Source organism: Eptesicus fuscus, chromosome 7 (genome assembly GCF_027574615.1).
Source record: "Eptesicus fuscus isolate TK198812 chromosome 7, DD_ASM_mEF_20220401, whole genome shotgun sequence".
Lineage (NCBI taxonomy): Eukaryota > Metazoa > Chordata > Mammalia > Chiroptera > Vespertilionidae > Eptesicus > Eptesicus fuscus.
The window spans coordinates 10,786,073-11,025,000 of record NC_072479.1 but is presented as its reverse complement, the minus strand read 5'-3'; the positions used below and the strand labels follow the sequence as shown (position 1 = coordinate 11,025,000).

Sequence of the window (238,928 nt, the reverse complement as noted above, 5' to 3'; positions counted from 1 at the left end):
CTTCCACCTTGTATTTTATTTCCTGAGTGATCGCAGTGCGTTTTTGGTACACAGGCAAGTGAGATGCAACCAAGTGAACTGGTAACCAAAATTTCTGGTAAAGAAAAATAAAATCATGTATAAAACAGACCCATGTCTCTGCCCTGCCTCTGGCTCACTCTGGCTTGTCGCTTGAATGAATGGTCTCCTTTGAAGTATGCCATGTCTTAGCTCATAAATGTAATCCAGCATCAAAGGTACTCAGGCCTGATGATGCCAAACTGTTTACTCTCCGTTGTGATGTACACAAAAAGATGCCCTTTATTTCCCCGGCTCCAGGGAACGATGCAGAATAGACCTAGAGAAGCAGGCCATGGGTTGCCTTGAGAGGGCTGAGCTGGGAGAGCAGAGGCTGCTCCGCTGGTGCAACCCCAGCTTGGGCAAGCGTGGGTCACGGGTTAGGGGTGTTGATTGTGAAGAGCCATCCAGTCAAGAAATCCATCTCGACAGTGTGTGCGGATCAATCATGACCCTGTAGCGGCAACATTTACCAGCCTGGAAGCCATGAACTTAGGTTTGCTCATTTTACTTGAACATGGTGCTACCCTTGGGTCTGATGCTACACACTTATCATATGATTGATGTCAACACACCCCAAAAGGGAAGCAGGAGATTGAATGTCCTTTGCCAAGGGGATTACAGACAGTACCTCTGGGTTTAACTCTTTACTCCCCTGGAACTCATCCAGCTTGGGGGTGGGGGAGCGCGGGGCGGCAGAGGGCTAGGCTAAGGCTGGCACTTTGGGGACATACACACTCATCAGAGTTAGGGCAGCTCCAGCTGGAGCAGGCTGGAATATCTCTTCATGCTGAAACTAGAGAAAAAAGTTCACTTTGGCTAATTTCAACTTTTCCACCATTAAATCTGCACCTGCAATGTCAAGGGTCACCAAATAATAAAATGTGGCATCTTTGAAACTGCTCAGTCACGTGAAAAGCTCTGTAATTGAGTAGATTCATTCTCTGAAGACCCATCAGAGACACACAGCTCAGGGCTGGGGGGAGGGGGGAGGGATGGGAAGAGGAGCTAGGCTCAGGGAGGGGACCCTGGGAGCAAAGGCAACCTCCAATGTGGTCCTTTGCTTTTGAAATTTGAGACTAAAAGTAAATAAATATCCCGCACATTCACGTCATACACACTCACATACCCATGCTGGCCTCTGGCCTTTGTGAGCAGTTTGACCTGATAAATGCGCTTGGCTGGCATCAAATAGTCCGGCTTTGACCGATCCCATTTAAATATGTGAATTAGTCATGAAGCAGGACACAGCTTGGTGAGCTTGCTAAATTGTTGGACTCTATTGAAGGAGAAGTGAGAAAGGAGAAAGCCATTCAGTGTTCTCAGTTAGGTGGGGATCTGGGTGGCATCCTAGCCTCAGTGGTATCTCCTCACTCTCCGCACCAAGGTGCTGCTGAAAGGGCCACGTGGGGGCAAAGGAACATGGGTCACTTGGTACCTCTTGGTACTCTCTTTTGCAGCACCCTGTGGGACCCTGGCCTTCCACGGGACCGCCTTAGGGCAGTCATGCTCCCCCGGAGGGAGAGGCCCATTAGTGCTGGAACCCATGGAGGTACCATGGCCAGTGGGGACTCCAGATTGATGCTACCATGAGAAACAGCTAACCTGGCCCAGCCTGCGAGGCTCAGTGGTTGAGCATCGACCTATAAACTAGGAGGTCATGGTTCTATTCCTGGTCAGGGCCCATGCCTAGGTTGCAGGCTCCATCCCCAGTGTGAGGTGTGCAGGAGGAAGCCAATCAATGATTCTCTCTCATCATTGATGCTTCTGTCTCTCCTTCTCCCTTCCTCTCTGAAATGAATTTATAAATATATATATTTTTAAAAATCAGCTAACCTGGAGCTTCTGTAGGTGTATTTCTTAACCCCAACTACCACCACTCCCTGCCCCAGGAGAGGGAGGGAAGGAAAGAAGGACAGATGGGTGATGAATGAAATCTGAGGAGGGCATCACCAGCAGGGTGAGGGTGGGATGGACCTCAGTGCAAGCCACATGTTAGCATGAAGGAAAAACAAGTCCCCCAACCCCGTGTCTCCAGTTCCTTAAAAAGTGTCCCACCACACCCAGCACCCAGGGGAGCCCCCCTCACCCACCCAACTCCCCTGCCTGCGAATTTATGGAGGAAAGAGAGTTTGCCTCGAGGCTCCCGGTGCTTAGTAGGATTGGGGCTGGGTGGCTGCTGCCCCCAGACAGGAAGGTGACACCCCTACTGTTATAGACGTCTTGGCTTAGGCTTCCATGATGAATAGTTGCTCAAATCTGTATTGCACCCCAAAGCCCCGTCACTCACTCTTTAAAAAGGACTGTTATGGGCCCACTTGCTTAGTTTGCAGCATGTGAGCTAGGAGCCAAGGCATAAAATCAAATATAAATCTGTGTGTTTTCTTAAGGAGAAGCTTTAGGACAGGCAGAGGGTGAGCACTGGGCTCCACGAGGCGCTCTGAGCGGGGCCAGCCCTGCAGGTCTGGTCAGCTTTGCCCTGGGTTTGCAGGCTCCCGGCATATCCTCGAAGAGCTAGAGAAACTCACCAAGGCCGAGTGGGCAGCATTGGCTGGGAAAGGAGGCCTCCTTGGAAACTGTGAAGTCGCAGCGCCCCCTGCCAGCGCGTGGCCGCAATAGCTAGGAAGCTTTCCAGAACGGAGCCTGAGCTTCTCACCCAGGCAGCAAGAAGCATCTTTGCTCCCTGAGGGAATCTGGAAGTCTTCTGCAAGGTGAACTTCCGGCTCTGTCTTTCCTTTCCTCCCCTCCCCCACCGACTCAAAGAGGACCCAGGAACCAGCAAAGGACATAGCAGGGTCTCCCTAGTGTTCTGCCTGACCCCCAACCATGCCCCAGCCTCTGCTTATTTGGAGGCAGTCTTCAGTTGACTGGATATAAAGTGGTGATATCACCATTATTATTATTATAAGCATGTCAATTATATTATTTATGACCATCTCATATTATGATCATCTCAGCTACTACTCGAAGAGCAGATGTCATAGCTTATGTGCCCTAAAGAAAACAATAACAAAAGCATCACATTGATGCCAAAGTATGACAGAGTGTCCATCAATTCCAATTTCAAAAGACTGCCAAAAATCTAGTCCAAGTTCTGGCTTGACCTGGACCCTTCCTTCCCCCCAGCCCCCACACCCATGTCATTCCTAGGCCCGGTTTTCACTTCAGTCCTCTTGCCAGAGTTAAATGCACATTTTCCCTATCTTTGCAACTAAAAATTAAATTAAATTTTGAACTCATCACTCTAGAACCCACTTTTCCAGTTTTCTTTCTTTGTATCCTAAACATCAAAACAAGAATTCTCACTAAATACTGTCACCAAGCACTGTCCATACACAAGCTTGGCCATACACCACACTGTCCATACACCACATGCACCTTCCTAGAGAGCAGCGACCCTGCGGGAACTTATCAACAGTCCACTCACCATGCAGCTCTGACTTGAGCTGGTAGCTCACTCTCCAGCGCTCTCCTCCCTGAGTCTTCCCCATCACAGCCAGAGATCTGGATGTCATCCATGACACCCCCTCTTCCTTAGCCCCACATCCCTGTGTGCATATCTTTCAGTCCTGCCTTCAAAATATGCTCTGTATCTAGCTCCTCGCCACTCCACTGTTACCACCTGAAAACGAGTGGCCATCCATCATCAGAGGAGGCTCCTACCCCCTTCTGCCTCCTCCCTTCTATTAGGGGGATCCTTTCAAAACCCACACCAGATCATGGCAACAATTACAACTAAACGCCATGGCTCTCCACTGCACTCTAGAATTGGATTCAAATGCTTAGCTCTGCCTTCAAGGCTTTGCTGTCTGCACTCTGCCTAATTCTCCAACCTCCTTCAGGGTTCCATCCTCCTCACTCCTGCTGACCTGGGCACACAGCCTCTCCTGGGGTTTACAACTTCACAAGTCAGAGTCTTTAGCAGACATTTTCCACCTACTTTGTTTAGCTTTCAGCTTTAATGCCCCTGTGTGAACTCACAACCTTAATTCTTTCTCTTTGTGTCAGGTTCCCTACATCAACACACTACAACCAATTGTGCATTCACTGGTATACCATCAGACTCCCTCATTGGGTGGTAAGTTTGGTGAGGAAAGCATCTGTCTTGCTCATTGATGTATCCCCAGTGCCAGGTTCAGGGCCAGCTGGAGTAGGTACTCAGTTGAACGAGTGAATAAATTATTTCAGGGGTTGATGTTATGAGCTCAGAGAGGGTTAGTGATTTGCATGCTGCCACACATCTAGCAGGCATGTGCAGTTCCTAGGTGAACCTACCACTTGCCTGAAAGACTGTTGGGACAATGAGAAGTGGGGACGTGTGGGGCAGGCAGGTGAGAAGATTCTAGAACATTAACTCTCAGCGAGAATCCCTCTGGTGTGGGACCCTGTAAGAATGTGTGAAGCATATTAAATGTTTACATTTCTTGAAAAAATATATTTTATTTTCATAATTCAGAGTGTTGTAAGTAAGGCTCTCTCTACCAGACACTCCCCTCACCCCCCTTCCCAATCTGGGGAGGATAACAAATGACACAGGACTTCTCTGAGCGCAGATTTTTATGTTGATTTAAGGAAGAGGCCTTAGAAGGGTACCAAGAAACTAACCCAGCGGTCTTTCTGCCGCTCCCCTGAGCAAGGCAGTGGGTACTGGAATTTGGGTCTCAGTGACTTAGAAGCCAGCAAGACTGAACTTGACTTGGGAGAGTCCCACGTGCCAGCAGAGGGCGCCAGAGAGCCGGGTTGTGTGCGGAGTCCAAAATGGGGGGGAGGGGAAGGATTTGAGTCCACCCAAAGCGGGGAGGCAGTCCCTGCTGGTCTAAAACAGGAGCTGATCCTTCTTCCTGCCTCAACCAGGCTGTGATTTTGCTATACTTCTGTGTGGGAAAATGCTAAATGGCCCAATGGATATCTGTAAAAGAAATACTAGCTGTTATTGTTATTTTTTATATTTTTTTTTATTGATTTCAGAGAGGAAGGGAGGTGATAGAAAGAGAAACATCAATGATGAGAGAGCATTATTGATCAGCTGCCTTCTGCACACTCCCTACTGGGGATAGAGCCCCCAACCCAGGCATGTGCCCTTGACTGGAATCAAACTGTGACCCTTCAGTCCACAGGCCAATGCTCTATCCACTGAGCCAAACTGGCTAGGGCTGTATTATTGTGTTTTTTTTTTTTAATTATTATTACTAGAAGCCCAATGCACGAAATTAGTGCATGGGTAGGGTCCCTAGGCCTGACCGGTGATCTGCGGGGCGCCTGATGGGGTGATCAGGGGGCCCCCGCTGGCACCCACCTTGGCTGGCCTGGGGCCTGTGGGCTGAGGGCAGCTCCTGTGTTGAGTGTTTGCCCTCTGGTGGTCAGTGTGCATCATAGCGACCGGTCATTCCACGGTCGTTCAGCCGTTGGTCGATTGGCATATTAGGTTTTTATTATATAGGATTATTATTACTACTAACAACAGGTGTATAGGTGACAGGTGATATTAAGAAAGAAGCCCAGAGTCTGGGATAAGGGCCAGAGAGGAAAATGTGTTTGGATAGTTGGTTTTCGTTTTGTTTTTTTTGCTTGGCTGTGGGGTGTGATGTTTCAGTGGATAGTGGTTTTGGTTGGTTGGTTGGTTGGCTGGTTGGTGTGTTTTCAGTGTATAGGTTAATATGTCTTTCTGGGGAAAGGTGTTTTTTTCCCCCCAGAGTGAATTGACATATCTCTGTGAAATGATTTAAATATCCCTTTTCAAAGAACTGACAAGGACTGAGGGGAAGAGGATGATGGAAACAACAACTTCATATATCAAAGAAAATAGAGAAGGTGCGAATACACCGTTTATCAACTTTACTAGTAAATCCCCACATCCCTCTGCTTGGAATGAGATTTATTAAGTCAAAGAATGTGAGAGCTGGAAGAAAATATTGAAGTTAGAACCTTCTCATTGTTAGAGAGATGGGACTGTAGAAGGGATTCATCGAAGGTCACAGCACCCAAGGTTAACAGGAGTGCTGGGGCGGTTTCCTGTTGGGAGTGCAGTGAAAGGACAGCGGTGGGCGCTAGGCATTCATTCCACCCTTTATCACATGATCATTGTAGGAAAAAAGGGAACACAAAATTGTCTTAATTGCCTGGAATCCTGCCACTTTGAGATGATCATTGTTTGAATTTTTGCTGTAATAATTTTCCAGACTTTCAAAGTTATATTAATACTTATATCAAAACTTACATGTTGCTAAAACTGGAGCACACTAACCATGCTGCTTTGTAACCTTTGTGTGTGCACCAACATAATGAGAACACTTTTCCATGTCAATTAGTATCCACCTACAGCATAATTCTTAACAAATACATAACTGTTCTGTTGAGTGGCTGTGTCTTCATTATTTTAATCAAATCCTTATCGACAGATATAAGCACTTTTTAAATGTTAAACTCTTATAAATGACTGTACTAAACCTTCCTATTCATACATCTTTTGCGTAAGTGGTGTGTACCTGCCAGTCAGTGTGGCATTTTGTAGGAATGCAGTGCATTGGTGTAGGATGGCTTTGAACTCTGGCTCAAGAACTTACTGTCTCTACACAAAGTCACGACTTTTCTAGGCCCCAACTTCCCCATCTCCAAGTGGAAGCATCATAGTATTGATCTCCCAGGGGTGTTGGGAGGATAAATGAGGCTATAAAAGGAAAGAAACGCAGTAGTGCCGAGCACATAGCAAGCCCTAAATAAATATTAACTACTACAATATAATTATTACCACAACCCCTGAAGAAAATTGGCTCCTCAAAATAACTTCCATCATTTTCTCTTACTCTTTAAACCAGAATAACCAGTTTCATAAAGAAGTTTTAGGTGCTACACTTTAGTAGCTAGAAGATATTTCCTTTTTCATTGAACTATTTACTATGTTCTGGTTATAATACTTAATGTCAGTTAAAAAATAAGTATCTGATTCTACATCCTCATTGAAGACTCTGGAGTAACCTTGAATGGACCGAGACATTTGTAAAAATGCTCAAAGCAGAGCCTCTGGTTCCCCAGTGCCTTCAAACTAACCTCTGCTTTTTCTTTTTCCTTATGCTCATGGGCCTCCACTATTTCAGTCCTTAGAGCTGGAACACAGACAGAAGCAGAAGCTATTTTCTCCAAAACTTTGTTTTTAATCTAGACAGATATCCACAAGTCACACTGGACAGACTTCAGGTTCATATTCCCATCAGAAGCTTTGGAGACTAATGCCCATTCCTATCCAGGGGTAACCCAATTTTGTGTCACCAATATTTCTCCAAGGGGTATCAAAAAACAGGGACTTTCCCCCCTCTTTGAAAAGCTGGCTGGAAGAGTCCAGTCATGGAGAATCCATTGCAGAGGTCAGAGGTCAGTGACCAAAGTTCAAAGTGACCAGAACTTTCCAGAGCTGTGAATACCAGTTTCTCCATGCTTCTGGCAGCCCCTCCTCTGCTCCATGGACACCAGAGCCAGGACATCCCAAGGACTGATGTGGTGGAGCTCTGATTGAATCTGAACACCAAGCACTGGGTGGTTCCTCGTCTATAAGGGATGCACAGAACAACCTCATGTGTCTTTTCCATAGGGTGCCACCCTTTTATTCAGTGATGACCAGTGACATCTAAACTAATAAAAGAGAAATATGCAAATTAAGTGTCACTTCGTGATGCCCACCAGCCAATCAGGAGTGCATATGCAAATTAACCCAACAAAGATAGTGGCAGCCCCACCCCCCAGCCGCTCTGAGCCTCTGGGCAGCATGCATGGAGGCGCGCAGTGGCCGGGCGGGGCGGGACACCTGCTATGAGGGGGAGGGCGGCAGGCGGAGGCAGCAGCCCTCTGGCTGGCGCAAAGACTGAAGGCTCTGGCCGGAGTGAAGATGGAAGGCGGCGGCCAGAGCGAAGGCCTGGGTCCTGGGTGCCAGAGGAAAACCAGTGCCAGCAGCCAAGGGAAGGAAGGGCTATTGCACAAATCTTCATGCAACAGGCCTCTAGTCCTATATAAAAAAAAGGCTAATATGCAAATTGACCGAATGGTGGACTGACTGGTTGCTATGATGTGCACTGACCGCCAGGGGGCAGACACTCAATGCAGGAGCCGCCCCCTGGTGGTCAGTGCATTCCCACAGGGGGGGCGCCGCTCAGCCATAAGCCAGGCTCACAGCTGGCAAGTGCAGTGGCAGTGGTGGGAGCCTCTCCCGCCTCCATGGCAGTCAGACATCCCCCAAGGGCTCCCAGACTGCAAGAGGGTGCTGGCCGGGCTAAGGGACCCCTGAGTGCATGAATTTCATGCACTGGGCCTCTAGTTGGACTATAATGTCTCAGAGTGTTGTGGTGACTTGTCAACTTAGCTAAGCTAGTTTTGTTTCCCAGGATTTTCTACCCTGTAAGGCAGGTGTCCTCAAACTACGGCCCGCGGGCCACATGCGGGTGTTTTTGCCGTTTTGTTTTTTTACTTCAAAATAAGATATGTGCAGTGTGCATAGGAATTTGTTCATAGGTTTTTTTAAACTATAGTCCGGCCCTCCAATGGTCTGAGGGACAGTGAACTGGCGCCCTGTTTAAAAAGTTTGAGGATCCCTGCTGTAAGGTTCTGAGTTAGAGTTGGATACAGGAAAAACATGTGCAGGATTAGAGAGGTGAAAGTCAAGTAAAGATGCTCTGAAGGTTGGTGTAGGACCAGCCACCACTGCTGCTTGCATACACTGGTACTGTAGGCCCACAGGCCTTGCTGGTGTGGGGCAGCACTGGGGCCTGGTCGCTCCATCTCCCCCAGGACTCCTCCTAGAAGGTCTCCATATCCTGGACCAGGTGTGTGTGCAGCTCCTTGCCAGCAGGCACCAGCTCCTTTTCAAATTAATCCTTGCAGTCCAGTTTGTCTTGCTATCTCCAATTTCATATCCAGCTTTTCTTCTCATCTGTTGGTCCTAAATATCTACAGTGACATCAGGCTCACCCCCACAGCTTCTACTTTGTTTGTTAAATTATTTTATTGATTAGATTTCACATATAAATGAGATCATATAGTATTTGTCTTTCACTGACTGGCTTATTTCACTTAGCATGATAATCTTCAGGTTCATCCATGCTGTTGCAAAAGGTAAGATTTCCCTCTTTTTTATGGCCACATAGTATTCTATTGTGTAAAGGTACCAGAGCTTTTTTATCCACTCATCTACTGATGGGAACTTGGTCTGTTTCCAGATCCAAGCTATTGTAAGTAATGCTGCAATAAACAGAGGGATGCATATACTCTTTCAAAATAGTGTTTCAGATTTCTTCAGATATATTCCCAGAAATGGGATCGCTGGGTTAAAAGGCAGTTCCATTATTAATTTCTTTAGGAAACTCCATACTGTTTTCCATAGTGGTTATACCAGCCTGCATTTCCACCAACAGTGCATGAGGGTTCCCTTTTCTTCACATCCTCACCAGCACTTGTTTGTTGATTTAGTGATGACAGCCATTCTGACAGGTATGAGGTGATATCTCATTGTAATTTTAATTTGCATCTCTGATTATTAGTGACATTGAGCATCATTTTATAAGTCTACTGGCCATCTGAATGTCCTCTTTGAAGAAGTGTCTATTCAGATCCTTTGTGCATTTTTAAATTGGGTTGTTCGTCTTCTTGGTGTTGAGTTGTATAAGTTCTTTATATATTTTGGAAATTAACCCTTTATCAGATGTAACATTGGTGAATATGTTCTCCCATTCAATAGATTCCCTTCTCATTTCGTTGATGCTTTCTTTTGCTGTGCAAAAGCTTTTTAGTTTGATGTAGTCCCATTTGTTTATTTTTTCTTTTGTTTTCCTTACCTGAGGAGATATATCGGCAAAAATATGGCTAGGAGAGATGTCTGAGATTTTACCACTGTTTTCTTCTTAGATTTTTATGGTTTTGTGACTTATATTTAAGTATTTTATCCATTTTGAGTTTATTCTTGTGTATGGTGTAAGTTGGTGGTCTAGTTTCATTTTTTTGCATATATCATTTTCTCAACACCATTTATTGAAGAGTCTGTCTTTACTCCATTACATGTTCTTGACTCTTTGTCAAATATTAATTGACCATAAAGGTGTGGCTTTAGCTCTGGGCTCCCTGCTCTGTTCCTTTGATCTATATGCCTGTACCTATGCCAGTACCAGGTTCTTTTTATTACAATGATATCAGTAGTGTGATACCTTCAACTTTGTTCTTCTTTCTCAGGATTGCTGAGGCTATTCAGGGTCATTTGTGGTTCCACATAAAATTTCAGAATATTTGTTCTAGATCTGTGAAATATGCCATAGGTATTTTAATAGGAATTGTGTTGAGTCTATAGATTGCTTTGGGTAGTATGGACATTCTTTGAATGTTTGATAAAATTAATCTGTGAAGCCATCTAGTCCAGAACTTTTGTTTGCTGAGTTTATTGATTACTACTTCAATTTTATTAGTTGTAATTGGTCAATTCAGGTTTTCTGATTCTGACTGATTAAGTTTTGGAAGATTATATGTTTCTAGGAATTTATCCATTTCACCCAGGTTATCCAATTTGTTGGCATATAGTTGTTCATAGTACCATTTTCTTATGATCCTTTGTATTCCTGTGGTGTCAGTTGTTACTTCTCCTCTTTTATTTCTGATTTTATTTATTTGGGTCCTTTCATTTTTTCTTGATGAATCTAGTTAACGGTTTGTCAATCTGGTCTATCTTTTCAAAGAACCAGCTCTTGGTCTCATTGATATTTTTGCTTCTTTGTTTGTTTATTTTCATTTCTATGTCATTTATTTCTGCTCTAATCTTTATTTTTCCCTTCCTTCTACTTACTCTGGGCTTTGTTCATTGTCCTTTAACTAGTTCTATTGGGTGTAGAGTTAGATTGTTTGAAATTTTTCTTGCTTCTTGAGGTAGGCCTATCATGCTATGAATTTTCCTCTCAGGACTGCTTTCACTGTGTCCCATATATTTGTGTTGTTGTGTGTTCATTTTCATTTGTTTCCAGGTAGCTTTTGATTTCTTCCTTATCTTGTTGTTAACCCATTCATTGTTTAATAACATATTATTTAGCCTCCACGTGTTTGAGTGTTTCTCAGTTTCTTTCTTGTGATTGATTTCTAGTTTCATAGAATTATGGTCAGAAAAGATGCTTGATATTATTTCAATCTTCTTAAATTTACTGTTTTGTGCCCTAACATATGGTCTATCCTAGAAAATGTTCCATGTACACTTGAAAAGAATGTATATTCTTCTACTTTGGGGTGAAATGCTCTGAAGATATTAATTAAATAAGTCTGATCTAGTGTATCATATAACGCCACTGTTTCCTTGTTGACTTTCTGTCTGGAAGATCTATCCATTGATGTCAATGAGGTGTTAAAACCCCATGATTGAATTACTGTAGATATATCCCTTTTTGTCCATTAAGATTTGCTTTGTATATTTAGGTGCTCCTATGTTAGGTACATAAATGTTTACAAAGGTTATATCCTCTTGTTGGATTGCTCCCTTATGATATGTAGTGTACTTCTTTGTTTGTTACTTTTGAAGTCTATTTTGTCTGATATGAGTATTGCTACCCCAGTACTTTTGGGAGTTTCAATTTGCATGCAATATGTCTTTCCATCCCTTCACTTCCAGTCTGCGTGAATCTTTTATTCTGAGGTTGGTCTCTTATAGACAGCATGTATATGGGACTTGTTTTCTTATACATTCAGCTACCCTATGTCTTTTGATTGGGCCATTTACATTTAAAGTTGTTATTGATAGGTATTTATTTATTGCCATTTTGTTCTTTTTTAAATATTTATTGTTGAAAGTATTACATATGTCTCCTTTTCCCCCCATTAATCCCCTTCAGCCCACGCCCCTCCTCGCCCCCTCCCCCTGGCTTTCACCACCTAATTGTCCATGTCCACAGTTTATGCATATATGCATACAAAGTCTTTGGTTGATTACCTCCTACCCACCCATCCTACCCACCTCCCTCTGAGATTCCACGTTCTGTTCCATGCTTCCATGTCTCTGGATCCTCTCTGTACATCAGTTTATTTTGTTAATTAGATTCCACGTATGAGTGAGATTATGTGATACTTGACTTTCTTTGACTGACTTATTTCACTTAGCATGATACTCTCCAGGTCCCTCCATGCTGTCTCAAAGGGTAAGAGATTGTTCTTTTTTTTACTGCTGCATAGTATTCCATGGTGTAAATGTACCACAGCCTTCTTATCCACTCATCTACTGATGGGCACTTGGGCTGCTTCCAGATCTTAGCTATTGTAAATTATGCTGCTATGAACATAGGGGTGCATACATTCTTTCTGATTGGTATTTCGGGTTTCTTAGGATATATTCCTAGAGGGATCACTGGATAAAATGGGAGTTCCATATTTAATTTTTTGAGGAAACTCCGTACTGTTTTCCATAGTGGCTGTACCAGTCTGCGTTCCCACCAGCAGTGAACAAGGGTTCCCTATCCTCCACATCCTCACCAGCACTTGTCATTTGTTGATCTGTTGATGGTAAACATTCTGACAGGTGTGAGGTGATGCCTCATTGTCATTTTAATTTGCATTTCTCTGATGATCAGTGACTTTGAGCATTATTTCATGTGTCTCTTGGCCATCTGTATGTCCACTTTGGAGAAGTATCTATTTAGGTCCTTTGCCCATTTTTTAATTGGATTGTTTGACTTCCTTTTGTAAAGTTGTATGAGTTCCTTATATATTTTGGATATTAACCCTTTATCATATGTACTAGTATCATTGCCAAATATGCTCTCCCATGCAGTGGGCTCCCTTTTCATTTTGTTGATGGTTTCTTTCACTATGCAGAAGCTTTTTATTTTGATGTAGTCCCATTTGTTTATTTTATTCTTAGTTTCCTTAGCCCTAGGACAGTGGTCGGCAAACTCATTAGTCAACAGAGCCAAATATCAACAGTACAACGATTGAAATTTCTTTTGAGAGCCAAATTTTTTAAACTTAAACTTCTTTTTTTTAAAAAAAAAATATATTTTATTGAAATTTTACAGAGAAGGATAGAGAGTTAGAAACATCAATCAGCTGCCTCTTGCACACCCCCTACTGGGGATGTGCCCGCAACCAAGGTACATGCCCTTGACCGGAATTGAACCTGGGACCTTTCAGTCCGCAGGCTGACGCTCTACCCACTGAGCCAAACCGGTTTCAGCAAAACTTTAACTTCTTTTAACGCCACTTCTTCAAAATAGACTCGCCCAGGCTGTGGTATTTTGTGGAAGAGCCACACTCAAGGGGCCAAAGAGCCGCATGTGGCTCGAGAGCCGCAGTTTGCCAACCATGACCCTAGGAGATATATCGGCAAACATATGGCTATGAGAGATGTCAGAGATTTTGCTGCCCATGTATATTTATGGTTCCACATCTTACTTTTTTTATCTGAATTCTGACTAGTTGCATTTCTTTTATATGAACTTCCTGCTTGAATACTTTATTAATTTTTTAATATTTTTATTGATTTCAGAGAGGAATGGAGAGGGAGAGAGAGATAGAAACATCACTGATCACAAAAAATCACTGATCGTCTGCCTTGCCCCACACTGGGGATCCAGCCTGGAACCCATGCATGTGTCCTGACCTGGAATCCAACCGTGAACTCCTGGTTCCTAGGTCAACGCTCAACCATTGAGCCAGACCGGCTGGGCTCCATGTCTTATATTTAAGTCTTTTTATGCATTTTGAGTTTATTCTTGCGTATGGTGTAAGTTGGTGTTCTAGGTTCATTTTTTTTTTTTTTTGCATGTATCTGTCCAATTTTCCCAACACCATTTATTGAAGAGACTATCTTGACTCCATTGTATGCTCTTGCCTCCTTTGCCAAATATTAATTGAGCGTAATGGCTTGGGTGGATTTTGGGGGACTCTATTCTGTTCCATTAATCTATATGCCTGTTCTTGTGCCAGTACAAGACTTTTTTTATTACAGTGGCTTTGTAGTATAAGTTGATATCTGGTATTGTGATCTCTCAAACTTAGTTCTTCTTTCTCAAGATTGCTGCAGCTATTCAGGATCTTTTTTTGGTTCCATATAAATTTTTGAAGTATTTGTTCTAGATCTGTGAAATATGCGGTTGGTATTTTAATAGGGATTGCATTGAATCTGTAGATTGCCTTGGGTAGTATGGACATTTTAAAAATGTTGATTCTTGCCCTAGCCGGTTTGGCTCAGTGGATAAAGCATCGGTCTGCAGACTGAAGGGCCCCGGGTTTGATTCTGATCAAGGGCACATGCCCGGGTTGTGGGTTTGATCCCCAGTAGGGGGTGTGCAGGAGAGAGGCAGCCAATCGATGATTCTCTCTCATCATTGATGTTTCTCTCTCTCTCTCTCTCTCTCTCTCTCTCTCTCTCTCTCTCTCTCTCTCCCTCTCCCTTCCTCTCTGAAATCAATAAAAAAATAAAAATAAAAACGTTGATTCTACTAATCCATGAACACAGTATATTCTTCCACTTGTTTATACCTTTGTCTGTCTCTTTTTTCAATGTCCTGATGTTTTCTGAGTACAGGTTTTTTACCTCCTTGGTTAAGTTTATTCCTAAGTATCTTAATTTTTTGTTGTTGTTGCAATGGTAAATGAGATTGTTTGGTTTCTCTTTCTGAAAATTCATTATTGATGTATAAAAAAGCCATCGATTTTCAGGTGTTGATTTTGTATCCTGTTACCTTGCCAAATTCATTTATTAAATCTAGTAGTTTTTTGGTGGAGTCTTTTGGGTTTTCTGTGTACAATATCATGTCATCTGTGAATAATGAGAGTTTTACTTCCTCCTTTCCAATTTGGATGCCTTTTATTTCTTCTTCTTGTCTGACCGCTGTGGCTAGGACTTCCAGTACTATGTTAAATAAGAGTGGTGAAAGCGGACATCCCTATCTTGTTCCTGTTCTTAGGGGAAATGGTTTTAGTTTTTGCCCATTGAGTATGATGTTCGCTGTAGGTTTGTCATAAATGGTCTTTATTATGTTGAGGTATGATCCTTCTATTCCCATTTTGCTGAGAGTTTTTATCAAAAATGGGTGTTGGATTTTGTCGAATGCTTTTTCTGCATCTATTGATATAATCATGTGATTTTTGTCTTTCAGTTTGTTTATATGATGTGTGATATTTATTGATTTGCAAATATTTTACCACCTTACACCCCTGGAATAAATCCCACTTGGTCATGCTGTATGATCTTTTTAATATATTGCTGGATCCGATTTGCTAATATTTTGTTGAGGATTTTAGCATCTATGATCATCAGGGATATTGGCCTGCAATTCTTTCTTTGTAGTGTCTTTATCTAGTTTTGGAATCTGGATAATGCTGAACTCATAAAAAGAGCTTGGAAGTGTTCCTTCCTCTTGAATTTTTTGAAATAGTTTGAGGAGTATAGGTGTTAGTTCTTCTTTGAATGTTTAGTAAAACTCCCCTGTGAAGCCATGTGACCAGGACTTTTGTTTGCTGGGAGTTTTTTGATTACTGCTTCTATTTCATCAGGTCTATTCAGGTTTTCTGATTCTTTCTGATTTACTTTTGGAAGATTGTATTTTTCTACGAATTTGTTAATTTCATCCATATTGTCCAGCTTGTTGTTATATGGTTGTTCACAGTATTTTCTTACAATCCTTTGTATTCCTGTGGTATCAGTTGTTATTTCACTGCTTTTGTTTCTCATTTTATTTATTTGGGTTTCCTCTCTTGGTTTCTTGATGAGTCTGGCTAACGGTTCATCAATCTTGTTTATCTTTTCAAAGAATCAGCGCTTAGTTTCATTGATCTTTTGTGTTTGTTTGTTGTTGTTGTTTTGTGTGGGCGGGGGGTTTTAGTCTCTATGTTATTTATTTCTGCTCTAATCTTTATTATTTCCTTCCTTCTACTTACTCTGGGTTTTTCATATTGTTCTCTTTCTAATTCCTTAAGCTGTAGGGTTAAATAGTTAATTATTAAATGTGTCTTGTTTTTTGAGGCATGCCTGTAGCACTATGAACTTCCCTCTCATGACTGCTTTTGCTGCATCCCAGAGACAAAATCCAACACCCATTTTTGATAAAAACTCTCAGAAAAGTGGGAATAGAAGGATCATACCTCAAGATAGTAAAGACCATTTATGATAAACCATACAAAACATCATACTCAATGGGCAAAAACTAAAACCATTTCCCCTAAGAACAGGAACAAGACAGGGATGTTGCTTTCACCACTCTTATTCAACATAGTACTAGAAGTCACAGCCACAGCAATCAGACAAGAAGAAGAAATAAAAGGCATCCAAACTGGAAATGAGGTAGTAAAACTCTAATTATTTGCAGATGACATGATATCTAATCTAATAATAGACAAATATGCAAATTGACCACACCTCCGACACACCCACAAGCCACGCCCACAAGCCACGCCCACCATCCAATCAGAGTGAGTATGCAAATTAACCCAAACCAAGATGGCTACAGCCAAAGAGAGCAAGGTTTCCTAGGTAACAGAGGAAGCCAAGCTTTCTGCCTGCCCTTGCAGGCCTAAGCCTCCACTCAAGCTACAAAGTCTCAATTATAGAAGGTAAACAAATTCAAACAAATGGCGGCAGAATGGAGCTTGAGAGAGCAGGCCAGGGTTGCCGCTGGCAACAGGGGAAGCAAAGCCTTCTGCACACCCTGGCCAGGCCCACCTGCTTAAGGCAACAAAGTTTCAATTATAACCCCAACACAAATGGCTGGCGGCCTCAGAGAGAGCCCCAGGCTTGGCTCTGCTCCAGGCTACAAAGTTTCAATTGTAGAAGGAAAATAAATTCCAGATACCAGGGCCTCCGCTTGGGTTTCCAGGGGGCGTGGCTGGCCTGCAAACCACCACAGGCCCCTCGCTCAGGCCACCCCACGCCCCAAGGGAACCCCACCCTGATCAGGGACACCCTTCAGGGCAAACCAGCTGGCCCCCACCCCTGTCTCTATCCTATCTAATAAAAGAGTAATATGCAGATTGATCATCACTGCAACACACAATATAGCTACCCCCTTGTGGTCAAAGATCCTGCCCCCATGTGGACACAAGATGGCCACCACAAGATGGCCAACAGGAGAGGGCAGGTGGGAGGCACCCGGCCTGCAAGGGAGGGCCACCACAAGATGGCCAGCAGGAGAGGGCAGGTGGGAGGCACCCGGCCTGCAAGGACTGAAAATCCCCCACAGCAGCAGCCTCATCCACCGCAGAAAGTTACCCAAGAGCAGTCAAAGGGGTCCTCCACCTCACTTCTGCCCTCAATGCCACCTGCAAGCATGTGTGGAATGTAACCTGATTCGTATTCAGCTACAACGGAGTGTGGAGAATGGGGTTTCCAGGCTCTGTGGTCAGAAGGGCAACACTAGAAGGAGATGGAACTTGATGGCAAGTGCCAATGAAGCATCCAACATAAGCATTTCCCAATTCTTGAATATACTAGGAACCTCAAAATTTGAAAATGGCCATGCAGCCCTGAGGAGCACTATTTGTAGTAAAATTAAGAGAGACCAATGTTGTGCTTTTCATTTCTTTTGAAATTCTATTCGTTTTTTGTTAAATTCTTGAATATTGTCGTCTGCCTCCCCCAATGCTAAATCTGACTGCTATGGACACTTCTGAGACCTCAGCCTATATTGTGCAGGCATGTGAATGTTTTCCAGGGAGGTTTTTAAAAACCAGCTTCTCTAAGGAGCACAAGAACCCAAAAGGTTGAGACACTATGGGAAGAGAGGTGGGGTCCAATCATGACCACCCTCAGCCCAAGTGGAGAGGAAATGGAGTCCCCGGGATAGTGTGGCAGCTGTGAAGACAGAAATCCCCAAAGTGTCTCATTCTGCTGAGGGCCCCCGGCCCCCTCTGTCCCAAATTTCCTTCTGGAATCCCTTTTAAACATTTTTAAGTTAAATGTATTGGGGTGACATTGGTTAAATGGTCCCATTTTTATTGATCCTTAACAGCTAAATTTGGTTGTGCATCATAGTCACCTGTGGAATTTGTTAACATACAGAATTCCACTCCCGACCTTAAATTTTTTAAGAGACAAACCAGTTTGACCAGAGATTTGAATTTTTACCATACTTAAAGGGTGAATCAGATTACAGCATCAAGTTTGGGAACCAAGGTGCTGAGAACTCTGCTTTTTTTGTTCCAGACCCTGGTTTTCTTTCCTGGTGCTCCCTGCCCCATGCTGGTTGGGCCCCTGAGAACAGGACAGTCAGGGCACACACTCAGGGACAGGTGAGCACTTAGTCACTCCGTGACCCAAGGTGCATTGCACAGTGTGTGCTTCAGGCTCCCTGTCTGGAAAAATGAGCACTATCACCTTCTACAAGGTATTGGGAAAGACTGACTCATGTCAAGAACTTTGAAATCTACAGATAAAAAGGCAATGCTGGTCCCCTCACGTAACTGTTGTCACAGGGGAAGTTCTCCTGTGAAGAAATCAGGGCCACTGCTTTTGCAGACCACCTATAAGTGAAAAGGCCAGTCCCTTCACAGCCAACAATTATCATACAGTCATTGATTATCCCAGTTAACGTCCGCAGGCCATGTTGCAAAACCACGTGGCTGTATGAGGATCACATTGCAGAGTATTTCTTCATGAGATTGACTCCAGATGTTTCAACTTGGGATCTACCCCAGGTGTGGAATCTACTGGTTGAGTTTAATCCTATTGTCATATTCCCGTGGACCTTAAACACTCTTTATTACATCTAACCGTAGTCAGCACTCCGCAGGGTGAAGGGCGTGAATGACGTCTTTGCAAGGCGGCCAAATGTCGCCACAGGGCCAGTGGCTTTTATCCTGTGCTGCTGAATTTCCTATCTATCAATATTTATCAGCTGGAATATTGTCAGTTTTATAAGTGAAAATGGAATGACCATAAATCATGCTCTGGGTAGGTAATCGTGGGGGACAAGGGGTGGTTCTGTCTGGAAGCTTGCCAACCTGGTGTCTCCTTCATTCCCTGTGCAAGGCCGCAGGCTTTGACCCGCCCAGACTGCTGCGGCCGCTAGAGCCCACGGTTCGTTCTGCTGGGTCCTGCACCCTGGCAGACGGGGCAGAGCCAACTCGCCAGACTTAGAAGCTTGATTATTGCCTTACTTATAAGATATTTTCACATTTCTGTGTTCTTTCCACACTGTTCAGGGTCACGGTATAGTAGCAACTCCTGTCTCAGAGCCTGAAAACGCCCACCCACCCACCCCTACCCACCATGACAATCTATGGAATGATTTCTTTAAGACCCTATTGTAAGCCTCATTTTACCGATGGGAAAAGTGAAGGTCAGAGAGGGGAAGTAATTGCTGAATTCCCACAGCTGGTGAGCATCAGGGTCAAGATAATAAATCCAATTCAGTGTGTTTTCAAACCCTAGATGCTTACAGTGATAGGAGGACAAGGCCTTCATTGGACTTGGGTGAAGATTCCCAGAAAACATCCCAAATGTGTGAACTTAAATCAACACCGCTTTGTTTTGATCTCTTTTCCAAAGGGAGAGACTGTGGAAGGGCAGAGAGGAGCTGGTTAAGAAAATGGCCCTTCCCTAGAGGTTCTCAAACTTAAGCACGTAGCAGATCACCTGGACAAACTGTCTGAGCACAGATCACTGGGCCCCGCACATGGTCCTCTCAGGAGGCCTGGGCTGGAGCCCAGCAATGTGCATTTCCAATGAGCTCCCAGCTGATTCGCTGGCCCAGAGACCCCCTTTGAGAACCACGTGGCAGCCTGTGACACTGATCTGGGCTATCGAGTGATGGTTGTTCAGAGTTGTCCATCAGCAAAACCGGGTTTCAGCCTCTGCTCCCCTCACCCCAACACTCTAGCCTTTCCCTTGTCCAGGCCCCTGCAGACTGCTCTCACTGTCCAGGTCCCGCCTTCAGATAGTTCCGTCACTTTCACCTCCGCCATCGTGTCTTCCTGGGGGTCACTGATATAGAAACAGGAGGGAGGGAACAATTCCTAACACAAGGGAGTAGGTTTGGAATGGTGGTATTTCAGGCATCAGCCTGATCTTTCTCCAGGTGAGCTGCATTTTCCCACATCGCGTGAGTGGCCCTCACCACCATCTCCTCCACACTCACACGCGATGCCTTGATATCTGACGCTACTGTACAGATTCTCCCTAGGGCACAAGAATGTGTACATACTTTCAAGAAGAAGGTGCAGGCAGGCATATATAAGAAAAAAATGAACCAGAGAAAAGCTTCGGGGAGGTAGGGTGCTGTTGCAGCCGCTGAAAGCAATGACAAAGGAAAAGCTGGTTTGCCCACTTCAATCACCTGCTTTCTACATCAGTACAACAAGCAGAGGTGGCTTTTTACCCTTATTTTCTCTCCAATCAAGTCCTGCGTGTGTTTTCAAGTATCCTCCTTGGGAAGGACCCTGGACTTCCCTCAATCTGTGCTCCCTTTCATTTACCCAGTCCCTTCGCCACACCCACCTGTACTTCCAAGTGACCTTTCCTCACGCAGCACAGCCTCCATTCCAGCCGGTGCTGGCAGCTGGTCACGTAGGCGGGAATGTGCTGTGGTGAGCTCCTCCACCCCCACCCCTGCTCCCTCCTGCAGGCAGCGGAGCGCCCCCACCCCCACCCCTGCTCCCTCCTGCAGGCCTTTGTGGAACAGAGTCCGCATTCCACTGAAGCGTTTTGAGTGAGTACATGAACGACTCTTTAGGTCTCATACAGGACAAATAGAAACACTGCAAGTTTGCCCTCAGGACAGACTCTCTGTGCAGTAACCCCTACTGACTGAGGTACATAATCCTAAATGACCCAACACCTCTGCTTGGGCTGCACTAAACCCAAAGGCTATTTGCAATCTGTACTTAGCTCCTCCTTACTACTCAACCCCCATCCTCCCTCCTTGATTCCCTTCCTCTCTTCATCGCTCCATTCCTTCCTTTTACAGAATTCATGGAACATCACCATGTGCCCAACTTTCAGCTGGATTTTAAGAGCAGACACTCCAATTGCTCCCCAAAAACCATTGTTCCCAGAGGCCTCGTTCTCCGGCCTTGGCCTAAGATCCTGCACGCAGGAAAGGGAGGGAGTGGCATTTTGCCCTTGGCTTGGGATGAAGCTGTGTACTAGTATGAGAGGAACATTCCAGGTGTAGGGACAACTGGGCAAACATGGCCTAAGTGTTTTATGCAAGAACACACAGAGAAGGACACAACTCACAAGCTTGATGAATGCCCACATTTGTGGACATCCAGGTAAGAACATGACCAGCACCCACAGAAGTCACTGTTTCAGCCACTTTCACTTCCCCTACACTCTATCTCTGAACAATATGAAACGTCGTATACATGGATCCCAATTTATCCACTTCGGCCTCTGGCTTCTTTTGCTCCACGTGATCTTAATGAGATCCCTTCATAGTTTTGCAGATAGCTGTATTTCATTCCTTCACCCACATTGCCATGGAGTATTCCATTGGTTCTAGCGTACCAGGACTGAGGTAGCCATTCTACTGGTTTGTTGTTTTTTTAATTACAGTTGACATTCAATAATATATTAGTTTCAGGTGTACACGTAGTAATTAGACATTCGTGTAACTTACAAAGTGATCCCCTCTATAAGTCTAGTATCCACCTGGTACCATACATAGTTATTACAATATTATGACCAATATAAAACAGTCACGGGGATGCTGTACTTTACATCCCCATGACTGTTTTATAATTGCCAATTTGTACACCCTAATCCCTTGCCCTTTTTCACCCATCCCTTGACCCCACCCCCATTTGTCAACCATCAATTTGTTCTCTGTATTTATAAGTTTGTTTTTGTTTTGCTTGTTTATTTATTTTGTTTTTTAGATTCCACATGTAAGTGAAATTATATGGTATTTGTCTTTCTCTGTCTGGCTTATTTCACTTAGCATGATACCCTCTAGGTCCATCCATTTCATTGCAAATGGCAAGATTTCATTCTTTCTTATGGCTGAGTAATAGTCCATTGTATATATGTACATCTTCTTTAGCCATTCACCTATCAATGGACACCAAGATTGCTTCCATATCTTGGCTATTGTAAAAAATGCTACAATGAACATGGAGTGCATATGTCTTTTTGAATTAGTATTTTGTATTTCTTCTGATAAATACCCAGAAGTGGGATTGCTGGGTCATATGGGAGTTCTATTTTTAAATTTTTGAGACCCTTCCATACTGTTTTCCATAGTGGCTGCACCAATTTACAATCCCACTAGCAGTGCACAAGGGTTCCCTTTTCTCCACATCCTTGCCAACTCTTGTTGTCTGCTGATTGATTGGTGATAGCAGTTCTGACAGGTGTGCGGTAGCCATTCTACTGTTGATGGGTTCTTGGATAGTTTCCACTTTAGGGCTATCACAAATGGCGCATCTATGCACCATCTTGTTCATCTTTGATGAATGAGGCAAATGTATCTGTTAATATGTGCCCAAGATTGGGATTGCTGGGTTATAGAATATGCATATATTTTGCTTTAGGGTACTGCCAATGGATTTTTCAAAGTGGTTCTATAACTTATATTTCCATCTCAACAACACTGGGTATTAATTGTCTTCCTTATTGTATCAGCCAGATAGTGATGGGGGTGTAGTGGTTTTCGTTTGTGTTTCTCTGAAGATAATTGATGTTTAATATCTTCTTATAAGTTTAATGGCCGTTTGAATATCCTCCCTTGTTCAGAGTTTTTTCCTAATTTCTTGATTCTGGAAGAACTTTGCTTTACTTTTTTACTTGCTTTATTTTTTGTGAACATGAGAGAAAATTAGTGTCCATTTAATATATGTCTGGCTCACATTCATGTTCATGGTTGATTGTCAGAGAAAATAGTAGCTATACTAATAATTATGAGAGATAGTAGTTTTGAATGCTTACTCTGTAGTATATCATTTCATCTTCACAAAGACCCTAAGAGATAAGATGCTATTATCCCCTTTTTATAGAAGAGTAAACTGAGGCACAGAGAGTTTCAGTAATTTACACAGGATCACACAGCTAAGTAAGTGCCTGCGTTGGGATTTAAACCCAAGCAATCAGTCTCACTCTAGGGCTTGAAGGCCCTGCCACCCACAACACACTGGAACCCACACAGAGAGATTATGCTCCTTCATCACCTGGCTAGATGGAACTTGGAGGCTGGTGCCTCCGTCCTAAGGCTCCCTCCCACTTTGCCACCTTCTTTGTTTTCCCTGTGCCATGTGTCCCCTCTGTCTCCTCTGCTGACTCACAGCTCCTTTATGGGGTAAAGCTCTTGGTTATACATTTTGATGTCATTCTTATTAAAGGAACAGAGGGAAGGAAATTGGTTGTCTCGTAAAAGGTTTAATTACCACCAAGATAAAAACTACTTACCACTGAGGAATTTCATAATCACCATCAAGAATCAGCATCTAGGTGAGGTGCGAGCTTAGCGAAGCGGGGAGTGTGGACGCCGAGTTTTCCGTTTCCATCTCTACTGCCAAGATGGTCAATGTGCTGAAACCCGAAGGACTTTCTGTAGGAAGTGTGGGAAGCATCGGCCTCACAAAGTGACCCAGTATGAGAAGGGCAAGGATTCCCTGTATGCCCAGGGGAAGAGGCGCTACGATAGGAAGCAGAGTGGCTACGGTGGGCAGACAAAGCCAATTTTCCGAAAGAAAGCTAAAACCACAAAGACTGTGCTGAGGCTTGAAAGTGTAGAACCCAACTGCAGATCAGAGAGGATGCTGGCCATCAAGAGATGCAAGCATTTTGAACTGGGAGGAGGTAAGAAGAGAAAGGGCCAAGTGATCCTTTGGGATTCTTTTATTTTTGAGAGGAAAATGTTAAAGCTGTAGAAAAAATATCTGTATGAAAATAAATGCAGTGATGTTCCCCCCCCAAAAAAAAAGAAAGAAAGAAAGAAAAAGAATCAGCATCTACACAGAAGAAAAACTGATTGAAAATATTGGAAAATATTCCAGTGGAAAATACAGGCCCCACTCTGGCCCTTAATCATTTACCTTTGGGCTCAAACAATGGCCCAAATAATAATAATAATAATAATAATAACAACAACAACATCAATAATAATAATACTGGAGTATCTCCAATAAGCTCATAATCAGCCACTATTTGAGTAAACAGAGAGGCCGTGTATCCTGGTCTAAAGACCAACAAAGTTGAACTCCACTGAAAAAAAAGGAAAAAGTACAGCCAAGAGCTGACCAGTGTCAGCATATCCAGTTCCCATGACTCTAATCACCCACCACCTCTGCAGGCAGGTTGCAGGGCTATATGGAAGGTGGCCCTTAGGGGCTGGGCTTCTCCTCACATCCTATGGGACACAGAAGGTGCCTGGAAAACTAAGTGCTGCCCATTTGCCCGCACCTTCCCTGCTTCTCCTCCCCCACTTCCAGCCTCTGAATCATGACAGTGGCCTCACCTCTGGTCACTTATGTCCTTCTTGCTCACCCCAAGCCCCTGCTTCTCCCACTGCTGCGGGAAGACAAAGCCTAAGTGGTGACGCTGGGCCTGGCACTTCCTGGGCTCCCTGTCAGCTACATGAGGGTGGAAGGGACAGGGCTTCTGTGCCAACCAGGCTCCCTGCGCTCACAGAACACCCCATTCTGTTGCACATTTCTGTGCCTGGGCCCCTCTAGCTCCCCTTCCACCCTTCCTCCCCATCTTTGTCTCACCAACACATAGACTTTCTTCTCGACTCTGATGGAAGCTTCCAGTGCTGCTCCAGGCTCCCCAGCCCCCTGTTCTTGTCTATGTGGAACACACTGGACAACCTGAGAGACCATCTGTCTACCCCCGACTTGGTATAGAAGCCCCCAAAGCCCACACTTTTCCTGTTACTCACCTGCACCTCCACGGCACCAGCCTCGTGTTGGGCTTATGATAGGTGCCCAGGATGCTGAACTTCCCTGTTGGAAGCTCCCCCACCGCACCCCCACCCCGCCGGTTAGGGCTCCTGAAAGCCTCACCCCTACATCCAGCTATGAGGAATCGGGCCAGAAAATGAACCAAACCACTCCTTATGGATATGGCGCACCAGGATTCAGATGCATGGTGGCAAACAATACCACTAGGAGGCTGCTCTCCTGACCAGTTGCTTCCTTCCCCTATGGGTGAGTGCATTTTCTCACGGAGACACAGCCAGCTTTCGTGGTTCTTCTCCTTCTTCCTCAGACCCAGTGGAAGGGAGAAGAACTGGAATCCCAGCCAAAGAGGGAAGAGGAGTCATTATTTCTCCCCCAGAGTTCCATACCGCTGGCCGCGGAGAAGGGGCAGCTGTTGGCTAGTCAGACAGAGGTCTTCTCTGGCCAGGTCAGAGAGAGGCAGGCCACTGACACTCCCCACTTGGGCAAAGGCTTGGCTGGTGTGGGCTTACCATTGATTTAAAAAGTCGGAAAAGGGCCTGGCCAGCGTGGCTCAGTGGTTGAGTCTCGACCTATGAACCAGGAGGTCAGGGTTCGATTTCCAGTCAGGCACATGCCCAGGTTGTGGGTTCAATTCCCAGTGTGGGGTGTGCAGGAGGCAGCTAATCAATGATTCTCTCTCATCCTTGATGTTTCTGTCTCTCTCTCTCTCTCTCTCTCTCTCTCTCTCTCTCTCTCTTCTCTCAGAAATCAATAAAAAATATTTTTTTAAAAAAAGGTAAAGAAAGGGTTTAGTAGCTTAAACACAGTGGGGGTGCCTAGACATTCACGGACTGAGTCCTTGAAAGCACATTGCTTAAAGCCAGCCACCCATTTACACACATTTCAGACAAACACTGTGACCCCAAATCAGACAGTGTCATTTCAGTCAGGTGGTCAGCATTCTCTGAGGTCAACAGGTCTCACTGCTTCAGAAGACATTCTGGGGTCCAAGAGAAATCTCTCTACAAACTGATTTTTCTCTGGAAGGGTCCGGGCCCTGTTTAGAATGGGCCATCCCTCACTCTGGGACCCCAGCTCTTTGTACCTCACCCACTGTTGGCCCCTCAGAGTCCTTGTAGAGTGCTGGCAATGGCCCTGGACCAAACACCTTACATGTCCTGACTCCAACATAATTACCCTGAGTCAGACTCAGCACAACCCAGCCCACCAGAGTAAAATCCAGAGGACCTGCATTCATTAGTGAATGGAAGTGTATCCATACCATGGAACATTACACAGTCATTAAAAAGCATGAATATAGCCGGGACCAGTTTGGCTCAGTGGATAGTGCATCAGCCTGTGGACTGAAGGGTCCCGGGTTCGATTCTGGTCAAGGGCATGTACCTTGGTTGTGGGCACATCCCTGGTAGGGGGTGTGCAGGAGGCAGCTGATCGATGTTTCTCTCTCATCAATGTTTCTAACTCTCTATCCCTCTCCCTTCCTCTCTGTAAAAAAATCAATAAAATATTTAAGAAGAAACAGAAATCAGTCAACAAAATCAGAATATTAAATCACTCTATATAAAATTAATATTTTAGAATATTCTGACAGACATGAACATAAATACATTTAGAATTTTTAAAGAGGTAAAGAAAAAATAATTTCAACTGAAAATGAAGAAGAAAATATAAGACAAAAACAAGCAGAAACAAAATCAAAATCGATCTATTTTTAAAAGAAAATCATTAGAAATCTTAGAAATGAAAAATACAACCATTGAAATAAAAACGCAATAGATGGGCCCAGTCGGTGTGGCTCAAAGGTTGAGTGTTGACCTATGAATCAGGAAGCCACAGTTCAACTCTAGGTCAGGGCACATTCCTGGGTTTTGGTCTTGGTCCCCAGTGGGGGGCATGCAGGAGGCAGCTGATCAATGATTCTCTCTCATCATTGATGTTTTTATCACTCTCTCCCTTTTTCTCTGAAATCAATAAAAATATTTTTAATGCAATAGATGGGACAAACTCTAGACATGACATAGCAAGGATAAATCAGTGCACTGAAAAATAATAGTGAGACTAACTCAGGATGCTGTACAGAGAGGCAATCAAAAAAAATTAATGAGAATTAAAGAGACTTGGGAATAAGACTGAGAGATTCTAAGAAGTGTCTAACAGGAGTGCCAAAATAAAACAATGAAGGGCATGACTGAGAAGAAATATTTATAAAAGTAATGCAGATAATTTTACAGAAATGAAGAAACATGTTCTCATGTACATCAGATACTAAACAGAAAAAAATAAAATAAATTCCACACACAGATACATTATAGTGAAATTTGAGTACACTAAGGGTAAAGGGACAATCCTAAAAGCCATGATAGAAACAAAGATACATTATCTTAAGGAATTTCAACAGTTCTTATCAGAACTGTAAATGCCAGAAGAATGAGGTAGTATCTTCCAAAGTGCTGAGAGGAATGACTGTGTAGGTACTATTAATATCAATGGAGGAAAAACTAAGACATTGCTGTGTTCAGCAGTTCTCCTGAGATTCCACAGGTGGGATTCATACCCAGACAATCTTAGCTCCACAATCCAGATTCTTAGCATTGAACCTGTCCTGCATTTATAGGAATATAAGGAGAATTTACATCATAAAAGGAACAATTTCCCAAACAACAGCGAGGCTAAATATTTAACAAGAAAATAATTATGGTATAGTCACACAACAGAACACTAAACATCAGTTAAAATGAATAAATTGTACCTACACCCATCCACAGGGATACCCCTCAAAATTATAAAATATCATCAACTAGGAAAACTAGGAACATGTGTCCAGACCGCTGAATCCTTCAACTAAAGAAGAATTAGAAGATTAATAAGAGAATTTAAAAGTGAGATTACATATTTTTTTCTGAAAAATGTCCTCCTGGGAAATTTATCTATTACATATTTTTTTTGTAATGCAGTTGGTGATTCTTACATTTATTTTTATTTTATTTTATTTTTTATATTTTTTTATTGATTTCAGAGAGGAAGGGAGAGGGAGACAAAGATAGAAACATCAATGATGAGAGAGACTCAGACCAGCTGCCTCCTGCACAACCCCTACTAAGGATCAAGCCCGCATGTGCCCTGACTGGAATCGAACCCAGGACCCTTCAGTCCGCAGGCTCTATCCACTGAGCCAAACCAGCTAGGGCTACCTGTTACATTTTTAAAACAACTTTGAAGATTGGATGAGAGAAAAAAACTACCAGAATCTCTTGTTTGAACTGGGAATTTTTAAGGCAACTGAAAGTTTGAATGGGCTAACGACCTGATCATACCTGTAGAGGTGATGTGAACAAACAAAACTCACAACTAATTCAACATCTAGATGATCCTATTTATAAATTATCTCTTCTAAGCCTTTTGGCTAGAATCACTTGAATATAACTTATAATTGATTCCCATTGATTTTTCTGTCAGCTTATGAGAGAAGTGCAAGGGAAAGTGGAAATTGTGGTCCAATTTAAGTTTATTCATAAGGAGTTATGGTAGGAAGCTAAAAATGCTTGAGAACAACCATCAATAACTTGACCTCACATTGGGAGACAATTCTCAAAATCACAAATATGATCATTTGTTTGAAATAAAGGATTTTGGTATGATATTTCCCATTGGCCTGAGGATAGGCAACAGATGTCAAATATGGTAGTTTTCCCCCCTATTGGACAAATAAATACTACTTTTGAATTTTAAAAGGGAATTTAATTGGTCTCCCTGTCTGGAGTCTGATCTCCCCAATCTCCATACTGAACACCAGGGCTAAAATGACACATGAACTTATGACATGTTCTTCTGGCACCACACACCCCAAATAATGTCTGTCTTCTCAACTAGACTGAAAATTTGGTCATGGCAAGGACTGTCTCATTCATTTTCAGAGCTCTGGTGTTTATGCCTGACTGCTAGTTATATTGGAGTTCAAAAAGTGTTGGCTAAATAAAATTCAGACTTGGTCATAATGTAATACTAGAGAGTGCTTGTAGGTGGCGCCATGTTTTCTTTTTGAGCTGAAGAAAAAAATATCTGGGTTATTTGATAAAAGAAACCTAAGAGCACAGAGGCTTTTAGACCACAAAAGCAACTTTACTGACTAATACTCACATGGGTACCTGGGGAAAGATACACCTGTACACCTGTTAATAAAAAGTCCCTTTCTGTGAGTTTTTAGAGCCCGAACTTTATTCCATTGTGTGGAGGCAGTAATTCTTTCCATGGTTAATTTAAGAAAAGCAAACTTTCCTTTTATAAAAAGCTGTGTCTAAATGACCATCTAGTAAAATTACAATAAAACTATGCACAGACCTCAAATAATAGGAATATGAAAATGCCTTATACTTTAATGTAGGAAAAATATAAATTTCTAAATTAAAGAACCTAAGTAGAGTGATTGAGAAATATTTCCAAACATCTGAAAGTTTTAAAATTTGATGTTGGTGCCAAAAAGACCTCTAACTACACCGATATCTAAATTATCTATATTTCCTGGAAAAATCTAATGCCTGGGTAATTAATGAATTACTCGACTCATATGTACCCAGGGATTAAGTGTTATATGAACCAATTTTTAAATCCCTTCCTGAAAAAGAGAATTCTAAATGTTTAAAAAATTGTGGGTGGGCTTGGTAGCCAGGCAACAATTCAATTAACAAACATTTATTGAATGCCCCCTCTGAATCAGTCACAAGGTTAGAAATTAAGCAGCCTCTATTAAAATAGAATAAGTTTTATATTTTAGCTATAACAGTGGTCATGCAACATTGGAAAATTAAGAAGAAGAAGAAGAAGAAGAAGAAGAAGAAGAAGAAGAAGAAGAAGAAGAAGAAGAAGAAGAAGGAAGGAGGAGGAGGAGGAGGAAACGGAGGAGGAAACGGAGGAGGAGGAGGAGGAGGAGAAGGAGAAGGAGAAAAGAACACCCATAATACAACCACTGCTGTTAACATTATGGAGTACTCAATCTAAATAGTTTCTCTAAAGGTTTTTAGAACCTCAATTTATAAATCTCATTATATAAAATTTTTTCCACCCAGAAATTATTTCTCATGTTAATAAAAACACTTCCTAACAAAATGTAATCCCCTGTACGAATGTGCAGTCCTGGCTAGGCAGCTCAGTTGGTTGGAGCATCATCCCATACACCAGAGGCTGGTCAGGGCACATACCTAGGTTGTGGGTTCAAACTCCAGTTGGGGCTTGTACAGGAGGCAACCAATTGATGTTTCTCTCTCTCATCAATGTTCCTCTCTCTCTTCCTCTCTCTCTCTATTAAAAAAAAAAAAAAAAGAGCCAGACCTGCATGGCTCAATGGTTGAGCATTGACCTATGAACCAGGAGGTCAGGTTTCAATTCCCAGTCAGTGCACATGCCTGGGTTGTGGGCTTGATCCCTAGGGGGGTCGTGCAGGAAGCAGCCGATCAATGATTCTCTCTCATCATTGATGTTTCTATCTATCTTTCTCTCTCCCTTCCTCTCTAAAATCAATATATTTTTTTAAAAATGAATGTACAGATTTTTAAGGCTTTGCTACCTGTTGTCAAATTGATCTATTGAAAGATTGCATCAATTAACACATCCACCAATAAAATATTAAAATGCCTACTTTTACACATCTTTATTACTGGGTATAAAGATTTTTTAAATATTTGCAAAAATGGTGTGCAAGTCTTATTATCTTGAGTTTTTCCCTATTTTCTATCTTATATTACATGTTAGAGTTAACATTTTTTCATATGCTTACTGATAGTCTATGTTACTCCTTTTATACATTTCCTGTTTATTTTTTAATTAAGTTTTCTATTAATTTGAAAATGTAATATAAAAAAGAATTCGTCCCTTTTCTTTTTTCTCTCCTTTTTTAAATATGTTTTGTTGTTGTTGTTAAATATGTTTTTATTGATTTCAGAGCGAGAAAGGGAGAGGGAGAGAGAGATAGAAACATCAATGTTGAGAAAGAATCATTGATTAGCTGCCTCCTGCAAGCTCCCTACTGGGTTTCAAGCCTTCAACCTGGACATGTGCCCTGACTAGGAATCAAACCATGACCTCCTGTTTCATGGGTCGATGCTCAACCACTGAACAACACTGGCTGGGCTGTCCCTTTTATTATTGATATTTTAGAACTTTTTGTATTTTGAAGGCATTAATTCTTTTCTTATCTCAGGTGTTGAGATTTTTTATTTTTTCAATGTATTTTGATTTTTATATAGTCAATCTTTTTTTGTTGTTGTTTCTATTCATGCTTAGAAAAGAATTCCCAACTTCAACATTATATTTTCTTCTAGTTTAATATTACTTCTTTTAAAATCTTTAATACTTCTGGAATTTATTTGGTACAAGGAATGAGGAAGTATCTATATTTATTTTCTTAACAAATGCTTATCCACTTAACACAACACCTTTTATTAAAAGTCATATCCCACAAAATTAATAAAGTGCCACCTGCATCACATAATAAAGTCTAATATATATTTTGATCTATATCTGAAATCTCTTTTATCCCACTTATCTTTTTCTCTATGTTAGCCCCAAAATCATACTGTTTAATTATAGCTATACTAGAGGCCCAGTGCATGATTGAATCATGCACGTGTAGGGTCCCCTACACACTTTTGCTTTCAATCGCAGGGGAGCTGGGTATCTGTCCGCTGGTGCACCAGGCTTTTCAGAAGCCTCTGGCGCAGCGAAGGCTTCTGAAAGGCATGGTGCCTGAGCGGACAGGCACCCAGCTCCCACGCTTTTGCTTTTGATTGCTGGTGCACCAGGCCTTTCAGAAGCCTCCAGCATGGCGGAGGATTCTGAAAGGCCTGGTGCACCAGCGGACAGGCACCCAGCTCCCCCACTTTTGATGGTCCGCGGTGGGACGTGAGCTCGCTGCCCCAGAGGCCCCTTCTGTGCCGCAGCACAGCCATGGCGCAGACGCTGAGCTCAAGCCGCCGCTGGCACACGAGCTCAGCGTCCCGCTGGCCCAATCGGCTACCCCGGCCACCCCGAGTCCCACCCCCCGCGCCTCCTGGCCAATCGTGGGCATAGCGAAGGTACGGTCAATTTGCATATTTGTCTATTATTAGGTAGGATAGCATATTTAAATATCTAATAGGGCAAATTTCTCTTTATTACATTCTTTTTTTATTTAGAATTTTAAAAAATAGTCTCGCCCTGGCTGGTGTGGCTCAGTTGATTGGAGTGTCATCTGGTAAACCAAAAAGTCTCGGGTTCCATTCCTGCTCAGGGATTATAACATACCTCGGTTGTAGGTTTGAGCCCCAGTCACATACAGGAGATGACTGGCCAATGTTTCTCCTCTCCCCCTCCTCTCTCTCTCTCTCTCTCTCTCTCAAATCAATAAACATTTCTTCGAGTAAAAATTATTTTTTTTAAAAAAAGAACAAAATAATCTCACACATTTATTTATCTGGATAAGCTTTAGAAACATTCAGTCATGTTCCAAAGAAAGCATCCCACTGGATTTTTGAGTATTAATATATGTACATATTAACTAGGAAAAAAAATAGCAGCTTTAAAATATTGAGTCTTCTCATCTATAAAATTTATTCAAGCCTTCTTTTAAGTCCTTTGACATACAATAGTTTTATAGTTTTTTTCATACAGGTCCTGCATATTTCTTATAAAATTTATCCCTTGATTATTTTGTAATTATATATTGAATCATTTTATTGCATTTCTAATCATTTATTGTTGGTAATGACACTTTGGGTATAAGCATTTTTTCCTGTATTTTCAAATTATGTCTTCAGGATAGACCTCAAGAAATGGGATAACTTGGTATAAGACTATGGAGACATTGAAGGACTCTTTTTCTTTTTTAAAATTTTATTAAATTTATTGGGGTGGCATTGGATAATAAACATTTTATAGGTTTCAAGTATATAATTCTATAATACATCATCTGTATGTTGTATTGTGTGTTCACCACCCAAAGTCAATCTCCTTCCATCACCATTTATCCCCCGTTAACCTTCTGCCTGCCTCAACACCCCTTTTCCTCTGATAATCACCATACTGTTGTCTGTGTCTATGAGTTGTGGGATTTTTGCTTAATCCCTACACCTACTTCACCTAGCCCTCCAACATCCCTCCTCTCTGACAGCTATCAGTCTATTCTCTGTATCTATGAGTCTGTTTCTACTTTGTTTGTTAGTTTATTTTGTTCACGTGTAAGTGAGATCATATGTTATTTGTCTTTCTCTGACTGGGTTATTTCACTGAGCATAATATTGTCCAGGTTGCAAAAGGTAAGATTTTCTTCTTTTTATGGCTGAGTAGTATTCCATTGTGTAAATGTACAACTTTTTTATCCACTCTGCATTGAAAGACTCTTGCCAAATTGCTATGAATTTTTCAAACCACAATTAAAATATTTAATAGTACTTGTTTCATACCACTCTGAACTATGCAGTGTCATTTTTTAAGTCAATAATTAATTTGAGGGAAATGGTATATCATTGCCCTTTAATTTTTATTTTTTACTACTTGTGAAGATGAAGTTTTCCCGTAAGTTTCAGCTATTTTTCAGTCTGCATAAAAACATCACCATGGATATAGATTATATTTGTAGAACTCAAATGCCATCAGCTGATCCAGAGATCATCCAGTCCAGTGATAAACTAGATGGAGGCATGTTTGGTGACAGAAATAATTGGGAGTACTACTAGCATTTAGTGGGTTGGTATCAGGAATGCTATATGTCTCACAATTTGTGGGACAGTCCTGCATAATAATAACAAATGTCATACAGAACATTGTTGTGAGTGAAGATGTATTTATAATTATCTGTCATAATCCAATTCTGTTGTATACACACACATTATTTTGCTATACACTGAAATTTCTAGTCATGCAACTATGATATAAATCAAGACAGAATTTTACTTTGATTTGTTTGGTTATTAACAAGAATTGTTCAACAATTTAGTTTGAAAATTATGCCACTGATAGCAGCATTTATATCATTGACATTATGTGTCAATACAGCAAGTCATTCTCAGTCTGTTTTTGTTGCTGTCTTATCCACAATGAATCTAAGAACAGTGAAGGAATCTGACTAAATAATAGAATCTTCTATGTAGTCATGCTCAAACATTTACATGTAAAAATACATGTCAGCTTATAACAGAGTGTTTGCTTTTTATTTATCTATGCATTAAACTTAAGATAACATATTTTAATGTGATTATTATTATTGTTGTTGAAATATAGTTAGGTTATATTGTCTATAAATTTAATTTGAAGATAGTAAAAAGGAAATTGCAAAACATTGGCATAAAAACAGGGTCTTGACATGTTAAACTATTAATGCCTTATGATCAAATTTATACCAGGAAATCAAAAATTGGTCAATATTGAAAATAGTTTAATATAATTTACAATACTAATATATCTAAGAAGAAAAATCACATAATTACCTAGATAAATGCTGCAAAGACTTTTATAAAATTTAATACTCATCTCTAAAAATTGAGAAAGTAGAAATGGAGTAATACTTCTTTAACATGCTATATTAACCATATCATGTTATTTTCTGTATTTTGATGTTTTGACACTGGGGCTTCACTGGTCCTGAAAGGACTACTTCTGTTTGAGTTAGTTACTAGTAATTCCTCGACATAGTAAAAAGTCACTGGTGAGGCCATCTCTTTTATGGGGCTCTCACATTCGGGCCACTATCTACCTGCTGGAATCACCCCAGAGCCAATTAAGAGACAACTAGGGACTGCCCCTCAGCTCAAGTGCCTGATGAAATTATTCAAGCTAGCCACCCTAAGCCCGCATACCTTGCCTCACTTCTTCCTCCTGACCACATTTTCCCCTCGCTCCCTCTGCCTCCTGACTGACCCTGGTGCTTCCCCACATGGCCCCCACGGTGTGGCATGTCCCTTCCTTTTGGTATCTGTGAGCAGAACAAGCTATCTTTTTAATGGAAGTCATCTCCTAATAATAAAACCTACATTTTTGAACACATAGAAACATACATAAAATTCAATCCTTTTTTAATAGGGTTACATTCCCATTAAAGTCAGAAACAAGGCAAGATGTCCATTATCTCTACAACTATTTAACATTGTTCTGGAGGTGCTAGCCAGAATAATTTGACTAAAGAAAACAAAGTCATATGAAAACAAAAATAAAAATAGGTCTACTAGTAGGTGACAAAATAGCATACCTGGAAAATGCTAGATAATCAATAATAAAGCAATCCCACGATAAAAGAATTCCATAAGAAAGCAGGATATAAAATTAACATGCAAAAATCAATCGCGTTGACTTCCAGTTTCTGGTTCGACATGTAAAGAGCTTGGAATTCATCACTCATAAGGGGAATAAAAGCTGAACAAACTGAAAACCAACACTCTCTTTAGACCCATCAAAGAATTGAGGTCATGGGGCAAACTGACACCCTGAAAACTGGAAAGACAGACAGGCAGACACAGAAAATTATAACTTACAGGAAGCAAAAGTGCCTGGAGCCTGGTAGGAATACCTTAAGGGTAAATGACTCATTTCTAGAGCCTGAGATGGGCTAGCTTGAAAGATAAAAACTCCTGAAAGGCCAGTCTTAGGGGTACCTCACTCTTTCCTGAGTTCTACATCCAGGAGTCCCAACAGGTCCTGAGAGGACAGGGGAAATGAAACCACTTTGAAATAAGCCCAGAGCACTCTGTTCTCCTTAATACTGGCCTGCCCTCAACACAAGATGTTTTACCAGAGCCTAACCCACTTGGTTTCACCAAACCTAACAGACTTGGGGGAAGGAAAATATCCATCTAAGCTCCCTCTAGTTCTCTTCACCTAACAGGGATTGGAGGGTGACTGAAAAACACTTGTGAATGTCACACCCAAGGATCACTAAAAGCTTAAACCCTAATCATGGGACTCTATAGTGTTCGCTCCTCCCATCCCACACCACCACATCAATAGGGCTCCTGGAGATTACAGCTGAAAGAACAGCAAACCTCAGACTCTATTTAAGGAGTCTCTAGGGGAACCCAAAGGCAGCAGGGAAGGCAAAAACAAGGACATTAGAAGAAATTTTAGCCTTGGAAACCACAGCTACAGCAAAGAGTAAATACCGCCTGCATCCTCACTTTAACTAAAGGCTTATTTAACTCTACCTGTATTTATTTTACCCAATACCTCATGTCTATCTTTCAACCAAAAATTACAAGCCATGCTAAAAGGCAAAAAAAATAGAGTCTGAATAAACAAAGCAAGCCTCGGAACCAGACATACTAGTATATATCATGGATTTTTAGAATTATCAGACCAGGAATTTAAACTAACAATGATTAATATAGGGTGAGGCAAAAGTAGGTTTACAGTTGTGAGTACCCAAAACAGAGAGTTCATTCTTGTATTATTATTTATTAACTAGCTTTCCCGTTGCAGGAAAAATCCTGCAATAGGATTTCCTGCTGCACTCTACCCCGCCTCCGCCCCGCCCTTGCCGCCGGCCCCGCCTTCTCCTCCAGCCCGCCCGCGTTTCCCTTCGCCCCCAGCCCCCCCTCCGCCCCGCCCTTCTTCCCCACCCCCCGGCTTGCTTGCTTCTTGGAAGCTTTACTCCCTTTTGCAGCTCTTGGCTTCTTTGGATGCTGTCTTGATATGCAAATTAGCCGCCATCTTTGTTGGGGTAATTTGCATACTCGTCCTGATTGGTTGGTGGGCGTGGCTTGGCTGGTGGGCGTGGCTTAGGTGTAGCAAAGGTGCAGTCAATTTGCATATTTGTCTATTATTAGATTAGATTACTAGAGGCCTGGTGCACAGATTCATGCACTGGTTGGGTCCCTTGGCCTGGCCTGCAGGGATCGGGCCAAAACTGGCTCTCCAACATCTTGAACCGCAGCTGCCAAGTCACCACAGCTTGGCAGCCCCTGGTGGTCAGTGCGCGTCATAGCTACCAGTTGGAGCGTCTGCCCCCTGGTGGTCATTGTGCGTCACAGCTATTGGCTGGTGGGCTGGTAGCTTAGACTTTCATATATATATAGATTGTATTATTTCCTACTTTTGCCCCACCCTGCATACTAAGAGTTCTAATGGGAAAAGTAGGCAACATGAAAGAACAGATGGGTGATTTAAACAGTGAGATGGAACTTTAAGAAAGAATGGAAAGGAAATGCTAGAAATCAAATACACCATAACAAATGACCAATGCCCTAAATAAAAAGGAATGAGGAAGATATTTATGAACCCATATTGAGTGATTTCCAGGATATACAGTATTATTAAGTTTTTTAAAAAGCAAAAGAGAACATAGATAATAAGCTATCTTTCTTGTACAGAAAGAAGGGAAAATTAGAAAACACACATGTATAAAAAAAGAAACACAGGACCAGAAGACAATGAAGCTGGTGACCAAGAGGGAGGGGAGGATGGAATGGAAGGGAGACAAGAGAGGATAACAATTTTCTAAATATAATTTTTGGTATAGGTTTGACGTTTAAGAGCATATTAGTATTCTACATATTCAAAACTAAAATTAAATCAATAAAAATGCCTCTTTTGAGGGAAATAAAAAAGCTAAAGCTGAAGGCAACAAACAAAATGAACCTAATCATATGTCAAATGAATAACGTAACAATCAGGGGAAGGGTTGAGGGTAGGGGTAGGATTGAACTAACACAAGTAACCAGTATTTAAAATTGTGTTAAATGTCCATAACATAAAACACATCAACCTGTGTGTGATAGAGTTGGGAGTGGAGAAGAAGGAAGATGAAAAATTATTAACAAATCCTTAACTCTTCTTAGCAGTTTGTTTAGTCCTATGGACAAAATAAAATAAAATCTGAAACTATTTGAGCTATATTATAGGATTAAACAAATGAGCAAAAATGTTGATGTTGTTGGGAGCTAGTTCTCATTGTAGAAGTTCATACAATATGGAATGTGGGAAGATGAGAAATAACTCTGTGGGGATTTGAGGTACCGGTGTAAACTCTTTTTCTAAAATGTGTATATTAATGATTATGGGCACAAGTATATATGTATATATATTGTGTGTGTGTGTGTGTGTGTGTGTGTGTGTGTGTGTGTGTGTGTATATATATATATATATATATATATATATATATGAATATATATATATATATATATATATATATATATATATACTAGAGGCCTGATGCACGAAATTCGTGCATGAGGGGTGGGGGTGTCCCTCAGACTAGCCTGCACCCTCTCCAATCTGAGACCCCTCGAGGGATGTCCGACTGCCCGTTTAGGCCCGATCCCAGTAGGATCGGGCCTAAATGGGCAGTCGGACATCCCTCTCACAATCCAGGACTGCTGGCTCCCAACTGCTCGCCTGCCTGCCTTCCTGATTGCCCCTAACCGCTTCTGCCTGCCAGCCTGATCACCCCCTAACCACTCCCCTGCCAGCCTGATTGATGCCTAACTGCTCCCCTGCCAGCCTGTTTGCCCCTAACTGCCCTCCCCTATTGGCGTGGTCACCCCTAACTGCCCTCCCCTGCAGGCCTGGTCCCCCCCAACTGCTCTCCCCTCCAGGCCTGGTCCCCCCCAACTGCCCTTCCCTGCAGGCCCAGTCGCCCCCAACTTCCCTCCTCTGCCGACCTGGTCACCCCTAACTGCCCTCCCCTGCAGGCTTGATCACCCCCAACTGCCCTCCCTTGCAGGCCTGGTCCCACCCAACTTCCCACCCCTGCTGGCCTGATCGCCCACAGCTGCCCTCCCTTGCAGGCCTGGTCCCTCCCAACTGCCCTCTCCTGCTGGCCTGATCACCCACAACTGCCCTCCCTTGCAGACCTGGTCCCTCCCAACTGCCCTCCCCTGCTGGCCATCTTGTGGCAGCCATCTTGTGTCCACATGGGGGCAGCCATCTTGTGTGTTGGAGTAATGGTCAATTTGCATATTACTCTTTTATTAGATAGGAGATATAGATAGATAGATAGATAGATAGATAGATAGATAGATAGATAGATAGATATAGATAGATAGATAGATATAGATAGATAGATATAGATAGATAGATAGATAGATAGATAGATAGATAGATAGATATTCAGATATTCATGTGTATATCTCCCAGGATTGTCTGATGAAAGAGATAAGAAGCAAAGATACCCCAGTAGTAATGAGCACCCTGGAGCCCAAAACTTGATCTCTAACACCATTCCCCACTAGAAGGAAATAGAACATCTTGGAAAAATGGCTAATTCCAGGGCTTCACAGGATAGATTTAAAATGAGCCTGGAATATCATGTTATACAATAAAGTAAGAGAATACTTTTTTAAAAATTATAAATGCATGTTATGGAAAGCAGAATAAAAGGGCTCCCAATGGCCAAATATGGTGTAATTTTTGAGCACCAAATAATTAGTATAGCAATTAATTATAAGCCATTCAAAAATAGGAATGCATGAACCTATTACAATAATAAATACATAAATGAATCAGAAAAAGGAATCACTCTTATTATAGCAGTGCTTAAATAAAAAACGTATTTCTCACAGTTTTGGAGGTTGGAAGTCCAAGATCAAGGTGCCAACAGCTTCAGTTTCTGGTGAACGCTCTCTTCCTGGCTTGCAGATGGTCACCTTTTTGCTGTGTTCTCACATGGCAGAGAGAGGCTCTGGTCTTTTTCTCTTCTTATAAGGACACTAATTCCATCATGGGGCTCTACCATCTAAATCTAATTACCTCCCATTGCACCATTGAACCAATAATGAGTATTCTAATGGTTGACTCTAGTTCTACTTTCTAGTTCACCTATACATCTATCTTCTGTTCCATGTCATTTCTTCAAGTCATTGAGAAGTTAAGATTTTTTTCTGCCTTTACCTGCAGTCTATACCTTGGTTCTCTGTAAAAACTGTTGTTCTTGAGGCCACCTGAGCCTGTACTTGGTGATTTCCCTGTTTTCTCCCCACAGAATTTCCTGAACCCCATTGCCCTTTTCCTGGTCACGCCTTCCTCTAGTCAGCCCTTGCTTTCAGCTTCTCAACCCTTTATGTTTCCTGAATCCACACTTGTCATGCAAGTTTCCTAGTTTTTAATCATTAATCCTCTCCCCCAAAGAGTCAGCTCCAAGAAAGCCAGGCTAATCCCCCATTTTGTACTCTGATAGGAGGATATGCTTACATTTCCAGGCCACATTGTTCTAGTGGAAGCAATAGCATAAAGTTTGTCATAACTAAGTCCCTTTTACATTTTTATTGCCCCTGCCCTGGCTAGAACTAAGTTACTCTTGGTGTACAAGTTTTTAAAGAAAATGAAATATTATCTTAAGGTGAAAGACAAATAAGTCAATTTTTTATTTATAAGTAACAAATCTTTTTTCTAACTATTGCCTTTAGAGAGGTTTACTGCCATCTTCAGGGTATATTTTTGCATATTTACTGCCCACCAATAAGCAACACCTCTGTCCAAGAATTTAAATTTTTTCCCAAAGCTTGTTTATTCTGTTCAAAAATAGCCTACTAAACCTTCTGGTTTGGTGCTAGTACAATTTGTATATTTATTTATTCAATAAAAATTTACTAAGCATACTAAACAAGGCAGTAGTCAAGGGGCTCTAGGATACGGTGTGGCTCTTGTCTTCCAGGACTTACAATCTAACACAGGAGGAGAGTGACTGTAATACCTGATTTTCTAATCTTTCCCAGAAGCTTTCCCTCCCCCTTCATCTGTGGAGGGCACATGACCCAGACCTGGACAGTCAAACTCTTCCATCCCACTGGCTCCTAAATGGTACAGAAATAGACAGGCCACCACAGCCAGGCCAGAGTTCCTCCCAGAGGCTTCTCTGTTGGAAGCAGATGGGACGTTCTCTTGCACTGTAGATAAGCTGTAAAGATGGCATTGGGCTAACTGAGGCCCATTGTCTTCCATAGAGGAAACCAATTAGACTTAGGTAAGAATTAAGCCAATTTATGAAATACAGTAAAATTAGATGTAACAATTGAGCCCTGATAATTTAGTCTGAGGGTTTGGATCTAGTTGTGTTCAAAGTTTCCTCCACATTTCAGATTATCTGAGCCTAAAAATTGCCTCTTTGCTAATTTGCATGGAGAATTTGCCACCTGTGACTGAATCACACAGGGAGTTAATAACTAATAAATAAGTGGCACCATGACAAGAAAATAAAACATGCTTCTACAAAAATTAAGAGTTAGGAGGGTTCTCTTTCATTGGGGAAGCTCAGGAAAAAAAAAGTGGCATTTGAGCTTGTTCTTCTAAATATGTTTTTATTGATTTTTAGAGAGAGAGGAAGGGAGGAGAGAGATCAGTTGCCTCCTGCACACCCCCAACTGGGGATCAAATCCACAACTTGACTGAGAATTGAACCAGTGACCTTTTGGTGCACAGGATGATGCTCCAACCAACTGAGCCATACCAGTTGAGTTTATTCTTAAGGAATAGGTTAAATCTTGATATGTAGAAATGGACAATAGAACATTCAGATGGATAGAACAAAGGGGAAGTGGTCAAAAACTGTACAGATTGACAAAAGTATATTCAGAGCAGAATAGTATGACTAAAAAGGTCAGCTTGGGCTATTCAGTAGAGGACCTTAAATTCCAATGGAATAGCCAACTAGTACTATCCAGGTGAACATGGAAAATGTTATACTATAACTCAGCCTGGAAACATCGGTTGGGAGTCACCTACAGAAAAGTAGTTCAAGCCTTCAGGTGTCTGAACCACTTATTATAATGGCAGCTGATGTATTAGGAACATTTATTCAGGTCAGGCATTATGCTAATACTAGAGGCCTAGTGCACAGATTCATGCACCGGTTGGGGTCCCTCAGTCTGGACTGCACCCTTTCGCAATCCAGGACCCCTCGGGGGATGTGGCAGTGTGCAAAGTGGCTGGCGGCCCAAGGAAGAGCCCAAGCCGGGCTTGGTGCTCCCAACCACTCGCTGCTTGCTCCTTAGCTTCTTAGTGCTGTGGGAGAGGCTCCCACCACCACTGCTGCACTTGCCAGCTGTGAGCCCAGCTTCTGGCTGAGCAGCACTCACCCTATGGGAACACACTGACCACCAGGGAGCAACTCCTGCATTGAGCATCTGCCCCCAGGTGGTCAGTGTGCATCATAGCGACTGATCATTCCAGTCATTCCATCATAACGGTCACTTAGGCTTTTATATATATACTAGAGGCCCGGTGCACGAAATTCATGCATGGGGGGGCCCTCAGCCCAGCCTGCACCCTCTCCAATCTGGGACCCCTTGAGGGATGTCTGACTGCCCGTTTAGGCCCAATCCTGGCTCCCAACCCCTCACCTGCCTGCCTGCCTGATTGCCCCTAAACACTTCTGCCTGCCAGCCTGATCAATGCCTAACTGCTCCCCTGCCGACCTGATCAACCCCCTTACCACTCCCCTGCCAGCCTGATCAATGCCTAACTGCTCCCCTGCCAGCCCAGTTGCCCCTAACTGCCCTCCCCTGCCGACCAGGTCACCCCTAACTGCCCTCCACTGCCAGACTGGTTACCCCTAACTGTCCTCCCCTGCAGGCCTGGGTCCCCCCCAACTGTCCTCCTCTACAGGCCTGGTCGCCCCCAACTTCCCTCCTATGCCAGCCCAGTCACCCCTAACTGCCCTCCCTTGCAGGCCTGGTCCCTCCCAACTGCCCTCCCCTGCTAGCCTGATCGCCCACAACTGCCCTCCCCTGCCGGCCATCTTGTGGCAGCCATCTTGTGTCCACATGGGGATGGCCATCTTTGATCACATGGGGGCGGCCATCTTGTGTGTTGAAGTGATGGTCAATTTGCATAGTACCTCTTTATTATATAGGATAGATGTGGTAATTATATAGTTTTATTTCATCCTTAGAGGAGCCCTATAAGGTAGGCAAAGATTCAGAGCTCCTCACTCACATAAGTCATGAAGAAAAGGTTCCAGAAAGGACTCTGTCAAGGAGGAGGAGGAGGAGGGGTGAGGAGAAGGAGAAGAAGAAAAATTGATAAAGGGAAGAAACAGAAAAAGAGCCAATGGTAGGCAAAGAACTTTGCAATATGTATGGTTAATCTAAATGGATAATGATTGATTGGGAATGTGTACTATGAACACTAAAGATCCTTGAAATATGAGACATATGGCAAGGGAAAGCCCAATAATAGCCTGGAACACTATTAATTTGAGCAATATCCAGGAATTGGGAATCAAATGGGCATATAAAAAAAAGTAATAAATAAAATTTTTGTTTTGTGGAGGATGAGGAGAGCATGGGGGTAGGGGGTATTTGTTGAAGTAATAGTGGCTATTTGTTGTCTTTCTGTTATTGGTTTCTAGTTTGATTCCATTACACCCAAGTCATTTTTTACAAAGATGCAAAAGCAATTTAATGGAGAAAGGATGGTCTTTTCAATGAAAGATGATGGAGCAATAGCACATCCATAAGTTTTAAAAAATCCAAACTTTATACCTTGAATAAAACTTAACCCAAAATGCATCATGATCTTAAATATAACATTATAAAACTTTCAGAAAACATACGCTGGAAATATACTCTGTATGATTTCAATTCCATTCCATTTGTGAAGGTTCATTTAATGAACCAGGATATGGTCTATTTTGGTGACTGTCCCAGGCCACTTGAACAAAATTGTATATTCTGCTGTTGTTGGGTAAATTGTTTTATGTATGTTGGTTAGATTTCATTGGTTTGTTGTGTTGTTCATATCTTTTATATTTTGCTGGTTTTTCATCTAATAGCTCTAACAGCTGCTAAAAGTAGGATGTACTGTATATCCCCAAATATAATTATGGATTTGTCTATTGCTTCACAAATTTTGAGGCTCTATTGTTTGCTCAATAGATATTTAGATTGTTGTGTCTTCATGGTGAATTGAGTTTTTTATCATTATGTTATATCTGTCTTTATCTCTAGTAAGTGTCTTTACTATGAAGTCTGCCTTATCTGATATTGATAGAACCACCCTCTATTATTAATGAGGGCATAGTCAATCTTCTTCCATCCTTTAGTTTTGATCTACCATGGCTGCTAAATTTGAAGTGAGTGTCTCGTAAACAGCATATAGTTCTGTGATTTTTTTTTATCCACTCTGCCAGTCTATACCTTTTAATTATTGTATTTTGACAATTTACACTTAAGGTAATTATTAATATTAGCACTTAAGTCTGCCATTTTATTATTTCTTTTCTGTTTGTTTTCTCTTTTCTTGACTTCCTATGGGTTACTTCAACATTTTTTATGATTCTATCTTGACTTAGTTATCATGTTTGGAGTGTTTCTTCTGGTATAGTTTCCTTAGTGGTTGCTCTGCATATCATAACATACATATGTGATTTATCATCATCTACTGCCATCAATGTTTTACCATTTTGTGAAAGGTGAGGAAACAACTCTTTCATTTAAATGACTTTACCTTCCCCACTTTTAAATATATGTCTTTATTTTTTTTATTAAATTGATTGGGGTGACACTGGTCGACATGAACATATAAATTTCATGTGTGGATTTATATGTTACAAAATCTGTTAAATATTAGTCTTAAGTACCAGGTATTGTTATATTTTTGTTTCAATTATCAAATATGATTTCTAAATCTCATAAGAAAATTAGTCTTGAGTATGTTCCCATGTTCTGCTCTGTCTGTTGTCCTTTCTTCCTAATAATCTAAGAGTCCTTCTTTTATAATTTTATTTCTAGTTAAAGAACTTCCTTAGCACCTTTTAGGGTCAGTACGCTAGCAACAAGTTTTGTGTTTGTGTATTTTTAGTTTTTCTTCATCTGTACATGTCTTTATTCCCCTTCATTCCTGCAGGATAGTTTCATCAGATAGAGTATTCACAATTAATAGTTCTTTCATTTCAGCACTTGAAAAATTTGTGCCAATTCCTTCTGGCTTCCATAGTTTCAGATGAGAACTCTGTTGTCATTCAAATAGGCATTTTCCTATAGGTGACATCTTTTCTCTCTGACTGCTTTCAAGATATTTATCTTCAGTTTTCATAAGTGTGAATATGATGTGTCTTAGCATGGACTTCTTTAGATTTGTCTTATTTTGGTTTTATTCAGCTTTTTGAATCTGTAGGTTTATGGCTTTCACCAAATTTGGAACATTTCCAGCCTTTATTTCTTTAAATACTTTTTTAATCCTTTTTTTTTTTTTTTTTTACTCCTTTCCTTCTGGGATTCTGGTGATACGAATGTTGGATCTTTTATTATTCTCCCTCAAGTCCCTGAGGTTCTGTGCTTTTGTTTTCAGTCTCTTCTCTTTTTTCAGATTGTGTAAATTCTACTTCCCTGTCCTCAAGTTCACTGATTCCATCCTCTGTCATTAACACTTTACTATTGCACTACACCAATAAGATTATTATTTCAATTATTTTGTTTTTCAGCCTTTAATTTCCATTTGGTTATATTTTTATTACTTCTTTGCTTAGATTTTTTTAATTTTAGTTTTCATTTGTTTCAAGATAATCTGTAATTCCTTTTGAATATTGTCATGATGGCTGCTTTTAAAAACCTGCATAATTCCAGCATCTGTTTCATCATGGTATTGGTGCCAATTGATTGTCTTTTCTTGTTCAAGTTGTGATTTTCCTGGTTCTTGGTATGACAGGTGATTTTTATTATAAGCTTGACATTAGTTATTATGTTAAAAGTCTCTGGGTCCTATTTAAATCTTTTATTTTAGCAAGCAGTCACCCTGTTTAGATTTAGCACACAGGTTCTGCCTAATTTTGCAGGCTCTGGTTCCAATGATAAATTAACTTTTAGAGCCCTTGGGGTGTTATTTTGGTCTACTTGATTTATCTTGTGCAACTGGAACTTCTACTTGTCACTGCATATGCTGCCTAATAGGGCAGAGGAGCTTTTGTAGGCCAGGCCACCTGGCACCTCTAGGTGGGGGAGGGGAGTCTCCGTTACATGAGAACAATAAGACTTCCTAAGCTGTTAATTTGTTGTCAAATTACCAGTGTCATCCTGCCTCCTGGTATGTCTCAGTGGGGGTGTGGGACCTCTGGCCTGACAGAGAAGGAGAGCATGTGCCCTGACCAATCAATGTCAATGGGTTTTCTGATTTATCCCATTTTCTGATGCTACTGAGTTCAGCTGGTGTTGTTGGTGAGTCCCTTGTTTGATCCAGGAGAGGAATGAGTCTCCCTTGGCTGCCTTCTATTGCTAGATTGTTGGTCAGGAAACACCAGGCTCGTGTCATGAGTTTCTGTTGGTTGGGTGGTTGTTTCTCCTGTCCTGGGGACCCCAACAAGTGCACCTTCTTTGCACCTTTCAGAGCCATCGTTTGGTATCTTTATGTTATTTCCAGAATTTAGAGTTGTAGTTAAGAGGGAGGGAGACAGAGAGAAATAAGTCTACACCATCTCCTCTAGACTGCTAGTCTGCTCTCCTTTTAGTGATTCTAATTGACTAAACCCACTGCCGGTGAGCGAGTGAAAGAGCATGTCAATGCAGTGCACACAGGCTGCCGGCCTAGAGCACCGGGCAGAATGGAGAAGGGTGAAACGTGACCTGGAGAGGCAAACAAAAAATGTTTGACAACCATATTTTGTGAAGAAAAAAAATCAAAACACTCTTAAATCTATAAGGACTAAGTATTTACCTGCCCCATACCATCATTAAAAGAATATCATCTGAGGAAGAAAAGTAACCTCACAGGGAAGGATGGAGACTCAAGAAAGTGAGCCTAGAAATGAATAAAATATGTTGGTATATTCAATTAAACATATTACCTACCAAGAGACCCAAATCTTGGATTTAGAGATGATACTAAATCCTTAGATAAAAATAACACGAGTGGTTTAATGAGTAGTTAAAGTGTAATATTGTCCCTGTCTTGTTGAGAGGAAGACAGCATTCTTAGCTAACTTTAGACTTTCCACTTTTCTGTTGGAAAGTTTACAATCATAATGAATATTTAAATTTTTTAAGGGAATTACTAAAAGAATAGCTATTTAAACTATAGTTTTCAATCATGTATATAAGGGAAATGGAAAATATAGAAATTTTTATCATTTTTTTAAAAGGCAGGAAAAAGGAGAAGGAAAAGAAACAAGATCAGAAAAATATGGTAAAGGGAAAACACAAAATAGATTGCTTGCACTATTTGAAGACACACAGAGCACACAGAGCCATGAACAAATCATTCAATTTAGCAAAAGGCATATTATGTATAGCCTGCTTTGTGCTCAAGGGTTTTAAAAGAGTAAGGCAGCTCTGCTTTCTCATGAAAATTGATAATTAACCAGCTCTGTGAAGGATGTATTGATGTGGGTTGGGGAGGGGGGGGTAAAAATCAATCCCTGGAAAAACTATTTCCTGCTTCTCTTTCCTGTCCCCAGCCAGCCTCCCTACCCAGCTAAAACCTGGACCTTCAAACTCCAACCCATTCCTTCACTTGTTTTGCCTTCCTTTCAGAGCTCTGAGCCTCACACCTGTTCTACTTCAGATAAAAATAAATATGTGGGGAAAGTAGCAATCAGTAAGCAAATCTATATTTTTACAATAATTTTCCAAAACAATGAAACAACCAATAGCAGTTGTCTAATTCATCTTTAAATCCCCAGTACTCTGCACAAAAGCAACTGATATACAGAAGTTATGAATATAAGAAAGAAGGTAGGAAGGAGAATGGGAAGGTACAAGGGATAGAGACAGGGAGAATCAATAGACATTTACTGGGCACTTGTTATATGCTAAACATTGAGGAAATAGAATTGCAAACTCATGGCTTTTACATTTGTGGGATCCATATCTGATGGTGTTAAAGGGCCTCAGGTCCATTCACAAGCAGCTAATAGATTTCAAAAGTACTGAGTCATTGTAAGCATGCGCTCCTCCTGCTGGTCCTCACTACCCCTTCCCAGCCCCAGCTCCACAGAGAGAGTGCTGTGGGCTGATGATTGCCTCATCCTGTGTCTTAGTCCATTCAAGCTACTCTAACAGAATACCACAGACTAGGTGGTTCATAAACAACACACACCTATTTTTCACAGCTCTGGGGGCTAGAAAGTCAAAGGCCTAGGCATGGGCAGCTTCCGTGTCTGCTGAGAGCTGGCTTCCTGGTTCTCAGGCAGCTGCCTTCTTGCTGTGTCCTCACATGGTGGAAGAGCCACGGCAGCGCTCTGAGAGCTCTTTCATTACGGTATTAATCCCATCATGAGGCCTCCACTCCATGACATAAGCACCCCCCAAAAGTCCTACCTCCAGATATCCTCACATCGGTGGTTAGGTTTTCAACACGCAAATGTTGGGAGAACACAAACATTCAGTCTGTAGCACCCTGCACGGGTCCTCCCTCTTTCCACTAAGCCAAAGAAAATTAGGTTCACCTGGAGGTTAAAGTCATGTGACTGAACGATCTGTGTTGGCAGAATTCTTTAATTGCTCTTTCCTCCTCATTCCTGTAGGGTGTGAGAAAGTTAATATGTGGAAGTTGTATTATCTCTGCTAAATCTAAGGAACCATATCTGATTCATGTGTTGGTCCTTCTAGAACCTAACCCAATGCTCAGTGTTCAAGCAGAGTTGCACATATTTTCATGAAAGCAGTAGGAGGGTGGAGTCCTAAACCAAGGAATGCTTGTTAAGATCTGAGATCAAATAATATCAACAGACCTAAAAGTCTTGGCAATTTAGAAAACTACAAAATAAGCTTTAGGAAAAAGAAGAATTTAAAAATCTGTGTAATATTAAATACCTGACATGTTTGTTCAGAATGCCAAATGGTAATTTCTTGAGATAGCTCTATAACCTTAGAAAACTCATTAAAATTGCCCGGATGCTCCCTTTTAGCACTAACAGGTCTAAAAACTAAAATTCTGAGGAGGAACCAAGATGGCAGCAAAGTTAAACAACTAAACTGCCGCCTCATACAACAATTTAAAAAATACAACTAAAAGACAAAACATCTACCACCCAGAACCACGGGAAAGCTGGCTGAGTGGAAGATTTACAACTAAGAAGAGAAAGGAGCACAATCGCTGAAAAGCTGAGGTACGGAGATGCCCGAATCAGGCTGGTGGCGGGCGACTGGGAGCGTGGCTTTTCTTCAACCTGAAGGGAGACAAGCTCCCGATCACTCTGAAATCCAGTTTCTGGGGACACGCGGGGGACCCAGACGCCTATGGGGAGAAGCTGGACTCTCGGCCATCAGGTCGGAAAGTGAGAGTGACTTTTCTGCAGAGGTGTGCCCAGCAATCATTGTTTACTGCGCTGGAGCACAGGACGCAGGGTTTTGGAAACGCAGAAAGGCAGACACCTGATGGCAGCCATCGCCGTTTGCCATGCCCTAGCCTAGTAATGCCCTGAGACCCCACCCTGCCCTGAGACCCCACCCCACACATTCTACAAACCCGCCCAGGCTCCATACAGCGGCTTTTGCATATAAATGGCCTGTTCTGTGGCAGCTTAACCAAATTAACTGCAGCTCCAGTCAGACTGCTCCAAAACTGCCCAAGCAAAGAGGAGAAAACTGTAGTTCTTGCTGTAGCTCCTGCTGGGGGGCCTCAGACAGTAGCTGACCTGCATCCCATTGGAGATCCAGACACTAGTGTATCTAGTGGTCGGTGTGAGACGACACCAGATTTCAACCACTCTCATAAAGGACACATTCAAGAGGCAGACTCAGTGAGCACCAAAGCCCTCCTGGAACAAGTCCTGCCCCATAAACGTGTCTCCAGCACAGCAATTCTTCCGTTATAGACACAGCGGGTCCTCACAGCCAATTGGCCTGGAGGTCAATTCCTCCCAGTGACACCAACAACAATGAAGACTTAACTAAAACAAGGTTGTACACACAGTCCACAAAGGGGTACACCAAGAGTGTCCACCTCAGGTAACTGGGAGGCTGACCTGTTGAACCAATAGGACACCTAGTACACAAAGTTACCCAACCAATTCAGGGAAGCAGCGAAAATGAGGAGGCAAGGAAACAGATCCAAAGAAATGGAGGAGAACAAACGAATGGACATAGAGTTCAAAAACCACAATTATAAGGTTTTTCAATAATTTCATGGAAAAGGCCAATAAATTTAATGAGACCCTCAAGGATATGAAAAAGGACCAACTAGAAATTAAACATACACTGACTGAAATAAAAATATTATACAGAGACCCAACAGCAGACTAGAGGAATGCAAGAATCAACTCAAAGATTTGGAATACAAAGAGGCAAAGGACACTTCTCCAGAGAAGCAAGAAGAGAAGAGAATTCAGAAAGTTGAAGATAGTGTAAGAAGCCTCTGGGACAACTTCAAGCGTACCAACATCAGAATTATGGGGGTGTCAGAAGAAGAGAGAGAGCAAGACGCTGAAAACCTATTTGAAGAAATAATGACCAAAAACTTCCCCCACCTGATGAAAGAAATAGACTTACAAGTCCAGGAAGCACACAGAACCCCAAACAAAAGGAATCCAAAGAGGACCACACCAAGACACATCATAATTAAAATGCCAAGGGCAAAAGACAAAGAGAGAATCTTACAAGCGCAAGAGAAAAACAGTTAGTTACCTACAAGGGAGCACCCATACGATTGTCAGCTGATTTCTCAACAGAAACTATGTAGGCCAGATGGGAGTGGCAAGAAATATTCAAAGTGATGAATAGCAAGAACCTACAACCAAGACTACTCTACCCAGCAAAGTTATCATTCAGAATTGAAGGGCAGATAAATAGCTTCACAGATAAGAAAAAGCTAAAGGAGTTCATCACCACCAAACCAGTATTATATGAAATGCTGAAAGGTATTCTTTAAGAAGAGGAAGAAGAAGAAAAAGGTAAAGATAAAAATTATGAACAACAAATACATATCTATCAACAAGTGAATCTAAAAGTCAAGTGAATTAAAAATCTGAGGAACAGAATAAACTGGTGAACATAATAGAATTAGAGGCATAGAATGGGAGTGGATTGATAATTCTCAGGGGGAAAGGGGTGTCTGTGTGGGGGGTACGGGAAGAGATTGGACAAAAATCATACACACATGGATGAGGACAGCGGGGGAGAGGTAAGGGCAAAGGGGGGGTCGGAACCGGGTGGTGGGGAGATATGGGGGGGAAAAGGGAGAAACAATTGTAATAATCTGAACAATAAAGATTTATTAAATTTAAAAAATAATAAATAAATAAATAAAATATAAAATAAAAACTAAAATTCTTTGAATGTCTCTTCCAAGTATGAGAAATAGCTCACAGGTATATCGAAGGGCACACCTGCATCACAGAAGTGGAGCTACTCTGCTATGAAAATGAGTCTTGGACTGTTACGCAACTACCATAGGAACTTATTCACCCACCTTGAAGTAGACTAGAATCTTTCAGCTGATGAGGGTTCAAAAAGATCTCATTCATGGTCCAAAACTCACCTATCTACCTCTGCATTGGGAGGTTTTTTCCTTATCTTTGGGGCTAATGATGAAGTACAGAAAACTGATGAGATAAGTCATCTGATTTTTTTTTAATTTACTCAAAAGCGAATAAAAAATGGGAAGAGACTATGGAAATTATATCAATATGCCTCCATAAACAATTTTTATTTTAGTCCTCACAACAACCACATGAGGTAATATTATTATTATTGCTATTTTATCATCACCATCATCATCATTATCATCATTATTCCATGGGTAAGAAAAACGAGATTTGTCTCTATTCATTTCCTAGGGCTACCATTATAAATCACCACAGACTAGGTGGCTTAAAACAACAGAAATATATTCTCCCACTGCTCAGGAGTGTCAGCAAGGGATCAGCAGGGTTGGTTTCCTCTGGAGGCTCTGAGGGAGAAACCATACTACGGTCCTCCTGGCTTCTGGTGGTTGTCTAAATACATCTCTTACACTCAGCTAAATTTACTGACAGTTGGAAACACAGCGTAAGCCCGCATGTGCTCTTTTTAGCAAATCTGCCTTAGTAACACATCCACGGGCAGCAGCTTTAACTAATTCCTCATGAAGGTCACCAGATGCTTGAGTGTCAAATACTTTCTTCGGGGGTTGGGACGGTCTTCCACCAAATGTCTTGCTAATGGCTGATCCTGCAGGTGCCATGTTGGAAACTCCTGCTAGATTCTATGTCCCAGACATTCCACCCACACCCACCTTTAAATAACTGTCTCTTTAGATCACAGCCACCAGGTATCAGGGTCAAGTCTGAAATACAGGTCTCGTGGCTCTAACTGCAATGCACCATTTCAGCTTTTTGGTTTTCTCACGTTTTCCCAGTTCAGTTCCTGTGTCATCGCATGTGTATTGATCATCTGTAGCACCATCCTGGACTCCAGGAAACAGTCAAGTACAAAATCTGTCTGTTTACCATCCAAGCCTTCAGGACTCATTCTAAGAATCAGAGAATAATAAGGGCACCTACCATTCAACAAAGGCCTGAGCAAAGATTGAGGAGGACAACTGCTCATCACAATAAGTTGTTTTTCTCAGATGAGAAGACAATGGAAACAAAGGGAAAAACATTTTTGTGGATATCAGCATCCCAGAAGTGAATACAACCTGAGAAATCTAACAAGAAAATAGAAAAATATAGTGGATCTTCTTATGTGTTTCTCTTATGATAACCATATTAGCATGGATCACAGGTGTCTTATGCCTCAGTTTTAAATTTTAATCTAATACTATTTTCTGCTTTATCCCAATATCCTTTTTATGCTACTTTCCATGTTGCTGGCCTTTAAACGATAAATAGAAGTTTGCCAGGAACAAGCACAAAAGCAGGCTGACCTAGGCCGTAGCTGTGATGCTGTGAGGGGAGGATGCCAGCAGATGCTGGGCCATTTGACTTAATATGGGGTGCTTTGTGAAAAGGGCATCTTAAAGATAGGGTTGGTGCCAAATTAAAGGACTCATTGGGCTTTGCTAAGGAATTTGACTTTATAGACAGTGGAGAAAAATCTATTCTTAGATTGGGAAAATTACAAAATTCATATTGTAGGAAAAATAACTCTGGTAAAAAGTACACATCTAGTGAAGAAATAGGCAGCTGAGAGCCTTGGTGGACACCTGTCACAACAGCCCAAATGAGACTCAATCTTCACTAAAGTAGTGGCCAAGGATACTAAGGAAAGGCCAATTCAGTAGCCATTTAAGAGGCAGAGTGAAGAAAGAAAAACGTGGGGGGACATATTAATACTTTAAACAATAAAGATTTTTTAAAAACCAGCAGAGTGGACAGAAATTGGGAACCTTGTGGATATTGGAATTAAGAAGAAATCAAGGACATTAAATGAATTGTGGTACTTGAACTGAGATTGGATAGTGCTCTAGGCTACTCAGAACTCTTAAATGACTTTCCTGAATCATGATTGACAACCTGGAACCTGATGTCTTGTTTCACTTTTCTATACTGAAGCATGAGAACTGTTTTTCTACCAAATCACGGTCCCGTGAACTTTTCTTTTCTCACTTTACTGATTCCCTTTTCTCTTTTCTGCCCCCTACTTGGAGATACCCTCAAGAATTTATCACCCTGGTCAGTTGGCTCAGTGTGTTAGAGCGTTGGCCTGTGCACCAAAGGGTTATGGGTTTGATTTCCAGTCAGGGCACATACTAGGTTGCCGGTTCAATCCCTTGAGATGCAGCCAATCAATGTTTCTCTCTGTTCTCTCTCCCCTCCCCTCCCTCTCTCCTTCTCCTCTCCTCTTCCTCCTTCTCCTTCTTCTTTCTTCTCTCTCTCTCTCTCTCTCTCTCTCTCTCTCTCTCTCTCTCTCTCTCTCTCCCCTCCCCTCTCTCCAGACGCAGTGAAATAAGTTCCTCTGGTGAAGATTAGAAAAAAATAATTATCCGTGCCACTCTTTCCTTTTTACATCCAATCTTTCAATAAACCAATCAACACTGAGGTCTCTAGCTAATCCACATGCCCAGCCCTGCTCTTTCACTCAGACCTTCATCTCCAAATGCCTATAAGGCCCTTCAATTTAGGTGCTCCACCTTCACCCCAAACTCAGCATATTCAAATAGGACTATACATTACCTTTCCACAAAAACTGGCCCTTCTATTAATGCCCTCTTATCATTTTTTTCAGTCTCCCAAACTATCAGCCTGGAAACCATCTTAGAAATAAAAAAGCATAGATTTTGGAATCAGACATTCTGGATGAATATATGACTCAACCAATTACTAATCATATGATTTGGGGCAAGCTAATCAATCTTTCTGAACCTCTGCTTCTTCAATATGAATATGGGAGTAATAATACTAAACTCAGAGGAATGTTATAAAATGTAAAGGAGACCCTATGGACAAAGGGCCCAGCCCAGGACCCAGCACAAAGTAAGCTCTCAACAAATATTGGTTCCCAACTCCTACACCTTTTCCTTTCTTTCTTATCCAACAGGTCACCAAGTCCTATAGTCTTTTCCTGTTAAATTCTGGATTTTCCCTTCTTTCTCCATTTCCAGTATGATTCTAAATTACATGTTCTCATTTTTCAACCACTCTTTAACAGCCTCAGAACTGTTCTAACTACTTTCGTCTAGTGTATTCTTGTTCATCCTCCATGTTGTCAGATTTGTATTCCTAAAACATTGATCACTTTCATCCTGTTAGATATACCTGATATGCACAAGCTGGGCACTCAGATACATATGGCTAAGACATCTGTACGTGGGTGAGCTTCCTCTCACACTTGTTTCCTTATCATTTCAGTGAAACAGATCTTTCCTGCGGCCTTCCACGCCCTTCATATCTTCCTGCAGAGGTGAGCTCAGGAGTCAGCAGTAAGCACTCAGTCAACTCCACCCTCAGCCCAGTAATTAACAAGGTTGTTCCTAGAACATGGCTCAATTTACAGCAATTTCTTTTTTAGAAGACACAAAGTTAATGAATTCATAGAATTCCAGAAAACAGTGGAAAGGAGAAAGGCAAAATGACTTTAAAGGAAAGTCTCAAGCCAGGTGGAATCCATGATGGAAGATGCTATTTCATTGACAGTAACTATAATGACAAAACATTGAGAAATTAACATAATATAAAACACGCATGAAAGTTATAAAACCCTGTGAGGTAACTGCCGGGGGGGGAGTGTGCAAAAAACACACCCTCCCCCCTTTTGTAATTTCTTAAAAAAAGAAAACTCTGTGAGAAAAATCCTAAAGGAGCTGAAGGCATGTGCCTTAGCGAGGGAATTAATAAAGCAAGAAGGAAAGCACTCCTGGATTTGGGGATGTGCCCTTGCCATGGTGTTCCCACCATAGCCTACATTTGTGTCTATCACAGAGATCAGCTAATTGCATTTAAATTTCCTCTCTAGTTGCCTGACTCCCTACTAGACTAGAGGGGGTTTTAAAGCAGAGATTACCTCTTTACTATGGCATCCCCTATACCTACCATAGTGTGTGGCACAGAGTAGGCATTCCATAGATATTGATGGAATATGGAGGAAGAAAGGAAGGAAGGTAGGTAGCAAGGAAAGAAGAAGGGGAAGGACAACCTAGGCAATCTATATACGTGTTCTTTTTGGAGTGCTTTCCACACATTAACTATGGGTCACAATGCTATGTGGTATTAACATATCCCCATTTTATAGAAGAAGGAACTAAGGTACAGAGAGGTTAAAAAAACTTACTCAAGGTCACCCAACTCATAAGTAGTGATGCTGAGATTCAAACCAGGACAGTCCAGCTCCAGAGTCTATGCTTTTAATCATTCACTGAGCTGTCATTTGGTACATGAGAAATTTGAAGCACTGGTCAGCTGAAAGTCCAAAGTCAAACTACTAGTAAGTGATGAGGTCATACCAAATAACTGAAAACTTGGCCTGAAGAAAAAGCCAGACTGTCTCAATCTGAGCAATGTGTTCATAAGCTTCCCCTAAGAAGAAGGAGAACCACACTTTTCAGGGCACATCGAGTTCTGTGTGTGTTTTTATGTGCATGCTTTCTTCCCAATGCTAGAATCTAAGACCTCCAGGATAAAGATCATGTCTTATTCTTTTATATCCCCAAAGCTTGTCATAGTACCTGACACAGAGTAGATAATTAGACAAGAATTTATTGAAGGGAGGAAGGGAAAAATAATCTTAAGTCCAACTACCATTACGGCAATGAACCAATGCCACAGTTCGATGTACCTATAAGTCTATGAATTTCCAATAAATCTTAGAATTATAATTTTACCTCTTCCAAACTCACCATTTGACCTCATTATGCTTATTATCCTTCCAGAGAAAGTGCCTATAGTCAGAAATTTGAGGAATAATTACCCAATGTATAAATCCACTGTACCTAGCATGAGTATCCAATCAAATAAACAAGCAATGGCCATTGTGAATATTTACAAGGAAGCAACTTTTGTAAAGTTCCAGATAGTGCAAAGTACCATCAACCCAAACTCCAGAAGTGAAGATGAAAAACACAAGTTTGGCATGGATTGGATGCAGGGAAACTGTGCTGTGTGAAGGATGGCAACTGGTGGGCTGAGGACCCAGGAGACTGAATTTCTTAAAATCGTATGTTGAATTTTGTGTGCTGACACGCATGTGTGTGTTTCTGGAGAGATGATTCATAGCATTCATGATAACCTCAAAGAGCCATTTGACTAAAACCACAAAGTCAGAGCTATGGCTTTAGAATCACTTCTCACCTGTCGTAGTACAATGTTTTCCTCCCAGGCATCAAATGAGGAGAAATTATAATGACTCCTTGGTATAAGCTGAAGCCCTGTGCTTTCAGGCTGTTCAGGAATGGAGAAGGTAAGTGAAAGAAAATGAAATTTGTGAAACATCCAGTAACTTGATAGTCATGAGGGTTGTGTGCAAAATTTGGTGCTGAGGTGCTAGTTGCTTGTATTGCCCTAATTAGTGGTTTTTATAGAAGTTAAACAGAACAAAATTGTATCTTTTCAAGTACCTTTTTGAGAAAAGGGAGCTTGAATTCAATGAGGAATGAGGAATTGGCCATGCCATGTGCCTATGTACCTCTTTTCAAGACGATTCCACTGCCCTTTCCCCAACATACTGAAAAAATTCATTGAAACACCACTCAGCATTTTTCAATTTTTTTTCAGCTGAAATGTACATAAACCATCTCCAGTTCTTTTCTATCTTCATATCAAGCAATAATCAGAACCAAAGTCCTAGAGTATTATAAATAGTGGATAAAATATGATTGGTATGCTCTTAAAAAATGGCACTAGGGCTTGCAGGGAAGAGGTTTATAAGGAAATGCAGCAGCAGAAAAAGGGGAAATTTTGAAGGTTTCCCAGTAAGTACTTTTCCTTAATGAATTTCTTTAGTTATTACATTTAAGTTTGGCTACTAGTCATATAAATACAAAAAGGTAAATAGTGTCACTCTACTCTCTTGAGAAAACTCCAAATTCTGTGTAGTTACAAGCCAGGAGACAGATAACACCAGGGTAGGGGTTAGAGACTTTTGTTTGCCTTTTTGTTATCACCTGTCACAATTTGCTGGGAAGGTAAGAAAACACTGCTGTTTATCTGGATTCGTAACAATCTCTAACTCCAACTTTTAGAAACTTCAAGGCTTGACTGTGACTATGTTGGCAGAGTCTAATAAATTGCTTTGTAAATGAGGTAGACAACGCTGATTGATTATGTTTTACAATACAGCATTAGTAAAAAGAGAAAAGATTTTCTTTCCCTAAATTGAATTTTAGGTGCCTCTTTCCCAAGAAATACCAATGGAAATCAGGTTAGTTTATATTCAGGCTGGCCATAAAGTCTGGGATGCATAGATAATATTATTTTATTTTATATTTTATTTTATTTTATATACATAGAATACAAATTATTATCTGTAGCCGTCTATGTCCAGACTTTAAGGAAGGTGTTATGTAAGGTGTTAGAGTAAATGTGAAATGATTGAGTCTGTACTGGAAGCCCAGCATATGAATGATGAACTTGGGTATAAATTGGAGCAGTAAAGATAGACGAACTTAATTTTTTAAGTTTCTCAGTTTCTATTTCCCTTCAGTTATCTAAATGAATCAGGTCAGACAGGACAATCTCTGTGGTGTGTGTATTATCTAGTTAGTTGTTGTTATGAACACCTGCACTGTGGGAGAGAGAGTTCTCTTCAAACCAAGATATATTTCATGACTCTTGAACTAAGACATCAATATTTACAGGCAAAGAAATAAACATGGGATAACCTAATCAAACCCTGCTATTTTTTAGATAGAGCATTTCTTGACTTTGAAGACTCGGGCATGCATTATGAAAGCTCTCAGAAGAGCACTGTGTGAGGCAAGTACTGATATAGAAAAATACTGATATAGGAACAAAAACCAAGTTGACCAGATGACGCATATATTCAAATGAGAATTTCCCAATTAAGGTTTTCAACATTCAAATAATTGTGCAACCATTGATGTTCTCTTAAATAAAAAGAAGAAATAATATGTATTAGATTTAAAGACGCAAATTCTTTTTCGTGCTTTAAAATATTGTGTCTAAGAGATTAGAATTTGGCATGATTCCTACCCTAGGCACTTTCTCTAGGAACCTAATCCAGTTAGAAACATTTTGTGAAAAACAGTTTCCTATCCAGAAAGTTTTCCTGTTTCCAAGATAAGAGAGCGTGTTCTGCCATCCCAGCAGACGAGGGTTGTTTAAGTTACTAGATAACAAAGTTGTTATTGATTCTATTATTTTTACTCTTCCTGATTCCCTGCAGTCCAAAGGGAGTTTGTCAGAACAAGAATGATTTTATAAAAAGGAGTAGCTATTATTGTGGTAACTGGCCTCATTGTGACAGATGGGATCCTAGTGTTTTCTCACTGCCCTTTACTCAGGAGGTAGGAGAACAGAAAGCAAATAACCAAGAAACCAACACACTCATAATAATCTGGATTTCTCAGCGCTGAGCCAGAGCACTTGGAAATCAAATATTGGCCTCCTCCTGAATGCCCCTTTTAGCCTGTTATTGTTAACCAGTCTAACATTCCCTTATCACATGCTCATGTGGGCAGAATTAAATGGAATTAGCTGCAAATTATATAAAATTCATTTACCTTTAAAGGAAGCTATTTGGTCATGTTCAGGGTAGAGAGAGTATGGCATTAAGACACAAGTTAATGGTACCGCCAGGAGATGAATCAATTTGCTTTTGTTTTATTGCCTCCCTTTATTTGCCCTAATGTGTTAGCTACTGTGGCTGGAAATACTCAGCTCAACTTCTCTGAACCTACATTGGAGCCACATTAACAGCCCAAGGAGAGTCTTACTGTTTCTAAATAGTTCAGTGGGAGTAAGCACAAAAATAAAATAAGATCCAGCTGAACTTTCTAAATCCTTAGTCACATAAAGAATGGATGTGTAAGCCCTGGGTGGGTGGCTCAGTTGGTTGGAGTATAGTCCCATACAACAAACGGTTGCTGGTTTGATTTCCAGTCAGGGCACATACCTAGGTTGCAGGTTCCATCCCCAGGTAAGTGCATATGGGAGGCAACCAATTGATGTTTCTCTCACATCAATGTTTCTCTCTCTCCTTTCCTCTCTCTCTCAAAATCAACAAAAATATATCTTCTGGTGAAGATTTAAAAAAAAATGGATGCATAAGAGAGGAAAGATCTATGAAAGTGTTTTGGATTTATAACCTACTATACAAATGTTCAGGATTTATATGTTTTCCCATGTAGAGATTGAAATAACATGCTTTTTAGACTCCACCAAAAAACTATTAGAACTAATAAATGAATTCTGTAAAATCAATAAACAGAATCAATATACAGAAATCTGTTGAGTTTCTCTTCACCAATAACAACAAATTGGAAGTAGAAATTAATAAAACAATCCCACTTATAGTTGAATCAAAAAGCATAAAATGCCTACGAATAAAGTTAGCCAAGAGGGGGAAATCCTGTACTCTGAAACCTGTAGGACATTGATGAAAGAAACTGAAGAGGATATAAATAAATGAAAGGATAATGCCATGTTCATGGATTGGCAGGATTAATATTGTTAAAATGTCCTTACTACCTAAAGCAATCTACAGATTCAATGTAATCCCTACTAAAATACCAATGGTATTCTTCTCAGAACTATAACAACTAATCATAAAACTTATATGGAACCACAAAGGACCCCCAAAAGCCAAAGAAATCTTGAAAAAGAACAAAATAGGTTTCATGTCCCCTGATTTCAAACTATACTACAAAGCTATAATAAACAAAATAGTACCATACATAAATCAAACCAGCAACCGTGCATTGATATATATATCAATGGAATGCAATAGAGTCCAGAAATAAATCCTTGCTTATATGGTCAATTAATCGACGTTAAATGAGGCAAGAATATACAATGGGGCAAAAACGGTCTCTTCAATAAGTGCTATTGGGAAACCTGGACAGATACATGCAAAAAATGAAACTGGACCACTTTCTTACACCATAACCAAAAATAAATTCAAAATGGATTAAAGACTTAAGTAAGACCTGAAGACATAAAACTCCTAGAAGAAAACATAGGCAGTAAACTTTTGTCATCGGCCTTAGCAATTTTTAGATATGTCTCCTTAGGCAAGAAAAGCAAAAGCAAGATAAACAAGTAGGGTTACATTAAACTAAAAAGTTTTTGCACAGTGAAGGAAACCATCAACAAAATGAAAAGACAACCTACTGGGGGGAGGGAAGACAACCTACTGAACGGTAGAAGATATTTTCAAATGTTATTTTTGATAAGAGGTTAATATCCAAAATATATAAGAAAATCATACAACTTAACACCCCCAAAAAATCCAATTACATACTGGGTGGAGGACCTGAATAGATATTTCTCCAAAGAGGATATACAGATGGCAAACAGACATATGAAAAGGTGCTCACCATCACTAATCATCAGGGAAATCTATATTAAAACTGCAGCAAGGCTCTTGCTGATTGTGTGTCTCTGTTGGTTGGAGCATCATCCCATGCATTGAACGGTCGAAGGTTCAATTCCCTGTCAGAGCACATACTTAGGTTTTGGGTTCAATCCCTGATGGGAGTGTACAAGAGGCAACCGATTGATGTTTCTCTCACTCCCCCTTCCTCCCTCTCTAAAAACAAAACAAACAAACAGTAAGATACAACCTCACACCTGTCAGAATAACTATCACCATAAATAAATAAAGTAAGTAAGTAAGTAAATAAAATCAACAGCTCTGGCTGGTGTGGCTCAGTTGGTTGGGCATCCTCCAGTGCACCAAATTACTGGTCAGGCTGCATTTTCAATCCCCAGTCAGGGGTATGTGGGAGGCAGCTAATCAATGCTTCTCTCTCACATCGATGTTTTTCTCTTTCTCTCTCCCTCTCCCTTCCTTTCTCTCTAAAAACAAGTAGCAAATGCTGGCAAGATATGTAAATTGGTGGGATTGTAAATTGGTGCAGCCACTATGGGTAACAGTATGGAAAGGTCTCAAAAATTAAAAATAGAATTACCATATGACCCAGGGATTCCATTTCTGGGTATTTATCAGAAGAAACGTAAAACACTAATTCAAAAAGACATATGCACCCCATGTTCATTGAAGCATTATCTACAATAACCAATATATAAAAGCAACCGAGGTGTCTATCCATAGATGCATGGATAAGTAAGATGTGGTACATATATACAATGAAATATTACTCAGCAATAAAAAAGAATGAAATCTTACCATTTGCAACAACGCGGATGAACCTAGAAGGTATCATGCTAAGTAAATTAAGCCAGACAGAGAAAGACAAATACCATATATTTTCACTTATATGTGAAATCTAAAAAACAAACAAAACAGAAACAGACTCATAAATATAGACAACAAGCTGATGGTTGCCAAAAAGGAGGGGTGGAGGATGGATAGAAAGAGGGGGAAATAATGATGTTTTCTGCACTGACTTAGGCATTTTTCCATACATTTCCTCATTTAAATCTCACAAACTTTTTTAATATACTTTTTATTATTGACTAGTGGCCTAGTGCACAAAATTCGTGCACATTAAAAGGGGATTCATTAGAGGAAATATTTTAATATTGCTATTTGCCCTTTCTCTATAATAGAAGTGTCAGAGATGAAAGAAAATTAGTAAAATGTATATGAAAATCTTCCTGTCAGAGCCTGGGCGCGCCGCAGGACCTAGAGTCAAGTCCCCGTCCACCCGCACGCACCTCAAAATCATGGGAGACCCAGACCCAGCCAGCCCCACCCCCGTCAAGCCCCACAGGGCAGGGGGGGTGCAGCCTCAGGTCCCCCGTCAAGCCCTGCTGGGTGGGGGCACAGCCTCAGGTCCCCCGTCAAGCCCTGCCAGGTAGGGGGCGCAGCCTCAGGTCCCCTGCCAAGCTCTGCTGGGTGGGGGCACAGCCTCAGGTCCCCCGTCAAGCCCTGCCAGGTGGGGGGCGCAGCCTGAGGTCCTCTGGCCCTGCCTCAGGTCCCCTGGCCCCAGCCCAAGGGCACGAGGGCATGAGGGTGCGAGGGCATGATGACCATTTGCATATTAGCTCTTTATTATATAGGATAGTATTACAGATATCTCCCATTTCCCCCCCTTTACCACCCTCCTCCCAACCCCTACCCACCTACCCCCATGTCTTCACTACCCTATTGCCTGTGTCCAGGGCTATGCCTATAAGTATATGAGTTATTTGGTTTATTCACAACCTTATGACTTAGAAGTATATTTTTATTTGAATTCCCATGTTTCACGTTTATTCTTTAAGAGTATCAATGAGTCTTCACATATCAAATAAATTATAATTTCATTGTTTATTTTTTATTGTTGTTGTTGTTGTTCTCAATTTGTAGTGGGCATGAGAATGACCTAGGGTTTGTTTAAATGCATATTTAAATGCACCACACCCTACATAGGGTTATTCAGTAGGTGTGGGATTAGGCTCAGGAATTTGCATTTTATAATACCAGTGATTTTTTTATTGTGGTAAAATTGGCATAAAGGATTATACATTTCAGGTATACAACATTATAATTCAATATTTGTCTATACTACATATTGTTCACCACAAGCATCCCAATGATCTTGACACACATGGTCCAACAATCACACTTCAGAAACTCTACTCCAGGTTATTTCATTGAGAGTAGGAGTCTGTACCTTTGTGACATTTGCCTATAAAGGTAAGTGTGTTATAATGTGTAATTGGAGAAAATACACAAAATACATATATTCAAATTCAGCACAACAATATACTGGTAAGAGATCTCTGCCATAGGAAAAATTACAAATAGAAAAATTCACTGAAGTTGACACGACAGTCAAACAATGAGCCTTTACTTAATTCACTGCAAAAAAGGGAGTGGATCCATGCTAGAAAGTCCAGAGTGAGGGCCTTCAGTGGTGCCCTCCTGAGTTTGGAGCTAATTCTCCCACTTTAATTCCCACAGATTTCTAATTTCAACACTTTTGTATGGGTCTGAGATATAGGGACACTCAGAGGAATCACTTTGAAGAAGGGGTTCCTGCATCTCCACAAGGAAAACCAGGGTTGCACGTGACCACCTTCCCAATCTGGAGAAAGCAGGAATGGAGCAGGATTCCACCCTGCTCCAACCCAGACACTAGAATCATTCCCTTCTCTTCTGAACTATGTGAGGGTTTCTTCTGGATTTATGACAATAGCCTCATCTTTAACCAGGGGAGTGGAAGAAGCATAGAAAATGCAGTGGGGGTGGTCTCTGGCTATAAGACTCAGCTCAGATGCTGGATTCCACACCTACTGGGATAACTAATCCCATGGGGATGTGATTAGTTCACCCGTCAAGCCTTTTTAGCCAGCTTTCCTAGCTGTAGAAAAGAAGCCCCGCACCTGTTTCTCTGTGGTGTGTGGAGGGCTGGCTTGGGAGAATGCCATCCAGCTCTCCCAGCCCCTACCTCTTTAAACACTTTGGGGCATATTCCCCTAAAACATAGGGATATAGCAACCCAGTGCTCTTGTATGCAAGGATGACCAACCATCACCAAATGCTTGTAGATGCATTGAAAGTAATGTTATGGGAGAAAGAAAGAGATGGCCATTTATTGAGTGCCTACGGAGTGCCAAGAACATGAGACATTTTATCTCACTGAATTCTCACAAAAACAACATTTTTAAAATGTCTTGACTACCTACTACAAAGATAGTATGGTCTCACATTCAAGAAAATGAATCCTAAGACCTCAGCTGGGATCTAGGCTCTGCCATTTGTTAGCTGTGTGATTCTGGGCAAATTGCATTTCTATGCCTATTTCCTCCACAGCCAAGTGGAAATAAGAGTATCTACCTCACAGTGTTTTAATGAGGATTAACATATGCAAAATGCTTGAAACAAAGCCTGGCTCCATTTGTGTGCTGTTATTGCTGTATGCAGTGGATCTACCTTATGGGCAGTATATTGTGTCCACTTTACAAATAAGGACAGAGAAGCTTAGTGGACTGATATAACCTGTCAGGGGACACACAGCTTGTGCAGGACAGAGAGAGATTTGGGAGAGGGCTATATACAGTTCCCAAGAGCTTTCCATCACCCACCAAAGCCAAACATATTTTTACTACTGGGTTTCTGTCCCTCAAAGAAGCTGCAGATAGTCACACAGGAAGGGCTGTGTAAGTGTTTCATCAGAAATAGTATCGAAGCCCTGGCTGGTGTGGCTCAGTTAGCTGGGCGTCATCCCCTGCCGGTTGAATTCCCAGTCAGGGCACATGCACAGGCTGCGGACTGGATCCCAAGATAGGGGCGTGCAAGAGGCAGCAGATTGCTCTCACATGGATGTTTCTCTCTCCCTCTCCCCTCCTCTCTCTAAAAAAAAAAAAAAAAAAAAAAAAAAAAAAAAAAAAAAAAAACAATTTTAAAAAATAAAATAAATATATTATTGAAAATATTCGTCCTTCAACTACCCTGTGAAAGGCAGGATGGTTTAGGAAGGCAGCTGGAGTGACTGTGAAGTGTGGGTCAAGTCTTCTTTGGGCTTCGGCAGGAACCTGAAGGTAAGAAATGGTTCCCTGGAAAACAAAGGATTAGTCACAGGAAATGGTGATGGGAGGAGGGTGGAAAGCAAAGAAGGGAAGTTGGATGGAAGCTGGGAGTTTACCGAGGACTAAGACTAGGAGGGAAATGATAAAGGTTGGGATTTCTGGAGACTGTGTATCTGGATGGTGGAGCTCAGATGGGAGCCTGGGTAAGAGCAGGTGGAAGGGATGGGTCCAGAAGGGCAAGGATGGCCATAGTGACTCCAGAGAAGGGACACGCTGGGGGCTTTTTAGACCCTTTGGAGTCTTTACTTCCTTTCACACTTTCCTTTCAGCTGCACAGTAAACTGGGAGCCGCAGAGGATGAAACAAACAAGCAAAAAAAGACACAGGGGCTGGTAGTCTAGGAGTGGCGCTCCTGAGTGAAGCGTAAACAGCACGCAGCCTGGGGCACGGGGCCTCCCGCCCGCTGTGTGCTCTGCATAGAGAAAGCCAGTGAGGTAGAGAGCAAGACAAGTGCCACGTAAATTAGATTTTTTAGGCTGCATTCATCTACACAGCTGGGGGTGGGGGGTGGGGGGGAATAGAGGGTGGCTGAACTTTCTGGAAACTGATTTCCACTTATTTTTGCTGGATTGTTTTGCCCTAGAAGTCAGTGGAGAGCCTTTAAAGGTCCTTTTCCCCGAATGAGGTAGGTTTGTCCCAGACTCTTGAGGAACTCCCACAGCAGGAGGAGGAATGGATCATTCGCCCTGGGGAATAAAAGCGGCCTGCGAAGCGCCCGCTGAAGGAAAGGCTAGCTGCCAAAATGCAAGGGAAATTATGGGAATATTCGCATTACATACATCACATCGTTCGCTTTAGTGTTTCAACTCAGGATGTAATCTAATTTGTATTTTAACAGCAAATTAATTATAAAAACAAATATGATCTAATAAAATAAATTCCTTATACACATATCCTTGGAGTTAAGGTTCATCTGGTGGTTTTTTGTTTTTGTTTTTTTCCTTTATCATGGATAAGATGGCTTAAAAATTCTCAACACCAAGGCAAAGTCAGCCCTTGGCGCGCTTGAGGAACCGCAGAGGAAGACGAGAACAAGGTGGCCAGTGTTCTCCGGGGCGGAACCGCATCGGGAAGCGGGGAGAGGGCAGAGGGGGACCTCCAACATCAGCGAGGGCTATCAGGACGTTCTCCTAATAAACGGCCTTTTCACTGTCCACACTGTAATTGGTTTACAGCCTTTCTTGTTTGTTTATCCATAAGAGCTGCTGTTAAATGGCTCGGGAAGGCAGGCGCTCGGCTAATGGCTCTGTGACGCTCCGGGCCAGTGGGAGGTGAAAGGGGCGCAGGCGTCAGCGGGGATGCGGAGCGGAAACGCATTTCACCTGTAATGGGCTTGACGATTTTATGATACCAGGAGCCACAGGCAAGGAGAAATCAGCGCGGGGCCTGGCTCAGCGAGGGCTCCAGGGGCTGAGGTCTTTCTATATGAATGTAGGTTATAATTAGCCAACCCGGTATGATTAGCTTTGTCCCACCGAACAATAACACCAACTGGCTGTTGGATCTTGCTCCCTGGGTCGCTTCTTTAGGTGGCGAGCGACAGGATAGCCACTGGGAAGGGGAGACGCGCACCCTCAGCGCCGGCCGCGGTTCCCGGCGCGTCGCCCTCCTGCGCGGTGAGTGGGTTTGCTTTCCGCTGAGCGCCTCTTTTCTTTCCGCAGGGCCGAGCAAAAACAGTAAATGGGAGCAAATGAAGCATCGAAATGGAGACCAATTTACAGAAACGTGCAATTAGCGAGAAGTGCAAAGTAAACACTCTGGGTCGAGGGTGGCAGCTGAGGCCGACGGCAAGAGAGGGGGCTGCGGAGCGGCCGGAGGCGGGGAGGGGGGCGCGGCCTGTGGCCGCGGGGAGGAGGTGGGACCAGAAGACCGAAGAAGGGGAGGGGGAAAGCGGCCGATCTTTGTCCCAAGCGGAGCTCGCCGCCGCCGGCTCATAACCGCGTCGCCAAGTGATCTGGCAGATTATCTCTGAGGGTCAACACGCCGCGGCCCGGCCACCCCCGCCGGCCCTGCGCTCCTGATCGAAGTAGTCGCTCGCGGCTCGGGTGATAGCGTCGGCTTCTCCTCGCTCCCTGACTCCAAGGACAATGAACTCTTTGACTGGGGCTTGCAGAGATTAGGTGCGCAGGTCCCACAGCCTTTCAATCCCTGCCCCCCCCCCCCGCAGGTGGTCCCTTTCCCTAAAGAAATCCCTGAAACTCCCCACCCACCACCCCGGGCGTCCGGGTAGCTACGCGAATTCCCAGACTCACGCGGACCACTCGACACAGAGCACAATTCCGAGATGACACCAGCATCTAAAAGGCCTCTGCAGAGAAGCCAAATCCCACCTGGGTTTTTGTTTAGTGCACTCAATCCGTGTGCATTTAGAACAAACGTGTCTGCCCGGCCGGCGCGCTCCGTGGATTGGAGTGTCCTCCTGTTCACCAGGGGGCTGCGGTTCCATCCCCGTCGGGGCACCGCAGGAGCCAACTCTCTCTCTCTCTCTCTCTCTCTCTCTCTCTCTCTCTCTCTCTCTCTCTTTCTCTCTCCTTCCTTCCTCTCTCCAATCAATTTTTTAAAAAACTAAAACACAAATATTTCTTACAGGAGAAATATATTAAGATTTACCTGCTAAAGGACTGGATTAGTTAGTGCTTTGGGAAGGTCACATCGAAGTGATTTCTCTCTTGCTGGCTCCTTGTGCTTCGCGCTCCCTCTTGCCTAGGCTTTTCTGCAAAGGTGTCTAGTTTTTCTAAAACCCCGGGTTGCGGTTCCAGGAATGTGTTCATTTCGGCAGGACCCAGCCTGAGGCCGCCCAGGACCCACCCTCGGGGCAAAATGATCAGAGGCGTCGGGCAAGCCCAGGCGCGGGGTGCGTGCCACCGGGAGCCGGAGAGAGTCAGTCCGCACCCTCGGGCCGCAAAAACAGCGTCACTATTTAAGTCAGGACCCCAGAGTGCCCAGAAGCTACCCAGCCGGTGGAAGCCAAAAGCTGTCGTTGTCATAAAAACGCTTTTATTTCTTTTGTAAACACTGCCCACCTCTCCTGGTGCGTCTCCAGCCGGTGGCCCCCCGCGGGCCCGGACCGTCCGGATCCGGACCGGTGGAGAGCCGTCCAGGGTCTGGAAACTCCGGGTCAACCCCCTGCTCCCGTCTCCCAGCCACAAGAGGGGACGCTACTTCTCCCCCTGCCACGTTAAGAAACCATTCTGAGCTGACCAAATGAGTCCCAATTTGCCAAACTTAACAACGCCTAATGATTTTCTAAATTAAAAAGCCACCGTGAATGCTTCAGACGTTCGTTTATTCTTCAGCAGTGCCACAGCACAGCCACCGATAAAAACACACAACGACTGCTGCATCTGTGTGTGTGAGCTCCCGGAACCCTTGGTGGCTGTGTGCAAAATGCGCAGATAACATAGAACGAACTGCTTCTGACCTTCAGAGCTGGGATCTGTAGGCTTTTGTGACCATATTCCCGAACAAGTTCAAGTGTACAGCCTCCTCATGTAGAAATATATTTACTAATATATTATGCACATTATCAAACACACAAGGAAAATAGATGGTTTCCAATCTGGTGAAACTTTCTATAACTGAAGAGAGTTCTAAGATTTTTCCTGCGCGCCCCTCTTTGGCCTGGGGTGTGTGCAGTGAACGCAGCTGGGAGAGAAAATCGAAACAGCGGCGGAGCTCGCGGGGACCCGGGCCTCGCCTCTTAAGGCCGTCCGGCCGGCCAATGGCAGCCCCAGGCCGAGCCACGTGGGCCACGGCGGAGCCTATGGCGGGGCAGCCGGCCCGCGGGGCCCCTCCGGCAGCGGGTCCTCTCCGGGAGCCGAGCGAAGCTGTCAAACAGAGTAGGGGTGGCGCCGGCGGTGGGAGAGCGGCACGGCTCCGGGTCCCCGGCTCCAGTCCCCCGCTCGGGGTCCCCAAGCCCGGGCGGCAGCCATGAACGGCGAAGAGCAATACTACGCGGCCGCGCACCTTTACAAGGACACGTGCGCGTTCCAGCGGGGCCCGGCGCCCGAGTTCAGCGCCAGCCCCCCGGCGTGCCTGTACATGGGCCGCCCGCCCCCGCCGCCGCCGCCTCCGTTCCCCGGCGCCCTGGGCGCGCTGGAGCAGGGCAGCCCGCCGGACATCTCCCCGTACGAGGTGCCCCCGCTGGCGGAGGACCCCACGGGGGCACACCTCCACCACCACCTCCCGGCCCAGCTCGCGCTCCCCCACCCGCCCTCCGGGCCTTTCCCGGACGCGGCCGCGCCGGGCGCCCTGGAGGAGCCCAGCCGCGTCCAGCTGCCTTTCCCGTGGATGAAGTCCACCAAGGCTCACGCGTGGAAAGGCCAGTGGGCAGGTAAGCTTGGACCCGGCCTCTCGGTCCTCACCGCTCTCTCCCGGCTGCCCCCACCTCCGAGCACTCCGCGGGACCTCTCCGAGCCCCTGTTCCCGGCCCCTACGGATAACCCGGGGTCGGACTAAAGTAACCGGGAGCAACGAGGCCAGACCGCATGGGCGTGCTTTTCTGCTCCAATCTGGAGCGTCTTTGCTTCTCAGCTCTCCTACTGGGAGCTTAAATCCCTTCCCGGTCTGTACGCTGAACTGCGGGAGCCCAGTGCTCCCAGCGCCCCTCCCAGAGAGCCTGCCTGGCCGAACTCAAGGCTTCGGACCCTGGGATCCCCCGATCCCCCTCCAGCCGGGGATCCGCCCGCCCCGGACTCCCGGGCGTTCGCGTGGAGGAAGCCGAGCTGGGTTGGGGTACCTCTGAGCGGCAGGAGCGCGCCTTCGGGTCTCGGGCCCGCTTGGGCCCAGAGCCTGTGGGCTTCGCTGCAGGACGGCGGCAGCCTCGGGCACCCCGAAGATGCAGGGAAGCGGCGACGTCCAGAGGCCGGAGTTGCGGGGCGGCTGCAGGCAGGGGTCGAGGCAAGGCGGGGGCTCCCCGCGAGGCCGAGGACGGCGGCTCACCGAGGAGCCAGGCCGCTGGGCCAGGTGCCCGCGATGCTCATTTCACTTTTGACCAGACAGAAGCGTGTGAAGGGCTCTCCCCGCACTGCTTCCTGGAGGTCAGTTTGAGGAAGGAGATGCTCTTTCAGCTCAGCCAGTCCGGGCAGAGGGAGCCCTGGTCCGCGGCGGCTGCAGAAAGGCTCCCTGGAGCCGGGGGCTCAGAGCCCAGCAGCCCGGGCTCCTTCCCCGCCCCAACCTGGCCGAGATTTCCGGCGCGGCCCGTGCCGCCCCCGCCACACAATGTTATCGTGTCGCAGCCACTTCTGGTCACACCTGCATGGCAAATAGTTGAATTTTCTTTCCTCCCAACTCATGAGAGTAAGGGGAGAGGCTCAGCTGGAGCCCTTCCCCTCCCCCCCATCCCGGAGTCTGGCCGGCCCTACCTGACCCTGACCTTGGCACAGCCAAGCAGGACTTTGGGGGGTCCGGGCTCGCCCAGGGTCCTCGGGGCTCGCCTCTCCTAGTTCACTTTTCTCTGAAGCTGAGTGTAAGGCCGGGGCGGGGCCTGAGGCAGGACAGGGCCCCCACTGAGCCACAACCTTCCCCACCTCCTGCGAAACCCGCCGCTTCTGCACACACGTCCCCAGTCCCCAGCGGCTGGGCCCAGGGCTGGAGTTTGGGGGCGGGGGGGGGGGGGGGTAGGCAGGAAGACCTCGTCCTTCTCTGTGGGGGGAAGAGGCCCTCAGTCTGTAGTCTCCTGAGGAAGCTGTGCTCCCTCCAGGGCCCCCTTCCCGAAGGGCGCAGGGAACACGAGTTTCTGGCCTTCCCCGCGCTCCCGGCGGCTTCCTCCGAAAAAAGGCGAGGGAGGCCCTGAGCTGGGCCACATTCCCCACCCTCCCCCCGCAGGAGTGTTCCCCTAGCTCTGGTGCAGCTTGGGCTCCAGCACCCAAGAAGCCAGAAAGGAAAACCCGCAGGAAAACCAGCAGCCTTGTCCCGGCAGCGAGGGACCCGGAAGGTGGCGTCCTCAGGCTGGAGCTTCGGGGCTGGGGCCTCTGCCTCCGCCCTCTGGCCCTTTGCAGGCTCAGCCTGCTGGGAAGGGGCCCAGACCCCTCTTTCCGGGAAGCTGCCTGGGAAGGGGGGTCCTTCCAGGGGAAATTTTCAAAGGAGCCAAACTTCCAGGGTCTGGGAACCCGGCTGCCCACTCCTAGTGGGGTTCCAAGCCCCTGGGAGGGCAGAATGACCAAAGGGCTTTTATTCGTAATACCGTTATGAATACTAACAACAGTAACTTCCAAAAAAACTTGACCTAAAAAGTGAACTGTCTCAGCCTCACTGGCCAGCTCTCCTGTTGCCGTCTTCCCAATAACAGCACCAACAGCCTCCACCCCCATCTCCTGCCAACTCTCCTAAGCATCTGTCTCCTGGGGTAGCGGCCCCAGCGCAGCCTTCACAGCCCCTCCCACAGGAGAGGGCCCTGGAGAGGTTGTGGGTTGAATCTGAGAACCTTGGAGGGCCTTTTCAAAGGCTTGAAATGATCCTCCACGCTTCCCTCCCAGGCCAAGGAAGGCTTGGGAGTGCAAGACCCAGAGATGCCCTGAAGCGAGCAAGGGTCCGCTGACTCAGGCCGAGCCTCCGCCCTGGCTGCTGGGAGCCAACATTTAGCCCGGGGGAAACCCGGCAGGTTCCATTGTGTCATTAACCCTCCTCCACAGACCCGCACACCAGCTTTTCAACTCCCTGAGGCCTAGCCAACAGGCACGGGAGAGCCGTTTCAGACCTCTGCCCCAACACGGACAGGCTTAGGCCTTTCCCGGCGTTCTGGTGGAACTTGCCCCGTGTGCAGGCAGTATCTCAAATAGAAAGGAAAAGCGCAGGACCTCAAGGAGCACAGCGGCAAACACCAGTTGTGAGCTGATCTACGGGGGTCAGGCCGGACTGTTGCTTCTCACCCTGCTTAGAACTGGGAGCCCTTGACGCCACCCCATCCCCTCCAGAGCCGAGCGGGATTCAGTTCAGGCCTCCGAGCCTCCCCTCAAACAGGATTTGGGATCCAGACCTAGGCGGAGGCTAATAGCGACCTTCTTAGAGGCCCGGAATAGTTTCCCTTCTTTTCCAGGACAGGGGCCCAGCCAAAGTTAAAATGAGGACAATTACAGGAAATTTACTGGCCCTCTCTATAACTATAGAGAGAACTAATATTATGGTCAGATATAACAATATATGGATATATGGATATTGCTGTATTAACTCAAGGTTTTTCAGATTTGTATTAGCTAAAGGTTTTTCAAACTGAGCGTTACACCTGTTAGTGGGTGATGAAATCAATTTACTGGGTTGAGACCTTTCTTTGAAAAAACGAAATAGTAATTAATAGAAAAAATTAGATAGCATCGTGTGTGGTAAAAGTTGGTTTTATGTCCTGAAAAATGTTTGTTTCAGTTCTAGATCTGTATGAACTGGGTAGTGGTCTGAAATGTATTTTTCTTGTGGGTCATTGGCGGAAAGTGTTTTGGTTTTTTTAGTTCTGTATTAAAGTCATTTTATTGCCTTTGTAGAATTAAATAGATTTAGAAGTCTATTATGTACATTGTAATCGGCATCAATACAAACGCAAGTTAAGGGAACCCGTTGAGAACCACTTGTTGAGAGAGCCCCCCGCAGGGTCCGTAAGGCTTTCACCCCCGCCCCGCTCCCGCAGAAGGCGAGCCGGGGGCAGGGGGACCACACTCACGTCCTGTGTCCCGCAGGCAGCGCCTACTCGGCAGAACCCGAGGAGAACAAGCGGACGCGCACGGCCTACACTCGCGCGCAGCTGCTGGAGCTGGAGAAGGAGTTCCTGTTCAACAAGTACATCTCCCGGCCACGCAGGGTAGAGCTGGCCGTCATGCTGAACTTGACCGAGAGACACATCAAGATCTGGTTCCAAAATCGCCGCATGAAGTGGAAAAAAGAGGAGGACAAGAAGCGCGGCTGCGGGACAGCCGCCGGGAGCGGCGGGGACACGGAGCCCGAGCAGGACTGCGCGGTGACCTCGGGCGAGGAGCTGCTGGCGCTGCCGCCGCCGCCGCCCCCCGGGGGAGCGGTGCCGCCCGCGGTTCCCGCTGCGGCCCGAGAAGGCCGGCTGCCCCCAGGCCTTAGTGCCTCGCCGCAGCCCTCCAGCGTGGCACCCCTGCGGCCGCAGGAGCACCGGTGAGAAGTGGGGTCTCTTCCTTGTCAGTGGCATTGACCACAGAGGAGGGAGCGGGCCTGGGGCCCGGTGAGGACCACTGGCGCTGGCGGTTTGCTGGGGCAGGAACGGCGGCGCCCACCCTGACGGGACGGGAGACGCGCTCTCCAGGCCCTGTGCCTGTTGGGGTCGGTGGGGTGACGCTGGCTGACCTTGGGGAGAAGGGACAGGTTTCTGTAAATCTGACGCCTCGGTCTGCCGCTGTTGTGCAGGTCCCAGAACTCCAGAACCAGGGACCTCTTTAGAGAAACCAACTCTTCAAAAGGAAAAACTATACTAATTGGAACACCCTCCAACACATGGCAGGCCAGCTAAAGGGATGCTATTATCTGGCAGGAACAGAGCCATTTTGATTCAGGTTTCTGCCTTAATATTTTAGAAATAATTGAAAGCAGGTTTCAAAGACCCGGTGACATAGATGCCCCTGGATAATCCAAGCCCCCCCTCCTCCTTCTCTTCCTCCTCTTTCTTCGTTAATCTGCTTAGCACAGCCACATCCCCAGCGCACATCCTTTCTTCACCCTGCACCTCTTCCCTCTGAGGAAGACATCTTGCAAGGGAAGCTGGGTAGCAGCAGGGCTAGGGTACAGGGGCAGAGAGAGAGTCCCCGTAGACCCCCTTGGTCCAACACTTCAGAGAGAGCAAAGAGTGATAGGCCTGGAGCAAGGAGTTTAGGGGAGAAAGATAGACCCACAAGTGAGCTTCCTATTTAGATGTGGATTTACTTACTGGCCTCAGGGCAGGGAGGCTGTGTGGAAGGCAAGCATGGTGGCCTGACCCTCCTTGGAATCTAGCCACAGAGCCAGTATGATTTCCACATCTTTAGAAATGATAAAAGCGCATGTGGTTGAGGACTTTGGGGAACTGGTTATTTTTATTTAATATTGTAAAACTGTAACAGTTTTTTTAACGAATACGTCTGTGGTTTCCAAGGCAGTTTGGGTTTGAGGGTCTGGGCCTTGCATGCAGGTGATGTTTGTGGAAAATGCTTAATAAATACGGATAATGTGGGAAAAGATGAAAACTGATTCCTTTGCTTTATATCCAAAATTCATTATGGTGTAATGATTCCATTTTATTTTAAAAATTAAAGCAGCATTTATCTTTTTGGTGCTAACTAGGGAAGAACCCATACTTACGTAACACCACAGTTGGGTTTGGGGTTGGGGTCATGTGTTAACATGTGGATTCTCCGTTTTGTTTTGTTTCATTTTTAACTTAAGAGTCACTGCTCAAGATGGATTTTGTCAGTAAGATAGCCCAGAGGCCTGAGGGTGGGGGTGTGGTTGGGCAGCGGCAGAACCGGTCAGAGCTTTGGCTGGGTCTCCTTTCTTCCGGAAGAGGTGGTCTGTCTGGGAGAGGCCTTTTTCTTTAGCTCACCTCCAAGAGTCCTGCTTGGGAGGAGTGCCCACCCCTGGCGTCTGAGGGCCAGAGTGTGGTGCTAAGGACAACTGGCCTGGGCCTTCCTGCTGTTCTCCCCCGGGTCCGAGCCCTCCCACCCTGGGGGACCCTTGGCTGGCCCCCATGAGTGGCTGCTAGTATTCTCTTTTGCAAAAAGACACGGGACTTGTTTGTGTGAGTTGTTGGTTTCTGCTTTTATTTTTGTTTTGTTGTTATTGTTTATGAGAGAAATCAAATCATACACCCCTTGGTGGACACGAAAATCGGTGGATCAGAAAGGGGGAGCTTTCTCATCAGTGATAGGCCTCACAGGGAGCCGGCCCTCAAACCGCAGCCTCCCCACCCCTCTCACCCGACCCCCTGAACTCTGGAGTCCAGGAAATGTGCCTCCGCACTTTATGATACTGGCCCATGACCCCGTACAATTATCCAACTTCCCCGTGTGTCAGTTTCCTCATCTGTAAAGTGGAGGTGGATTGTCAAACCAAAGAGCGCCTGGGAAGCGCTTGATTCAGTATCTGGAAAGCAGTTCTCCCTCCACAACGTCACTGTTGTTTAGGACCCTCATTATTTTCGGAAGTGGGGGGGAGGGGAGTGCTGCTGCAGAGATTGGCCTGGTCTAATGCCACCCCAGCGGCCTTCCTTTGACAAATCCCCAAGCTATCGCTGTTGATGTGACTGCAGTTCATATCACCACTGATCTTTGTGCGCACTTCCTCCGAAATAACCTCCTCTTTTCCCACAGCGACCTTCCCAGGTAGGAGACTGTCTACGTCTCACACTAGGGAGGCGGGTGCTGAGCAGCAGGGAGGACCAGCTGGAGCTCAGCAGTCCCCCCCCCCCACCCCACCCGTGGAGGAGCCGAGCTTGGTCCTCCGGGTGGGGGAGGTGGGCCAAGGGGGTTTCTGGGCTCGAGGCCCGCTGTCCTCCCAGGGCCTCCGGTCCCACCAAGGCGTAGTGCTGGCCGGGCTCTGCCTCTCCTCCCGGATTCCAGGGTCCCTCAACCCAAGGCGGAGTGGTGGTCGCCCCGGGTTGGGAGGGCGCCGGTGCTGACTAGGGCCAGGCGCTCGGCCCCCACTGCCCAGGAAGGGCCTCGCCGCTAGGATTCACCGACAGTGCGCCGGGCTGCCCTCTGGGAGCAGAGAAGAGTGCCGCCGGCCTTCCGCCCGCGCTTCGCCCTTAGATCTCCCGGCGCCTCTTCCACCAAATGGGCTCCTGGCGAGGATGGAAGTAGACGGTGCGTCTGGAGCGTTCATTACGCGGCCGGACGTAGTGGGCAGGGCAGGGCTGCTGGAGGGGAGGTGGTGTGGCCGGTACCGGCCGGGAGACAGGGAGGCCGCCGAAAGCGAAGCCCCGCTGGCCAGGTGGGCCTTGAAGGGAAGAAGAACGAGGAAGACGCCCAGGCTGTGAATTCCAACTCGGCGCAGCCTCTCCGGGCCGACTGGCAGCGCGGGAGCTCTAACCGCACAGGCCGGTCTCCGAGGCCGGAGGCCGGGAAGCCGCCCACCAGACGGTCTGCTCCAGCTCCCAGAACTGCAGGGGCGACTTGCCGCCTCCCCTCTTCAGGCTGCCCGCACTCCCCTCCGGGAGGAAAGAGACACTCGGACACCTCGCAAGGCTCCGGGGGAGAGCAGATTCCCGCAAGGTGTGCGCCGGCAGTTCCGGGCGCAAAGTCGCACCGCCTGGACCCCGGGACCTGTACAGAGCGAAGAGGTGCAGGGGCGCTCCCGCCTGCACCTCCTTTCCCGACGGCTCTCGGAGCTGAAGCCACAAGCCCCATCATTGCTGCCCGAGTCTTTGGCAGGAGGCGAGGTAGGTTCGGGGACGCCGCGGGGCGATGCGAAAGGTGGGGACGCTGCCTGAGCTCCAAGGCCGGCCCCAGCGCGCCCCGCGCTCGCGGACCGCTGCAGCAGGGCCCGCCGTGTGCGCGCGGCTGGTCCCGGGGTGCGGAGAGGTGTGGAGGGGTCCCCGCCACACACTCTCTCCCGCAGACGCCACTGAGAGAGTGGGAGCTGCGGTCGGAGACCCAGGAGCCGGGCGCTTCGCGGGCGGGCGGACCCTGCGCTCTGGGACTCCTGGTGAGAAATGCACTAGCAACTCGGAGCAGTGCCAGAAACGGTGCGGGCAAAACAACCACAAAACGCCTTTTCTTTTGCGATGTATTTCTTCATGTGGGTTGACTAAAGAATTTCTCACCTTAAAACCTAAATGCAGCCCTAGCCGGTGTGGTTCGGTTGGTTGGGGCGTCATCCCAGACACGGAAAAGTCCCGGAATCGCGGGTTCGATTCCAGGTCAGGGTATATACCCAGGTTGCAGGTTCATCCCCAGTTGAGGTGCGTGCAGAATGCTTCTCTCTCACATTGATGTTTCCCTCTCTCTTCCTCTCTCTCCCTCTCTCTTTCCAACCAATAGAAACATATCCTTGGGTGAGGTTATTTTTTAAAAAGCTAAAATCATACGTGGCAATAACATCTGAGAGCTGCTGATGGTTTCAGGTTCAGCAGGCTCCGTGTGGGTGATTCACTTGCACTTTTCAGACCCGCGTCTGAATGGATTCCGCAGCGTTTACTGGGCTTCTACTCTGTGCAGTGCTTGGATTGACTATCAGGGAATTTACAGAGTAAATAGGAGTCGCTTGGGTTCCCCAAATTTCTCCTTTTGAACAACAAAAACAGTTGGTTTTGATTTCCCAAAATAACTCTGGCCCCCTTCATCTAGTGCTGTCACCCTCTCCATATCCTCTTCTTCAACTAATTCAGTTCACTGCATTCAGAACGGCCATCTCTCAAGTGTCTAATGACATTGCTGCTGATGCAAACCGTCTACTCAGGTAACTGCCTCGGGTCTTTGTGTTAACATGTTTAAATCAGGAAAAGCTGTCTTTAGAAAACATAGGTTAGAACTTTGGTAGAAGCTGACATGAAGAATTTCCTTTTTTTTTTTTCTTTCTAAGAAACAAGTTCAAAACTGAGGTCTTTCATATCAACAAGTCACCTAGAAACCCTCCTGAAGAAAGGTCAAAAGAGGCAAAATTCTGGGTTGACACTGAACCAAATTTTACTTAAACCCAACTCTGACAAGCTAGATATGGGAGCAATAAATCTGATGGGAAACTGAGGCAGAGCAGCAAGATGCATAAAGGCCTCCCAGCAAAGAAAGTGGTGCAGACAGTGGCGCAGACTCTGTGGTAGCCAGCGTTCAGGAAATTGCTCCCTGGGCAGCTGGAGCCAGCCGGGAAGGGACCTGCAGACAACTCTGGGGAGGAACGGAGGTCAAGCTCTGTAAACAGTGGCTCCCAACAGCTGTTCTAAGAGAGAAAGTGACTGGCTGATGTGTATCTTTTGCGCTACCTCGTGATAATTCATCAATGCCAGGTTCTGATATTAAAGTGTGCTACGTTTATAATCAGAGCTAGAATGGGCATAATAAAATGCTATTACTGTTTGTTTCACTAAAATTATTTTTTTCTATAAACAAAATGCCATGGCCTTTGAAAACATAGATAACTCTGACCTGTTATAATTTTATAAAACATTTTATAATTCAATTTCAAGTTGAATTGCTTCAAGTCATTCCACACAAAGCATATGAACACTTAGATATAGGGTGTCCCCAAAAATGTATTCACACTTTGGATGATTATAAAGTCAGGTTTGTTAGTATACAGTTCGTTTTTAAAATTTAAAAGCATCTACAGAAATGAATAAATTTTTTTTTTGTCAACGCCCGTTTTCAAATGAATGACCATTCTGGTTCAGGGACTGCTGATAACCCAAAGCAATGGAATTGCAAGCATCAAGAATCATTTCGTTGGGTATTCTGCATCCTCAATTCATCAACTGTTGCCGGTTTTGTACCGTAAACTTTATCTTTAATGTATCCTCATAAAAAAGCTTAGTCTGGCTGAAAAGAAAAAAGCATTAATTGAGCTATCAGCTATTAAAATGTGTATACATGTTTTGGGAACACCTTGTGTATGCCATGTCATCAGCATGCATGCGAGATTCCTATCTGCATTACAGAACGCACTGAGCTCTCGCTTCCAGTGACCATCACACAACAAAAATTGTAACAATAAATCTGCTGTCTATCATTTAAATAAGTTGAACGATTTTTCTGAATTCTAAATTAGTCTGAATTCTAATGGAAGGGGAATTTGAAAAATCATTTCTCTTATGTATACATGTTCTAAAAAATTCAGTAGCTTCACACCTCTAGATATGTCTAGAAATACTGTCAATTTGAAATTGATATATTACATGAAACTATTTCTACTTGAGCAGCTCTAGACCCAATAAAATGTACAAAATAACACTCAACTTTTTTAATATTGAAAAGTCTAGGAAGTTGAATTTATTTCAATAAACAAGTTCATGGTTTATTTTTGTTCATGTTGAAAGCCTAATTTTCTAGACCAGAAGTTTCTACAGCAGATTATTTCTTCTCTGGACAGAGACACAAACAGAGTTTGGTAAAACACAAACCAACATTCATGCTACCTTTTGTCTTCAGATCCAGTGGAGGAGAAAGAGAAGAATCTCTGGCCAAATAAGGAAATTAACATGGAAATCAGACAATGAATGCTACACAACCCGTGGTCTGCTTTTTTTCTATCAGAAAGCGCAAGACTAACATTCCTGTTCAATTAGAGCTGAACTATGTCTCTCATTGTGACATAGCATATTGAGGGAGGCTGAGATTTTTAGTCAGAAAAATTGACTTCCAGTTCTGTGTTCACCATTAACCACCCTTCTGAACTATGCGGCAAATGACTTGGTATCTTTAAATCTCTTTTCTCATTAGTAAACCCACTTCACAGGATTGTTATCAGGGTTAAATAAAATAATGTATGTGGAAAGTACTTTCTCATAGAAAAATAGACCCCAAATGTTCTATGTAATTATAAAACACTGGACCTCCCCTTTCTATAAATCTGTGTTTTTCAAACAGTAGGTTACAACCTATTAGTAGTTGATGAAGTCAGTTCAGTGGATTGTTATCAGACTTTTTAATATATATATATTTATTAAATATATATATATATTTTATTTATTTCAGAGAGGAAGGAGAGAGAGAGAGAGATAGAAACATCAATAATGAGAGAGAATCATTGATCAGCTGCCTTCTGCTCGCCCCACACTGGGGATCCAGCCTGCAACTCTGGCATGTGCCCTGACCAGGAATCAAACCCATATCCTCCTGGTCAACGCTCAACCACTGAGCCACACCCATCAGGCATTATCAGACTTTAAAAATTAAATAAAATTGAAAATATCAGAGTGCATTACACATAGTGAGAATAAGGATTGCTTCATGAAACTTTTTTTCGGTTATATGTGTCTATGTCTAAGAAGTCATAATATTTCTACTTTGGTTGCCATACAAAGTTTTGAAAACACTGCTCTGAATGTGCATGATCTTTATCTATTTTAAAGCTTTTTTGGTTTAAATGTCTTATTCAGTATGTGCCTTTACTGGAAACCAACTCAAATACTGTTTGGGGGGAGAAAGTTGAGCTAGAAATGAAAGAGAAATTGGGGGCAAGCTAGCGGGGGCGGGCGCGGTGGGAAAGAGAGCTCAAGTCAAATACTTTTACATCCAGATATGTTTGCTGAGCTCTTCTTTATCAGCCTCAAACCCACCCTTCAGAGCTCTCCTTTACAATGCGGGAGCTGAGCTGAGACTGAAAACTAGTCCGTTTCTCCTTTGACAACTTGCTACAGTTCAGATTTGTAGGAGGCACTAGAGGGAGGCTTGAAAGCTGAAGGCTGGGAGAAGGACTTGTTTCTTTCTTTCAGCTTCCTGTTCCCTTCAGTGAGAGCCTGGCAGTGCTTCTGGTAGTGGCAGCTTACTCCATTAGCAGCACAAAGTTCACATTTCGTTTTATATCACAAAGTTTGGAAACATACTATTTCTTATGTTGTGTTTATTTTAAAGTCATATATATATATATATATATATATATATATACACTGTATAAACATATATACACATATATATTCATATGTACATACATATACATCTTCATATGTGTTATTTTATAATAAATTTATGGAGGAAAGTGCAGCTAAGGTAAATGTCATCATATGTATTCAAACCCTTTTGGTCACGTCACAAATCACAAACTATTGGGTCTGTTCATTCTCTCTTTCAGGACTCTCTCAGTCTGTGTCCTCCTCTGCTTCCCCTTGGCCCCGGTTTTTCCAAACACTCTCTTGCTTCCTCACCAGGTCCCTGCAACAGCCTAACTGGTCTCATCTCTAGCACCATCTTCCCCAGGCCACCCCCACACTTCACTTCGGCCAGAGAGAGTTCTTTCTGTATATGGATATGATCAGTGCCTCTCCATTACCTAAAACTGGTCAGTAGCCCCCATAGTCTGAAGGGCCAAGGCAAATACCCCAGCCTGGACTCTCAGGCCTCTGCGTTCTTGAGCCCAGACATGCAGGTCCTGAAGCCCTGTGTACTGCCACTAAACAATGCTCTTTTGCCTCTGGCTAGAAGGGCCCACCAACTTATACTTTCTATGTTTGCCTTCCTCCTTCTTTTCTTCCATTATTCTTTCCATTTATTAATAGCTATGCTAGGCTTTGGATCTTCTAATCAAGTCTGTTACCTCATCAGTCATTGAATGTTCTCCGAAACATCCCAGCTTCCACAGTGTCCCTCTGTGACAGCTAGTTTCCAAGACAACCCCCAACGAAGCATGCCTCTGAGTATCCACATCTGTGTAGTCCCTATCCATGTGGAATCTGGGTTGGGCCTGTGACTCACTTTAACCAGGAAACGGAAGCAAAACGGATGCTGTGCTGGTTCTGGGCCAAACACTTAGGAAAACCTGTGTGTGTGCTTAGGGAGCCCCAGACACCATGTCAAAACCCCACCACCGTGCCGGGAAGACTACGTGAAGTGCCACATGAAGAGGCTGCATGGAGAGGAGAGGCTCTAAGAAAACATGGGGAAGGAGCAAGGCCCACTAACCCAGGGTCCCCGATGAGCCTCTGGAAAACTCCAGCCACAGTCACCATCTTACTGCAAGGACATGAGACCAACAGAACTGCCCAGTCAAGCCACAAAAGTGAAAAAAAAAAAATGAGCCCCTAAGTTTGGGGGTGGTTTGCTCTGTGGCCCAGATAACTGCAATGCCCCCTCACCACACCATGCTCTCACTCTTTCCCCCCATAGCACCTTTTCCACCCATACCTTTACTAGAATCCTAATCAAATTTTGTCTGTCTCCCCTAATAGTAATGATTGCATTCTATTTTTTTTTTTTACCTGAAAAGATTCAGTATAGAAAATAGAAACCACTTGAGGCATTTCAAGTAAATGGTGATTTGGTATTTAAAAAATCACTGAAAAGCATGCCGCCAGCTAGACTTTTGGGCTCAAGGTCATGTCACCATGGTTGTAAGACAGAGGTCTGGAAACTGCTGTGCTACCACTGCTATCCCACATCCAAGAGGATGATGGTAAAAACATTTCCCAAAAGCAAAATCCAAGTGTAGAGCTGAATTGTAACATTCTCACTATTGTCTGTGAATTTCATATCTTCTGCACTCTCATGAAAGTCAATAGGCAAATACAAAATTCATTTTAGATGCTAACCTTTTCACCTGTTTCACAAATGCAACCAATTTCTGCAGAAGTAAGGAGGTTGTTTTTTCAAGACCTCAGCAGTGCTGCAGCTGATTCTGAAAAGTATGCATAGAGTATGTTTAAAGAAAGTAAGTTGGCCTCAAAGTTTATATTCTTCAAAATAGTCACAATGAAGGCCATATTGACAGATAAACTCTATGGCTTCACTTTGAACTTGGTTTAACCTTAGAGATTAAATAAAATCACTTCATGAATACTATTTATTTATCCAAGCTATCACTTACAGTGTCACATAGCTGTTTCTTGAAATGAGAAGTGGAGCAGAAACCAGAAATAGGAACTCAAGACTTCTGGTTTCTTTACTTAGATCAGCCATTCACTATAAAGATGGATTAAGATCATTTTCACCTTTGTTTTTTTCACCATTTATAAAATGCAGGTATCACAGGGTAATCACACAATGCTGACAAAATATTGGGTGAGCTCTCATCCATCCCATTATCCTCATACACTGTATACTGAATCTCTGAGCCCCCACAGTGCTCATGAGCAGTTACAAAGCACATCCCTCACATGATGAGTTTAGCTCTTCATAAAAAGCATGACAAGGGCCTGACTGGTGTGGCTTAGTGGTTGAGCACCAGGTGGTCACAGTTTGATTCCCAGTCACTGTGGGAAACAGCCTATCAATGATTCTCTCTCATCATTGTTGTTCCCATCCCTCTCTCTCTCTCTCTCCCATCCTCTGTCTGAAATTAATAAAAACATACATATTTTTTTTAAATGACTGAAGGGTCCCAGGTTCGATTCTGGTCAAGGGCACATGCCCGGGTTGCCAGTTTGATCCCCAGTGTGGAGCGTGCAGCCCATCAATATCTTTACTAGATTCCTAATCCAGAAGGCAGCCCATCAATGATTCTCTCTCATCATTGATGTTTGTATCTTTCTCTCCCTCTCCCTTCCTCTCTGAAATCAATATAAATATATTTTTAAAAAGAAGTTGTTTGTAGTAGGTGAATTTTAGGGGGACATTTTGTGTGGAATTGCGTTATTTGCTTCTATTACTATTGTTGAGATCTTGTGATTTTTTTATGAGTTGTTTTATATTATTTTTTTAAAATGCTAGACAAAACTATAATCAAATATCAATGGTAGTTAACTCTGGGGAGTGGAATCAGGCATCATTCCTTTATGTTTTAAGTTATGTTCTTATGAATTGCTTATATTTTGTACAATGGGAGTATAGCATTTTCAAAATTAACAATAAACGTTCTAAAATGTTATCAATGATTAACTCTGAGTAGAGGAATTACAGATGATTTTTACATTTTTGTTCTTATTTGAACTTTTTGTTGAGAAAAAATGTGCCTGCTTTAAAAGAACATTGACTACATTGTTGTCACTTTTCCTACAGCAAGTGCAGCAAGCGTACTAAGTTACAACGCAGTGTGCTCTTAGAAGGTGGTAGAACCTTCTTCACCTCACTAATCATTGGTGGATCTGGGGAGCCTCCGTAACCAGAAATAATGGTGTGGGGTCACACTGCACAGTACTTGGGGAGGCTGTCTGACTTAGGATCCATCAGGCCGGACAGTTCAAGGTCAGACTGGGAAGGGAATGAGAAGTCTTCCTGGGACACCGCCCCATTCTTTGGTGGCTATCAGAACGCGGCCAGAGAATGCCAGGGACCGAACACGTTGCCTTTGTTTTGGGAACTTTATATGATGTCATTCCTTATTGTGTTTTTCTGTTTGTTTGTTTGTTTTTGTTCCATAAACTTGAATGGACTGTTTACTATTTACCAGGCCCTGTGCTGATTACCGCGATAGAAAGAGGCATAATATAGGTTTCCTACCCTCAGGAAGTTCATCATCAAAAGCAAGACTCTGACAAGTAACAGGATACATTGCAATATAGGAACATAAGTGATATATCTTGGTTTATACAAAGTGCTCAGAAATATAGAGGAAGGAAAAACCAGGTCTGGGGGATTCAGGAAAATTGTAGCAGAGTTTGAAGTAGGCAGTCCAAGAAGAGGGGAGAGGAGAGGGAGTTGGTGCCAAAAAACCGCTTGGCAAAGACCTGGAGGCCCGAAAGCACGTGGAGAAAGGACACGTGCAGTTCCTGCATTTACCACATTGCTGCCATCAAGTGACCACACAGTGGTTTAAAACAATACAAATTTATTCTCTTGTAGTTTGGTGGTCAGAAGCCTGAAATCAAGGGGTCGACAGGGCTGTGTTACTTCTGGAGACTTCGGGGTGAGTCTGCTTCCTGCCTTCCCAGCTCCTGGAGGCCACCTGCATCCCTTGGCCCTGCCTCCCCCTTTCTCCCATCACTCTAGCCTCTTGCTTTCATAGTCATTACATCTTCTGAGGTCAAATCCTCCTCTTCCTCCCCCTTGTAAGGACACTTGTGATGACATTGGGCCCACCCAGATAATCCAGGATAATGTTCCCATCTGAAGATCCGTAATCTAATCACGTCTGCAAAGTCCCTTTAGCCCCATAAGGCAACATTTACAGGTTCCGGGGATTACAACCTGGAGATGGTTAGGGCCATTACTTAGCCCGCCATTGTCACCCTGAGACTTTTACATCCTAATTCATCTACCTGGACAGCTCTTCTCCCTCGGGTCAGGCTCCTTTGCAGTTGCTGTGTAAACCTGGGCAGTTTACTGAGCGTCTCTCACTTCAGTCTCCTCATCTGGGATCGGGGGTAATAACAGACCCAGCCTGTTAGATTTTGTGAAGAGAAAATGAGTTAATGTATGGAAAGCAGCCCTTGGAGTATATGTTAAAAGCTCCAATGTAAAAGGCCTGTTGCTGTCATTGCTTTTGTTACCCAGGTCTCTATTCCAGTATCACCTCTGCAAAAATATCTTTCCTAGCTACCCTATCGGAAGTAGTCCCTCTAGTAATCCTCTACATATCTCTGTTTCTTTACTCTCTTTTTTTTTTTTTCATAATCATGGTCACAGTCTCAATATTACTTTGTATGTGGTGTGGACTTTATTATTTTTCCTCCACCTCCTTCACTACAATGTAAGCACCATTTACCACTGATTCCACAGCACCCAGCATGGGGCTTGGCACATGGTAGGCTTGCATTAAGCACCTGCTGAATGAACAAATTAAACTCCCTAGTCCTGCATCAACTAATACCAGTGGAGTGGCCACCAGCCACACATGGCCACGGAGCACCTAAAATGTGGTGATTCCAAACTGAGATGCCCTGAAAGTGCAAAATACACATCAAATTTCGAAGACTCGGCATGAAACAAATAGCATTAAATATCTCATTAATAATTTTCATATTATTTACACGTTAAAATGATAATAAGATATGTTGGGTGAAATGAAATATATTAGCATCCATTACTAAAAAATTTAAATTACATATGTGATTCAGATCGTAGCACTGCCCTCAAAGGCCCTTTCAGCATGGGCTCCAAAGGTTAGACTGTGGTTTGAATCCTCGTCCACCTTTTACTAGTTGTGTGACCCTAGGCAAATTACTTCTTTCAAAAAAAGCTATCTATCATTAGCTAAGTTCCAAAGAAAAAAATTATTTTTTGTCAGAGTTGTTCAGAGCTTTATAAATGTTTTCAAGTAGAAAGAAATAATAATAATATGAATAAAATTTTAGAAGATACTTAATAGTGGTTGGTAGTGGGACTTTCACTTCTAATAAGGTCTGTTTCTGATTGTTTGTAGTTTCCTCAATGACTGTAACATTTGAAAGAAAAATATCGGTGTATTTTAAAAATAAATTAATAGAAGTTTATCAAAATCCCTTAAATTTGTTTCTTATAAATGCCAGTTTTCAAGCCTGAAACTAAAGATTCTGCCCCAGGCGGTTTGTAAAGCATGGACATCACAGCTCATGTCAGCTCTGACAACGGGCCACCATTCAGGAAAGCCTGCTGCATCCCACTCCCCCCGCTCTTGCCTGGCCTCCGATTCTGGGACCTGCTAAGCCAAACAAATGTCCAGGGAACTATACAAAGAATTGTTACACTTCTTTTCCAAATATTTCCTTTTTTCATTCTGACTTTTCCCTACTTGTTTTATCAACATTATAATACATAACATAGTGTCTTGTACTTGGCAGGTGCTCAGTAAATAGGAAATGACTCATTAGAAGAATATACACAAGAATTTAATATAACTAACATCTTCCTTCTTCCATCCTATTGTTTATGCTTCTCACTGTTTTCATTATCAATTTACTAGAGGCCCAGTGCACGAAATTCGTGCATGGGGGGGGGAGGTCCCCTCAGCCCAGCCTGCACCCTCTCCAATCTGGGACCCCTTGGGGGATGTCCGACTGCTGGTTTAGGTCTGATCCCCAGGATTGGGCCTAAACCAGCAGTTGGACATCCCTCTCACAATCTGGGACCGCTGGCTCCTAACTGCTCACCTGCCTCCCTGCCTGATCACCCCTAAATACCCACCCTGCCAGCCTAATCACCCTTAACCGCCTCTGCCTGCCAGCCTGGTTGCCCCTTACTGCCCCCCCTGCCAGCCTGGTCACCCCCAAATGTCCCCCTCTGCCGATCTGGTAGCCCCTAACTGCCCCCCCTGCCAGCCTGGCCCCACGCAGCCTGCTGTTCAGTCGTTTGGTCGTCCCTCACTACCCCCCCTGTCTGCCTGGTCACCCCACGCAGCCTGCCATTCAGTCATTTGGTCGTCCCTCACTAACCCCCCTGCTGGCCTGGTCACCCCACGCAGCCTGCTGTTCAATCATCCATCCAGTTGTTTTGGTTGTTACAGCCCCTGGCTTTTTATACATTAGGATAATTATTTTCACAATATTTGCTTCCTTCTTTCTTTTCTTTCCCTGATGCCAATATCCATGGATTTCTTTATGCTTTTTATTTTATCTACCACTTTTTCTTTCTGATCCTCTTTAATATAGTTTCTGGCTAAACTTAGGAGACCTGCAATTCTGGCTGTTACAAAAGTGTTTTCAAAATAACTTTGTATATGTATAGTATACTATCATTTACCTCAGAAAGAGGAAATATATACATATTGATAATATAACTAACAAACCAGAATGTAGACTACTCCATGGGACAAACAAACCTGTTTTCTTCAACAAATAAATTGTAAGATTAAAAATAAACAAAGAGATTGAAGGGCAATATCTACTATCTAATCTAATAATAGACAAATATGCAAATTGACCGCACCTTCACTACACCTAAGCCACGCCCACCAGCCAAGCCACGCCCACCAACCAATCAGGACGAGTATGCAAATTACCCCAACAAAGATGGCGGCTAATTTGCATATCAAGACAGCGTTGAAAGAAGCCAAGAGCTGCAGAAGGGAGTAAAGCTTCCAAGAAACAAGCAAGCCGAGGGGGGGCGGGAGGAGAAGGGCGGGGCAGAGGCGGGGCCAGGGGCGAAGGGAAACGTGGGTGGGCTGTAGGAGAAGGTGAGCCGGGTGACAAGGGCGGGGCGGAGGCGGAGGCGGGGCCGAAGGGAAACGCGGGTGGGCTGGAGGAGAAGGCAGAGGCGGGGCCGAAGGGAAACGCGGGCGGGCTGGAGGAGAAGGTGAGCCGGGTGACAAGGGCGGGGCGGAGGCGGGGCCGAAGGGAAACGCGTGCGGGCTGGAGGAGAAGGTGAGCCGGGTGACAAGGGCGGGGCGGAGGCGGGGCCGAAGGGAAACGCGGGCGGGCTGGAGGAGAAGGCGGGGCGGGGGACAAGGGCGGAGCGGAGGCGGGGCCGGGGGGCGAAGGGAAACGCGGGCGGGCTGGAGGAGAAGGTGAGCCAGGTGACAAGGGCGGGGCAGAGGCGGGGCCGGGGGAGAAGGGAAACGCGGGTGGGCTGGAGGAGAAGGTGAGGCAGACGACAAGGGAGGAATGGAGGCGGAGTAGAGTGCAGCAGGAAATCCTATTGCAGGATTTTTCCTGCAACGGGAAAGCTAGTAGATTAATAAAACCATTGAAAACATATTAACCAATCATAATTTATAAACTTCTTTGTAGTTTAGCATAAACAAACAAAACAATAAAATAAAAACTTTTAAAAGATTTATGAGACAATTGTAACTTTGAACACAAACTAGATATTTAATGATATTAAGGAATAATTGCTATTTTTATTGCAGTATGATTGACATACATTATATTAGTTACAGGTGTACAACATAATGATTCAGTATTTATATATAATGCAAAATTATCACCACCATAAGTCCAGTTAAAATTCATCACATACATAGTTACAAAAATTGGTTTCTTGTAGGTAATGAGAACTTCAAGATCTACTATCCTAGCTACTCAAAAATGCAATATAGTATTATAAATTATAGTCACCATGCTGTATATTATAATCCCAGGTGTTACTCATTTTATAACTGGAAATTTGTACCTTTTTATCCCCTTTTCCCATTTTGCCCACATCCACCCCCAGCTCAGGCAAACATCATCCATCTTGTCGCAAATGCCAAGCTTTGCTTCTTTTTATGGCTGAATGATATTCCATTATTTATATTCCATATATATCACATCTTTTTTTACTGTGTAACTGTGCGCACTGTATCCTCCTGTTGATGGGCATTTACGTTGCTTCCATATCTTGGCTATCCTGTATAATAAAAGCATAGTATGCAAATTGTCTTCTCGACCAGAGTTCTTCTGGGAGTTTGACCAGGGGGCATGGGCAGGGCTGGTTGGGGAAGGGAGGGAGTACCCTGCCAACAACCTGCAGCTGCTAGGGACCCTACCAGTGCATGAATTTCGTGCACTGGGCCTCTAGTTGTAAATAATGCTACAATGAGCATGGGAGTGCGTATATCTTTTCAAATTAGTGTTTTTGTTTTCTTTGGATACATCCCCAGAAATGGGATTGCTGAGTAATATGGTAATTCTATTTTTAATTATATTTTAGGACCTCCTTACTGTTTTCCATAATGGCTGCACTAAGCTACATTCCCACAAACAATGCACAAGGGTTCCCTAACCTCACCAACACTTTTGTGTGCAAACAGCAATGTTTAGTTGTACAATCAACATTTTTTATTGCTTGTCTTTTTTTTAAATAAAACTTTATTTTTCCAAATACACAGCTGGTGAGACCTGTTGTTCATACATCGTCACCAACAGCTGAGGCATCCCCACCTTTGGTGTTTCTGGTGTAAATTACTTGAGCTCTGTGCTTTGAAACTTGCCCTGGCCAAGGAGCCACAAATCTCCCGTGTCTTAGAGACAACAGCTGGGGTTGTAAGCTTGTAGTTGGGAACTTCCTTACAGAGCTTGTCATATGTGGCTTTGCCAAACAAGACTAGGTTATTGAGCTTGTCCCGAACTTTGCCTTTGGACCACTTCTTCTTTTTGGCCGTGCCCCCAGGTTTGTTCATTGGATCTTGGTCTTTCTTGGCCAACTTTCTGCTTATTGTCATCCTTGGGTGGCACAGGGAAACCCAGGGAGCAGCTGCTACCACTACTACCTCAGTGAGGTCTTAGGCAAAGAGGCTATTTCTTGTCTTTTTTGTAATAGCCATTCTGACAGGTGTGAGGTGACGTCTCATAGTGGTTTTAATTTGCATTTGGCCCTAGCTGGTTTGGCTCAGTGGATAGAGCGTCCAGTTCGATTCCAGTCAAGGGTACATGCTTGGGTTGCAGGCTCAATACCTACTAGAGGGCGTGCAGGAGGCAGCCGACCAATGATTCTCTCTCATCATTGATGTTTCTGTCTCTCTCTCCCACTCCTTCCTCTCTGAAATCAATAAAATATATATGGTCAGTGCGTTTTAATTTAATTTGCATTTGCCTGATGATTTGTGATATTGAGTACTTTTTCGTATGTCTGTTGGCCATCTGTATGTCCTCTTTGGAGAAGTATCTATTCAGGTCTTTTGCTCATTTTTAAATTAGATTGTTTGATTCTTTACTATTGAGTTGTATGAGCTCTTTATGTATTTTGGATATTAACTTCTTATCAGATATATGATTTCCAAATATTTTTTCCTATTCAGTAGATTGTCTTTTCATTTTGTTTATGGTTTCTTTTGCTGCACAGAGGTTCTGTTTTTAAGGTATGATAATGGTAAAAGTGCCCATATCTTTTAATGATATGCTCTAAAATATTTAGAAATAAATGGATATGATATTTGGCATTTTGTTTAGAATATTGGGGATATGTAAATGAAGCAAGATTGGCAGTGAGTTTATCAGTATTATGTCTGGGTGATGAGTACAAGGACTTCGTTAAACCATTTGTCTTTTGAATGTCCTTAAAATTTGTCATAATAAAAAGTAAAACATAAATTAATTGTTTATTGCAAATAAATGTAATTATAGAAAAGTAGAAGAGTAAGAAAAAGGAAAAAAAATGTTCCTAATGCCCTAGCTCAGTGGTTCTCAACCTTTTTAATGCCGCGACCTTTTAATACAGTTCCTCATGTTGTGGTGACCCCCAACCATAAAATTATTTTCGTTGCTACTTCATAACTGTAATTTTGCTACTGTTATGAATAGTAATGTAAATATCTGTGTTTTCTGATGGTCTTAGGCTCTACAGCAGCGGTTTTCAACCTGTGGGCCTAGCTGGTTTGGCTCAGTGGATAGACAGTTGGCCTACAGACTGAAGGGTCCTGGGTTTGATTCATCAAGGGTACCTACCTCGGTTGCAGGCTCAATCACGATGCACATGCGGGAGACAACCAATCAATGTGTCTCTCTCACATCGATGTTTCTCTCTCTCTGTTTCTCCTCCTCCCTTTCACTCTCTCTAAAAGAAAAATCAATAGAAAAACAGCCTCGGGTGAAGATTAACAATAAAAAAAATAAATGCCCCTAATAACACAGCAGTGATTATTTCTTAACTAGAGGCCCAGTGCATAAAATTCGTGCACTGGGGGTGGAGCGGGGGGGGGGGGTCCCTCAGTCCGGCCTGCACCCTCTCAAAGTCTGGGAGCCCTTGGGGGATGTCCTACTGATGGCTTAGGCCCGCTCCCCATGGACATCAGTCAGTAGGACATCCTTAGCGCTGCCACAGAGGCGGGAGAGGCTCCCACCACTGCCACTGCACTCACCAGCCATGAGCCCGGCTTCTGGCTGAGCAGCACTCCCCTTGTGGGAGCGCACTGACCACCAGGGGCAGCTCCTGCATTGAGCGTCTGCCCCCTGGTGGTCAGTGTGCATCATAGCAACTGGTCATTCTACCATTTGGTTGATTTTCATATTAGCCTTTTATTATATAGGATCATTTGTATTTTGGTATGTTTTCTTTCAGTCTGTGTTCTATACACACACATGTATAAATACATGTGTGTACCTATGGCTATTTTAAAGCATGACCACACATTTTTTACAGTCCTTCCATAAAAAAAGTGGAGTCTATGTCTTCCCTCCTTGAATCTGGATGAGTGTATGGCTGCTTGGACCAATTTAATATGGTGGAAGTGACTCAATGTGAGTAAAGGCCATGCTCTTGGGACCTTGAGCCACCTTGTAAGAAGTCTGACTACCGTGTGGCCATTAAGCTATGAGGAAGCTACATGTAGAGACCAAGTGGAGAGACTCCCATTGAGAGCTCTAGATGAGCCTAGACTTTGAGTCATCTCAGAAAAGGTGCCAGATTCATGAATAAAGAAGCCTCCAAGTGATTCCAACCCCCAGCCATTCAGGAATTCCTAGCTGAGGCTTCAGACATAGTGGACAAAAGAAAGTTACTGCCTGGCCGGCGTGGCTCAGTGCCTGAGCATGGCTCTATGAACCAGGAGGTCATGGTTCGATTCTGGTCAGGGCACATGCCCAGGCTGCAGGCTCCATCCCCGGCAGGGGTGGGGGTGGCGGGGCATGCAGGAGGCAGCTGATCAGTGATTCTCTCTCATCACTGATATTTCTCTCTCTCTCTCTCTCTCCTCTCTCTCTCTCTCTCTCTCTTCCTCTCTGAAATCAATAATAAAAAATATTTTAAAAAAAGAAAGTTACTATTCCATTTGAATTGTTGGCCCACAGAATCCATTAACATATTAAAACAGTTATTTGAGGTTTGAGATAGTGTGCCACACAGTAATAAATGATAGGAACAGAATTTGGTACCTGGAAAGAGATTGCTGCCTTAAAAATGGCTAAAGCATGTGGTATTTGTTTGGGGACTGGATGGCAAGCCAGACAGGCATTGGGAAAGCTGATGGTAAAAAAAAAAAAAAAAAGGCGAGGAAAATGTTATCAGAAGCTGAGGAAAGAAGATATTTGTTATGTATTGGCAGAGCTTTTGGCAACACTGTCATCTGAGGTCATGTGGAAAGTAGGAAATGTACTTAATAAAATTTTCAGTTATCTGAACAGGGTATTAAAGGTGCCACCAACTTATTCTACCTTACTATATAAAATGTGAAAGGATAAAGATGAACTAAATAATGAACCCTTCAGTTTTTAAGTATAATTAAGAGGAAATGTAACCATGGCTGGTGTGGCTTAATTGGTTGAGCGTCATCCCATGCACCTAAAGATTGCCAGTTCGATTCCCCGTCAGGGTACATGCCCATGTTGTAGGCCCGGTCCCCAGGATTGGGGTGTGTACCAGCAGCAACCGATTAAGTAAAGGATTTTCAAAATAAGAGAAGACCTCTGAGCAAAGATCAAATCCAGGGCACTGTCAAGAAAATATGTTTTCAGAATAAAAATGAATCCAAGGACTTTAAGCCCTTTGTTAGGACCTAAGAAAAGTATAGACTCTTTCAACCAGATAAAGTCTTTGTAAGGGAAGAAAACTGTTTCCTCTACCCTCCTTAACTAACAAAGGATAGATTAACAGGAGAAAGAAATTTATTAATACTTTACCTGCATGGGGGTTCACAAAAAATAAGTGAAACTCTAAGTGACTAGACTCGGGGTCTTATTCACCATTTTAACAAAGGAAAGAGGGTTTGGGCTTCAAGAGATAATAAATTGTGGGGAAGTGACTAGAAAATATATGATGGGGATTAATAAGAGATTAAGGTTATTTTAGTAAGGTTTGTTTATGCAGACGCATCTTAGTGTTGACTCTCCATCTTTGGTGATATAAGAGTTGCTTGCCTCTTCCTGCTACAGGAGAGGGGAAGTGCCTTTGCAGAAGGAAATGTGTTCCCTTTTAGGCAGCAAAAGGGAGGGCAAAGAACTATCCCCGGATCTACTGACTTTCAATTGCCTTCAGTTCAAAATAATTCCTATGCCAAAGTGGCATATTTTAAGATGGCATATTTTGCACCTTTTAGCCTTCTAAGGATTTTAGGGCAAGGCTTACAATCTCTGTTAAACAATAGGGCTTCTAAAAATCTTAAAGGCGTTGTTGCACAGAAGCTTCATGGGGCCTTAAGGAGGAGAAGGCTTATGTCTGATTTGTGGGTAGTTTTAGCTAATGGAATGGATTTCTACAAATTGAAACATAAGAAATCCACAGAGCCCTAACCAGTTTGGCTCAGTGGATAGAGCGTCGGCCTGCGGACTGAAGGATCCCAGGTTCCATTCCGGTCAAGGGCATGTGCCTTGGTTGTGGGCACATCTCCAGTAGGGAGTGTGCAAGAGGCAGCTGATCAATGATTCTCTCTCATCGATGTTTCTAATTCTCTATCCCTCTCCCTTCCTCTCTGTAAAAAAAATCAATAAAATATATTTTAAAAAAATAAAAGAAATCCACAGAGCTTTTAAAGGAATTGTATCAGCTTGAATTAAAAGGAACAGAGATAGTACAAAATGAAATGAGGCTTTTGGCTCTCCAAACTTCTAGGCAGAAATCCGCCTTTAAATATTGTAAACATTGGCTATCTTTTATGGGAAATAGAACATGACTCAGAGAATTGGAACAAAGACCTACAGGGAACTCATTCATAGGCACTTGTGGTAGTATTGTGAATTATTAAACTGTTTTGGAAAGTAATTACTATATTTACTAAAGTAAAAATTAGCATTTTCTTTGACATAGCATTTCCAATTTAAGTAATCTATCTTTTAAAAGTACAAAATCCTAGCCAGTTGTGCTCAGTGGATAGAGTGTCAGCCTGCAGACTGCAGGGTCCTGGGTTCAATTCTGATCAAGGGCACATACCTCGGTTGCAGTCTCCATGCCCCCCCGCCCCGGGCATGTGCAGCAGGCAACCAATCAATGTGTTCCTCTCACATCAATGTTTCTCTCTGTCTTTCCCTCTCTCTTCCACTTTCTCTAAAATAAATGGGAAAATATCCTCAGGTGGGTATTAATAAAAAATTATTAAAAAATATAAGTACAAAGATAAGGAAGGGGCCCCATCCTGACTAGGCACCAGCCTTGCATGGCAGTCTCCAGAGTTGGTTATGAAAACAAGGAGGTGCATCCCTAGCTGGTTTGGCTCAGTGGATAGAGCACCAGCCTGCAGAGTACCAGGTTCGATTCCTGTCAAGGGCGCATGCCTGGGTTGCAGGCTTGATCCCCAGTAGGAGGCGTGCTGGAGGCAGCCAATCAATGATTCTCTCTCATTACTGATGTTTCTATTTCTCTTCCCTCTCCCTTCCTCTCTGAAATCAATAAAACATATATTTTGAAAAGAAGAGCTCTAGCTGGTTTGGCTCAGTGAATAGAGTGTTGGCCTGCAGACTGAAGGGTCCCAGGTTCGATTCTAGTCAAGGACACATGCCCAGGTTGCAGGCTCAATCCCCATTGAGGGGAGTGCAGGAGGCAGACGATCAATGATTCTCTCTCATCATTGATGTTTCTGTCTTGCTCTCTCTCTCTCTTCCTCTCTGAAATCAATAAAATTTAAAATAAAAGAAAGAAAATGAGCTGCAAACCCACCAGAGGGAACTACATAATCAATGTAACCACCAGCTGATCCCACAGCTGCCTCCTGCCTCCTTTAGTCCCACCCAAGAATTTCTGGGCCTTCCTTCCTGCTGACTAGAGTGAGAGTGTCTCCTTGCTAGGGTGATAAAGTAAAAGACCATATTGAGGAAGCCCATGGGTTAGGGACTGTTGGGGGTTCTTAGGATCCCAGGGCAGCCTTCAGCCAACCTTTGGCCACGAAGCCACAAGGAAGTCACCTTCACCAACCACCTGAGTGGGCCTGAAAGTGAATGATTCCCCTGTTGGGCCCTCAGATGAGACTGAGGCCTGGCTCACACCTGGACTGCAGCCTGTGAGACCCCATGCAGAGGACTCAGCCAGGCTGTGCTCAGACTCCTGACCCACAAAAACTGTGAGATTCCAAGGTGTGCTGTTTTGAGCTGCTAAGTTGTGGTAATTTTTATGTAACAATAGAAAATGAATGCTTTCAGTGGGTCACAACCCACTAGATGGGTTTCATGACCCATTCATAGTTTGCAACCTGAAAGCTGAAAAACACAGACTTACTCAAATTAAAGTTACAGATACTTTTGGAATCTACAGGAATGTGACTTTGTGACAACAACAAATCTCTCAAGTATATTTATTTCAGGAAATTGAGTGTATTTGCCTAAAGAAAAGAACAAAAGTTGCAAAACAAAAGTATTCAAAACAATTATTCCATCTTTTCTGGGAATAAAAGAACCAAATCTGCAGATTTAGAAAAATATTACACTAGTGGCCTGGAGCACGAAATTCATGCACAGTGGGGGGGGGGGGTTCCCTCAGCCCAGCCTGCACCCTCTCCAATCGGGGACCCCTTGGGGGGTGTCCAACTGCCGGATGTCCTAAACCGGCAGTCAGACATCCCTCTCGCAATCTGGGCCTGCTGGCTCCTAACTCCTCACCTGCCTGCCTGCCTGATGGCCCCTAACTGCCCTCCCCTGCTGGCCTGATCTTGCCCCCAACTGCCCTCCCCTGACAGCCTGATCTTGCCCCCAACTACCCTCCCTTGCCTGCCTGATCTCCCCTAACTGCCCTCTCCTGCTGGCCTGATCTCGCCCCAAATTACCTTCCCCTCCTGGCCTGGTTGTGCCCAACCGCCTTCCCCTGCCAGACTGATCTCGCCCCCAACGGCCCTCTCCTGCCGGCCTGGTTGCCCCCAAAGGCCCTTCCCTGCCAGCCTGATTTCGCCACTAACTGCTCTCCCCTGCCAGCCTGATCGCCCCTAACTGCCTCTGCCTGCTTGATCACCGCTAAGTGCCCTCCCTTGCCGGCCTGATTTCACCCCCAACTGCCCTCCCCTGCCAGCTTGATCTCGCCCCCAACGGCCCTCCCTTGCTGGCCTGATCTCACCCCTAACTGCCTCTGCCTGCCTGATCACCCGTAACTGCCCTCCCCTACTGGCCTGGTTGCCCCCAACGGCCCTCCCCTGCCGGCCTAATTGCCCCTAACTGCCTCTGCCTGCCTGATCACCCCTAATTGCCCTCCCCTGCAGGCTTGATCTCGCCCCCAACAGCCCTCCCCTGCTGGCCTGATCTCGCCCCCAACTACCCTCCCCTCCCGTCCTGGTTGCCCCCAACTGCCCTCCCCTGCCAGACTGATCTCGCCCCCAACAGCCTTCTCCTGCCAGCCTGGTTGCCCCCAACGGCCCTCCCCTGCCGGCCAATTTGGTTCTGATTGGTCGGTTTCTATGCCAGTCAGCGTCTCTGGGCCTGATAAGAGAGGCAGGGCTGATCAGCAGCCCCCCTCCTCCCCTGCCCCCCCTCCTCCCGCCACAGACGCCCAGAGAGAAACAGAGGTGCGGCTGCTGGCTAAGCCCAGAGAGAAAGAGAGAGGCAATGGCTGATCAACAGCTGCCGCAGAGGCTGCGGATCAGACCCTGCCTCTCTCTTTGGGCCTCTCTCTGGGCCTGATCTGCAGCCCCCTTGGCAGTCAGTGCTGAGTCACCACACCCGTACCAGATGCAGTCAGTGCTGGGTCGCCACAGCAACCTAGCACTGAGTGCAGGACTGACTTTCAGTGTTCGGTTGAGACATCGATCGGTTATTATGGACCCTGGGATTTTATATATTAGGATGGGGAAATGCTATAGAAAATTTATCATGGAGCCATACCTGGTAAAATACTTAAACTTCAAAAATAAAGGAACAATAATTTGGGCATCTACTTTAAAAAGATCAATTGTCTTAAAAGGAGTAAAATAGTAAGACTTGACTTGGACTTCTTTTTTTAAAAAATATTTTTATTGCCAAAACCGGTTTGGCTCAGTGGATGGAGCGTCAGTCTGCGGACTGAGGGGTCCCGGGTTCGATTCCGGTCAAGGGCATGTACATTGGTTGCGGGTGTGCAGGAGGCAGCTGGTCGATGTATCTCTCTCATAGATGTTTCTAGCTCTCTATCCCTCTCCCTTTCTCTCTGTGAAAAATCAATAAAATATATTTTAAAACAAATATTTTTATTGATTTTAGAGAGGAAGGGAGAGGGAGAGAGAGATAGAAACATCAATGATGAGAGAGAATCATTGATCAGCTGCCTCCTGCACGCCCCCCACTGGGGATCGAGCCCGCAACCCAGGCTTGTGCCCTTGGCCGGAATCAAGCCTGGGACCCTTCAGTCCGCAGGCCGATGCTCTATCCACTGAGCCAAATCGGCTAGGGCTTGACTTGGACTTCTAAGCCACCATGGTAGAGCCTGCCAGATAGATATTCAAGAAAATCTCATGTTCTCTTCTTTCTGGGCACACAGCATTTCTACATTTCCTAATACACCATGTAGTTAGGTGGGGTATTGTCTAGGTCTGGACAACAATAAGTTAGTGGGAGTGATGTGTGCCCTTTGGGGCCTAGCCTTTTAAAGAAGCAGCTTTGCCCCCTGCTTGCACTCCACTCTGCCAACTGGATGCCAGCAAAAACTAGATTCTAAGGACTGGCAAATTATGAAAGAAGCCTAAGTCACTGAATTACCACATGGCAGAGGGTTTCACTGTCAGCCAGAAACATCTGCTTCATAGTATTTTGTGAGAAGAAATAAATTTTTATTGTATGTGAACCACCATCTATTTGGGGGCCATTTTTATAGTTGTGAACATTAGTGCAACTAGTACATAAGTATTCAACACTAGAAGAAAGAAGCTGTACTTATGAAGAACTCAGGGGAAAATTTTACAGAAAATACAGGCTATATAGGAAGATGATATTTTTTAAAGAAGCAGTTTATAAGAAAGTTTTTTTTTTTTAATATATTTTATTGATTTTTTACAGAGAGGAAGGGAGAGGGATAGAGAGTTAGAAACATCGATCAGCTGCCTCCTGCACACCTCCTACTGGGGATGTGCCCGCAACCAAGGTACATGCCCTTGACCGGAATCGAACCCGGGACCTTTCAGTCCGCAGGCTGATGCTCTATCCACTGAGCCAAACCGGTTTCGGCTATAAGAAAGTTTTATATTAAATAAGATGACCAAGCTGAGACCAAGGATGTCTGGCATATCATTAAGTGCTAATGATACAAACTTATTTTTTAAAAATCTCAGATGGATATTAGGAAAATAAGATATCCACATGTAAAACAATAAAGTTGGACCCTAACCCTACACCATATACAAAAATTAACTCAAAATGGATAAAAGATTTAAACCTAAGCACTAAAATATTAAATTCTTAAAAGAAAACATAGGAGGAAAGCTTCATAACATTAGATTTGGGAATGACTTCTTGGATATGATACCAAAAACACAAGCAACAAAAGAAAAAAATGGGTAAGTTTGCTACATTCAAATTAAAAACTGTGTATCAAAGAACACAAGTCAACAAAGGGAAAGGGCAACTTATGGAGTGGGAGAAAATATTTGCAAAATCATATGCTGATAGGGGTTAATATATAAAGAACTCCTACAATTCAATGACAGCAAAAAAGGCAATCTGATTAATTACAGGCAAAGGACTCGACTAGGCATTATTCCAAAGAAGATATGCAAACAGCCAATAAGCCCATGAAAAGATGCTCTTAACACCACTAATAATTAGAGAAATAAAAATTCAAACCACAATGAGATACTGCCTCAAACCCATTAGGATGGCTACTGTCAAAAAATAATTGAGTACTAAGTTGACAAGGATGTGGAGAGATTGGAACGCTTGTGCACTGTTTATGGGAATGTAAAATGGTGTAACTGCTATGAAAAATAGTCTGATGGTGCTTTAAAACATTAAGCACAGAATTACCATATGATCCAGCAAATCTATTTCTGGAGATTATGTATATATAGCCAAAAGAATTAAAAACAGCGTCCTGAAGAGATATTTGTACACCCATGTTCACAGTAGTATTATTATTCACAATAGCCAAAAGGTGTAAATGTCCTTCAATGGATGAATAGATAAACAAAATGTGGCATATGCATACAATGGGATATTTACTCAGCCTTAAAGGGGGAGGAATTCTGCCCTGTGCCTCAACAAGGATAAAATTTGAGGACATTATGCTAAAAGAAATAAGCCAGACACAACAGACAAATACTGTATGATTACACCTACATGAGGTACCTAAAGTAGCCACACTAATAGAGACAAAAAGTAAAATGGTGGCTACCAGTACTTGGGAGGAGGGAGAATTGGGGACTGTTGTTTAGTGGTTACAGATTTTCAGTTTTGCAAGATGAAAAACTTTTTGTAGATTCATTGCACAATAATGTGAATGTTCTTAACAGTACTACATTGTACACTTAAAAATGGTCAACTTCAGATCCCACGGCTGCCACGAGAAAGCAAAAGCCCGGCCAGTGTGGCTTAGTGGTTGAGCATCAAGAGATCCAAGGAACCAGAAGATCACGGATTGGATTCCAAGTCAGGGTGCATGTCCAGGTTGTGGGCTTGATCCCTAATAGGGTTCATGCAGAAGGCAGCCGATGCAGCTGATCAATGATGTTCCTCTCTCATTAATGTTTCTGTCTCTCTATCCCTCTCCCTTCTTCTCTCTCTGAAAAAAAAAAAAACAATTAAAATTATTTTTTAAATAGTTAAGATACTAAATTCATGTTATGTGTATTTTACCATAATTAAAAATAATTTTAAAAAACAAAAAAAAATAGTCCAACTGGTGTGGCTCAGTGATTGAGCATCAACTTATGAACCAGGAGGTCATGGTTTGATTCCTGGTCAGGTTGGGAAGCAGCCAATCATGCTTCTCTCTCAGCATTGATGTTTCTCTCTCTCCCTTCCTCTCTGAAATAAATAAAATATATTTTTTAAAAACTCAAAAAATACAAAGATACAAAAAGATATATGTAAAAAGATATTTACATCTGTACCGTTTATAATAGCAAACCTCTGGCAACTTGAGTACCCATCATTAGGGAAGGAGTTAAAGAAATACATCTCTCCCCACTAGAATTTAAGCTTACAGGGATTCATATCTGTGATCTTAAACTGTTTTCCCAGCACCTGAACATAATAAACATTCAAGAAATTGTTGAATAAATGACTGAATAAAATTCTGGTATATCCAAATTTATACAATATGGTGGCCATTAAAAAGAATCGGTTGGATTTATATGTAATGGGCTGGGGAAATGCCCATGATATATTATTAAGTGATAAAAGCAAGTCACAACATAAAGTATTACTCCATTTATTTGGTGCTTTTATTTAAAGGAAAAATAAAGGAAGAACAAGGTGATGTGTAACACATGTTTGTGTAAGCAGAAAAAAATCTTGCAATGATGTGGACCCGGACGTTAACATTGGTAACCCGGAGGGATGGGATTGATAGAATGAAAGAGAAATTATTCATCGTTTTCACTTCTCTGCATGGTTTAAATTCGTTGGAAGGGCCTGGCTGGCATGGCTCAGTGGCTGAGCGGCCACCTATGAACCAGGAGGTCCTGGGTTCGATTTTCAGTCACATGCCAGGGCCGCGGTCCCTATTCCCACTGTGGGGTGTGCGGGAGGCAGCAGCCAATGGATGATTCTCTCATCATTGATGTTTCTATTTCTCTCTCCCTCTTCCTTCCTCTCTGAAGTCAATAAATACATTTTTTTTCTTTAAAAAATTCATTGGAAAGAACTGTCATTTCTTAATACAAAATAACTTGTATGAATGAATGCTTAAGCCCAAACAGACTCCGCTGCCGGAAAGACAGCAGGTTAGAAAAATGTGTCCTTGACACCGTTAGGTATTCTTTATGCAGTATTGGTTAGTTGCCTTATTTTATTGTGTTTGTTGAACAGCTGACACTGTTACAGGTAAATGTTTCTCCCGAACCCTTTCAGCTCCCTCTCCTTAGTTTGTTCTGCCTGTTCCCTTCCAGCGGGTCCCCCGCTGGCCCCCCGCTGGCCCCCCGCTGGCCCCCCGCAGTGGCAGCTCCTGTGCGCGCCCCCCCCCCTCCCCCGCCCACTACCCGCGCTCCGCGACCTGGAGGAGATTTGCAAAGCCTGGGGCCCAGGGTCCTTATTTTCGGAATGCACCCCGACATCGAGTCCCCTCTCCGGAGGAGGGAGGCGGGAGCGGAAGGTGGAGTGTGGGAGAGGGACCTGCCCAGCGGGTCCCCCGCCATAATATTAACTGTAATTGGCATCGGCCGTTCTGCCCGGGGCTGCCCGAGGCAGGAAGTCCGGGGCAGTGGCGCGGGGTTGGCAGGCCCGGAAGACCGGGAGTAAATCATGTAGCCGTGAGCCGAGAGGAAGGATTCCGCCCCCTTCCCACACCCCAAGCGGGCCGGGGTGGGGACCAGCCCTCAACCCGCCGCTCCTTCAGCGGAAAGAACCTGGAGGCTGCGGAGGGTCAGACCGCCTAGACTCGCCGTGGCCGAGACGAACGCGAGAGCCACGGGGTCCGCGGGCCCGACGGGCTCCGGAGGAGACGGCCTCCGCCCATTCCCGACCCCCAGAGCCGGCCGCGGGCCCCTCGGGCAGCTGCGAGGGGAGTTGGGGGCGGGAGTGCAAAGCGCGGCCGGGAAGGCGGCAGGTGCCGTTCGCTCGCACCCGCAGTTTCAGGCGGAGCCTCCCGCCCCCGGGCCCCGCTCGTGCGCCGGCCGGGGCCGGGAAGCAGCCGCGGGGCGGGCTGCGCCACGGGGTCTCCTTGGGCCGCGGGCCCCGGCCGCCCCCCCCCCGCCCCCGGCTCAGCCCTGGGGCTCCCAGACCCGCCTCTCGGGCCCGCGTCAGGGTCGCGAACCGGCGCCCTCCGCGGCGGGCGGCCGCTCAGCCCTCTCCGCCGGGGCAGCAGCGCCGCCTGCCGGACACCTGGCGCGGCCGGAGCGCCGGGCGGGAACCGCGGGGGCGCTGCTCGCTGGGGCCGCGGGCGCCCGGGTCCCCGCCCCTCCCCGCGCTCCGCGGGGCGCGCCTTTCAGAAACCCTAGGGGGACGCCCGGGCCGGGCTCGGGGGCTGAACGTCCACCTGTGAATCCGGAGGCCGCGGTTCGATTCCGGTCCGGGCTCGGGCCCGGGTGGCGGGCTCGATCCCCGGTGCAGGAGGCAGCTGATCAGTGATGCTCTCTGGATAGAAGTCTCTCTCCCCCCCTGCCTTCCCCTCTAAAATCAAGTCTGGACATTTTAAGTCGTAGGATGTTTACCTATAGTGACAAAATGAACGGCTGAAGTCCAGCTTCTCCCAAAGAAGGAAAAGGAAGTGCCTGCCATCTCCGATTTCCGTGACCTCTGGCGGCGCGGGGCGCGGGGGTGGCGTCCCAGGGCCTCCCGCCTACGGCGCGGCTCCCCAGGAAGCCTCCGGGGTCCCGGAGCCCCCGGCCGGAGCCCAGGCGGAGCGCGGGCCGGGCGGCGGGGGCTTGTCCTCGGTGGCCAGGTGTGAAGACCGAAAGCTGGAGGGCTCGGGCTGCGGGCGCCGGTGGCCTTGGGGAGCGTCAGGGAGCCTGTGACTCCCCCGTCCGGGCCGCAGAGGAAGGGGGGAGGCCGCTGCCACCTGAGCTCTGCCTTCCCTCACGGCTGGGCTGAGCGCAGATGCCTCGATGCCGGGGCCCATGCTTCCCCCGGGCCTGTGTTCAACAACGGGCCTCTGTGGGCATGAGCAACGTTTTCTTCCACTTTTTCTGTCTACAACATTCAGTTTCAAATCCAGACAGCAGTTTCTCTGAGGTGGAGGTGGGAGGGAGGAATAAATGAAAGGTTCCGCGGAAGAAACAGCTTGCTGCTTGTCTGCTTGGTCTGGCTTCAGATTTGCAAAAGTGGCTTACTCCGTCAGCCAAGCCCATCGAAAAACGTACTCACTGAACAGCCGCGAACCGCAGGGTCAGTTGGCCATTGAGTTCATTTGGTCATTTGGTCTTTTAGCTCTCAGTTCTGGCCAGGCATCCACTCCAAGAGGAGCAACACGAACACTGGATGTGTATTTCAAGACTCAAAGGAATGAGAAGTAAATGTTGATTGTTGGTTTTCTGTGGCCTTAAGATCATGACCAAGAACAGGATCTGAACAGTATCTAATGTGTATAACAATATGTCACTCACAGGTATCTAAAAGTATAAAGATGGTTATATGACATTCACAGGTATGATGAAAATTATAGTAGGAACAAATAAAAATAATCAGAGGAATTTGGATTTCTGAAGTTTACATTATTTTCAATAAAGTGGTTTGAGAGGGAAAATTATATTTTTATTTTATACGTGTGTGGATTCCAGATAAGCAGTCTTTCTTTTTTGTTCTGCCTGCACTCTTGTATATCACTATTTATTGGACAATGGCCTCTGGTTCTTGCTTAATTATATCTTCTGTTTGTTTTTAGCAATGCACATACACATTACCATAATCCCGCCTGGGAGATTGGAGGAGGGGCTGCAAATAGAATCTAGTTATGGTGAGGGGTTTTTCTGTTTGGTTTTGGTTGGGGTTGTTTTTAATACATTAGAGGTAAAGAACAATACACTGTGTCTTTCATGAATAAAAGACAGAGCCTGCCCAGGTCATTTTTAACAACTTCTAATCTGTGGTTTAGGTACTTAATCTCTGCTGCTGATTCTACTAATCAACCATAACTTTTGAAGTGCCACACAACAACCCGTTGCACACTTGTACTTTAGCTCTTACATTGTTTTTCATTGTTTGCTGAGATTAGAGAGGAATTTATCAACCACCTCTTATATAAAACCTATTATTGTCATACTGTAGATACCAAGTGTTATGATAGCAGACTGTCAATCGTGGAAGTCCTGAGATAACACATGAACAATTAGGAAACAATTCCTTTCCTAGAAATTAAAACACAAGTATTAAATTGCATGAATACCTGGGGTCTTATCAATAAAATATTGTACATATAAACCCAATACATGACCTGAATACTATTAAGTAAATTTGAGTGTGTGAAGGGGCAGTTTGCTTATCATTTGATCTCAGGGAACTCTTTTTCATGGATTAAAACTGGTGGTGTTCTGGTTTATGGATTAGATCGCTAGCACAGAATCACCAGGATCCTGCAGAAAGAAGAGCAAATTGGTCATTTCACTTTGGGGCTCTGGCAAGTTAGTTGATATTATCTACATTCATTGAGATTAATGACAAATTCCAATTTGGAAAAGCTATTGTTAAAACAAATGTAACGTTTGGGTACTAGAAACATTGGAACCAAAGGTCACTTATGCAATTGCCCCCACCTTTTCTAAACCGATTCTTCAAGGTAAATGTTGGTATAATCTCTGACTGACAGACTCTACTTTCCTTGTTTGGAATTTGAGGGGCTTTTTCCTTAGATCTAATTTCATAACCTTCAAAGAAGTCGTGATGTAAGTATATATTCTCTCTGGTTTGTGGCTAAGTAAATTTAGTGATTGTTTTGGCCCACTCTCAGCTCATCCCAGTTACCAATAAAACCTGCTCGTTTTCCTAAATCATAACCATCATCTTGAAGAACAAGAGTAGAGAAGAAAGGAAAACATGGCTAAATGTGAGAGTGATGGGGGTTAGAAGTTTGTATGGTCTAAATGTAGTTGAAGAAAATAATTCACAGCCCTAGCCAGTTTGGCTCAGTGGATAGAGCTTCGACCTGTGGACTGAAGGGTCCCAGGTTCGATTTCAGCCAAGGGCACATGCCTGGGTTTTGGGCTCAATCCCCAGTAGGGGGCGTGCAGGAGGCAGCTGATCAATGATTCTCTCTCATCATTGATGTTTCTATCTCTATCCCTCTCCCTTCCTCTCTACAATCAATAAAAATAATTTTTTAAAAAGGAAAATAATTTACATTTTAACTTAAATACTTAAAGTAACAAACTAAATTAAAGAGTACAGAATTGTTTTTGAGATGCTGGGATGGAACTTGTTTCAAAAATAAAGAAACTTAAAGAGGTTCCCACTACATCTTCAACCAATCTGTCTCCTAAGAACAACTATAAGGGGGGACATATCTCCTGGTAGATGAAAGGGCAAGTAAGCTGTGCAGATCAGTAAGTCATCTCCACATCTGGAATATTAGTGCTTTGCCACTTGAGATTTTATGCAGACTCTGAGGCTGTGGAGATAAGAGCAACAGACTTGAGGCTATTGTGAAGTAGGCAAATTGAATGCATTAAAAACAATTCTGGAAAGGGGTTATAGCATCATGATTGGAGACATTATCCATGTTCACAGTTTCTTTGTAAGAGAAAGAAAATGAGCACTTTGCAGAGAAAATTATTTGTGATTTTAAAAAAAGCAGCAGCTCCTGTAATTATCGCGATCTAATCCTAAGTGTATGCTTACACTATCTCATGTTACATTATCTCGTATTACAAATGCAGAAGTAGTGGCTCAGAGCTTGTGGTCTCCCTGAGGTCATTAAACTGGCAAACAGCAGCCCGTCTCTAAAACCAGGTGAAAATAGGGCCCCTAAAAACCACATAATCTCTTCTTAAGATTCTGCAACTGAGATTTCCTTCATGTCAGCCTTCTCTTATTTTTTCCTAAGTGTTGTGAATAACACCAAGAATAGTGTTGTTTATGCCCTAACTGGTTTGCCCCAGTGGATAGAGCGAAGGCCTGCGGACTGAAGGGTCCCAGGTTCGAATCCAGTCAAGGGCATGTGCCTTGGTTGCGGGCACATCCCCAGTGAGGAGGTGTGCAAGAGGCAGCTGATTGATGTTTCTCTCTCATCGATGTTTCTAACTCTCTATCCCTCTCCCTTCCTCTCTGTAAAAAAAATCAATAAAAAATATTTTTAAAAGAATATTGTTGTTTACATATTCAGATTTCTGTTTAAGACTGGTTTCTTGACTAGTGTAGGCATCCTACTAGATATTATCAGAAAGAAGTGAAACTCACTGAAACGTTTTCTGCTTTCATCAGTACATCTTGTTAAATTTATTGCATGAATATGGTAAACTCATGAATTGTTCACAGAAGAAGAAAAGACTCAGGCTGACTTCTCTCCACATATACCTTTTTTAAAAAAAAAACCTAAGTCCCATAATGCTGGTACTTCCTCTTCCCCTTGTTTATCCTAAGTTCTCAGTCTTTCCTTATATTAGTATCATACCCAAAGCACTGTAATTTTTTTCTCTTTTCTTTTTTGGTATTCCTCACCCAAGCATATTTTGTCTATTGATTTTAGAGAGAGAGGAAGGGAGGGAGGAAAGACAGAGAGAAACGCAGAAGTGAAAGAGGCACATTGGTTATCGATTGGTTGCCTCCCGCATGCGCCTGGAATGGAGAATCGAACCCGTGATCCTTCCGCCGCTGATAGGCCGACGCTCTATCCGCTGTGCCCGGCTAGGGCTACTGTAATGTTTTAAGGAAACGTCCTGTGCAAAAAGACCCTTTTAGGATGGTGGATGTCTCCCCTCCGCCAAATTGGTTTTTTCTTAAACATCGAACAGATCCAAGAATCCTCTGAGCCTGCCTACGTTGAACTTCGTTTTCAGCAGGCGCGGGGCCCTGGTGGGGAAATCCCGCCCGGCCCCGGTTTGGAAGCGGCTGCGGGGGGAGAAGCGCAGGGGCCGGCACCTCCCCGCCGGCTCAGAGCTGGGGCCCCGGTCGCGTCCGAGGCGCCGCCGAGCGCCCGCGGCTGCTCCCGCTCTTCCCAGAGCGCGCGCGCCCCCTGGCGGCCCGATCCCGGAGCAGGGTGCCCGACGGCCGAGGGATTCCGGGGACCCCCTGCCGGCCACGCTCGGGGGCGCCCGCACCCGGAAGTCGTCCTGTCAAATATAAGCCCCTGCGTCCCAGCACCGAGCTGGCTGAGCCTCCCCAGCGCTCTGCCCTCTCGCGCCCTGCCCCGTGCTCCGGGCTTGCTCCCAAGGAGCCGTCCTGGCGTCGGAGCGGGCGGCCCCGCTTTGCCGGCGCGGGCGCGGGCGCGCATTTCTTGCCTTTCCCGGGGCCTGGGAGACCCGGGGCGGCTGGCGGCCCGAGCGGGTCCCGGCGTTGGGAGCAGCCGAGCGCCCTCCTCGCCCGGAAGCGCCAGGCGCGGGCGGTCCAGCGCCGGCGTCAGAGCCCGAGACCCGTCGGGAAGGGGAAGAGCTGTAATCGCCAGCCGCGGGACAATGCCGACTTTTGAACCTCTAACCACTGAACAAACAACCCTTGGGCTCTCGCTCCACTCCAAACAGGGTTTATTGACAGGCGTTTCACAGCAACGCATAGCAACCGCTGCGGCGGCGGCGGGAAGGGGAGGGGGCGGGGGGGCGAGGGGGCACAGTCCGCGCGGGGCGCTGGGCTCCCCTCTCGGCGCCTCGACACGCTGGGGCCCGGACCCCAACTCGACTTCTCCCGTGGGCGAGGCGGCCAGGCACTGCGCCCCCAACTCCAGGCTCAGCCACCAGAGCCCCTTCCCCACCCCGGAGCGAATGCGCCACCCGGAAAGAACGCGGAATTGGGGAGATGCTGCAGAGGGACTTCGGCCTCGCAGCTCCGCTCGTCCTCCCCAGCCCTCGGGGCACCTCCTGCTTCCTCGGAGGCTCTGAGTAGGGCTCGAGGGCTCCTGAGAAGACCGAAACGGAGGGCGAAGCCGTGCACAGCGTGCCCAGCTCGGCGGTTCCTCGGACCAAGAACCTCAAGAACAGCAGCCAGGTCCCCAGCGAATCAGCCGGGTAACAAGCAACCGTCACTAAAAGGATCTTCTTATACCGGTTCTTGAATTCTTGTTTATGGGGCAGGTGGTATGGGGGGGGGGGGGGAGATGAAGCTGCGCGGGACAGGGCAAGGGGTGGTGGCAGAAAGGGCTCCTGTCAATGCCCAACGATTCACAAACTGTATTCATGGAAATATTCCTTGGGAAAACAGAAAATAAACCTTTTTTTTCTAAATGCTCATGTTTAACTGGCTGGATTGGGGGGCATTCCTAAGAAGGAGGGAATCACTGGTGAAGGGAATGTTTGCAACTGCCTTGGTGTGAATTTGATGAGATGCTATGAGGGGCTCTCTGAGGCCCAGCCCCCAAAAACTCATGGCAGCTGGGAAGCAGCGGCCCATTCAGTTGTGCATTTTGCCCAGAGGCATCCCCAGGAGAACCGCGAGTTTCACAATCTAGGCTGGGCTCAGGCTCGGGGGCAGGTAAGGTCTCAGAACCTGCTCTCTCTGGCTTCTGCCGCTCTGGGGTAAAATGAGCTTGTCCAGATAACCTTCCCCACCCTCTCCCAGATTGTGCTAATTCTCCTTGGCAAGTAGAGAAGATGTTCCTTTCTTTTAAAAAATAATAATAATGATTCTTGACAAAATCTGAAGACAATAAATACAGAATCTGACATCTGAGAAGCTCGTTTATCTCTTTTTTTTTTCTTTATAGAAAAAAATTCAACTGTTTTCAAATACCCCCACTTCCCTTCACCATATCACTTCTCTCCCCATGGATCCAGAGGCTTTTTAAGACTGGCTTGGATGTTACACAGACCAACAACTCAAACAGCAGCAACAACAACTCCCTTTCTTCATCAGTCCCAAGACTGTGAAAATGACAGGAAGTCCAGGTCTGCTCTGGCATTTATAGCACTGACATACATTCAGCCCAGAGAAGCTCTGGTGACAGGCTTTCTAAACAAGGCCCAGTCCCCGGGCCCCCATCAGGCCTGGAGTCCCCCACCACCCTCACACCATCCACCACACAAACACCAGCCACGCCTTTCCTGGTCTGGAGAGGGAAGAGAAAAAAGACAAGGACCTGGGGGTTCTGCAGTCTGTGGTCGGTTCAGGTTTCTATCTTAGCTGCCTCTGACTTCTGCAGTGTAAACCTTGCCTGCCCTTGAGGCTGGAGGGGCCAGCTGGTCCTTGGATGACGGTGAGTAGGCGGTAGCCATCGTGGCTGCACCCACTGGCATTCCCCTGAGTGCCTTTCTCCCCTCAGCTCCAACCAGAGATGCCTCCTGCAGATTTTGGAGGTAAAGAACTAGAGAGGAGGGGCTGAAAGCCTGGTCTGTTTAGCCAGTCCAGACAATGCTTCTGCCAGTACCACGTGAAGTCCCAGTGGTCGTATTTCCGTCTCCTCACTGGCAGAAAGACCAAAAAAAGTCAAAATCTGGGACAGTGTCTTCCTTGGGGCCTTCGACCCCACTTGTATTTGCTCCTGGCCCCATTTTTCCTCTGAGAGCTGGATAAGTTGGTGTGCATTTGTGGGTGGGAGGGGAGGGGTCTCTGCTGAGGATTTGAGCAGAGTCCATGCTCCTCATGGCTCAGCCTGGAATTGCTCTGCTGCTGCAGGCCACTGTAGGTCACTGGGTGACAGTGGGGTTCAACACCCCCCCAGTTGGCCCCAGAACCCCAGAGACAGAACCTGGCACAGAGCCTTGCAGGGAAGACACAGGACTCAGGGGCTCCGGGACACTTCTCAGAGGACCTGGCTGTGGCTGGGGAGGCTGGGCTGTAGGTGGTGGAGGCTGCTGCTGCTGCTGCAATTTCTTCTTGTTGATTTTCCTTTCCTTCGCTCTGCGGTTCTGAAACCAAATTTTAACCTGGAAATGGACAGGTGGGGAAAACAGAGGATGGTGAAGAAGAGAATGTGAGGGGTGGAGGGGTGCAGAACTGGTGTCAGCACTAGCATCAATACCTCCCTCTCTAACTAAAGAAGTGCCCCCTCTTCAGGAAGGACCCCCAAACCCTATCTCGGCCTTCCTTGGGAAATCTCCGCAACTGCCCAGGGAGCCCCTCTCACGCCCAACTCAGCATCCTGAGAGAAGAGCCTCACCCACACACACACCTTCACCCCCCCGCCCCACCAGGTTTCTTTCCAAAGGAACCTTTATCTACAACTTTACCGGAAAAGCTCAGAGCCTCAGACCCAAGAAAAACAGAAACCACAGGCCCTTTCTGTAACAAGCAAGAGGAAGCCAGGGCTAGATGGACTTCAGATGATGACCTTTAGCCTCTCGAAGCTAAATTAAAAAGTAATAGTCTTCACCTTGGGGCGGAGAATAGGATTTAATGTGGGCTTCCTGGCTGCGAATGCGGCCTGTTTTTTTCTAGACTATCTACAGAGTTTGTGAGCCAAGTCTCACCCCTCTGGTTTTTATGGGCAGGCACAGTGCTAGAATTCTGAATTAAACTAATACTGTGGGGTTTTTTCCTTACATCTCCCAGACACCATCCCCCTCCACCCCAAACAAATAGAAAAAGAAATACTCAACATCATCCCAAAAGACCACAGGTAGAAGGAGCCTTTTTTTTTTTTTTTTTTTTTTTTTTTTAGCATTCAGAAGGAAAATGCTTTCCATCCTGCTACTTTACCCTGCCCACAAAACTGGGTGGATTCAGCAGCCTGGCTTCTAAATCCCCCCACAGGAACAACCCCCTTCCCTCAGGCAGTGACCAGGTCAGGAGAGAGAAGGGCAGTTCGCACCTGCCTCTCGGACAGCCCCAGGGTGGCGGCCAGCTCGGCTTTCCTCCGGATGGTGATGTAACGACTATAGTGAAACTCCTTCTCCAGCTCCAGCCGCTGATGGTCCGTGTACACGACCCGGTATTTGTCTTTCGTCCTGGTTTTCACTGGAGGAAAAAGAAGTCAGAGCTGAGAACTACAAGGCCCATCCGTCATGGGTAATGACAAACCTCTCTAATCCAAGGGCCATTTCTCTTCCTCACCACCCAGGGGGGCCAGCGGTTGTCCTGTCAGTCTGACAAGACCCTCCCCAACAGAGAGCCCTGGGGGCGGGGGGCGGGGACTCTGCAGGGCAACTAAACCAACCTTGGAGTTAAGTGGTTTTAAAAAAATAAAAACCAAAACCTCTACACACAGAAGAAAGCAGAAGCCAACCACCATTTTGGTGTACCAAATATGAAGTGGAGCTGGCTGGGCCCAGAGGGAAAGAGAACAGGACAGAGTACCCAGAGTCCCAGGAACATTCAGATTGTCAGGCCAACCAGAGATGAAAGCCCACCTAAAACAGTTGGGATTGTGAGGATGCACTGGTTTCCTCAAGTCACCAGGACCACCCCCCAGCACTAGGCCCCTCTGCAGGAATTCTGAGCTGGGGTCTGGCAAAGCAGAAAGCCCCGCCCACTGGGGACAATATATACACCCGGTGAAACCCGGTTTGGCCTTTTCCACTCTGTTCTTCAATTCCCCAGTTATATCTGCCGCAAACCCTGCAGAGTTATCCCGACCGGGGATCTGTACTCACTGGGTAAGTCAACATATTAAACCCCGGATTGACTGTTTTACGGAAGAGCCTTTGACAAATGGTGCCTCCGCAGTTGGAGCAGACCAGAGCCTGGTGTCTCCACCGCGTCTGTCCTGCCCTGGGTCAACCCTCGGCAGAGCCATGGCCAGGCCGGGGTCTTCTGGAAGCAGAACTGGTTCAGTTGCCCAGTGCCCGGTCCGACCGCAAGATCTAAAAGGTCTGGGAGCTACTGCGAGGTGTTTAATGCCCCGCAGGCCGACTTTGTTCAGGTAAAACCCTTTGCAAACCACAACAAAAGCTCCCTGGGAAGATACAGGCCGGATCAGAGGGAGCTCCCCTAAGCTGCTGAAAGCGGAACACCGTCGCAAACAATGCCGGACAAGGCGATCTTATCAAAGAAAAGCCCTTTCAATGCCTTAATAACAACCGCATTCTGTTTGAATTACCACTACTGAGCAAATGGCGGCCCCAGCTTTCATCCCCCTCCCCGCCAGGCGCATTAACATAAACACCGCCCGGCAGGCGCATTTGAATGGGCGCAGCGGCCCCGACCCCGCGCCTCCGGAGAGCGGGGAGAACTAACACGTCTCCAGGGCCCGCCGAGAGGGGCGCATTCCCACGCGTTCCCGCCTCACAGGTAGTCGCCCCTTTTCACAGACGAGGAAACTGAGGAACAGGCTGGGTTAGGCAGAGAGCAGAGGCGCGGCTGGCACTGAAGTCAGGTTGGAGCTACAAAACACACCTCCGGGGCTGGGGAGCGGGGTGCAAAGGGGTTCTCGGAGCCCAACTCCCCAGGAGAGACACGAGCCTGCCTTGAGGTGCTCGGGTGCTGAATACCCGGACGGGCCCGGTAAACGCGGGGACCAGGCCCCATGGCGCCCTGCGGCCCGCGCCCAAGGGCCTTGGAGGCGCCCCGCACCCCCTGGGAACTGAGGAGGGCCCTGGAAGAGGGGAGAGATGAGAGGGACTTGCCAGAATTCATTATTGACTGCGAAAGTCACCACCCTCTTTCCGGGCCCTAAAAGAGACAATGGCAAGGCTGGGAAGGTGTATATCAAAGCGGGCCGGGCCGAGTACCACCCCCTCGCCCCTTGACAGATGACGCTCAGCAGAGGAGCCGGGCTCCGGCCCGCGGGCCGCGGCCTCCCCACATTAACATCACAAGGGCGCCCGGCGCCCGCGGCGGCCTCACCACCTCGGCGCGGGACTTCACAGCGGCCTCTCATCTGCTGACCCCTCGGCCTGGGCTCCTGTGTCTCCCCTCCCTCTCCCTCCGCTCTGGGCTCCCCGGGACCCGCCAAAGGTCCCCCTCAGGCCGTTGGGTCCCCGCCTGTTGCGCCCCTGGCAGGCTCTGTAAAAAAAGCCTTTGGGTGCGCACTCTGTTCCGACCAGGGCGCCCCCTCTAGGGGAAGGAACCCAGCCTCCAGGCTGGTCCTGTGGCCTTCTCCCTGGGCGGCCACATTTCCCACCGAGCCGTCCTGGCATGTGCCCAGTGACACAGAAACCGATGCCCAGAGACAGCCCCCAGCGGCTGCTCTCATTTACAGGCTGTAATTGGCTATAAACTGCTGCGAAGTGACCATAACCTGCTTGCGGCCCGGCTGAGGCAGAAAGGAGGGAAGAGAAAAAGGCGGAAGTGCAGAGGGCTGGGAAGATCTCCTGGAATAAAAAGGAGATGCCAACAGAACTCTCCCCAACACGCTTCCAGACACTGTACGTGGCAGACCTGGAACCAACGAGTCCCACAGTCCGCAAACCTAGAACGTTTGCAGGAACAGCTCCTGAGCAGGCATCTGGAACACACACACACACACACCCGCGCGCGCGCGCGTGCACACATACACACACACACACACACACCTAGACTCTCGATTCGGAACAAACGACCAAACGATTCCCGCCTGGAGCAGAGACTAAATCCGCACCACAGCTTCTCCTCCCTCCTGCGGTTTCTTGCCCTCCTGCTTCAGGTTGAAATAACCCTTTTGCAGATCAAAAGTTCAAAGACCAGGGCGCGCCCCCTTCACCTTAGTTCCTAGAATCAACACCTCCTTTCCAGACACAGAACCTCTCCCGACTGGCGGCAGCTCCGATCCCTTGAGTTAGCCCCGAAAGGCTAGACCCGGACCCACAGGGCGCCGGCCTGGCCACCAGGCCACCTCTCTACCTGAGCTTTCAGATGCGGAAGGAGGGTGTGGAGAGAGAGGGTCGAGAGTCCCGCCGGCAGACTTGGAGACTCCCTCTTCCAGGCGACTGGAAGCTGCGCACCGAGTGCGAGCGGAGGCAGCAAGTGGGGAGGACGCGACTCTAGGGCACAGCCGCGCTTCTCCCCTCCCCGAAACTGAGCCGGGTGTGAAACAAAATATTCACTCCCGACCCCCTCCAGCCTAGGCGCTGGAGCTAGGGAAGCCCCGAGGGCCGGGGCTTCCTGATGTTGTCACCCCGACCCTCCTTCCTGGCGCGGAGCCCCCGACACCCGGGTACGCACAGGACACGCGGCCCGCCCAGCAGCCGGCGCCGGTCCGCACCCCCCAGGGCGCCCTCGCGCCGCGCTTACCTTGGCTTCCGAGGGACGGCTGCGCCGGCTTCCGCATCCACTCGCACAGGTTCCGCCGCTGGCCGCCGGGGGACAGCTGCTCCGTGGCAGCGGTGGCGGCGGGCCCGGGAGGACCCGGGTTGAGAGTCTGCAGCAATCCCGAAGCGCAGGAAGGCGCGGCGGGCGGGTGGTGCGGATGGTGGTGCGGGTGATGGTGCGGGTGGTAGTCGGTGGGGCTGCTGTAGCCCATGGCGGCGGCCGGCGAGCCCCCGTTGAGGCCGTGCGCCACCGCGTTGGCTGCCACCGCGGCGCCCCCCGGCGCGTACCCGTTCCAGTCCTCGCGGAGCGGGGCGCCGTAGGCTGCGGGCCAGGACGGCCCCGGGGACTGCGCATTGTCCAAGTTCGCGGCCGCCGCGGCCGCCGCGGCCACATGATAGCCGCCGTAGTCCGGGTACTGGGGGGGGCTGACGAAGTTCTGCGGGGCCAGGTTGAGGCCGCCAGAGTGGCGCACGGAGCTGGGGTACATGCTCACGTCCTTGTCCAGGAGGTAGCTCACGTACATGGTGGCGAAGGCCCGACAGCCAACCTCACCATGCTGCCTGGGGACGGACGCTGGGGGCTGCCGCGGGGAGCGAAAGGGAAAGGGCCCGGGGACGCCAGGAGCCGAGGGTGGCTGCGCCCCAGCCCGCGGTGCTCCGCTGGCTCCTCGCGGCGCTTCTGCCTCTAAGGCGGTCCCTCCCACTGGCCTGTCTCCACCCTCCCTCCCTCCCTTTCTTCCTCTTTCCTCCCACCTCCTTCCCACCGGGCTGCAGAGGCGGGGAAGACTCGCCACTGGCTGGCGTGCGGAGCCTGGGGCCAAAGGCCTTACGTGATTAACGAGTGTTTACCGGACTCTATTAGCAATGACGGACACCAATGGCCGGAGACTTCGAGGCGCAGCGCGCACCCCGCGCACAACCCCCAAAATATGATTTGCATTTTAAAAGATAAGGGGTGGGGGGCAGCTCTCGAGAAGGCGGCGACTCTATCACAGCTGAACATTCAAACCTTTATTGTTAAGAGCTTCCTCCTTCCAACCGGTGCACTTTAACCTCCAATCACAGGTTCAAAGCATGAAATCAAGAAACTTGCAAAAGAGGGGGGGGGAGAGCTGTCTTGATGGGAATCTGAACTTGGGGGCCAAAGGGCCGTGTTTATGCCTTTGCAGAAAAGGGGAGTTCAAGATGCTCCTTCTATTCTCAGAGAAAAGGGAAGCCATTGCTTTGATGACAGCGTGCCTAACCTAACCTTGAGGCGAAGAGGGAGAAAGCAGAGATGCGCAGGTCCCTTCCCTCTTTGAGCCGCGGCCCGAACGACTGTAAGCCCCCAACAACTGTCACCGCTGATCACTTATTTCCCCCAAGGAAACCGTTCCTCCTCCGCATGAGATAAATTATGACCCGAGCTGTGGGCTGCATCTCCCGTTCATCTAACATTTGGGACTTAATTTAAAGCAATTAATTTTGCGAAATTACACAGAAGACTCAAAAGTCCTAGCTACAAACCAAGTTAGAAATCAAGCTAGTGGAGGGCAGTGATGGAGCAGGAGGGGGTTGCTAGAGTGAAGTACTGGTTACACCGTGTGTTCGTGAAAATTCCACGAGCTACACTTATGCATTTATTATACTTAAACACGTGGTTAAAAATCAAGGAAAGGGGAGCCTAGCGTGTCTGCTATTGTGTACCTAGATCCTAAAAGCACTTTACAAAGTAGATAAACCATTCTTGGAAGAAAATTGTTTTTCAGCTCTGACCCATTACTAATGACTGCCTCTGCAAAGCTCCGGGTGGGAAGAGTTGAGAAAGGATGTCCCTTGGTTTTTGAAGCATTGTGTCCAAGGACCCAGGGGCTGGAAGTGTGGGCTGTGGGGACCTATGCTGCAGGCCTGGCTGGGGATCTGCACCTGGAGGGGTCTAGGCCAAGGTGATCTGGTTACTGCACACGCACTTCTCTCGGTTTAGCAACTATAGGGAGTGGGCCTGAGGTGGCTGTCTGCCTTCTCTCTGAATCCAGATGGCGGTGCCAGGCTGGGAGTCACAGGGCCAGCTGGGCTGGGCAGGCTGACTGGGTGGCTCTGGAACCAGCAGGGTGCTGGCTGCTCTCCTCCAGATCTGCACTTGATGCTCCTTGTCAAGTGCTTTCTGGTATTTGTCACTTCATCTAGTCATCTCTGGAGCCCTTTCCAATGTCTTTGTTGTTGTTGTTGTTGTTGTTGTTTGCTCTAATGTCTTTTCTCTCCCCTGATCCTCACTTCTCCCTAGATCCGGAACAAAGCTGGTGTTGTCATGCTCTTCGTTTTACAGATGACATCCACCAAGCTGCATGGTGCAGCGATGCCAGGCCCAAAGAGGTCCAGGGCCTCGGGATCTCCCGCTTGCTAGTCTCTCCGCTCCTTGTTGTTTCCTAAGGAAGAAGGTTAACATTGAAGGTGGGGGGTGCAGCAAGCTGAGCACTCAAGAGGTGGGAGACCTGAGTAGGTCATCTATCTGGAACCCCTGAGCCTGGCCCAGACAGCTGAGAGTCATCAGACCTCTCCAGAAAATAAATGGAAAATACATTGCAAGCCCCATTACAAAACTCAAATCATTGAATGGGGTGTGCGTGTGAAAGGGTGTCTGCGGTCCTGAGGGGCCAGGAATGTGAGAGGTTAAGTGATGGGCACTGCGGACTTTTGATCTAGTAAACATCTTCCTCCTCTTCCTGGAGACACAGTCCCTCCTTCCGTCCCCGCACCTCCTCCCAGGCCTCAAGCTCTGAAAGTCAGCGGAGGCCCAGGCTTGAGCCTGTGTCTTCGGAATGTGAGCATTCTTTGTAACAATCACTTTATTGGGGACAGCCGTCCCCTCCGCCCTGTGGTGGCCACTTCCTGCATTTTTATGGCCCGGCTGCAAGCCACTGGCTAATTGTCCTGGTTTTCCAGCTGTGTCTCTGTGCTCTGCACCGGAGAAAGGGCTCTGGCCTGCCCACCCAGATGCTTTGGGGGTGGCCTGAGTTGCTCTGGCCCCAGGGGTCATGCCAGGCCCAGAACTGGCCGGACTGCAGGGAAGCCTGAGACTCATTTGGGGTTCGGAGAAAGGAAATGCTGTGAAAACCAATTAATTTCCTTCCTGGGAAAAAATGGTCCATAGTAGCAGCATGACCCCGCCCATGAGCTTGGGGTCTGGGCTGTAGGGTGAGGGGAGAGCCAATAAGGATGTCTGGGACAAGCTCCTCAGAGTGGATGTGCCCCCTCATGTTCAGGCTGTCCTCCCTTTGGGTGCTGCAGTGGCAAGGCGGTGGGAGCAACCAGAGAGGGGTTGAGGTGGCTGATGGGAAGAGGGCCTGGATCTCTTTATCCTGATGGCTTAGCCTCTAGCAGGTCATTGTTGGGTGCCTATTCCGAGACCTGCTGCGGAATGGGGGGGGGGGGGCTCCCCCAGCCTCTGGGTGCAGTTGTGTGGCCCTGGGAGAATGAAGGGTGCCATCTGCATTAGGGCCCCAACCAGTGATTTCTCAGTAGTTCTAGACCCAAGGTGCTTGACAGTTTTCTCAGAGCCTTTTGGCCTGAGCTGAGAAGCACCTGGCAAGGTCATCCCAACCTCCTGCTCAAGGCTCCTTTCCACCGGTGCCTCTGGTCTCCCCCGGCTGCCTCGCCAGAGAAGCCTTCGGCATATCACTCTGGAAGAGGCCAACTTCATTGGGAAGCTTGGAGCTGGACTTGGACTGGGGCTGTAGCTGTGGTGGCCCCATGGAGCCAGAGCTATATCAGGCTTTTCAGAGAGGGTGAGAGGAGGCACCCAGGTAAATGCAGTGTCAGGAAGACTACATAGGCAGTCACAACTCAGTTATCACAGGGGCTTCTCTTTGTTCCTGACGGTGTAGAGGCCATTCCACATTCCTCAGAGAAGGTTGGGGCTTCCAGGCTTCCAGGCTTCCACCCAGCGGCAAGGGCAGGGGTGCAGAGGGGGATGGGAAGCAGGAGGTGCCGGAAGGGGCGGGTGGCTTCTCTAAGCAGATGAGACACTCCTTGAATCCACAGATCATTGACAGGGCTCCCTCCCTGCTCAAAGGTCCCAAGTGTTTGCTCCACCTTGGGGGACCCTGCTTTCCCCCATATTTGTGGCTCCTGGAAACTGGGGAGGCTGTGACCCTGGTAACCCAGACAGGGCAGGCCCTCTCTACCCACCTTCCCATGCAAGTCTACTTTCTAAATCCCTTTTAAGATCAAGAAAATCATCCAAATAATGCACCCTTCCTGACTCCCTCTCCACCCCTGCACAGGAATCTCTCACCCTGCCTTGGCCTGAGTTCCCAGGATAATTAAAGACGAGTAAGAAGGAAGAAAATGTCAGATAAAGTTTTCAGCTTGGCAATCTATATTGCTGTTGGGAAAATGACTCAATCTCTACTTCACTGGAGTTTAGGGAGTTCCTCAGCCATTGCATTCAAACAGCAAAACCCCCAACACACACACACACACACACACACACACACACACACACACACTCACACACGCACACACACACACACACACACACACACGCAGACACACGCACACACACACACTCACACACACACTCTCTCTCTCTCTCTCTCTCTGTCTCTCTCTCTGTCTCTCTCTCTCTCTCTCTCACACACACACACACACACACACAAATGAAGGCTCAATAATGGCTGGTTTGACCCCAACTTCTCTACCCTGGCCTGCCACAGCCCACTCAGCTAACCTCACTGGGAAAAAATGGATCACAGCGCCCTCTCTGTGGGGTCTCCCCAGCATCCACCTCCTGCTTGGCCCCATCAGGCCACATGGAGCCCAATGTGTTCATCCCAAAAAGCAGGGAGGGACCCCCGCTGTCCAAAGCTGCCCGGGAGCAGCTTTGTCCCTGCCCAGCAGAGTCAAACTGAGTGTCTGGTCCTCTGCCTGAGCAAAAGCTCCTGAATTTGTGGGAGGCCGCGTGGACTCAGGAACCAGAGTGCCAGACAGAGGAGAAAACAGCTGCCTAGCCCTCTCCAAGCACCTGAACCAAGGCAAGCAATACCTTTCCCTGCTCTTCTAGTCAAGTTACACTCTGAAAGCCAGGAGGTCTGGGAAAATAAAGAGCCCCAGAAGAGGGGGCAGAATCTGGGGGCAGAAATCTGGTTTTGCTCATTGGGCGAAAGTTATGTGAGTAAATGGTGGGGTGGCCCATTTCCTCCCTTTCTGCTGAAATCAGTCTGTGGACATGGTGTGCATATTGTATAATGCACTCTAATTCTGTGTGATGGATGGGCACAAGAGAACAATTTATTTGTTTATTTATTTTTATTTTTTTAAATTTCTTTATTGATTAAGGTATTACATATGTGTCCTTATTCCCCCATGACTCCCCACCCACCCCCCCTTCATGCAAGAGAACGATTTAAAGCCCCAAGAGGGAGGGACTTGGGTCTCACCCCAGAGGCAAACCCTTGATGCTGGGAGCCCTGGACTCTCAGGCCAGCAGCAGCTAGAGGTTATCACAGAGCCTTCAGTTTCCATTTGTTCACTCCCCAGCGCCTCGTGCTTAAGGTGACCTTTGTTTATCATATGAAAATATGTTCCTAGGAAGCCCTACACAGTGGGCGTTATGGGACCTGAAGAGGGGGAGCAAGGGAAGGTCCCGCTCTCCTGAGCCACGGGGCCATGGGGAACTGCTCGTCCTGAAGAGGAGACGGGCGTATTGTCCGTATTGTCCGTGCAGTGCCCCCGTCCTACAAGGAGAAACCAGAGGCCCAGACGGTTAGGTGACGTTACCAAGAGTCTAGCTAGTCCAGTCGCTAAAACTGATGAGCTGCTATCCGCGCCTCGGTGTGCCGCAGGAGTTTTTGAAACATGCAATACCTGACTAAAAGCTTGTTTCCCTGAGATTATCAAATTAAAAAATGACAACAGCCAACACAGCAATAGTCTCCTGGTGTGAATGAATCTAAATTATACTTATTTTTTTGCCAAATCAGCAAAAAGGATAGCATATTTTTGGTGTGCCGCAGAATTTTCATAATTTATGACTTCTAATCCTGTGCATGTGTTAATTATTCCTAAAGCTGCTGGTGCCACCCTGGAAACAGTGCCCCCCATGACTGCGTGACCCCAACTCCCACCCAGCCCCACTCCAACCGGCACCAGGACCATCCATTTCTGCTTTGGGACATTTCAGACTTCCCCTTTCACAGGCACCTGCTAACTGCGGGCTATTCGTTTATTGGATGGTGAATTTCCCACAAATTCTATCCCAGATTTTTCTCCAATCTCCAAAGAAGATATCCATCTACTTTTGTCCCACTTCTGAAAAGAGCTCTTTATTTTTTAATAAAAGCTGATATCCTGTGGCTGTTCTCAGAAATGTGTCAAATGTAAAACGAGTTAATGGTTATGAAAAGAAATTGGGTTGTCTTTCCCTCCTCCTCTTCTTCCCGCATCAGTGTCGGTGGACAGCATTTAGGCACAAAAAGCCTCCCCGCTCCGGTAAGGAAAGGAGCCCCGTTCAGGTTCCCGGTTAGGCAGTTCACGTGAAAGCCAAGCTCGGCTGGGCCCGGAAATTCCTAGCGGGGGGCTGTGGGGTCCCTTCACTCCGAGCACGCACCACGCACGGGCTGGGCTCGCACACGGTGAGGGGACCCACTCAGCAGGGCGTGTACATGGAGGGGTTGAAGGGTTCCAGAAACTGAAAACAGCTCCTGGCCGCTGCGTTGCCGTCATGCTTTTGTAACGAATTGGTAAGTAACGTGTTCTTATTCACCCTGGCGTCTACCAGCCACTTGGGCGCCCCCAACACGCAGCTACGCGTGCCCTGGCCACCCGCGCCGCCAGGGCTGGTGCGCAGGCGGGGGTCCCAGCCCCTGGCCCTGCCGTCGGTGCGTTCCCGCATCCTGCGCACCAGAGCGCGGAAACAAGGAACTGTCTCCGCCAGGCTGCGGCCCGCAGAACCCCGGGGCGCGTCACGGTTTGAGCCCAACCGTGGCTGGAGAAAAGCCCCCTAACAGACTCGGCAGCCACAGGCCACCTGCCCGCGCGAGGAATGGCCTCTGCCCCTGCTCCTGCCGGAGAAGAAAGCAGGAGCCACCAGTGGCTGGGCCGGGCCCTCCCCGCCGGCGCCCGGACCTGTGTCCGCCCTCCGGGCTGTAAAGGCTCTGGCATCTTTTGAAAGAGGCACCACTCCGCCAGCCCTCCCTCCCCTAAACCACCAGCTCCTTTGAAGGGGCGGGTCCAGCGGTTTCCCCACGTGTATCCCCTCCTGCAGAAATAAACAGTTCCCCCCACAAGCTTTGAACCCTTGAAATGTAACTGTGAAATTGGAGACACATGGCCGTGCCGGAGCGGCCCAGATCATATCTACACTCCTCTGAAAACACCACTGGCAATCTCAGCTCTGGGGAGGTCTCCCTATCTTAGGGTGGGCACGTTTACAGAAGGAGCCCAGACTCTGCATTTGGGGCCCAGTTATCGAAGAGCTGGCCTCAACCGGCCCTGGACAGGGTGCCTTGAATCTAGTGCATCACTCCGAGCGTTGGGCCCAGCCTGTGGCACTTGTTTCCTGAGATGCAGGTTTCTTGTGCGTCCCAGGAAAGCCCCCAAGTTCCCCAGGCTTGGGAGCGCCCTAAGCCCAAGGGCTCCCCCATCGCCGCTGGGCCCAGAGCACAGAAACGGAGTCACTGGGTGCCTCTGTGGTGTGCACCGGCCTTCCAACGCCCGGAAAAGGCGCCTGGCACAGACCCGGCCCACAGACGCCTTCGCCCTTACCACTGACAGGGAGTTTTAACTCCTTATTGAAATCCCGGTGCTGCCAGAGTGGCTTCTTCCTGTTGAATTCAGCCCCAACCAAGGGTGCAGCCACACCGCTTTGCAAGGAAACGGGTTTTCTTGCTGATGTTGGTGCTGCTGACCCAGACCAGTCGGTCACTGATGGGGGCTCTGGGCTTTAAAAGGGCCAACTGCGCCCTCACGGAGAGGATACACAGGGCCAGCTTCTCCTCTGCCAACAGAAACCCAGGAACCGAAGCAGTGTTTGTTGGAGTCCGTTAGACCTTCCAGTGTGTGTGGGAGGGAGGGAGGGCGGAAAGCAGGGGGAGAGCCGGCAAGAGTGGACATTCTGGCCGCCAGTGCAGGGAGCCGCCCAGTCAGCCGGGGCTCTGATCCCCACGGTGGACACACTCAGCCCAGCCGACCGACTCCCCCACCCTGCCCAAAAGATGTCTGTGGGCACCCATTTCCTCCCATTGCCCGCTTTATCGGCACTGTGGCGGCCCATCTTCACGGGGGGGGGGGGGCACAATATCCAGCTCTGTTCGATGAGTGCTATTAAATTATTGATTTTTTTATTGTTAACTTTTTAAAATGACTGTGTCTCCTAGGCAGTCTGAAGTTCTAAGGAGCCCGCCTTCTGAGAGATGGCCAGCCTCCCACCCCTGACCTACAGGCCTGTCCAGCTCGGAGATGCCCCACTCCCACCCCTCTCCTCTGAGCGACTCCAGCCGCCACTCCGCTGGCCCCACGGGGCGCCTGCCCAGCGCGGGGCTCTCTCCTGCCCCCCGTCCCCACTGGCGACGGCCCTGGCGCCCAAGACGGAGATCAGCGGCTCTCGTAGGTGCCCCGGCGTGAGAATGCCGCCTCCGCCCACACGTGAATGTCTGTGCCGCAAGTGAAGGGAGAGAAAAACAAGCAGACAGACAAACCGCTATAGAATAAAAGATTTCTTTCCCGTCAGTTTTGCTTGACAACCCCGCTTAGCCGGAGAGGGTGGGCAGCCAAAGCTGGGTAAGCGCTTTGGAAACCACTCAAGCCGGTGGTGTCACCGGGCTGCAAGGGCAGATGAATGGGACACAGCGCGATACCATGTGGATATTTTGGCCAAGCGTGCGAGTGTGGCGGCGGGTGAACAAAGGGGCTCATTATTCGTGTGATCGCCTCAATTCTCCTCTCCTTTGTGCGCGCGTGTCGACCCGGGTCCGGGCCCGCGCCAGCCTCCGGCGGAGGGCGCACCCGGCAGGGTGGCGGTCCCCGGGCGTCCGGCGCCGGGCGCTACAGCCGGGAGGGGTCGGTGCCCAGGAGGTCGGCGAGCCGCAGGCGGCCGATCTTCTTCACCTCGTCCAGGGCGGCGCGCAGCTCCAGCGCGGGCGGGCGGTGCAGCCGGCGCGCCAGCTCGCGGGGCACGGCCTGCCGGTCGCTGAGGCGCGCGGCCAGCACGAAGGGGAAGCCGAAGCGCGCTCGGTACCGGGCGTTGAGCTCGGCCAGCCGCAGCCGCTCTTCCGCGCCCAGGCTCGTCAGGCCCGCGCCGCTCTGCTCTCGCTGCGACTCGGCCGTGAGCGTGCCCCGCTGCAGCTCGCGGCCGGCCAGGTCCGGGTGGCAGCGCAGGATGCCCTCCTGGCCTGCGGAGAAGCACAGACCCGTGGCGGGAGCGCGTCGCGGGAGGGCCGACGGGGCAAACGAGACTACCGCCTGCCCTGCCCCGAAGAGGCTCCGGGAGCGGGTCGAGGTTCCCAGGAGAGGGTCAGGGGCAAAAAGGAGTGTCCTGGGGGAGCAGGGGCGCCCAGTGCACTAGCCCCACAAACAGGTCCCGAATCTTGCGCCCCCCCCCGCCCCCGTCCCCGCTTCCTTTAGCCTCGGCCAGGACCCAGGAGCGGGGCGGGAAGTGACAAATTTGTCCTTGGAGACCTTGGGGCAAGAAGAGTGGAGGAGGTGAGGCCGCCTGGACTCGGAATTTATGACTTGCTCGGGAGGGAGCAGGGACACGATAAGAAGCCCGAGCATTTCGTATCTTTTCAAAGTCCTTTGCTCTCAGGGGGGCTTTGATGTTGAAGAGGGCGGGGCGAAGGGCCCGAGGACTTCCTGCTCAGGCCGAGGGGTAGGGTTCGTTCCGTCCCGAAGGAGGACGGGGAGGGTCCCCAGGGGTAGCATCCACGGGGCGTGGCAAATAAATGCCCAGGATTTTGCGGCCCTACTGGAATCAGGCATCCAACGAGCCCTGCAGATGATTAACTGGGAAAAATAAATTTCCAGCCGGAATTCCACAGCCCTGTGAATGAAAGCAGCTTTCCTCCTTTTAGAAAAACAGCACCCACTCACCATCCGTCCTGTCTGAGGTTCATTCCCCTTTTCCAACAATAGATCCCAAATACACTGCAGAGTACAGGGTTTTCTTGAGAGACAGCTTCTCATAATCACCTAGGCCTCAAATGGGGACGTTCCCCCCCGCCCCCCGTGTGATTCCTAGGCGTTTAAGTCCTAATACAGGGGTTTTCTTGAGCCCTGGCCAGTCTTTCCACTTAGCTCTACAGAGAGAATTGGAACTCTCAAGTCTGGCCGCGGTTTCCAATATGGTGAGAGGAAGCGGTGATCTGTACAATGAAGGTAGTGCCATCAAATTTGCCGAGTAGTTGTAAGGATTAGAGACAACTCATCCGACTAAAACACAGTGCCTAATGCCAGCAAACATCCAACTGCCACTATTCTCAGTCACAGGAAACTGGGTAACTGACTGAGGTGCAGCTGGAAGCATTGACTCTGGTGCTAGGAATAGGCAGGGGGTTCTTTTGGAAAGGGGGATCATATAAACCCTCCTTCATCCCCGGCTGAGTAGCTCAGTTGGTTAGAGCATTATCCCCAGACTCAGGCCCAGTCAAGGCACATACAAGAATCAACCAATGAATGCAAACTAACTGGAACAACAGATCTCTCTCTCTCTCTCTCTCTCTCTCTCTCTCTCTCTCTCTCTCTCGTCAATCAATAAATAAAAATTTAAAAACCTTTCTTCATTGTGATGTAAACATTTCATTTCTTTACTCAAACTTTATAATTTCTGCCCAATTAAAGTATGATTGTGATTACGCCATCGAACGCCAGATTACACCAGTCCTGAGTGGTGGGGAGAACTGTGGGGGGAATATCTGCATTTAAGAGAGGATTCAATGGAGGCTCAGAAAGGGTTAGGTGACCTCCCCAAGGTCACTTAGCTAGTAGCTGATCACAGCTGAACTCCAAATCATGGACCTTTTGGAGGCACTAGCTGCCTCTGCAAGGTTAAGGGGAGTTTAAAACGAAACCCATGTCACCAATAATCCCACCTCTGTACCACTACTCTCAGGGCTCTGTCCCTCAGGTCCTGCAAACAGGAGGTGGTTCTTTCCTGCTTCCTGCATCCCACCCATCCAGGCGATGTGAAAATGTACAGGTTAAATTCCCTACCTGGTGACCTCCTAGCCCTGAGTCAGGGCTGGCTGTGCCACGCAGCTGCTGGATCCGCTGTGCATTCACCCAGCCCGAGGACCCACAGAGGACTAGGCTGGGGTGGGGGGAACTGAGAGACCTGGGCTGCTCTGCAGGTTCCCACCTGGCAGGACCCGCCCAGCCCCATATTCCCTCCTTGCATATTCAGATTTTCAAAGCAGCCTCCAGTAGAGAGGACTGATGCCTAGTCCTCTTACCGGACCCCAGGTCTCTCCGCTTCCCTTCTCCCTATTTCTTACTCTCCCAGGCCCAGCCCAGCTCAAGCTTGGGGACAGTAGGGGGCCCGGGTGTGGGGGCAGGGCTGTCCCCTTACTCCTCCCCCAAGGGACTCCCCTCGCTGTCCCGAACACACCCCACATGCCTCTTTCCTTCTGCCCTGGCTCCTCTCTTCTCATTCTCCTGGGTTTGTCTTCTCTCTCAAAAATAGTGCCTGGGGTTAATGTTTGCCTAGGATTAAGCATGTGTTTTCTTTCCACTGTTTGCAGGGGGAGAGAAAGGAGGCTGAGAAAAGAGGCAGAGCAAAGAGAAGAAGAAAAGAGACTAAAAAATAAACTGGAACTTACACACACACACACACACACACACACACACACACACACACACACCCCTTAGCTGCAAGAAACAGAAACTGATGTCCAGTCTTGTCTTTATTGCCCCAAACCACTGGGCCCTTCACTGCTGCCCAAGATGGCTCTGATCCGGACCCCGGGCTTGTACCACATCTTCAGGACCCTTTCCAATGCTGCACCCTGTAAGAACTCCCAGCCCTGGCCTTAAACCCCAGAGGGGCTGGGGCTGGGGCTTCCCACCTCCCTGCCTCCATCCTGCAGGTCCTCCCCCCTGGAACGCCAAAGTGGTTCTCAGGGCCATTTCAATGTTGCCTGCTCTTTAGTCTTTCTACTGCCTATGCCACTGGCATGTCACATGTAGAGATGTAGGTGTGGATATGTATTGTTGCTGCTGCCACAAGTCATGAAATCTTTGCATCTAGAAGAATTCCTATTAGAACAAAGAGCTGACACTCTTTGTCCCAATAGGAGAAGACAGGGCAGGCAATAGTGGCCACTGAAGAGCAGGCAATTGTCTTAAAACCCCTTTCCAGTCTACCCGTGTTCCTACATCTGTGCCAGCTAGTGTGTGCTCCCTCTTGGTACAATGGATCATCTGTTCTTTCTGTTGAAGATCAACCTCTCCAGTGGTGTTCTTGAAGCCAGCCCCTCTTTCCATCTCAAAGACTGCCATTTCAAACATCAATCTCTCTTCCTTCAACTCGCTGCCTTATCATCAACACACAAACATGCCTTAGAATCACTTGTCCCATAAACAAAATTAAATCCCTTTATCGAGTCCCTGATGTCCTCTAGATTCTCCCTGTGTCTCTGCTCCTTTTTACGACAACTCAAAGGAGCTTTCTATGTAGTATGTCCACTTCTTCACCTCCCATTCCAGGTTCACTTTACCACCCACCAACCAGTCAGCATTCATCAAGGGCACAGATGATGGACATCTTGCCCAAGCCCATGACCAGTGCTGTCCTCTTTCCCCAAAACCTCTTTGGGAGTATTTCCCAGGTTGGCCCTCTCTCCTTCTTGAAAGATTACCATCACTAGCCTACTTCCACCAGTGGTTCTTGCTCGGCCAGGTTACTAACACTGAAGTACCCAGGACTCACATCTCCTCCCTTCTATATTTACAATGATTCACTAAGCCTTCTCACCTAATCCCATGGCTTGAAATGCCATCAAGTCTTTGATGACACCCAGATCTAGCCTCGCCCTCAGCTTTCCACTGAGTACCTTTGTTATGGTTCACCTGAACACACTGCATTTTTATCCAGGTGATTATCAGGCATCTCAGACTTAAACTCCCATTCTCCATCCTGTCCTCTCAATTCTTACGTCTTCTTCATTGTAGAAAACAGTGTCACCACCCACCATGTTGCTCATACTAAAAACTTAGGAGTTTTACTTAATTTCTCTTAGTTTTTCACCTGCCTTCCCCCAACAAATCCAAAAAACCTGTTGGCTCTAATTCTAAAATCTATTTTGAGAATCCAGCCATATATCTCTATCTCCCCTCCTTCAGTCCTCATCCAAAGAACTGTCACCTCTCACTTTCATTACTACAGCAATCCCTCCACATGACCTCTCTTTCCTCATATTCCTCCACTCCTCACTGCTCTTCAACCACCTTGGTCTTTCTGTGCCCCCCAAGTGCCAAAACTCTCAGGTTCCTTTTCTTAGAGTGATCTCCTAGGTATTTGACTACTTCTCATCTTTTGGTTTTAAACTCAAATATAATTTCTTAAGGAAGAGCTCTTTTAGTATGTATTTTCTACAATGGTACATATTTTCTAATAAGTTTTAGAATCTGATATGATCTTATTTATTTACTAGAGACCTGGTGCACAGATTTGGGCACATTGAAAGGAAATTAATTAGAAGAAATGTTTTAGAGGCTGGGGAGGGACTGCGGGAGGGCTCCAGGGTATGTCCAGCCCATCTCACCCAGTCCCGATTGGCTGGACCCCAGCAGCAAGCTAACCTACCAATAGGAGCATCTGTCCCCTGGTGGTCAGTGCGCATCATAGCAACTGGTCGAAGGGTCGAACGGTTGGACACTTAGCATATTAGGCTTTTATTATATAGGATGCTAATTCTCTCTCTCTTCACTAGAATGTAAACTCATTGAGGCAGGGACTTGTCTTGGTCACTGTTCCTATTCCCAGTGCCTGGGACAATTCCTGGGGCATGATGGGCACTCAATAAGTTTTTTACTTTTTATTCATTGATTTTAGTGTGTGTGTGTGTGTGTGTGTCCTCACCTGACAATATTTTTCCATTGACTTTTAGGGAAAGTAGAAGAGACAGGGAAAGATAGAGAGAAACATAGATGTAAGAGAAACACATTGATTGGTTGCCTCCTGCATGAGCCCTGTCCAGGCGCTGGGCCAGAGAGGAGCCTGCAACCAAGATACGTGCCCTTGACTGGAATAGAACCTGGGATCCTTTGGTCCACAGGCCGATGCTCTATCCACTGAGCCAAACTGGCTAGGCCTTGTTCATTGATTTTAGAGAGCACTAGAGGAAGGAAGGGAGAGGGAGAGAGAGAAACATTGATTGTTATTCCTCTTATTTGTGCATTTATTAGTTGATTCTTATATGTGCCCTGGCCGGGGATTGAACCCACAACCTTGGCATATCAGGATGACTCTCTAATCAACTGAACTAACCAGTCAGGGCCACTCTGTAAGTGTTTATTGACCAATACTTCACTCTTGGGAAAGAGTTTTTAAAGTATTTTCTTTGACAGTCTCATCTCTTTAATAGTCTCATCTACCGTCTAGCCTACATTCAAGGGATTTGTTGGTATGTAGTTCTGCTAATTCAAAAACTATGTTTTGAAGTGAGTATTAAATAATAAATTATGCCAAATTTCGATTCTGAAATTCCACAGAGATGCACAATTATAACTGTTTTATTGCTCTGTTATAACTGTTTTATTGCTCTTTGATTTTTAACACAAATCAATAGTGAACTGGTTCATTATTGGCTGTGTGTGTGTGTGTATGAGAGAGAGAGAGAGAGAGAGAGAGAGAGAGAGAGAGAGAGAGAGAGAGAGAGAGAGAGAGAGAGAGTTTCAACTTTCTTCCCTTTACTGTTGCTATTCCCCTCTCCTGGAAATCCAGAGATTGGCTTGAAAAGATACTTAGCCTATTATTGCTGGAGCCAATTATTAATCCTGGACTGCCACCTACTGGCTAACAATATTTATGGATTATTGTCAACCTTGCTTTACTCAAGAAACAAGATTTTCAGTTTCCTGCTAATAGTAGAATTTTCTTAGATCATTAAAAACAAATGTTTGACCAGGAAGATCACCATAGCCTGCACATCTCTTTAAAGTCCCTTTTAGTGCTGGCCGGTGTGGCCCAGTTGGATGGAGCATAGTCCTGTACACCAAAAGGTGGTGGATTTGATTCACGGTCAGGGCACACATACCCAGGTTGCAGGTTCGATGCCAAGTTGCTGTGCATGGAGGAGGCAAATGATCAATGTTTCTCTCCCTCTCCCCCTTCCTCTCTCTAAAATCAATAAAAAGCATATCCTTAGGTGAGGGAAAAATATTAAACTTTCTCTTAGTTTTAGGACATAAAGACATATACCCAGTTTGTTCCTTACTATTCAAGGAATAAAACTAGACTATGCAGTAAACCCATTTTATTTGATTATTTAAACAACTAAAATGGGATCTGTGACATCAAGAATTTATGTTAATTGAACACATTAATAAACAAATGAATAAAATTCCTAGAAACTGTTTCTAGACTTTATTTCTGATTCTCTGGAAAATCTTTCTAAGGCTGCTGGGTTGACTATCAGGGTTTGGACCCCAGTTCTGCCGCTTTCTAGCTATGTATACTTGATCAAGTTACTTAATCTCCTCATTTCAGTTTTCTCCTCTTTAAAATGGGGACAATAACAATAATATTTGTTTTATATGATTAGTATGAGGTTCAAATGAGTTAACAAATGCTAAGTGTTTGGAAAAGTGCCTGAAACACACTGATAGTAAGGGTTGAATACCTTTTAACTATTGTTATTATTATTCCTTTGCTAATACCACCGCTCTGATGTCATTAAGGTGATTAGATAGGCAGTAGCCACCCAGACTGCATTGAGGTTCTGCTCCCAGCTGCCTGACCCAGAGAAGCGTGGACACCAGGATAGGGTTGAGAAGCAGGCTCCACCAGCAGAGAGATACCTTAACTAGACCTAACTAACCTTAACTAGAGCTTCCGGTCAAGATGATTGGGGTGACTGCTGGTGGAAAAGAAGACAGAAATAGGGGGATTTTTTAAAAATATATTTTATTGATTTTTCACAGAGAGGAAGAGAGAGGGATAGAGAGTTAGAAACATCGATGAGAGAGAAACATCGATCAGCTGCCTCTTGCACAACCCCCACTGGGGATGTGCCCGCAACCAAGGTACATGCCCTTGACCGGAATCGAACCTGGGACCTTTCAGTCCGCAGGCCGACACTCTATCCACTGAGCCAAACCGGTTTCGGCAGGGGGATTTTTATTGCATTGTCTAAGCTCCTGGTACAGAGCAAACTCCAAACAAATGTTGAATAACTGTTGAAGCCAATGAATAATAGATTGCAATTATTTATGCTATCATAGCTTTCTCTCTCAATACATTCATTCCCCAGCCCTACCACCTCTGTATTGAGACAGGTGATGGGATTTGCCTCTCCCTTTTTCTTTTTCCTTTCCTGATAGAAAAAATATGTCATTCCTAAGGCAATCACACCCTTTAAAAATCATTTCCCCTCTGGCTTAGAAGACTTGCATTTGGCCTCGTCCATTTTCCTGCCAGATGTTTTGAACATGGGCTCCCAAGGCCCCTTGCTTTTTCCAGCTTGCTCTGCAGGCTCTGGGCTGGCTGTTCCTGGGGTCCATCAGCCAGAAGGCTCCAGTGTCCATCAGCTCCCCTGAGGCCTGAGCCCAGTGGTGGAGGGGAGAGCTCAGCTTTGGAGAGGCCCTGAGAAATGGGTGTCAACCTGGCCCCAACATTTCTGTCAGTTTGATTTTGTAACACTGTCCTCCACTCTTTCTGGACGTGCTTAAACTGAATTAAAATGAGTTTCTTACTTGGGAGCTGTTCATCTGACAATGAGAAATTACTACACAGATGTCAAAGCCCAGGGACTCACCCTGACTACTCTGTGTGTTGGCCTCATCATGGAAGAGAGGAGAGCATGAATTCTGCCTCCCGGCCCAGATCTCTGTGGAAGGGCCCCTGTGAAGGCAGCCCGTGCCCCCCTCCCCTCCCTTCAGCTCCTGGGCACGAAGTTTTATCTGGTAAAGTGAATGATTGGAGGCCTTGGGGCCAAAACTATCTCCACCTATTCTCAAACTTTAACTGGGTAAGAACCGGCTCGCTGGCATGGAGCCCTGTGTGGAATGCGAGTGGCCTAGGGGGCCCCTTTTGGTAGGCAGACCTGGCGCTGGGGATGACCTGAACGCCCAGTTAAGGCAACCCGATGCTTATGCTCATCAGACCCCAAAAAGGTGTTGGCCTCTCTGAAGAGTATCAAGACGGCCCCCTTGGCTTCTAAATCCGTCACTTGGGGTTTGCCTAAACCTTAGCATTTAATCCTACACCCTGAAGTGCCTCCTTTCTCTCCCTACCCAGTGGAAATCAACAATTTCTTTCCCTTTCTCCAGAGGAATTCATTCAGATTTTTGTCTTTTCTCCTTTACTTCCCTCCGGGAGAAGCTGATCTGAATGAGTTTACTTTCCTCAGCAATCCAGTCCAAACTGGCCCTTTCTGATAAAAATGTCAGCCATTTGCTCTTTCCCCTGAGCTCCTGAGATATTCTGATATCGACCTGTCTTCTCTCCTGCATTCAGGACATTCCCAGAGGGAGCACATTCAGCTGAAAGAGGGTAGGCCCGCAGCCTGACCTTCAGCCTCCGAGCCTCTGTGAGGCCCATCCTCTTCCTCATGACCTCAGAACTTTAATATTTAACAGCCACTTTACCTGAGCCAACATACATTCTTTCATCTGACTTTTGGCCTAACACCTTGCAAGTGTTTGACTCCCATTTACTAATTTTAAGGAAACTTAGTGACCCTTACAACAAAACTGGCTAAATAAATATATCAATTATAACCAACTAAACAGATCTAACCATGTTTTGATAAGAACAGTTGAAACCCCTTGTGGAGAATCCCCCGGTCTATGAAGCCTTACCTGACTGTGGCAGTGCATCAATAAAGGCAGAAAAGTGCTTTTCTAAATCTTCCAAGTCAGAGAATGGGCGCTGGGACCAAACAGCAGCTGCAATCAGAGGACATCTCTCAATGACATTCCCAAACACATCCACAAACTCTCCGAAGTCCATGGAGTTGACCTTCTCCATGTCCATCGCTGCAGGCAGCGGGACGTTGGCTCCCCTCTCGCGGAGTGGGTGATAGTGACTCTGCTCACGAGGTTGTACTTGCTGAATACACAAGCTTGTTTTTCATGCGACACCAGGTTGGCTTGTTTTCAGTGCTCGGGAGAAGCAGATCCAGAGGACTTGTGTAATGAGCAAACATAGGCCGAGGGTTCTAATCCAGGGAGTGAAGATCTCTGTGTGGCAAACATTTTCAAACTGCTCCCACCGTCAAAGGCAGGAGGGGCCATATTTCAGCATTTAAGCCACATACAGTTTTGGTGTCATTAACAGTTTAATGTCAACATTATCCCACGGAAGTTTTCCCTGAGAACCTCGAAGACAGGTCACAAGTCAACCCCCTGGGAATTTGATTTCCCACCTATTGTTGCTGTTGTGGCGGACAGGTAGTATATTTTGCTCTTTCTCTGTATCTCAAATGCTTAACGCAATAGGTATGTAGTACATGCTCATTAGACAGGGGACCTAGAACCGTGCCTGCGGTGGGCTGTCAATAAATCCCGGAGGGTGACTCAGTTGACCAAATAACCACATAGATTCATTTTCACCCTCATATCTTTCACAGATGCTGAAAACAAAAATACTGTGGGAAACAAAGTCCAAGAAAAGGAGAGGTCAGATTTTAAAAATAAAGATATTGCAATTTCCTGTTAGAATTAAAATGCAGCCTAGCCAGTTTGGCTCAGTGGTTGGAGCATCGGCCCGCAGACTGAAGGGTCACAGGTTCCATTCCGAACAAGGGCATGTACCTTGGTTGCAGGCTCAGTCCCGCTACACATTTGCTGCCATCTGAGTCAAGTTCAAAGAGAGAGCAACCATGTTAACAATAAATCACATTTGTCCCTGTGGTCTGTAAGGTGCAGGTGACAGTAGTACCCTGCCTCTACTGTGGCCTGTGACAATCTGTCAGCAGTTACAGATGTTGTCCTAACTCTGCAGATGTGCCCCAGGCCAGGACTCACCCTGACTACCTGGGCCAAAGTCATGACTGAAGAATGGACAGAGACCTCATCCCTTGAAAAGAAACTGATGAAATTTGTTTTGCAAAGGGGAAAATTTGGTGCCCAAAGTACCACATTTACCGATCTTGTCTTCAATATGAAGGAAGCTATAGAATATTAGCACTACCTGTCACCATCCTATGCATCCTCAGAGTGCCTGCTGCTGCCAGCCTGTGGCTAGGGTGGAGAGCATGGACCCAGGAGAGTTCTGATCTGCTCTGCCCCCACCATCTGACAGTTGGCAAGTCATTGAACTTTTCTGTATCTCAGTTTCTTTGTCTGTAAAATAAAGATCATCATAGTATTTACCTAATAGAATTTTTACAAAGGTTAAGTAAATTAATATACCAAGGTGCTTAAAACGGCTCCTTGGCATAGCACTACCTAGGTGTTGGCTAATACAACATTTCCTATTACAATCTCTTTGTTGGACTAACCTCAGAATTTTCTTTCTTTTTCCTTCTGCCTCCAGAGTCACATAGTCTTTTCCTTTTCCTTGCCCCCGAGGTTTTGCCACAGACCCGGTTAACAGCCTAGTATCCATTTTGTCCCCTTCTGCCCCCGCCACCACCCTGGGCCTTGGTGCATTCCAGAGCTGACCTGTGCTGCATCCACAATGCCAGAGTATGCTGCGGGGAAAGGGAAGGTGAGATTGTCTAGGGCCCACACTACTGCCTGTCCAGGCTCCCCAGCCTTATTCCTAGGCTCTGGGTGACTGGGAAAGAAGATGGAGCAGAAGCCAAGGAAGAAGGGGGACCTGGCTCCATTGCTTTTGCCCCCCCCCCCCCCCCCCCCCCCCCGCACCCTTTTTGCCTGGCCCCCTTACCATTTCCTTCTCTTATCTCTGCTCGCTGAGGGTCTCCCCACCCTCCTCAGCAACTCCTCCCTGGGGCGTGGAGCCTGGGGCTGGCAGCAGGAGATAGACATCTGCATTTGCAAGTGGAATATGCTTGGGCTCCAGGAAATGCTGATACACCTGGTAGGAAGGGCTGTCTACTGATGTCACTGCATTTCTGGTACAGATTGGAAAGCTAACCTCCGCTTATTTTAAAAAAATTTTATTGAATGTATTGGGGTGACATTGGTCAATAAAATTATAATTCTATAATACATCATCTGTATATTGTATTGTGTTTTCACCACCCCAAGTCAAGTCTCCTCCCATCACCATTCCGCACCCCCCCCCCGCCTTTACCCTTTTCTACCTTCCCCACCAACCTTTCCCTCTAGTAATCACCATGCTGTGTTTATGAGGGTTTTTAAAAATATATATTTTTATTGACTTCAGAGAGGAAGGGAAAGGGAGAGATAGAAACATCAAATGATGAGAGATAATCATTGATTGGCTGCCTCCTGCACACCTCCCACTGGGGGATCAAACCCGAAACCAAAACCGGGACATGTGCCCTTGACCAGAATCAAACCTGGGACCCTTCAGTCCACAGGCCAACACTCTCTCCACTGAGCCAAACCAGCTAGGGCTATGAGGGTTTTTTGTCTGTTGTTTGTTTTTTGCTTAATCCCTTCACGTTTTTCACCCAGTCTCCTAACGCTCCCCCCCCCCAACTTCCTTTTATTTTGTTCTATGATATAATAATGGAATTCCAAATAACCTACAACACATGAACCTTTAAGACACTAAGATTTTAAGGGATTAAATAGTCATGAATATAGAAACAACACTGACAAAAAAAATTATTCATATGGAACTAATATGACAGCCCATGCTACAGAGCTCTCAGAGGCTTAACTTACCCTGTTTGACTCTTACCAATCAAAGCAATCAAAGTAATGTAAGGTGGTCAGAGGTAAGGCCATTTTTATCCAAGCAAAAAGCTAAGTTATTGATTTATACACTAGAAATAGGTGACTTGTATGCTATATGAATTATATATCCAAAGCTAGTTTTTTAAGTTAACGTCTATATAAATGTAGCCTCATAATTTGTGTTTAATTATACAAGATATGATTCTTATGTTCTGATTGCTGAAACTATGATGGTTGACTTTATTATAATTTTTCTTTTAAGAGACTTTTAGCAGTACATGGAGACCATTCCTTTTTAAATATTTTATTTATTGATTCTTTTAGAAAGAGAGAGAGAGAATCACCAGTTTTCTGTGCCACCCATTCATTCATTCATTTGTTCATTCCCTCATGTGCCCTGACCAGGGATCAGACTAGAAACATTGGTGCAATGGGACAACGCTCTAACCAACTGAGCTTCTCTGCCCAGAGTTAGAGAAAAATTCTTAAATAGACTCAGTTAAATTTTTACTCCATTTCTTAGTTGAAACATTTGCTATGTCTGCTCCCTTCAACTATAGCTATTAACTTTTTGTGCATGGAGCTTTATGCAGGAGTGTTTTCTCATTAAGATGCCAGAAAGACAGCTTGCTTTCCTACATATACATTCATGATGTGAGGCAAATAGGAAGCTGGAAACCCTATAATCTTGCTGTTACCAGACCATTCTCATGGGCTGAGCCTGAGCCAAAGCAAGACGAAGGGCTTCAGGAAGGAGCTCAGAGGCCGTGTGGCTGTGGGGAGACCGCCGGGTGGGCCCCAACCCAGGCCTGCACTTAGTACCTCCAAGAGTCTAACCTTCTTAAGCTTCGGTTTCGCTGTCTGTTAAATGACTACAGAACAAGGTCCTACTTCACAATTTGTTAAGTGAAACAACTCATGGCAAGCCACTAGCACAGCTCTAGGATACATGTATCAATAAATGCTAATATAAAGAATGCATCAAAGCCAACCTTGAAGACATTATGTTAGGTGAAATAAGCCAGTTACAAAAAGACAACTACTGTACGTTCCACTTATATGAGATACCTAAAGTAGTCTACTTTATAAAAGCAGAAAGTAAAGTTGTCAGGGCTTGGGGAAGAGTGAATGGGGAATTACTAGTAGTGTTTAATGAGAGCAGAGTTTCAGTTTGCAAAGATGGAAAAGTTCTGAGGATGTATGATGGTGCTGGTTGCACAACAACATGAATGTACTTAAGTGCACAGAGCTGTGCACTTAAAATGGTTAAAATGGGAAGTTTTATTTTATGTACATTTTACCAAAAAAAAATTCATCATAGCCTTTTCTGCTTCATTAAGATAATTTGGAATTTAATACATATTTGATCCCTACTTACTAAAAAGATGTAGTTTTTTAGGTGAAATCTCCCCTCACCTTTTTTGTTGTTGCTGATGGTGATTGTGGCATAGAAAAAAAATTCCATTTTTAACAAAAATGATAGTGGGAGTGATAGAGGAGGTCAGATAAATCTGTTACTAAGAAAGTCCTTCATGAAAGAAGGAGACAGAAGGAAGGCCAGGAAGAAACACAAGTGGCAGTGGTGAGGTAGGAGGGACAGAAAGGAAGGTGATAACTGAAGGGCTGGAACTGGGATAAGAGGTCACCCAGGACATCTTCCTGCTGCAGGCCAAACAGCCCTGGGTGTTTTTCTTACTCCAAAAATATCGCCAGGAAATAGACTTCTTATTTCAATATAGGAAGCCAGTCCAGGGTCAGACAACACAGCATAGAAGGTGCTACAAGAAGTTCAAAAGTCAATTCCATGTGTAGATGAATGCACTCCAGAACAGAGTGGTAAAAACCAGATCCTATAACAGAATCTGACATTAGGCTGCTCAGTATATGACAGGAATGTGGTAAATAACACACATAAAATGGACAGTTGTCACCATCGTCAATAAACAATTGAATGCGGAATAGATGGATTGAAGTTATCTCTATAGAGGGTTGTTTTCCTTTCTAATCAACTGATTGAGCTTTTCTTTAATTCTGCTTGAAGGGTGCCTTTTCAGGGGTAGGGTGTAGTAATGAAGTCAGTCAGGCCTGATGGCTGGGGCTCATTAAAAACCAGTAGTCCTAGGGCACCACCTACTGGTGAGACAACTGCAACTGTTGTAAGAGTTGGGTTTAATAGAATCTAATTTCATTGTGTCATCCGTTTTCAGAGAATGCTGCCTTTTAAATATCATATTTGGTATAACAAATGTTATGTAATGAATACCTGTGAACCCATTACCACACCCAATCCAAAACACTTCACGTGTCATCACTAAATAGTGGTGATTGTATGTTCACATAGTACAACAGTGAAATGAAAGAACCCTAGGTACATGTAACACCATGAGTGAATCTTAGAAGCACAATGTTGCTGTTTTTTAATAAAGCCAGATTTAGAATTCTGCATAGAGTATGGTGCCATTTTTATAAAGTTCATGAACAAGAGAATATTCATTTTCAAGGAAATCAAATTCGTTGGAGCCTTTAATGCTGCAACAACAAGGGGTGTGCTGGGTAGGCCATTCCATGTATAAATGTGTTCATTTGCCTCCCTCCACAGTGCACTCAGGTTCAGAATGTGTGTGTGTCCTGACTAACATCACTCTGGCAGAAGGAAAAGGAGACCATCCCTATAAATGTTAACTCACTTTTATTTTCCTCCCTCTAATCACCAACGTTTTGGAGAAGCCATTCAAGAGGGCTTACCGAATGCCTGTAATTCCACTCCCTCAAATCCTATCAAGATGATAGAAGAATATGCCAGTGAAGATAAATCAGTATGGCACTAAAGCTAGAAAGACCATTGACCAACCAAATCAGAGAGGACTTTCTAGAGAAGGTAAAGCAGATGAAACCCTCAGTTCAGCCAACGAGAACAAGTCAGTGCAGGTGTTTGCACCAAGGTTATCAGGTTGTATAAGCCCCAACTCCTGTTTTCATTCTTGCCTGAATTTGATCAAGGTACAAAGTTCCACAACAAGAGAGGATGTTTATTCCCTACCTTGAGTTAAGGGCCTCCTTGGCTAGAAGGGAAAGCCGCCTGACTAAAGTCCCACTGCACTGCATACAATAGGGAGAAATGACACCTTAAATCATGGTGCTATTATGAGAGAGAGAGAGAGAGAGAGAGAGAGAGAGAGGATTGATACTGGATGGTCAAAGAAACACATGGTCATTACAACAGGGTCATTAAAAATAATAAACACAAGAATTTAAAGTAGAATTGCCATATGATTCAGCAATCCCACTTCTGGGCATATATACAAAAGAATTGAAAGCAGGGTTTCAAAGAGATATTGTCACACCCAGGTTCATAGCAGCATTATCCTATCTAATAATAGACAAATATGCAAATTGATCATACCTCTGACACACCCACAAGCCACGCCCACAAGCTACACCCACCATCCAATCAGAGTGAGCATGCAAATTAACCCAAACCAAGATGGCTACAGCCACAGAGAGCAAGGTTTCCTAGGTAACAGAGGAAGCCAAGCTTTCTGCCAGCCGTTGCAGGCCTAAGCCTCCACTCAAGCTACAAAGTTTCAATTATAGAAGGTAAACAAATTCAAACAAATGGCGGCAGAATGGAGCTTGAGAGAGCAGGCCAGGGTTGCCACCGGCAACAGAGGAAGCAAAGCTTTCCACACACCCTGGCCAGGCCCACCCGCTTAAGGCAACAAAGTTTCAATTATAACCCCAACACAAATGGCTGCGGGCCTTGGAGGGAGCCCCAGGCTTGGCTCCGCTCCAGGCTACAAAGTTTCAATTGTAGAAGGAAAATAAATTCCAGATACCAGGGCCTCCACTTACGTTGCCAGGGGGCGTGGCCCGCCTGCAAACCACCACAGGCCCCTCGCTCAGGCCGCCCCACACCCCAAGGGAACCCCACCCTGATCAGGGACACCCTTCATGGCAAACCAGCTGGCCCCCACCCCTGTACCAGGCCTCTATCCTATCTAATAAAAGAGTAATGTGCAGATTGATCATCACTGCAACACACAATATAGCTTCCCCCATGTGGTCAAAGATCCTGCCCCCATGTGGATACAAGATGGCCACCACAGATGGCCAGCAGGAGAGGGCAGTTGGGAGGCACCCGGCCTGCAAGGGAGGGCAGTTGAGAAGGACCAGACCTGCAAGGGAGGGCAGTTGGAGGTGATCAACCCTGCAGGAGAGGGCAGTTAGGGGTGACCAGGCCGGCAGAGGAGGGAAGTTGGGGGCAAACAGGCTGGCAGCAGAGTGGTTAGGGGGTGATCAGTCTGGCAGGCAGAAGCGGTTAGGGGCAATCAGGAAGGCAGGCAGGCAAGCAGTTGGGAGCCAGCAGTCCTGGATTGTGAGAGGGATGTCCGACTGCCCGTTTAGGCCCAATCCCAGGGATCGGGCCTAAATGGGCAGTCGGACAACCCTTGAGGGGTCCCAGATTGGAGAGGGCACAGGCTGGGCTGAGGGACAACCCCCCGCCGTGCACGAATTTCGTGCACCGGGCCTCTAGTTAAACGATAAATAAATAAACAAATGTGTTATATATATATAACACAACATGGATAAACTTTAAGGACTTTATGCTAAGTGAAATAAGCCAGTTACAAAAAGACAAACACTGTAGGATTCCACTTACATGGGATATGTAGAGTATTAAAATACATAGAGACAGAAAGCAGAATGGTGGTTCCTGGGGGTTGGGGAGCAAGAAAGGAGCTGTTGTTCAATGGGTGGAGAGTTTAGTTTTGCAAGATGGAAAAGTTCTGGAGATACATTTCACAATAAAGTGAATATGTTTAACACCACTGAACTTAAAAATGGTCAAGAGGGTAAGTTTTACATTATGTGTGTTTTTTAACCACAATTAAAAATAAATACAATAAATACAATAAATAAAATATTAGTAGAACCCAAGAGAAATTGCAAGGTAAGTGTTAATAGGGGCTTGATGGTTGCAAGTTATTAATCTACATTTCAATTTCCTCAAGAAAAAAATTAGTGTAATTTTAGTACCTACTTCATAACGTATTTCTGAAAATTCAATGAGATAATGCATATGTCTTTCCTACCATGTGCTTAGTACATAAACTACATAGTTGGGAAAAATATTGACCCCTTGTGAAAAACAAAAAGCATGTTTGACAGTGTGGCTAGTGTAATTCCATTTATGTAAAAATCAAAAACTCTGCATGTGTGCTTGTGTGTAAGTACCTGTGAGTAATGTAAATATCTTTAAACAAGAAGGTGGAGAAAATACACCTGAAATTTTTTTAACAGTGGTTCCCCTGAAGAAGCATTTTGGGATTTGGGTGCACAAAGGGGAAATTTCACTTATTACTATAAGTAAAAACATAAAAGTACTTGAATTTTTAACATCAAGCATATTTCATGCTTTGAGTAGGTAAGAAACAATTGAGTACATATACTATTGTGTCCTGACTGTACATATGAATAGAAGAGTGGCACACAACTTGGCACAAATCATATCTACTTTCTAACTTGTCTAAAATCCAAGAAAAAAGAAAGGATGTTTACTTAAGAAAATAAATCATTACATAAGATAGGTAGACTCTGTGTTCAGAGCTAACCAGATGAGACAGACATGAAGTCCATCCAAAATTTCAGTGGGGGAAGCGATCACTAACGGCGAACAGAGCTGAGGAAAGCCCGAGCAGAAGACAGTGCCAGGCTGGTCACGAAGCAATGGATTAAATAGGGAGAGGAAAAGGGAGTTGGCGTCCCAGGTAGAGGGAGGGTGAGGGAAAGAAAAAAAAGAGATGAGACTGCCTAATACGTCCACTGATCAGGGGCTAGATAGAGCGTATACTATCTAGGACAAGAAATGCAGTGAATCAGCTGCAAGGAACTGCATGCTGGGAATTTGCCTTTAGCAGATGGACACTGGAGCCACTGCAAGCTCTCCAGCCCAGAAGTGACAGATGCAGATCAGTACTTTGGGAAAATGAATCTGTCAATGTCTCAGGGAAAACACTGGGTGGTGGAGAGAATAGGAGCGGTTAGGTGAAGAAGGAATTAGTGTAATCCAGCCCTGGCCAGGTAGTTCAGTTGGTTAGAGCATGGTCCAGATACACCAAGGTTGTGGGTTCGATCCCCAGTCAGGACACACAAGAATCAACCAATGAATGCATTAATAAGTGGAACAACAAGTTGATGTTTCTCTTTCTCCCTGCCCCCAACCCCCTTCCTCTCTCTCTCAGAAATCAAACTATATATGTGTATATATATATATATATATATATATATATATATAGAGAGAGAGAGAGAGAGAGAGAGAGAGAGAGAGAGAGAGGGAGGGAGGGGGGGTAATATGCAAATTAGCTGGGATGCCGTAACAGTCACGACCAGCTCAGGCAGAGGTTGCACACGCAGATGGGCGGGAGGGGACTGCTTGCGCTGTGAGCCAAGCCATGGATGGCAAAGCCCCAGGAGCAAGAGGCAGGGGAGCGTGCCCAAGTCTCCGCCACCCGGCCCCAGCAGGCCTGGGAGCGGGAGCGGAAGCAGAGAGGCAGGAGCGTGTGCCTAGGCTGCCGCTGCCGCCACCCAGCCCCAGCAGGCTCACCTCTACGTGTGAGCTGCAGAGGAAACACCTTTTCTGACTGCTCATTGGCTAAGCTCCCCGCATGCCACTCGCAGTGTTCTTGGAAACTTGGGTAATAAGAATCCAAAAAGGTGATCTAGGGTTTTTCCACCTCACTCCTGGAGAAAAAAAACAAAGGTCCACTGCTGGAGGGCTAAGAAATGTCATATTCTGCCCTAGCAGGTTTGGCTCAGTGGATAGAGCCTCAGCCTGCGGACCGCAGGGTCTAGGTTCGATTCTGATCAAGGGCATGTACCTAGGTTGCAGGCTCATCCCTGGCCAGGGCCCAGGTCAGGGCTCATGCAGGAGGCAACCAATTGAAGTGTCCCTCTCACATTGATGTTTCTCTCTGTCATTCCGTCTCCCTTCCACGCTCTCTAAAAATCAATGGAAAAATATCCTCAGGAGAGGATAAAAAAAAGAAAGAAATGTCATATCCTATGAAAGACACATCTTGAAAATGCCTAAAGAAAGTTGTCATTTTTTCATGGTAAAGGGACTGGAGTCTGTGTTGATGAAAACATCTTGACGGCCAGCAGTGGCGGCAGCAGTGGGTAATGGGGGTTGGCGCCTTCCCCTGATCAGCCCGCAGAGGGAGGCCAGACTGTGGTTTAGGCCCACTCCCCGTGGGAAGCGGGCCTAAGCCATCAGTAGGACATCCCCTGAGGGCTCCCAGACTGTGAGAGGGGTCAGGCTGGGCTGAGGGACCACCCCCCGACAGTGCACGAATTTCGTGCACGAGGTCTCTAGTCAATTATAAACAAGAAAGAAATTAGTGTAATCTAAGTGAGTTTATGGGGGCTGGTCTACAGCAAAGGATTAAACACAGGAAAGAAAGCACAAATGACAATTAGATAATGTCTATGGGCCAAGCATCATTCTAAATGATTTATATGTTTATGTAATATATGTATATATTTATAACATACATATAAGATATATGTAATTCACTTAATTCTTACAACAGCCCTGTAAGATAGATGCCATTATTATCCATTTTCCAGAAGAGGAAACTGGGGCCTGAAGAAGTTCAGTTATTTGCCTAACATCGCACAGCTAAAAAGTGGTGGGAAACGCTTATTTGGAGCCACTATACTTAAAGGGAGGCTAAGAAGAACAAAGAAAAGGCTACACTGGGCATATAAGGAGGAGGACAAGTCCAAGTCTATAAGCCTGTAGGATGGGGGATGCTAAGCTCCAAAGGACGAAAGGGACTGCATCAAGAGTGCTACAGAGAAGACAGCAGACGTCCAACATCAGCTCTTCTTCTCCTAGTCAGGGGGCAGGAGTCAGGGGTCCTTTAAAGAATCTGAAGAAAGAATGGGCCTTCTCAGCAGGAGAAAACCCACACATGCACAAACAAAACATCACACACAATTTCAGTAGGTTCATGAACTCCAGGTAAGTCTTGCCCTAAATATACCGTGCAAATAATTCAGTAACAAACATTTCTATAGTAGAAATTTTATTTCCATTCATAAAATATATCACTAAATAGCTGAAAAAGTTACATATTATCTTAAAACATAGATTTAAAAAATGATATCAGCTTCTCCTCAGCAAAATTTTTTTTGTTTTATGTATTTACAAGAATATACTATACTTAGGTACACAACTTTCACTCAAGCCAGCCTGAGAAGGCCTTTGGATGTAGGTAGATGCTCCAATAAAGTTAATTATCAGCTCTTCCTGCCTTGTGCAAATTCAATTTTACAAAAGTTCCTTTGAAAACAACAGTAAATATAGAGAGCTTCTAGAGAAAAGTCCAGCAAAGCAGCAGTTGAGAATACATTTTTAGTGATGAAGTTAATCTTGTTTTGGTAATCAATAACCAGTTGAAGGTGAGGGGGATAGGAGTTCTTAAGACTAAATTGTTTCTCTATGAGTCTTCAGCGTGATCCTGCGGAGAGGGCAGCCCTGCACCGGTCTCTCTGCTGTAAGGTTGCCTGTTTTGGTAGCCGGAAGGATGTTTAGAAACATGGCCATCCATGTTCTGATACATCTGAATACAGGAAAGAGACAGAACAGTCATCATCTGGTTAACACTTACATGTCATGTGCCTATACTGCAAATTATTGCTTACTTTTACTATCCATAGGCTTTAGAGGCTATTCTACACATTAATTGATAAAGCAATTTTTTGCCATCTATTAATGGAGAAATCAAGTCATAGTCAAATACTTTATTTTATTACTGTTTCTACTTTTAGATATAACATCTTCATCTAGAAATCCTAAAGCCATGCAGAAAAACCACAAAAGAAAAAGTCCACAAAAAAAGACAATTGTTCATTATGCAATCAATACAGGGAACTGATTCTTGACTTCTCACTTGGGAGTTTAGTGACTTTTCTAAACTATGCTTTTATTTATTTTAAAAATATATTTTTACTAACTTCAGAGAGAAAGGAAGAGGGAGAAATAGAAACATCAATGATGAGAGGGAACCATTGATGGGCTGCCTCCTGCAAGCCCTACACTGGGGATTGAGCCCACAACCCGGGCATGTGCTCTGACCAGGAATCAAACCAAGACCTCCTGGTTCATAGGTCATTGCTCAACCACTGAGCCATGCCAGCTGGGTGGAGATTTAGTGACTTTTAAATTTTTTTTTACAAAAACAAAAACAGCTCTACTTTTTTGTCTGGTTATAAAATTAATACACACTCATATGGATAATTTAAGGAATATAGAACATTCTATAGTAAAAAGCTAAAACCATCAGAGGTGCCCACCATTATAGATAGCTTGCTTTGCACACACAAATTTGTATCAGTTGGTTCAGACTATAGATTCTGTTTCAGCATCTTATTTTGAATTACTAATACTATGTTGTTCCTATGTTATATGTGTCAATTATGATGTTCATATGTTACATGTGTTACATCTTTCCACTATTTACTAAACATGAACACATATCATCTTTCTAATGGCAGCCTAGAGTTCTATAGTACCATAGATGTACCATAATTGGTACATAATTGGTTATCCTATATAATAAAAGGCTAATATGCAAATCGACCGAACGGTGGAACAACCGGTTGCTATAACACTTACAGACCACCAGGGGGCAGACGCTCAATGCAGGAGCTGCCCCCTAGTGGTCAGTGCGCTCCCACAGGAGGAGTGCTTCTCAGCCAGAAGCCAGGCTCACGACTGGCAAGCGCAGTGGCGGTGGCAGGAGCCTCTCCCGCCTCTGTGGCAGCACAAAGGATGTCTGACTGCCTGCTTAGGCCAGCTCCCCATGGGAAGCCATCAGTCGGACATCCCCCGAGGGCTTCCAGATTGTGAGAGGGTGCAGGCAGGGCTGAGGAGTGAATGAATTTCGTGCACCGGGCCTCTAGTATAATATAAAGTTAAAAAGTGCACATGTGACTATGTCTTTGGAAGAGGTGGGGGAAGTGATCAAGGTGGATGCACATTTTTTTGCTGTTATTGTCAATCCTCACCCGAGGATGTTTTTTTCATTGATTTTTTTTTTTTAAGAGAGAGTGGAAGGGAGTGGGAGAGACAGAGATAATCGATTGTTGCCTCCCAAATACACCCCGGCCGGTGCCAGGGATCGAGCCTGCAACTGAGGTATGTGCCTTGAACTGGAATTGAACCTGCAACCCTTGAGTCCATGGGCAGATGCTCTAACCATTGAGCAACCAGCTAGGGCAGGGGATACACATTTGAATTGTGATACACTTGACTTGTGCTGACTTGCTGAAGGGTTCCTTATCTCTATTCCTATCCACTGTGCTGGGAAGACTACTTCCAGAGCCTTACCAACAGTGGGTAGTAACAGTTCAGATCCTTGTTTTCTATCCCTCCCTCTCTGCATATGTTTCATGATAAACAAAGTTAAGCATCTTTTTCTATATTCAATGACCTTTTTCATTTCATTCTGAACAGTCTATTTCCTTTGCCCTTTTATATTGCGCTGGCATATTTTTTAATTTTTTTTTATAAGAACTCCTGCCCTAACTGGTTTGGCTCAGTGGATAGAGCGTCGGCCTGTAGACTGAAAGGTCCCAGGTTCAATTCAGGTCAAGGGCATGTACCTTGGTCGCGGGTACATCCCCCATAGGAGGTGTGCAGGAGGTAGCTGATCGATGTTTCTCTCTCATCGATGTTTCTAACTCTCTATCCCTCTCCCTTCCTCTCTGTAAAAAATCAATAAAAATATATATATATTTAAAAAGAACTCCTTATGAAGCAGAGATGGTGTATTAGTTAAGTTTGACAGACTCCTCCATTCCCCCATTCCTCACTACTGTCTTTGTTGCTGTTGTTAGTTTTTTGTTGTGTTGTTTCAAATACATTTTCATTATTTCAGAGATTTCTGAGTTGAAGAGAGAGAGAGAGAAACATCAATAATGAGACAGAATCATTGATCGGCTGTCTCCTGCACGTCCCACATTTGGAATCGAGCCCACAACCCGGGCATGTGCCCTGACGGGGAATCAAACCTGGCCTCCTGATTCATAGGTCGATGCTCAACCACTGAGCCACACTGGCTAGGGCAATACATCTTTTTTGTGAAGTGGATACAGCAGTTGGTGATGACCTATTGGACTTGCTGAAGCAAATGTGTATCTCTGGCACTGAATTTCTAACTATCTAATGAAGACTGTGACAAAAATACCAATAACACTTCAAATTCAACATTTCTAAACCTGAATTCATTATCTTTTGCATCTAAACCTTCTCTTCTTCCTGTATTTACAATTTCACTTAACATGCTGCCATTCATTCAGTCCCACTGTCTAGAAATTTCAGAACTACCTCCTCAAGCTCTCTCTATACCTATAGCCAACCAGTTACTGGATCTAGTTCTGATTATATCACTTCTTTTAATATCTTCCTTTCCATTTCTTTAAGTGACTTTTAAATGAACTTTTAATTGTACAAGTAATACATGAGTACATTCTCCTTATAAAAATTTTAAACCCTAGGTTTTCAAATATATCAAGTGTTTTCAATATAAAGTACATAAGATTTTCTTATATTTTAAAAAGTGGTTTTTCTATACATAGTTATGTTCTCCTTTTCATTTTGAATATTATCTTTGCTTTCCCTTTTTCCATAACTATTTCTTTGTGCTTAATATGCTTAGTGGTGTATTTGCATGTTTTATTAGTGAACAGTTACACTAGAGCCAGACTGCGGTATTCAAATCCTAAGTCTGATGTGTGCCATGTTACCCTGAATAAATGACTTCACCTCTCTGTACCTTAACTTATTGCTAAAGAGGTAACACTAGAACCCACCTCATAAGATTGACATGAGGATTAAGTGAGTTATTATAGGTAATATATTATTAGAGTGTGTGGTAAACATTCAAAAAACAACGTTTGGTTTTTCTAATCATCACCTATTATTTTGTTTTTAATGCTGTTTTCAGTTTTAATTAATCCTGTCTTTATTAATTTCCTCCTTTTGCTTTTATTCTCTTCTTTCTTTTCCTCCTCCTTATTCTTCATGTTTTTGTTAGCTTCTTCAGTTGAAAATACAGTCATTTATTTTAACTCCTTTTTTGTTTTCTTTTTGTTTTTAAATATATTTTATTGATTTTTTACAGAGAGGAAGGGAGAGGGATAGAGAGCTAGAAACATCGATGAGAGAGAATCATCGACCAGCTGCCTCCTGCACACCCCCCACCAGGGATGTGCCTGCAGCCAATGTACATGCCCTTGACCGGAATCGAACCTGGGACCCTTCAGTCCGCAGACCGATGCTCTATCCATTGAGCCAAACCGGTTTTGGCCTTTTTTGTTTTCTAATAAATGAATTTAAAGTTAAAATTTTAGCCAACTCCCATAAGTTTAAAAGTTTAAATATGCAGTGTCCATTTTTATTTCTTTTTCCTCTTTCCCCTTTTCTCCTCCTCCTTTTTAATCAAAGACTTGATTTGTAATTTCTAATATATGCCTTTGGGGCTTTTTGGGTTGCTATTGGTAATTTCTCACTTCACTACACTGAGTTGAGTGAATGTGGCCTGTCTGATAATAATTTTATTTATTTTAAAGTTCTCTTTCTTAAGTGGATTTACTAGTTCTTGCCATTTTGTTTTTCCTATAGCTATTATTCTCTTTGTTCTTTCTCCCCCATTTTTGGGTTGATCAGGTTTTCTATGGTCCTTGATTTCCTCTACACTGGACTTGAGGTTATACAGTAGATTTCTATTTTACCAGTGGTTATATTTTTCATTTTTCACACCCATTTTATTCTTACATATATTTAACAGTGTGGCTGCTTCCAATGCAGAACTTCTGCAGAATCCCATTGGACTTCTTCCTACCCTTTTGTGTTTCTTTTAAATATATTTTTATTGATTTTTTACAGAGAGGAAGGGAGAGGGATAGAGAGTTAGAAACATCGATGAGAGAGAAGCATTGATCAGCTGCCTCCTGCAGACCCCCCACTGGGGATGTGCCAGCAACCAAGGTACATGCCCTTGACCGGAATCGAACCTGGGACCCTTCAGTCCCCAGGCCGACACTCTGTCCAGTGAGCCAAACCAGGTAGGGCTCTTCCTACCCTTTTGTGAAAGCATTTTTTCCTTGTTCTTTCAAAGCACCTTCTGTTGTGGGTTTTCCCTCTTCAATTCAATCTTAACTGCTTGCATTGTCTCAGGGATTTTTCACGGTTTCTGGTCCACAAGGATCTCCTTCTTGCTTTCAAACACAATTTTGCCTCACTCCTTTTAAAGTATATATTGTCATGTAAGGGAGCTGATATGAGAGAAGAGATGATGTGAGTTCAAGCCCCACAGCCACTCTCCTAGTTTGCTCCCTCATTTGTGCTCACTCACCTGCTGCACTCGCCTCTTTATTTTTTATTTTTTAAATATATTTTTATCGATATCAGAGAGAGAGGGAGAGGGAGAAAGAGAAACATCAATGATGAGAGAGAATCATTGATTGGCTGCCTCCTGCACACCCCACACCGGGGATCAAGCCCACAACCCAGGCATGTGCCCTCACAGGGAGTTGAACCGTGACCTCCTGGTTCACAGGTTGACACTCAATCACTGAGACCTACTGGCTGGGTACCTCTTTATTTTTATTATTGTATTTTTATTTATTTTAGAGAGAGAGGAAGGGAGAGAGAGAGAGAAAAAGATTGATGTGAGTAAGAAACATTAACTAGCTGCCTCCCTCATGCATCAAACCCACCTTTCGGTGCACAGGATGACGTTCAACCAACTGAGCCACACTGGCCAGGCTGCACTCACCTCTTAACTGATATACTTACTCTCACTCTTTTGCCTTTGTTTTCCCTAATTTACTTTTATGATTCCTTTCTTTCTTTCTAGAAATATTTACATCCAACTTCTATATACTAAACGTTATGCTAGCAGCTGGATACATAATGGTGCACAGCACAGACGTGGCCTCAACCCACATTTGTTCATTTATTTAGTGACAGCTGTTGTCTCCTGCCTAGGGGACTCCATCAGGTGATGTAAAGATGAGCAACACCATCCTTGTCCTCATACATCAAGTCCAGTGATGAGAAAGAGGACACAAAACAAAATTATCATATAATATGATGTGCATCTCATATAAAAAGTGTTAAAGAGTCTGAAAGAAGGAGCCTGAAAATTGACTGAGGAAGTTAGGGGAGTCTTTGTAGAGAAGAGAATATTTGACCTGGCTCACTTTTTATATTAATTGAGGAATAATTCACTATAATACTATATTAGTTTCAGGTGTAAAACAGTGATTCAAAATTTGTCTATATTGCAAAACGATCATCACATAAATCTAGTTAACATCTGTCACCATACATAGTGATTTGGGTCTTTAAGACAAATATTGAAGCATGTTTGTCTGCTCTAAAATCTTCATTGGTTCACCACTCTTTAAATAATACTTTAGTAGGTTATTCAATGATCACCCTGCCCTAACTCTACATTTTGGGGGTTGGGTTATATCTAAAAGTATTAGCCTACATTTTCTCTATGAGTTTCCCTCCCTTTTCACTTGTTCTCTGAGGACACTCGCTTTCCCTATGCATGATAAAGCAGAAACAGAGATTCTACAAAAACCATTCACATGCGTTTCCAGGAAAGGTGACCCCAAGCAAAGTATGCTGGCCAGGTCTGTCTTCCCATTCAAGAGTCTGGATATGATGACCTAGTCGACCTGCGGACTGAAGGGTCCCAGGTTCCACTCTGGCCAAGGGCACATGCTTGGGTTGTGGGCTCAATCCCTAGTAGGGGGCATGCAGGAGGCAGGCAATCAATGATTCTCTCTCATCGTTGATGTTTCTATCTGTCTATCCCTCTCCCTTCCTCTCTGAAATCAGTAAAAATATTGGGGGGAAAAAGAGACTGGACGTGACTGTGCTTAGTTGTGAAAAGATGGAGTGGTAGCAGAGGAGGGACAGAGTTTGCTCACAGTGGGCAGAGCTGCCTGATATGGTTGTGCAGGTTACACCTTGCTCAAAGGTGCCTAGCCAAGTGGGCAAGTGGGGACTGAAACCCATATGTGCTCTGCTCTCCAGGAGTCTAGACTGGATACACCAGCCAGTGGTCAGGGACCTCTTTTGGTGTATTCATCCCACCCATAGGGGGCGCCTTCTCATAATTTACCTAAAGAAGCTACTGCTTGCTACCAGAGGCTCCGATACTGGTAAGAAAACAACTTTTCATCACAGAGGGTCAGGGCGAGAGCTGAAGAAACTGGGGGAACGTTGGAGCACTGTCCTTGAGCATGGATACCCTCCGCTGAAGCTATAGCAAGGGTGGGGAACCTTTCTCCTGCCAAGGGCCATTTGGATATTTATAACATGATTCAAGGGCCGTACAAAATTATCAACTTAAAAATGAGCCTGCTATATTTGGTCAAACATTTAATATCCTCACCCCTAATGCTTCGGCAGGGCCAGACCAAATGATTTGGGAGGGCCTTATATGGCCCAAGGGCCAGATGTTCCCCACCCCCGATCTATGGAAAGCTTGCTCTTCCATTCCTGATGCCCCCTGAACAGAAGGAAGGGGATCTGGACATCCTGTGTGTGGGGGGACATGAAAGGAGAACCGCACACCAAGACCAGGTGATCCTGACCAAAGCCAAGGGCTCTTCATCAGCAGAGGTCCCTCCCCACCTGGTTACACTCACACCTTCACAGTCTTGTTTCCTCCATTTCCCCCACTCACCCTATAACGTAGTCACAACCATTTATTTCCCATTCTAATTTCTCAACTTTGACCCTTTATATTACTCATCTAGCATGGAACACACTACTAATCCTCCATTCCCCAGTAGCCAAAATACTACACATTCTTCACAGCACAGCTCCAAAACCAACTCTGTAAACTTGCACCTAACTTCCCAACAAGTAAAAATCACTCAACCCTTTTTCTTTACTCCACCAGCTCATTTCTTGTTTCTCTCTATAACTCTCCTTTCAGTTTTTTTTTGTTTTTTGGGGTTTTTAAAAAATATATTTTATTAATTTTTTACAGAGAGAAAGGGAGAGGGACAGAGAAAGCTAGAAACATCGGTGGGAGAGAAACATCGACCAGCTGCCTCCTGCACACTCCCCACTGGGTATGTGCCCGCAACCAAGGCACATGCCCCCGACCAGAACCGAACCCGGGACCCCTGAGTCCACAGGCCGACGCTCTATCCACTGAGCCAAACCAGCCGGGGCTCCTTTCAGTTTATTTCATGGTGTCATTAACTGCTTACAGGTAATTTGTCCAATAGCCTATAGTCCCTTGGGGGCTTTCTATCTCTCACAACCGTTTTGACCTAATTTCCTGACAATATCTTAGTTTCTATACGCGATTTTTTAAAAACCATAGCAGGAGGAAAGGACGCTCACTATCTACACAGGCCTCTAGAGAGACCACAGAATTGAAAACGGGCTCTTAATCATTTCAAAACAGAGGCCAGATAATCCACTTAAAGAATCAGATTCATATTTAACTAACATTTATTGAGTAACTACTAAGTGCCTGCTATGTGTTAAGACTTTTCACATATGTCATCTTTTTTTTTTTAATAAGTTTTTAAAAATATTTTTATTGATTTCAGAGAGAAAGGGAGAGGGAGAGATAGAAACATCAATGACGAGAGAATCATTGATCGGCAGCCTCCTGCACACGCCCCTACTGGGGGTCAAGCCTGAAACCCAGGCATGTGCCCTGACTGGGAATCAAACCGTGACCTCCTGGTTCATAGGTCAACGTTCAACCACTGAGCCACAGTGGCCAGGTACATATGTCTTCTTAATTACTCCTTAAGATTATGTGAAGTAAGGTTTGTTAATCCCATACTTCAGATAAGGAAACAGACCCCAGAAAAAGCTAAGTGACTTAAGTCATATAAGAAGCAAACTATGGAGCCAAGATTTAAACCTAGGTATGGGGAGTTCAAGGTGCCATCTTTCATTCACTTCACCTAGGGCAGTGATGGCAAACCTATGACACGCGTGTCAGCACTTGACACGCGTAGCCATTTCTGATGACACGCGGCCGCTGAGGCGGCCACATGCCGAGGATGAAACATTTGCTGCTCCTGAGGATGAAACATTTGCGAAATAATGTTTTTTCCTCAAAGTGACACACTACCCGAGTTATGCTCAGTTTTTTGGTGAAGTTTGACACACCAAGCTCAAAAGGTTGCCCATCACTGACCTAGGGGATGGCTCCTTTTGCTGTACGAGGTGGTACTGATGAGACAAAGAATCATCAAAGTAATTCCATGTTCCCAAAGTTCAAGGGTCATTTAACTTAGCAACCCATTCTCCATGTGAGAAAACTAAGGGCCAAAGAAATAGAGTGATTTGCTATAATTCACACTACTCTTAGGGAGCAGAGTAGTAGAGCTGGTATGAGACACTCACAGATTCAGGCCAATGTTCTTTCCACTCCGCTATATTACATGATTGCATTGTACAAAGCCTCATGTTAATTAGGAAACGTAGGTCAGGGATTAAATTTTATTTAGTTGTCTAGTCCTCTGCACTGGACACTTAAAATAATTTAATTCCTTAATCAATTGGCTGAAATTTTCAGAAAAAAACTCTCCCCCCAAAAAAATAAATCCCTTATTAATAAGTATGTCTCACCCATACTATCTTTTTCTTTTTTTAATTAAATTTAATTTTGTGTAAAACTTAATTACAGTTGACCTACAATATTATATTAGATTCAAGTGTATCACTACACACAACTCTTAAAGGGCAACCATGACACGTTGGGGTGAGGAAGGCAACTTGGTGCCTTGGGTTCTGAGGAAGCCGGCAGCGCGTGTCCTCACCGCCTCCCTTATAGTCCCGCTGGAGAAAGTGCCGTGTGGCCACCTACCGCTTCCTCCGCGTCTGCCAGCTGACACCCCAAACATGAAGTCAGATTAGAGAAGGATGGCCGTTTCCTTGAGTCGAAAGCCCAGCAGGATTGCATTATAAAGTATCTATAAAAAGTAACAGAACAAGGAGCAAGATGAGGAAATCTGAATGGAGCAAAAGGGATAATTTTTCACATACTGAAGTACCACTGATTGCCAGGGAGCTGCGTGTTTGTGGCATGTTTGTTTTGTGGCAAGTACTTGACTGGATTTTGAACTCATATCAGAAAGGAAATTTGATGATGGACAGAAATGCATTTTTAAAAATACGACGTGGACCAGAAGTCAGGAGATGGGAGTCTTATCACTCAGGATCCCTCAAGCAAAGGAACTGAAACCCAGAAGTGAGAGTACCTTAGGGCAGGAAAGGTTCGGTTTTGTTCAGAAACCCCCAAACACCACGGGGGGGTTTTCTTTTCTAAAGAGGAATCATATGAGCTTTGCATTAAGGAGTTTTACTTTTCTTGTCATGCACTGGGAACTAGACAGACTAAGCATTTCTGATTGCAGCCACTTCACAGTCAGTGTGAACTTACATTTCTTCTGTAGCATAAAATGGCTGGTCCATTTTAAATCCACTCTGAATGAGTTTATAGAAGTTTGCATCAACCGGAATGCCAGGGTAAGGATTGACACCTGAGGGAAACATTGGGGAGTAGAAGCATTTATTCTCCCTCCCTCCCTCCCTTTCCTTCTTTCCTTCCTTCCTTCCTTCCTTCCTTCCTTCCTTCCTTCCTTCCTTCCTTCCTTCCTTCCTTCCTCCTTCCTTCCTTCCTCCTTCCTTCCTCTTTCCCTCCCTCCCTCCCTCCCTCCCTCCTTTCCTTTCTTTCTTTGTTATTGTTGTTAATCCTCATCCGAGTATATTTTTCCATTGATTTTTAGAGAGAATGGAAGGGAGGGGGAGAGACAGAAACATCCATGTGAGAGAGACACATTGACCAGTTGCCTCCTGTATGGACCCCTGAAACCAAGGCATGCATCGTTGACGGGAATCGAACCCATGACCCTTCAGTCCATGGCTGACGCTCTATCCATTGAGCCAAACCAGCTAGGGCTCATTCTTCATTTCTTTATTCATTCATTCAATTAACAAATATATGGAGAGCTCCAATGAGCCAGACGCTAAATTGTGCTGGGCTGCTACTGGGCCAAATCATGGTTCCAGCTGTCAAACAGGCAATGGGCTGACGACAGAACTATGGACCCCAGTAAGTAAAACATCAAGTGGCACCTGCTGCAACAGAAGCAAGACTTGGGAGCTCTGGGCGCATTCCAGGTGGCATTTCATCCACTCTTTGACTTAGGAGCTGAGGAGGGCACAGAAAGACAGACTGTCCAGAAGCCCAGTGCCCAGAGAGGGCAGCAAACTGCAAAACTTACCAAGTGAGAATATCTCCCAGAGTAATATTCCGTATGACCAGACATCACTCTTAATTGTGTAGATCCCTTCAAATAAGCTTTCAGGAGCCATCCACTTCACAGGCAGGCGGGCCTGTGTAAAATCCAAGAGATCAATGGTGAGTTTTCCATGGACAGACACTTCTTGTCTCTTGTGAGCTAGAAGGTAAATCTGATCTTCCTAAGGCCACTCTTAATGCTTTATTGAGAAAATCATACTCCTCATGGGCAGTGTTTCATATCAAACTAGCATTCGAACATAGTAGCCTTAAGAAAACCCCCGCCCATGTTTCTTTAAAACTTAACTTGAACAAAAACTTGTGCTTGCAATTGAAAAGCTTAACAGTAGCCCTGACCGGTTTGGCTCAGTGGATAGAGCGTCGGCCTGCGGACTGAAGGGTCCCAGGTTCGATTCCGGTCAAGGGCATGTACCTTGGTTGCGGGCACACACCCAGTGGGGAGTGTGCAGGAGGTGGCTGATCGATGTTTCTATCTCATCGATGTTTCTAACTCTCTATCCCTCTCCCTTTCTCTCTGTAAAAAATCAATAAAATATATTTAAAAAAAAGAAAAGAAAAGCTTAACAGTAGATACTTTCCATTAAGGGGTAGCTAGTCAGTTGCCCGGAGGTAAGTGGATACTAATGAATCAGTGCATGATTTTGTTAAAGCATTTCTTGGAAGAATTTCAGTGAAAATGCTCTCCACAAGAAAATGTGGTGAAGGAAGCATATGTCATCACTTCCAGAAATGATAGCAGGCAGGCTTCTGTGGCTTTAACAATTTCCAGGAGCATGAAACGGGGGTTTTAAATGAGCACAGCCTCAGATTAGAAGCGAGACAGGGACGAGGAGCATTGTGCCATAGTTTTTCTTCATGGGCTAGGGAACCCTTCGCAGTGCACGTTTATTCTGTCAAGTAAAATAAAAACTCAAGATAGAAACCCTATCTTAAATGCTCCACAAATTGATGAACTGATAGAACGAAGCAGGCTAGTCTGGCTAATGTGATCAACTGAATGAGTGAATTGTAGTTGCCAATGTGACTCAGCTTCTTACAGAAGTGACCGCCAATTAGTAGGGCAGAAACGGCATCGCCATAGGTGAGCATTCATCACATTTGTGACGTCAGCTACAATGAAGCACAGATCTAACATCAGCTCAGGTGGTTATCTGAGTCTAGTGGAAATATGGTTGAATTTGATTTTTAACATTTATTGGATGTTTACCCTGGACAGGAGCTTTCATGTGGGTTTTATTGGTTCATTCCCACAATGATGCTGACTGAGACCAGTGTATATTCCCCATGGGAAACACTGTACATCGTGGTCATACAGAGACTCAGGCTCAGACTGTTCACACTCTCATCTTTGGACTGTGTAATCACGGGCAAGTTACATGTCAGTGCTACAGTTTCCTCACCCACAAATGGGTACTTTTGACCTAACTCAGTGGTCGGCAAACCGCGGCTCATGAGCCACATGCAGCTCTTTGGCCCCTTGAGAGTTCTAACGCCACTTCTTCAAAATAGACTCGCCCAGGCCGAAAACCGACTTCTGCGCATGGGCCACGAAGTTTCAATCGCACTGTACGTGCGCGCCCACACGTGGTATTTCGTGGAAGAGCCACACTCAAGGGGCCAAAGAGCCGCATGTGGCTCGCAAGCCACGGTTTGCCAACAACTGACCTAACTGAATTAATATATGTAAAGCCCCTGGGACAGCAGTAAGCGTGATATCAGCATTTGTTATTATTTTACAAGTAGGGACAATAAAGCAGCTAGAAACCCCAAAAATGAAGAGCCCCAAAGAAGAAGAATAGGGGCTTGAATCCAGGTGTAATTCCAACAATCATACTCTTTCAACTACTCAATGTTATCTCCTAGTATTTCTAATACTTTTCTTATAAATAACACACCGTCCTCAGTATTTTTTAAACAAGTAAATTTAGTCATAGTCTAGGTTTCCCTGTGTAATAGTAATAGGATGAAAAATATTCATTAACTAATATTTAATTTACATATTGTGCCTTATAGAAATTTATATTTAATATTTGATTTACATTAAGTACTTTATTGTAAATATTAGTTATTCCCATCACTGAAAACATAACTCAACAGCCACTTTATAGTTAAGGGAAATAAATGCAAGTAATGAGATTTGTTCTTTAGTGTGGCTTGTACTCAAAGGACCCTAAATGACCTATTCTGACGAGCCCCAGGATAGATGTGTTGCTGTTTTGCTCAAATTTTATTACAGACAAAATATTCCCTGAAGCTGCAGAAAGTTTGTTCAGCATAAGAAAGCAAACTGCTCAGAGGAAACGTCTGGATGTTAATCAACACTGCAGTGAGTGTACATGCTCACCATGACAATGACAAAACACAAAATAATGGGAGAAAACGTGTAAGAAACAGCAGTCTCACATTGCCCCTGATAACGTAGTTGGAATCACTCATAATATCTCGAGCCAATCCAAAATCGCATATCTTCACCACTTTCCCACGGGTCACCAGCACGTTTCTGGCTGCCAGGTCTCTGTGGACACACTGGAAGGAAGGATACGGGAGTTATCTGCTGTGGTGCAGTCTCACAGGGGCAATCTCTCTTCTGGCTTTGAGTTCAGCAGGAGTTACAGATGAACACGGGCATAGTTCGTGTGGGGTCTTATCTTTGCTGGGTCAGGAGCAGGCACCACGAAATGTACCCACGTCAGCTGGCGGACCCAGGGCCCAACTCTCCAGCTACTGTGGCTGCTTATGGAACATTCTCAGAGGCCAAAGGGGGTGGGTTCTGAGAAAGGAGATCAAACGGAGTCGATGTCGTATCTTGCTATAAATAAGAGACACAACGCGGCCCTCTGCTGAGCTCCCGAAGGGATTTTCAGAGCTGTCTTTCAGCACTCTTATCGTCGTGATGGAGAAAATAGTCACTTTTCTCACTGGAAAATGGCTTTGGCAATAAAATGGAGTAACCTCAAAGAAAACATTCAGAAAAGAATACTAAAAATAAGCTTGGGAAGGTTGACTGTAGTGGAATTAGAAAAAAAAAATCCCTGAATTAAAATATGATATAACTTTAATCCAAGTGGTTTGTCAAGAAAACTAAGAAGGAAGATTTTTAAAGGAACAGGGCACGAGTAGCAAAGGTCCAAAGGTCTGTTTTCAATATTTAAAAAATAAAAGCAAAAGCCATAAAGACTCAAATTCCTGTAGCTCCCTTCCTTCCTACTGGGAGTGCTGTCCACTTAAAGGCTCCATTTACATTTCACCCACGTCCCCACCAAGCCCCTGCAGCCCACCTCCCACCTCCCAATGCTCTGCCCAGGCTGTTCTGGCTAAGCCCAGAGACGACCTGCACAGTGCCAATCCAGGCAAGAGTTGATCTGACCTCCCCGGGAATGTGGTACTGCTGTCCAGCCCTCCTCCAGGGCTTTCCTTCTGTGAACTCTGCAGGTCACTCACTCCTGTTTCCTTCCTACTGCTCTGGGGGTTCCACATCCTCCCCTGAGCCACTTCGTCCAACCCAGGGATGCCACCACCGGCACCCAGATCTCTAGTTCGAACCCAAACAGTTCCCTTGAGCTTCAGATGGCATAGCCAAGTGTCTACTTTGTTGCCCAAAGAATCTCACCTTCAACATGTTTAAACCCACAATCTTTCTCAACAAACTCCCTCTGATTCCATATTCTGACCTCATCCCATTTCCCTGCTGGTCTTCCTTCAGAAGGCTTTTCTGCACCACCTCCCTCACCCAGGCCTGACTGTGCCTGTCCCTGCCCTGGGTTCCCAGATCTTACTAGAACACAGTATTTATCATGCTCCAATATAATCACTGATTTGCCTGACTCCTGGTCTCTTTCACCCCTAACAATGATGAGCTCTGATTATATCTCAGCACAAAGCACAGTGCTTAGCACTAGCCAGTGCTCAAGTAATGTTTGAGGGCGTCACAGAGCCTGCAGAGGGACAAAACCAGGAGACAGCGCCACCATGGTTCAGGGGAAGGCCCACAGGGAAAATGAGGGAAGAGGGCCTAAGATACTGGCTATTCTTCAAAATATTCTTACTACAAGCCCAGAGGGGAAAAGCAGTGCTCCTTGACCTCCAGTTGTGAGCAGTTTGAGTATTTACTTAACTACAGACAGCCAACCGGGCCAGACAATCCAGGTGGATAACCCTCCAACATCTGCAAAGATCCCCGTGAAAGCACTACTGTTGATGTGCAGGTGAACTACACAGATAAAGGAAGTCGGACAAAGAGAATCTAACAGCAGAAGGAAGATGAAGAGAAGAATGTACCTCAGAGATGAAGGTCAAGAAAATACTATGAGCCCTGACCGGTTTAGCTCAGTGGCTAGAGCATCGGCCTGTGGACTCAAGGGTCCCAGGTTCGATTCCAGTCAAGGGCATGTACCTTGGTTGCGGGCACAGCCCCAGTAGGGGGTATGCAAGAGGCAGCTGATTGATGTTTCTAACTCTCTATCCCTCTCCCTTCCTCTCTGTAAAAAAAACAAAAAAATATATTAAAAAAAAAAAAAGAAAATACTATGAGACAGTAATTTTTAAAAACTATTGAGCAAGGATGTCCAAACTTGGAAAGGAAGAGCAAAGAAGGTAATAAGTACTTTTAATATCCTCGGGGGGGGGGGGGGAGTAGTGGTGGAATTCTTGCACTTCTAATTGAGGTTGTGCTAAATACAGGGTAGGCAAAAGTAGGTCTACAGTTGTGAGTACTCATAACACATAGTTAATGAGGCTATTGTAATAATCATAACCTGCATGTCGTTTCTCAGATGAATAACTGTAAACCTACTTTTGCCTATCCCTATATACAAATTAATTTGGAGAAAATTGACTTTCCCTTTAAACATTGTCTCCTATGAATATAGTAGAACTAATTTATCTGGAGTTTGTTTTTTGCCCTTTAGTAAAGTTTCACAGGTTTCTTTCATATAAAGACTAGAGTCCCAGTGCATGAAATTCGTGCACTTGGGGGGGTTCCCTCAGCCCGCCTGCAACCTCTTGCAGTCCAGGAGCCCTTGGAGGATGTCCGACTGCCATGGAGATGAGAGAGGCTCCTGCCACTGCTGCTGCACTCACCAGCCGTGAGCCTGGCTTCTGGCTGAGCAGCACTGCCCCTGTCGGATTGGGCCAAAACCAGCTCTCCGACATCCCCCAAGGGGTCCCAGATTGCGAGAGGGCACAGGTCAGGCTGAGGGACCCCACCAGTGTATGATAAGGGCTGGGGAGGTTGGCCAGTCGGGGAGGAATCGCGGGAGGGCTCTAAGGCATGTCTGGTCCATCTCACTCAGTCCTGATTGGCCAGACCCCAGCAGCAAGCTAACCTACTGGTTGGAGCGTCTGCCCCCTGGTGGTCAGTGCATGTCATAGCGAGTAGTTGAGCAGCCTTAGCATATCATTAGCATATTATGCTTTGATTGGTTAATCAGCCGACCAGTGGACTGGACACTTAGCATATTAGGCTTTATTATATAGGATGTTTCTTGTTATGTTTATCTTAAGATGTTTTATAGGTTTAGTTGCTATTATGAATAGAATTTTTTCTAGTCTTCCAAGCTATTGGCTTATTTCATGTTACTCTTTTTAAAAACTGAGATGTAACTGACATGTAAAATGGTATTAGAGAGTACTTTTTTTAAAGGAAAAAATACAGTTGAAATGATTCTCTCCAAACTCAGGGAGAAAGGAGTCAAAGGGAGGAAAGTGGAGGAAAGAGGGAGGAAGAAAATAAAAGACTCAAAGAAAAAAGAGGAGAAAAAGTTTGGGAAATAAAGAGAAGATAATGGAAGGCAAGCAAATGAGGACAGAAAGTAGCTGGAGGAATGGCTTAAATCTGCTTATAGGCAGGAGACACTTAAAATGTTAGGGAACCGCAGGGCTGAAAGGCAGTTATAGAAAGATTGCAAAATTGAGGTAGAGGCCATGGTTGGAGGCAGGCTCCAGGACCTTCTCCTCATAGCCCTGGAGGATCATGAATTAGCAGCGAAGGAGGTAGTAGGCAGGTCTCCAGGGCTGCTTCCCATAGTAGGATGCTGTGAAACAGACAAAGGCACCCAGGGTGGCTGGTTAGAAAGCAGGGAACTCTGTGCTTGAGCCTCTCACCCCCTGGGTCAAGTGCCCATGTGCAAGGCATGGCCTGACAACCTGAAGTGTCTAAGGAAGGACCAACACTGCTACACCTTGTTGTGAGGGGGGATTCCTGAGGACTTCCTGTCTGGACATGTCACGGTAGCCTGGGAGAGTTATAATAACCATTATCTAAGAAGGGCTCCTGAGCCTTTATACTATAACTAGTGGCCCAGTGCACAAATTTGTGCACATTGAAAGGGAAGCAATTAGAAGAAATATTTTAATATCACTATTTGCCCTCTCTCTATAATAGAAGTATTAACCAAATTCACAATTGACAATGGCAAATGGAAACACACACATGCGATTGGCGCCAGCGAGAGCTTTATATGTATGGCACATGCATGAGTCAACTTAACCTTTTATTGACATAGAATAAACTTGCTTAATTAGACCTGCTTTCTGATGTAGCTAAACTTTCCAGCCCAGTGAAGCACCCCAACTTCTCTTTCAGGTAATTGTCAGCAACACAGCAGTAAATATCAACATGAAGCAGATTATTATTGTAGATCACAGAGGGAGAACAAAGGGTAAAATATTTAACTGCAGCAGTGTTTGACTATATTCTGCACAGTGAGAAAACCTGAAGTCATTTTCAAGGTTCACCATTTCTTATTTCTTTTCAGTCGGGTCAAGTTTCTAAGCTTTCTAAATCTCAGTTTTCTGGCTAATAAAAAGAAAATAGGATTCCACTGAGTCTCCTATCTACCTATTCCAGGATTTCTGTGAGGATCAAATGAGATGAGGCATGGGAAAACCCTTCACAGACATTTGGTTAAAGTGTAAATGTTTCCACCTGGCTAGAAAGCAAGTCTTGTTCCTGAGCTGAAGAAACTGCAAGGAGGCTAGTTGTTAGGGAGAGGAAGCCGGGCGTTGCTACATGACATCATTACCCAGCACCCACAGCCACCATTTCCAGGCTGAGCTGGGTTATGGGCCGCATTTTGCGCCACGGGGTCTCCTATCCAGCATTGGCAGTGATTTGGTGGGTTGTCACTCCGGGGTGGTAGTGGGGCATGCGTCTCACTTGGGGGAAGCTGAGTGTTGCTTTGTCAGCACCAGGTCCACCGTGCCGTTTCTCTGTAAATGGCAAGTGCGCGTCATGGCAGCTTCTGCATTGAGCATCTGCCCCCGATGGTCAGTGCACGTCATAGCAACCAGTCGGACGGTGGGAGGGAACACTTAGCATATTAACCTTTTATATATAGACTAGAGGCCTGGTGCACGAAATTCATGCATAGGGGGAGGGGGTCCCTCAGCCCAGCCTGCACCCTCTCCAAACCGGGACACCTTGGGGGATGTCCGACTACCGGCAGTAAGACATCCCTCTCGCAATCTGGGACCGCTGGCTCCTAACTGCTTACCTGCCTGCCTGCCTGATTGCAACTAACCACTTCTGCCTGCCAGCCTGATGCCCCTAACTGCTCCCCTGCTGGCCTGATTGCCCCTAACTGCCTCTGCATGCCAACCTGCTCGCCCCCCTAACTGCTCCTGCCTGCCAGCCTGATCACCCCTAACTGCCCCCCCCCCGCCGGCCTGATGGCCCCTAACTGTCCTCCCCCCCCCCCCCGTTGGCCTGATTGCCCCTAACTGCCCTCCCCTGCCGGCCTGATTGCCCCCTAACTGCTTGCTCCCCCACCAGCCTGATCGCCCCTAACTGCTTGTTCCCCTGCCAGCCTGATTGCCCCTAGCAGCCTCTGCCTCGGCCCCCACCACAATGGCTTTGTCCAGATGGAAGTCAGACATCCAGAAGATGTCTGGTTGAGCCGGTCTAATTACCATGTTTCCCTTTCATTAGTATAGATTAGCCAAGAGTCAGATAACATTCTAGATGATTCCAACAGTGGATAAGACTAAGGGATAAAAGTTAAAATAAACAAGAAAAAAAAATACATCTTTTTCAAAATTATCTTTTGTTGTTTTAATTTCTTCTTCAACAAGCTTACCGACTTAAATTCCAGAAATTCCATTCCTTTGGCAACTTGATAAGCAAAACAAAGAAGATCTTCAAATGTAAGTACATTCAGGTCCTCTTCTTCCTCCAACCTTTTTTGGTTTTCATATTCAACTTCATCTGTAAAATAGAACTGGTCCTCATTTTTGCCAAAACTCTAAGAAGTTGCCTTAGTAAATCTCTATGGGATTATTAAGGCCACAGTTAGGTGAGATGCCAAGACGAGCAAGTCAGCCCATTTTAGGAGCCATATTGTATACTTGATATTTTCTATTTGATCCTTTTAATAGTCTGATGAGGGAAGTATCATTTGGCCCATTTTACAAATGAGAAAATTGTGACTCCGATGGTTAAATAAGTTATCCAAAGTCACCCAGCCAGAAAGTAAAGGAACCAGAGATTAACCCAACTTCTGTCTGACTCCAGAACTCAGCATCTTTTCCACTTACCAGGTAATGGCATGACTCTAATTAATTTATTACTTTAAGAAGAATAATCTGACCAAATAAGTAGCCCCCAGTGTTCATTAGTTAAATATTGACATAAGATTCACAATACATAAACTGTTGTTTTTTAACTACTTTTAAAGCAAATATATATTCACAGAGCCTATAGATAACAGTAGCAATGTAAAACATGTTTTTGCATCTACACATTTTTTTTAAAAAGATAACAGAACTCATTTATCCATTTCTATTTTTAAGTGCTACTAATTAGAATAAAATATTACCTTTGGGTTGAAAGGAATTCCCATTGAACCCCGAGATATGGTCTGTGTCCTGGTGTATACGAACTTCTTGGGAACCAGGCATACTATTTAAAAAAAATTGTTATTGCATTATTTATGTTCTTCCGAGTAGACATTTTTAAAAATACAATTCATCAAAGAAATTAATTCCAATTATAAATGGGCTTTTAAATTAAAAGCACAGCATCAATTTGTCTACTTTTTGTGGAATTAAAAACATCTGTGTAATTGAGCCGGTCTAACTGGGAGAAGAGTGGGTTTGGTATCTGTATGGAGTCACAGTTCAAAGATGACTTCACTCAGTCCTTACCACAAGTCCATAAGCTGGTGTCAAAGTCACATTTTATAAAAGAAAATTTAGGTTTGCCCTGGCCAGTGTTGCTCGGTGTGTAGAGCATCGGTCCACGTACCGAAGGGTCGTGGGTTTGATTCCCAGTCGGGTCGTGTGCAGGAGGCAACCAGTCAATGTGTCTCTCTCATTTCTCTCTCTCTCTCTCTCTCTCTCTCTCTCTCTCTCTCTCTCTCTCTCTCTCTTCAAATCCCCTCCCTCTCTTCCTCCCTCCCTCCCTCTCTCTCTGAAAAGCATTGGAAAAAGTATCCTCAGGTGATAACCAAAAAACTTAACCTTGGTGAGATGGAGATGCTTTGCTGAAACCATGGAGCTGTAAAGAGTGCAACTGCACCCCAGTCTTGTGTTTCTAAACTGGGCTCCCCTTCCCTGTGACAGCTCAAGCAACACAGATCTTCTACAGGGGAACTTTACATTTTCTACCATCCTCCTTTTTTCAAGGTGACCTTTGCAAAGCTTATTTCCTTTTCTTGTGAAATTAATAAATAGTAATAATGCCGATCTCTTTTATGGTATATAATATAGATCTCTTCATTGAGGAACTGTCTATGTATTACTAGTATATACAGACAATAATTCAATTTATTCCAGCATCCAAGTTTACCCCAACTTATAGTTTCCATATCTCTGAAAAAGCACAAATATTCCAAAAGTAACTGTTTCAGTGCATTTCGTAGCCTAGTGATGGACTGAATCAAAGGCGCTGAGTTCACCAGCCTTGGTTATTACTAACCAGGGACTGCTGGCCACACACATCTGACTCATTAGGACAGACCCTGTTCTAGAATGCAGATGGCATGAGAATTGTCTCAGTTTTAGATTATAAGCTGAGAAGTGAGTGTAAAAGGGAGGACTAGTGTGACAGGTATAAATCGGTGAAGGGCAGCCGCACAAAGACGTGCATGGGGATCTCCGTGGGGCCTTACAGCTTTTGACGCTGGGTCTGTCTCAGACCTTAGAAAGCCAAAGGCCTGCACTGAAACACCTGCTAAGAAAACAAAGCTTGATCTCAAAAGCACCCTCCAAAAGTCCCCCAGTAATGATAAAAGCCTCTGACAAATGTGCCTTTCGGATAACGGAGAGCTTTCACATACGCAGGGAAGTAGGAAAGCACTGTGTATCCAGGAATGATTCCATCACAATGCCTGTGAATTCATTCAGAGAATGGTGTTATAGAGCTACGACGTTCAAGCAATCAGCAAGACATTTCCAAGGATAAGGACAAGCATCCCGCCCAACTTCTCCAGCCCTTGTCCATACACTCCCAAACAAGGACTCTGCCAGTGCCGAGTCAGGATTCCCACGGATGGAGGAGTGCACAACGCAGAGCACTGAGACAAATGTTACCACAGCTTCATTCTGTCCCCATCACATTATATCAATGGATCTAGCCTATTTTTTTAAATCCAACTTATGAGGTTAGAGCTCTTTTGTGCAATACTCCTGGGACCTCTATGAACATGTTTAGGACTTTGGAAATGTGTTCATTCTTTGACCAATACCTACGTGTTAACCAGAGGCCAGGGAGGATTGAATAACTCACCTTTTCCAAAACTAAATATGTGTATATATAGGGTGTGATTTAGGCTCAGGTGGACAGAGACTGGCTCAGCTACAGTGGCTGTAATGAAGGAAAGACTCCATTGTTCTAAATCAATAGGGAAACTCTATCAAAGATAAATGACTTTTCGAGGTCTTAGAACCCAGACTCCACAATGCTGGAGTGTAGCCTGTAGAGGCCAGCTGAGTGTGTGTGAGTGAGTGCGTGTGTGTGTGTGTGTGTGTGTGTGTGTGTGTGTGTGTGTTGGGGCGGGGGGTAGGGGGAGGATAGGTGTTTAACCATCATACTTTATATGTGTCCTAGAATGCATAATCAGGAAACCTTGACCTATTCTCTTACCTGGAATTTGGATGTGACTGGAAAGTGGGGTAAAAACTGAAATTGTGTTCCTTGAAAATCTCCGTCCATGTTCTGTGAAATTTTTCTCTTTTACTTCTTAGATAGTTGAGAAGATCACCATAGCAACAATATTCAAAAATCAAGTAAACTGGCCCTGAAATAGTGACAGTTTTAATTGTAGGTAGACAAACACCCAGGAATTTTTTCAGATGTCTGTGTAGCAGGGAACTTTTATACTCTGTGAGAGCTCACTTCTCCCCTGATTTTGGGAGAGTAAAACTTTTTCTGAGCTTATCTCTTCTTATACTTTAAATTCAATTTCAGCTTTTCACTCAAACTCCTTTGTAAAATAGTGCCTCCTTACCTTCCACTTGGGCCCCTGTACATGCAGCCTCACCAATAACCACTGTCCACCTAGGTTCTCCAGTTTTCAATTGGAAATACTATGTCCGCTGCATGATGAGCATTTGGTAAATATATGCTGACCTATGGTTTTCCTGAAGAGGGAGAACTATCCCTAATCCTCTCCGAGTTCCATTTTCTCCTTTGCTCTTCTTTTAGACCCAGTCCCAGGCCAGCTGTCCCAGAAAAAAAAATAACCCTGGACACATTGTTCGGGTATTTCTAGGCAGAAGTGAAAAAATCAGAGTGTGGGTTCCATTGAATTCTAGGAAAATAAAGTTTGAAATCTCGTTTTGGCTGTGCTTCTTTGAAGCAGCCCATTGGGGCAGTGGCCAAGTTCGGCAGTCCTTCACAGCTGGAGAAAAGGTAGAGGGAGAACCCACAAAATGTACCTGCAGGGTGGCGAGTGTTTTTTAAGTGGGTTAGAATCATGGGGCACATCTCCAGAACAAGAGGCATTCTCTACTGACCCGTCTGCTTACTCATGTCTCACTCCACTAGGGTTTGAGGACCCACCCTGTGACTGAGAAAAGAGGAAACATGAGAACGAACGTCCTCTTTGTCCTCAGGCTAACCTGTGTCTGACCAGGAGTTTTGAGGGGGAATTGATTACCTGACTGCGTGCACGCCCCCAGCAGATTCACAATATTTTCGTGGTTCCCCAGCTGAGTCATCATTTTGAGTTCAGACATGAGAGCTTCTCTTTCAGAGCTGTCTGCTTTCTCTGCCAATGGAAGAACATCAATGTAAAACAGAAATTTTAGGTCATTTAATAAGTTAAAACTTTTCTCAGTTCAGAGTAGATTTGCATAAAAATTTTAAAAATGTGTAAACTACTACATGAACTTTGGTAATTTCTGTAATTTCTGAAATTAAGACAATTTCAAAGATAACACTAGTTTAAAGGTTGAATTTAATAATGTGCCTTTCTATTGGGTGTTCCTCTACCAAAATAAAAATCTTTAATATTGATCTTCAAAAGCAAAATAAAACAAAACAAAATAACAATAAATAGGTTTTCCTCCACAGAAGTTAATACATATGCTAAAGGGAAAAACTTTTCTTTTTCCTCTTAAATTTGTTGAATTCATAGAGAAACAAGCTAGGAATGTCAGTGAAGGTGGTTGGCTCTAGCTGTTGGCCCCCAGCTCTACAACCTTACATTGGTAAGTGGACCCAGTGCTGAGAAGGACCAATTCCCACTAACCAAGTTCTCAAGAGACTCATTAATTGATAATGAGAAATATAACTGGTGAATAGGCTAGAGTGTATCCACTGGTCTATGCATTCTCTCCCTGGAGAAAAGTCTAGATAGCTTGTACTCATAATTGTACCCATAATTTTGCTTAGATGCATAGCATGAAGGTAGCTATTGAAGAACTCAAAGGTCTTGTCTCACTGAGGCTGATGTGCCAGCTGGTCAGGGCACCCTTGCCCAGGTGGATGCTGGAGCCCTAGAGGCAATGACAGGGTCCTTGGACTTCCCTCTCCAGGTTCCAGGCACCAGCCACTCACCCCTTTAATAATATTTCTTACAAATATAGTTACTTTTCTTTACATTCAATGAAGATTGTATTAGATAGTTCCAGGTCTATTTTTTTAGATATTATTTTGTCCTGGAGAACATCCTAGCCTTTATGGTGTCTTTTCCAGAGGGCAGCAATGCTGCCAAGGTGGTCTTATTTCCAACATCTTGTCTGGGGCGTGAAATCCTTCACTTGTGCATTGTGACCCACTAGCACCTCATGTCTTCTGCTTCCAGTGGTACAGGGACTTGTGGCTTTCGAATGTTCGTGTCTTATTCCTCATAACCAAAATAATACATTTTGTGGCATGCTTAACTTTTTCAAAGCACTTTAATATTACTACTACTTAACATTCATTCATTAAACAAATAATTACTGAGTGCCTACTGTGTATGAAGCATGTGTCAAGCATTGGGGAAATAAATGATAGACAAGACACACACCCTGCCTTCCTGGAGCTTAGAGTCTCCTGGAAAAGGAAGACATGAACAACAATTATAATATCCTATATAATAAAAGGCTAATCTGCATATTGTCCCCTTGGGAGTGTGACCACGAGACTGTGAGTTCAATCACTCGCTATGACATGCGTTGACCACCAGAGAGCGGCACGGAACATGGCAGGTGACCAGTGGCAGCAGCGGGGCACTGAGGGAGCGAGGGAAGGAGGAGGCAGAGAGGCCAGGAGGCAGGAAACCTGACCAGCCCTGATCACTGGCCAGGCCTAGGGACCCTACCCGTGCACAAATTTCATGCACCGGGCCTCTAGTAGTATGATAAATGCAATACAGCAAATGCATGTAAGGGTGCTGTGGGGTCACACCAGAGGGATACCGAACCTAGCCTTCGAAAAGAGGAAGAAGAGACACCAATGTCTATGTTGAGACTGAAGAAAATAGAAATTAATCAGGTGAATGCACAGTGAGGAAGTAGAGAGAATATTTTATATTGAAAGAATAAAAAGGGCAAAAACCAAGGAAGAAAAGACCATAGCAAAACAGATGCAGACCCGGCCCTCGTAAGGCTACAGACTAATGTGGCAAATAAGATATGAATTGCACAATTAAACATAGATATAATTACATATTGTGATAAATTCTGTGTGTGTGTGTGTGTGTGTGTGTGTGTGTGTGTGTGTGTGTGGTGGGGGGGGTGGGAGAGGGCATCTACAGAGATCTAGGACAGCATCTAGCAAGAAATTTGATCTCATCTTTGGTGTGAGAAAAAGTTTCCTGAGGAAGTGATATTGAAGCTGAGATCTGAAGGAGGAGTGGGCGAGCACTGTGTGGAAGGGGAAGGGTGAGCAGAGAGGCTCAGCCTGGGCAAGGCTCTGGGATGGGAGGGAGCACTGGGCTCCGGAGGAACTGAAAGAAGGCCGAGAGTTCAGGGTGGAGCGGGGGGCAGATGCCAAACCACGCAGGGCTGTGCAGTGTATTTCAAGAGTAATTGAAAGCAACTGGAAAGGTGAGGTAGGAAAATGATAAGATCTGCTTTGCATGTCATCACCATCACTTGGGCTTCAGCATAGAGAATTTGAAAGGAAGTAGGAGTGCATATAGGGTAGCTGCTTGGAAGGCTATGGCGGTTATTCAGAAGAGATGAAGTTGGACTAGGATGGTAGTAATAAAGATAAGAGAGGATGGGCTGAAAGACACTAAGCAGAACCCTGTGGGAATAGCTTCTGGGTGTTAGAATGGGGATAGTTTCAAGGATGAGGCCTAGGTTTCTGTTTTGCCCAATTGCATGGAAAGGGTTGGAGGAGTTCAGTTGGATGAGCTGAATTAAAGGGACTTTTGAGACAGCCAAGCATTTGGACACATGATCCTGAAGCTTAGAAGAAAGACGCAGTCATGAGAACACTAGTGTAAGGGTAAAGTCCCAGGTGTGGTTGAGATGGCCTGTGGTGAGCATGTGGAGTGAAAATGGAAGGGGACTCAGGAGCGAGCCTTCCAGAACACCACATAAAGAACCTGGCAGGCCCTAGCCGGTTTGGCTCACTGGATAGAGCATCAGCCTGCTGACTGAAGGGTCCCAGGTTCTATTCCGGTCAAGGGCATGTACCTTGGTTGCAGGCACATCCCCAGTAGGGGGTGTGCAGGAGGCAGCTGATCGATGCTTCTCTCTCATGGATGTTTCTAACTCTCTATCCCTCTCCCTTCCTCTCTGTAAAAGATCAATAAAATATATTTTAAAAAGAACTGGGCAGAAGACGGCCAGCAAAGGGCTGTGAGGCAGTCAGCAAGGTAGGAGGGAAACCAGGAAAAAATGGTGACATAGAAACCAAAAGAAAAAAGGCATTTAAAGATGGAGAAGAGTCAATCCTGCCTATTCATATTAAAAATTCAAGTCACATGAGGACTGAAAAATGCCCATTAGACTTTAGTTCATTGGAGGTCACTGACCACCTTAGCAAAAGCCAGGGGGGTGGGCAAGGGATCTTGCAAAGTGAGCAAGACTAAGAGGAGGGGTGAAGGTGTGATCCAGATGCAAGTGGATAGAGCAGTGGTCGGCAAACCGCGGCTCGCGAGCCACATGCGGCTCTTTGGCCCCTTGAGTGTGGCTCTTCCACAAAATACCACGTGCGGGTGCACACATACAGTGCGATTAAAACTTCGTGGCCCATGCGCAGAAGTCGGTTTTCGGCCTGGGCGAGTCTATTTTGAAGAAGTGGCGTTAGAACACTCAAGGGGCCAAAGAGCCGCATGTGGCTCACGAGCCGTGGTTTGCTGACCACTGGGATAGAGTAAGGAGAGAGAAATGATACAGAGAGCTCCACTTTTCTCTTCTACCCAGAGTCTATGTCAAAATGGCAGAAACGATATATGCCTGTAGCAACAGTATTCCCAAATACTGAAGCTCCTCCACCCCGTCTACCCCCCACCCACCCCCCAAAAAAAAAACTAAACAAAGAGAAAGAAAAGGTGGAATTTTGGATTCTGACTTGCATTTTATATTCATGATTTGGTTGATACTAACCCCGACTCACTTCCTTTTCAGCTTTGAAGAATGGAGAGCGGTAACCACAAAGAAAGATGGGAAAGAGAAGGGGGGGTGGAGCCTGTACCACTCATCTCAGTGGTTATCATTCCACTGTACCTTTCAGCATTTTGACAGCAACCTGGATGGAGACTTCTGTTTTACTAATTCCATAAGCTGTTGCATTCATCACTTTTCCAAAAGCACCTGATCCTAGCACCTTCCCTGCAAGAGAAATAGTGAATGAGTACAAGTTCAGGATCTTCCTACAGAAAAGAAATGCTATGGAAACATCTGGAACATTCTATTCTTACCAAATTCTAAATTTTCTCTTGGAAACTCCCATTTGAGATCATATTCATATTCTCTGAAATCAATGTAGAAGTACTCATTATCCGAAGAACCAGTCACCTGTACCATCTGCAGCTGGCTTTCATACCTATATTGCTTCAGAGATGAAATGAGTCTGTTAGTAACAGGCAGCTCTTCAGAAATAGGAAACCATGACACACGTTTACCTTTGAGTTTGGGGGTTTGGGTTTTTTTTTTTTTTTTTTTACCTTTTTGTACTTGTGACAAATGAGCATGGTTAAAACGGCAATGAAGGGGACACAGAGCCCAATGGTGGCATAGAAGGAGATGTTGTCCTGGAAGAAAGGGAAGGGGCCTGCAACAAAAAAGTTTAGGATTCCTGATTGACATTATAGTGAACACTCCTCGTGATCTCATGCATCCTGCTTGAGCTACTAGGATTTGCTACCTTACACACTCTCTGCAAATATTCCGCTCCCCATGGGAAATCAGGCGATGGTAGTATAAAGGGATAGTTTCCTTCCTAGAAAATTGTAAATGATTCTGAACCCATTCTTAGGATTGTAAGAATTACATCTATTTAAACCCACAGGATAGACAAGTCAGATTAAAAAAAGATATTGAAGACATTCTATTTTATGAATATGAAAAACTTAGTTAAAGAATGCTGGTGATTCTGCACGTTAAGTGTAGGCAGCCGGCTTTCAGTATTAACTTAGGATGGCTTTAAAAAACAAAACTAAAAATTATAAACCAGCAAGCTAAAGGCAAATAAGGAGATTAAGCAAAAGGGAAAACAGTAGCTACTCCAAATTACTAAATCTATTTTCCTAAAATTGAATCTTTCAGGAGATATTCACTGTTCTGGGAATTTATGGTTCTACCTACATCACTCCTGAGTCTTAATAACCTGACACAACAGTCACTCTGCCTCTGAACACACAGCATTGTGCGTTCACTGGGGATTCCTGCCTGGCTCAGAAAGTCTTCTTGCATCGCACACTGAACCTGTAAATTCCTGTAAAATTCCCCCAATAAAAATGAAGAGGCACTAACTCCTAGTGGGGAATTCCTGGAGGTGGCTCGTTACAATAGCAGCAGCTGTTTACCTGGTGAGCCTAAAAGCATTGTTTCACAAGATGTGCCCAGGGAGTTGTACGCACAGCACTTCACCAGGTTCCCTCTGACGGCCTCGCTCATGTTCAGGGTACTGCTCGATATCCACTGTCCAAACACTTTTCTGTTAGCCTTTCTATTCCAAATTCCTTCTGTGATTTCTTCTGTGCAGCTAAAAAGAAACAGCAGACAGAGAAGTAGGTTAGATAGGTGGGGCTGTCCTCAGGCTGGAAGTCATGGTTTCTCTAGGGAGCTCAAAAAGAGATTCATCTATCATAAGTTATCAGAGATAATCTATGACCGTGTAGAATTATGGTGGACCCAGAAGGTAAGCATTTTAAACACTTAGTCATTTCTTCTTGAACTGTATTCAGGAGAAAGAGCCAATATGTCAGGGAGAATGTGTTTCATGTTCTTCCAATGTAAGAGACGCCAGAGTCTTTATTACTTGGGAGACTTGTCTGAACACTTCTTCCAGGTCCAAGATGGTAACGGATATCCATCTGAGGAACAAGAGGCCTGACTCTCTGATGCCTTGGCCAGCACTTGAGGTTTCCCTGTAGGGAATAGGGAAAATAGGCTCAGGTAGTATCGTACTTTCCAAATGGTTTCAAAGTCAGTTTCACATAAGCTGCCCATTTACTCGGAGCAGTTTGTTCTTCTGGGACGTGTCTCATGCAGAATGACGCAAGACCTCTGGTTGTTCCCTCCTTCCCAGGCATGTACCCTGCATAGGCAGCCCTACGCGGACCTGCAGAACACTACTTCCCCTTGCTGGGCTCCACAGAGAGCTAAGGGGTATGCTCTGAAATACCTGAACACCTCAAAATGATTCTTAGCTTCAGAAGCATCTGTAAAAATTCCAATAAATATATCCTCATCTTTTCACAGATCAGAGAAACAAAAATTATTAAAACAAGTAAATGGCAGGTAATATGACTTTTGGCCTTTCCTTAACATGATCTTTCAAAGTACTAAAGTCGATAGTCACAACATTAAACACATTTACAGAGCATATGGAATACGTCTCTTAGCTTCAAAGGATGAATACAGAAAGAGAAATGTGTATAAGTCTCTTAGTTTCAAAGGATGAATACAGAAAGAGAAATATGTATAAACAAAGCCAGTAGGCATGAAAGTAAAATTTCAAAACACTTCAGTATATAAAAAGTCTTACAGCATTGTTTCTAAGCCATTACTTAGCTCTTCCTAGTCATAGTTAATAAGTAGTTAAGGAGTTATAAGACTTAAATTAAATTTCTTAACAATTTAACTTACTTCTTATATTTAGCGTGAACATTTTTGTGAACTGGGCATCATCATTTTCTGCATGGAATGTGTATTCTCCTGGCTGGTGTTTGTGGTTGCAAAACTTAGATATGCTGTTTGGAAAAGAATTAAAAACAAACTTAGCCCAACCCTTACAGGAAACGTTGAAGCGAATGATGGTGTGCATGGGAGGGAACTCCCTGGAGACATTCTCTCTCTAAAGTTCAATGGACAAGGAGGTGTCTGTATACTAGACCCTTGCTGCTCACAGTGGGGTCTGTGGACAGGCAGCATCAGCACCTGCATTACCTGGGAGCAAGTTAGAAATACAAAATCTCAGGCCCCAACCCAACCTACTGTCTGCATTTTAATGTGGCTCATATGCAAATTAAAAGTTGAGACACGTGGGCTCCTCAGAGAGACAAGAAGGTTCCCCACCCTACTGCTCCACACATTCCGGACTAGTCCCACTTCCCAGAAGTTTGGAAAACCTCTGTAGGCAGAGGAGCCTGTAACTCCCTTACTTCCTAAGAGAATGGCTCTCTAACATTGGTCCAAAGCAAGACCTATGACGAGCCCTTGACTTAAATAGTAATTAACAGTGATGAAGGCTCATATCAACTGGGTTTGTACAAAATCTTTGGGCAGTCACAGCAGGCTCTAGGATCCACTTGGAGTGCTCATAAACCACTCAACACATTTTGACATGGATAACGTGATCTTGGGGGTTATCCACCATGTCTACCATGTGTATAGGACACTGGCTACTGTAGTGGGATATAGGATAGTGTAGGAAAGGTAGGGATAATGTTGATTATGTCTTCATGCATTGACAAGATAAAGAAAGTTTAGGCCCTGGCCAGGTAGCTCAGTTGCTTAGAGCATCTGTATACACCAAGGTGGCATGTTCAATCTCCAGTCAGGGCACATACAACAAGCAACCAATGAATGCATAAATAAGTAGAACAACAAATCAACATCTCTCTCTGTCTCTCTCTCCGTTCCTCTCTCCCTAAAATTGATTTTTAAAATTAATAAAATGAAGGTTTGTTCACAGAAATAAAGTTTTCCTTAGATTAAAAAAAATCTAAGGCTTTCTCAGAAGTTATTTAATTAGGCTTCCTCTATACAGACTACTTGAAGTTTTTGTTTGTTTTTTTAAAAAGACTACATAGGGGTAGGGTAGAAATATAAACAGGAAGACCCAGCATGGAGGCCAGCCATAAACTAGGAGATATATAGGATGAAAAAAAAACATGTAAAATATGGCTCTTGTCCTCAAATATATCATATCCAGGTAGATGGACAAAACCTATATAAACAGAATAGTTATAACATTAAACAATATAATAAGGCCAAGAAAAGATGAATGGATCAGAGGCCAACATAGATGAGCCAAGTTCCAATAGCTTCATAGGAGTGGGACTTGAGCTAGGTCTTTGAAGATGACTTAGGTTTTGTTTTTTTGCGTTGTTCTTTTTAATCCTCAGCCGAGGATATTTTTTCCCATTGATTTTTAGAGAGAGAGGAAGGGAAAGGGAGAGACAGAGAGCAACACAGATGTGAGAGACACATTGATTGGTTGCCTCCTGCATGCCCCCGACCAGTGCCAGGAGCCTGCAACTGAGGTACTTGCCTCTGACCAGAATTGAACCCAGGACCCTTTAGTCCACAGGACAAAGCTCTATCCACTGAGCCAAACTGGCTAGGGCCAGATGAGTTCGTTTTAATGAAAGGGCAAAAGCACAGACATCCAATGAGGAGGAAAGGGCAGGACTGAGAGATAAGATGGGAATTCATACAGCCTTATTAAAGGAGAGTAATGGGGAGGCCAATGGACTGAGCAGAGGTGCTTGTTGAGATGTGGGGGGAGAGGGGGTGAAAGAGAGCTAAATGGGCAGGGGAAAGCCAGTGATGAAGGCCTTTGAAAACCCAGTTGAATTATTTAGATCTGATAGAGGAAGCAGAAGATGCTATAGGTCCTGAGCGGGAGAGGATTATCAGGAACAGTACCTTAATTTACACTGATGGCAGTAGGAAAATTGTATTGGAATGAAATCTGGAGGCAGTGTTGTAACCCAGAAATTCATTCATTCATTCATGCATTTATTCATTCATTCTACCATCATTGGTAGAGCCTATTTGTGGGAGGAATCAGAAATACAACTGAGTTAGAAAAAAATAGATTTCTGTTCTCATAGAATTTGCAGTTTGGTGGTGAAGGCAGATAAGTCAATAAGCAGTTACAATATAATGTGGGAAGTCCTAGGAGAGAAGTAAAAGTTCAGACTTAAACAGAGCACGAAAAGATGAGTGTTGCCTAAGGTAGGGAAAATGGGAAAGGAGAGGAAAAAGCAAATCCAAGATGCACCCGGAAAAAAAGAGAAAGCAGGTGTTTGATTGGCTATGGAGATGAAGGAGGGACTAGAACACAAGTTGGTGCAAGATCCAAATTGCACAGTTAGCAACTGATGAGCAGCTGTGAGCCCGTGACATCAATGTTGTGTATCCTTAACTCCGCAGCTAAAAGGTAATTCTGTGCACAGCGATAATAGCATTCACTGCTCCATGAGCATTTAACAAGTCTTTGGTCTGCCTTGGTAACAAGAAGGCTGAAGAAGTAAAAACAGAGTAGGCATAGCCCTGGCCGTAAGGCTCAGTTGGTTAGAGCGTCATCCCGATACGCCAACGTAGAGGCTTCAGTATCCAGGTAGGTCACATACAAAAACCAACCAATGAATGCGTAAGCACGTGGAGCAACAAATCAATGTTTTTCTCTCTCTCCCTTTCCCTTCTTCTCTCTAAAATTCAATTGTAAAGAAAGAGGGTGGGAGGACAGGTGAAAAGGGGGAAGGAGATTAAGAAGTACAAATTACTAGTTATAAAATAAATCACAGGGATGTAAAGTACAGCACAAGAAATAGAATCAGTGATACGTAATCACTATGTATGGTGTCAGATGGGTACTTAGATTTATTGTGGCGATCCCTTCGTAAGGCAGATAAATGTTGAATCACTGATGTACACCTGAAGCTAATATAATATTGTATATCAACTGTAACTTAACAATAAATTTTTAAAAAGAAGTGAAAAGGGAATTTCTTATCCTAGCCTACTTCTGGACAACAAGAAGGACATGACTGATGAAGTGGAAGTGGTAGAAAGACTGGAGAAAAGCCAAACTGTAACACTAAGGGAGAAAAGTAAATATGTGATTTCCAGCCTTTAGGGAGACAGCGTTAATGTGGTCCAAGAAGAGAAAGATGTGAGCCTCTCTAAGGGGAAATGTAATTCTCACTGGACAATAGCCAAAGGCCCTGAAAAGGAATGAGAGAAGATTAAAAAAAAAAAAAAAAAAAAAAAAGTAGCCATCGACCATGCCAAAAACTACAGTCAATGCGATAGAAAAAGAAATTACCAACACAACTACTGATTGTCACATGCTGCACACAGCACAATGTTTTGTGAACGCTTTCCCTCCTAAGGCTTTTGTGCTGCCTTCATGGAGTATCACTGGCCAAGGTGTCAAGCACGTATCATCTCAAATGTTCTCCCTCTTCCAGGTAGGAAAGTGATCTAAACAGCCTGAATATCCAGGTCATTTCAAACCGCCTGACCTCCTGTTAAGACAGCTCATCCTGGCAAGAGAAACAGCTGCGTCACTGAACCTCCCTGGAAATTCCAAAGGGACTAACCAATTGGGTGACGGAGAGATTCTCTGCTTCCTCTTTCCCCTGGTGCTTTTCTAAAAATGGTCAGCGGGCCTGAGATGGGAGGTGAGTGAACTGGAATTTACACTGACATCATACCTTGGTGACTAAGGAGATGCATTCTCATTACAGCTATGAAAAGGGGTTTCCCTCTGTACAACCAACATGCGGGTCATTTTTATTTCCCAGTTAGCACCCGAGAGCCGTGGTCGGCAAACTGCGGCTCGAGAGCCACATGCAGCTCTTTGGCCCTTCGAGTGTGGCTCTTCCACAAAATACCACGGCCTGGGCGAGTCTATTTTGAAGAAGTGGCGTTAGAAGAGGTTTAAGTTTAAAAAATTTGGCTCTCAAAAGAAATTTCAATCGTCGTACTGTTGATATTTGGCTCTGCTGACTAATGAGTTTGCCGACCACCGTCCTAGAGGGAGTTGAGAAAGGGCAGGCTCTTTCTAGTGGCTCAGGGAGTCATTTGACAATAAAGTAAAAAGTGTTTTACTCAAAGAATAAGCGATTATCAAAGTCAAATCAGAATGCAGAGGATAATAAAATGGGCACTAGGGAGGCTGAGCGCTTCTGAAACTGGAGAGCCGAGCTGGCAGGAGTGAGGAGGCAGGACTGAGGTGGCTTGACCAGCCCAGAAAGACACCGGTCAGGAAGCGGGTGATCCTGTCTTCCTCAGACGGAAGTTTCTGCGGAGGTCTAGGAAGAGTCTTTCAGAGGAATTTATTAAATAATTATAAAATTCTAAAAACTTGGGGTTGTTTTTTTTTTTAATCATGAAAGTAAGAAAAGCTAAGGAAGATTTGTTTGTAATTCAGTCTATAGAGATAAGAAATTACACAAACAAACAGATGACATGTCCTCGAACCTTTTCTCAAGACCAGGACATCAGGACTGCTGGAAAGTTACCGTTTAATGAAGTGTAAACACATCCAGGCAAGCCTTACCAGCCGTGGGGTAATATTTGAGGAAGTAAATTGGAGAAACGAAGCTGTGAAGGTAGGGAAGCTGAGAAACTTCTGGCACACACACATAACCACATCAAAGCTTTTTCAGGAGTAAAGTTATTACATAGACCTTTCGGTTACATATAAACACTTGTATCATCTCTTACAACACTAAAATACTGTACTTCACAACAAAATTCAGTCCGACTAAACTGTTGAATTTAGGTGGTGGGAAAAGGGTACTTACTGTACTATTCTTTGAATTTACTGGCAAATTTGAAACTTTTTATGATAAAAAGTTGAAAAGAACTCATTACAATTTAGTCTGCCATACCCTATCTCAAACAGAGACTCGTGTGAACAGCAAGGCATTTAGAGCGCTAGTACTGACATATTTTGTTGTTCATTTTTTTATGCAGTATTTTGACCATCTTTTTCAGGAAGAAGGAGGCACCATCTTCCCTATGTATTTGTATTAAGTAGTCCACATCCCTGGTGCATCATTATCACCAACAAACACTATAGTTCTTCAATAACTTTTTAAAATAAATTGAACACTGAGGGCAGCTGTTATGCTAAGTTCATGTGTGTGGTCCTTGCCATGAGAAAAGGATGAACTGACACATCTTTGGCCTATGTTATGCACTTTGAGTTGCTTTCGAGGGGCGACAACAATTCATTCATTTATTAAACCACCCTTGACTGAAGGAGGCATTGTACAAGGATAGAGAAATGACAGAGAACCTATCCTTATGGAGATTATATACTCACTGGTGAGATTCAACACACACAGAGCTTCACTTCCTCACCGGGTCATGACAAATGAGAGGTACGAAACACTATGGGAATCAGGACTGGTGCTGATTCACTCACTTGGCTGGGTAGTTATAAGATAATTACTTGGGGTCAGGAATGTAGACTGTGATCATGGAATGAAATCTAATTAACTAGCCTACTAACTGGCCCATGACCAGAAACATGGTCCTGTAATCAATGAATCTGTAAAATCTGAAGAGGTTGTACCTGATGTCATCCAGCACAGTAGCAGTGGTCTCCCAGGTGGCCTCTGGCACTTAAAAGTGCCTGTGTAAAACTGAGAGAAATATTACCTCATTCACCCTTGTAGCCCCACACAGAATCAAGCCCATTAAGAAGATAATAAGGAAACATTCGTTGAACTAAACTGAACTGGGATTTTTATCTCTTTGAATTGGGTTAAAAGAGAATCCCATAGTGTCAAGTGCTCCTGACACTGGGCCACAACACGGAGGGAGGGGAGAGTTATAGCTCTGAGAGCCTTTGAACACAGGCCTGTGGTAGTCAATTCAACTAGGAGAAGGGGGGCTGACTCCCGACCTCCTACTTTCATGTTTGATGATTCAGAATAAGGGCTTATGACAATGGGGAGATCCCTAGAAGCAGTGTTTCTCAACCCAGGCAATGTTTTCCTCACTAGGGATGTGTGGCCATGTCTGGAGGTAATTTTGGTTGTCACAATTGGGGGGGTGGTGCTCCTGACATCCAGTGGGTGGAGGCCAGGAATGCTGTGAAACACCCTGCAATGCATAGGCGAGGCCCCCAGAACAATGATTACCAGCCCAAGATGTCAACAGCACTGCTGTTGAGAAGCCCTGAGTTAGCGGACTGTTTATCAGGCCTCAGGAGAACAGAGTGCCTCTCACAGTCTAGCCTGAAGCCAAGCTGCATAGGATTCCTTTCCAGAGATAAAAGGTGTCACAGCTATAGAAAAGACAAAGGAAAAAAAATCTCTGTTTTCCGAAAAAGGAATGAAGAATTTCTCCCATAAGAGAACTCCAAGTACAGTTGTACAAATCCCAGGAAAATGAAGTTTTCCTTTAGCATTGATTATTGGGCAATTTCTGCACCAATTTTTTGAAAACAAACCAATACACTGATAGGTAATGTTTTCCTGTTTTTAAGGGCTTTTTACTTCCTCAATCCTCTGCAAATGTGTTGAGGGAGAGTTGGTGTACTCACTGCAGCATGCACTCTCAAACAGGAAGTAACAATCTGGTGACTCAGAAAATGCCATGGAACCTTACTCAAATAGGATTCTTGCCATTTTTCTTTTAAAAAATGTTTTTTATTGATTTTAGAAAGAAAGGAGGAAGGGAGAGGGAGAGAGAGAGAGATAGAAACATCATTGACGAGAGAGAAACATCATCAATTGGCTGCCTCCTTCACACTTCCCACTGCGGATCGGCCCACAACCTGGGCATGTGCCCTGACCAGGAATTGAACTGGCAACCTCTTGGTGCATGGGTCGATGCTCAACCACTGAGCCACACCAGCCAGAATCTTTCCATTTTTCATGCAGTGGGTTACACTATCTGAACTGACTATAAAACTCTCTGTTACTGTGTCTGCACATGTGCTGTCTTCAGTGTCAACTCAATAATATACCAATTCATGACACAAAACCACTCTTCTGCTGGGGCAAAAGAGTTGTGTGAAGATGATGCCGAGACCTGGAGCTGTGTCATCTCACCTGTACCCATCGTCAAGGCCACTTTGTTCACAAGGAAATGATTTTCTAGAGAAGGTCCATGTACATCTGATTTGTGGGTATGCTTTAAACTTGACAGAAAAACAAAACTCTTCATACTGGTCAATTTCATACTCTTCATGTGTTTTGGAAGCGTGTATAAATCCCTTTTCTGTAAAAAAAAATATTTATGGAAATATATGGAGAAGATAAATACATTATTATTCATCAGTTTAATGCAAGAAAACTCATGCTGCAGGTTATATTCACTAGTCTAAGAAATACAGGAGACCTATCCAGTTATAAGCCTGAGCTCATCTCCTTCCAGAATTAAGATTCCTCTAAGAATTGAATGTAAATAATTGAGTCTTTCCCTCCCCAAATGTATCAATAAACCTATAGATTTTTGCAGACAATTTCAAAAGCTTGAAAGGGCTCCCCCAGCCCAGCCAACCATGAACAGAGTAGGGGTCCTCAGTCAAACTGCTCTCTCAGTGACACACATTACAAAAAGTAACCACAGGGCACAAGTGAAAGAATAGTCTAGGCCTAGCTGGTTTGGCTCAGTGGATAGAGCGTCAGCCTGCGGACTGAAGGGTCCCGGGCTTGATTCCGGTCAAGGGCACATGTCAGGGTTCCAGGCTCAATCCCCAGTAGGGGGCATGAAGAAGGCAGCCAATCAATGATTCTCATCATTGATGTTTCCATCTCTCCCTTCCTCTCTGAAATCAATAAAAATATATTAAAAAAAAAAAAAGAACAGTCTAGCACCAATATTCACAAGGCTTCCCTGTAGAACACTTCCTTATCACTGTGATGAGAGAATTATTTCATTTCTCTGCCTGTTCATTACAGTTGAAGGCTGCCACCTAATCTGAAATTACTTAAAAAGCATGATTATTTTCAAATCCTCCATCTTTCACCCAAATTTCAATGCAGGTAGGTGCTTGTCCGGATCTCTCATTGTTCACTGCCCTCTCAGTTCTTAGAACAAGCATTTATCAACTGCCTGTTTTGTGTCAGGCTCTCTTCCAGGTCCTGGGACTACAAGGATAGAAGGAATTACTCCTGTCCTTAAGAAACTTCTACTGGAAGACAAAATTCCACAAGCAGATGGTCACAGTACAATGGGGCAATTACGAAGGCAGTGACATTCAATTGGGCTTGACTGGAAAAGGAAGCTTATGTTTGCAAAGCTAATCTGACTCAGTGTCTTTCTCAGCTTTTGACACTAACATTATATTAAAATCACAATTCACAGCACATACCTCACAGTCCACACCAAAGCAACTAAAAATATGAATAAAGGTTGCATGAGCAGCCTGCATTACCTACGATGGTAACCAAAGCTGACTGACTGGGATGCTTGGAAGAGGAACAAGTGTAATATCCAGTGTCGTTTCTTCCCACTGATGATACAAAAGCAAACAGAATCCGTATCATAGTTCTGTTTGTGGAATAGGTACTCATCTCAAAGTAGTTGCCCTAGGTTTTAATAAAACAACATGGATTTAATGATTTTAACGTGGACTATCAGTTGGCTGTTTCTGCATTTTCAGAATGCAAACGCATCATATTACCTCCTCCAATGCTTGATTTTCTAACTCCCAGGTGAGCCCAAATCCATGGTTTACATGAACAGCTTTGCACCTGAGCCACAAGGGTTCCCCCACTTTAAGAAATAATTGTGGCAGTGTGTTCCGAGGAGTCTGGTTTAGATCTAGAAGATGAAAACATCCCAAGTAAGAAAAAAAGTGATTTTTACTCATCATAAAGTATACTACGAACATTCTGAAGAATAAAGTTTTTAACATCATCGCAAATGTCATGAATCTTTTATTATATTATTAGCTAGAGGCCCAGTGCACGAAATTCATGCATGGGGGGGGGGTCCCCTCAGCCCAGCCTGCACCCTCTCCAATCCAGGACCCTTTGAGGGATGTCTGACTGCCAGTTTAGGCACTATCCTGGGGATCAGACCTAAACTGGCAGTCGGACATCCCTCTCACAATCCTGGACCGCTGGCTCCTAATCGCTCACCTGCCTGCCTGGTCACTTCTAACTGCCCCCCACCATAGCCTGATCACCCCTCACTGCCTCTGCATGCCGGCCTGATGACCCCTAACTGACCCCCCCCCCCCCCGCTGGCCTGGTCACCCCTAACTGCCCCCGCTGCTGGCCAGGACACTCCCAACTGCCTCTTCCTTGCTTGCCTGGTCACTCCTAACTGCCCCCCAACCCCCGCCAGCCTGGTCACCCCCAACTGCCCCCTTCTGCCAGCCTGGTCGCCCCTAACTGCCCTCCCCCTCCCCCCCCCCGCTGGCCTGGTCGCCTCCAACTGCCCCCCCACCGGCCTAGTCACCCCTCACTGCCCTCCTGCCAGCCTGGTCGCCCCCAACTGCACCGCCCCTGCCGAGCTGGTCGCCCCTAACTGCCCCCCCTGCTGGCCTGGTGGCTCCCAACTGTCCCCCCCCCCCCCTCCGCCGGCCTGGTCGCCCCACCCAGCCTGCTTGTTCAGTCATTTGGTCATTGCTCACTAACCCCCTGCCGGCCTGGTCGCCCCACGCAGCCTGCTTGTTCAGTCGTTTGGTTGTCCCTCACTAACCTCCCTGCCAGCCTGGTTGTAGGCAGCCATCTTGTGAGGGTGTGGGGGTCAATTTGCATATTACCTCTTTATTATATAGGCTCTTTAAAAATTAATAAATTAAAATATTTAGTTTTTATTAAATCTTGTAGCACTTACAGAATCCATAATATTACATTTAAAGTGTTATAAAGGGAACATAGAAGTTCTGAAGTTGAATGACCACCTAACCAGTCACAGTAAGTCCCAGATCGTTTCTAAGGAACAGTCGCTGAAACAGGTACCATTGTGGGCTTACCTATAGTGAACAGCTTGGTACATTCCCTGCCCAGCTCATTTCTTGCACAGCACCTTATGTCTGTTCCAAATAACTCATGAAGTACACTCTGCTCCTTTGTAACAATGGGTGGACTTTCTCCTTTGTAGCTATAATTAGAAAATAAATGTCATTTGACTAAACATATTTTAAAATTACAAATGAATGTTCAGGAGAAGAACCAAGTTACAGGTTGTAGAGCCTGTTTTATTAAGAGTCTATTTAAGACATATGTAACACCTTAATCAATAAAGTAATTTATAAAAAGAGTCTATTTAAGAGTGCAAAGACAGAGCAGGTCAAGGGGTTTTAGATAAAAACCCACATCTGTCATTTCAGCCGAGTTCCTAGGGAACTAGTTTCACACTATCTCAACAATGGAAGTACACTCGAGAGAAGTACATAATAGAACAGTTTCAAATTTTTTGTATTTGGTGACTCCTTTGTTGTTGTTTAGAGAGAAAAAGAATTGAGAAAGAAGACAGAAGTTAGGGGAGGGAAGGAGGGAAAAGCATGATTAAGTTTTATAAAACAGCTTAACAGAGCTTTTCTTTGAAGCATAGAAGGGACGACCAGTTGAGGGGAGAATAGCAAACGTCATGATTTCCCAGAGCTAACAGGGGAGAGTCGAGGGTCCCTCCTGAGGGACATCAGCCACTTCTAGGGATTTGGTGGAGCTCCCTTCTTCTCCTCCCGCAGCAGAGGATGGACGGTGGCCCTCCACTGGTCCTCCGGAGAGCTCCTCTAATCATGACCTTTCCCAAAGCAGTGATGCTTTTGGAGTCTGAGTACAGTCACTTTTCGCCTCTTCATCATTTTAGGCAGGTGTGTTTTTTTCTTTGTTTATGCATCATTCCATTAGAGCTTTTTTCCTTTCTTATTATAATGAGGCAGGATAGCAAAAGCTAGGAAAATTCCTTGGCAAGTGTAATGGAGAAACGGCCAAGCAATTTACAGCCAGATAATAAATCGACAAGGTCTTATCTTTCCTAACCAAGCATAATTAGGAGCAAATGGTTTACACATTCCAGACTGGGTGCTGGGGGACAGACCTGCCTCAGTCAGGTCCCTCTTCGATGACATTTTTTCAAGGTGAAACTGACCAGAGAATGACCCTGACCCGTCTATCCATTCATTTCAATGAATCAGCATACTGAAGGACAGACCTGGAGAGCTGATAAATACTCTGTTTCGATCTTCCCTAAAATTTCTGCCTTTAGAAAACAGATATAAAAACCCTCAAGATAAAGGAAGCCTGTGTGTGCTCTCCTTGGAGTATGTCCATGCCCCTCCATTTCTCAGTTGTATACTTTTGCTGCCTTTCTCCTAAACTCCAAGGTCCCTAGGAAACTTGCAACCACAGGAGCAATGGGTAGCAGCAGCTGTCCTCAGCTAACCCCCTAAACCTGTCCCCAAGGCCTCCTTTTCTGACTCCCCAGTGAGCAACAGCAGCCCCGCCTTGACTCACTTCTTTCTTATAACATTTCTAGAGGCCAAAGCAGCCGCACCTGTCTCTCTCCTGTTGCTTCTTCTATCCTAAGCCCTTTATTGTTTCATTGTCCCAGCTTTCATAAACATACTCTCAAAATCACCAAGACTCATGTTGTAAAATCTTTTCTGTACAAAGTCAACAACCCATACACTACTGGCCAGCCCTAGGCAGACCCACTCTGGGCCCAGTCCCTTTCCAGTGACAATAAGACAATAGTTTGGGTTCATTGTAGGAATTTTGGAAAATTTAGAGGAAAAAAAAAGAAAAGAAGTTTTAAATTACCCAGATTTTTGTGTGTAGCTTTCTAATTTTTTTTGTTGTCTATGCATACATTACATACCTATCTACAGGTAATCTCTTTTTCTTTCCCACCTAAAATTTGGGATCACATTAATATCATTTCTTTTTCTCCTCTTTAGTCCCATTTTAGAATAAAAGTTGTTTAATAAATTTTAATTAGCTAAAATTGCATAAATTTTTACTTTGTGAAAATTTAGCTATTGCACATTCAAAAAACAAAAGTAAACAGTTATGTGTTACCTACTATCTCCAGGCACAGTTCTTTGTGTTTCAAAATTTGCAAATCATTTAATCACCATAGCAATTTTATAAGGTAGTACTGTTACCATCTCCATTCTTCTGATGAGAAAGGAGATTAAGTAACATGCTCAAGGCCACACAGTTAGCAAGCAAGCCAGGGTTCGAACTCAGGCCAGATTCTTTGTTCTTAAACAATCAATTTACTAGTAAACTGCTCTCTTCCAGAATAAACATAACAACCACAAATTAAGCATTTATTTCCAGGGTATTTCTTACTTATAAGGAACAATACACTACAGTCCATACCTTTCTTTTTCCCCAAACGGATACTCAAGGAGCTAACAATCCTGTAACTTAAAGGGCTTTTATTCATGTTGTGTCATGTTCAGGGAGAATCCTGCGGTTTAGTGAGGCAACACAGGAGAGTTCCAAAAGGCCTCCTTACTAAAACAGCAATCCCCAACCCCCTCCTGTTAAAGTCCATTTCAAATGCCAAAGTTTCCTGTTAACATGGTGACAAGTTCAACTATATATCCAGTATGACATTAACTGTGTTAGAAAAAGACCAAATAAGTATAGGAATCATCACAATTACCTCTATATACACATCGTACCTTTCACTCTGTGAATCACGAAACACCCATTCCACAGTTGGTTCTGGAATGCTCTCAGATATGCAGACCAGGGCGTCCTCATTTTCCATTTTTCTAAAGTATGGTCTCCTTAATGTGTAAAGCAGTGTATCTAAAGCATCACAAATTATTAATATTTTAATATTTAAAAAATTGTATTAGCAGTCCCCTCAAAAAAATTCTATATCATTAAGAAAGGTTAATAGTGCCCGGCCAGTGTGGTTCAGTGGATTGATCATTGTCCCATGCACCAAGAGGTTGCTGGTTCATCAATTTCTGGTCAGGGCATATGCCCAGGTTGTGGGCTCGATCCCCAGTAGGGGGCATGCAGGAGGCAGCTGATCAATGTTTCTCCATCATCAATGTTTCTGTCTTCTATCCCTCTCCCTTTCTTTCTCTCTCTAAAAAAAAAATTAATAAAAACGTATTTTAAAAAAAGAAAGGCTAGTACTTTATAACATAGCAGTGTCTTCTGCTTCAGTCCAAATATATATAACAATATAACCCTCACCAACATATTAAATTCAACTCTAGTAGAAACACCAACTTTAGCATTTATGCTCTTAGCTAGTTTTCTTGGGTGTTTCATAAATCCACAGACAAATAAAGATGAGTGGAGTGAGGCCATGTGAAAATACAAATATTGAAACAGATAGAAAAAAGAAAACTGGAAATATCAAAGTTTAAAACCCATTCTTATATAGTTTAAGACCCAACTTTCTTCCCATAATTTTATGTAGGCAGAAATACACAAATTTAGAATGCAGAAATATAATAAGACAGAGCCAGAACTGGAACTGAATAATAATGAATGTCAACTGTAATTTAAAAAAATAAAGCTTTTAAAAAGAACTGGAACAGAATTGAGAGGTTCAGTTTAGCCTGCTGCTTACACTGGACCATCACACCTCTCCCCCCACCCCCCACCCCCCGCCACTCCCACAATGCCTAATATATAAACTTATTTTCTACTTCTGCTTGGACCCCTCTACAGACAGGAATTCACTACTTCCCTGAGCAGATCCTTCCATTTTTTTAACAAACCTTTTTAAAAAATAAAGTTTCCCTATGCTAAATTCTAATCTCCCATCTTATAATAAATTTTATCTTAAAGTATTACATAAGATATATATACTACTAGAGGCCCGGTGCAAGAAATTTGTGCACTGGGAAGGGAGGGGTGTCCCTAAGCCCAGCCTTCACCCTCTCCAATCTGGGATCCCTCTCACAATCCAGGACTGCTGGCTCCCAACCGCTAACCTGCCTGCCTGCTTGATTGCCCCTAACCGCTTCTGCCTGCCAGCCTGATCACCCCCTAACCACTCCCCTGCCAGCCTGATTGATGCCTAACTGCTCCCCTGCCAGCCCAATTGCCCCTAACTGCCCTCCCCTGCCAGCCTGGTCACCTCTAACTGTCCTCCCCTGCAGGCCTGGTTGCCCCAACTGCCCTCCCCTGATGGCCCAGTCACCCCTAACTGCCCTCCCTTGCCAGCCTGGTCACGCCTAACTGCCCTCCCATGCCAGCCTGGTCCCCCCCAACTGCCCTCCCCTGCAGGCTTGGTCACCCCCAACTGCCTTCCCCTGCTGGCCTGGTTGCCTCCAACTTCCCTCCCCTGCAGGCCTGGTTGCCACCAACTGCCCTCCCCTGCAGGCCTGGTTGCCCCAACTGTCCTCCCCTGCTGACCTGATCGCCCCCTACTGCCCTCCCCTGCAGGGCTGGTTGCCCCTAACTGTCCTCCCCTGCAGGCCTGGTCACCCTAACTGTCCTCCCCTGCAGGCCTGATCGCCCCCAACTGCTCTCCCCTGCAGGGCTGGTTCCCCCCCTGCCAAACTGCCTTTCCCTGCAGGCCTGGTCACCTCTAACTGTCCTCCCCTGCAGGCCTGATACCCCCCAACTGCCCTCCCCTGCAGGCCTGGTCACCCCCAACTGCCCTCCCCTGCAGGCCTGGTCACCCCCAACTGCCCTCCCCTGCAGGCCTGGTCTCCCCCAACTGCCCTACCCTGCCAACCTGATTGCCCCCAACTGCCCTCCCTTGCAGGCCTGGTCCCTCCCAACTGCCCTCCCCTGCTGGCCTGATCGCCCACAACTGCCCTTCACTGCTGGCCATCTTGTGGCAGCCATCTTGTGTCCACATGGGGGTGGCCATCTTTGACCACATGGGGGCGGCCATCTTGTGTGTTGGAGTGATGCTCAATTTGCATATTACTCTTTTATTAGATAGGATTATATAATACATATATATATGTGTATGTGTTTGCATATATACACAAAAGAATATATGAAGTATAAATTTTGGAGCATAATAAAAACTAATGCCCAGTATTAGACCCATACTCGCTTAACAAACGGAATATTAATAAACACCTTTGAATGTACTTTTGTGCTTTACCCCATCGCTGAACCCTAGGTAACCTTTATCCTGAGTTTGTGTTTATCATTCCAGTGCTTTAAAAAATGTTGTCACTGCCCTGGCCAGGTGGCTTAGTTAGTTGGAGCACTGTCCCTTGCACCAAAACATTGCAGATCCGATTCCAGGGCAAGGCACATACCTAGATTGCAGCTTTGATCCCTAATCCAGGAATCTATGAGAGGCAACCAATCAATGTTTCTCTCTCACATCTGTCTCAAATAAATAAACAAACAAACAAACAGATAGAAACATATCCTTGGGTGAAGATTAAAAATAAAAATAATGATAAATAAAATAAATATAAATAAAATAAAAAATAAAAAAATGTTTTCACCACACAGACATGTTGCCCTAAACAATATATTAGTTTCTTTGGACTGTTTTTGAACTTCAACAGAAGGTATCATTCCATATGTAGTCTCACACAACTTCATTTTTTCATCCAATCTTATATTTTTAGTTCATCCATGGTTCTGCATGTACCAATACTTCACCTTTTTTTTTTTTTCACAGCAGTGTTCATTGGTGATATATCACAATCTATGACTCTATTTCTTTGCAGTGGACATTGGGTGTTTTCTAGGTTTTTGTATTATCAGCAATGGTGCTATGAATACTTTGTGCATTTCTACTGAGGCAGTGTGTAACTTTCTTTAGTAATATACCCAGGAGTAGAACTGCTGGTTTATATGGTATGAGCACATTCAGTTTTACACATAATGACAATCTGTTCTCCAAAGTGGTTATATGTACTAATTCCCACTTACACAGCAGGATATGAGATTGCCTATGCTCTACATACTCACCAAGACTTCTGAATTTTCAACAATTTAGTGGGTATAAAATATCTTGTTGTGGTATCTGCATTTTTTATTATTAACTTAACATATTTATTGACCATTTAATTTTCATGTTCTGAAAAAGAAATGACTGCCTATGTCTTTTGTTCATTTTTCTATTTGGGTTTTTTTTTTCTTACTGATTTATAGGAGCTCTCCACCTATTATGACTATTAATCCTTTGTTGGTTTGTGAGTTGCAAATATTGCATTTTCTGGTGGTTTTTGCATTCTCTTCCTGTAATTTCTGACCATTGGTCCCAATTCTACCCTCTAGAGCAGTGGTTCTCAACCTTTCTAATGCCGCGACCCTTTAATACAGTTCCTCATGTTGTGGTGACCGCCAACCATAAAATTATTTTCATTGCTACTTCATAACTATAATTTTGCTACTCTTATGAATCGTAATGTAAACATCTGTGTTTTCCGATGGTCTTAGGCTCTACAGCAGTGGTTCTCAACCTGTGGGTCATGACAGGTTCATAACAGTAGCAAAATTACAGTTATGAAGTAGCAACGAAAATAGTTTTATGGTTGGGCGTCACCACAACATGAGGAACTGTATTAAAGGGTCGCGGCATTAGAAAGGTTGAGAAACACTGCTCTAGAGTGTAGCTTTGCTTCCACATGAAAATCTTTCATATATTTAAAATCAGAAACCAAACACTTCATAAGTTACCAATATATAAATGTTTAACCACTGTGCTTTATACCCAAAACTAATATTATGTTATACTGTCAACTGTCATTGAAAAATGAAAATATTTGCTACTATAAGAAAAAAAATCAGAAACACAGGTTAAGGGAGATAATTACTCTACTAGTTAGACCATGTTTCCTGACTCAGATGCCAGAAGAATTTCCTATACATCACACTGCCCTCAATCTTCTCCTCTCCTCAAAATATTTCCTTCTCTATGCTAACCATTCCCAACTCCTTCCACTGTTCCTCACTTAAGGAATTCCAAGTTCATCGCCACGCTGACTGTTCTATTTTGTCAAAATTCATCTGAAAACAAATGGAGGTCTACTGATTTCCTTAACCTAGACATCGTATTTTCATGAACACGGTCAAGGTCCAGATTTCCTTTTTCAGGAACCACGCCACACTGCCAGTGAACAGAGGCTGTGGTTCACTAAATGGTTTCTCTTTTTCACACTGACTGTTGCCAAGTCTCCTCCACCTGACTTTTTTGAACTTCACCTGCTAAAAACAGGTTTCAATGTACTTGAATGATTGTTGTTAAAAATTTTTACGTTGTAAATCATAAGTGAAAAGGAGAGATTTTAAATATAATAGAGACACACAGCAGATGCCCACTTACCTTAAACAAATTCAAATATTAACACTTGGGAAGAGAAAGAGAACAAGCAAGAAATCCCTGCCCTGGCCAGTGGGTTTCAGTGGACAGTGCGTTGGCCTGCTCACCGAAGGGTGGGGTTCTATTCCCAGTCAAGGGCACATACCTGGCTTGCAGGTTCGATCTCCTGCCCCCTGCCCCATTCAGGGCAGGTGCATAAGACAGCCAATAAATCTCTCTCTCTCTTTCTCTTTCTCACCTCACTCCCTTCTACTCTCTCTAAAAAAATCAATGGACACTCTAGCCAATTTGGCTCAGTGGATAGAGCCTCGAGCTGAGGACGGAAGGGTTGAGAGTTCAATTCCCATCAAGGGCACATACCTGGGTTGCAGGCTCGATTCCTGGCCCTGAACAGGGGGCAACCAATCGATGTGTCTCTCTCACATCGATGTTTATTTCTCTCCGTCTCTCCCCCTCCCTTCCACTCTCTCGGAAAAATCAATGGGGAAAATATCCTCAGGTGAGAATAACAACAAAAAAAACAAAACAAAAAAAAGGAAGAAATCTCTTCTTCTCTTCCAGCCTGAAGCACACAGACTTACTGTCCCACAGAGGAGCAGGGGTTGGGGAGGGGACAGAGAACAGGACCAAAATCAAAGAGCAACAAAGCGTAGTCTTGTCTTTGGAGCTTCTAGGGTCTGATTCAATAAATTTCAGAGTAATCAAAGAGTTTTTCAGAACAAATTTTGATTTTACCTAATTTTTGCCTTACAGGCTGATTTTAGAACCTAACACCACCCCCAACCCCAGTAAAATGACACTTCTGGGAACCTAAATGGCCGCAGTGTTTTTTCTCTTAGCAACTTGGACTGCAAGCCCCCGTGCAGTGTGGTGCAGGAAGTGCAGACCTGGCTAAACTCAACTCTACCTGCGCCCTTACCCACACCTCTCGGTGTGCCCGTTTCCTCACCTACGTGAAGGCGGGATCGCTGTGGGGATGGAGAAGTTACGTGCAGAGCACCCTCACCACGGGTAGTCCTTGGCCAGGGCGTCTCTGTGGGCTGGACTCACACACACCACAGTCACTGACAAGGAAGAAGGTTAGCCTAGCAAGTTCTACAGTGTGTGTAGCCAGGGACCCTAACCTACATGGCACAAACCCAGAGTTTTTGGAGGCCTGCCCTGGCCCCTAAGGGCAGTAGGACGTATGTGTGAATGCCCTATCTCTGGTGTAGTCTGGCATGGGAGGGAAAGTGCTCAGTGCACACAGTGTGAACCTGTGCAGTCCGTAAGCCTGTGCACAAGTGAGGAAACAGGAATCCAGAAGACACATGCTGGGATGATCCTGCCAACCACACAGTTGTCTCATCTCCCTGGTTAAGAACATGTAGCTTGTTCCTTACCGTTTGCATAGTGACCTGGCATTTGTATAATCACAATAGCCACTAGCTATATGTGGCAATGTAAATTCAATTTTTAATTAATTAAAATTAACTAAAATGACAACTTTGGTTCCTCATTCACACTGGTCACATTTCAAGCGCTTAACAGCCACACGTGGCTGGTGGCTACCATACTGGAGAGAGCGGACACAGACATTTTCATAGCCTCAGAGACCATGAGTAGGGCTAAGATCTTACAATCCAGGAGGTCTGTGTTTTTATCCCTTTTTTACAGATACAGAAATTGAGGCTCAGAGTGATTAAGCGACCTGCCAGAGGGGTAATATCAGATCCAGAATAAGAACCCAGATCTTCTGAATCCAAGACTAAAATGTTTTCCATTTCTTCATGTCAGCCATCTGTCACTGAAAAAAATGGGGGACCTCAATAGAGGCTATCTGGGTTTTTCAGAGCGCTAATTCTGATAGTCCCCGGGTCATGTCAGAGAGTCTCAACAGGTTACATATATGGACGGTTGAAGTGAATTCAATCAATGCAACTCCATGTTGAGGGAAACCTGTACGTTGTGTCTGGAGCAGCTGGGAAAGCTCCTGGGTTGTAAACAATGGCATGGCCTACTGTGAAGACCTAGTAGCAAGTGGCACTTACTTCTTATACTCACTGTAAACAATATCGTGTAATTGGTTGCTTCACTCTGAATAAAAAGTAGGTATTCTCCAGCTTTGGTTTCTGTCATTTTCAAAATGAACATGGAAACAATGCCTCTGAAAAAGAAGAAAGAGAACTGGTTATTTTGAAAAACGTGTGAAACTCAAAACATAAAATTTCATACTGAGTCAGAAGGCGCTTCGATGTCTTCCATACTCCGTCTGTGACCGCGGCACAGACGGCTGCTCCACGGAGAACACAGCTTCTGTCATGTGGCCAACACTTGTCAGTTTAACCTCGACTTTTAACCCGTCTCTCACTCTCAAGTGAAGGAATTCCATTCCAACACCTTCCCTGCATGCTTCCCAACCCCCAAACACACAGGATCTCCCATCCCAAACACACAGGTGTAGTGTTGTGCTCCTGTCGGCAATAGGGTACCACTCCCTTCGACCAAGCCCTCTCCACAGTCATATCGGCCCAGTCACCTGGCCACCAGCCTCAGTTCCCATTTCCAGAACCAGATCACTGTGCAAGCGAGATATACTGAGATTGAAAATAAATAAATCTCTTTGTGTCTCTCTGGATGAGAGAATTCAAGCAAAATCTGACACAAGGCATTTTCCTATAAAGGAATAATGACACTGACATATCACGTAGATGTAAGGAAGATGTCCCAATGTTTGCATTTTTAACTTTTCAGATATTCAGAAAAGATAAATTTGGCTAGGGGCATTCACTTTAAAGAAACAGTTTTGGTGTGTGTTGGGCGATACCCATTCTCATTAAAGCTTCAAATATTCTCTAGCCGTCTGCTGAGTAACATTATATGTAAATGTACACTTCCTGACATTTAGACCCTTGCTACTCAAAGTGTGGTCTTTCCCTGACAGTGTTTGCATCAGCTGGGAGATGATGGACGTGCAGAATCTCAGGCACCACCCAGACCTCTTGAACCAGAATCCGAAAACAAGACCCCCAGGCCATCCAACGCTCAGAGCCCCACGCAGCAGAGTTCAGGAGTATGTGTGCTGCACTCACATAGACAGCAAATCACGGGGTTAGTATACACTTGATTGGTTTCTGGAGATATTGTGGTGATGGGCCTTCTTTCCCTGAATCATTCCCTCTTCTCATGTAACTTGTGAAAAAGTTTTGGTGTTAAGTTAACTAATGTTAACTAATGTTTTGGTGCTAAGTTAACTAACCCATAAGACCTATCTGTGTCTTTGGCTAACAAACAGCTGCCTATTTATTCCAAAGGGAAAAAGGCTACTCTCATGGAGTGAAAAGAACCCTACTTTTTTTACTTGGCTTTTTGGTCTCAATCCAACGGGAACTGTTGTGGCATCAAATTTTAATAAGATTTCAAGAACATTTCTTGAAGCCAAAATTCTTAATATGAGAGTGTCTCAGTTTAAGCCAAAGATAAAGGTAACTGAAAAACAGAAGTGAGTACTATAGTCTCAAAAGAGGAAAAGAAAATGAATGTGTTCCAAGATTTAGAACCAAACTTCAGAATTATAGCCACTGTCCTGAAAATTACTTAAGAGTCTGCTTGAACTTAAAGAAACAAATAGAAATACTTGGTACAAGTCCATCACAGAGATGTTCCCATACCTCAGTCAAGTGGCCTGATACCCTCGTTAGGTCATTTGGGTGCCATTTGCTGTCTTTCTGTTCTGGAAAGATAATACCTCTTCTACAGCTCTTGGGCTCCAGAACACCCCCAAGAATAAGAGAGAAAGGCAGCCTGGGAATTAGTAAGTGGGCATTTAAATGGCCTGTACCCCTTGCTTCCTGACCCCATCAGGTCTCAGCAAGAGGACAGGGACAACAGGTGACAGCAATCAGGACAGAGTTAGATACAGGCTTGGTTGTCAATCCACAAATATTGGCTAAGATATTTTTATGTATCATGAGACCAGTGTTCCTCACACACATATCAATTTCTTACTAAAATATTTTGTGGATATCACATTTCAATGATGTTCATCATACTGTAAAACAAAATAGATAAAACCAAATGTTCTTTCCTCAAGCATTTCTCAGGAAGAAGCTTCTTACTACTTTAACTAGTAAGCTTCTTGACACTTTAATTAGAATGTAATTAAAACTTTCTTTTTATCTTCAAGATAGTTAAGAAACAAGACACCCAAATAGTCTTTTTGCTATCTATCTATATATAAAAGGCTAATATGCAAAGTGTCCCCTTGGGAGTTCAACCAGGAGACCAGGAGTTTGATCGTTCACTATTACATGTGCTGACCACCAGGGGGTGATGTGGAATGAAGGAAGGCCAGCAGCTGGCAGCTTGAAGGAAGGCCCCGGCCAGCAGCCGAAAGGCCCCAGTGGGCTCTGATCGCTGGCCAGGCGCAGGGACCCTACCTGAGCACGAATTTCATGCACCGGGCCTCTAGTTTGTTTTATATCTTACCAGCTACTCACTGCTTTCTTAGGCCGTAACTAAGAAAGGCAACCAATAGGTACTTATATATCTATTTATAATTTTTGAAATTAATAGACTTTTTAGAGCAATGTTAGATTTACAGAAAACTGAGCAGAAAGTAAAAAGAAATTCTACATACATCCTTCCTCCCAACCCCAGTTTGCTACAAATGATGAACCAATATTTATATTAACTAAAGTTTATAGCTTACATTAGGCTTCACTTTTTGTGTTGTACATCCTATGAGTTTTTGACAAATATATAATGTCATATATCTATGCCCTAAGTAGATGTGTAGTTCATTATTTCACTGGAGATAAGAGTTACAATGGACATGTACAGAAATTTGAAAATAAACTCTAAATGAAGCAAAACATATCTTTACAGCAGCAAAAAGTATTCCTCCCAATATCCTTACCCACCTCCCTCCCTGACCTGTTTTGTAAATCAAAGTGTGGCTGGCAATTCAGGGCGCTGTGCTTAAAGACCCAGAGACAGGAAATGTTCCCCGGGGTTGTGAGCAGCACTTGCAGTGTGATGGACGCAGATGCATCTACTTCGACCCTGGCCGCCTCGTAGACTGCCTCTGCACCCTCAGGCCTTAAGGCACAGCCAAGGTCTTCTGGGGATTCTGATGCCTGTGAGACATACAAAACAACGTCAACTTACTACAAGTATATATTTAATGCTGCCTCTTAGTTGAAACATTTTCCAAATACATACATGTTAATGTACTGCACCCATTGAGAACGTATCACTGACTGAAAAATTGCATTAATTATAATTCTTTTTCAAAAAGGTAGATAACTTTAGACTGCATTTCTAAAATGTTTTACAGGCTGTTATGGGTTGAATTGTGCCATCCCCGACCCCCGAATTCATATGTTGAAGTCCTAACCCCCAGTACCTCCAAAGTGACTTTATTTTTCAATAGTCTTTACAGAAAAAATCAAGTTAAAATGAGGCCATTAGGTGGTCTCTAATCCAATATGATTGGTATCCTTATAAAAAGAGGAAATTTGGAGAAGACATACATACAGGGAGAATGCCATGTTAACAGGAAGAGGGTTACCTATAGGCCAGGGAGAGAGGCCTGGAACTGTTCCTTCCCTCACAGCCTCAGAAAGAACCAACCCCGCTGACATCTAGATTTCAGACTTCTAGCCTCCAGAACTATGAAACAATAAATTTCTGTTGTTTAAGTCACCCAGCCTATGATACTTAGTTATGACAGCTCTAGCAAATTAATATACAGACAATAATCACAAAACTTGTAATACATAGGTAAATGTTTTTGTGATTCTTGGTATGCAGATACAAATCTACATAGTAAATTGGTATTTGTGTTAGAGGGAATTTATAAACCAAAATATTTTCTGGGCAGATATTCCCCATAGGTTCAATGCCACCACCACATACCTGGCCTGCTTCAAAAAATGGAGATATATTGAGAGGAGGGTGTGGTAGCAAATTCTAATGCGAGAACCTTCACCTCCTACCCCCTAACATGTAGTATATAGTTAGTGCACACACGTGTGTGCAAACACACACACAAACACAAAAGCTTCTTTAGGTGAGAAGCAAGGTAGCTCTTCTGTTATTGACCATAAGTCATATTTCTGATTTTATCTGTTCACTTATTCAGTTAGTATCAGATAAGTTTACTTAATCAGTATCTGATAAGTGCTAGACCATCTGCCAGACAATATGAATCTAAAAAGAAAAGACACTCATCTTATCCTTAAAGTTTTGAGTCTAGTATTAAGAAGTAAAACTGAAATAAAATGTGACCCATAAAAAGGCACCAGTTACTTTGACAGGCAAATACAAGTACTCTGGAATCAGAGGAGGGACAAGCGACTACCAAGCTGGGGTGCTGGGCATGCCTCACTGAGTCCAGCAGTGGAGCTGGATCTTAAAAGATGGGCACAGGCCTGGCCGGCGTGGCTCACTGGTTGTGTCAACCTATGAACCAGGAGGTCACAGTTCAATTCCCAGTCAGGGCACATGCCTGGGTTGCGGGCTCCATGACCAGTGTGGGATGTGCAGGAGGCAGCCAATCAAAAATTCTCTCTCATCATTGGTGTTCCTATCTCTCGCTCCCTCTCCCTTCCTCTCTGAAATCAATAAAAATATATTTTTTTAAAATATCCTCAGGTGAGGATTAACAACAACATATATATATATATATATATATATATATATATATATATATATATATATATATATCTCACTCACACACACACACACACACTGAGTGGCCAGATTATTATGATCTCTGAATGCATAATAATCTGGCCACTCAGTATATATATATTGAGAGGAGACCCACGCACCGGCCCCTCTAATTAGGGGCCCGGTGCATGAATTCATGCATGGGTGGGGTCCAGCCAGCCTGGCCAGGGGGAAGGGACATGGGCAGTTGGCCGGCCTGTCTGCTGGTCAAACTCCTGGTCAAGGGGACAATTTGCATATTAGCCTTTTATTATATAGGATATATACTGAGTGGCCAGATTATTATGTGTTCAGCGATCATAATAATCTGGCCACTCAGTGTGTATGTGTATACTAATAAGAAAATAGGGAAAGTTAGAATAAAACCTTTGGTGCCAAATTAAAATCAGAGTTATCATATTGAACTTACTATAATGGATGGAGATGATAGATAGATAGATAGATAGATAGATAGATAGATAGATAGATAGACAGACAGATGACAGACAGATGCAGAGATGATAGAGAGCAATATAGTGTGTGTATGTGTGTGTGTGTGTGTGTGTGTGTGTGTGTGTTGTGGGGGTTAATACACATACATACATTTCCTAGCTTTGCCTGCTGAGAGGGCCTAGAAGCAATGACATCCAGTAGCAATGAGCACATCCAGCTCTCAGATCTTGGTTTCTAAATACTGTTCTCCAAGAAACCAGTGCTTAGGGGAGGGTGGGGGGAGGGGGGAGAGATCAACCAAAGGACTTGTGTGCATGCATATGAGCCTAACCAATGGTTAAGTTCAACAGGGGGTTGGGGCATCCGTGGGGAGGGGTGTGGGATTAGGACAAATATGTGACACCTTAATCAATAAAGAAATTAAAAAAAAAAAAAAAGAAACCAGTGCTCTTTGGAGAAGTGATTAATTCCAGGGCTGAGGTGAGAAAAATACAAGAAGAGCCTGAACTACGTTATAATGCCAAGAAGTAAGTGTTTGAAAAAAGACAGGGACATGTTGAAGGGACACAGGAGCCAATCTGAAGTAGCTCCCAATGCTGAACCATTTGCACAACGAAATAAAAGTGATAGTTCTGGTTTATAACCCACAGAATCAAATAAATGTCTATGAGGCCATACTGATAAATAACTGAATAAATAAATAAAACAGAGAGAAGGGACAGCTCTTCCTCACAGAAGAATGCCAATTAATAAATGTAGAGGGAGTGAGGGAAAAGGAACAATCACCATTAGGCAAACGTCACAGTAATAACTGTTGTAGACAAAGTCCACTAATGGAAGCTAAACCAGCAGGTGAGAATTGGAAGAGAAAAGGGATATTTGCATCTCCCCCAAAATATTTGTTAATTACAAAGGAAAAATAGTAACTTGCAGTGGAGAACCCAGCACACAGCAACTTCATCTTCAAACAGAAATGAAGAATGATGAAAATATTCTGATTTTAAACAACAACTAAGTAGACTGTGGGCACAATAAAATCTTCTTAATTTGGGTCCAGGGTATACAGTTAATATAGCTAAGGGCTGTAGAAGATTATTTATTAGGTTTTCATGGACAAATTTTCCTACTAATGAATGCATGGTTATTCAAAACACCCCTGGAGTATAAAATTTCCAGAGAGATATTTCATCTGAAAACTGTGAACTGTGGAAGAAATTTTAAAAATCTTTTTCAAAACCCTTTTTAGCCTGGCCAGTGTGGCTCAGTTTTGAGCATCAACCTATGAACCAGGAGGTCATGGTTTGATTCCTGGTCAGGGCACATGCCCAGGTTGCAGGCTCAATCCCAGTGTGGGGTGTGCAGGAGGCAGCCAATCAATGATTCTCTCTCATCATTGATGTTTCTATCTCTCTCTCCCTCTGAAATCAATAAAAATATATATTTTTTTAAAACTTAAAAAAAAAAAAAGCCACAGACACCCTGATAATCCACTTCACATTCAAGTGTGAAAATACCCAAACACAGCAGCTTCAACTTCAAGGAGATGAACATGCATGATGAGGAATGCTCACTTTTGCCACAATTAGAAGTCCTATGGTTATTTGTTTAATGCTGTTTAAGAACTACTGGATCTTAATATAATCCTGAATATTGATTAAAAATATAATTTATACTACTTGAAAAAATAATGATGCAGGACTTAATACTAGGAACCAAAACTAATCATCAATTTTTTAAAGATTATGTTTTATAAGAAAACACTTAAATGTGTGCAATTATTTTCTTATGTTGAAAAGACACTAAGCCCTGGCTGGGTAGCTCAGTTGGTTAGAGCATTGTCCCAATACGCCAAGGCTGTGGGTTCGATCCCCGGTCAGGTCACATACAAGAATCAATCAATGAATGCATAAATAAGTGGAACAACAAACCAAATCTTCTCTCTCTCTCTCTTTCTCTTCCTCTCTCTCTCTCTCTCTCTCTCTCTCTCTCTCTCTCTCTCTCCCACACACACACACACCTTCCTCTTTCTCTAAATCAATTTTAAAAAATTTAAAGACAATAAAAATTCAAAACATTATAGAAATAATATTTAGTTTTTCATCTGCACTAAAATACTACGTATGCAAATACATATTAATAAGCCAATGTGTAATTAACAAATTCAAACCAAACATGCTTCTGGCATTAAAAAAATCATGCATTAAAGTAGGTGTTATCATTCATGTAGAATGTTGTCATTAAAACTTATTTCATACTGATTTTAAGATTTGAGAATAGTCTTAATATCTTTATTTGGGGGGACACATGGGTTATCATGTCATGTGTTTATGTGTTATACCTATGCAAAAGAAAATAGTGACTATATATTTGTATAAATCCTTAACTGAAAATGTCCATGAAGTTGGCTAATTTAGGTTTACTCTTCATTGTACACAGGCTTCCAATATTCTCAGTTCACTATTGTTTAAGCTTCCTTTATTTATGTAAATACCCAGGCTATGTCAGATGCACAGCAAGAAGGAGAAGAGTAATGAAAATCAAGGTTGGAACCTGAAGGAGTCAGAGCCAGATTATGGAGCAGTTTGCATGTCAGTTTAACTAAGGTCAGTGAAGGTCTCAAGGCTGGCAGTAAAGGCTTGGCGCTGTGCTTCCAGAACAGTCTGACAGCCCATGTGAGCTGAGCTGCAGAAGGAAGAAGCTACACAAGATATTATTGTTGATTTTGATGGAGTTAATGAGGGCTTGAATTAGGGAAGTGACAGTGAGACTAGAGAATCTGAGGTGATTATATGAGAATGAGTCAAGAAAGGAAATTGATGAGACTTGGTACTGAGCACATGTGAAGGCAAAGGAGAGTAAGTACTCCAAAATGACACGGAGCTTTCAAGCCTGGGAACAAGACAGGGCCATAAACAGAAATCAATTAATACAAGAATGGGAACAGGTTTGAGGAAGTAGAACTGGAATTAATTATGGATATAAATATTAATGAGAAAATGGACAACATCTATCTATATCCAGGAGGTAGCTAGAAATTGGGTACTCGGGCTTGAGAGAGAAGTCTGGATGCTCTCTAAGAAGAAAGTGAGATGCCCTTACTTCTTCCTTGAAACTAAACTCAAAGAGAACATGACTTTTAAAGGTGTGGAGTATCGGGTAGCAAGGAGTACAGATGCTCATATGTAGCAGATATGAGTACATAATATACTTAAAAACATAAAAAGAAAAGCCCATATAGTCATGGTAGGTCTCAGTAGAAAATATAGCTAAACTTATACTATTAATATTACTTTACCGTGGGATATGATGAATCATTGTTCTTATGATTGATTAAAACACACTTGATCACAGGCAAATCTTGATTTGTAATAGTCTCAAATATCATTGCTGAAAAAACAACTGTAAAACAAAATAAAAACAGTGATATTGATACATGTACATCTTTAAAAGAAAACACATATTCATCTTGCAACAAAACCAATGTCATCATGGAAAAGTGGCCAGCAGGAAATATAACTTCATAAAGGGTGAGTCTTACTAGAAATCAGGAGCAGTGATACTTAGAGCAGTGCTGTTCACCAGAATGCTCTGCAGTGATGGAGATATTCTTCCCCTGTGCTGTTCCTTATGGTAGTCATTAGCTACATGTAACTATTAAGCATTTGAAATGAAGCTAGTGCAACTACAGAGGTTATTATTGGTATACAAGCCATTTCTTCTTCTATATCGATGGTTGTAGAATCTTCTCTTGGTGCATTAAAACTTTCAAAATTATGTGATTTTTTGATCATCTATTTCCATCCACGGTGTTAGATACTCAGTGGGCCTTTTCAATCTAGAAATTCATTGTCTTCTCTGAAGGAGTTTTCTTGAATTATTTCTTTGATTCCTTCTCTCTCTTTCACATTCTATTCTCCTATTATTGAGATGTTTTTCCCAAATAAGTGATGATCCTTGATAGTTTGCTCACATATAAAATGAAGCACAAAATAATCATGTAAGCTCTGTGCACATGGTTTGACCTGCTGCCTGATCTCCTCTGTATAGTTATCTTTAGGTTTTCTCATGGGCTGGTCAGATTCCCCAGAGAGACTTTTCTCTCACTTGTCTGCTGCCCATATTGTGGGAGTGGAGCTGGTGCCCATATCAGGGGTCCTGAAGTGGAAATCAGGTTGCTTCTCAGCTTTCTCCACCTCACCTTATGATTCAGCTTTCTTCACATGCTTTAAAGCTCTCAAAATTTTATTTTCTGCTTCCCCATTACCTTTGTCCTTATACTTTATGTCTTAATTTTGTTTACTGTCATTTAGTGAACAGGAGGTAAATGTATGTGTTCAGCCACCTCCATACCTTGTAATCTGCTTTAAAATGTCAGTATTGCAGCTATGGGAAGTACATATTAAGACACATTCACTGGTTTATTTTATTCTGTCTATTATTTCATTAGAGGCCTGTGCACAAAATTCATGCACTTGGGGGGTGGGGGTGGGTCCCTCAGCCTGGCCTGCACCCTCTTGCAGTCCAGGACCCCTCGAGGGACGTCGGCCTGCCTGCTTAGGGCCTGATCCCTGTGGGGCCCTAAGCAGGCAGGCAGACATCCCCCTCACAGTCTGGGGCTCTTGCAATCCAGAACCCCTCGCTCCTTACTGCCTGCCTGCAGCGAAAGTGGGAGAGACTCCCGCCACCACCGCTGTACTTGCCAGCCGTGAGCCCAGCTTCTGACTGAGCAGCGCTCCCCCTGTGGGAGCGCATTGACCATCAGGGGGCAGCTCCTGCATTGAGTGTCTGTCCCCTGGTGGTCAGTGAGCATCATAACAACTGATCATTCTGCAGTGTGGTTGATTTACATATTACGGTTTTATTATATAGGATTATTTGCTAAAGAAGTCACATTATACCAATACTAGTGGAACTAGAAGTGAAAATTCACTCTAAATCCTTATATTCTAACAAATAAACAATTTTCATTTCTCTAGAACTTTTGCCATCCTATCTAATAAAAGAGAAATATGCAAATTAACCATCACTCCGCAACAAAAATGGCGGCGCCCATGGCCACAAGATGGCTGCGCCCAGTCCTCTCATCCCCGCCGGAGTCCCCCAGTCTGCCCAGCCTTGGCAGCGCAGGTTGTCCAGCCCAGAGGCGACCGCGCCCTACACCACGATCCCGACAAGTGGCGGCAGCCTGGGGTGTCCGACTGGGAGGCACCCGCACCCCGACACCGTGATCGCCACCCAGCGGCAGCAGCCTGGGCTGGGGTCTCAGCCTGTGAGGGGCAGGCACCCCCACGGCGCAATCCCCCTCCCAGCGGTCGTATCCTGGGCTGAGTCTAAGTCTGCAAGGGGCGTGCACCCCAACAGCGCGATTCCCCTCCCAGCGGCCGTAACCTGGGCTGAGTCTAAGTCTGCGAGGGGCGTGCACCCCAACAGCACGATCCCCCTTCCAGTGGCCATAGCCTGGGCTGTGGTCTCAGCGTGCGAGGGGTGCGCACCCCAACAGCGCAATCCCCCTCCCAGGGGCCGCATCCTGGGCTGAGTCTAAGTCTGCAAGGGGCGTGCACCCCAACAGCACGATCCCCCTCCCAGCGGCCGTATCCTGGGCTGAGTCTAAGCCTATGAGGGGTGTGCACCCCAATGGCAGTAGCCTGGGCTGGGGTCTCAGCCTGCGAGGGGCGTGCACCCCCAAGGCGCGATCCACCTCCCAGTGGCCATAGCCTGGGCTGAGTCTAAGCCTGCAAGGGGCGTGCACCCCAACAGCGCAATCCCCCTCCCAGTGGCCATAGCCTGGGTTGGGGTCTCAGCGTGCGAGGGGCGCGCACCCCCACAGCGCGATCCCCCTCCCAGCGGCCGTAGCCTGGGCTGAGTCTAAGCCTGCAAGGGGCACCCCAGGGCACGATCCCCCTCCCAGCGGCCGTATCCTGGGCTAGGGTCTCAGCCTGTGAAGGGTGCAATCCCCCTCCCAGCGGCCGTAGCCTGGGCTGAGTCTAAGCCTGCGAGGGACGGGCACCCCCATGGCACGAGCCCCCTCCCAGTGGCGGCAGCCTGTGGTCTCAACCACTGAGTCACACCAGCCAGGCAGATATGGAGAAGTCTTAAATGTTTTTTGTTGTTGTTGCTGTTACATGTATTTTATTGATTTCTTACAGAGAGGAAGGGGAAGGGAGCTAGAAACATCTATGAGAGAGAAACATTGATCAGCTGCCTCCTGCACACTCCCCACTGGGTATGTACTCCTAACCAAGGTACATGCCCTTGACCAGAATCGAACCTGGGACCCTTGAGTCTGCAGGCCGATGCTCCATCCACTGAGCCAAACCAGTTAGGGCTGTCCAATATGTTAAAGAAAAAACCCTATCTAATAAAGAGGGAATATGCAGGGGAGGGCATTTGGGGGTGACCGGGTTGTCGGGGGAGGGCAGTTGAGGATGATCGGGCTGGCAGGGGAGCAGTTAGGCATTGATCAGGCTTGCAGGGGAGTGGTTAGGGGGTGATCAGGTTTGCAGGCAGAAGCGGTGAGGGGCAATTAGGCAGGCAGGCAAGCAGTTGGGAACCAGCAGTTCCGGATTGTGAAAGGGATGTCTGACTGCCTGTTTAGGCCCGATCCCTGTAGGACTGCCTGTTTAGGCCCGATCCATAATACTGTAGGATCGGACCTAAACAGGCAGTGAGTCATCCCCCGAGGGACCCCAGATTGGAGAGGGTGCAGGTTGGGCTGAAGGACACCCCCTCCCCCAGTGCACGAATTTCGTGCACCGGGCCTCTAGTGTGTGTATATATAGTCTTCAATTAATTGTAGATAGAAATCCTTTTATATACTAATTTGAACACAATATAAGCATTTCTTAGGATGCTACATAGAATTGATTTGCATTCTTTTAGTGGATATAAAATGACCCAGCCATTCTCTTACTTATTACACATTTGACCATTTCCCCCATGTCTTTTAAAATACTTCACTAAGAGATTCGCAAGATGGCAGCTGGCAGGACAGTGGTGAGGGAGAGGTTGTGAGGGAGGGAGGGAGTGAAAGGGGTGTATGTGTGCCTGTGTGAGTGAGGGACAGTTAGATTCTGCAGGAGTATCAGGGGCTGGCAAACCAGGCTCTCCTGGATGAGGAGCCCCTGCCACTGCTGCAGGCACTCCCAAGGCTGCGGGCTTGTGCACACAGCCCACGCCATCTTGAAGGGGAGAGCAGCCTCCACTAGGAACCCAGCCTTGCCTCCACTGAGACTGGCCTTTGACACTGCCCGGGACCCTGAAGCCACTCCAGCCAAAGTCATACAGCCTTGCCCACAGACCTGCAGACCCCAGGATGTCCACCTCCAAGGGCTCATGGCTCCCTCAGCAGAAACCACAACTCCCCGCTCCCCAGTGGCCAGCATCTGGACACTGTAGTAGCGCAGCTCCAGCATGCGGGCCCCGTGAGCCCACCTCTCCAGCAGGCGGCTCCTGGGACCCTCTGAGAGCCATCACTGGGCGTGTGCCTCTCCAACCAAAGGCACACAACTCCCTCAAGAGAAACCACAACTCCCCATTCCCTGGTGGCCAGCATCTAGACACGGCAGTGAGCTACCGAGGGCTCGCATACCCAGGCAAGGTCACGCTATTTCAGCCACAGACTCTGAGATTCCCACATTCCCAGACATTGGCTCCTGGACCCCCTCATGATTCACAGAGTGAAATCACCCTGGCCAGAGACCCACTGCCTCATCCGCAGACTACAGGACAGCTGCCTCCTACTGTCACGGGCTCCAGGACCTTCACAGTGATTTGCAGAGTGACACTACCCCAGCAAGAGTCACACAATACTGGCAAGAGTCACACTACCTGAGCCTCAGGACCTGAGACCACTTTCTTCCAGGCTATGAACTCCAGGATCTCACAGTGATTGCACACCAGTGAAACCTCAGGCAACACTTTCCACAAGAGCTAAAACCACAAGCACATCCACAACAGCTTGCATGATGAGGCCGGGGATAAGTCACATTGTTAGACAACCAATAACAAGACTTCATCCACAAACGAGAAACTAACATTCAAGACCCAACTACATCAGGAGAACCCAAATAACTCAAGTAGGGGGCTCCACTAGAACACCAAGCTCAGGAGATCTGAGAGACTGCACCACTAGGTCCCAAAAATCACCAACTACATAGGACAACCTCCAAAAGAACCTGGGTAACAAAGCAGTTGGATCTAAGACACAGAAATAATTAAAACATTACAGAAAAAAATGAGGAGACAAAGAAACAATCCCCAAATGAAAGAAAAAGGGGAATCACCAGAAAAGGAATTAAATGAAATGAAGCAAATAATTTGTCAGAGAAAGAATTCAGAATAATGGTTATAAAGATGCTCAAATGTCTGGATGACAAATGCATACAACTCAATGAGAATTATAAGGAGCTGAATGAGAATTTCACCAGCATGAAAAGGAATCAAGAGGAAATAAAGAATGATAGCTTCAATAAAGAACACAATGGAAGGCTTCAACAGTAGATTAGAATAAGCTGAGGACTACATCAGTGAATTAGAAGACAAGGTAGAAAAAAACACCCACACAGAGCACTAACTGGAAAAAAAAAAAACCACTTAAAAAGCAGGAGAGCCTAAGGGAGCTTTGGGACAACACAAAACAAAATAACATCCACATAATAGGGGTTCCAGAAGGAGAGGAAGCTGAGCAAGGAATAGAAAAACTGTTTGAAGAAATAATGACAGAAAACTCCCCTGATTTTGGGAAGAAAAAAGTCACACAAGTCCAAGTAGCACACAGAGTCCCAAACAAGATGAACCCAAAAAGACTCACAACAAGACACATCATAATTAAATTGGCAAACAACAATGACAAAGTATATTAAAGATTGCCAGAGAGAGACAGGAGGTTACATACAAGGGATCTCCCATTAGACTATAAACTGATTTCTCAACAGAAACACATCAGGCCAGAAGGGAATGGAATAAAATATACAAAGTGATGCAAAGCAAGGGTCTGAATTCAAGAATACTATACCCAGCAAGGCTATCATTCAAAACTGAAGGTGAAATCAGGAGCTTCACAGACAAAAAAAGGCTAAGGAAGTTTATCACCACCAAGCCAGCATGCAAGAAATACTAAAGGGACTGCTATAAAAAGAAGAAGTAGAAAGGGAAGAAGGAACACAGACATAAAGAATAAAAATGGCTCCCTAACTGGTTTGGCTCAGTGGATAGAGCGTCGGCCTACAGACTGAAGGGTCCCAGGTTCGATTCCAGTCAAGGGCATGTGCCTTGGTTGTGGGTACCTCCCCTGTGGGAGGTGTGCAGGAGGCAGCTGATCGATGTTTCACTGCCCGGGACCCCTATATATAGTTTTAACAAATATACCAGCACTTTATCCATCGATGTTTCTAACTCTCTATACCTCTCCCTTTCTCTCTGTAAAAAATCAATAAAATATATTTTTAAAAAAAGAATAAAAATGGCTACAAACAAGTACCTTTCAATAATAACCTTAATGTAAATGGACTAAGTGCTCCAATCAAAAGACATAGGGTAGCTGAATTGATAAGAAAACATGACCCATACATTTGCTGTCTATAAGAGACTCACCTCAGAACAAAGGATTCACACAGATTGATAGTGAAGGGATGGGGAAAAAATTTTCAGGAAAATGGAAATGAAAAATAAAAGTTGGGTAGCAATACTTATATCTGAAAAAAATAGACATTAAAGTGAAGGCCATAACAAGAGATAAGGAAGGTCACTTCATAATACTAAAGGGAGCAGTTCAACAAGAAGATATAACTCTGGTAAACATATATGCACCTAATACAGGACCTAATACAGGAGCACCCAAATACATTAAAAAAAACAAAAAACTTCTGGAAAATATCAAGGAAGAGAGCAACAGCAATTCAGTCATAGTAGGGGACCTTAATACCCCATTGACACCACTGGATAAATCCTCTAAACAAAAAATCAACAAAGAAACAGCAATGCTAAATGAATCACTGGATCAGGTGGAATTAATTGACATCTTCAGAACATTTCGTCTCAAAGCAACAGATTATACATTCTTCTCAAGTGCACCAGGGAATTTTCAAAGATAGATGACATATTGGGACACAGGCAAAATCTCTTCAAATTCAAGAAGATAGAAATCATATCAAGCATCTTCTCAGATCACAATGGCATAAAATTAGAAATCAACTACAAGAAAAACAACGAAAAAAAAATCAAGCACTTGTAGGCTAAATGCATGCTATTAAACAATGATTGGGTTACCAAAGATATCAATGAAGAAATAAAAAGCTTCATGGCAACAAACGACAATGAAAACACAACAATCCAAAATCTATGGGACACAGTGAAAGCAGTCTTGAGAGGGAAGTTCATAGCTCTACAGGCCTACCTCAAAAAAACAAAAACAAAAAAAGGATAATGAATTATCTAACCCTGTAACTTAAAGAATTAGAAAGAGAGCAACAAGAAAAGCCCAGAGTAATCAGAAGGAAGGAACTTATAAAGATCAGAGTGGAAATAAATGACACAGAGACCAAAAAAAAAAAAAAAATACAAAAGATAAATAAAACTGAGAGCTAGTTCTTTGAAAGGCTAAACAAAGTTGATGAACCTCTAGCCAGGCTCACCAAGAAACAAAGAGAGAGGACCCAAATAAACAAAATCAGAAATGAAAGAGGTGAAATAACAACCAACCCCACAAACATCCAAAGGATTGTAAAAAAATACTATGAACAACTCTACTCCAACAAACTGGACAACTTAGACAAAATGAAAATATTCCTAGAAAAATAAAATCTTCCAAAACTCAATCAGGAATAATAATAATAAAAAAAACCTGAATAGGCTGATAACTAACGATGAAATTGAAGCAGTAATAAAAAAAAACTTCCAGCAAACAAAAGCCCTGGACCAGATGGCTTCACAGGGGAGTTTTACCAAATATTCAAAGAAGAACTAAAACCTATCCTCCTCAGACTATTCAAAAAAAATTCAAGAGGAAGGAACACTTCCAAGCTCTTTCTATGAAGCCAGCATTACCCTAATCCCAAAACCAGATAAAGACACTACAAAGAAAGAGAATTGCAGACCATTATCCCTGATGAACATAGATGCTAAAATCCTCAACAAAATTCTAGCAAATCCGATCCAGCATTACATTCGAAAGATCATACACCATGACCAAGTGGGATTTATTCTGGGGATACAAGGCTGGTACAATATCTGCAAATCAATAAACATGATACATCACATAAATTGAGAGACAAAAATCACATAATCATATCAATTGATGCAGAAAAAGCACTTGACATAATCCAACACCCTTTCTTGATAAAAACTCTCAGCAGAAGGAATAGAAGGATCATACCTCAACATAATAAAAGCCTTATATGACAAACCTATAGTACTTGTCGTTTGTTGATTTGTGATGATAGCCATTCTGACAGATATGAGATGGTATCTCATTGTCGTTTTGATTTGCATCTGTCAGATGATTAGTGACTTTGAGCATGTTTTCATATATCTCTTGGCCTACTGTATGTCCACTTTTGAAAGTGTCTAAGTTTTGTCCATTTTTTTTTATTGGATTGTTTATCTTCCTTTTGTTAAGTTGTATGAGTTCCCAATAAATTTTGGAGATTAGGCCCTTACCAGATATAACATTGGCAAATATGTTCTCTCATACAGTAGGCTCTCTTGTTTTGTTAATGGTTTCTTTTGCTGTGCAGAAGCTTTTTATTTTTATTTTTATTGTTTGAAGTATTACAAATAGTAGTACATATGTCTCCTTTTTTCCCCCCTTGACCTCCCCCCAGCCTCCCCTACCCCCCAGCATATGCCTTCACCTGCCCCCACCCCCCCAGTGTCTTGTATCCATTGGTTATGTTCAGAAGCTTTTTATTTTGATGTAGTCCCATTTGTTTATTTTCTCCTTGGTTTCCATTGCCCTAGGAGCTGTATTGGTAAAGATATTGATACAACATATATCTGATATTTTGCTGCTTAAGGATTCTTCTAAGATCTTTATGGTTTCCTGTCTTACGTTTAAGTCCTTTATCCATTTTGAGTTTATTTCTGTGAATGGTGTAAGTTGGTGGTCTAGTTTCTTTTTTCTTTTCTTTTTTTTTTTGCATGTATCTGTCCAATTTCTCCAATACCATTTATTGAAGAGACTGTCTTGGCTCCATTATATGCTCTTGCCTCCTTTGTCAAATATTAATTGAGCATAATGGCTTGGGTCTGTAGTTCATTTTTTCTTTCTTTTTCTTTTTTTAAAAGTATTTTATTGATTTTTTTACAGAGAGGAAGGGAGAGGAATAGAGAGTTAGAAACATTGATCAGCTGCCTCCTGCACACTCCCTACTGGGTATGTGCCCACAACCAAGGTACATGCCCTTGACCGGAATCGAACCTGGGATCCTTGAGTCCGTAGGCCGATGCTCTATCTACTGAGCCAAACTGATCAGGGCTAGTTCATTCTTTCAATTGCTGAGTAGTAATCTATCATGATACCACTATAACACAATATTTTAATTCATTAACCTGTGGGTGGAATTTGGATTGTTTCTACTTTTGGGCTTTTACAAATAAAGCTGCTTGGTATGGACATATGCTTTCATTTTTTATTTTATTTTTTAGTAAATAACAAGGGGTAGAATATGTAAGTTATATGCAAGGTATCTGTAACTTTTTAAGAAAGTACCACAGTCCTCCAACGAGGTTGTATGGTTTTCTATTTCTCTTGACTTCTTAGAATTCCAGTGGTGCCACATCCTCACCAACACTTGGTATTATGAGAATTTTTAATTTTAGCAATTCTAATAGGTGTATTATATCTCCCTGTGGTTTCAATTTGCATTTCTCTACTAATGATGTTAAGTATCCTTTCAGATGCTTACATGACATCCTATGTATTCTTAGATAGTGTGCCTATTCACATGTTTTGCCCATATCAAGTCCTTTTAAATTCTGTTGTTTATTTTCTTTTTATTGAGTTCTTATAGTCCTCCTCCCAGTTTTATTGAGATATTATCAACATGTAAAACATAATGACTTGATATGTTTATTTGCAACATGGTTACACATTAAGTTTAATTAATATCTATCATTTTACATAATTACATTTTTTTCTTGTGATGAGAACTTTTAAGAGCTACTCTTAGCAACTTTCAAATATATAATAGAGTATTCATAATTATAGTCAGCATGTTGTACTTCACATTGTGAGTTTTACCTGGTGTAAGGCATTTTTGTATTGTTAAATATTCTTGAACCTTTTTTCTGAGATTCAGTTAAGTTCATTGTAAACACTTTTTTTCCTTGCTTTTAAGCTTGGTTAGGTGGGACCAGAGCAATATGTAGAGCTAATGTTTTCCCACTAGCAGGCTTTATCAAAGTTAATAATTTATGCTCTTCAAAAAATACTACTTAAAAATTGAAAAGCCAAGCCACAGATTGGGAGAAAATATTTTCAAAACACATGTCTGATAAAGGACCTGCCTGCAGAATATACAAAGAACACTTAAAACCTATTAATAAGAAAACAAACATCCTGATTTTAAAAAATGGGCAAAAGATTTTAGGAGTACTTGACCAAACAAAATATAGGCTGGCAATTAAGCACCCAAAAAAATGATCAGCCCTCGCTGGTTTATCTCAGTGGATAGAGTGTCAGCCTGCGGTCTGAAGAGTCCCGGGTTCAATTCTGGTCAAGGGCATGTACCTTGGTTGCGGGCACATCCCCAGTAGGGGTGTATGCAGGAGGCAGCTGATTGATGTTTCTCTCTCATTGATGTTTCTAACTCTCTATCCCTCTCCCTTCCTCTCTGTAAAAAAATCAATAAAATATATTTTTTTAAAAATAAAAATTAAAAAAATGATCAGCCCTCTGGTCTGGCTCAGCAAATAGAGCGTTGGACTGCAGACTGAAGGGTCACAGGTTCGATTCTGGTCAAGGGCACATGCCTGGTTGCGGGCTCAATCCCCAGTAGGGGGTGTGCAGGAGGCAGCCGATCAATTATTCTCTCTCATCATTGATGTTTCTATCTTTCTCTCCCTCTCCTTTCCTCTCTGAAATCAATAAATATATTGATCTATATCTATCTTGTGGGGAACGGGCTGTAAGCTGGCACAGTCCTTGCACCTGTAGGGGCTAGCAAGGCTGGCACCCTACCCGCACAGATTTCCCAGACCTGTTTGGATGGCAACTAATCAGTATAACGAGAGCAGCCCCTGCCTACAGAGCTTTCCCAGGGTGTGTTTATATGACTGCTATCAGTAGGATAAGAGCTACTTTCATGGCTTACCAAGAAATATGTACCCAACTAGTGAGATTTATTGTAACAAGAAACCTATCCTTCAACTTATCCCTCCAGTAGTGATTTTAGAGAAACAAAGAATGTTTTCCTTGTGAGTGATTCCCTGCTTAGTGTCTTATGTATAAAAAGCACTGTATTACTAATAAAAGTTGCCAGAGCTTCTCGAGAGCTGTGGACCTCCCGAATCCCGCTGTCCTGTCTTTCTTTCTCTTCTCAAATCCCACCTCCCTACCTCAGCCCGGTTCAATCGTCAGGCTGGACCTGACAAATTGGCCCCCGAACAGGGACCTCAGGACTTGGGAAGCAGAAGGTGAGGATCTCCTCCCGATAAAGAGTGCACTCGATAAGGTAAGGGAGGAGCATTTTTTTGATAGTCGGGAGTAAAGCATGGGACAGTTAGAATCTAGAGAAAATGCCCTTAATGGGCAAATGTTAAAGGCTATGCTCAACAGTAAAGGAACTAAAGTTAATGACAAGCAAGTAAAAAAAATTTTTTAAATTCATTCAGGATGCATTTTCCTTATGGAATTTGATACGGGGTTGTTTAGATCCCAGGCATGAACATAATCAACCATCTCTTAAGCCAGGAAAGAAAGAGAAGCAGCGTACTGGCACAAAAAAGGGGTCTAAAAAAGATGATGATACAGGTGCAAGGACCGTGCCAGCTTACAGCCTGTTCCCCACACTACCTATCTGTCTATCTATCTATCTATCTATCTATCTATCTATCTATCTATCTAAAGGTGATCAACATCACTCGTCATTGTGAAAATGCAAATTAAAACCACAATGAGCCCTAGCTGATTTGGCTCAGTGGATAGAGTGTAGGCCCATGGACCGAAGGGTCCTGGGTTTGATTCCTGTCAAGAGCATGTACCTTGGTTGCAGGCTCCTCCCTATCCCCATGGAGACAACCAGTCCAGGTGTCTCTCACCTTCATGTTTCTTTTTCTCTGTCTCTCCCCCTCCCTTCTACTCTCTCTAAAAATCAATGTGAAAAAGAAACAAGCCACAATGACATATCGCTACCTTCCTTTTAGAATTGTTAAAAAACAAAACCAGCCCTGCCCGGGTAGTTTAGTTGGTTAGAGCATCGTCCCAATGTGTCAAGGTTGTGGGTTCAATCCCCTGTCAGGGCACATATAAGAATCAACCAATGAATGCATAAATAAGTGGAACAGCAAATCTCTCCGTTTTCCTCTCCCACTTTCTCTAAAATAAATAATTTTTAAAAAAAAAAAAACTGACCTTACCAAGTGCTCACAATGATGCAGAGCAACTGCAACTCTACATTGGTGAAAAATGGTAAAATCACTTTGAAAAACTGGCAGTTTCACATAAAGTTGAATACTGTTTACATCCGACCCAGCAATACAATACTAGTCCTGGATATTTACCCGAAAAAATTAAAGCCCACCCCTGAACCAATATTCAAATATTTATAGCTGCTTTATTCAATTGCTAGAGACTAGGAGCAAACAAATGAACATCAGCTGCTTAATGGATAAATATCCATACAATCAAATACTACTCAGCGACAGAAAGGAAAAACATGTAGATACACATGAAATATACTGAAAGACATAAAAACATGGATAAATCTCAAATAATTGTGCTATGTAAAACAAACGTATTCAAAAGGCTACATATTTAAAATTTCACTTATAGACATTCTGGAAAAAGAAAAGTGTTGGGGACAGAAAAAAAGATTACTGGCTGTCCGGGGTTGGGGGTGAGCACTGGAGTTGACTAGAAAGGGGCATAAGGGAGGTTTAGGGGAGAATGGAAATGTTCTGTACCTTGTCGGAGGTGGATGTGTTCGTTAAACACATGTAACCATACACTTGCTATGCGAGACTTGCTATGTGAAAGTTGTACCTCAAAAAACCTGCCTTTTAAAAAAGCCAAATGAAGAATTTGCCACCATTGATAGTAAGGTTCTTGACGAGCATTTATTCCCAAACCCTAATGACACTTCCCAGAGTCCAGTTCTAAACCCATTCTGAACAAGACGACAACTGAGGAACTGGGAAAGGCCTTCCTAAGTTGTCTCCTTTGAAGGGACAGGAATGAGGTTGGGGTATAGTAGACGGAGAAAAATATTTGGCATGAACTTAAAATAAAATTTCAGGTAAAAGTAAAATCTACTCCACTGAAAAGTGATGGATTTAGACATTAGGAAACAAATCACAGAATGCCACAGCTCCTCGTTTACAAACCCTCCCAGCCGTCTTCCCTGAGGCAAAAGTAACTGCAGAAGATGTGAAGACCTGAGTCCCAAGTCATTCCGCTGAGGGTTATGGGTTTTGATAACCTGGAATTTCAGCAAGTCATTTAACCTCTTTGGGACCCATTTTCCCCATCTGGTAAAAGAGAGCAGTACACGGGTTTGGTACCTTGGGTCTTAGTCCTGGTTCCTGGCACAAAGCTCCAGAAACCCTTGGAACTTCCTGAGTGATAGGAGTATCTTTTGTTATTCATAAGAGGCTCCTTTTTTTTTTTAAAATTTCTTTATTGATTAAGGTGTCACATATTTGTCCTCATCCCCCCATTCCCATCCCACACCCCTCCCCACGGATGCCCCAACCCCCTGTTGAACTTAACCATTGGTTAGGCTCATATGCATGCACACAAGTCCTTTGGTTGATCTCTCCCCCCTCCCCCCAACCTCCCCTATCCTCCCTCTGAGGACCGATAGTCCGATCGATGCCTCCTTGTTTCTGGTTCTGTTCTTGTTCATCAGTCTATGTTGTTCATCATTTCCCCTAGATGAGCGAGATCATGTGTCACTAGAGATATACTTATAAGAACTGAATGTGAGACGAGCAATAATAGTTATGCTGACAGGCAAATGAATCAGTCTGTAGTGAGTTTCTTTCTGGACCAACAGTTCTTTAGTGACCCAATTTCAATGTCCACCAGTTCCCTATGTGTACATGTCAGCACTGACCCCTCAGCTCTGGATGGTGGACAAATGGTGGTAACGGAGGTCCGACTCCAAGAGGCTCCTTTTTAACACAATGGAGTTTATGCTAATGAAATGACATGGGGCCCCTAGAAAGCCTTAAGATGGGACTAGTCACCAGAAAGACCAGGTGATTAGAAAGTGGGAGCTTTCAGCCCCAACCCCTGACCACAGGAAAGGAGCAGGGTGCTGCAGATTAAGCTCTATAAAAATTCTTCAACTGCAAGGTGTGATGAGTTTCTGGTTGGTGAACATGTAGAGGTGCTGGGAGAGTGTCTGCCTGGAGGGCACGGAGACCATACTCGTCCTACATACCTCGCCTTATGCATCTCTTCCATCCGTTCCTGAGTTATGTCCTTTTATAATAAACTGCTATTTTAGTAAATAAAATGTTTCTCTGAGTTCTGTGAGCTGCTCTAGCAAATAATCGAATCTTAGGAGTAGGTCAAGGGAACCTCTGGTTATAGCCTGTCGTGGTGTGGTAAGCAGTCAGACAGACATGAGCAGAGCAAGGCTGACGAGCCAGGTGCAGAAGGTCACCAGGGCAGAAAGCCCTGGGTGCCTAGCAAAGGACAATTACAGGGTGGGACTTCATCCCCAGGATGACCTTTCCTCCCCTTGCGTAGTGCTGGTCATGTGGTATGGGCGCCCGGACCTTCCCTCCCTAGAGATGACATCTAGGCCTCGGTGGTATTTCAGCTCCAGGCACCAAAAGCGGCAAAACCAGACAAGTGGCCCCACTGGCTGATCTAGGATCAGCTGCAGTGAATAATGACCCCCTGCCCTGGCACTGACCAATCCATCAGTGGAGACCACAACCCTGAAAGGACACCTGGAAAGCTGCTGAATATTCTATTGAGATCTTCCCCTGGGACCTCCCCTAAAATCTCCACCCTGAAAACCTTTAGGACCGAGGACCTGCTCGCTCTCCCTCCGGGGGCATGAGGGCCTCCTCCCCTGCCCCAGGCGCATTACCGTTCCCTTCCTCACTCCCAAGCTCCGAGGGCCCTTCCTTAGACTCTGACTTGTTTTCTAAGCCCATTTTTCTACAAATCACTTTTTCTACCCTAGGATTTTCTAAATAAATGTTTTCTTATCGTTTGAGTCCTGACTCTGAATTCTTTCCTAGCCAGAACTCAAGTACCGAGGTTGCTGAACCCAGGTCCGGTCTGACCCCACCTGCTGCCTTCCCACCGCCTGCAACAGTCAGGGCCCAGGCGACACCTGGACTTGTGATTGGCATCCGAAGTGGAGGGGGAGGGGCGTCCCTGAATCCTTAACCTATGGCAGTGGTCGGCAAACTGCGGCTCACGAGCCACACGCGGCTCTTTGGCCCCTTGAGTGTGGCTCTTCCACGAAATACCACGTGCGGGCGCGCACGCACAGTGCGATTGAAACTTCGTGGCCCATGCGCAGAAGTCGGTTTTCGGCTCTCAAAAGAAATTTCAATCGTTGTTCTGTTGATATTTGGCTCTGTTGACTAATGAGTTTGCCGACCACTGACCTGTGGGATCTGACACTCTCTCCAGTTGGGTAGCGTCTGCCTAGAGTTAAATCACAGAACACTCAGCTGATGTTACAGGATTGCTTGGTGTGGGGAAATCACCGCCCACATACATTGGTGGCCAGAAGTGTTCAGTGTTAGTAGTGACGTGTGTAGAGAGGAGACACATGAGTGTTTTGCCTTAGAATTGGGGAAGCCCTAAGGTCTCATTCTCTATATATTCTCATGATTTTAACTACTGTCTACTTGCTCATGAGTTTCTGATTCAGACCTGCAGTGTGTATAATCATGTATCAGTGGCCCTCAGGAACTTGGATTAACCTTGCCTTTTTCCTTCTGAAACCTCCTCTTCCTCTATCCTCTCCTCCTCTCAGTCAGTGGCAGCACACCCACTGCCACCACAGCCAGAAACCATGCCATTTTGACTCCTCCCTCTTCTTCACTTTTCATTATCCAGTCAGTTGCCAAGCCTGGACATTTTAACCTCTTGCTGATTCCCAATTCTATATGCAGCCCTGCCTCACTATTACGTGGCCCCAATTCCGCCCTCATCTTCTCTGGCCTGGATACGACCAACTTCTTGGTCTGCCTGGCATCCAGCCTCCATGCAGATACCAGAACTGTCTTTCTAAAATACATCGGGGAGTGTCACTCCTCTGCTTAAAACCTCTCCACAACCCACAGCAATGGTCCTTATCCTTTCTTGAGTCACAGACCTCTTTGAAAATCTGATGAAAAAAATTAACTCTCTTTCCAAAAAAAATACCATGTACACACACACACACACACACACACACACACACACACCCTTTGGGATACAATGGACCCTGAATTCCATCCAGAAACTCTAGGTCTACATGATAAAGGCCAAGTCCCTTATTACATCACTACAATACTTACAGATGACACACTGAGCCTCTGGCAACCTGGACTTCTTTAAAAAACTAACCACTGATCGACTTCAGACGATGTCTGTGTTACCAGTTTGTAAATGAGAGTTACTCTATTTGGGAAAACAAGTGTCCCAGCAACCGGAAGGGAATTACAGTTTCTGTCTGTTCCATGCTTCCTTGTTACCGCTGTATCTTTTCTTTGCTGTCCTATCTGCCTGGAATGTCCTTTCCTTCCTTTCCCCTGCCAACTCCTACTTACCTTTCTGGTGCTGGCTCTGGCATCACCACCTCCTCTTGGGAGCCTTGCCTTATTTTCCTAGTCTGGGTCAGAGACGCCACCTCTGTGTGTACATTTAAAATGGCACCGCCACTTTCCTGTTACAGTCCTGACCCTTCCTGCTGACACCCCCGTCAGACTGGGAGTCCTTGGAGGGAAGGAACCAGTCCTATGTGGCACTTAACACAAGTTCTGGACATAGTCGGTGCTCACAAAGTGTCTAAGAAGGGAAGAAGGAAAAGCCTGTGATTGTCAATCCTAATGATTTCTCCAGACTTGGTACATTTTTCTTTCTGCAAAGCACCCATCTTAAGAGGAATGCAGCTGTACCTTATAGATATTATCTGATGGAAGACTAAGGTACTGCTTATCTTCTTTTCACAAATGAGGAAATGGAGTGCAGAGAAATCCCCTGCCAGAGGAAAGAGCACGTTTCCATGTTGTTGGTCCTGCCTGCAGCCCTCCAAAAGCAGAATCCCTCACATTGGGAATTTCTGAACTCAAACGGCAAGGCAATTGACAACTGAATTGAGTGGATATCTTATAAGCAAAACACAAAGCTTTTAAAAAATAATAACAATATCCTATTTCAGTGGAGGCTGTAAATAATTTTATGGAGCATTCTTGGCTACCAATTGACATAATGACAGCAGTGAAAAAATATTTTTACTGTTTAAGCTAAAAAAAAAATAACAATAGTTCCTCTTTTAGGGTCTTATGCAATTCCTCTAGCCACAAAGAACAGTGTGTGTGTACTTTATATTATTTTTAAATTTCCTCCACATGTGTTGGTACCCATAGAACAGAACTGCATGGTTCAAATTAATGACCATCAGCAAGTGCAAGCAACATTTTCATCCCTTGAGGACCACTAATGACATCGTTATAGAAGGTATCAACCAAAGGTAATGAGATCACCTGTGTGTAAAGCTCACAGACCCCAAAAAGCCAGGAAGATCTTCAGCCACGCACTGTGGCTGCCTAACTGAGAAGTGGTGAAAGCTCTGGAAGTCAGGGTAAACATCTTAACATCACAAAGTCACCTGATAAAACCAGAAGCTCTCCTCAAACAAACCACCTACTGTGAGATTCACAAGAGTTTGCTATTATCTTTTGAATGGAAGATACAGCATAGAGGCAAAACTAAATGATAAAACAGGCAAGGCTAATTTTAAACCCTTCAATTTCCCTTCTTCAACTTCCCTTCTCCAATTTCTTCCTCCTCTTACTTCAATTCTCTGCATGGTCCCTTTCAACATCAAGAAAAATTAAAAATACAATACTTTTGAGGTGATTTGCTTTTTGTCAAATCAGAATCTTGACCCAAAGGTTAGGACAATATCTGGTGGGTATCTGAGGAGTCGGTCAGCAAGATTGTAATCTTCAACACTGACTGGAAGGGCTTTTGTGGCATGCATGCTTTCTGAGTTTCATTAGAGAATGAGAAGAGAGGAGCAAGAAGAACTGTGCAGAAAGTGGTAAGACCAAGCCATCCTGTGGGCTTCTCAAGTGAGCAGACATGCCTCTGGGAGCAAAATGTAGTCAACAAATTTGTTCAAAGAACCATTCAGAAACTTCTTCCCAAAACCTAAAAAAATGGTCATTCTTAACTCTGGAACAGTCCCTGTTTCATTAGGGAGTGGAAGAGCGGCTTCTCTCCCACAACCACCAAGTACAGTCTCCACTGAAACAGGATATGTTTGTGTGTAGTTTTAGGGCACAAAACACCTGGATTCCTACGCTGACCTGGTTGAAGCTTCCTTCACTGAGCATGATATATTTCATCCACAGGTACTGAATGATGACAAAGTCTGTGTTGGAAGGTTGAACTAACTAAAAGCAAGCTTTGGGCCCAGATGCTTTTCCTCGGGAGGGGCAATCTCCATGCATTTACTTAAATAGAATGGAATTTGTTATTTCTATGTAAGTTGCCCCTCCCCTATCCCTTTCATCACTGTACCCCTTTGTGCCAAGCACAGAAATAGGTATTCAATGAAAACTTGTCAAAGAAAAAATGTCTTCCTTATGCAAGCTCTCTCCTGTCTTTCCTATCTGAAGTCTTCCCTGGAATATAAGTAGGTGGTCCTTCTTCACATTTAACATCTCATTACCTAGCTGTTTTTCAGTTAAACAACTGGAAAATTTGAGAACAAAAACAAAATCTTTACTGATACCTAAGAGTTACTGGAAGTAACTTTTAGTTGTAAAAATTAAAGCCATTCCCTAATGGAAGGCAAGAGTTCACAGTTAAATTTAAGAGGATAATTTACTATAGACAGATGTGAAGTACCGAGGGAGAAATGCATAGCCATCTAAACTTGTATGATGGCAAACATTCAAACTGGACTTTTAGAATTGAAGGGGCTTTAGCATCAGGTCACTGGTATCTTATCTAATCCAAACCAATCTTTGACTAGCATCTCTTCTCTCTCTACCAGGTCTCCCTCCTCTTGACTTTAAACCTCCCTTAGGCTAGCAGTTCACAAGAAGGCAAATGAAGAAAGATAAGCAACAAGGACAAAGGATGGCAACTAAAATGTGTAATTCAATGCTCTGAATATGAATTTTCTGACACTAGTGAAAGAAATCATCTCATAGCTATTAAAAGACTGAATTTCTCCCCTTCTTATCCAGTATCAGCACACAATACAGTTGAGGCCATGGTGAGTATGGTTCCATTCTTTACACATTACTTTAAAAAGTTATCATTATTCATAAAAAGTAGAGTTTAGAATATAAGGGAAATGGGGATTGCAATTTATAATCCAAGGAATTTAAAGGTTTTAAATATTTTAAAGCCCTCGTTTTTCAGCTTCTCACTCTGTGCCTATTCAAGAAAATCTGTAATTCTGAGTGTTGGCAAAGACGTAAGAAACTGGAACTCCCATATGCTGGTAGTAGGAATGTAAATTGGTATGACCACTGAGGAAAACTGTTGGACAGTATCTAGCAAAACTGAACATTTTCCTTCCTCTATAACCCAGAAATTCCTCTCATGAGTATCATCCTAGGAGAAATGGGGTGTTGTATACACCAAAAACAGGTAAAGAATGTTCACAGCAGTATTATTCATATTACACAAGATTGAAAACAACCTACATGTTCTTCACCGATAGAATAAACAAATTGTACAGTATATTCATACTAAGAAATAGCACCCCGCAGTTCAAGGAAAATGACCGCTGCTGCTGAGAACAAGGCTGAATTCCATAACCACAATGATGAGTGAAAGAAGCTGGACACAGAAGAACACATAATGATGGTCTGGTTTACATGAAGTTAAAAATAAGTGAACCAATGATATTAGAAATCAAAATAGTGGCTACTTCTGCGGGGTAGTGACTGAAAGGGCTGAGGTAGCCTTGGTCTATATCTTGACCCAATAATGATTACGTGGGTATATCCATATACAAAAGGTAATGGAGTTGCACTATTAAGACTTGTGCATATTTGCTGTGTGCAAATTATATCTCATTTACAACAATCTGCAGAGATATAGACATCTGGGGGCTCTTTCTTCAAGAACTCAATACAGCTTAAATAAGTTGCAAATACTGTCTGTATACTTTTTTTGAAAGCCTTTATATGCCACTGAAACACTAGTGTCATACTTAATAGAAAGTGAACTTTTTGTATTCGTAGACTGAAAAACATATTGTACTATCCATTTGCAGTATACATATTTACCAACTAGTAAAAATGTTTGCAATTGTCTTTGCATCCTCAAGCTTTTCTCCCTTGTTACATTTCTTACTCTGTAATTCTGAATGATTTGTAGCAAAAACACTTGGACATAATTCCTGCACCGCTATATTGGAAATCTTTTCTCTATCTACCACAGAGACTGCATGTTGGAATCCTAGAATTTGGGAACACGGTGCTGGTTCCAAGACTGCAGAACGAGGACTGGAACCTGAGGCTCCTGGGCTCCCAGAATTCTGTCTCTTTCACCAGAAACTCGAGTCAACCCTCTCATCTTTCCAAACAGATAAAGTGCATTAAAAGGGATATATATATATATATATATATATATATATATATATATATATATAATTTTTTTTGAAGTAACAACTCTGCTACCCAGCAGATTATTAGATTATTTGGGAACCATGCGTGAGACCTTGAAAACTCCGTTAGGGTTTAATGTCGGGATAAAAACTGAGTAGAGAAGGAAGGGGTAGCTAGTGCTTTAATGTGTAAATCCTATTTGCATAATATTCCCAAAGTAATTTTTTCGTTAATCCAACTGAAACTCGGCGGGGTTGGGGGGTCATGATTCGCAATGACTCGCTTTGGGGGAGAACGCGGGCGCACTTGCCAGAGTTCATACATAAAAACCCCAAAAGAGTGAAAGACGCCCCCCAGGAGCCTACAGTATCCAGGGTCGGTCCCGACCAGGACCGGAGCCACCTGGCAGACGCGGGCACAGGCCCAGCCCCGGGTGCGCGGGCCCAGCGGGCGGCCAGAGGGAGCGCAAGCAGCGGGCGGCCCGGCCCGGCCCGGCCCGGGCAGAGCCTCGGCGAGCCCGCCCGCGGGAGTCCGGGCCGCCAGTCGGATCGCGGCCCGAGCCGGGCTACGAATTTAGAGAAGAGGCAGGAGAACGTGGGGTGGGCAGGGCGGGGTCCCCAGGCCAGTCGGGGGCGAGTCCGGAGGGCGCGACAGAGGGGAGGGGCGCAGGAGCCGGGGAAGGCGCCGGGAGGAGCGCGGCGGCGAGGACGGGGAGGCGCGCGCCGACCACGGTGCGGGCCGGGGGCTGCGGCCGCGCTGGGGGCTGCGAGCGGGCGAGCGGGGCCTTACCGAGCAGCGGCAGCCGGCCGCCGAGGCGCGCCAACGCCTGCATGGCCTCCGGAGCCCAGGGTCCCCACGCCGCGCCGGCCCAGCCCTGCGGTACCTCCCGGAGCGGCGAGCCTCGCGCTGCAGGTGGCTCGCTTAAGGATCGGCGTCACCGACCGCAAATTCCCTCCGACTGGTGCAAAGTGATAGGGGGAGGATCTCTCCGTGCTGGCGGGGCCGCTGCGGGCGCGGAGGCTGGGCCGAGCCGGGAGCGGTTCCTGGCGCAGCGCGGCGGGCGAGCCCACGTGCCTGCCGTGTCCGCAGCCCGCACTCTGCGGCGCGGGGCTCCTCGGCGCGGGCGGGGGGAATTGGATGCCGCGCCGCTGGGGCAGTCGCGGGGGCTCGGCGGCTCTGGCTGGGGAGAAGGCACGGCCAGAGCTGCCTTGTTCCCCGGAGTCCCTGAACACCTTCGTTTGGATGTCAGAACGTGGGGACACCAGAGAGCCAGAAGCGCCCTCCGCGCGCCGGGTATTTGAGGCCCCAGAATGGGAGCTAAATCCGCGCTGCACCTGCGGCCTCGGCCAGCGCTCAGGCCAGCAGAGGGTCGCGGTCCACGCTCGGTGGATCCTGACTGACCAATGGTCTTCGGTCTTCCCCTCCATCTTCTAGGTTGGATGCCCAGAACCCAGTCAGCGGTGGCAGCAAGAAAACCAGGCTCGGTTTTAATGTCAACCCAGGCAATTCGGGAGGCTGAGAACCAGCCCAAGATACAAAAGCAAAACACAGACAGTGCATCCTAGAGGATGTTTTGAATTATCCACTCCATAATTCTTGTTATTCACTGCATAATATTTCAAGTTGAAAATTATTTTATTTGCAGTAAGTTGAAGGTTGGAAAGCCCTGAGTGCCAGTTATGACTCCTCAGTTAACTAGCCCTTTGACCTTCACAAGCCATTGACCTTCACAAGCCATTTTTCTTTTCCAAGTCCTATTTTACTTACCTTCAAATGAGGGGAGTGGACCAAATGGTTTACAATGTCTTCAAATTCTAGGAATTCCATGCTTTTAATAATTTTCTAATAAAGCATGATAATTGACAATGTTCATTCTTGGACATACAATCCTTTTCCTTGGCTGTAGTTGATAGTAAAATAATCCCCCCTCGCAGGGCATGAAACTTTAAAAGTGTCTACTATGGTGCAGCCACTATGGAAAACAGCATGGCAGTTTCTCAAAAAATTAAAAATAAAACTGCCTATGATCCAGCAGTTACACTTCCAGGAATATACCCAAAAGAATTAAAAGCAAGGTCATGAAGAGATATTTGTGCACCCATATTCATAGCAACATTATTCACAATAGCCAAAAGGTGCAAGCACCCCAAATGTCCACCCACAGATAAATGAATAAAGAAAATTGAATGAATGGATAAACAAAATGCATATATATATATATATATATATATATATATATATATATATATATATAGAACTAGAGGCCTGGTGCACGAAATTTGTACACAGGGTGTGTGTGTGTCCCTCCGTCCAGCCTGTACCCTCTCCAATCTGGGACGCCTTGAGGGATATCTGATTGCTGCCCATTTAAGCCCGATCCCACTGGGTGATGCTTATCCAGGACTGCTGGCTCCCAACCACTCACCTGCCTGCCTGCCTGATTGCCCCTAACCACTTCTGCCTGCCAGCATGATCACCCCCAACCACTCCCCTGCCAGCCTGATTGATGCCTAACTGCTCCCTTGCCAGCCCAATTGCCCTAACTGCCCTCCCCTGCTGGCCTGGTCACCCCTAACTGCCCTCCCCTGCCGGCCTGGTCACCCCCAACTGCCCTCCCCTTCAGGCCTGGTCACCCCTAACTGCTCTCCCCTGCTGGCCTGGTCACCCCTAACTGCCCTCCCCTGCAGGCCTGGTGCCCCCCCAACTGTCCTCCTCTGCTGGCCCAGTCACCCATAACTGCCCTCCCCTGCAGGCCTGATCACCCACAACTCCCCTTCCCTGCTGGCCATCTTATGGTGGTCATCTTGTAGCCACATGGGGGCAGCCATCTTTGACCACATGGGAGTGACCATCTTGTGTGTTGGAGTGACAGTCAATTTACATATTACCTCTTTATTATATAGGATAGTGTTCAGCCTTAAAAGTGAGGAAATTCTGCCCTGAGGTTTGTGGCTCAGTTGATTATCATTCTGTGCATTGAAAGTCACTGGTTTGATTCCCACTCAGGCACTACTCAGGTTGTGGATTGGATCCTTAGGGTGCATACAGGAGGCAAGCAATCATGTTTCTCACATCGATGTTTCTCTGCCTCTCTTTCTAAAATCAATAAACTATTTTTAAAAAGGGAGAAAATTCTGACACATGCTATAACATGGATGATCCTTGAGGACATTTTGCTAATGAAGTGTGGCAGTCACAAAAACCATATGATTCTACTTATATCAGTCGCCTAGAGTAGTCAAATTTGTAGAGATAGAAAGTAGAATAGTGATTTTCAGAGGCTAAAGCGTTGTTTAATGGGTATAGAGTTTCAGTTTTGCAAGATGAAAAGAGTTCTGGAGATGGATGGTGGTGATGGTTACACAACAAGGTGCATGTACTTAACACTACTGAACTGTATACTTAAACATGGTTAAGATGGTAAATTCTGTGTGCATTTTACAACAACAAAAAAAAGATTTTAAGTGTCTATCTTAAGTCAGAACTAGAGGAAGAGACATGAGTTAAGTGAGACATGAAGCAGGCTGGTGATAGGTAGAAAGGTGAGCTAGTGAGCCTTCCAATTACCCAGATCTAATGTATTACCTTTCGTTCAGAGCTTGATTATTGCAAGCTTAAAAAAAAAAAAAGTCTGATGATTCCAAGTTTGCAAAATAGCAGCGTGGATGAGGCACTGTTCAAGGACACAAAATCATGAAGCTATTGCTGCTTTTTCAAAGAATCTTAGACCCAAGGCATACGTCTCTGAGAAGCGATGGTAAAAGTGGAGAAATTAGGAATGGTTTCTAAGCACACCTGATTTTCTCTAGAAATTGGTGGGGAAAAATAATTTTAGAAAAAACAAATTTTATGGATTGAAAAGTTTTGGAGTATGAGGTATAGGCTACAATTTAAAAGGTGAGATAGTGCCCATCATTCTTTGAAGTATGCCAAGAGTCATGCCTATTATGGTACCTAATTGATTCCCCTTGATAAGACTCTGAGGAAGGTAGCTTTACGTTATCTAGAGCCTTAGATTGCATAGGTAGTTATGAACATCCAGGTGTAAAATTTTTTTTCCAGAGCTCATGATATGGATGAGGACTATTATAAAAGCTGCTACAGGGACAAGAAGCAACCAGGAGGAATAAGAGGAAAGAAGAAATCAGAAGAGAAAAGAGTAAGTTTGTTTCTGGATTGGAATGTCTTGCTTTAGCCTTACAAATGACAAATTTTATCTAAATTCTTACCCCATGAAGTTTAGGGGCTACATAGCCACAAGTAACATGGCCATTCATCTTATGAACATCTTTCTAGGCTTTAAATTACACAAATATCTCCTTTCTCCCTTCAAAAATTGTGACATTTTCAATGGCAACCCATAGGTGAAATGTCTTCATGTCATTTTTTAAAATACAAAGCTTTATATTTTTCTTAAAATAAGGTGCAAGGAAAAGGAATATTTGAATAGGAGTTCTGTGAATTCAGTTGAAATATTAACTCTATAGTACAATTTCACACATCTTTTCCTAATAGCTTGAGCCCACCAATTGGCAAGATCTGACAATACCAAGTGTTAGCAAGGATTCAGAGCAATGGGTAACTTTCATTCACTGCTAGTGGAGCTCTAAATTGATATGAGCATTTTGACAAATAATTTGACCTTATTTCAAAATTAAACATGTGCCCAGCCAGCGTGGTTCAGTGGTTGAGTTTCGACCTATGAACCAGAAAGTCATGGTTTGATTCCCAATTGGGGGTTGGGGCACATGCCCAGGTTGTGGGCTCAATCCCAGGTAGGGGTAGTACAGAAGGCAGCCTCAATAAAAATATATTAAAAACAATTTAAACATGTGCATTTACACCCAGAAGTTTCACATATATATACATGCACCTTAGTGAAATTCCTATGCATGAGGAGATATGTACCAGAGTGTTCATAGCATTATTGTTTATAATTTCAAAAAATCAAGGAGAGCCGGACCAGTGTGGTTGAACGTGGTTGAGCATCAACCTATGAACGAGGAGGTCATGGTTCAATTCCAGGTCAGGGCACATGACTGGGTTGCTGGCTTGATCCCCAGTAGGGGATGTGCAGGAGGCAGCCGATCAATGATTCTCTCTCATCATTGATGTTTCTATCCCTCTCTCACTCTCCCTTGTAAAAATATATTTTTAAAAATATAGAGGACAGTAAATGTCCACTAACATGAACTGTAGTATATTCATACAAAAGGCCCGATGCACGAAATTCATGCAAGAGTAGACCTTCCTTCCCCTGGCTGCCAGAACCAGCTTCCCTCTTGCACCTGGGACCTGGGCTTCTCTCGCAGCCCCAGCGTCATCCAGAAGGTCATTTGGAAGAACGTCTGGAAGGACATATGGTCTAATTAGCATATTATGCTTTTATTATTATAGATAATGAAATCCTATATAACCATGGAAATGAATGGGCTACAGTTAACTGAAACAACATGGGTGAATATCAAAAATATAATGTGGAGGGTGCAAAAAGCAAATCATAGAATAATAGAGGTAAAGGCAAAACCAAACAATATTCTCTTTAGGAAGATATTCATAACATACATAAAGAAAGTGAAGGAATAATTGTTACAAAACTGAGGATAGATCTTACCTCTAGAATGGGGTAGGAACAGAAGATTTAGTTAGAGAAGGCAAAAGGGATTTCTAAAGCACTAGCAATATATTGTTTTTTAAACTTCTGTGATGGGGATTGGGTGTTAATTTTATTATTAGTCTTTAAACTATATAATTAGTTTTATTTTATTTATTTTTTTCTAGGAATTTATTTTTAAAAAATATATTTTCTTGATTTTTTTACAGAGAGGAAGGGAGAGGACTAGAGTGTTAGAAACATCCATGAGAGAGAAACATCGATCAGCTGCCTCCTGCACACCCCCTACTGGGAATGTGCCCGCAACCAAGGTATATGCCCTTGACCAGAATCGAATCTGGGACCCTTCAGTCTGCAGGCCAATGCTCTACCCACTGAGCAAAACTGGTTAGGGAAATATAATTAGTTTTATATACTTCTGTGAGTATGATATATTTCACAATAAGAGAAAACTTAAGCAGAAGTTTGACATAATATTTCTACTTCTGAGATAGTCTTATCTAAACAAACAATATTTGAATCTGATTAAGATCCCAGACCCAACTACTAATTTATAGGAAATACATGAAATAGTGGAGCATTGTCAACAATGACACAATAATAGAATCAGAAATTCCAGACCCCAGGAAACTTCATATAATAAATAACCTAATTTCTTTAACAAGTTTTTTTGTAAGAAATAAAGAAAACAATTGAGGGAGAGCCTATAGATCAAAAGAAACATCCTATCTAATAAAAGAGAAACATGCAAGTTGACTGTACCTCCGCTACACCCACAAGCCATGCCCACAAGCCAATCAGGAGCGAGTATGCAAATTAACCCAACCAAGATGGTGGTTAATTTGCATATCCAGGCACAGAGGGAAGACTGAAGACAACGTAGAAGGAAGCCAAGCGCTGCAGAAGGGAGTGAAGCTGTGGAGAAGAAAGCAAGTGGGGTGGCGGAGAAGGGAGGGAAGCAGGCAGGGCGGTTGAGATGGGAGGGAAGCAGGCGGGGCGGCGGAGACCGCTGCAGGAAGCCCTATTCTTGCAGGAATCTTCCTGCAATGGGCCTCTAGTAACAGACATATCAAGCAATTGCAGTGTGCAAAAGGATTTTACTTGGATACTGATTTAAGCATACTGGAAAAAATATATAATTATAAAAATGTGACCACTGATTTTGTGTGTGTGTGACCACTGATTTTATCTTTGACATTAAATTGTTTAAACATTTCTATGTGTAACAATGATACTATTGTTATCCTATCTAATAAAGAGGGAATATGCAAATTGACTGTCACACCACCACAAAGATGGTGGTGCTCATAGCCACAAAATGGTGGTGCCCAGTCCCCTCAGCCCAGCTGGAGTCTCCCAGTCCTTTTAGCCCTGCCGGGGGTGGGGAGGGGGGGTTGGGCGGCAGGCACACAGTGCGGCCAGATCTATCCTCAGCCCCCCAGCCGCCCAGGGCCAGCCCGATGCGCAGGCAAGCCTTGGATGGCAGCTGCCCTGCTGCCCAGGGCCACCAAGCTCAGGTAACCAGGGCTGGCCAAAGCTTGCTCTTCCAGCAGTGGCAGCAGCGGAGGTGTGATAGGGATGTCACTTTCACCTCCTGCCCCTGAGGGCTCCCGGACTGTGAGAGTGGGCAGGCTGGGCTGAGGGACCCCCCAATCCAGTGCATGAATTTTCATGCACTGGGCCTCTAGTGTATAAATATTTCTCTCTTTTCCGCGTCCAGCGTGGCTAGAGAGCAGTCTGGTTCCTGAGTAGGGGCTGCTGGGGATTGAGAAAATGAAAGAAAGAGGCAGACACAAAGATGGAAGGAAAAAGCTGAGGCCAGGTGGTACCACTGTCCTCAGATGGAGAGACAGGGACCCAGAGCCAATACAGCGTGTTTATTTTAGACAGCAAAAAACAGGAAGTTTTACTAAAGGTCAAGACAAAGGAGATTATGTGCATTCTTGGGTGGGCCAGAGTGGTATTCATTCCTGGTGCTTGGTTGGATTTAGAAAATGAAACCCACCCCCTGGCTCCTGGGATGAAGGTCAACCTGACAACACTCCTGCCTCTGGCAAGAAGTGTTTCCAGGACATGGCTCTGCCAACGCCACTGGATTCAGCTGACAATAATTAAAGAAATGCTCATGTGCCTTCCCAGGCGCTCTCTACAGTTATGTATTTTAAAGTAGTTTCTATCTTTCTAGAAATGCGTATGAAATTTTTACAGATAAAATGATAAGAAGTGAGAAGGTTGAGGGGGGAGAATAGGGAAAGGTAACTAATGAACACAAGGCTTCTTTTTGGGATGATGAAAATGGTTTAAAATTAGATTATGGTGATGGTTGCATAAGTAAATATACTAAAAACATTGAATTGTACACTACATAGGTGCACTCCATGGTATGTCAATTAGATTCTGTTAAAAATGATTTAAAGCCTGAGATTTTCTTCAAAATAATTTGATGTTGGGAGCTTGAGTGGAGGAGTCCAAATTGACCATATGTGAATGCTACTTGTGCTACTTCAGAGAAATAAACTTTGATTGTATTCAACCCACTGGATCTTAAGGTCTCTTTGTAGCAACAGCTTAGCCTGTACCATTTTTATTTCCAAAATTCTTCCATATATATCTTGAAGTTAGAATTATAGTGAACTAGAACTCCAAACTCATTATGTTCTACCTGGTTTCCATGTCTTGATACTTCATGTTGTTTCTTTTTCTTCTTTTTTTTTTTTAAATAAGGAAGAAACTATGCTTAGTTGGGTATTAAATCTTTGCCTTCTGTGTTATCCTGTAGTGCAGACTATAGGATTGGGAGGGAGGGGGAAGAGAGACAAAGATTCACAGAATATAGCACCATTCTAATATATAAAAATCCTGGGTCGTAAGGACCAGTCATGACTAAGGCTCAACCAACAGGAAGTCAGTCCTGCAGTCAGTGCTGGGTTGCCATGGCAACCCAACTTCCCCTGCAGGCATGGTGCCCCAGCACTGACTGCTGAGGGGGCTGTGAATCAGGGCAAGAGAGAGGTCTGAAGAGAGAAGCAGGGACTGAACCATTGCCTCTGTGGCAGCTTTTGATCAGCACTTGCATCTCTCTCTCTCTCCCAGTCTGGCCAGTAGCCGTGCCTCCATTTCTCTCCAGGACTCAGGGCTGCTGATCAGCCCCACCTTTCTGATCAGGCCCCATTGATAGGCCCAGAGACCCTGACTGGAATAGGAACTGACCAATCAGAACCAAATGTGGATGCTGTGAAGAATGAATGGCTGCCTAGGAGGTGGAGCTTCTGACACTGACTAATAGACACTGACCAATCAGAACCAAATCTGTGTGCTGTGGGAAGCCAATGGCTGACTAGCAGGCAGAGCTGTTGACGCTGACTAGCATTGAAACTGACCAATCAGAACCAAATCCGGGTGCTGTGGGGAGCCAATGGCTGCCTAGGAGGTGGAGCTTTTAACGCTGACTGGCATAGAAACCAACCAATCAGAACCAAATTTGCCAGTAGAGGAGGGCAGTTGTGGGTGAGATCAGGCCAGCAGGGGAGAGCCATTGAGGGCAAGATCAGGCCACCAGGGGAGGACAGTTGGGGGCAACCAGGCCGGCAGGGGAAGGCAGTTAGGGATGATCAAGCTGGCAGGCAGAGGCAGTTAGGGGCATCAGGCAGGCAGGCAGGTAGAGCGGTTAGGAGCCAGCAGTCCCAGATTGCGAGAGGGATTTCCAACTACCAGTCAGACATCCCCCAAGGGGTCCCCAATTGGAGATAGTGCAGGCTGGCTGAGGGAACACTCCCCCCCCACACCGCTGTGCACGAATTTTGTGCACCAGGCCTCTAGTTTTTTTAAAGGGAGAGCAGTCTACTGTTGTATTCAACTGATGGTTAACCAGAGCCTACACACAGCTTCATATGATTTGATCGCTACCAGTGACCCAGTCAGCCTTCACTCACCCTCCCTTCTCTTATTTTCCTGACTTCTCTTACTCATAAACCCAGTTTACAGCCTAATTTTGAAATTATATTAATCTTAGAATAGAAAAAGTTAGATAACTAGACTATAATTAGAAAGTACAATAGTGAAAAAAATTACCTAAAGCTCATCTTTATAACACTACTGTTAGCAACTTGATGTAATTTCTTTCTCTTTCTACTATTCTTATTTTCAAATATATTCATCATAATAATGTTAATTTTGCATATTTTTCCATCTAACATTCCAGATTGCTGACTGGTCTTCATAACCATCCTTTTTATGTCTGTATATTATTCCATCAGGAAAGTGTGCTGTAATTCATTTAACTGATCCATATAGGTTCAATATTTAGATTGCCTCCAGGTAGACTAAATAATACTTTAAAAACATTTGCATACATATTTCTTTTTTTTTCATGCTAGGTTTATTTTTTTCTGTAATATAGATTCTTAGAAGTAGATTTATTGGGTCAGATGTCTATAGTTCTTTGTTTCAGTTTGAGCTTGGGTTTTGTTTTTTTATTGTTTAAAGTATTACAAATAGTAGTACATATGTCTCCTTTTTTCCCCTATTGACCTTCCCCCAGCCTCCCCTACCTCCCTGCACATGCCCTCACTCTCCCCGCGCCCCCCACCAGTGTCTTGCGTCCATTGGTTATGCTTATATGCATGCATACAAGTCCTTCGGTTGATCTCTTACCTCCCCCCACCAACCCGCCCCAGCCTTTCTGCTGTAATTTGACAGTCTGTTTGATGCTTCTCTGCCTCTGTTTCTATCTTTTTGTTCATCAGGTTATAATGTTCTTTATTATCCATAAATGAGTGAGATCATGTGGTATTTTTCTTTCACTGACTGGCTTATTTCAGTTAGCATAATGCTCTCCAGTTCCATCCATGCTGCTGCAAATGGTAAGAATTCCTTCTTTTTTATAGCAGTGTAGTATTCCATTGTGTAGATCAGTGATGGGCAACCTTTTCAGCTTGGTGTGTCAAACTTCGCCAAAAAACTGAGCATAACTCGGGTAGTGTGTCACTTTGAGGAAAAAACATTATTTTGCAAATGTTTTATCCTCGGCATGCGGCCGCCTCAGCGGCCGAGTGTCATCAGAAATGGCTACACGTGTCATTTTTTGAGGAAACGCCATACTGTTTTCTACAATGGCTACACCAGTCTGCATTCCCACCAGCAGTGAAGGAGGGTACCTTTTTCTCCGCATCCTCGCCAGCACTTGTCATTTGTTGATTTGTTGATGATAGTCATTCTGACAGGTGTGAGGTGGTACCTCATTGTTGTTTTGATTTGCATCTCTCAGATGATTAGTGACTTTGAGCATGTTTTCATATGCCTCTTGGCTTTCTGAATGTCCTCTTTCGAAAAGTGTCTATTTGGGTCCTTTGCCCATTTTTTGGTTGGATTGTTTATCTTCCTTTTGTTAAGTTGTATGAGTTCTCTGTAGATGTTGGATATTAAACCCTTATCAAATATAACATTGGCAAATACGTTCTCCCATGCAGTAGGCTTTCTTGTTGTTTTGTTGATCGTTTCTTTTGCTGTGCAGAAGCTTTTTCTTTTGATACTAGAGGCCCAGTGCACATATTGGTGCACAGGTGGGGTCCAGTCGGCCCAGGCCCAATCAGGGCAGATCGGGGCTGGGCCTGTTAGGAGGAGGAAATGGTGGGAGGTTGGCTGGCCAGCCTCACCCCCTATTGAGGTGGGGTGGCGATCAGGGGCAGGGCTGGCCAGGGGGAGGGGCTTCAGTATGTTGGCAGGCCAGCCCCACACCCTATTGAGGTGCAGTGACAATCAGAGTTGGGGGCTGCCCTTGGGGAGGGGCTGTGGACCGATTAGGGTGGTGGGGGCCTATCAGGGGTGTGGCAGGCCAGGGGGAGAGGCTGCAGGAGGTTGGCTGGCCAGCCCCGCTCCCTATTGTGGTGGGGGTTATGATCAGGGGATAGCCAGAGGGAGGGGCTGCAGTCCTATTGTGGTGGGATGGGCTGATCAGGGGCATGGCTGGCTAGTGGGGGAAAGGAGGAGCCGTTTGGTTGGCAAGCCCCGCTCTTGATTGGGGTGGGAGAGTGTTCAGGAGCAGGCCTGCAGGGGCGAGGGCCCACAAGGTTGGCCACCAGCCCTACCCCTGATCGGGTGGTTCTTTGGCCACAGTGGGCATCATAGCTACCAGTTGTTAGATTGTTATAGCTGTTAGGGTAGCTGCCTTTTTATATATATATAGACTACAGGGCCGGTGCACGAAATTCGTGCACAGGTGTGTGTGTGTGTGTGTGTATGTCCCTCAGCCCAGCCTGCACCCTCTCCAATCTGGGACCCCTTGAGGGATGTCCGACTGCCCGGTTAGGACTGATCAGGATTGGTCCTAAACAGGCAGTTGGACATCCCTCTCACAATCCAGAACAGCTGGCTCCCAGCCACTTGCCTGCCTGCCTGATTGCCCCTAATTGCTTCTGCCTGCCAGCCTGATCACACCCTAACCAATCTCCTGTCAGCCTGATAGATGCCTAACTGCTCCCTGCCAGCCCAATTGTCCCTAATTGTCCTCCCCTGCCAGCCTAGCCACCCCTAACTGCCCTCCCCTGCCGGCCTGGTCACACCTAACTGTCCTCCCCTGCAGGCCTGGTCCTTCCCAACTGCCCTGCCTTGCAGGCCTGTTCACTCCCCACTGCCCTCCCCTGCTGGCCTGATGACCCACAACTGCCCTACACTGCTGGCCATCTTGTGGTGGCCATCTTTGACCACATGGGTGCGGCCATCTTGTGTGTTGGAGTGATGGTCAATTTGCATATCACCTATTTATTATGTAGGATTACCTCTTTATTATATAGGATAGTCCCACTTGTTTATTTTCTCATTAATCTCTCTTGCCCTAGAACAGTGGTTCTCAACCTTTCTAATGCCGCGACCCTTTAATACAGTTCCTCATGTTGTGGTGACCCCCAACCATAAAATTATTTTCGTTGCTACTTTATAACTGTAATTTTGCTACTGTTATGAATCATAATGTAAATATCTGTGTTTTCCGATGGTCTTAGGTGACCCTGCTAGCGGTTCTCAACCTGTGGGTCGCAACCCACAAGTTGAGAACCGCTGCTGTAGAGCCTAAGACCATCGGAAAACTCAGATATTTACATTACAATTCATAACAGTAGCAAAATTACAGTTATAAAGTAGCAACGAAAATAATTTTATGGTTGGGGGTCACCACAACATGAGGAACTGTATTAAAGGGTCGCGGCATTAGAAAGGTTGAGAACCACTGCCATAGGATCTGTGTCTGTCAAGATATTGCTATGACATATGTCTGCAATTTTGCTGCCTATGGAATCTTGTAGGATTTTTATGGTTTCCCATCTTACATTCAAGTCCTTTAGCCATTTTGAGTTTGTTTTTGTGTAAATTGGTGATCTAGTTTCATTTTTTTGCATGTATCTGGCCAAATTTCCCAGCACCATTTATTAAAGAGACTGTTTGGACTCCATTGTATGCTCTTGCCTCCTTTGTCAAATACTAATTGAGTATAATGGCTTGGGTCAATTTCTGGGTTCTCTATTCTGTTCCACTGGTCTGTCTGTTCTTGTGCCAGTACCAGGCAGTTTTGAGAACTGTGGCTTGGTAATATAGCTTGATGTCTGGTATTGTGATTCCTCCAACTTGTTCTTCTTTCTCAGGATAGCTGTGGCTATTCAGGGTCTTTTTTTATTCCAGATGAATTTTTGGAGAGTTTGCTCTAGATCTTTGAAATATGCCATTGGTATTTTAGTAGGTATTGCATTGAATCTATAGATTGCTTTAGGTTGTATGGACATTTTCATGATGTTGATTCTACCAATCCATGAACATGGTATGTTCTTCTATTTGTTTATGTCTTCCTCTGTCTCCTTTTTCAATGTCCTGTAGTTTTCTGAGTACAGGTCTTTTATGTCCTTAGTTAACAAAAGATCATGTTATTTGCGAATAAAGACAGCTTTACTTCTTTTCCAATTTGGATGCCTTTTATTTCTTCTTCTTATCTGATGGCAATGGCTAGTATTTCCAGTACTATGTCAAACAGGAGTGGTGAAAGTGGGCATCTTTGTCTTGTTCCTGTTCTTAGGGGAATTGGGTTTAGTTTATGCCCATTGAGTATGATGTTGGCTGTAAGTTTGTCATATAGGGCTTTTATTATGTTGAGGTATGATCCCTCTATTCCCACTTTTCTGAGAGTTTTTATCAAGAAAGGGTGTTGGATTTTTCCAAATGCTTTTCCTGCATCAATTGACATGATTATGTGGTTTTTGTCTCTCAGTTTGTTTATGTGATGTATCACATTTATTGAATTGCGGATATTGTACCATCCTTGCATCCCCAGAATAAATCCCACTTGGTCATGATGTATGATCTTTCTAATGTATTGCTGAATCTGATTTGCTAGAATTTTGTTGAGTATTTTAGCATCTATGTTTATCAAGGATATGGGCCTCTAGTTCTCTTTTTTTTGTGATGTCCTTATCTGGTTTTGGAACTAGGGTAATGTTGGCTTCATAGAAAGAGTTTGGAAGTGTGCCTTCCTCTTGAATTTTTTGGAATAATCTGAGGAGGATAGGTTTTAGTTCTTCTTTGAATGCTTGGTAGAACTCCCCTCTAAAGCCGTTTGGACCAGAGCTCTTGTTTGCTGGAAGATTTTTGATGGCTGTTTCAATTTCTTCGGTAGTTATTGGCCTATTCAGGTTTTTTGATTCTTCTTGGTTAAGTTTTGGGAGCTTGTATTATTTAAGAATATATCCATTTAAAAAAAAAAGAATATATCCATTTCATCTAGGTTGTCCATTTTGTTGGAATAGAGTTGTTCATAGTATTTTTTTCATAATCGTTTGTATTTCTGTGGGATCAGTTGTTACTTTACCTCTTTCATTTCTCATTTTGTTTATTTGGGGGTCCTCTCTCTTTGCTTCTTGGTGAGCCTGGCTAGAGGTTCATCAATCTTGTTTATCCTTTCAAAGAACCAGCTCTTGGTTTTGTTGCTCTTTTGTATTGTTTTTTTGGTCTCTATGTAGTTTATTTCCGCTCTTATCTTCATTATTTCCTTCCTTCAGCTTACGCTGGGCTTTTCTTTTTGCTCTCTTTCTAACTCTTTGAGTTGTATGTTTAGATAATTTATTACCATTGTTTCTTGTTTTTTTGAGATAGGCCTGTAGAGCTATGAACTTCCCTCTCAGGACAGCTTTCACTGTGTCCCATAGATTTTGGATTGTTGTGTTTTCATTGTCATTTGTTGCCATGATGCTTTTTATTTCTTCTTTGATCTCTTTGATAACCCATTCATTGTTTAATAGCATGCTATTTAGCCTCCAGGTGTTAGATTTTTTAAATTGTTTTTATTGTAGTCGATTTCTAGTTTTATGCCATTGTGGTCTGAGATGTTTGATATGATTTCTATCTTGAATTTGAAGAGACGATGACGTTTCTCTCTCATGGATGTTTCTATCTCTCCCTCTTCCTTCCTCTCTCTCTAAAAATCAATAAAAACATTTAAAAAATGTTATCATATAGCCGAAACCGGTTTGGCTCAGTGGATAGAGCGTCGGTCTGCGGACTGAAAGGTCCCAGGTTCGATTCCGGTCAAGGGCATGTACATTGGTTGCGGGCACATCCCCGGTAGGGGGTGTGCAGGAGGCAGCTGGTCGATGTTTCTCTCTCATCGATGTTTCTAGCTCTCTGTCCCTCTCCTTTCCTCTCTGTGAAAAGTCAATAAAATATATTTTTAAAAAAAAATGTTATCATATAGATAAATTTTAATTTATGTAACCAATCCATGTTGTTGGTCAATTTATTGGTCTTTTTATTTTACTTAGTATTCACTTATAGTTACAAATTTTAGAATTTAATTTTTTGCTTGATTTTTTTTTTTTTTTTTTTGCCTCTTTTCATATTCCTTGTTTGGGCTAGTCTATTAAGGAAGGTGTTGGATTTCCCCACAACATAGGGTACAAACCTTGAAAATGGAGGTCATAATTCCTTGTCTCTGATTTTCCACTTGTACTTAGTATGAGCTCCCCAACTTGCTCCTCTCACCTTCCCCCAAGAAAGCTTAAATAAATAAATTACCAAAGTAGTGGATCTTCTTTCTCCCTAAGCCAAACAATGTCCTGACCAGGTGCCTCGTTCATTTTTCCCATGCTAGCACAGAAGTGCCAGCCCTACATTAGTCCAGACCTGCCACCACACCCATGATCTGAACCTCAGTGAGAGCCCTGCTCATCCTGAATCCTGTGTAATCACCCAACCCCCTTCCTCTCCATCTGAAATATTTTACCCACTGCTTAAATTTAACCTTAGAGATTCAGTACCTTGAGTATTTAATCTTCAAGGCTTTTTATTAAAATACAAATAATCTCATGAGAACTGATACCTTACCTTAAGCCATTATCAGCCCTTGTTTTAGCAAGGACTAATGGAAAACAGGCTGAAAATTGCCTGTTTTTAATAGGGTAGGAGATGTGAAGATAGGGCAAAGAAGGAATGGTATTTGGTAGAGAGGGGGATGTTGGGAATGGAGGTGAGAAAGTACCAAAAATAAATATTCAACTTCCTTTTGTATTTGGAACAGACTAGACCTTCCTGAGACAGTGCCCCTGTGTGAAGCAATGTATTGAGATCATAAAACATACCTATCCATTGCAAATTAATAATGTTGACAAACTGAGTTGAGACTCATGGCATTCAAATAACTACTTTAATTATAAAAGAGTCCAGGGATTGGAGTAAAACCCACAACTGTCGGGATACCCTTCCATCAGGGACATAGCTGCTATATATTAGAATTTAGTTTTTTTGAAGCTTTTGAGCTCAATTTACAAATCTTATTTTATTTGTAAATCTAATATAGTTTGTCCTGAAATTTAAAAAACTCATTTTTACTTGTACTTGATTAATACTCAAACAGCTTATAAATTTAAATGATTAATTTTAAATTTATTATTAAATCTCACTAAACTTTCAACATTTTACCAAATTCTCTTAGACATTTCAAACTATAAGTCACACATTTAATATATGTATTACTCTATAGCACTTCAAATACCTAGTAAAGTCTAATCAAACTTCCTCAGCATTTAAGGAGTATTTGCATGCATAATAAGGCAAAATATGTAGATTTAATGATCAGATTCCCTTTAAAAAATAACTAAATTTATAAATAACTAATAAATTTAATTAGTTAAATATTTATTTAAAATATAAGTTGAATATATAAGATTCTCTTACACATCAAATATTTCAAATCATGAATAAAACATAAAATTGTAAGTGATTACAAAATATATACAACACCTGTGTAAAAACATTAACATTGTAATTTGACATCAATGTTTTATCATCTAACAACTTATTTTTGCTCCTTTCCAGACTTGCAAGTTTACTTATCTAAGAGAAGCTCAAACTGGCTGTGACATGTATTTAAGATCATAGATCTTAATTATGGCATCAAGAGATGGGAACCTAGGTACATCTCCCAGAATAATTCACACAGGCCAGTTTTTATTTGGCCAACCAGTTCTTCAAACCATTAAAAAATTTTTTTAATCCAGGCTCTAGCTGGTTTGGCTTAGTGGATAGAGCATTGGCCCTTGGACCAAAGGGTCTGAGGTTTGATTCTGGTCAAGGGCACATACCGTGGTTGCAGGCTTAATCCTTGATAGGAGTGTATGCGGGGGACAACCAATCAATGTGTCTCTTTCACATTGATATTTCTTTCTCTGTGTCTCTCCCCCTCCCTTCCACTCTCTCTAAAAATCAATGGAGAGAAACCAAGATGGCGGCATAGGTTAAACACCTAACCTACAGCCTGGCACAACAATTTCAAAAATACAACTAAAAGTCAAAACGGACATCATCCAGAACCACAGGAAAGCTGGCTGACTGAAATGCCCACAACTAGAAGGAAAGAGAAAACCACAAGGAAAATCAGAGGAGCCGTAGGAGCCTGAGGTATGGAGACACAGGCAGAGACATGAGCACGTGTGCGTGCGGG

The 238,928-nt window shown here is 44.5% G+C and overlaps 5 protein-coding genes and 1 pseudogene across 6 annotated transcripts; 2 read left to right on the top strand and 4 right to left on the bottom strand.

Annotated features, from left to right (window-relative positions):
- The first annotated feature begins 21,242 nt into the window (after nucleotides 1-21,242).
- LOC114226986 (60S ribosomal protein L36a-like) lies at nucleotides 21,243-23,865 on the top strand. Its single transcript, XM_054719728.1, has 2 exons — nucleotides 21,243-21,270; nucleotides 23,513-23,865. The coding sequence occupies exons 1-2, from the start codon at nucleotides 21,243-21,245 to the stop codon at nucleotides 23,863-23,865; spliced, it is 381 nt and encodes a 126-aa protein (XP_054575703.1).
- A 44,917-nt stretch (nucleotides 23,866-68,782) lies between these two features.
- Nucleotides 68,783-72,965, top strand: PDX1 (pancreatic and duodenal homeobox 1). Its single transcript, XM_008153380.3, has 2 exons — nucleotides 68,783-69,185; nucleotides 72,520-72,965. The coding sequence occupies exons 1-2, from the start codon at nucleotides 68,783-68,785 to the stop codon at nucleotides 72,963-72,965; spliced, it is 849 nt and encodes a 282-aa protein (XP_008151602.1).
- Nucleotides 72,966-89,094: 16,129 nt separating this feature from the next.
- Nucleotides 89,095-109,006, bottom strand: LOC129149908 (40S ribosomal protein S25-like; annotated as a pseudogene).
- A 411-nt stretch (nucleotides 109,007-109,417) lies between these two features.
- On the bottom strand, nucleotides 109,418-114,420 carry CDX2 (caudal type homeobox 2). 2 transcript variants are annotated; one of them, XM_008153381.3, is made up of 3 exons: nucleotides 113,880-114,420; nucleotides 110,542-110,687; nucleotides 109,418-109,657 (listed from the first exon to the last, which is right to left on the bottom strand). In XM_008153381.3, the coding sequence occupies exons 1-3, from the start codon at nucleotides 114,418-114,420 to the stop codon at nucleotides 109,418-109,420; spliced, it is 927 nt and encodes a 308-aa protein (XP_008151603.1). The 2 variants fall into 2 exon arrangements, with proteins under 2 accessions (XP_008151603.1, XP_027983958.1); XM_028128157.2 differs by having other exon boundaries at nucleotides 109,534-109,657; nucleotides 110,546-110,687.
- Nucleotides 114,421-122,917: 8,497 nt separating this feature from the next.
- Nucleotides 122,918-132,062, bottom strand: URAD (ureidoimidazoline (2-oxo-4-hydroxy-4-carboxy-5-) decarboxylase). Its single transcript, XM_054719705.1, has 2 exons — nucleotides 131,888-132,062; nucleotides 122,918-123,264 (listed from the first exon to the last, which is right to left on the bottom strand). Exons 1-2 carry the CDS (start codon nucleotides 132,060-132,062, stop codon nucleotides 122,918-122,920), a joined length of 522 nt encoding a protein of 173 aa, XP_054575680.1.
- Nucleotides 132,063-143,014: 10,952 nt separating this feature from the next.
- Nucleotides 143,015-222,767, bottom strand: FLT3 (fms related receptor tyrosine kinase 3). The gene is made up of 25 exons (XM_054719727.1): nucleotides 222,130-222,767; nucleotides 221,706-221,905; nucleotides 200,669-200,772; nucleotides 195,142-195,344; nucleotides 192,258-192,373; nucleotides 185,639-185,768; nucleotides 182,975-183,102; nucleotides 181,673-181,812; nucleotides 181,424-181,577; nucleotides 180,096-180,264; nucleotides 172,939-173,042; nucleotides 172,109-172,217; nucleotides 171,654-171,832; nucleotides 170,793-170,899; nucleotides 170,547-170,679; nucleotides 170,353-170,457; nucleotides 166,344-166,454; nucleotides 165,329-165,482; nucleotides 163,062-163,144; nucleotides 162,324-162,451; nucleotides 156,652-156,774; nucleotides 154,211-154,322; nucleotides 153,367-153,466; nucleotides 152,791-152,896; nucleotides 143,015-143,484 (listed from the first exon to the last, which is right to left on the bottom strand). The coding sequence occupies exons 1-25, from the start codon at nucleotides 222,765-222,767 to the stop codon at nucleotides 143,362-143,364; spliced, it is 3,759 nt and encodes a 1,252-aa protein (XP_054575702.1). The 3' UTR covers nucleotides 143,015-143,361.
- Nucleotides 222,768-238,928: the final 16,161 nt, after the last annotated feature.

Coding starts and splice junctions, on each gene's coding strand:
- LOC114226986 (XM_054719728.1), top strand. CDS start 21,243: ATGAATGCCCACATTTGTGGACATCCAG. Junction 21,271..23,512: donor CCACATTTGTGGACATCCAG/GTAAGAACATGA, acceptor TCTACTGCCAAG/ATGGTCAATGTGCTGAAACC.
- PDX1 (XM_008153380.3), top strand. CDS start 68,783: ATGAACGGCGAAGAGCAATACTACGCGGCCGCGCACCTTTACAAGGAC. Junction 69,186..72,519: donor GTGGAAAGGCCAGTGGGCAG/GTAAGCTTGGAC, acceptor TGTGTCCCGCAG/GCAGCGCCTACTCGGCAGAA.
- CDX2 (XM_008153381.3), bottom strand. CDS start 114,420: ATGTACGTGAGCTACCTCCTGGACAAGGACGTGAGCATGTACCCCAGC. Junction 110,688..113,879: donor GCCGTCCCTCGGAAGCCAAG/GTAAGCGCGGCG, acceptor TTTTTCCTCCAG/TGAAAACCAGGACGAAAGAC. Junction 109,658..110,541: donor TGGGGCTGTCCGAGAGGCAG/GTGCGAACTGCC, acceptor GTCCATTTCCAG/GTTAAAATTTGGTTTCAGAA.
- URAD (XM_054719705.1), bottom strand. CDS start 132,062: ATGGACATGGAGAAGGTCAACTCCATGGACTTCGGAGAGTTTGTGGAT. Junction 123,265..131,887: donor TGATGCACTGCCACAGTCAG/GTAAGGCTTCAT, acceptor GCTTCTCCGCAG/GCCAGGAGGGCATCCTGCGC.
- FLT3 (XM_054719727.1), bottom strand. CDS start 222,767: ATGGAGGGGAAGACCGAAGACCATTGGTCAGTCAGGATCCACCGAGCG. Junction 195,345..200,668: donor ATGATTCATCATATCCCACG/GTAAAGTAATAT, acceptor TATGTCTCACAG/GCATCAGAATCCCCAGAAGA. Junction 156,775..162,323: donor AATTTCTGGAATTTAAGTCG/GTAAGCTTGTTG, acceptor CCTTCCTTCCAG/TGTGTCCACAGAGACCTGGC.